Genomic DNA, 288,358 nt, shown 5'->3' with positions numbered 1-288,358 from the left:
CTCCAGGTCATTACGAATTCATATACACCAAACATTTCTAGGTTCTTTTTTATTTAAGTGGTGAAAAAATTTTCCAAACTTTGTTAAAAACAAAAATGCTCCATTTTCCGATACCCGTAACATCTCCATTTTACATGATCTCGGGTTGAGTGAGGGCTTATTTTTGCGTGCTGAGCTGACATTTTTAATGATACCATTTTGATCGCCCGTTATTGCATTTTAATGCAATGTCGCTGTGCCTAAAAAATGTAATTCTGGCTTTTCGACTTTTTTCTCTTGCTACGCCAATAATCCGGTTTATCCATTTTCTATTGATAGATAGGGCAATTCTGAACGCTGCGATACCAAATATGTGTATGTTTGATTTTATTGTTATATTTTGAATGGGGAGAAAGGGGAATGATTTAAAAGTTTATATTTTTTTATATTTCTAAAAACATTTTTTTTTCACTTTTGGCATGTTTCCGTAGTTAAAAAGATCCCAATTATGGCAGTGTAAAGAAATCGTGATTCCCTCTTGTAATATGGACATGTGACCCGTTATGTTGTGCAAATATGAAAAAAGAAAGAATAATAAAAAATAATAAATAACAGAGGGAATCACGATTTCTTTACATTGCCATGCATTGGGATCTTGTGCCCATTCACCTGCCAGTCATAGACATGGCCACCGCGGGTGTGCGCATGTGCGGGCGGCTCCATTGTCTTTCGTCGCCAAAGGCCTCCTTATAATGGTGGCGCGGGTCACTGACGTCACAGGAAACTTTTCCTGACCCGCGCTATCATTGGAGGGCCGGCAGTGACGCGATGATTGCGGAAGTCTCGCCCCTCATGCGCCGCTTTACCGCGGCTAATTCCACACACCTGGATAATGGCCTGTCCACACTGCCCCCCGAGGAAGCCATATTGGCGAAACGTGCATCGGGGCACGTTCCTGGAATCGATACACTCACCCAGATGGGTAAGCACTAGTGGCACTTTAATCTGCACTGTCTCTATCACTTTATCAGATGATCTGATCAATCGGACTTACTTTATCTGATTTTGGCTGACATTCTTTTATATACACCTCTCCTGGGGATTTCTGCTTTATGGAAATCACGCCATTTACAATCCCTTTGTAGCCCTATTACCCCTCAAAAACTTCTATTTTTGGTATACTTTGTACTCTATTTGATAAGAAATTTGAATAGACATATATGTGGGTACAGGCTCTCTTGTGGAAATGGTACACTTATTGAGTGAAGCTCGCCTTGCAGTTTACTTATTCTCCCCTGGACTGTATTTTTTAGGATTTATGCAGTGCATTTTCTAGTGTCCATTTGTGAGTGGTTCCGGGTGTCATATTTTGTCTTCTTTTACCAACCATTGCATCTGTAATTACTGCGATTATTGTTGAGTGACAGACCCCGCACTACACATGGAGGGCAGGTAGAGAGTGGCAGACCCCACACTACACATGGAGGGCAGGTAGAGAATGACAGACCCCGCACTACACATGGAGGACAGGGAGAGAGTGACAGACCCCACACTACACATGGAGGGCAGGGAGAGAGTGACAGACCCTGCACTACACATGGAGGGCAGGGAGAGAGTGACAGACCCCACACTACACATGGAGGACAGGTAGAGAGTGACAGACCCCGTACTACACATGGAGGGCAGGTAGAGAGTGGCAGACCCCACACTACACATGGAGGGCAGGTAGAGAATGACAGACCCCGCACTACACATGGAGGACAGGGAGAGAGTGACAGACCCCACACTACACATGGAGGGCAGGGAGAGAATGACAGACCCCGTGTAGGATGGAGGGAAAGTTTAACCAATAGGGATGGGGGGGTGACCCGCTTCTTGCCACAGACAAGACACGAGACTGAGACAGAGGTTGTATTCAACAGGTCAGTTTTTATTGGCTGTCCTTCTGATGACCACCACAGCTCAACACAGCAGGTTTACACTTCTCTGTGTACAGGCCCGGGTACCTTCAATTCCTTTGTTATTATAATCGTGGCGTCCTCTGTGGCTCTTTTCACTGTGGTTGCCCTAGGCCCATCCACCACAGCGCTTCACCAATCTGAGTACACCGTCCGTCCAATACCCACAGACCGTCTTCGTCTGTGGCTACCGTCCTCTGGGTCACCCCCCGTGACCGCCTCAACTGTCAGTCCTCTCTGGAGCCTTTCTACTGTCTCTATCTCCACAGCAGAACCTCCTCTCAAATGCGCTCCCCTCACTGACTGGACTCTCCAGAACCTTCCCTCTGCCTTTTATACTCCCAGTCCTGGTAGCTCCGCCCACTATCACCTGACAGTTTCTCTGACCAATGGCAGTTATTCAGTCCCACTCTTACACTCTCCACTGCCCTCTAATGGTCAAGCTATAATACGGCACCCTTTCTCTTTATCTCAGCGCTTTCACACCTACACTGCGCTACCCCTCTGCCTCTCACTACAGGCAGATCTGTCCGTCAGTCCAACTTCCCTACACCCGCACTACACATGGAGGGCAGGTAGAGAGTGACAGACCCCGCAATACACTTGGAGGGCAGGTAGAGAGTGGCAGACCCTACACTACACATGGAGGGCAGGTAGAGAGTGACAGACCCCACACTGCACATGCAGGGCAGGGAGAGAGTGACAGACCCCACACTACACATGGAGGGCAGATAGAGAGTGACAGACCCGTTTGCTGAAAAGAAAATGGCTCATGAGCAGTAAAGCAAACGTCAACAAAATGCGGAAGTGCAGAAGAAACACTAACAACGTATTAAAGAGCAGAGGCATTTGTAACAGAGTTTTGGGCATTGTCATTGAGGTGCAGAGGCATATTCTTAAATCACTGGTATCTGGAACAAGATATGCTACGACTTAAACTTTTGACTTGTTCAAACCGCTGTGGACACGGATTTTACAGGAGAATTTTGTGTAAGCAGGCTAGAATAAAATAGTAGATAGATCCCGCATTACACTTGGAGGATCAGTAGAGAGTGACAGACCCCACACTACATATGGAGTGCAGGTAGAGTGACAGACCCCACGTTATACATGGAAGACAGGTAGAGAGTGACAGACCCTACACTACACATGGGGGACAGTAAGAGAGTGACAGACCTTGCACTGCACATGGAGGGCAGGGAGAGAGTGACAGACCACACACTACACATGGAGAGCAGGTAGAGAGGTACAGACCCTACACTACACATGGAGGACAGTTCGAGAATGACAGACCCCACACTGCACATGGAGTGCAGGTAGAGAGTGACAGACCCCGCACTACACTTGGAAGACAGGTAGAGAGTGACAGACACTATACTACACATGGAGGACAGTTCGAGAATGACAGACCCCACAGTACACATGGAGGGCAGGTAGAGGATGACAGATCCCACACTAAATATGGAGGGGAAATAGAGAGTGACAGACCCAACACTACACATGGAAGACAGGTAGAGATTGACAGACCCCACACTACACATGGACGGCAGGTAGAGAGTGACAGACCTCGCACTACACATGGAGGACAAGTAGAGAGTGACAGACCTCACACTACACATGGAGGGCAGGTAGAGAATGACAAACCCCGCACTACACTTTGAAGACAGGTAGAGGGTGACAGACCCTACACTACAAAATGGATGACAGTTCGAGAGTGACAGACCTTGCACTACACATAGAGGGCAGGTAGAGAGTGACAGACCCCACGTTATACATGGAAGACAGGTAGAGAGTGACAGACCCCGCACTACACATGGGGGACAGTAAGAGAGTGACAGACCTTGCACTGCACATGGAGGGCAGGGAGAGAGTGACAGACCACACACTACACATGGAGAGCAGGTAGAGAGGTACAGACCCTACACTACACATGGAGGACAGTTCGAGAATGACAGACCCCACACTGCACATGGAGTGCAGGTAGAGAGTGACAGACCCCACACTGCACATGCAGGGCAGGGAGAGAGTGACAGACCCCACACTACACATGGAGGGCAGATAGAGAGTGACAGACCCGTTTGCTGAAAAGAAAATGGCTCATGAGCAGTAAAGCAAACGTCAACAAAATGCGGAAGTGCAGAAGAAACACTAACAACGTATTAAAGAGCAGAGGCATTTGTAACAGAGTTTTGGGCATTGTCATTGAGGTGCAGAGGCATATTCTTAAATCACTGGTATCTGGAACAAGATATGCTACGACTTAAACTTTTGACTTGTTCAAACCGCTGTGGACACGGATTTTACAGGAGAATTTTGTGTAAGCAGGCTAGAATAAAATAGTAGATAGATCCCGCATTACACTTGGAGGATCAGTAGAGAGTGACAGACCCCACACTACATATGGAGTGCAGGTAGAGTGACAGACCCCACGTTATACATGGAAGACAGGTAGAGAGTGACAGACCCTACACTACACATGGGGGACAGTAAGAGAGTGACAGACCTTGCACTGCACATGGAGGGCAGGGAGAGAGTGACAGACCACACACTACACATGGAGAGCAGGTAGAGAGGTACAGACCCTACACTACACATGGAGGACAGTTCGAGAATGACAGACCCCACACTGCACATGGAGTGCAGGTAGAGAGTGACAGACCCCGCACTACACTTGGAAGACAGGTAGAGAGTGACAGACACTATACTACACATGGAGGACAGTTCGAGAATGACAGACCCCACAGTACACATGGAGGGCAGGTAGAGGATGACAGATCCCACACTAAATATGGAGGGGAAATAGAGAGTGACAGACCCAACACTACACATGGAAGACAGGTAGAGATTGACAGACCCCACACTACACATGGACGGCAGGTAGAGAGTGACAGACCTCGCACTACACATGGAGGACAAGTAGAGAGTGACAGACCTCACACTACACATGGAGGGCAGGTAGAGAATGACAAACCCCGCACTACACTTTGAAGACAGGTAGAGAGTGACAGACCCTACACTACAAAATGGATGACAGTTCGAGAGTGACAGACCTTGCACTACACATAGAGGGCAGGTAGAGAGTGACAGACCCCACGTTATACATGGAAGACAGGTAGAGAGTGACAGACCCCGCACTACACATGGGGGACAGTAAGAGAGTGACAGACCTTGCACTGCACATGGAGGGCAGGGAGAGAGTGACAGACCACACACTACACATGGAGAGCAGGTAGAGAGGTACAGACCCTACACTACACATGGAGGACAGTTCGAGAATGACAGACCCCACACTGCACATGGAGTGCAGGTAGAGAGTGACAGACCCCGCACTACACTTGGAAGACAGGTAGAGAGTGACAGACACTATACTACACATGGAGGACAGTTCGAGAATGACAGACCCCACAGTACACATGGAGGGCAGGTAGAGGATGACAGATCCCACACTAAATATGGAGGGGAAATAGAGAGTGACAGACCCAACACTACACATGGAAGACAGGTAGAGATTGACAGACCCCACACTACACATGGACGGCAGGTAGAGAGTGACAGACCTCGCACTACACATGGAGGACAAGTAGAGAGTGACAGACCTCACACTACACATGGAGGGCAGGTAGAGAATGACAAACCCCGCACTACACTTTGAAGACAGGTAGAGAGTGACAGACCCTACACTACAAAATGGATGACAGTTCGAGAGTGACAGACCTTGCACTACACATAGAGGGCAGGTAGAGAGTGACAGACCCCACACTACACATGGAGTACAGGTAGACAGTGACAGACCCCACACTACACTTGGAAGACACGTAGAGAGTGACAGACCCTACACTACACATGGAGGACAGTTCGAGAGTGACACACCCCACACTACACATGGAGGGCAGGTAGAGAGTGACAGACCCTACACAACACATGGAGGACAGTTCGAGAGTGACACACCCCACACTACACATGGAGTACAGGTAGAGAGTGACAGACCCCATACTACACTAGGAAGACAGGTAGAGAGTGACAGACCCCACACTACACATGGAGAGCAGGTAGAGAGTGACAGACCCGACCCTGTACATGGAAGACAGGTAGAGAGAGTCAGACCCCGCCCTGTACATGGAAAACAAGTAGAGAATGACAAACCCTGCACTACATATAGAGGGCAGGTAGAGAGTGACAAACCCCACACTACACATGGAGAACAGATACAGACTGACAGACCCCACACTGCACATGGAGGGCAGATAGAGAGTGACAGACCCACAACACACATGGAGGGCAGCTAGAGAGTGACAGACCCCACACTACACATGGAGGGCAAGTAAAGAGTGGCAGACCTCGCACTAAACATGGAGAGCAGGTAGAGAATAACAGACCCCACACTGTACATGGAGGACAGGTAGAGAGAGACAGACCCCACACTACACATGGAAGACAGGTAGAGAGTGACAAACCCCGCTCTACATATAGAGGGCAGGTAGAGCGTGACAGACCCCACACTACACATGAAGTACAGGCAGAGAGTTACAGAACCCGCACTACACATGGAATGTTGCGATTGTAATCAGTATTCAGATCGCATCCCGCAATAGAAGTCAAAGGGTGCGAGAAAAAAATCGCACAGCACTCGAACCATGCAAGTACTGTCTGATTTTTACGCACCGGCAATTCATGTGCGGCTACAGTAAAATCACACTGACAGCTTAGAATAGAATAGATAGAATAGATTTATACACATAGAATATGTGACGTATACTGTGACGACAGGTAGGTTATGTCCGAGAGTGGACCCTCTGGATCGCAGCACTGGAGCTCCCGGGGGTGAGCGCGCCAGGTGGTGCCGACCCCTATACAGGGGCCGTTAGGGGCAGGCCCTCGGAAGACAGATGCCGCGACTGCTAGAACCAAGAGGGGCGGTTCAAAGGACTGAGTGAGGGGTGCAGGACTGAGAACGGAATGCAGAAGGGAGTAGGAAGTACAGAGTGGAGTGCAGGACGGAAACACGGAGTATAGGACCAGGCACAGAGAGGGGAGTATGGGACGGAGACACGGAGTACAGGACTGGGCACTGGGGTACAGGACGGTGACACGGAGTACAGGACTGGGCACTGGGGTGCAGGACGGAGACACGGAGTACAGGACTGGGCACTGGAGTACAGGACGGAGACACGGAGTACCGGACTGGGCACTGGGGTACAAGACGGAGACACGGAATACAGGACTGGGCACTGGGATGCAGGACGGAGACACGGAGTACAGGACTGGGCACTGGAGTACAGGACTGAGGAGAGAGAGTGAGAAGGGGGAGACCCCTAAACACTTGGCCAGGATACCGTAAGGAAAGGCACAAGATAATCAGGCGTCTCCACCATGTTGGAGACGCCTGATATACCCCGTGCTGTTAGCTGATTGGGCGCTCAGGCTTCTAGGGGGGCGCTGCAGGGTTAAGAGACCTGCAGAGCGCGCGCCCGCGGCCTAAGGCGCCCGCACGAAGCAGGCACGCGCCTGACAGAGGGGAACGAGGAGGAGGCGGGCACAGTGCGGCGTGGCGAGCGCCGGTGAGTATAGGCGGCGGCGGGCCCCGCCGCTGCTGGGATGGCGGCGGCTACCACCGCCGACGTAACAGTAGCCCCCCTTTACGTCTCCCTCTCCTGAGGTTGGACAAAAACCTCCTTAAAAGAAGAGGAGCATTAACATTCTCCTTGGGTTCCCAGGACCTCTCTTCGGGGCCAAAACCCTTCCAATCAATGAGGTAGAGGGTACGCCCCCGAACTTTTTTCACGGCAAGAATTTCTTTCACCTCAAAGACGTCATCGGCCCCTACTGGCAGAGGGGAAGGAGGTGGGACTGAGCGGTACCGATTCAGAACAACAGGTTTGAGGAGCGAGACATGGAAGGCGTTAGGGGCCCTAAGCGAAGCCAGCAGCTTCAATTTATAAGCCACGTTGTTAATGCGTCCCAAAATCTCGAACGGACCGATGTATCGAGGACCCAGTTTGTAAGAAGGTATCTTCAAGCGGATATACTTAGTTGACAGCCAAACTTTGTCGCCAGGTTGGTATGGCGGAAGATCCCTGCGCCTCTTGTCTGCATGTCTCTTAATCCGGATACTGGATCTTTCAAGTGCCTCTCTGGTCTCCTTCCAGACTTGAGAAAATTCGGTAGCAAGGGCATCTGCTGTGGGAACACCAGAAGGCGTAGAGAGAGGTAGTGGAACACCAGGGTTCTGCCCGGAAACCACGAAGAACGGCGTTTTGGAGGTGGACTCATTAGGATGGTTGTTGTGGGCGAACTCTGCCCAGGGCAGAAGAGACACCCAGTTGTCTTGATAGGCGTTAGAAAAGTGACGCAGGTAGGCTGTTAATACCTGATTGATCCGTTCCACTTGCCCATTGGACTGAGGGTAATAGGCAGAGGAGAAGTCCAGAGATATACCCATGAGCTTGCTGAGTGCCCTCCAGAAACGGGAGGTATACTGGACCCCTCGATCGGAGACAATTCGTTGAGGGAGTCCGTGAAGCCTAAAGATCTGGTGTATGAAGACCTTGGCCAGCTCAGATGCCATAGGTAACCCGGGCAGCGGGATGAAATGGGCCATTTTGGAGAAGTGATCGACCACTACTAAGATGGTAGTACAACCGGAAGAGCGTGGTAGTTCGGTAACGAAATCCATACCAATCTGTCGCCAAGAGGCTTCAGGAGGAGGCAGAGGGTGGAGCAGACCGGACGGCAGACTTCTTGGTACCTTGTTCAGAGCACAAGACGTGCAGGAGGCTATAAAATCGGTCACATCTTGGCGAAGGGATGGCCACCAGTAGTAGCGTGAAAGAAGGCTGAGGGTTTTCTTGACCCCGACGTGACCCGCAACCTTGGAGGAATGCCCCCAATCCAGGACTTCCGACCTCTTATTCTGTGGGATGAAGGTCTTGCCTGGCGGAATGGGAGAGAGCGTCACGGGCGCCACGGTGATAACTTTGGCAGGTTCAATGATGTGAGACGAACCCTCCTCAACCTCAGGTGACTGTAGGGACCTGGATAGAGCGTCTGCCTTGATGTTTCTGTCCCCAGGTCGAAAATGAAGTTTGAAGTCAAACCGGGAGAAATATAGCGACCACCTGGCTTGCCTGGAGTTGAGCCTTTGCGCTGACTGAAGATACGCCAAATTCTTGTGGTCCGTGAAGATTATGAATGGATGAACTGCCCCTTCTAAAAGATACCGCCACTCCTCCAGAGCCATCTTAATGGCCAGTAATTCCCGGTCTCCAATTGCATAATTGCATTCTGCGGGAGAGAATGATTTAGAGAAGTACCCACAAGGCACCACTTGACCAGAAGTTGTCCGCTGAGAAAGGACCGCTCCCGCACCAGTAGAGGAGGCATCCACCTCTACGATGAAGGGCCTATCGACTAACGGCCGATGTAAAATCGGAGCGGTAGCAAAGGACTGTTTCAAGGTGAGAAAGGCCTCTTCAGCCTCTGGAGTCCAGGCATTTGGTTTGGTCCCTTTCCGGGTCAAAGCAGAGATGGGCTTGGTCACCGAGGAGAAGAAGGGAGCAAACTGTCTGTAATAGTTCGTGAAACCCAGGAACCGTTGGATAGCTTTCACTCCAACCGGACGTGGCCATTTGAGCACAGCAGTCAATTTTTCGGGATCCATCTTTACTCCGGAGTCTGTGATGATACACCCTAGGAAGGGCAACGAGGTTTGCTCGAGCAGACATTTTTCTAGTTTAGCGTAGAGTCTGTTCTCCAGTACACGTTGCAGAACCAGCCGAACACTCCTTCTGTGGGTGGATAAGTCAGGGGAAAAGATGAGTATGTCATCTAGGTATACGACGACACATGAGTAGAGTAGGTCTCGAAAGATCTCATTAACGAACTCCTGGAAAACCGCCGGGGCATTACAGAGACCAAAAGACATAATCAAATACTCGTAATGGCCGTCCCGAGTATTGAAGGCCGTCTTCCATTCATCCCCGGCACAGATTCGGTTCAAGTTATAGGCTCCTCGCAGATCCAATTTGGTAAAGATCCGGGCCCCTCTCAAGCGGTCAAAGAGTTCTGGGATCAGCGGAAGGGGATACCTATTTTTGACCGTGATACTGTTCAGGCCTCGGTAGTCAATACATGGCCGAAGGGATCCATCTTTCTTCTGGACGAAAAAGAACCCTGCTCCAGCAGGAGAAGATGACTTCCGAATAAAACCCCGAGCCAAGTTTTCCTGGACATATTCAGACATGGCCACGGTTTCTGCCGGAGACAGAGGATAAATTCTTCCCCTGGGAGGAATCGCTCCTGGCAACAGCTCAATTGGGCAGTCGTAGGCACGATGCGGCGGTAGTGTCTCAGCCTCCTTCTTACTGAAGACATCGGCGTACAAGTGGTAAGCCATAGGAAGCCCAGGAAGATCAATAGGAGCTTGCTGCGGACTTGGGCGAGATACCGGCAACAGACAGCGTTCATGGCAGAAGTGTCCCCAGCGGAGGATCTCCCCGGAACGCCAGTCTAGAACGGGCTCATGTAGACGAAGCCAGGGTAAGCCGAGGAGCACGGCGTGGGACAAACTGGGCAAAACATAAAAGGCGATCTTTTCTCGGTGAAGAGCTCCAACTTGTATCTCCACCTCAACAGTGACCATGGTGATGGGTTCAGGTAGTGGTTTGCCATCCACGGAGGCGATGGAGCGTGGATTCTCTAACGTAACAACCGGAATTCGGAGCTGGTCCACTTCTTTGAGCCGGATGAAGTTACCAGCCGCACCCGAGTCCACATACGCCTCCACAGATCTGCGCTCCCTACCTAAAACAATTAAAGCTGAAATAGTAAGGGGCAGAGAGGAATCAGTGTCACCTAGGAAGGCCTCTCTTACCTGGCCTAGGCGGAGGCGTTTCCCGGCCGCACGGGGCAAGTACGCACAAAATGATTAGCCCCACCACAATAAAGGCATAGGCCCTGCGTCCTTCTCTCCCTGCGTTCTTGCTCGGACAACCTTACTCGGTCTACTTGCATCGGCTCAGGAGAGGAATTACTAGAAGACGCCGGAGAGCGGGAATGGGCGCTTGGTATAGCCTAAAAGATCTCTTCTCCCTAACTGACTCCCGGGTGCGTTCCTGAAACCGTAAATCTATATGGGTAGTTAGGGATATAAGATCTTCCAGAGTGGTAGGAGTGTCTCGGCCGGCAAGCTCATCCTTTATTTTACCGGAGAGTCCCCTCCAAAAGGCCCCAACTAAAGCCTCTTTATTCCACCCCAGTTCAGAGGACAGTGTCTGGAAGCGGATAGCATACTGTCCTACGGTGAGAGAGCCTTGGCGAAGATTGAAAAGAGCCTCAGTGGTGGTGGCCACACGACCAGGCTCATCAAATACCCTGCGAAAAGTATCCAAGAAGTTGTGGATGCTTGATACCACCGGGTCATCTCTCTCCCACAGGGGATTTACCCACGCTAAGGCCTCCCCCTCAAGATGGGACACAATGAAAGCTACCTTGGCCCGATCAGAGGGGTATTGCTGAGGCAGGAGCTCAAAGTGCAAGCAGCAATGGTTTAAAAACCCCCGACACAACTTAGGGTCACCACTAAACCTGGGAGGCTTCCCCAAGCGTGGTGGCGAATGGGATAGGGGGTCCCGAGGTAGGGCTGAAGCGGTAGCAGAGGACTGTAGGGACTGGAGTCGGTCGTCTACGGACGCCATGTAGCTCAGAATATGGGACTGGGCGTCACGCTGCTGTGTGAGCTCCTGCTGGAGTCCCGCTAGTAACGGGGCGTTCCCCGGATCGGTAGTTTGTAAGGCGGAAAGGCGAGTGTCCATGGATTTCATAAAGGACATTATTCTAGTTTGATTTTCACGCAAAAGAACAATTCTTTCTGGGTGGCCGCCGAGGCGCTAGCAGGGTCCATGGCCTGATTATACTGTGACGTATACTATGATGACAGGTAGGTTACGTCCGAGAGTGGACCCTCTGGATCGTGGCACTGGAGCTCCCGGGGGTGAGCGCGCCAGGTGGTGCCGACCCCTATACAGGGGCCTTTAGGGGCAGGCCCTCGAAAGACAGATGCTGCGACTGCTAGAACAAAGAGGGGCGGCTCAAAGGACTGAGTGAGGGGTGCAGGACTGAGAACGGAATGCAGAAGGGAGTAGGAAGTACAGAGTGGAGTGCAGGATGGAAACACGGAGTATAGGACCAGGCACAGAGAGGGGAGTATGGGACGGAGACACAGAGTACAGGACTGGGCACTGGGGTACAGGATGGAGACACGGAGTACAGGACTGGGCACTGGGGTGCAGGACGGAGATACGGAGTACAGGACTGGGCACTGGAGTACAGGACAGAGACACGGAGTACAGGACTGGGCACTGGGGTGCAGGACGGGGACACGGAGTACAGGACTGGGCACTGGGGTGCAGGACTGAGGAGAGAGAGTGAGAAGGGGGAGACCCCTAAACACTTGGCCAGGATACCGTAAGGAAAGTACACGATAATCAGGCGTCTCCACCATGTTGTAGACGCCTGATATACCCCGTGCTGTTAGCTGATTGGGCGCTCAGGCTTCTAGGCGGGCGCTGCAGGGTTAAGAGACCTGCAGAGCGCGTGCCTGCGGCCTAAGGCGCCCGCACGAAGCAGGCACGCGCCGGACAGAGGGGAACGAGGAGGAGGCGGGCACAGTGCGGCGTGGCGAGCGCCGGTGAGTATAGGCGGCGGCGGGCCCCGCCGCTGCTGGGACGGCGGCGGCTACCACCTCCGATGTAACAGAATACATACAGTTGTGGCCAAAAGTATTGACACCCCTGCAATTCTGTCAGATAATACAGTTTCTTCCTGAAAATGATTGCAAACACAAATTCTTTGGTATTATTATCTTCACTTAATTTGTCTTAAATGAAAAAAACACAAAAGAGAATGAAGCAAAAAGCAAAACATTGATCATTTCACATAAAACTCCAAAAATGGGCCAGACAAAAGTATTGGCACCCTCAGCCTAATACTTGGTTGCACAACCTTTAGCCAAAATAACTGCGACCAACCGCTTCCGGTAACCATCAATGAGTTTCTTACAATGCTCTGCTGGAATTTTAGACCATTCTTGTCTGGCAAACTGCTCCAGGTCCCTGCTATGTGAAGGGTGCTGTTACGTGCTACAGAACCACTCAGCACCCAGAATTTGTTGTGCAGTTATATGTATGGATAATAGTTTCTATGTGAGTTGCATGTCCCTAATGCATCAGCATTCCCCTTTTGTCCACCCTCCCCCAACCTTTGTAATTTCCACAGTAAACATCGGCAGGCTCCGGCCACCTGCGGCTTTTGCAATGCATGTCTGGCCTGCTGCTTTGCTATTGGCCTGCCCTCTGTATCTGTGTGATATATTCTGTGTCCTGTGAGTAAAGTGTTGTCAGACTGGAAATACATGGAGAAGCAGTGATCTTTTATATGCGCCCATGAAAACAAGGAATTCCAGCCAGCGTCATTCAGTCAGACTCCAGCCAACGCAGAGCGGACCTCCAAAAACACTGGGTGGTACTGAAAGAGGTACCCCAGCTTGGTAGACCCCGTTACACTGGTGGCAGACAGCGGGATTTGATACCCCTTCTACAGGAGGAAAGGAATGAATGGAAAATAACTACCAGAAGTTAAAGAGGACTACATTAAAAGATCTGGTGGAAGCCCGAGGGTTGATCGCCAGCAACAAAACAAGAGCGGATTTGATAGCAGCCATCATGTAACATGACAGTGCAGCGCCCCCCAATGTGACCGTGGAGGAGACCGAATTCCAGAGAGAGGTAAAGAACAGACTGTCGTTCTATGGCCTAAACCCTGCAGTAGAGATCATACGAGAGGTGATGGCTGATGTGCGTACTGATCTGAAGGAAAAGATGGCCGAGCGGACCAGGATAGAGCTAGCCAAGATGGAGATGGCAGAGCGGACCAAAGTGGAGCTGGCCAAGATGGAGATGGCAGAGCGGAGAGAGGAGAGCCAGCGAGCAGGGGTAGCTCTGGCCTTTGACCAGGTACCTTCAACAGTAAACCACAAAAAGATCCAGTATAATGCCTTCCGACAGTTGGAGGAGGCAGAGGAAGACATTGATAGCTTTCTGCAGGACTTTGAGCGGCAGTGTGCCCTTCATCAAGTGAAGCCGGAGGAACGGGTTCAGATTCTGGCCAGCAAGTTAACAGGCCGGGCAGCGGACGCCTATCGCACGGTACCTGATGAGGACTGTATGGACTATGAGCGGATCAAAGAAGTGATCTTGGCCCGGTATGCGCTGACACCAGAGGCCTACCGCCAAAAGTTCCGCGGACTTATAAAACGCGTAACCGATACCCACGCTGAATGGGCCTGTAAATTACGGCCGTCACTGCTACAGTGGGTACAAGGGAGCCAAGCAACCACTAAGGAGGACATCCTCCAGCTCTTCCTGTTAGAACGATTCTTTAATGGACTAAACCCCGAGACACAGGAATGGCTTCGGGACAGGCGGCCAATGACTCTTGAGGAAGCCGCTCGTCTGGCCGATGAACATCATGATGCCGGGAGGCCGCAGTTCTCCGGATCAAAGGTGGTCACTAGGGGCCCGCCCATGGACCTGGAGGGCCCCAAACCACCGAAGATTGTAGGGGGACCAGCTAGAAACCCGGCCTACCACAGTCCCCCTGGGGCGCGATGCCACACCTGCCGTCAGCTGGGCCACCTGCAAAGACAATGCCCCAACCAGACTCAGCATACCCAGTGGCCAAAGGCGGGAACAGCTACCTTCAGCCGGGCTGCTGTACACTGCTACCAATGTGAAGCTGACCCGGCATTGGGGGCTACGACTAACCAAGGGGTGGAAGAGATGGAGGAAGTGCTGCATGAAGTAGACCCCGTGCAGGCAGCCCGGGCAGATAATCGACAACAGCATCGACAGGTCGTGTGGGTTAATGGGAAACGTATGCAGGGACTAAGAGATTCCGGGGCAACTTCGACCCTTGTGAAGCCTCATCTCGTCAGGGACCAAGAGAAGACGTACCGGACAGTGGCAGTCCGTGTAGCAGGGGGAGCTATACATCGACTACCCACTGCCAGGATTCACCTGAACTGGGGAGTCGGGGATGGCCTTGTTGAGGTCGGCTTGATGGAGGATTTGCCTGCAGATGTCTTGCTGGGAAATGACTTGGGGCCCATGTTGTCTGCATTCTTGGTGGCCCCTCTGGCTGAGACATCCTGTGACCACCCGGAGACAAGCTCGAGCTGCGGAGGCGGAATTACACTCAGAGGAGGTCCAGGTAAGACATCCCAGCCCTGCACGTATTCCCATAACCAGACACATTTCTTGGGCCAACCCAGATGAATTTAAGAGGGAGTTACTTGAGGATCCTTCATTAGAGGGATATCGTGGGAAGGCACAGGAGAGGAGAGGAGTACTGGAAGGGGAACAGTTTGTATGGAAGCAGGGACTCCTCTACCGGATCACAGAGCAGCACCACACAGGGACGAGCCCCACTATAAAACAACAGCTGGTAGTTCCCAAGAAGTATAGGCAGGAGCTACTGCGAATCTCTCATGATATACCCTTGGCCGGGCACTTCGGCAGCAGTCGCACCAGGCATCGTCTGACAGAAAACTTCTTTTGGCCGGGGGTAACCTATGATGTTCGTCAGTACTGCCAGACCTGTGACAGTTGTCAGCACATTGGCAAGAGGGGGGATCGATGCAAGGCCAAATTACGCCCCCTCCCCATTGTGGAGGAACCATTTAGCCGAGTAGCGGTCGATCTGATAGGGCCGTTAGACAAACCCAGTCCGTCCGGGAAAAAGTATATATTGACAGTGGTAGATTATGCCACACGGTATCCAGAGGCGGTTGCGTTTCCTAACATATTGGCAGAGACGGTGGCGGCCGCCCTGCTCCAGGTTTTCTCATGGGTTGGATTTCCCCGGGAGATTAACTCGGACCAGGGTAACCAACCAACTGTGGAAGCTGTGCGGCGTAAAGTCCATTAGAAGCGCCCCGTACCACCCGCAAACCAATGGGTTGTGTGAACGCTTTAATGGGACATTAAAACAGCTCATTGGGACTTTTACCAGGACCTACAGGGACTGGGAGAAATTCTTGCCACACCTCCTGTTTGCCTATCGGGAGGTGCCTCAAGAATCCACGGGGTTCTCCCCGTTCGAGCTGGTATACGGGAGACGGGTAAGGGGACCCCTAGACTTAGTGCTGGAACACTGGGAAGGGGAGGGCCTCATAGAAGGGGTACCTATTGTACCCTATGTGCTGGAATTCCGGGACCACCTACAGGAGCTGACTCAGGCTGTACGTGAGCACATGCAGGCGACCCAGCGGCGCCAGTGCATATGGTACAACCGGAGGGCCAGAGAGCGCGCTTTGGAAATAGGGCAGAAGGTCCTGGTGTTAGAGCCCACTAAGCAGAATAAGTTTCAAGGTGCATGGCAGGGGCCCTACCAGGTAGTGGGGAAAATAGCCGACACAACCTATAATGTCGCCGATTGTGACGACCCCAGTGTTATCTGCATGTTCCACGTGAATATGCTGAAGCCCTACCGGGAGCGCCCTGAAGAGGTAGTGGCCATCTGTGCACCTGAAGCAGAGGATTTAGCCGGACTTCCCTTGCCGGATGTCTTAGGGGAAAGGACTCAGTCTAAAACATGGGACCAGGTACACTTGGGTGAAGACCTAGGCCCCCGGGAGAGACAGCAGGCGGAGGCGTTGTTGAGGCTGCGACAGAGGATGTTTTCAGAGAGACCGGGGTACACTCGCCTGGCACAACACAAGGTTGAGACCCAGGATCAGACCCCCCTGCGACAAAACCCCTTCCACGTCCCTGAGTCTGTACGAGAGGGGATGCGACAAGAGATACAAGAGATGTTGCGTTTAGGGGTCATCGAAGAGTCAGATAGTCCCTGGGCATCCCCCGTAGTGTTAGTGCCCAAGAAGGATGGGACTACACGGTTTTGTGTAGACTATCGTAAGCTCAATGAGAAAACAGTGACGGATGCATACCCCATGCCGCGTGTGGATGAGTTGTTAGACCAGCTGGCAGGGCAAAGTATTTGACCACCATCGATCTATGCAAAGGCTACTGGCAGATTCCCCTTAGTCCTGATGCTATTCCCAAGTCGGCATTTGTCACCCCGTTCGGCTTATTCCAGTTTCGAGTTATGCAATTCGGGATGAAGAATGCCCCGGCGACCTTCCAAAGGCTGGCTGACCGGCTTCTGGATGGTCTCCAGGACTATGCTTGTGCCTACCTGGATGACATCGCTATCTACAGTGCGACATGGGAAGAGCATCTAAATCACCTAGAGACAGTTTTGGACAGGATCCACCTGGTCGGAATCACCCTGAACCCAAACAAGTGTCACGTGGGCAAAGCAGAGGTTCAGTATTTAGGGCATTGGGTGGGAAGTGGGAAACAGCGACCAGAACCAGCCAAGATTGAGGCCATAGCCAAATGGCCCATCCCACGCACTAAAACCCAGGTCATGGCATTTCTAGGGACAGCGGGGTATTACAGGAAATTCGTTCCCAATTACAGCAGCGTAGCCAAGCCCCTCACTGATTTGACCTGTAAGAACCAACCCCGCCAGGCAACCTGGACCTCAGAGTGTGAGGAAGCCTTCCGCCAACTAAAGGACACCCTCACCAATACCCCTGTATTGGCCGCACCCGATCCAACTAAGCGTTTCCTGGTTCACACAGACGCTTCTATGTTTGGATTGGGGGCAGTACTGAGCCAAGTCGGGCCGGACGGCCAAGAACACCCGGTAGCTTACCTGAGTCGGAACCTACAGCCCCGTGAAGTAAGCTATGCGGCCATCGAAAAGGAGTGCCTGGCGGTAGTATGGGCACTCAAGAAGTTGCAACCATATTTGTATAGACAACAGTTTTCCCTCCTAACGGACCATAAACCCCTAGTCTGGCTTAATCGGGTCTCTGGAGACCGCCAGATTGCTGCGGTGGAGTTTAGCCCTACAACCTCTGGACTTCACCATCCACCACAGACCCGGCAACCAAAACGGTAACGCCGATGGACTAAGTCGACAAACGGAACTTGTACCAGCCCCATAAACTTCGGTCATCCCCAAACCGATCCGTTGAGGATCAGACTGTGTATGCCGATCGCGTCGCTGAAAAGGGGGAGCCGTGTTACGTGCTACAGAACCACTCAGCACCCAGAATATGTTGTGCAGTTATATGTATGGATAATAGGCTCTATGTGAGTTGCATGTCCCTAATGCATCAGCATTCCCCTTTTGTCCGCCCGCCCCCACCTTTGTAATTTCCACAGTAAACATCGGCAGGCTCCGGCCACCTGCGGCTTTTGTAATGCATGTCTGGCCTGCCGCTTTTCTATTGGCCTGCCCTCTGTATCTGTGTGATATATTCTGTGTCCTGTGAGCAAAGTGTTGTCAGACTGGAAATACATGGAGAAGCAGTGATCTTTTATATGCGCCCATGAAAACAAGGAATTCCAGCCAGCGTCATTCATTCAGACTCCAGCCAACGCAGAGCGGACCTCCGAAAACACGGGGTGGTACTGAAAGAGGTACCCCAGCTTGGTAGACCCCGTTACAGGTGCCTTCTCCAAACTGCCATTTTTAGATCTCTCCACAGGTGTTCTATGGGATTCAGGTCTGGACTCATTGCTGGCCACCTTAGAAGTCTCCAGTGCTTTCTCTCAAACCATTTTCTAGTGCTTTTTGAAGTGTGTTTTGGGTCATTGTCCTGCTGGAAGACCCATGACCTCTGAGGGAGACCCATTTTCTCACACTGGGCCCTACATTATGCTGCAAAATTTGTTGGTAGTCTTCAGATTTCAAAATGCCATGCACACGGTCAAGCAGTCCAGTGCCAGAGGCAGCAAAGCAACCCCAAAACATCAGGGAACCTCCGCCATGTTTAACTGTAGGGACCGTGTTCTTTTCTTTGAATGCCTCTTTTTTTCTCATGTAAACTCTATGTTGATGCCTTTGCCCAAAAAGCTCTACTTTTGTCTCATCTGACCAGAGAACATTCTTCCAAAATGTTTTAGGCTTTTTCAGGTAAGTTTTGGCAAACTCCAGCCTGGCTTTTTTATGTCTCGGGGTAAGAAGTGGGGTCTTCCTGGGTCTCCTACCATACAGTCCCTTTTCATTCAGACGCCGACGGATAGTACGGGTTGACACTGTTGTACCCTCGGACTGCAGGGCAGCTTGAACTTGTTTGGATGTTAGTCGAGGTTCTTTATCCAACATCCGCACAATCTTGCGTTGAAATCTGTTGTCAATTTTTCCGTCCACATCTAGGGAGGTTAGCCACAGTGCCATGGGCTTTAAACTTCTTGATGACGCTGTGCACGGTAGACACAGGAACATTCTGGTCTTTGGAGATGGACTTATAGCCTTGAGATTGCTCATGCTTCCTCACAATTTGGTTTCTCATGTCCTCAGACAGTTCTTTGGTCTTCTTTCTTTTCTCCATGCTCAATGTGGTACACACAAGGACACAGGACAGAGGTTGAGTCAACTTTAATCCATGTCAACTGGCTGCAAGTGTGATTTAGTTATTGCCAACACATGTTAGGTGCCACAGGTAAGTTACAGGTGCTGTTAATTACAGAAATTAGAGAAGCATCACATGATTTTTCAAACAGTGCCAATACTTTTGTCCACCCTCTTTTTTATGTCTGGTGTGGAATTATATCCAATTTGGCTTTAGGACAATTCTTTTTTGTGTTTTTTTCATTTAAGACAAATTTAATGAAGATAATACCAAATATTTTGTGTTTGCAATCATTTTCAGGAAGAAATTGAGTATAATCTGACAGAATTGCAGGGGTGTCAATACTTTTGGCCACAACTGTAGATATATAGATGTCAGTGACACACATACATAAACTGCAAGGCTAAGTTCACAAGTAGCGGAACTCTCGTGGAAATTACCGCGAGAATTCTGGAATTCCATTCCGCGGGAAAATCGCATTTTAAATTCCCGCGATTTTCCCACGGAAAAACTAGCATTTTGCAAGCGTAATTAGCTTGCAAAATGCTAGCGTTTTCCAAGCGATCTGTAGCATCACTTGGAGAACTGATTGACAGGTTGGTCACACTCGTCAAACATGGTGTTTGACAAGTGTGACCAACTTTTTACTACTGAGGTCGCCTATGCAGCATCAGTAGTAAAAGATAAAATGTAAACAAAAATAAAAAATGGTGTTATTCTTACCTTCCGACGTTCCGCGCAGCCGTTCCCAGTAATCCTTTGCGAAAATGCCCGCGATGACGTACTTTCTCGCGGGATCGCGACGTCTCGCGGTAATTCGCGATGACGTCGCGCGAATGACCGCGAGACTTCGCGATCCCACGAGAACAGACGCCATCGCGGGCATTTTCGCAAAGGATTACTGGGAACGAGAGCGTAGAGAGAGGCGGGAAGGCTGCGCGGGACGTCGGAAGGTGAGAATAACAATATTTTTTATTTTAAATTCTATTTTTTACAGGGATATGGTACCCAAAGCCCAAGGACAGTCTCCTCTCCTCCGGCAAAATCGCGCGGTTAAAACCACTGCGGAAACGCGAAAAAAATGCAACGTGTGAACTCAGCCTAAATGTGTTTACATTAGATAGAAGAAAAGCCGGTAATTTATATGCTGTGTACAGTAAAATCACACTGACAGGTTAGAATAGAGTAGATATATACACATAGAATATATATATATATATATATATATATATATATATATATATATATAGATGTCAGTGACACTTAAACAACAGAATATAACTCCAAGTAAATCAAACTTCTGTGAAATCAAATTGTCCACTTAGGAAGCAACACTGATTGACAATCAATTTCACATGCTGTTGTGCAAATGGAATAGACAACATGGAAATTATTGGCAATTATCAAGACACCCTCAAAAAAGGAGTGGTTCTGCAGGTAGGGACCACAGACCACATCTCCGTACCAATGCTTTCTGGCTGATGTTTTGGTCACTTTTGAATGTTGGTTGTGGTTTTACACTCATGGTAGCATGAGACAGACTCTACAACTCACACAAGTGGCTCAGGTAGTACAGCTCATCCAGGATGGCACATCAATGCGAGCGAGCTGTGGCAAGAAGGTTTGCTGTGTCTGTCAGTGTAGTGTCCAGAGGCTGGAGGCACTACCAGGAGACAGGTCAGTACACCAGGAGACGTGAAGGGGGCCGTAGAAGGGCAACAACCCAGGAGCAGGACCGTTACCACCGCCTTTGTGCAAGGAGGAACAGGAGGGGCACTGCCAGTGCCCTGCAAAATGACCTCCAGTAAGCCACAAATGTGCATGTGTCTGCACAAACGGTTAGAAACCAACTCCATGAGGATGGTCTGAGGGCCCGACGTCCACAGATGGGAGTTGTGCAGGACTGTTGGCATTTGCCACAGAACACCAGGATTGGCAAATTCGCCACTGGCTCCGTGTGCTCTTCACAGATGAAAGCAGGTTCACACTGATCACATGTGACAGACGTGACAGAATCTGGAGACGCCGTGGAGAGCGATCTGCTGCCTGCCTTCAGCATGACCGGTTTGGCAGTGGGTCACTAATGTTGTGGGGTGGCATTTTGTTGAAGGGTCACACAGCCCTCCATGTGCTTGCCAGAGGTAGCCTGACTGCCATTAAGTACCGAGATGAGATCCTCAGACTCCTTGTGAGACCATATGCTGGTGCGGTTGGCCCTGGGTTCCTCATAATGCAGGGCAATGCCAGACCTCATGTGGCTGGAGTGTGTCAGCAGTTCCTGCAAGATGAAGGCATTGAAGCTATGGACTGGCCCGCCCGTTCGCCAGACCTGAATCCGATTGAGCACATCTGGGACATCATGTCTCGGTACCTCCACCAACATCATGTTGCACCACAGACTGTCTAGGAGTTGGCGGATGCTTTAGTCCAGGTCTGGGAGGAGATCCCTCAGGAGGAGACCATCCACCGCCTCATCAGGAGCATGCCCAGGCATTGTACAGTAGGGAGGTCATACAGGCACGTGGAGGCCACACACAATACTGAGCATCTTTTCCTTGTCATGAGGCATTTCCACTGAAGTTGGATCAGCCTGTAATTTGATTTGCCACTTTGATTTTGAGTATCATTCCAAATCCAGACCTCCATGGGATATTCATTTTGATTTACATTGATAATTGTTATGTTTTATTGTTCTGAACACATTCCACTATGCAATGAATACAAATTTGCAACTGGAATATTTAATTCAGAGATATCTAGGATATGGTATTTTAGTGTTCCCATTATTTTTTGAGCAGTGTATATGTATTTCTATTGCATAGAGAGATAGATAGAAGAAAACCTGGTAATACATCTACCGGGTTCTGTAAAATCACTGCAGGAGCCTACAAGATAGAAGAGATAGTTTACATACAGTAAAGACAAATGGAATAAAATGGAATAGGTATATAGATGCCAGTGACAAATACAATTAGTAGAGTGTGTGCAAATTACTGGACATGTATTTAATTAAAAAATTATTATTTTTCTGAAAAAAAATAGAGTGGGCTCCAGCGCAATTTTTGTAATCAGCAGAGGGTAAGCTGACGGCTTGGGGCAGATGTTTATAGCCTGGGAAGGGGGTAATACCCATGGCGCTTCCCAGGCTATTAATATCAGCTCACAGCTGTATACTTAGCCTTTCCTGACTATTAAAATGGGGGACCCTGTTATGATTGGGTCACCGAGGAGGAAAGCAAGACCAAGCTAAGCTACAGAAAACCAGAGAGGTTGGTAACTAAGCGGATTGCAGACCCCTGATCCTATCCACACAACTAGCAGTAGCCGTGGAGCGTACCTACGATGATTCTAGATGCCTCGACAGAACTGGAGAACTAAATAAGCCTAAAGCAAGAAAGGGGAAATCTAAACTGCCCCAGAGCAGACCCCAAAGGAATAGATAGCCCCCAAACATATATTGTCGGTGAGACAAGAGAAAACACAAATGCAGGTAGGAAAATAGGCTGAGCAAACGATGGGGCCCAAACTAACTAGACAGGACTGGAAAGGAAAGACACTGTCTGCAATCACGCAAAAACCCTGCAAAAAATGGCCAACACGTCTGATAGAAAAAATACTGAAGTCACTAGACTTCGCCCACTATATCAGAACTCTGGTATATTCTGAAAACAGAGCAAAGAGAGGCCAATCTAATAAGGGACAAAAACAAACTGGCACAAACAGTAACATAAGGATGGAAATTCAGCACAGCCCCAGCCGGGGCAGACTGACCACACAAAACTGAAATAGACAAAACCAAATCAAATGTGAACAATAGCAAAAGAACACTTAGCTTGAGCATGCAGGGACTGAGCTGTAAACTAAGACCTCAGGAGTGTGACGTCCGCCTGCAAGTCTGGGCTGCAGTAAGACAGCACCCTGAGCAACCCCGATACCCTTTACCCCTATACAGGGATCTGGATTTACAGAAGAGCCCAGGAGGCGCTGTCTGAATATGAGCAGCGGGCCAGAGCAGGACGGTCACCAGAGAGGGGTTAAAAACGGGACAAAAAGCGAAGTCAGGAATCCGAGTCTTAACCAGGCGGGCAGCAAAGGTACAAAAACGTCAGGCAATAGCAGAGTCAAATTCAGGCCAAAGTCAGAGTCATAAACCAGGAGGACGGCAGAGGTACAGAATCGTTAGGCAGTAGCAGAGTCAGAAATCCAGGCAAAGGTCAGAATCAAAGATAGCAAATAACAACTAGCACACAGGGGAAACCAAGACTATATCCGGCGGCTTGCAAGACCAGTCCCAAGGTATTTGAGGGATCAGGTCCTCCCTCACAGGTTCCTGGACTGATGATGTAATCAGGACCGCCCCCAGGACCAGGCCAGATGGAGATGTAGTAAGCCCTACATGACTGACAGAGGGGCGGAGCCTGCGCCCACCAGATGCCTGCGCAAGAGCCTCTTCTCTGTCACCACCCTCACCCTGGAGCAAACCATGGCACCTCCCAGTGGCTGAGGCAGGAACAGCCATCCCCGAGTCAGTCCGCGACGTGACGGTCCGGCGCCTCCTTGTGGCCGAGACTGGAACCGCAGGCCCCGAGTCTGGCGGTGAAGTGTCAGTCCGGCGCCTCCCAGTGGCCAAAGCCGAACAGCAGGCCTTGAGTCTGGCGGCGACGTGACAAGGAGGCAGGAAAAAATTAACAGCAGGGATAGAGGGAGTCGGCTGTCTTAAATCCAGTCAGAAACTCCCAATGTCCAATCGTCCTCCTCATTATCAGATGGCAGGCCTTTGCTAATTAGATCAGCTCCATTACCTCCTGTACTCACCAGAGGGAGCCCGGAAAGAGAACTCGCGACCCCTCTGTCAATACAACCATCTCCACTACCTTCACCAGCAACCAGAGGTAGGCCAGAAAGTGAATTCACAACAGTACCCCCCTTGAGGAGGGGTCACCAAACCCTCATCCACGCCACCAGGCCGATCAGGATGGGCCCGGTGAAAAGCACGAGCCAATCTATCGGCATGAATATCAGAAGCAGAGACCCAAGAATTATCCGCTTGGCCATAACCCTTCCATTTGACCAAGTACTGGAGTCTCCGTCTAGCCAAACGAGAATCCAATATTTTCTCTACCTCATATTCCACATTGCCTTTAACCAATACAGGGTCAGGAGGTGCCGCAATAGGAACTACTTGCTCCACAAACCTCATCAGCAGAGATTTATGAAACACGTTATGGATCTTAAACGTAACTGGAAGAGCCAATCGAAAAGAAACAGGATTAAGAATCTCCAAAATCTTATAAGGTCCAATGAATCTTGGCTTGAACTTTGGAGACGTAACCTTCATGGGAATATTCTTTGACGACAACCAAACCATATCACCCACTTTAAACCGGGGACCAATGGTCCTACGCCGGTTGGAAAACCGTTGGGCCTTTTCCTGAGAGAGGGACAACTTATCCACCACTTGGTCCCAAATCTGCTGCATTCTCTCTACCACAGTGTCCACACTTGGGCAGGCCGAAGATTCCACTTGCCCTGAAGAAAATCAAGGATGAAACCCAAAGTTACAGAAAAAGGGCGACCTCAAAGTGGCAGAACTAGCTCTATTGTTTAGCGCGAATTCGGCCAAGGGCAAAAATGAGACCCAGTCATCCTGATCAGCAGATATGAAACATCTCAAATAGGACTCCAAAGTCTGGTTTGTTCTCCCACTGCCCAGTGGTCTGAGGATGAAACGCAGAGGAGAAAGATAACTGCATTCCCAGATAGGAACAAAAAGTTCTCCAAAATCTGGAAACAAACTGGACTCCTCTGTCCGACACAATGTTCTCAGGAATCCCATGCAACCGAACCACCTGTTGTAAAAACAAGGGCACCAACTCTGAAGAGGATGGCAACTTTGGGAGTGGTACAAGATGGATCATCTTAGAAAATCTATCACAAATCACCCAGATAACAGTCATTCTCTGAGAGACAGGAAGATCAGAAATAAAATCCATTGAGATATGGGTCCATGGCCTCTTGGGCACCAGCAGGGGCATCAACAGCCCACTAGAACGCGAACAGGGTTTAGACCGAGAACAAGTCCCACAGAACTGCACAAAATTCCTGACATCACGAGATAAGGCAGGCCACCAAAAAGACTGACTCACCAAATCTCTGGTGTTATGAATGAGTCACCGTAGGAGGCAAAAACAGAAATACTAGCTAAGTCCAGAAAACCAGAGAAGTTGGCAGCTATAGGATTGCAGACCCCTGAACCTATCAACAACAAATAGCAGTAGCCGTGGGGGGTTCCTACGGTGCCCTAGACCCCTCGATCACAGCCGGAGAACTAAGTAGCCTAAAGACAGAAAGGGAAATCTAAACTGCCCCAGAGCAGACCCCAAAGCAATAGGCAGTCCCCAACATATAATGATGGTGAAGCAAGATGAAAAAAACACTCACACAGATAGAAAGATAGGCTGAGCAAATGATGGGGCCCAAGCTAACTAAATAGGAAAGGACAGAAAAGCTGCTGTCTGCAATCCGCCAAAACCCTATCAAAACAAGAGCCAACAGACTGATAGGGAAAAAAACCCTGAAGACGCTAGGCTACAAAAAGACTATATCAGTACTCAGGTATTTTCTGAAGACAGAGCAAAAAGGAATTCAGCTCACCCCAGCAGGGAATGGCAGAAATCCAGAAAAACAAGGCAAAAAAAAACCAAAACACAAATGCAAAAAGCAGAGCAGAAAACTTAGCTTTTGAGGAGCAGGAATCAGACTGGTCTCCTAGAATCCCTCAGAGAGATCACCAGCAAGGCAGAAGGGCGTCGGCTTCCTTATATCCAGTCAGCAATTCCAGTCACCCAGTCATCATCATCCTGCTTAGGTGCTTGGTAATCAGCCTCACTACCTTCCTTCACCAGAAGAGGGAGTTCATCAGACCTCAGTGGTGAAGGGGAAAATGAACTCACAACACTCTGGTACCAAAAATACCTGGATGACCAGCCAACACGGAGCAATGAATTTCAGACATTACTCTGTTCCTCCACTGGTCAGGAACATACAATTTTCCCACAGGGCAATGCTCAGGTTTGTTCTCCTGAAATTCCTCCAGGGCACGTCTCAAATCGGGCAAGATGGCTGAAAGAACTACCCCCTCACCTAGAATGGCAGTAGGCTTGGTCACAATAAGAGAATCCGTAAAGAAACTCCTAGAAAGGGCGTCCGCCTTAACATTCTTAGTGCCCGGTAGAAAAGAGACCACAAAATTAAAACGCGTGAAAAACAAGGCCCACCTAGCCTGTCTAGGATTCAAGTGTTTGGTTGATTCAAGATAAATCAAATTCTTGTGGTCGGTGAGGACCACAACTTGATGTCTCCACTCTTCAAATGCCCATTTCATGGCCAACAATTCCTGATTCCCCACGTCATAATTACGTTCAGATGGGGAGAATTTTCGAGAAAAGAAGGCACAGGGATTCATTTTAGAAGTCACCGGATCTTTTTGGGACAAAACAGCTCCTGCACCAATCTCAGAAGCATCTACCGCCACCTGAAATGGAAGTGAGACATCAGGATGCCGCAGAACCGGAGCAGAAGTAAATCTCCGCTTAAGCTCCTGAAATGCCGAGACAGCCTCAGGAGACCAATTCAGCACATCAGCTCCCTTCTTGGTCAGATCAGTCAGTGGTTTGACAATGCCAGAAAAATTACCTATAAATTTACGGTAGAAATTAGCAAAACCCAAAAACTTCTGGAGAGCCTTCAAAGAAGTGCGCTGAACCCAATCATAAATGGCCTGTACTTTGGCCGGGTCCATTTCAATAGCTGACGGAGACAAAATAAATCCCAAAAATGAAATCCTCTGTACACCAAAGAGGCATTTCGATCCCTTAACATACAGGGAATTTTCCCTCAAAATCCGGAACACAGTCCGGACATGTTCCACATGAGAATCCCAATCACTGGAAAGGATCAAAATATAATCCAGATAAATGATCAAAAACTTATCCACAAAGTCCCGGTAAATATCGTTCATAAAAGATTGGAAGACAGAAGGGGCATTAGTGAGCCCAAAAGGCATCACCAGGTACTCAAAATGTCCCTCCGGAGTATTAAACGCCATCTTCCATTCATCCCCGTGCTTGATACGAATAAGATTATACGCCCCCCTGAGGTCAAGCTTGGTAAACCAGCAGGCACTTTTAACTCTGGAAAATAAATCAGAAATCAGGGGTAACGGGTACTGATATTTAACCGTGATTTTGTTAAGGGAACGATAGTCAATACAAGGCCTTAATGAACCATCTTTCTTGGTCACAAAAAAAACCCCAGCACCTAAGGGTGAAGAGGATGGTCTAATATGACCCTTCTCCAACGACTCCTTGATATAAGATCGCATAGCATCATGTTCGGGTACCGATCAGTTGAAAAGCCGACCCTTGGGAAATTTACACCCGGCCATCAACTCAATTGCACAGTCATAACTCCTATGAGGAGGCAAAGATGCAGACTTACTCTTACTGAATACATCAGAAAAATCAGCCAAATAATCAGGAATGTCATGAGACTGGGGAGAGGTGGAGAAAACAGGAGTGTCACTAAGAACACACTGACAATCCCAACTCACCACAGACACAGATTTCCAATCCAAAACAGGATTATGAGTTTGCAACCAGGGAAAATCCAGAACAATAGTATCATGCAAATTGTGCAGCACCAAAAATTTACAATTTTCTTGTTGGTCCGGGGCGACCCGCATTATCACCTGGGTCCAAAACTGGGGTTTGATCTCTGCCAAAGGAGTAGCATCAATACCTCTGAAAGGGATAGGAGTCCGCAGGAGTATCATGGGAAAACCACAACGTTTAGCAAAGTCCAAATCCATCAGATTCAAAGCTGCTCCTGAATCCAAAAAAGCCTTAGTGGAAAACGTAGATAAGGAGCAGATCAGAGTAATTGCCAAAAGGAAATTAGGTTGTACACTGCCCACAGCAAATGTATGCACAAAACGTTTCTCTCGTTTAGGGCAGACAGAAATAGTATGAGAGGCGTCTCCACAGAAAAAACACAGCTTACTTCCCCATTCTAAACTCCTGATGTTGCGCCCTAGACAAAACCCTATCACATTGCATGGGTTCAGACGTTTGTTCAAAAGGCGGCAACGCCTCTCGTGTAGTTTTACGTTCACGTAGACGCCGATCAACTTGAATAGCTAATGACATAGAATCATCAAGACCAGAGGGAACAGGAAATCCCACCATAACATCTTTTACGGTTTCTGATAAACCCTTCCGAAAGAGAGCTGCTAAGGTACCGTCATTCTATATAGTAAGAACAGCCCACTTTCGGAAGTTTTGACAGTATAACTTCGCAGAATCCTGACCCTGGTTCAATGCCAATAGGGTTTTCTCAGCTCGATCAATAGCATTAGGTTCATCATACAACAACCCCAAGGCTTGAAAAAATGCATCCACATTAGTCAGAATAGGATTTCCAGGTGTCAGAGAAAAAGCCCAATCCTGGGGATCGCCGCGCAGCAAGGAGACGACAATTTTAACCTGCTGCACAGAGCTCCCCGATGAGTTAGGCTTCAAGGCAAGAAATAGTTTACAATTATTCTTAAAATTCAAAAATTTAGACCGATCCCCAGAAAACACATCAGGAGTAGGGATTTTTGGTTCAACAGCATGTAATTGAGCGAAATAGGCAAAAATTCCCCGCACTTCAGCAGCGAGCTGCTCAACACGATCAGACAATTGCTTAATCTCCATTAAAGAAAAAATCCTCCTACGGCCCCAGAGAAAAAGAGGAAAAAATATATATATAAAAAAAAAATTCTGACACTTTTTTTTTTTACAATTCTCTCCTGCTTTTGAGTACCCTAGAATCTGCGGTTTAGGCTGGTGATTCTGTTATGTTTGGGTCACCGAGGAGGAAAGCAAGACCAAGATAAGCTACAGAAAACCAGAGAGGTTGGTAACTAAGCAGATTGCAGACCCCTGATCCTATCCACACAACTAGCAGTAGCCGTGGAGCGTACCTACGATGATTCTAGACGCCTCGATACAGCCGGAGAACTAAATAAGCCTAAAGCAAGAAAGGGGAAATCTAAACTGCCCCAGAGCAGACCCCAAAGGAATAGATAGCCCCCAAACATATATTGTCAGTGAGACAAGATGAAAGCACAAACGCAGGTAGGAAAATAGGCTGAGTAAAACAATGGGGCCCAAACTAACTAGACAGGAAAGGAAAGACACTAAATGGGGCCCAAACTAACTAAACAGGACAGGAAAGGAAAGACACTGTCTGCAATCACGCAAAAAACCCTGCAAAAAACGTCCAACACGTCTGATAGAAAAAATACGTAAGTCACTAGACTTCGCCCACTATATCAGCACTGAACAGAGCAAAGCGAGGCCAATCTAATAAGGGACAAAAACAAACTGGCACAAACTAACATAAGGATGGAAATTCAGCACAGCCCCAGCCGGGGCTGGCTGACCACACAATACTGAAATAGACAAAACCAAATCAAATGTGAACAATAGCAAAAAAACACTTAGCTTGAGCATGCAGGGACTGAGCTGGAAACTAAGACCTCAGGAGGGAGGAAAAAAATCACCAGCAGGGATAGAGGGAGTCAGCGGTCTTAACCATCCGTCAGGCGCAATAGATCTGACAGGCACACAGTAATTAGTTTCACTTCTCTCTCCTTGCCCACTTATCAGAAAACCCCACCCCTCCTAGTTATCTCCTGACTCTACAGGCTCTGTGAAACCTGATATCACAGTGACTCAGCAGACCTTCTAGTGAGCAGATATCAACACTTTGGCTTCTCAGGCACATTGCGCCTGATTTCAACACAAATTGAAAGGTTAGTATTTTCTTTTTTTATTCATCACGATTGTGTATTTAGCTTGTTTTATGAAGGATTAATGCTAAGTTAGTGTACATAAGTACTGTTTTCTTAGACAAAAGGAGGGTGGCTTCTAAGGCACATTGCGCCCTAACACATACTCTTTCTCTCTTGCTTCAGATTTTCTGCTGCAATGGCCAGAAAACAGTATGATTCATCTAAACCCCTTCATTTAGAAGAAATGAAGATTTTTTTGTTAGAAGATGATGAGGAAGAACCAGCAGTAACTGAGGATTTAGAGGAATCTAGTGACATTTCATCTGAAGATGAGGTAGCAGAATGTAACACTGATTCTGGAACAGAGCAGGATGGTGATGACACTGATACAGAGGAAACAGACACAGATCTAGCTTATTATTTGGGCAAAGATAAAAATACAAAGGACGTCCCAAGGACGTTCCAGAACAAACACCGACTCTACCACCTTCTAAAAGACGCAGTTGTACTACCTGCTCATTTGTATCTGGTTTCAGAAGGCTTTCTAAATATGACTGCAAAATATGTAAAGAATCAATCTGCCTTTCCCATGCAACTTTCGTCTGCCAGCCTTGCTTTTCTAAGTGTACCTGTGCTGCTTCTGCTGCAATTGAAACCACTGAAGATGAGTAGAAAATAATTAAGTAACATCTAAGTGCAATATCCTTTAAGTTTTTTTCCATAATTTTATATTTAAGCAATAGTTAAGTAAAGATAACTGGAGCCTATTTGGTGGTACTACCGAAAAGTGGTACTTTTAGTTTTAATAAGTTTATGGTTAATAAATGTTTTTTTTGCATCTGATTTGGTGTAATCTCTTTTAATACATTCCTATGAAGGTCACTGACTACTTCTATAGTCCTGAAATTGAAATATATAGCTACTATAGGTGGTTTTCTGACCTGTGCTTGTCAGGCACATTGCGCATGAACTGAGGAGAATCTATATTGCGCCTGACGGAGGGTTAAATCCAGTCAGAAACTCCAGATCTCCAATCGTCCTCCTCATTATCAGGTGGCAAGCCTCTGTTAATCAGATCAGCTCCATTACCTCCAGCCACCACCAGAGGGAGCCCGGAAAGAGAACTCGCAACCCCTCTGTCAATACAACCATCTCCACTACCTTCACCAGCAACCAGAGGTAGGCCAGAAAGTGAATTCACAACAGGAGCCCCCAAAAAATGACTTGTGGTCCCCTATAATTAATAGCCAGCAAAGGCTATGCAGACAGCTATGGGCTGATATTAGTGACCTAGGAAGGGGCCATAGATACTGGCCCCAGGCTAAAAACATCAGCTCTCAGCTGCCCCAGAAAGGTGCATCTTTAAGATGCGTCAATTCTGGCACTTAGCCTTTGTCTTCCCACTTGCCCTGTAGCGGTGGCAAGTGGGGTAATATTTTGGGGCGTTGATGTCACCCTTGTGACATCAAGCCCCGAGGTTAGATATGGAGAGGCGTCAATAAGATGCCTCTATTACTAACCCCATAGTCAAATTGCAAAGAAAACACAGACACCCAGTAAAAAATCCTTTAATTGAAATAAAGACACATAAGACTCCTTTAATATTCTTAATTAAACCATACCGTGAGAACTGGTGGACTTCCAAGGGTGGACCCGCTGGACCGTGGCAACGATCACCCCTCCCCTCCCCTATACAGGGAGCGTTTTGGGCAGGCCTGAGGGAGACTTTCATCACCGCAGCTGGTACCCTGGGGAGAACAACGGGAGTCTCAGTGATAAGACAAGGCGGACTGGCAGCAGGCTGGCACGGCTGTGACACGGACGGGAAGGAGACACTGGCAGACAAGCACGGTTGAGATACGGGATCATGGACAGGTTGGAGACACTGGCTGGAGGACACAGGTGGACCGGCACTAGGAGAGAGCAAAATGGAGGACGTAAGATCAAAGGCTAGGCAGCAAGGGCTAAAGGCAGAGGAAGCAAGGAGCACAGGGAGACGTGGGGCCAGAATCACTTATGAAACACAAATGACAGTCAGGCACAGCCAGGAGGAAGAGGCAGCCTGATAAGCAGAGTGTGCAGTGGACTTCCGGATCAAAGTCCTCCAGACCATAGAGGAGACTGGAGGGAAGGCCCGAATTACAAGGGATGGTGTGCGCGTGCGCTGCTGCACTTAGTGCGTGCGCACCCGACGGGGAACAGGAACCTGGGCGGGCGCGCGCCGGGACGCTGAGGACTGGTAAGTATGCCGGGGGGAGGGTGACGTGACAGGGACAAAAGCGGCAGCGGCAGTGTGACATTGCCCCCCCTTACATGCCCCCTTCCTGAGACTGGAAAGAAATCCTACTAAGATTCGAGGAGCCTGGATGTTCTCCCAAGGCTCCCAAGATCTCTCCTCAGGACCAAAACCTTTCCAATTGACTAGAAAAAGGTCTTGCCGCTTTGCTTTTTCATGGCGAGGATGTCCTTAACCTCAAAAACATCGTCTATGGAGACAGGCTAAGGTGAAAGGGCAGTAGAGGCATGGAACTGATTGAAGACAACTGGTGTCAGGAGAGAAACGTGAAGCGAATTGGGGATACGGAAGGAGGCGGGTAGCCTCAACTTGTAGGAGACATCATTGATGCAAGCCAAGACCTCGAAGGGTCGAATGTACCGGGCACCCAGTTTACGCAAGGGGATCTTTAGGCGGACGAACTTAGAAGACAACCAGACCTTATCACCAGGATGGTATGGGGGGGTCTAAGCGCCTCTTGTCCGCATGTTTTTTCATTCTGACATGCGCTTGTTCGGGGGCGGTCTTGGTCTCCTGCCAGATCCTGGAGAACCCCCAGGACAGAAGATCATCCGCTGGCACACCCGAGACAGGAGGAACCGGCAGAGGGACACCGGGATGTTGCCCGTAGACAACAAAGAAAGGTGACTTGGAAGAAGACTCACTGGTGTGATTGTTGTATGCAAATTCAGCCCATGGGAGTAAGTCAGTCCAGTCGTTCTGGTGGGCGTTAGAGAAATGGCGGAGATAGGTTACCAGAGTCTGATTAGTACGTTCCACTTGACCGTTGGTTTGCGGGTGGTAGGCCGAGGAAAAGTCAAGTGTGACGTTCATAAATTTGCAGAGAGCTCTACAGAACCTAGAGGTGAATTGGACTCAACTGTCCAAAACAATATGTTGAGGAAGGCCATGGACACGAAAAACATGGTGGATGAAAATCTTCGCCAACTATGGTGCCGAGGGTAAACCAGGAAGCTGATGAAATGAGCCATCTTGGAGAATCTGTCCACATCCACAAGGATGACGGTGCAGCCTGAAGACCGAGGCAGATCAGTAATAAAGTCCATAGCAATGTGCTGCCAAGGAGCTGATGGGACTGGAAGCGGGTGTAAAAGGCCTGAGGGAAGTTGCCTGGGGACCTTGTTCTTAGCACAAGACGGACAGGAGGCTACAAAACTACGGACATCCTGAAGGAGGGTTGGCCACCAGTAGCAGCAGGACACGAGGATGAGAGTCTTCTTGAGACCTACGTGACCTGCAAGTTTGGAGGCTTGGCCCCAGCACAGGACTCGCCTCCTGTTGTTCACGGGAACAAAAGTCTTACCCGGAGGTAGGGAAGTTAGACTGATGGGCACTACCGAGATGACCTTGGAAGGGTCCAAGATGTGCGTGGGTTCCTCTTCAGTATCCACAGACAGAAAGGATCTGGACAATGCGTCAGCCTTGAGGTTCTTATTGCCGGGACGGAAGTGGAGCTCGAAATCGAAATGGGCAAAAAACATGGACCACCTAGCTTGCCAGGGGTTAAGTCTCTGTGCCGATTGGATGTATGCCAAGTTCTTATGGTCTGTAAAGATCTTAAAAGGATGTACGGCACCCTCCAATAAGTACCTCCACTCTTGCAATGCCAACTTGATGACCAACAGCTCTCTGTCACCAATGGAATAGTTCCATTCCGAGGATGAAAAGGACTTGGAGAAAAAAAACGCAGGTGACGAGCCGCCCGGAGGTAGACTTTTGATAAAGTACCACTCTGGCCCCGGTGGCTGAGGCATCTACCTCAAGAACAAAAGGTTTGTTAGCTTCTGGATGATGGAGTATGGGAGCTGTGGCAAAGGCTTGTTTCAGGGACAAGAAGGCATTTTCGGCCTCCGACGACCAGACATGAGGATTGGCCCCCTTGCGAATCAGAGAGGAGATGGAACCGTGTTGTGAACTCATTTTCTGCTCCTCCTTCCGTTCTCCCTCTGGTGGTGACAGGAGGTAGTGTGGTTGGTTTAATTGGTAGTGATCTGCCACCTGATGAGGAGGATAACGATTGGATCTCTGGAGTATCAGACTGGATATAAGACAGCCGATGCCCTATCCTGCTGCTGGTGATATTCTGTCTGCTTCTCAGGTCTTGGACTTCAGCTCTGTTCCAGTCTTCTCAAGTTAAGTCTGTTTTTGCTATTGTTCACACTTGCTCTTGTTGGTCAATTCAGTTTTTTGTGGTCAGCCAGCCCCTGCTGGGGTTGTGCTGAATTTCCACTCCCATTTATCTGCATTTGCCTTTTGGTCCCTTATTAGATTGGCCTCTTTTTGCTCTGTCTCAGAATATTTCAGAGTGCTGATATAGTGGGAGAAGTCTAGTGACTTCAGGGTTAATTTTGCTATCAGAAGTGTTGGACATTATTTTGGTAGGGTTTTTGGCAGATTGCAGACAGTGTCTTTCCTGTCCTTTCTAGTTAGTCGGGCCCCATCGTTTGCTCAGCCTATTTTTCTGCCTTTGTTTGTGTTTTCATCTTGTTTCACCGTCAATACATGTGGGGGGCTGTCTTTCCTTTGGGGTCTGCTCTGGGGCAGTTAGCTTTCCTCTTTTCCTGCTTTAGGCTTATGTAGCTCTCCGGTTGTGACGAGGCGTCTAGGATCATCGTAGGTACGCTCCACAACTGCTGCTAGTTGTGTGGTAAGATCAGCGATCTGCAATCTGCATAGTTACCAACCCCTCTGGTTTTCTGAGACTTGGCTTGTGTTGTTTTTTCCTCCTCGGTGACCCATTCATAACAGAACTGGTTAATGAAGAAATTTGAGGGATGAACTGTCGGTAGTAATTCGCAAAACCGAGAAATCACTGAATTGCCTTGACACCATGAGAACGCGGCCAATTGAGCACGGCGGTCACTTTCTCCAGGTCCATGTGCAAGCCAGAGTCGGAGATGATGTAACCCAGGAACAGGAGAGATGACTGCTCAAAGGTGCATTTTTGAAGCTTGGCATAGAGGCGATTCTCCCTCAGGCGCAGCAGTAGAAGACGGACGTTCCTTCTATGGGTAGGAAGGTCCGGTGAGAAGACTAGAATATCGTCCAGGTACATCACCACACAAGAATATAGCAGATCTCGGAAATATCATTCACAAATTCCTGAAACACTGCAGGTGCATTGCACCAGCCAAAGGGCATAACTAAATACTCATAGTGCCCATCCCGGGTGTTAAAAGCGGTCTTCCACTCATCTCCGGAGCAGACACGGGTAAGATTGTAGGCCCCATGGAGATCCAGTTTGGTAAAGATTCGTGCTCCCCGCAGTCGGTCGAATAGCTCAGGAATGAGAGGGATCGGGTACTTGTTCTTAACAGTAATACCATTGAGGCCCCAGTAGTCAATGCAGGGATGAAGAGATCCATCCTTCTTCTTAACAAAGAAGAATCCCGCGCCTGCAGGAGACGAAGACTTCCGAATAAAACCTTTGGCCAGATTTTCCTGGATGTATTCGGTCATGGCTTCGGACTCGAGAGGATTTAGCGGATAAATTTGGCCCCTGGGCGGAGTGGAGCCTGGAAGGAGATCGATCGGGCAATCATAAGGACAATGTGGGGGCAGGCTCTCCGCCTCCTTTTTATTGAAGACATCCGCGAAGGACCAATAAGGTGATGGCAAATCCACAGGTACAGTGGTGGGCCGAGAAGACTTTAACGTCTGTATGGGGAGCAGACACTTGGTCTGGCAAGATTGACCCACCGTAGAATGTCATCCGATTACCAATCAAGGATGGGTTCGTGGACTCTTAGCCAGGGAAGACCTAAGAGTAACGTATGGGACACCGAGGGCAGTATGTAGAAGTCTATCTTCTCCCGATGTAAAGCTCCGATCTGTAGCTCCACCTCCTCGGTGACCAGGGTGACAGTCTCCCGCAAAGACTTGCGGTCAACCGAAGCTATCTGCCGGGAAGTTTCAAAGGACCTGACAGGAATCTGGAGTTTCTTGACCGCCTCAAACTGAATGAAGTTCCCCGCTGCCCTAGAATAAATATAGGCAACCACCGAGAAGCGACTAGAACCCAGATTTAGTAAAACAGAGAGGGTCAAGGGTAGAGAGGTATCACTGACACCTAGGGAGGACTCTCTTACCTGGCCTAGGCAAAGGCATTTCCCGGCCACTCTGGACAAGAACGTAAAAGATGGGAGGCGCTGCCACAGTAGAAGCAGAGACTCCGTGTGACTCTCTCTTTGCGGCGCTGCTCTGACAGCTTGAGACGATCTACCTGCATGGGCTCTGGTGCCGAGGCCGCAGAGGCAGACGCGAGTCATGAATGGGGAGGACTGCGCTTGGCCGAAGGTAGACGGGGAAGTCTCTTCTCCCTGGCAGCTTCACGTTCCTGGAAGCACAAGTCAATGCGAGTCGCCAGGGAAATGAGATCCTCTAGAGACGTTGGCGTGTCCCGACCCGCCAGCTTGTCCTTAATTCGTTCCAACAAACCCCGCCAAAAAGCTCCCACCAAGGCCTCATTGTTTCACCCCAGCTCGGAGGGCAGAGTACGGCAGCGAATGGCATACTGGCCAACAGAGAGAGTGCCCTGGTGGAGATTAAATAGGGACTCGGTAGTAGAGGCCAAGAGTCCGGGCTCGTCGAATACCTTGCGAAAAGTCTCGAGAAAGGTGGCGAGCTGGGATACCAGAGGGTCATCTCGCTCCCAGAGGGGGTTCACCCAGGCCAGGGCCTCGCCCTCCAGGTGGGACACCACAAAGGCTTCCTTGACCCGATCAGTGTCAGTAATTAAAAGTGCAATTTGCACTGGTTCAGGAACCCCCGACACAATTTGGGATCCCCGCTATACCACGGAGGTCTGGCCAAATGGGGCGGCGGGTGTGGAGCAGTAGTCTGGGCCAGGGTCGAGGCGACGGACTGTAGGGAGAGAAGTCGGTTATCCACCTAGGCCATATAATTAAGGATGTGGGCCTGGGTGTCGCACAGCTGGGAAAGTTCCTGTTGGAGACTAGCCAGCTGTGATGTGTTCCCCTGATCAGAGGGCTGTAATGCGGATAAACAGGACTCCATGGATTTTAGAAAAGCCATGATCTGGGTCTGGTTTTCCCGTAGGAACAGAAGCCTTTTGGTCGGAAGCTGAGGTACCAGCAGGGTCCCTGGCCTGACTGTACTGTGAGAACGGCTGGACTTCCAAGGTTGGACCCGCTGGACCGTGGCAACGATCCCCACTCGGGCAAGCTGACCAGGTGGACCACCCCCTATACAGGGATGGTTAGGGGCAGGCCCGAGAGAGACTATGACCATGGAAACTGGTACCCTGGGGAGAACAACGGGAGTCTCAGTGATAAGACAAGGCGGACTGGCGGCAGGCTGGCACGGCTGTGATACAGACGGGAAGGAGACAATGGCAGACAAGCATGGCAGAGACACAGGAATACAGGCAGGTTGAGGACACTGGTTGCAGGACACGGCAGAGACACGAGAACATGGGAAGGTTGGAGATACTAGTTGGAGGACACGGCTGAGACACGGGACCACGGACAGGTTGGAGACACAGGCTGGAGGACACATGTGGACAGACACTAGGAGAGAGCAAAACGGAGGATGTAAGGTCAAAGGCTAGGCAGCAAGGGCTAAAGGCAGAGGAAGCAAGGAGCACAGGGAGATGTGTGGCCAGAATCACTTGTGAAACACAAATGACAGTCAGGCACAGCCAGGAGGAAGAGGTGGCCTGATAAGCAGAGTGCGCAGTTGCTTTCCTGGTCATAGTCCTCCAGACCATAGTGGAGACTGGAGGGAGCGGCCCGGACTACAAGGGACGGTGTACGCGTGCGCCACTGAACTCAGTGCGCGAGCGCACCCGACGGGGAGCAGGAGCCTGAGCGGGCGCGCGCCAGGTTGCCGAGGACCAGTAAGTATGCTGGGGCTCGGGGGGAGCGGCGGCGTGACAGGGAGAGGCAGCGGCAGCGTGACAGGGACAAAAGGCGGCAGCGGCAGCGTGACACATACTTACGACCACACCTAATTTCTGCGAAGCCCTTGATCTCCTGTAATAAAAGTAAAATAATGAACCAAAAACATACTATACCTGCCCGTCGTTGTGTCCCACACAGTAATCTATATCTGGGGTATATACTGTAGTTTTCAACCTGGACGGTGCCAAGATGCTACCGCCCCGGCTAAAAACCACTGGGTGAATGAGGAGATGCTGCGAGCGCAGACTCAGTGACTAGCGGTGATATCACTGAGTCTGCGCTCCCTCACAGCCTGAACTGGGGTGACCAGTTGATGCTCAGAGTCTTCACAGCAGATCACCATGACAAGTTTTCACGGTGATCTACTGTGAATACATGCGAGTGTTATGCAAGTACATTGCGATTTTTCTCACGTAGCATCTGCATGTCATGCGTATTCAATGCGTTTATTTTCTCTGCAACTGTTTTTCTACAATTACTTACATGACCATTTACAGTTTTCTATGCCACAGAATGGTAAGGTATCTGTAAAAAATGGACAGCATACTGATGATCTGTATGCTGTGGGCTTTTTTTTTTCGCACTTGCATTGGCGAGTCTCGTCTGAGATAAGCAGCAAATCGCATCAAGCTGTACTCTTTTTCTCAGTTTGATTTCAGCTGAGAAAAAAATCGCAGATGAGATGTAAGGCTGGTTTCACATTTGCGTCTGTGTGTGCAGCGTTTGATCCACATAGATTTGCATGAGTCATGAGTACATATATTTAACATATTGTACGCAGGGACATGCATTTGCATGCGTTCGCATGCTTTTGTGTACGCATGCGTCGTTTCGCGGTGTGCAGCGGGGCGCTGCGAACACAGCATGTTGCATGAGGCATCAATAATCCGTCAAATATGCGCAGGCATGCGCGCGTAAAAAAAATGCATTACTGTCTATGGGAACGCATTGGTATGCAAGGACATGTGCGCGCATGCGTTTGATACTCATGCGTACTTCAGAATGTGCAGGTCCAGGAAATGGTTTCATCCACCCCCAAAACAAAAAAGGAAGTGTGGAAACTGCAAGGTCATTACTTTCAAGACTCTGGATCTGACAACAGCACTGGCTATGTAAGTAAAGAACCTTTGAAAATGTCTGTCTCTCTCACTGCAGTCTGTACTTTGTACTAATTTTTTTTTTCTGTTCCTTTTAGATTGGTTGTCTACTGGTGCTGCTGTCTCTCCTGGTGCTGCCGTCTGTCCTGGTGCTGCCGTCCTGGTGAGGACAACACTGTCTATGTATGTATAGAGGCTTTGAAAATGTCTGTCTCTTAATTTATTTTCTGTTCTTTTTAGACTGGTTGTCTCCTGTTGCTGGCGTTTCTCCTGGTGCTGGCGCCTGTCCTGGTGCTGGCATCTGTCCTGGTGCTGGTGTCCTGGTGAGGACAACACTGTCTATGTAAGTATACAAGCTTTGAAAATATCTGTCTCTCTTAATTTTTTTCTGTTCCTTTTAGACTGGTTGTCTCCTGGTGCTGGTGTTTCTCCTGGTGCTGCAGTCTCTCCTGGTGCTGCCGTCTGTCCTGGTACTGCCATCTCTCCTGGTGCTGCTGTCTATCCTGGTGCTGTCGCCTGTCCTGGTGCTGCCATCTGTCCTGGTGCTGCCATCTGTCCCTGTCCTGTGCTGACTTCTGTTTTGTTGAACTAATGCTTGTAATGTAAGTATTGGTGTCTTTTGTTTTGGCTACTTTGTGTTTGGCTCTTAACAAGTTTAATTTTTGTTATCTTTTTTTTCTGTAGTGTTTTACTTGACTGCTGCCTGCTCTTCAACCATGTACACAAGTGAAGAACTGACTGCTTCCCAGGGTGGACATGACACAGATTATGTAATCACATTTGCTATACTGATTGGTATGTAGTGACTGGCAATACTATTCCTGTGTTGAATCATGTAGTTTCTTTGCAGGTACCTTCCACTGATGAAGATCAGGAACAGTCGAGAGGAAATGATTCTTCCCAGGGTCGTCGAGCTCATGTGTCTCAGGAGGAAAGACGGGTAAGTATTCTTTTCATTAGAGTTATAATTGAATTTTTTTTTAATTTTTCCTTAAAATTCTTTTGTTTTATTTGGCTTCTTCCACAACGGGAAGAAGCCAAACAGGAAATTAACAATGATCAACTAATTAACATTGTGCAAGAGCGAGTACCTTTGTGGGACACCCGTGATCATCAGCACGCTGACATTGTTGTGATTCGACGACTCTGGGAAGAGTGGCCACATCGCTGTTACATGAAGGACATGAGGCAGGAGAACCAGGCTAAAAGTAGTGCTGCTCACAGGATAAGAAAATACAAATGCCACCGTAACCTTGCTCAGCGAACGCGAGTATCTTTTGTGTTGTCTTACTATTATTTAACTTTTTTTTACTAATGTTTTTCTTTTATTTTCACCACAGAACTTTGTGCAGCACAACACAACCTGGATCATCCTCTGCTGAAGCGGCCCCTCATCGACCAGACAGCAAACAGACGCAGTCCCAATCATCCACCAGCGATGTAGCAACCTGTCAGGCCTCTCAGTACTGAGAGTATTTCACTATAGGCGCAAAAGGGAGATGTTCAGAAAAGGCACATATGTTGGCGGAGTGTTGGAACGGAGTACTTCATCTGGCCTGGAGGTTGACTGAGCTCCTGACCCGGAGGACACGGCACGGATGCGGGCACCTGTATGCACAACAGACTGTGAGTAAAGCTTTGGAACTACATGCCCTGGTGTCATCCGCTTATTCCTGCGCCAACACCCTCAGCACTGCTACATCTCTGTGCCTGACACTGCACCATCTACGTCTGTCCCCTACCTCTTCACCTACACTGCCCTGGGACTACTGCCCTACCTGTGGAGGGCCACAACATCATTGCTGCACTACACCATCTGTCCCAGAGGATCTGCTCGCAGCGTCAGCTTAACCCCTTTCTTGCCGAACACCACAGGTGGCGTCACAAATCATTCAATGAACATTTCTGTTATTCACAATGGGCGCCCAGGGCCACGGACCAGGTCATAGCTACCGTGACAACAACCCCACTCGTGGAGATCCGCGGGCCTGGTACCGAGTACCCCACAGTCCTGGGAGGGTGACCCAACACTGAGTCTTCTCGTCAGCGGCAGAGGGCCTGGGAGAGGTCACTCATGCCCGAGTTTATGCACTTAAGCTCGTTCTTCAGGATAGGATTAAGGTGCTTGGTGATAGACAGAAGAGTGGGTTCAATCATGTGAACATACTTATACAGGATGTCAACAAACGCCTTGACCGCCTGGAAGTCGACCTTGAGAGACCAGTGCAACATTTTTTTCTGCAATACAGCGGAAAGTGTCGGTAAATCTTACTCCTCAATTCCAGCTTAATGTCATGCAGGCCTGCCAAGCTGCTTACAGCCATGCATTGCAGCAGCAGTCCCAAAGCTACAATCCATAGGCCGGAGGATATTACCAGCAGCCGAACATATACTTTACAACTCCCACAGCACCGAACTATCCTCCACCACCACCGCCTCCAGTTCACAGATCCACCACACTGCCGACTTCATCATCCCTACAGCCAACAGCATCAACCACACTCCCAAGTTCAGCACCCCTGCAGTCAGCAGCATCCACCACGCTCCCAAGTTCAGCACCCCTGCAGCCAGCAGCATCCACCACTCTCTCAAGTTCAGCACCCCTGTAGCTAGCAGCATCCACCACGCTCCCTAGTTCAGCCCCCCTGCAGCCAGCAGCATCCACCACGCTATACAGTCCAGCACCACGCCAGAAGATTGCTACAGAGGCCACCACTCCCACTCGGCCAAGAAAACAGAGGACAAAAAATAAACAGATACCCACCAGGATGAAGACCCAGAGGCAAAAAAAGCTGCCAAATTTGGACCTCCACCCTCACTGACCAATGTGTCTCTGTTGTCCAATTTGTCACTACCTTCCCGTGTGTCTGTCCCTTCCAGTTTGTCTATCCATTCCCATGATTCCATCCATGATCCAATCCTTCAATTTGTTGCCCCTTCCCCTGTAACCCCTTCCTCACCTACTACCACACAATTCTCACAGCTCCACGCCCCCAAGGTCCGCCCATCTCACCCTCAGATAGACAACAATCCTAAACCCAATTATTTTTTGTTAAATAAAATTTTTACTTTGCTTGCAGAATATCTGTGTTTTCTTTGTCTCTTTAAGTGCTGCCACAAACATAAACATGTGTGTATTTTATTGTTGAAGGAACTTGTAACGGGTGTTTCACTACAGGTATTTTATTACTAAAACCTACAAGAAGAATTGGAGTCTGAACGCCCCAAAAAGATATATATAAACAAAACTATCTTTTTCTTATAAAAATCACACTTTATTAGAAAATACATATAACATAGTACAAACACAATAAAAAATGAGTGCATTATCCCCAGGTGGTAAGACACAAAAGGGATGCATCAGGAATTAATTGTATAGCACACATTAATTAAATAGTAGTAAAATGGTAGGTTTTAGCGAAATTCATCAAACAGTAAGTTAGGAAATAGGCTGGCCAGCCAAATATCCCAAGTGAAGGTTGCTGAATGTCACTTAAGTAGCCCAATAAGTATAGGCAACAAAAAAAGTCAACACATGTCCCTGAACCTATCAACAACAACTAGCAGTAGCCGTGGGGGGTTCCTACGGTGCCCTAGACCCCTCGATCACAGCCGGAGAACTACATAGCCTAAAGACAGAAAGGGAAATCTAAACTGCCCCAGAGCAGACCCCAAAGCAATAGGCAGCCCCCAACATATAATGACGGTGAAGCAAGATGAAAAAACACTCACACAGATAGAAAGATAGGCTGAGCAAATGATGGGGCCCAAGCTAACTAAATAGGACAGAATAGAAAAGCTGCTGTCTGCAATCCGCCAAAACCCTCTCAAAAACAGGAGCCAACAGACTGATAGGGAAAAAAGCCCTGAAGATGCTAGGCTTCAAAAAGACTATATCAGTACTCAGGTATTATCTGAAGACAGAGCAAAAAGGAATTCAGCTCACCCAGCAGGGAAAGGCAGAAATCCAGAAAAACAAGGCAAAACAAAACCAAAACACAAATGCAAAAAGTAGAGCAGAAAGCTTTTGAGTTTTTGAGGAGCAGGAATCAGACTGGTCTCCAAGAATCCCTCAGAGGAATCACCCGCAAGGCAGAAGGGCGTCGGCTGCCTTATATCAAGTCAGCAATCCCAGTCACCCAGTGTTCATCATTCTGCTCAGGTGCTTTGTAATCAGCCTCACTACCTTCCTTCACCAGAAGAGGGAGTTCATCAGACCTCAATGGTGAAGGGGAAAATGAACTCACAACAGGGTCCTAATGCGTCACCCTAACGCCCGACGCGTTTCCCCAAAGGGGCTTCCTCGGGGGGCAGTGTGGTGACTGCTTCCAGCACCTGCATCCTTTAAATGGGGGCAAAACAATGGGGAGAAACGTGGCGCGCGCCATCTTTAAAACCTGCGCATACGCAGAAGAACCCGGATGTCCCGCCGCGTCACTTCCGGCTCTCCCGAACCCCGGTGTACATCAGCGTGACGGCCGTTGCCATAGTCACGCGGATACACAGCGGGGCCGTGTGGCGGCCTTTAGAGGCGCGGCAGGCAGGGCATCACCGCGCATGCGAGAAAGTGAGTGTAATGATCACGCCGGCACTTATTGTAGTCACATGCATAGAACGAGCACAAGGGTCAGAGAGACGAGAGTTAAGATGTCGCAACAATTAGTAATTAATCCTCCAAACCCTGTCCAAAACTACACAAATATTAGTCAACAATATAAAAAATAAGATCAGTTATTAGCCTCATACATAAAATTATATCAAATCATATATAGTTAGAGGCGATGCATGTATATACAAATCAAATTTTAACCTTGTAGATAGGAAGGTGACAAACCATGTGCAGTTAGGGACAGTGCATATATAATATAATATAAAAGGTTCTACACAACATGGTGCTAAAATTGACTTTAATCGACAGATGGTTTTCAAAACTGTATCAAGGCTCCTCCACAGTCATTGGTCCCCAAAATAGTGTGGTCACAACCATATATCTTTTTTTTCGTATATGTACCTACCTACTGTCAATGTAATGCCTTTATGCATCTGTATCTGTACTTGTTCCTGCCTTGCTGCTGTAATGCTCTGAATTTCCCCATGGTGGGACGATTAAAGGATTATCTTATCTTATCTTATATCCACGTGTCGAAGGATCAAGAAACCTCATTGAAAATACTGAATGAACAAACATAAAACAAATTAAAAACAAGCATGCAAATACATATAGAAAATTAAAAATTAAAAACGGGGACTAAGGATTTATTCAAGAAAAGGTGTGAAGGATAATTGCTCATTAAGTCCAATTGGAGACATTGTACCCAGAGTCACTATCCACCGGCATTCCAATTGTGCCAGTGCTCGTTTATAGTTTCCACCTCTAACCCCACAGTGGATTCTGCCTATACCTCGGACTGACAAACCAGCCGGGTTTGAGCCATGGCACAATTTGAAATGCATGGGGACTGTCTTTAAGCATGAAATATCTGTCGAGTCCTTTGCTGCCAATATGTCCCTCACATGTTCGCGTGTCCGAACGCGAAGTTCTCTAGATGTTAGGCCCACATATATCAATTTACACGGGCATAATGCATAATAAATCACATATCTTGAACTACAAGATATGAAGGACAAAATTTGGTATTCATTCTTACCATCGGCTGATGTAAATGAGGCTGCACGACAGATATTTGTACATGCTCGACACGAGCCACACGGGAAGCAGCCCCAATTCTTCTTTGTCTGATACCCAAAAAGATCCCTTGGAGGGGCTGCCACATAGTGGCTTCTAACCAGAAGATCCTTTAGGTTCCTACCCCTTCTTGCTGTCATTAATGGGTATGGCGGGAGGACCCGATTAAGGGATGGGTCAGTCTGGAGTACCGACCAGTATTTCTGCAGAATATTCCACATACAGAACCACTGGTCATTAAAGGTGGAAATAAACCTCAATGTGAAGTCATTTTTTCGACTCTTACCAATATATCCGGATCCACCTAGAAGTTGAGTACGGGGGGCCTCCGAGCCCGACAGTAACCTTTCTTAATGCAATGGTTACTGTAACCGCGCTCGCGGAACCTGGAGCTCAGGTCGCGAGCCTGGCTCTCAAAGGCTCCATCGTTGAACACACCCTTTTCATCCTCAGGAATTGTCCAGTGGGTATTGCTTGTATGGTGGATGGGGTATGGGCAGATGTTGCATGCAATAATGAATTAACTGAGGTTTCCTTTGAGAAAACATTTGTCTGTATTCTACCATCCCCATCCACCACTATCTTAACATCCAAAAAGTCAATCTCCCGAGAACTGATCTTATGCGTGAGTATAATATTCAATTTATTCCTATTTAGGTCACCGATGAAGTCTAAGAAGCCAGACTCGCTTCCTTGCCAAATAATCAAAACATCGTCTATGAATCTAAACCAGCACTGCACATGGGACGCGGTCGGTACGCCGCCCCCAAAAACATCCCTGCCCCAGTAACCCAGGAAGAGGTTTGCATAGGACGGCGCACAAGCCACGCCCATCGCAGTGCCGTGTTGCAAAAAAAAACGATCTTTAAAAATAAAATAATTATGCGTTAAAATAAATTCAAGGAGCTCCAGGATCAGCGAGCACAGTCCAGAATCGTAGCTACTCGAGCTCAGAAAGAACCCCACCGCCTCCAGACCGTCCACATGCCCAACACTCGTGTATAACGATTCCACATCCACTGTTGCCAAGTACATGTCTGGATCAATTGATAAACCATCAATCTTCCTCAAGACGTCCGTAGTGTCTCTGACATGGGAGGGCAAGGTCTCAACCAAGGGCTGCAAATAATGGTCAATAAATTTGCACACCGTGTCACACAGCCCCCCGATGCCAGAGACAATCAGACGCCCTGCGGGTATAGATGGATTTTTATGAACTTTAGGCAACAGGTAAAATGTGGGAATAATCGGGTTCTCCACCAAAAGGCCCTTACAAACTTTCCTAGGGATAATTCCCTGTAAAACTGCCTCATCCAAAATTTGGAATAATTGTGCGGAAAATTTCTGGGTTGGGTTCTCAGACAACTGAGTATATGCATCCCTATCTCTCAGCTGCCGGAATGCCTCCCTCTCATACATAGCCGAAGGCCAAAGAACCACATTCCCCCCCTTATCCGCCTGCTTAATTACCACATCCTTAAGGTCCCTTAGCTCCCTGATAGCATCCCGCTGTATTCTGGTTAAATTTCTATGATTCACAGTATCAGGGAGTTTTTTAAAATCATCTAGGACCAATTTATTAAAGATGTCAACTTGTGGGCATGAAGAAAGGGGGGGGGAAAGTGGTTGACCTAGGCATTAGAGAAGTAGGAAAAGTACTTGCACTAGAGGGAGGCACTCCGGCTTCAAGTTCCTCCAAAGTATCAATAAATTCACGTTCCCGAGTGGTGTTAAGATCAACGCCATCCTCTGATTTCAGATATAACTTGCGTTATAACAACCTTCCTCAGAAACAATTGAAGGTCCTTCATTGCTATAAAAAAATTAAACCTGTTAGAGGGAACGTAAGGCCTTTCCTCAGAACATCCATCTGGGGCTGCGTGAGACTATGGTCAGACAAATTAATTACCTCCAATTGATTTTTCGATTTCTTTTCTCTAGTTTGGGGAGGAGTAGTTTTTCTCTTCGTCTGTCCCTTGCCCCTCTTAGGGCCATATCTATTAGTTCCCAATCTCTCCCCAAACGAGGACGGTAACGAGGAGCCAGAAGCGGCATCCTCGTCAGCTGAGGAAGCAGAAGAGAACGAGTTACGATGAATTCTGGGGGTTGAGTGTAATGCCCCACGATTTCTCCTCCATCTATAGACTCTTTCATTAGCAAACTCAATCACATCTCTCTGGTATTTTTTGTATTAGAGGCGGCTATATCTTGCTCCCATTTAATTAAATCCTCTTCCAGCTCCTTGTTGAATTTAATTAGAGCCTGATTTGTTAACTTTTCACGCAGCTCCACCTGGATGTGGCTAATTTCACCCTCCAGCTCCTTCAATGTTGTTTCATTTGATTTTATCAGAAGTTCCATGAACCTGTTAGAACAAATTGACAAAATCTCCTCCCATTGATTCCTGAAGGACTCATCATTAACAGTAAAGGATGGAAACACTTGGACTTGTAGGCCTCTCGAGATAAGGCCCTTGTCCACATAGCGCTCTAAGAACGACTTATCCCACCAAATTCTCATTTTTCTATTACACAAATTTTTTAACTTTATTGTCAAATCCTCAGTCCCTCGTGGAAACGCAGTCACACTCTGTGTGTCCCCGCCAAATACCTCATTTAACTTATTAAGCCACGCTTTCTCGCGTGCTTGTTGATCCATAGGGTCAGGCTGATGTGCTGTGAAAAGCCACAGATACAATATTAGTACAACAAAAGTTATCAACCCTGCTATCATCAATACATTGTCAAAATTGGGCAACTCCCTTTTATGATAAACCTACAAGAAGAATAGGAGTCTGAACGCCCCAAAAAGATATATATAAACAAAACTATCTTCTTCTTATAAAAATCACACTTTATTAGAAAATACATATAACATAGTACAAACACAATAAAAAATGAGTGCATTATCCCCAGGTGGTAAGACACAAAAGGGATGCATCAGGAATTAATTGTATAGCACATATTAATTACATAGTAGTAAAATGGTAGGTTTTAGCGAAATTCATCAAACAGTAAGTTAGGAAATAGGCTGGCCAGCCAAATATCCCAAGTGAAGGCTGCTGAATGTCACTTAAGTAGCCCAATAACTATAGGCAACCAAAAAAGTCAACACATGTCCCTCAACAATGATGAGGAACACTGTATAGAAAGGGATATAGAGGGTGGCGTCCCCTAAATGATACCTAATAAGTATACTGAACCAGCATAAACGCTACCCATAATAGCATAGGTGAAAAAATGTTAAAGTGCCAAAGAGCAAAAATCCTTACCCATGTGGGGTCCTAATGCGTCACCCTAACGCCGGACGCATTTCGCCCAAAGGGGCTTCCTCGGGGGGCAGTGTGGTGACTGTTTCCAGCACCTGCATCCTTTAAATGGGGGCAAAACAATGGGGAGAAACGTGGCGCGCGCCATCTTTAAAACCTGTGCATGCGCAGAAGAACCCGGATGTCCCGCCGCGTCACTTCCGGCTCTCCCGAACCCCGGTGTACATCAGCGCGACGGCAGTTGCCATAATCACGCGGATACACAGCGGGGCCGTGTGTAGGCCATTAGAGGCGCGGCAGGCAGGGCATCACCGCGCATGCAAGAAAGTGAGTGTAATGATCACGCCGGCACTTATTGTAGTCACATGCATAGAACGAGCACAAGGGTCAGAGAGACGAGAGTTAAGATGTCGCAACAATTAGTAATTAATCCTCCAAACTCTGTCCAAAACTACACAAATATTAGTCAACAATATAAAAAATAATATACAATACATATAATAAGATCAGTTATTAGCCTCATACATAAAATTGTATCAAATCATATATAGTTAGAGGCGATGCATGTATATACAAATCAAATTTTAACCTTGTAGATAGGAAGGAGACAAACAATGTGCAGTTAGGGACAGTACATATATAATATAAATATATAAGGTTCTACACAACATGGTGCTAAAATTGACTTTAATCGACAGATGGTTTTCAAAACTGTATCAAGGCTCCTCCACAGTCATTGGACCCAAAATAGTGCGGTCACGGCCATATATCCACGTGTCGAAGGATCAAGAAACCTCATTGAAAATACTGAATGAACAAACATAAAACAAATTAAAAACAAGCATGCAAATACATATGGAAAATTAAAAACGGGGACTAACGTGGGGCATTACACTCAACCCCCAGAGTTCATCGTAACTCGTTCTCTTCTGCTTCCTCAGCTGACGAGGATGCGGCTTCTGGCTCCTCGTTACCGTCCTCGTTTTGGGAGAGATTGCGAACTAATAGATATGGCCCTAAGAGGGGAAAGGGACAGACGAAGAGAAAAACTACTCCTCCCCAAACTAGAGAAAAGAAATCGAAACATCAATTGAAGGTAATTAATTTGTCTGACCATAGTCTCACGCAGCCCCAGATGGATGTTCTGAGGAAAGGCCTTACTTTCGTTCCCTCTAACAGGTTTAATTTTTTTATAGCAATGAAGGACCTTCAATTGTTTCTGAGGAAGGTTGTTACAATGCGAGTTATATCTGAAATCAGAGGATGGCGTTGATCTTAACACCACTCGGGAACATGAAGCTATTGATACTTTGGAGGAACTTGAAGCCGGAGTGCCTCCCTCTAGTGCAAGTACTTTTCCTACTTCTCTAATGCCTAGGTCAACCACTTTCCCCCCCCTTTCTTCATGCCCACAAGTTGACATCTTTAATAAATTGGTCCTAGATGATTTTAAAAAACTCCCTGATACTGTGAATCATAGAAATTTAACCAGAATACAGCGGGATGCTATCAGGGAGCTAAGGGACCTTAAGGATGTGGTAATTAAGCAGGCGGATAAGGGGGGGAATGTAGTTCTTTGGCCTTCTGCTATGTATGAGAGGGAGGCATTTTGGCAGCTGAGAGATAGGGATGCATATACTCAGCTGTCTGAGAACCCAACCCAGAAATTTTCCGCACAATTATTCCAAATTTTGGATGAGGCAGTTTTACAGGGAATTATCCCTAGGAAAGTTTGTAAGGGCCTTTTGGTGGAGAACCCAATTATTCCCACATTTTACCTGTTGCCTAAAGTTCATAAAAATCCAACTATAGCCCCGGGGCGACCGATTGTCTCTGGCTTCGGGGGGCTGTGCGACACGGTGTGCAAATTTATTGACCATTATTTGCAGCCCTTGGTTGAGACCTTGCCCTCCCATGTCAGAGACACTACGGACGTCTTGAGGAAGATTGATGGTTTATCAATTGATCCAGACATGTACTTGGCAACAGTGGATGTGGAATCGTTATACACGAGAATGGGCATGTGGACGGTCTGGAGGCGGTGGGGTTCTTTCTGAGCTCGAGTAGATACGATTCTGGACTGTGCTCGCTGATCCTGGAGCTCCTTGAATTTATTTTAACGCATAATTATTTTATTTTCAAAGATCGTATTTTTTTGCAGCAACGCGGCACTGCGATGGGCGCGGCTTGTGCGCCGTCCTATGCAAACCTCTTCCTGGGTTACTGGGAGAGGGATGTTTTTGGGGGCGGCGTACCGGCCGCGTCCCATGTGCAGTGCTGGTTTAGATTCATAGACGATGTTTTGATTATTTGGCAAGGAAGCGAGTCTGGCTTCTTAGACTTCATCGGTGAACTAAATAGGAATAAATTGAATATTAAACTCACGCATAAGATCAGTTCTCGGGAGATTGATTTTTTGGATGTTAAAGGCCCCGTCTCACTAAGCAATCTCGGTAGCGAGATCGCTGCTGAGTCACAACTTTTGTGACGTAACAGCGATCTCACCAGCGAGATCGCTGTGTGTGACAGCGATCAGCGAGCGGCCCCCCTGCAGGTATCGCTGATCGCTGCAAGAAACCTCTGGACATTTCTTTGGTCGCTGGTCTCCCGCTGGCCAGCACGCATCGCTGTGTGTGACAGCGGGAGACCAGCGATCAGGTGTAAAAAAATAATAAAAAAAATAAAAAATATAGTTATTCTCACCTTCCGATGTCCCGTTCAGCCATCCTGCCTCTCTCCACGCTCCGGTCCCAGTAAGCCTTTGCACGAATGACCGCGAGACTTTGTTATCCCGCGAGACCGTGACATCTCGCAGTCATTCGTGGAAAGGATCACTGGGACCTGAGCGTGGAGAGAGGCAGGATGGCTGAACGGGACATCGGAAGGTGAGAATAACTATATTTTTTATTTTGATACTATTTTCTACAGCGATAGCCAGCGATGCCGGGCGCTCGGCATCGCTGTGCTGATCGCTGGTGAAGCTGTCTGTGTGACAGCTCACCAGCGATCACATAGCGACTTACCAGCGATCCTGACACCTTGATATCGGTGTCGGGATCGCTGGTGAGTCGCTTAGTGTGACGGGGCCTTAAGATAGTGGTGGATGGGGATGGTAGAATACAGACAGATGTTTTCCGAAAGGAAACCTCAGTTAATTCATTATTGCATGCAACATCTGCCCATACCCCATCCACCATACAAGCACTACCCACTGGACAATTCCTGAGTATGAGAAGGGTGTGTTCAACCGATGGAGCCTTTGAGAGCCAGGCTCGCGACCTGAGCTCCAGGTTCCGCGAGCGCGGTTACAGTAACCGTTGCATTAAGAAAGGTTACTGTCGGGCTCGGAGGACCCCCCCGTACTGAACTTCTTGGTGGATCCGGATATATTGGTAAGAGTTGAAAAAATGACTTCACATTGAGGTTTATTTCCACATTTAATGACCAGTGGTTCTGTATGCGGAATATTCTGCAGAAACACTGGTCAGTACTCCAGACTGACCCATCCCTTAATCGGGTCCTCCAGCCATACCCATTAATGACAGCAAGAAGGGGTAGGAACCTAAAGGATCTTCTGGTTAAAAGCCACTATGTGGCAGCCCCTCCAAGGGATCTTTTTGGGTATCAGACAAAGAAGAATTGGGGCTGCTTCCTGTGAGGCTCGTGTCGAGCATGTACAAATATCTGTCGTGCAACCTCATTTACATCAGCCGATGGTAAGAATGAATACCAAATTTTGTCCTTCATATCTTGTAGTTCAAGATATGTGATTTATTATGCATTATGCCCGTGTAAATTGATATATGTTTGCCTAACATCTAGAGAACTTCGCGTTCGGACACGCGAACATGTGAGGGACATATTGGCAGCAAAGGACTCGACAGATATTTCATGCTTAAAGACAGTCCCCATGCATTTCAAATTGTGCCATGGCTCAAACCCGGCTGGTTTGTCAGTCCGAGGTATAGGCAGAATCCACTGTGGGGTTAGAGGTGGAAACTATAAACGAGCACTGGCACAATTGGAATGCCGGTGGATAGTGACTCTGGGTACAATGTCCCCAATGGGACTTAATGAGCAATTATCCTTCACACCTTTTCTTGAATAAATTATTAGGCCCCGTTTTTAATTTTCAATTTTCTATATGTATTTGCATGCTTGTTTTTAATTTATTTTATGTTTGTTCATTCAGTATTTTCAATTAGGTTTCTTGATCCTTCGACACGTGGATATATGGCCGTGACCGCACTATTTTGGGGACCAATGACTGTGGAGGAGCCTTGATACAGTTTTGAAAACCATCTGTCGATTAAAGTCAATTTTAGCACCATGTTGTGTAGAACCTTTTATAATATGTTTATATTATATATGTACTGTCCCTAACTGCACATGGTTTGTCACCTTCCTATCTACAAGGTTAAAATTTGATTTGTATATACATGCATCGCCTCTAACTATATATGATTTGATATCATTTTATGTATGAGGCTAATAACTGATCTTATTATATGTATTGTATATTATTTTTTATATTGTTGACTAATATTTGTGTAGTTTTGGACAGGGTTTGGAGGATTAATTACTAATTGTTGCGACATCTTAACTTTCGTCTCTCTGACCCTTGTGCTCGCTCTATGCATGTGACTACAATAAGTGCCGGCGTGATCATTACATTCACTTTCTCGCATGCGCGGTGATGCCCTGCCTGCCGCGCCTCTAAAGGCCTCCACACGGCCCCGCTGTGTATCCACGTGATTATGGCAACGGCCGTCGCGCTGATGTACACCGGGGTTCGGGAGAGCCGGAAGTCACGCGGCAGGACATCCGGGTTCTTCTGCGCATGCTCAGGTTTTAAAGATGGCGCGCACCACGTTTCTCCCCATTGTTTTCCCCCATTTAAAGGATGCAGGTGCTGGAAGCAGTCACCACACTGCCCCCCGAGGAAGCCCCTTTGGGCGAAACGCGTCGGGCTTTAGGGTGACGCATTAGGACCACTAGTGTGGTTATACACCAAAAGAAAACGTGACAAATACAAAACAAAAGAAAAAGGTGTTCAAACAGAAAAACCACAATTGGGACAACTAGGAATCCCTGATAATTCTGAGCTTATACCTGCCTGGCTGCGGAGGTTGGCACCCTAGGGGGGAACGTTGTGGCGCCCCCACTCAACGATGGCTATCCCTAGGGGCCCTGATACACCCTACAGCCGCTAATGATACCCTCTACCCGATAGCTGAGGGGACCCCTAATGCTAGACAGAGATATACCTGCTCTAAAGAGGATCCTGTATCCCACAGAGATTAAAAACAATAGTAGAACACACTTGGCATCTGGTGGTACATATGGGAAATATACTGCATAAAGCTACTCCACATGAGATTTCAATCAGATGATATACACTCACTGGCCACTTTATTAGGTACACCTGTCCAACTGTGTGTTAAGACTTAATTTCTAATCAGCCAATCACATGGCGGCAACTCAGTGCATTTAGGCATGTAGACATGGTCAAGACAATCTCCTGCAGTTCAAACCGAGCATCAGTATGGGGAAGAAAGGTGATTTGAGTGCCTTTGAACGTGGCATGATTGTTGGTGCCAGAAGGGCTGGTCTGAGAATTTCAGAAACTGCTGATCTACTGGGATTTTCACGCACAACCATCTCTAGGGTTTACAGAGAATGGTCCGAAAAAGAAAAAAAATCCAGTGAGCGGCAGTTCTGTTGCCGGAAATGCCATGTTGATGCCAGAGGTCAGAGGAGAATGGGCAGACTGGTTCGAGCTGATAGAAAGGCAACAGTGACTCAAATTGCCACCCGTTACAACCAAGGTAGGCAGAAGAGCATCTCTGAACGCACAGTGCGTCGAACTTTGAGGCAGATGGGCTACAGCAGCAGAAGACCACACTGGGTACCACTCCTCTCAGCTAAGAACAGGAAACTGAGGCTACAATTTGCACAAGCTCATCGAAATTGGACAGTAGAAGATTGGAAAAACGTTGCCTGGTCTGATGAGTCTCGATTTCTGCTGCGACATTCGGATGGTAGGGTCAGAATTTGGCGTAAACAACATGAAAGCATGGATCCATCCTGCCTTGTATCAACGGTTCAGGCTGGTGGTGGTGGTGTCATGGTGTGGGGAATTTTTTCTGGGCACTCTTTGGGCCCCTTGGTACCAATTGAGCATCGTTGCAACGCCACAGCCTACCTGAGTATTGTTGCTGACCATGTCCATCCCTTTATGACCACAATGTACCCAACATCTGATGGCTACTTTCAGCAGGATAATGCGCCATGTCATAAATCTCGAATCATCTCAGATTGGTTTCTTGAACATGACAATGAGTTTACTGTACTCAAATGGCCTCCTCAGTCACCAGATCTCAATCCAATAGAGCATCTTTGGGATGTGGTGGAACGGGAGATTCGCATCAGGGATGTGCAGCCGACAAATCTGCGCCAACTGTGTGATGCCATCATGTCAATATGGTCCAAAATCTCTGAGGAATGCTTCCGGCACCTTGTTGAATCTCTGCCACGAAGAATTGAGGCAGTTCTGAAGGCAAAAGGGGGTCCAACCCCTTACTAGCATGGTGTACCTAATAAAGTGGCCAGTGAGTGTAATGCATCGATGGAATGCATATATAATAATGGTAATGAGATTAATCACCAAATCCATGAAATTCATTCAGTGATGCCCCAGCCTCACACAAAGATAGTAATCTACTGATGCAGATGGAAATCCACCTTCAATATCACCAGCGGCTTGGTTCAATGACATCTCATTAATTAACATATCTTTGATGCCCCGTTACAATCTGGCATAGCTTATTGAGCATATACTATTCCCATCCATGAGTAATGTACACAAAGTTGCATCAGCGATACTCATCTTGTGTCACCTGCCACCTGCCATCAAATGGTTAACGCCTCAACGCGTTTCGCCTGCTTAGGCTCATCAGGAGGCCAGATATTATGTGTCCCATGCAAGGTGCAATATCAAATGATGCTCAGCTCAACTCCTCTTTTTAAAACCGCCGCCATAAGGCGTATATGTTACACCCACTCACGTGACGTGGCGTCCCCGCGGTCTCAGGATGCCTCTATTTGACATTACCCCTGAACCAACAATCAGATATCTCAAGACAAACGGTCTCACCGCGCTCTCCAATGGCTGAGGCTGACTCCAACTTCCGGATTTGTCGTGCAGTGCACACACCGCGCATGCTCCCCTCTCCCCCATTGGGATCAGCGCGTCTCACATTAACGCCGTCGGATGTATATGTTAGGTTTGTAACGTTATATCCCAATTCTCATTGTGCCACATATAGTTCGTGACCGTCACATTGAAGTCTCTCATATAAGTGACCAGAGCGTCCGCTCCGGTATTGCTCACACTCCGGACCCCCACAGGAGTATCCAATATTATACCCATAGGCACTTCACACCAGGCACGTGATTAAGAATCACAGTATATAATCGCATCAAAAACTGGCAGTGTGAACATGCGGCCAAGGTTGATGAACTCAAAAATAATACTCAATCTAATAAACACTCTCAAGGGCTGTAATTAGTGGGGATACCATGGGGTATAATGAAATTTATTAAATACAGGCATACGGTAAAGAGGAGGATAATACATACAATACTCCATGACAATACATGGGACTCCCAAGTTTTTCAGGGAGCCCAATACAAAACCTAGAAGGCCAATATACTCGACAAGGGTCACTAGAATCAGTTGTGGCTCATAAGAAACAGGCAAATGAAAGTTGTTCATTTAACCCCCTCGGCTCCATAGACTCCATCCTGAATATCCACTCACATTCTCTTCTAAGGATCAATTTGTCCATATTCCCCCCTCTCGTGTTCATCTTGACAACTTCTATGATATTAAATTTAATATCACCGGGATCACCCTTATGACACAACCAGATGTGTCTTGCAAGTGGGGTATCCCTTTTGTTTCTAACATCGCCCAAATGCTCCCCTACTCTCCTCCTAAATTCTCTACTGGTCTTCCCTATGTAGTCCCTGGGGCATGAGCAGGTAGCCACGTAGACAACCCCTGTGGTTTTGCAATTCGAAAAGTCTCGTTGATAGAAAACTTTGCCTGTATTTGAGCTGCGAAATGACTTTCCGGGTCTCATAAATTTACAGAAACTGCAATCCCCGCACTTAAAAAAACCACAGGGTTTTCTATCCAGCCATGTACCACTGACCAATGGTCTCCTATACTGGCTGTGGACCAAAATGTCCCTGATGGATTTACCCTTCCTAAACGTGATATTAGGGCGCTCACCAACCACATCCTTGAGATCTGGATCTAGTCTGAGCACATCCCAATGTTTGGACAGGACTCTTCTAACCTCCTGATGTCCCACATCATATGTCCCGATGATCCTTATCTGTTCCGTAGAGTCCTCAGCCTCACGTTTCTGCAACAGTGACTGTCTGTTTGCTTTACTTGCAAAATCATATGCTGTGTCTAGAATGTGTTTAGGGTACCCCTTATCCTTAAAGCGACAGAACATGTCCCCAGCTTGTTTGTGAAATAGATCATTCCTAGAACAGTTCCTCCTAAGACGGAGGAACTGTCCTTTCGGGATGCCTCTCTTGAGGGGAATTGGGTGGTGGCTTTGCCAATGCAGCAGACTATTTGTACTTGTTGGTTTACGATATATGCTTGTGGATACACCTCCCATTAAATCTTTTTTAATACTAATATCCAAAAATGGTATTTCAGTTTCATGAGTTTCCGAGGTAAACCTGAGGTTGACATCATTCTAGTTCAATTCCCTCACAAATTCTTCGAAATGATCCTTTGCCCCTGTCCATATTACGAAGACATCATCTATGAACCTATACCACATAGATATCAGACTGTGCCACCACTTTTCCTCCCCTCCAAACACAATGGTCTCCTCCCACCAGCCCAGGAACAGATTTGCATACGACGGGGCACAAGGACTCCCCATCGCGGTGCCCCTGAGCTGGTGGTAGAATTTCCCATCAAAGCTAAATGCATTATGTGTAAGAGTGGGTGTAACATATGCGCCTTATGGCGGCGGTTTTAAAAAGAGGAGTTGAGCTGAGCATCATTTGATATTGCACCTTGCATGGGACACATAATATCGCACTATCTGGCCTCCTGATGAGCCTAAGCAGTGTAACGGTGCATCAAAGATATGTTAATTAATGAGATGTTATTGAACCAAGCCGCTGGCGATATTGAAGGTGGATTTCCCTCTGCATCAGTAGATTACTATCTTTGTGTGAGGCTGGGGCATCACTGAATGAATTTCATGGATTTGGTGACTAATCTCATTACCATTATTATATATGCATTCCATCGATGCATTATATCATCTGATTGAAATCTCATGTGGAGTAGCTTTATGCAGTATATTTCCCATATGTACCACCAGATGCCAAGTGTGTTCTACTATTGTTTTTAATCTCTGTGGGATACAGGATCCTCTTTAGAGCAGGTATATCTCTGTCTAGCATTAGGGGTCCCCTCAGCTATCGGGTAGAGGGTATCATTAGCGGCTGTAGGGTGTATCAGGGCCCCTAGGGATAGCCATCGTTGAGCGGGGGCGCCACAACGTTCCCCCCTAGGGTGCCAACCTCCGCAGCCAGGCAGGTATAAGCTCAGAATTATCAGGGATTCCTAGTTGTCCCAATTGTGGTTTTTCTGTTTGAACACCTTTTTCTTTTGTTTTGTATTTGTCACGTTTTCTTTTGGTGTATAACCACACTAGTGGTCTTTTATTATTAATAAAGTACCAATTTTAAGGGATATATATTCATGATAATACTTTAAACCATTCTTGTATTAATAATTGAGATTGACGCATTAGGACCCCACATGGGTAAGGATTTTTGTACTTTGGCACTTTAACATTTTTTCACCTATGCTATTATGGGTAGCGTTTATGTTGGTTCAGTATACTTATTAGGTATCATTTAGGGGACGCCACCCTCTATATCCCTTTCTATACAGTGTTCCTCATCATTGTTGAGGGACATGTGTTGACTTTTTTGGTTGCCTATACTTATTGGGCTACTTAAGTGACATTCAGCAACCTTCACTTGGGATATTTGGCTGGCCAGCCTATTTCCTAACTTACTGTTTGATGAATTTCGCTAAAATCTACCATTTTACTACTATGTAATTAATGTGTGCTATACAATTAATTCCTGATGCATCCCTTTTGTGTCTTACCACCTGGGGATAATACACTCATTTTTTATTGTGTTTGTACTATGTTATATGTATTTTCTAACAAAGTGTGATTTTTATAAGAAAAAGATAGTTTTGTTTATATATATCTTTTTGGGGCGTTCAGACTCCAATTCTTCTTGTAGGTTTATCATAAACGGGAGTTGCCCAATTTTGACAATGTATTGATGATGGCAGGGTTGATAACTTTTGTTGTACAGGTATTTTATTATTTAAGTCAGCAAACATTACAGGTACATTTTAACATTAACATTACAGGTACATTTGAACATTACAGGTATATTTTAACATTACAAGTACATTTTACTTAGCGGCTTAAACAATTCCGTCTTGCCATGCCACATGTCCATTATCAGAAACAAAGTATGCAGCAAACTTATCCCTCATCTGGGCAACTTCCACTTTAGTCCTCAGAGGGTGATCTTGGTAATCATGCAATGTAACTGGTTCCTCAGGTTCTAAGTTGGGTCGCTCTTTTGCCAGGATGTAATTGTGCATAACAACACATGCTTTCACAACCTCATCAATTGTCTCAATTTTTAGATTAATGGCTGCTCCCAAAATGCACCATTTAGATACCAGCAAGCCAAAGGCACACTCCACAGTTCTTCGTGCCCTTGTCAGTCGGTAGTTGAAAATCCATTTGGTGTGATTCAAGTCCCTACATGAGTAAAGCGCCCGTCTCATGGAGAGCTTCTATGATTATGTGGATTTACAATTGAAATTGTCTGTTGCCTTTGCTTTTGCTTGTCAAGAAGAAAGAAGACAAAAACTGAGAAGATGTTATCGTCGCTACTGGCAACACCCCATCCTTCAACTCCAAGAGAGCCGTGGAGCTTACTACTCGTTGTACATCGAGCTGTGTGCAAACCCTCAGAAGTTTTTTGACTACACGAGGATGTCGGAACAGAGTTTCGATGACTTGCTGCAATGTGTCCGAGGATCCATCACCAGGCAGGACACACAACTCCGTTGAGCAATTACTGTTGAGGAGCGTCTGTTGACGCAACAGCGATCTCGCCTGCGATCTCACTACGTGTGACACATAGCAGCGATCGGGCCCCTGCTGCGGTGTCGCTGATCGTGCTGTAATGTCCTGGGCTATTTTTTGATCGCTGGTGTCCCGCTGGCCAGCATGCATCGCTGTGTTTAACAGGGACAACTACAAACGACCTCAATACTACAGGTCTGAGAGACATGACGGTCATTGGGACCCTATCGTTCCGTATCGTTGCTGCGTCGCTGTTGAGATCTGACTTTGACATGTCACCAGCGACCTCGTAGCGACGCACCAGCGATCCCTACCAGGTCACATCGTTGTCGGGATCGCTGTTGCATTGCCAAGTGTGACGGTACCATAAGGTTTTATGAGGTTGGCACACATTTGAAGGGCCTCATCTCCAACCACAACAAACGGCATTGGCGGTCCTTCAGTGTTGGGAAGAGGTCATGGCTGGGGAAAATTGAAATTATTATGATATAAACGTTGGCCCATGTCAGAGTTTTTGAAAGTATGAGAGTCATTTCCTTGTCCAAATGAGCCAACGTCCACGGCGACAAATCGACATTCAGCATCTGCAATCGCCATGAGAACAATCGAAAAGTATTTTTGTAATTAAAATACTCATTTCCACTTCCAGCAGGTTTCATAATCCGAATGTGTTTGCCATCCACAGCCCCCCACACAGTTAGGAAAATTACAAATGTCCTGGAATATTTCAGCATTTTCCAGCCAGAGTTCAGTTGTGGGTTGGGAGAGGAATTCTTGACACAAAACGTCACATAAAGCACGGCAGGTGTCTCCAACAACCCCAGAAAGGGTGGACACTCCAATCCGGAACTGAAAATGTAGGGATGATAAGGTCTCTCCAGTAGCTAGGAATCTGCCTAACAGAAAATGGAAAAAAAAATTAATATATGTATTTTCTAACAATAATACTATGAACATGTGTTTGTTTTTCACAATTACGTACCTCGAGGTCACCAACAGATGCTCCTCAGCAGTAATTGCTCAACGGAGTTGTGTGTCCTGCCTGGTGATGGATCCTCGGACACATTGCAGCAAGTCATCGAAACTCTGTTCCGACATCCTCATGTAGTCAAAAAACTAATGAGGGTTTGCACACAGCTCGATGTACAATGAGTGGTAGGCTCCACGGCTCTCTTGGAGTTGAAGGATGGGGTGTTGCCAGTAGCGACGATGACATCTTCTCAGTTTTTGTCTTCTTTCTTCTAGACAAGCAAAAGCAAAGGCAACAGACAATTTCAATTGTAACATGATCATAGAAGCTCTCCATGTCAAAATCCATCTTGCAGCTGGATACAGCAGCCAAAGATGAGGATTTCCTCAGCGCAGTGTGTCTATATATATAGAAATCCCATGAGACACGCCCATGGGTGTCTGATGTCAAGGAAAAGGTACTGGAAAACATTGGAAATATTGAATGCATGCGCATAAACAATGCAAACACATGCCAAAACGCCTGCCCATGCAGCGTTTTTTGCCATCATGCGTAAGATGATGCGGATAAAAAATGCTGCGTATTAATGCATTTGCATGCACTTGCGCATGCGGATGATACACTGCGGACTCAAACGCTACACATGGAGGGCAGGTTCGTAGTGGCAGACCCCACACTACATACAGTTGTGGCCAAAAGTATTGACACCCCTGCAATTCTGTCAGATAATACTCAGTTTCTTCCTGAAAATGATTACAAACACAAATTCTTTGGTATTATTATCTTCATTTAATTTGTCTTAAATGAAAAAACACAAAAGAGAATGAGGCAAAAAGCAAAACATTGATCATTTCACAGAAAACTCCAAAAATGGGCCAGACAAAAGTATTGGCACCCTCAGCCTAATACTTGGTTGCACAACCTTTAGCCAAAATAACTGCGACCAACCGCTTCCGGTAACCATCAATGAGTTTCTTACAATGCTCTGCTGGAATTTTAGACCATTCTTCTTTGGCAAACTGCTCCAGGTAACTGATATTTGAAGGGTGCCTTCTCCAAACTGCCATTTTTAGATCTCTCCACAGTTGTTCTATGGGATTCAGGTCTGGACTCATTGCTGGCCACCTTGAAGTCTCCAGTGCTTTCTCTCAAACCATTTTCTAGTGCTTTTTGAAGTGTGTTTTGGGTCATTGTCCTGCTGGAAGACCCATGACCTCTGAGGGAGACCCAGCTTTCTCACACTGGGCCCTACATTATGCTGCAAAATTTGTTGGTAGTCTTCAGACTTCATAATGCCATGCACACGGTCAAGCAGTCCAGTGCCAGAGGCAGTAAAGCAACCCCAAAAGATCAGGGAACCTCCGCCATGTTTGACTGTAGGGACTGTGATCTTTTCTTTGAATGCCTCTTTTTTTCACCTGTAAGTTCTATGTTGATGCCTTTGCCCAAAAAGCTCTACTTTTGTCTCATCTGACCAGAGGACATTCTTCTAAAACGTTTTAGGCTTTTTCAGGTAAGTTTTGGCAAACTCCAGCCTGGCTTTTTATGTCTCGGGGTAAGAAGTGGGGTCTTCCTGGGTCCCCTACCATACAGTCCCTTTTCATTCAGACGCTGACGGATAGTACGGGTTGACACTGTTGTACCCTCAGACTGCAGGGCAGCTTGAACTTGTTTGGATATTAGTCGAGGTTCTTTATCCAACATCCGCACAATCTTGTGTTGAAATCTCTTGTCAATTTTTCTTTTCCGTCCACATCTAGGGAGGTTAGCCACAGTGCCATGGGCTTTAAACTTCTTGATGACACTGCGCACGGTAGACACCCGAACATTCAGGTCTTTGGAGATGGACTTGTAGCCTTGAGATTGCTCATGCTTCCTCACAATTTGGTTTCTCAAGTCCTCAGACAGTTCTTTGGTCTTCTTTCTTTTCTCCATGCTCAATGTGGTACACACAAGGACACAGGACAGAGGTTGAGTCAACTTTAATCCATGTCAACTGGCTGCAAATGTGATTTAGTTATTGCCAACACCTGTTAGGTGCCACAGGTAAGTTACAGGTGCTGTTAATTACACAAATTAGAGAAGCATCACATGATTTTTCGAACAGTGCCAATACTTTTGTCCACCCTCTTTTTTATGTTTGGTGTGGAATTATATCCAATTTGGCTTTAGGACAATTCTTTTTGTGTTTTTTCATTTAAGACAAATTAAATGAAGATAATAATACCAAAGAATTTGTGTTTGCAATCATTTTCAGGAAGAAACTGAGTATTATCTGACAGAATTGCAGGGGTGTCAATACTTTTGGCCACAGCTGTATGGAGGGCAGGTAGAGAGTGACAGACCCTACACTACACATGGAGGGCAGGGAAAGAGTGACAGACCCCACAGTACACATGGAGGGCAGGAAGAGAGTGACAGACCCCGCACTACACATGGATGACAGGTAGAGAGTGACAGACCCCACACTATACATGGAGGGCAGGTAGAGAGTGACAGACCCTACACTACACATGGAGGGCAGGGAAAGAGTGACAGACGCCACACTACACATGCAGGGCAGGTAGACAGTGACAGACCCCACACTACACATGGAAGTCATGTAGAGAGTGACAGACCCCACACTACACATGGAGGACAGATAGTGACAGACTCTGCACTACACATGGAGGACAGGTAGAGAGTGACAGACCCCACACTACACATGGAGGACAGGTAGAGAGTGACAGACCCCACACTACACAGAGGGCAGGTAGAGAGTGACAGACCCTGCACTACACATGGAGGGCAGGTAGAGAGTGACAGACCCCACACTACACATGGAGGGCAGGGAGAGAGTGACAGACCCCGCACTACACATGGAAGTCATGTAGAGAGTGACAGACCCCACACTACACATGGAGGACAGATAGTGACAGACTCTGCACTACACATGGAGGGCAGGTAGAGAGTGACAGACCCCACACTACACATGGAGGGCAGGGAGAGAGTGACAGACCCCGCACTACACATGGAAGTCATGTAGAGAGTGACAGACCCCGCACTGCACATGGAGGGCAGGGAGAGAGTGACAGACCCTGCACTACACATGGAGGACAGGTAGAGAGTGACAGACCCCACACTACACATGGAGGACAGGTAGAGAGTGACAGACCCCACACTACAGAGGGCAGGTAGAGAGTGACAGACCCTGCACTACACATGGAGGGTAGGTAGAGAGTGACAGACCCTGCACTACACATGGAGGGCAGGGAAAGAGTGACAGACGCCACACTACACATGCAGGGCAGGTAGACAGTGACAGACCCCACACTACACATGGAGGACAGGTAGAGAGTGACAGACGCCACACTACACATGGAGGACAGATACTGACAGACTCTGCACTACACATGGAGGACAGGTAGAGAGTGACAGACCCCGCACTACACATGGAGGGCAGGAAAGAGTGACGGACCCCGCACTACACATGGAGGACAGGTAGAGAGTGACAGACCCCACACTACACAGAGGGCAGGTAGAGAGTGACAGACTCTGCACTACACATGGAGGGCAGGGAGAGAGTGACAGACCCCGCACTACACATGGAGGACAGGTAGAGAGTGACAGACCCCACACTACACAGAGGGCAGGTAGAGAGTGACAGACTCTGCACTACACATGGAGGGCAGGAAGAGAGTGACAGACTCTGCACTACACATGGAGGACAGGTAGAGAGTGACAGACCCCACACTACACATGGAGGACAGGTAGAGAGTGACAGACCCCACACTACACAGAGGGCAGGTAGAGAGTGACAGACCCTGCACTACACATGGAGGGCAGGTAGAGAGTGACAGACCCTGCACTACACATGGAGGGCAGGGAGAGAGTGACAGACCCCACACTACACATAGAGGGCAGGAAGAGAGTGACAGACCCCGCACTACACATGGAGGGCAGGAAGAGAGTGACAGACCCTGCACTACACATGGAGGGCAGGGAGAGAGTGACAGACCCCACACTACACATAGAGGGCAGGAAGAGAGTGACAGACCCCACACTACACATGGAGGGCAGGGAGAGAGTGACAGACCCTGCACTACACATGGAGGGCAGGGAGAGAGTGACAGACCCCACACTACACATAGAGGGCAGGAAGAGAGTGACAGACCCCGCACTACACATGGAGGGCAGGAAGAGAGTGACAGACCCCACACTACACATAGAGGGCAGGAAGAGAGTGACAGACCCCGCACTACACATGGAGGGCAGGAAGAGAGTGACAGACCCCACACTACACATAGAGGGCAGGAAGAGAGTGACAGACACCGCATATTCTCCGACTAAGGGCTACAGCCAGAAACGCGTCATAATGTTTGATACCTTTTAATTTGTCTGGACCATGATAAAAATTTTTAATGTAATGTAAAAAAGCAAATAATTTTTATTAATTTCCAGCCTATGGATCCTTTTTTTTTCTTTTGTTTCTACATCAGCCGATGGTCAACGGTTTTGGATTCCGGATCTACTATTAAGAAGCAACCAATTATATATTTCACGGTGAGGCTTTTTCCTTATTTCTTTTTCTTTCTCTCAAAAAAACATCATTGGAAGTGTAAAAACAAGAAGCATGTGGAAATAGTAGGAAACTTTTAATTTACGTAAATAAGGCATGTTGTTAAAGGGGATTTCCTAGAGAGAAAATTAACAGTCTTTACTCAGGACCCTTCAGATCACACATTGATAGCCCATCCTAAGAATAGCTTATCAATTATACATCCTGGAAATCCCCTTTAATTGACATGCCTAAAATAACCTTTAAAAAATAAATCCATGTATTTCCAGAAGTAAAGAAATTATCTTAGCACACTTATCTCTTGGACTGAATGTGCTATATTGCATAACTTAAAAACACAAGTCCGTACAAACATTAAGGTGGAATTTGGGTATGGTTGGTGCTGTGATGGTTCACTGAAGATCATTTAGAAATGCTTTATATTGTTTTTCTCCTAATTTATTTTTTTCCATAGCCACCTGCAAAAAAATAGAATAAATGGCAAAGTAATGCATCTGTACACCAAGATGGGTTTCTGAAAATTTTATTTTCTCGCATAAAATCAACTTCTCATACAGTCATGCCAAAATGTGGAAAGGTGAATAAATACTTTAAAAGTAACCTGTAAACTGAAGTTAAAATCTGATTTTCATGCAGCGTAATATAGGAAAAGATTCAGAGAAATGTGTATTTTATGTACATCACTGCTCACACAAGAGTTAAGGGTTCAATGTGTCGTCCTAAACAGTCACCTTTGTGCCATATCTGCCAGTTATCGAGTTAAGGTACTGTCACACTTAGCGATGCACCTGTGATCCCGACCAGCGATATGACGCGGTCAGGATCGCTGGTACATCGCTAAGTGGTCGCTAGTGAGCTGCCACACAGGCAGATCTCACCAGCGACATCGCTGGGGACGGGGGTCGCTACTTACCTGTCACACTAGGCGATCCTGCGTCCTCCCGCCCGGCTCCACGCTCGTCGCTCGTCTCTCCACAGGAAGCCCAGCAGGAAGCTGACGACGAGAAACAGTCCAGGACGTTCTCGCGCGATCAGCGATAAGCAGCGGGGGAGCGGGTTGTAGGTAAGTATCACACAAAGCGATATCGCTAGCAATATCGCTATAACGTCACAAGTTATAGCGATATTGCTAGCGATATCGCTTAGTGTGACAGGCCCTTAAGTCAATCCACTGGACTCAGCAGTCTTGGTAACAAACAGGTTAAAAGGGATGTCATAAAATATTGATGTCCAATCCATACTCCCACAAATCCAGCAGCAGCTAGATGTAAAAACTATGAATGGAGCTGCAAAGCCCAGCTCCATTCAATGGGTAGTGGCTGCTGCCAAGTACTACAGAGCAGTTCCTGTTCTTTTGAAAGGGCCGCTACTGAGTACTGCAGATCAGCATCTAATCTTTTGAGTACTCCGCTATGAGGTACTGCAAAACAGTTCTTATTCTTCTCAATAGGAGCTGTTCTGCAGTACCCAACAGTGGCAGCTACACATTGAATGTAGCTGAATTTTGCAGCTCCATTCAAAGCGATCACATCTGGCTTCTGACAGAGCTTGTAAAAGCTGATCAGTGGGGGTGCTAGTTGTCAGACCCCCACTGATCTGACAATAATGACCTATTCTGCAGATAGATCTTCAGTATGTTGTGTTCATTTAAGGCATGGAATTCAAATTTTCAACAACAGATTCCTTGTTTGCGTGAAGTAAACACTTCCTTTTCACACCACACCCCTACATTCAGGCAACATACCAATTACATGCCTCTATGTCATTCATAAAATAAATGTAATGGTAACCAAAATTAAAGGTACATTCTTCTGCAGGCAATGCATCAGCTGTTCTCTGTGGTCCTATGTAATGCCACATATAACACACAGTAAAGCCTCTACGTACTGATAATATATACTCAAGATGCACAAGTTACACAGCACTCTGATGTCGAAATCCCATATTTCTGCCCCAAACCAAATGCAGAAGTTTAATGATCTTAAAGGGGTAGTCTGAAGTCCAAATTAATTTTCATCCTAACTCCTTATCTATTTAATGCCATAATTTAAACTATTTTCTAATAATCTTGAGGGCAGAACGGCGGCTCAGTGGTTAGCTCTGTTGCCTTGCAGCGCTAGGGTCCTGGGTTCAAATTCCACCAAGGACAATGTCTGCAAGGAGATTTTCCCATTGTTTGTGTGGGGTTTTTCCAGGTATACTGGCTTCCTCCCACACTCCAAAGACATACTGATAGGGAAACTAGATTGTGACCTATAATTGGGACAGTGATAATAATGTCTGTAAAGTACTGTGCAATTAATGGTGCTATATAAGTGAGATAAATAAATTACGGTAATTAAAAATACCCTATTCTTCCCAAAACATCACACCTTCTTTTCTGAGCCCGCCGTGCGCCCAAGCAGTAATTTACCCCCACATGTGGGGTATTGGCATACTCATGAGAAACTGCATCACACATTTTGGGTTCCATTTTCTCCTATCATCCCTGTGAAAATAAAAAAAATTGTGACTAAAAGAACATTTTTGTGGGAAAAATTAGATTTTTTTTTTCATTTTTACAGCTCATCGTTATAAACTTATAGGAAGCACCTGGGACTTCAACCAGCTCACCACATATTTAGATACATTTCTTGGGGGGTTTACTTTCCAAAATCTGGTCACTTGTGCAGGTTTCCACTGTTTAGGCACATCAGGGGCTCTCCAAACGCAACATGGCATCCACTAATTATTCCAACAAAGTTTGCATTCAAAAAGTCAAATAATGCTCCTGCCCTTCCGAGCCCTGCTGTGCGCCCAATCAGTAGTTTTCCTCCACATATTTGGTATCTGCATACTCAGGAGAAATTGCACAACAAACTGTATGGTACAATTTCTCCAGTTACACTTATGAAAATACAAAATTTGGAACTAAAAACATTTTTATGGGAAACTTTTGATTTTTTTTAATTTTCAGGGCTCAATAATATAAACTTCTGTGAAGCACCTAGGGGTTCAAGGTGCTCAGCACACATCTAGATAAGTTCCCGGTGGGGTCTAGTATTCAAAATGGTGTCACTTGTGGGTGGTTTCCACTGTTTAGGCACATCAGGGGCTCTCCAAAGGTGACAAGGTGTCTACTAATTATTCCATCAAATTTTACATTCAAAAAGTCAAATGCTTTCCCTGGGTGCTGCTTTGGACTTGCCGTGACTCCCTTCAACTGCAATCTTGTTACTATGGTCTCCAGTGTGCCACGTCCTCACTCTCCACATGCCTTCCTGCCCCGGGGCCTGCATGCCCACCAGGACCTGAGGTTTAGTGTCTTATTGGCTAAATTTCCAAGTAGACCTACATGTGCGCTGATAAATAGAGCGATTATGATGTGATTAACAGTGGTTGTGCACTTGTTTTATATAGATTAAGGGTGGGTCCTTATTCTGCTTGTCTTCAGAAAACCACATTAAAATACTATACCCATCAAATACTTCTATATATATAGGGACTGTATTCTCATTTTTGTTCTCTCACACTGTCCTATTGTAACGCTATTGCCAGTGCCCCTGCATGTTTCCCCTTCCTCAGCCGCGTGGCGTGCTCTCTTTCTCCATGTGCTGTATGCACACCTCCTGCGCTCGCATATAGTAAGATGCCCTGAGCCTAAAGCTCGGAGGCATTTAGTATAACAGTACACCTGCAAGATGGCTCCCAGCCAATAGCTGTGAGGCATCTTGTTTAAAAGGCACCTTTCCAATAAGGTGCCAAGCATCACATTTAGTCATTAGGCAGTGTGGTGTTCTACCAGTGCAGTTCTGAGGTCCCCTGGTCCCGGTGTGGCCAGTGTCCTGAACCCAAATCCCTGGTCATGGTGTGGCCTGTGTCCTGAACCCGAAGTCCCTGGTCCTAGTGCAGCCAGGGCCTGAACCACGTCCCCTGGTCTGTGTGCGGCCAGTCCCTGAATCTGTAACTGACACCTGTGTGTCTGAACGCGTGCCTATCCGAGTACTCCGTATGTCCGGACTAGTACAACCAGTCTCTGAACTCTGAAGCATTGGCCGCACCTGTATCTTGAAGCAGCTACGGCAGTACCTGAATCAGTCCTGATCCTCCATGTCATTAACAGTTCTGCCTGAGGATCCTGAACATAATAGTCTGAATGTAGTCTGAGTCCATACCCCTGTCTGTGTACCTGACCCCTGGGGTCAGCAGATGCAGTATCGAGGGACTGCCTAGGAGTGGTACCTGGAGGCTACCTGCAGCCAAGTCTGTCTCCACCATCAGGAACTCAAGTAAACGCTTACATGGTCAAAATTGTTGGTACCCCTTGTGTAATGACACAAAAACCCACAATGGTCACAGAAATAACTTCAATCTGACAAAAGTAATAATAAATTAAAAGTCTATGAAAATGAACTAATGAAAGTCAGACATTGCTTTTCAACCATGCTTCCACAGAGTTAAAAAAAAATATATATATAAAACTCATTAAATAGGCCTGGACAGAAATGATGGTACCCCTGAAAATAATGTGACAAAAGGGACATGTTAAATCAAGGTGTGTCCCCAAATTAGCATCACAGGTGTCTTCAATCTTGGAATCAGTGAGTGGGCCTGTATAGAGGGCTACAGATACTCACTGTGCTGTTTGGTGACATGGTATGTATCACACTCAACATGGACCAGAGGAAGCGAAGGAAAGAGTTGTCTCAGGAGATTAGAAAGAAAATTGTAGGCAAACATGTTAAAGGTAAAAGTAATAAGACCATCTCCTAGGAGTTTCATGTACCTGTGACTACAATTGCACATATTATTCAGAAATGTAAGCTCCATGGGACTGTAGCCAACCTCCCTGGACGTGGCCGCAGGAGGAAAATTGATAACAAATCAAAGAGACGGATAATACAAATGGTAAAAAAGAGTCCAGAAAAACTGGTTAAAGGTGAACTTCAAGCTCAAGGAACATCAGTGTCAAATCGCACCATCCGTCGTTGTATGAGCCAAAATGGACTTCATGGGAGATGATCAAGGAGGACACCATTGTTGAAAAAATCATAAAAAGGCCAGACTGGAATTTGCCAAACTACATGTTGACAAGCCACAAAGCTTCTGGGAGAATGTCCTATGGACAGATGAGACAAAAATGGAACTTTTTAGCAAGGTACATCAGCTCTATGTTCACAGAAAAATGAAGCATATAAAGAAAAGAACACTGTCCCTACTGTAAAACATGGAGGAGGCTCTGTTTTGTTCTGTGGTTGCTTTGCTGCATCTGGCACAGGGTCTCAAGAATCTGTGCAGGGTACAATGAAATCTCAAGACTATCAAGGGATTCTAGAGAGAAATCAGCTGCCCAGTGTCAGAAAGATTGGTCTCAGTCACAGGTCATGGGTCTTGCAACAGTTTAATGACCCAAAACACACAGCTAAGAACACCCAAGAATGGCTAAGAGGAAAACATTGGACTATTCTGAAGTGACCTTCTATGAGCCCTGACCTAAATCCTATTGAACATCTTTGAAAAGAACTGAAACATGCCATCTGGAAAAGGCAGCCTTCAAACACGAGACAACTGGAGCAGTTTGTTCTTGAGGAGTGGGCCAAAATACCTGTCAAGAGGGGCAGAAATCTCATTGACAGTTACAAGAATAGTTTTATTGCAGTGATTGCGTCAAAAGGTTGTGCAACAAAATATTAAGTTAAGGGTGCCATCATTTCTGTCCAGACCTATTTCATGAGTTTTATTTTTTTAGAAATTCTGTGTAACCATGGCATTTATTTTCATAGATTTTTGATTTATTATTACTTTTGTCAGGTTCAAGTGATTTCTGTCACCATTATGGGTTTTTCTGTCATTAAACGAGGGGTACCAACAATTTTGACCATGTGTGTCGTAGCCGCTTGGCTATGTTCTTTCCTAGGCAGTCCTAGCAACACCTATCTAGTTCAGAAAAATGCAGACACAGGTTCAATAAAACAATGTTATCAATCTTTTAATTAAAAAAAAAAAAAAACATACAATGTACATGCAAATATATACAAAGATAACAATTTAAACAAAATGGAAATTTATATTATGCTCTTTCTTACAAATATCCTCGAGAGATGAAAATTAATGCTACTCCAGTGATTGATATAGATAGAATTATGTACAAAGTGTAATGCTTAAATTAGTATTTGGAATATATGCTTGTATACTTGTAACTTTAGAAATCACATACAATAACATTTAAGACATACTGTGTAAATTGCCATTGCTTGCCCTTTATTACATTGCTTTACCTTCATGATATACCCTGAGAAAGTCTGCAGAGAAGTTACAAACTACAAAGATACTTCAAACCCATTGGAGACAAGCAGATGTAATCTGCTGATATCTGTAGAGGACATGGCAGGAGTCCTGCTGCGATACTTCATGCACCTTCATAAGGCAGTCATCAGACTGAAAGCAAGCACCAGATTATGGGCTAATCCCTCACTGATAGGGCACAGTCAGACCCATACAAATCGGACCGAGATCGGACGGCGATGCAGCTCTGAAATAAGTGTAGCTGTCGCGCTCGGAGAGACACGCCGGCCAGTCCGATCTCGGTCCGATTTCTACAGTCGTTTGACTGAGCCCATAATCCCATAGATTCTATTTGTTTTGTATTATGGAAAGAATCATTTTATTAGATTTCTAGAGTTTGAAAAAAACAGTAAAGAAATCAGGAAAATATTAATCAAAGCCAATATGACAGATATTTGAAGCTGAAGTAATGTTTCCCCATAAGATTAGACCAACTTTTGCCCAAGAATCCTTGGGACATTGCAAGATGCTATAATCATCCTCTTCTTTTGCTTGACCTTTATTTTTGCCTGTATTCACTTCATCTGAAGAATGAAAACTAAGAACTCAAAATACAGATCCGTCAGCAATATACAGATTTCTGCTTGCGGTATTGAGCTGCAGGCACACTGAGGGCCACTATATGGCGCCATATCATGAAGAATACATGAACAGTATGGCATTCCATGACACCTAGCTCAGCATGACATCCCAGGCATACAGAGGTACAGTAGAGCCATATAAACTTATAGGCGCCAACTAGTGATGAGCGAGTATACTCGTTGCTCGGGTTTTCCCGAGCATGCTCGGGTGAACTCCGAGTATTTTGGTGTGCTTGGAGATTTAGTTTCTGTCGATGCAGCTGCATGACTTGCGGCTGCTAGACAGTCTGAATACATGTGGGGATTCCCTAACAAACAGGCAATCCCCACATGTATTCAGCCTGTCCAGCAGCCGCAAATCATGCAGCTGAGACGACGAAAACTAAATAATCTCCGAGCACGCCAAAATACTCGGAGGTCACCGGAGCATGCTCGAGAAAACCCGAGCAACGAGTATACTCGCTCATCACTAGTGCCAACTTGTGGCTCAATCCAGCTATGAAGAACTTACATGTACTGTGCTTTTATGCTTGAGCCCTTATTTGTTTTCTTGGGTTATTGTTACATTTTGCTATTGTTCCCATCATATGCACCATACAGCAATGTTTTGTAAATCATCTCACAGTTTAAGTAACATATCATGGTCATTATCACGTTATCATTAAAATTCTATATACATATTAAAAAACAATAACACCCCAATAAATAAAATTCCTGACAACTTAGCTGCCCAGAGGCTTGTAACACGTGTGTCAGAAGGCAGTAGACAATATGCATTTTTGGAAAATGACTTATTACCTCTAGATAGTCTCATTAGTCACAAAAGCATTTATTGCAACTGCAAGGCCCATGTGTGTACACTGTAGGACTCTGAACTGCTTGGTGACTACATCACGTTACCGCTGCTGTCAATCACATGCTGTGTACCTTGGCATAAACCATGAGGTCTGTGATTGGCTGCAGCAGTCATCCACCAAATAATCCAAGACTGGGTGGGAGCGGCACAGAGATGGCGCTGAGGTTTCAACATGTAACATATTTTTTTTTATTTAGCTTGCTTATCTATACCCACACCCATTGGATCCCATAAAAAAGAATTTATACTCGGACAACATATAAAAGTCTATGGCCAAATGTAGTGCGGATTTTGGATGCAAGGTTTTCTTTCTATTTCTTTTCATTTAATATTGTGTGAAAATAATGTGAAAAAAAAATAATTCAATATTAAACTGCAAAGCCTGGTAGAGTTAGTATAAAAAGGCCAGATACAGGATTATATCGAGGGCCCCTGACTGTCTACTGCCCACTACTGGAAGAACTACCTCTTATTACTGGCGTCATGGAATTATGTGATCAGACAGCTTTAGTAACACGGCCTAAAAGTCAGAAAATGAATACTTCTATGCTATATACATAATGCCAAGGTAAAACAGTATTCCACGTGTACACAATATTTACTTGCATAATTACAACAGAATTTAATACTTCTAGTCTGTAGTCATAAAATGCTTCCACCGTGTGATCGGACTGACGCGTCACTGCAACTTTTTATTGCTTATGTCGGCTCTCCGAACATTAGTGAAGAACCTACAATATTCTGCGTTGTGCCGTTTCGTCCTGGAAATGTTGGAATTCACTGATATCTGGGTATTATTTTCCCTGTCATTCCAGTGTGTATGGAAAAAAGCCATATTGACAAGAGAAAATGATTGTAAATCGCTCAGGTGTTTTCTGGAGGAATAACAGAACAATGGAACAAGTTGTAAGACTTTTTTTTTTTAGATTTGTTGTTGGACAATACTAGTTTTTATATGTCCACAGAGCTAAAGAGTCCTGGTTGAAGCCCGGAAAATACTATATAGGACACCAATGAGAAATAGACGTGGACGAGGTGTTCCCTTCACATGTACAGAAGGTGAAATCAGCAATAGCGCATATAAGTCTAGCCCTTATTGTCACTCGGCAGGGCGTGCATGCATTCATCAGGAATACCAGTGCTGTGACACAAATGTGCGCTGTGTCATATCACATGCTAGGTATTCTTAGCACTTCTGATTGTTATTAATAGCCGCTGATTGTCAATAGAGCATTTGGTTATGCAGAACATGCTAAGAATGGCGCTAGGATTTTTCCACGTGTCTCAGCAGCCCGCTGCTACAGCTTCAGGCACAAATTCATTACCGGGGGGGGGGGGGGGGGGGGGAGTATAAGCAGTGATACTTTACAGAGCAGACTGGATATAGATAAGAGAGGTTACAGCAGTGAGAAGACAACTGGGATATAAAAGACGATGGCCGATGACCTCATCTAATAGGGATTTCCAGAGATACTCATTTACATTGTGTAAAGCGCTTAGGTCACGTTTCTATAAAGGGACTTTATCACCAAGTTTTTGCCACCTAATCTGAGAGCAGGATACGACAGAGACGGAGACCCTGATTCCAGCAATGTGTCACTTACTGGGCTGCCCTGTGTAATTTTGATAAAATCCCAGTTTTATCACGAGAGTAAACCTACTGCCGTGTGGTCTTCCATATTCATGAGCTCTGTATGACCCCGCCCCTACCACCGATTGGCACTTTCCTGCCTATGCACAGCGGACATAAAAAGCAGCCAATCAGTGGTGTGTGGCGGCGTTATACAGAGCTCAGCATTCCGAGATCTGCTAGATCCGCAGCAGAGAAAACAGGGATTTGATCAAAATGACAGCAGGTAGTCCAGTAAGTGACTCATCGCTGGAATCATGCTCTCTTCCCCTACATTATGTTGCGCTCAGATGGGATAGTAAAAACCTAGTGACAGATTCCCTTTAAGGAACGCATGTATTGTTAAAGTAATAATGTGGAGGCACCAAGAATACCAAATGCAACTAAAAGGGGTTCTCAGGGCATAGGATATAAGTGACTTATCCTCAGAATAGGTCATCAAAATGAGATTGGTGGGGGTCTCAAACCCGGAACAATCATTAGTGAGTGGTTCTATGATCTGGCCGGATGCAAAGTGTCGATAGGAGCTGCACTGCACAGCTCCATTCATTGTGTAGTGGCCACTGCCAAATGCAGCAGAACAGCTACTGCTCAGAATAAGAGCTGCTCTGCTATACTGGTCCACAGCCACTACACAATGAATGCAGCTCTGCCCAGAGTTAATATGTTAGTGCATGGTAACATCTGGTGGTGTAAAACTCAGCTGTACACTAACATATAGCCACAGGCAACTGCCGTTACGAAATCACTGATTACACTACTATTGCTTGTATATTGCAGAATCATATATGGCCGCTCAGCAGAGGAGTATCTGCTGTTAACTGCCACAACCACAGTTGTATCATCACATTTCCTAACAGATGAAAGAAAACAAAGGTTTCACAATTCTCCAATAATGTCCTGAAATGTTTAAAAGAAGAAACATGACTTTACACAATCTATCTACAAACATACTGTATGTACAAGACTCCGATTCACTATGGTTTTTGTGCCTTTTTTGGCTTATTTTTGATGTATTTGCCTGTTCATCTGTAACATACTACCTTTTCTTTCTTTCTCTTTTTTGGGTGAAGTTGGTGTATTTAGATAAGCTGCATTATCAGACACAGTCCAATAACAAGGGCGGCGCCGTTTCTGAAAAAAGGAGACTTTGTTTTTTTTAAACCCTGATCATTTAAGAAAAATACATCCATGTTATCAGGGCATGTGGGAAGGACAAAGTATTAATGAATGGGAGGAATATCAATGATTTATGGATCCTATAAAAGTGACAGTTGCACTCACAGTGTGTAGGAGGTCACAACATGTTCCAGAATTCAGACTTCTGTGCAAATTCCATCAATATATTCTGGAGCGTTCACATACGTTTCCAGCATTCCTCAGCACCAGCGACCAACTGGAGATTGTCCGGAATCTCCCAAGTGTCATCCACGGCGGGCCATGGGGGAACACTGAACACTTAGGCTATGAATGGAACAATACAGTGCGATTATTGTGATGAAGCACAAGACACAGATCTCTAGACATCTGGCCTGGAAAATAAGCAGCAGAAGGTGCAGGTCTGGTGATCTATACAGAAGCGGGTAGTGCTCAGCGTTGCATAATCTTCTGTACTGTCTCATCACATATAAGAGAAGCAGCACAAGGGGCTCAGTAGTATTAGAAATAGGTCATCTCAGATTAGAAAAAATGTCGGCCTTCTTCAAAAACAAACAAACAATAAAAAAACAAACAAACTGTAAGGCTATGTGCCCACATAGCGATTCTGAAGCAGAAGAAACCTGAGCAGAATTGCACACCCTGCTCTCGGGAAAACACATGCATTTTTTCACGCGCTTTTGTAAGCGTTTGTCAAGCATTTTTGCATGCGTTTTCCTAAGCGTTTTTGCCCATATAATTGATGGTACGTGGAACCGCGTGCGATTCCGCAAAATTAATGAACATGCTGCGTTTTTAACCGCTAAGCGTTTCCGCAGCGGTTAAAAACGCACCATTAGCACAACATGTGCGTTTTCCATTACAAAATCAATGGATGCTTTTCTTAAGCGTTTCTGCAGCAGAAATGCTTGTCTAAAAGCGCTGCAGAAACGCTTAGGCCTGTTTCACTTTTCCGTATTTTGACGGCCGGCTAAATCCGCCAGAGCCGTTAAAAATGGATCCGTCTCCGTCGGGTGGCAAACGTATGTGTCACCGGATCCGGGTATTTGACGGATCCGCTGGAGTCGGGATGCAGGGAAAATTTAAAGGAACCGCGGTGAGAGAGAGATTGATTTGCTCCCGGTACGGCATTTCATGGTTAAAAGGCTTCCCGGAGTAAAGCTTCCGGGCATGCGCACTTCAAAATAGAGGACCGTCAAAAAAAAAAAAAAACGTTGCAGGGTCCGTCTCATCCGCCCGGGAGACGCTAAAATCTTGGCGGATTCGTCAAAAAACGGGTGGGTCGGATGACCGTCAGTCAACATCCGCCAATAATGTAAGTCTATGGGGGAAAAAAACAGATCCTCCCCTTTTTTGGCGGATCCGTTTTTTCCAAAAATTGGCGGATTTTGACTGACGTCAAAAAACGGAAGTGTGAAACAGGCCTTAAAAAACGCTACGTGGGCACACAGCCTAAAACAGTGCCACTTTTGTCTACAGTCCATGTCTAGTACTGCAGTTCAGACTCATTCATTTGGTACGGAGCTGCAATCCCATGGAAAAAGTGGCCATGTTTCTTGAAGAAAGCAAACGTTTCATTATGAAAGGTATCGCGTGGGATTAGGAATCTTCAGATTGTAAAGTCACAATATAACCACTTACAGCGCTGAGATTCCCACTCCACAAGCGATGAATATTCATGAGCGATACGCGGATTTCACCCGCATATGACTATAGATGTGGGATTTAATTCTCGCACATTTCAATACCCTAAAATCATGAAGGAGATATATTTGTACTATAAATTACCAAGACAATATGAAAAGCACTTATGTTACAACTGATGACTAGGACGTAGGTTAAAACGGATTTCTACTTTGATTTCAGCTCCAGGAGTGAGGTCACATTTCAAATTTTTTATTTCATTCATAGATTTTAGACTAAAAAGTCATTTATTTAATTGGGTTTCATTAAAAGAATACTTTTAGCACTTTATATTGCTTGCTGCAATATGAGCTAACTTAGGGTCTAATCAGTGAGCTCCTCTGAAGAAAAAGTATACAACTCTCATCTTCATTCTTCTTAACTCTTCTCAGATTATTAAGGACCACAAAGTCCATTTTCATCTGGTGGAAAAACAGCTGAGAGGCGTTCAGAAGAAGACAGATAAGAGTTAATACTGTTCCCTTCGGCATCTGATTAAAAGTGGATTAGCCTTCAGTATTCAGTTATGGATTAGCCACATATCATCTACCATAAATATATAATGGATGCTGATCTTTCAGGAAGTTGGCCGTGACCTGTGCTACCATCAGTGGAAAGGTGATCAGGATTCCCATTCTTTTGTAGGTTATCCCCCAACCATCTGTCCGCTGAGAGCAGCCCCGTACATTAGACAGCTCCTGATTAGTGATGAGCGAGTATACTCGTTGCTCGGATGTCTCAGGGCATGCTCGGGTGACCTCCGAGTATTTTGGCGTGCGCGGAGATTTAGTTTTCGTCGTCTCAGCTGCATGATTTGCAACTGCTAGACAGGCTGAATACATGTGGAATTCCTAACAAACAGGCAATCCTCCCATGTATTCAGGCTGTCCAGCAGCCGCAAATCATGCAGCTGAGACGACGAAAACTAAATCTCCGAGCACGCCAAAATACTCGGAGATCACCCGAGCAACGAGTACACTCACTCATCACTACACCTGATCCCATTGATGGGACCCTCATCTACTACACATATATGGCATATGTGAATACCCCTGTAAGTTACTCTGCAGCCAGCAACAGACAGCGCAACACTGAGGCCACAGAAGGCAAATGATGCAACATTTTTAATGAAACCCAATTGCAAAAATGATTTTTAGACCAAAAAATATTAATTTAAGGAAAAAAAAATGCCCTCGAAGGTGTCCAAACCCTAAGAAAACAAATAGTAAAGACTGGGAGCATGAAAATTGCATTTCTGACGTTACTTGTCTTTTGTACTACAGCTATTTTTGGAACCAAATTCAAGATTGTTCTCGTGCGAGTGACATACGGTTCACACAACACACAAAACAGGTTCTACGAAGCGTACGCCTGGGCTCACCTATATTGTGCAAGCCAAGAAAAGAAAGATGGTGGGAGCTACAAACGGTTACCTTAAAATAGTCCTCCAAGACCTGGGGGTCCAGAGGTCCAGCCCTTCATATAAGTAACAAGTGTGCAGCCTTTACATAGATTTATGGAGCCAGACATGAGATAATGGGAGCAGATAAGGAAGAAACCTGACTCTTTAGTGCCACCTGCAGGTAGCCAACCTGGAACGCCACATTTACACTGCGCGACGTGCAGCCGCTGACCAGCGACATGTTTCCGCAGGCAGTCTGTGCTCCAGATGTGCAGGGAACAAGCTATAGTAGATTATTAAGTGCACATAGGTTCTCGGCAGCACCGGTGCTGTTCACATGACGTGCTGCTGAGAAAGATCATTTCACCAGACAAACAAGCATTTAGCGTAGCACAGAGCGCATGGCACCACACGATTTCCGCCTTACATAGCGCTGTGGCCAAATGGAGTTCACTATATGCTCTGCCATCAGAGTGTGAATAAGGCCCATATTGTAGGGCCCAAGCATTACTACTCGTGGGATTGCCTTATCAATAAAAATATATTCTTCTTGATTTTTGAGTGTCGAGTACTTCATAGACTTAATGATGTCAGATATGGATGTACTCGATGCAACAAATATGTAATGTGATATTACTTAAAGGGGCTTGTCCACTACTCAGACATACTTTTCTGAATCACTATGTTCCTCCCCATTGTCATGTCAGGAGAGCCAGTGCCGACACCACTGGCATGGTACCAGCACCGGAGGCGAGTATAAGGGGTTACTCACACAAGCGTATACCACAGCCGAGTGCTATTTCAGGTTTTATTGGACAGCACTCGGCCAATGTAATGCTATGGGGCTGTGCAGATATGTGATTGGATCGCACTCACCCATACAAGTCTATGGATGTGTGTAAATCATCGGCCTGAACTCAGATGCCATCAGTGCTAAATGTGTCTATAATCAATAGATCTTGGAATAATGGTTATTTCCACAACTGAAATCTCATTTTTGCATATTTAGAAAGTATGCATTCTCCTACATTTTTAGCACATTGGATAATATCCTATGCATTGGAATGGATACAATGTTAATAATAGTGATAATTATTACGCGATGCGACAAAACCAACATTCTCCCCTTTCCCAGACACAGCCCAGGCTTAACACATTGGGGAGTTTCAGAAACACAACTCGAACTCGTCCATTTTTCGAGTCTCAGTGCTATAGCTAAACCCAGTGGTGCGATTATTCTGCCCCTAAATTTGACATTAAGTTTCATAGAGAACATAAAAATAGATCACAATAATAATAATAAAAGAAGAGAGTGCAGTGCATAAACTACAGTGCCGCTAATATAAATATATCAAAATTGTGGAATTCATTGCACCTATGCTAAAACCGAGAGGTCTAATGTGCACTATAAAAACTGAGGGAACGAGACTACTCCGTGCGTTGGGAGTATCATCCGGTCTCTCAGGAGGAAGAGCGTCGTTACATGATGCGCTGCATTTCATATGGCTTATCGAGAAATGAAGTGGTAATGTGTAGACTTCATATCCATCTCATCGTTCATACATTCTGTACCTGGAGCATACTCCCATGTATACAGCCAGCGCTTGCGTTAGATGCATGGATGTGAGTGGAAACCTCTCAGCACTTTGCACATAAAGTGTATAGGGAAATAAATACATTTTGTCCCTTGCTTTTTCCTTTTTTTCCCCCTGCAGCTTGAAAGGCAAGTGATAAAAAATGTCCATTTAGCTGCAGTATAAATGTGTCAATCTAGTGCAAAACATCAGAGCGACCATGAGCGCGGCTTTACACTTTAGATTGTCTCTCATCAGACCACTCCTGTTTAGTGTTCTGCAGCGCTTGGGTCTTCTTCTCATCCACTTGTACGTAGTCTACTCGCTGCTCCTCAGACAAGAAAGGTTTCTGTGGTCAACAAGAAATATCGTCAGGGTACTAATAAAGAATGCATGGAAGTTTTATAATGCACAACAAACAAAAAGTTCAGTGTAGGAATAATTTATATAAACTTCATTGTAAAATTTATGTTCCACACCTGTCCCGTGTCCAGGCTCTGCTCCCCTCACCTCAGTCCGCTGCCCTCTGTTGTACTCCACGTCAGGCTTCACAGATTGCCCGACATGTGACAAATTCTCCGTAGGCCTTTTAAGGCCCATTTGGACACACATTTGTGTCTTTGGATTCTTATTCATGACTCTTGGTTAGTATTTTTCAGTTCCTGGGCACACTTTGCTAACCTGCTACAATCCCTGCTGCTCTGCTAACTTCTCTTCGCCCTTCCTACTCTTCTCGGGACTCCTGTGTGTGCCATGTCCACGCTCCCCATGTGCCATTGCCAGTTGACTGATGCCCGGTTCTGTGTACTCACCGGGACCTGGGGCTTAGTGGGTCCAATTCACAAGAAGAGCCTTACACTTTAAAGGTATTTTCCAACTATATGTTTGTTTTTTTAAAGGGGTTGTCCACTACTTGGGCAACTTCTCAATTACTATATTCCCCCACGTAAAATGAAAACAGCCTGTACTCACCTCTGGCGTCGGCGCCGTACCAGCGATGTGAGCGCCGCGTCTCCTGGGGCTCACATGACATTGTTATGTCACATGAACCCTGCAGCCAATCAGAAGCTGTACATGGCCCGCTTCACTCTTACTTCCTGAGAGAGTAGCAGCAGGGCTGACTTTCTCCAGTTTTGTCAGGGAGAGTGAAGCAGAGCATTATCCGCCACTGATTTTCTGCAGGTACAAATCTGTTTTTATTTTATATGGGGGAATATAGTAATTGAGAAGGGGTTGTCCAGTATTTGGACATTAAATCCATGGATCTGCTGTAGATAAATACACACCCCCACAATCAGACATTGACAACCTATCCTAATGATAGGCCATCAATGTTAAAGTCCCATACAACCTCTTTAATGGGAATATTTCCATGGTAAATGTACACATAACAATTACTCTAGAGATCTCACCTTTTGTACAGGAGATGGAGATGCAGAATTAAAATCTAATGCCAGATAATCAAGATTAAACTTCTTAGGCCACGGGAAACTGCCACTGCTGGGGGATACCCCTTGTCTCTGCTCCTTTAGGAAATGAAAACATAGTTATTGTGGTTGTCCAAGTTACAAAACTCATTTTTACATAACCTATTGGAGAATTCTGACTATAAGGAAACATGTCACATCCAAAAATGCTACTCATCTCCAAACACAGAGGTAATCTGTAGGTGAATAGCGTCTAAATAATGCCTGGTTAGTTAGCTGAAGAAGCAGCTACAGGGAGAACGTAAAATTTGATTCTCCCTGTAGCTGCTCATCTCCAGTCATCGGGGAGGTGCAGGGGGCAGCTACTGTCACCGTTCATTATACAGGGTATTGTAATAATTCCCCTGTACATTTATTGACAGCCTGATCTGTGCATGCGCACTCGCACACACAGCAGGGCATACTGTCATTTAGTACTACAATAAGCAGCATTATTTTCATATTATTGCAGACAATATGTGTAATGTATAAAAGGGTGGAAACATTTAATATCAGATGTAGAACAGTTTGTGAAAATTAACAATCATATGGTAAATTACTGATCCATTGCTATTTATTCTCTCCAGTCTCCTAGAGAAAGCAAAGTGGTCACTAAATGGCAAAATGAGAAAAAAAATCAGCTAAATGCAAATTGCTGGCCAACAACCTGCTCTTCATAAACTAGCTGGAGAGGAGTAACAGATATTAGAGAACAAGCAGCCCCAAGTCGGGGAGGAAGGCGGCCTTTCTGGTTGGGCTTCATGTAGCGCCACTTAAATATGCACATAGAATAAATAATCCATGGGAGGTTAAGTTATAAGAAGTAGTCATTTTGATAAACCAAATTAAGGCCCGTTTCATAGTAATATAGCGCTGTCTGTCGGGCACTATATCAGGATTCTGTTGGAATCCCCAAATAACTATTCTGACAGAACCCCGATGGGGCCGACAGTCACTGTGGACACTGGTTTCCATGTTGGTAGCATTTGTCTTTTTCAGGAATGTTAAAAAACATGGCAAACCAAAGACAAATACTGCCATTTGTGTATTTTAGTAGGAAGCATTGCTGTGGCTTTTTTGCTTGAACTGTAGTCTACTATCACTATTAAAAATAATCCTGCTGAGGTCAATCGACTTTCTCCTGAAATTGCCCAAAAATGATTGTGAGTGCAGGCCGACTGGTGGCACGGACGGATTAAAATACAAGTCCTACATTATGCTGCCTAATAAAGCAGCGCTAAATAAATGACTGGCAAGAAATAGATAAGTGGTGGCCACTGGTATGGATTTGTTAATGTAACATCTCTGGTGCAGCAGCCAATACAAGGGGCTCAGTGAGGTCTTCCAATCTCTGTGTCACTTCCCCTCTAAGGCCGGGTTCACACTTGCGAGTGCAATGTGGGAAACTCGTGTGAGTCCCTCGCCTCAGTACCCGGCACTGCTGCCGGCACTCGGACTGGAGCGTTCAGCTGCATAGAAATACATGCAGCCGCACACTCCAGTCCGAACCACCGGCGGCAGTGCCGGGTACTGAGGCGAGGGACTCACACGAGTTTCTCGCATTGCACTCGCAAGTGTGACCCCGACCCAAGGCTAAGTTCCCATACTGAGCTTTTGTTGAGTTTTTGACGCTATGTATTTTGGCTGCACAAAGTTACAGTCACTGCAAAATGAATACGACTTCTAGAAATCTCGTGCCCACTGTGCTTTTTTATGCAGCATAAACTGACCTGCGGTGCGAAATCCACATGTCAATGAATGGACGCTGAGTTTAATGTGCGGATTTTCCACATAGATATGGAAAATGTGTAGGTAAAGAAAGCATATTCGTTCTATGTGTGTCTGATGTAGAAACGTACTAAAAACGCATAAGATCTGTACACAACTGTATCAATGAAGTAGTTTTGTTGAAGTCAAATAGCAGCAAGTATCACAAGCAAAACAGCTGAATTTAAAACCTGACAAACCAACAAAAGACAAAAAAGGCAGGGTCAAAATCACAATAAAAATGAGCTCAAAAACTCTAAGAAAAACACAAGTAACCTAATGGGTGCAGAAATATGCAACATCAAAAACACACCAAATACTCATGGTGTGAACACATCCTTAGGTGACCATGGATGGTCTATTAAATGTTACCCATGTCAATAGGTTCCTCACCTCTAAAACTTTGATAAAGTTGGGCTTTCAGTCCATTTTGTCCTTTTTCATACAAGGGTAGAGCACTCTTCACGTCCGTACATTGGTAACTAACTACTGCTGTAAATTTAGTAATATCAGCGTTGCTCGGTTGATCAGAATGTACAGTCATGGCCAAAAGTATTGACACCCCTGCAATTCTGTCAGATAATATTCAGTTTCTTCCTGAAAATGATTGCAAACACAAATTCTTTGATATTATTATCTTCATTTAATTTGTCTTAAATGAAAAAATGCAAAAGAGAATGAAGCAAAAAGCAAAACATTGATCATTTCACACAAAACTCCAAAAATGGGCCGGACAAAAGTATTGGCACCCTCAGCCTAATACTTGGTTGCACAACCTTTAGCCAAAATAACTGCGATCAACCGCTTCCGGTAACCATCAATGAGTTTCTTACAATGCTCTGCTGGAATTTTAGACCATTCTTCTTTGGCAAACTGCTCCTGGTCCCTGATATTTGAAGGGTGCCTTCTCCAAACTGCCATTTTTAGATCTCTCCACAGGTGTTCTATGGGATTCAGGTCTGGACTCATTGCTGGCCACCTTAGAAGTCTCCAGTGCTTTCTCTCAAACCATTTTCTAGTGCTTTTTGAAGTGTGTTTTGGGTTATTGTCCTGCTGGAAGACCCATGACCTCTGAGGTAGACCCAGCTTTCTCACACTGGGCCCTAAATTATGCTGCAAAATTTGTTGGTAGTCTTCTGACTTCATAATGCCATGCACACGGTCAAGCAGTCCAGTGCCAGAGGCAGCAAAGCAACCCCAAAACATCAGGGAACCTCCACCATGTTTGACTGTAGGGACCATGTACTTTTCTTTGAATGCCTCTTTTTTCTCCAGTAAACTCTATGTTGATGCTTTTGCCCTAAAAGCTCTACTTTTGTCTCATCTGACAAAAGAACATTCTTCCAAAATGTTTTAGGCTTTTTCAGGTAAGTTTTGGCAAACTCCAGCCTGGCTTTTTTATGTCTCGGGGTAAGAAGTGGAGTCTTCCTGGGTCTCCTACCATACAGTCCCTTTTCATTCAGATGCCGACGGATAGTACGGGTTGACACCGTTGTACCCTCGGACTGCAGGGCAGCTTGAACTTGTTTGGATGTTAGTGGAGGTTCTTTATCCAAAATCCGCACAATCTTGCGTTGAAATCTCTTGTCAATTTTTCTTTTCCGTCCACATCTATGGAGGTTAGCCACAGTGCCATGGGCTTTAAACTTCTTGATGACACTGCGCACGGTAGACACAGGAACATTCAGGTCTTTGGAGATGGACTTGTAGCCTTGAGATTGCTCATGCTTCCTCACAATTTGGTTTCTTAAGCCCTCAGACAGTTCTTTGGTCTTCTTTCTTTTCTCCATGCTCAATGTGGTACACACAAGGACACAGGACAGAGGTTGAGTCAACTTTAATCCATGTCAACTGGCTGCAAGTGTGATTTAGTTATTGCCAACACCTGTTAGGTGCCACAGGTAAGTTACAGGTGCTGTTAATTACACAAATTAGAGAAGCATCACATGATTTTTCGAACAGTGCCAATACTTTTGTCCACCCTCTTTGTTATGTTTGGTGTGGAATTATATCCAATTTGGCTTTAGGACAATTCTTTTTGTGTTTTTTCATTTAAGACATATTAAATGAAGATAATAATACCAAAGAATTTGTGTTTGCAATCATTTTCAGGAAGAAACTGAGTATTATCTGACAGAATTGCAGGGGTGTCAATACTTTTGGCCATGACTGTATATCTCTATGTTAATGCTTTTCTGACATAACATACTATTTTGAGATCCAAGCTATAATTATGGCAGACAGATGGTGAATAGGCAGCAGGATTTTAATTAGGCCATTACAGAAAAAAAATAACAAAAATCTTTAATTTATATGGTATGTATATTCAGGGAAAACCAAATGCACATGCAGATGGCTGTTAGCTGTGCGAGTTACAAGTTAAATGAAATGCTACCTTTGGTGCGGTGCATTCATAAGGGCACACTAGATGCCAGCAAATCCCCCAATCTAGACATATTGGGATACGGTTATTAACACTGTCTTAAGTTTAGACATCTGAGAATAAGTCTGCGCCAAATTACAGTAACTCATACTGGATATTGTTTGGTACTTCCTTTAACGACTTTGGGTGCAATATTACAAAATCTTATGTCCATGTAGTCCTCCTGCTCTGAATAACCCCACCCTCACCAGTGATTGGCAGCTTTCTGCTTATGCACAGTGCATACAGAAAGCTGCCAATCAGTGATGTGGGAGGAGTTATACAGAGCTCGGCATTTAGAGAACTGCTAGAAAAGAGGAATTGTATCAAAGTGACTGAAAGCAGCAAAGTAAGTGATACATCGCAGGAATCGGGGTCTTTGCCCCTACATCACGGTAACATAGTAACATAGTTAGCAAGGCCAAAAAAAGACCTTTGTCCATCCAGTTCAGACTATATTCCGTCAGAATAAATCCCCAGTTACAAAACTAGCCAATATGAATAAACTGTGTAGTATATTATGTACAGTTGTGTGAAAAGGTGTTTGCCCCCATCCTGATTTCCTATTCTTTTGCATGTTTGTCACACGTAAACATTTTAGATCACCAAACAAGTGTAAATATTAGGCAAAGATAACACAAGTAATCACAAAATGCAGTTTTTGATGAAGGTCTTTATTACTAAGGGAAAAAGAAATTAAAACTTACAAGGCCCTGCGTGAAAAAGTGATTGCCCCCTAAACCTAATAACTAGTTAGACCACCCTTAGCAGGAACAACTAAATTCAATCATTTAATATAATTGGCAATGAGTATTTAACAACACTCTGGAGGAATTTTGCCCCACTCATCTTTGCAGAATTGTTGTAATTCAGCCACATTGAGGGTTTCCGAGCATGAACCTCCTTTTTAAGGTCATGCCACAACATCTCATTCAGATTAATGTGATTAATATTTGACTAGGCCACTCCAAAGTCTTATTTTTTTTTCTTAAGCCATTCAGAGGTAGACTTGCTGGTGTGTTTTGGATCACTGCTCTGCTGTATAACCCAAGTGCATTTCAGGTGGAGGTCACAAACAGATGGCCAGACATTCTCCTTTAGGTCTTTTTGGTAGACAGCAGAAATCATGGTTCCATTTACCACAACAAGTCTTCCAGGTCCTGAAGCAGCATAACAGCCTCAGACTATCACACTACCACCACCATATTTTACTGTTTGCATGATGTTCCTTTTCTGAAATGCTGTATTACTTCTATGTCAGATGTAATGGGATATACACCTTCCAAAAAGTTCAACTTTTGTCTCGTCAGTCCAAAGAGTATTCTCCTAAAAGTCTTGGGGATGATCAATATGTTTTCTGGCAAAACTGAGACGAGCCTTTATGTTCTTATTGCTCAGCAGTGGTTTTAATCTTGGAACTCTGCCATACAGGCCATTTTTACCGAGTCTCTTTCTTATGGTGGAGTGATGAACACTGACCTTAAGGCCTGTTTCACACATCAGTTTTTCACCATCAGTCAAAATCCGCCAAAATTTGAAAATGGCGGATCCGCTTTTCTTGTGGCGGATCCGCCATTTTTTCCCATAGAGATACATTAGTGGCGGATTTTGGCGGATGGTCGTCCGTTACGTCCGCTATTCGGCGGATCCGCCAGATTCCTGGCGGATTCTGTCTGAAGTGAACGGATTTTGCAACTTTTTTGGCGCAGTCGTCCACCATGTGGTAGAATGGGCGCCTATGGGTGGCGGATCCGCTATTTTGCGGAATCCGCCGGCGGAATCCGCTAAATCGCACTGAGCATGCTCAGAAAAAAAGATACTTTTCCAGACAGTCCAAAAACTATATAAGGTGGGCTAATTAATCATTGGGCCCAGCCATCCGGCACCAGCCAGACTGACAAGATGGAGCCAGCCAGACAGCACCTGCCCAGCATCAAGACCCCAAGCTGAGAAGAGAGAGACAGAGCCTGCCAGCCAGCCATAATCAGCCCAGCAGCAAGACCCCCAGCTGCAAGATCCCTGGAGCAAGAGGCCTGCCAGCAGCTGTCCAGCACCAAGCCAGGACAGAGAGGCCTGCTACCAAAGCCACCAAAGCCTGCAATTGTGTGAGTATTAAACTATTTGTGTGGGGCATGTCTGCCGGTGTGGCCTGTCTGTGTGTGTGTGTGAGTGGTCTGCCTTCCTGCATGTATGTTCGTGGCCTACCAGTGTTGCATGTCTGTGTGTGTGTATTTTTATTATGCTTTTTTTTCATACTTTGTTTTACTGTTGCATGTGTACTGAATTTTATTTTCATAGTACTGTAATTTTAGTTCAATATTTGCAATTGTGCTGTGATTGTGTTGTGTATTGTATGTTGTGTAACTGTGGTGTTGTATGTGGGGTTTCTGTTGTATATCACTGTTTTTTTATTTTTCATTTATTGTGGTATTTAAAATAAAGAGCAGAGTAGCTCCTACTTGTGGAAAAAAAAGTTTTAATAAAAACTGTTTATCAAAACTGTCCGTAGTATTATTTTAAAACCAGGTAAATTTAAGTATGGGTATATGTACAAAAAAGGTACATTAAGTGTTGGTTTTTGGTATACAAGTGTGGTTATACTCTCAAGTGAGAGATTGGAATTTACACATGCAAACACTTGGGTATACTCTCAGTGAGAGTTTCAGGGTATTACACATGTGCAATCACAGTGTGGTTACACTCTCAGTGAGAGGTTGTAAGGGAATTTACACACATGCAAACACTTGGGTATACTCTCAGTGAGAGTTTCAGAGTATTACTCACATGCAATCACAGTGTGGTTACACTCTCAGTGAGAGATTGTAAACGAATTTACACACATGCAAACACTTGGGTATACTCTCAGTGAGAGTTTCAGGGTATTACACACATGCAATCAGAGTGTGGTTACACTCTCAGTGAGAGATTGTAAGGGAATTTACACACATGCAAACACTTTGGTATACTCTCAGTGAGAGTTTCAGGGTATTACACACATGCAATCACAGTGTGGTTACATTCTCAGTGAGAGATTGTAATGGAATTTACACACATGCAAACACTTGGGTATACTCTCAGTGAGAGTTTCAGGGTATTACACACATTAATACCAATGAAGATTTTTCTTTTTCTATGTTATTAAAATTCTCTTTATACTTGCAGATCCATTCAGGAAGCACCGCCAGCCAGGCCGCAGCAGAGAGCCGCCAGGCCGTAGCAGAGAACACTAGGCAACCAGTTCTATTTTCCCTGTAAGTATATTGGCCTGAACACTTTTTCTGATCCTTTGTATAGTAGCTTTACAAGTGTCTTTATACTTGCAGATCCGTTCAGGAAGCACCGCCAGCCAGACCGCAGCAGAGAGCCGCCAGCCAGGCCGCAACAGAGAACACTAGGCAACCAGTTCTATTTTCCCTGTAAGTATATTGGCCTGAAAGCTTTTTCTGATCCTTTGCATAGTAGCTTTACAAGTGTCTTTATACTTGCAGATCCGTTCAGGAAGGACCCGCCAGCCACACCGCAGCAGACCCGCAAGCCAGACCGCATCAATGTCTTCTTCTGAGAGTTCCCCCTCACATCATCAGCGAACTGAGGTAAATATTTTTTTTTTTTTACTCTTATTTTAATTTTTTTCTTTTTTTAACCCTATATGCATGTATTATGTTTTCACAGGAAGCTGAATCTGTGGAGCTTCCAGGAGGAGACATGCAGGGTGGAGAATTGCAAGGAGGGGGCGCGCAGAGTGTAAGTTTAGCAGATACAAAAACTCACATACATACATACATAATGCTACACCCAACACAAACATTCATCATAGCACACACAATAACTACGCATCCATCCAACCCCCCAATTTTTATTTTTTTTTCAGTCTTCAGAATCCGGTGCCCGCACTAGAGCGACTCCCAGGACATCCCAGCGTCGTCGAGGTGCTGCCTCTGGTGGTCGGCGAACGGTAAGTAACCCTTTATTTGGGTGATTGACTTATGAACCTCATGTGTTTGAATGTAATCATTTTTTTTTTTTGTTTATTTTTTTTCTTCACAGGTTTCACAGCGTGCTCCCCAACGACATGTGGAAGAGGCTCTTCTAATTGATGTCGACCTCCTCATTGAGGTTGTCCAACCACAGGAGCCGCTGTGGAACATGGCAAACCGCTTACATGCCGACCAACCAACCACCCGACGGCTATGGGATGAGGTGTGTTCGTAGGTTATAGAGAACTGGGAGGAGCTCGATGCGGGGGCCAGGGATTTTGTGCATAAGTATTCCAATTTCAGTAACTTATATTCCAACATGTGAAGTGTTGAATACTAACCACTTTTTTTTTTTTCCTTCACAGGTGACAGGGTTATCATACGGTGGTGGTCGCTCAGGGATCGCTTCAAGAGGGACTTCAACAAGGAGATGCAGGCCCCGAGTGGATCGGGAGGACGCAGGAGCACCCCGTATAAACATTACAGAGCCCTGTCGTTCCTCCGGTCAACGATGGTGAGCAGAAGGTAAATATTCCACACACCATTTCTGTAGTACAAATGTTTACATGTTTAACCTAATTTTTTTTTCAGCAATGCTAAATGAAATATAAATATATTAATATATATTTTTTTCTCTTTTTTTAGGACTGTCTGCAGCACTCGGGGGCCCGCTTCTGAGTTGCCTCCCTCTGGAGGGATCCCTTCGGAGACCGCCACCGGTGACCACATCGAGGTATCCGACCCCTCTCTACCTTCCCTCTTGTCTCGTCCCTCTATCCCCTCCACCAGCACTGGAGCAGCAGGGCAGACTTCATCACTTGAAGCTGCTGGTGACAACTTACAGTACCCTTCACCCCACCCCTCTGACACTGCCGCAACATCTCGACCAACTTTTGGTTCTGGCCGGCAGCGTCTGAGAGGTCAGGAAAGGATGACCTTGTCTGAATGTTTGAGTCTGAACTCATCCGTCAGAATGGTTTCCACATTTATGGACAACAGTTAGCTTCTGGGTTGAACATGATAAATCAAAGTATCATGGAACTCAGAAGCTACATGGAACGAATGAATGCAGAGTCAAACCAGACACCGAGACATATTTTTTTTCAGTCAGTTGTTTAGCAAATGGAAGGTTTAAGTACTCACCAGCAGATGCATGTGATGCAAGCCTGTCACAATGCTCTAGTTGCTGTACTCTCCGAAGCATCCCATTATACCCATGCACCTATTCCATCACCTCATTCCACCGTCCATCCTCCCTCTGTCCATCCTCCCTCTGTCCATCCTTCCCCGTCCATTCTTTCACCATCCATCCTTCCACCACTATCCATCATCCTACCACAATCCATCCTCCTACCACTCCCTCTCCTTTGTCTAGTTCCCCATTCCATTCTTCCGGGTACCTTCCTTCCCCATTGCATTATACCCCAATGCCCTCACCATACCCACCCCCACACACCTTCAATGTTCCCACAAACCTCCTCTGTCCATCAACTCCCATCCCAACCTCATGTTTTCAACCCCCCTTTCACTTCTGATCCTCAGCAACTCTCTTCCCAGTCCTCCACCCCCCCTCGATGTGGTCAACCCTGTTAACCCCTCCGATGATATCTCCACCCAACAATACCGGCATCTGTAATATTATCAAAAAATTTGTTATATATCTAATTTTTTAAAAAAAATATTAAAACAGTATTCTCAAAATTACTAAACAGTATTTAATTTTGAAAAAAATTGCAAAATATACATGTTTTTGTTTCAAAAGAATTTTATTGTGTAGTGTCCTTTTTTTCTTAAGTTCTTGGTAAAAGGTTGAAAGTACACCGGTGGTGTACAGATACAAATACACAACACATGGTAACATTGCAAAGTACACAGGTGGTGTAAAGGTAAAAAAACACAACACTGTTATTACCCACAATTGGTGTAAAGGTATCAAAACTAAAAAAGGAAAAATTACTAAAGTTTTTCTTATCCAAAAAAGGAACCTTGGTAAAAAAAAAAATTATACCTTGTCATCTTGCCAGTCGACTCTTCCTTCTGGTGACAGAAAATAATCCGCAAATGTGTCCCTCATTCTTGACACTGACACAGTACTCCGAACACTTGTCTGCTGATAATCCCACAAGGTGGTTTCACAAACATTTTCTTCCATGGAAACAGGTTCCTTTGAAAGTACAAAATTGTGCAGGATGACACATGCCTTCACCACCTCATCCACATTCTCAGTTTTCATTTTTATGGCCGTTAAGAGCACTCTCCATTTTGCAGTTAAAATCCCAAAAGCGCACTCCACCACTCTTCACGCTCTTGTCAATCGATAGTTAAATATTTTTTTCCCGTGTGTCAATCCATGACTACCATATGGCTTGAGAAGATGTTTGGACAGTTGAAATGCGTCGTCACCAACACACACAAATGGCATTGGTGGGCCTGTTGTTCCAGGGAGTGGTCTTGGAGGTGGGAAATCAAAATTGTCTCCATACAAACGACGGCCCATTGCGGACATCTTGAAGACCTGAGAATCATTTGAATGACCATACGTACCAATGTCCACCGCTATAAATTTGCATTTGGCGTCTGCAATCGCCATCAGTACAATAAAAAAGAATTTCTTGTAGTTGAAAAATTCTTATCCAGATCCAATGGGTTTCACAATCCTTATATGCTTCCCATCCACGGCACCAACGCAATTTGGAAACTGGCAGATTTGTTGAAAGTTGTCTGCAATCTCCAGCCACCTTTCCTGTGTTGGCTGTGGGATTAACTCCTCCTGTAGACAATCCCACAATGCCTGGCAGGTCTGTTGGACAATTCCAGATATTGTCGATATCCCAAGCCGGAACTGGTAATGGAGGGAGGTGAAGGATTCTCCAGTTGCCAGGAATCTGGCAAAAAAAGGGGAAAAAGTAAAATTAATACAAACTACAAGCCATAACATAACAATAAAAGTCTGCAGAATCTGAAACCTTTTAAAAAATAGAAACTTACCGAAAGGTCACCATCAAACGCTCCGCCGGTGATACAGAAAACCGCATGTAGGTATCCCGTCTCCGGATGTGCGCTCCAACACGCTCCACCAATATCTCGAACAAGTCCTGGCTCATGCGCACATAACTGAAGAACTTGTCCAGGTTATCCCTCAATTCCAGATACAGTGTAGAAAACACACCAAGGGTAAACCTCTGTGCATTTATCGGATGAATCCACTGCCGTCGTCTCTTCCTTCTCCAACGCAGGATTCGCAGTCTTCTTTTCTCCCTCTGGAGAGCAATAATTGCCAACCAATTGCAGTGAAGATCAAATTCCACACAGAAGCTGTTAATACTCGCAATAACTCCTTCCATCGCTGCCACTAGCTCTAAAACCTTTCAAAGATATTGAATTACAACACCATAGATATAGTTTCCCCTAGTTTCCAGGATCCAATCACATTTGGGAGCATTTTCCAAGAGCCAATCATATTTGGGAGCATCCCATTATGGAGGTGTGGAAAAACGGATCCGTCAGAAAACGGATCTAACGGATGGCAAAAACAGATGCCAGCGGATGGAACGGATCCGGTTTCTGACGGATCCATACAAAAATCCGTATAGCGGATCCGTCAGAAAACGGATTCGTACCATCCGCTTGCATCCGTTTTTTCACATTTTTAGCGGATCCGCCATTTTCACTTTTTGGCGGATTTTGACTGATTTGAAAAAACTGATGTGTGAAACAGGCCTAACTGAGGCAAGTAAGGCCTGCAGTTCTTTGGATGTTGTTGTGGTGTCTTTTGTCACCTGTTGGATGAGTCGTTTATGTGCTCTTGGGGTAATTTTGTTCAGCCGGCCACTCCTGGGAAGGTTCACGACTGTTCTATGTTTTCGCCTTTTGTGGATAATGGCTCTCACTGTGGTTTGCTGTAGTCCCAAAGCTTTAGAAATGGCTTTATAACCTTTCCAAACAGATAGGTCTCAATTGCTTTGTTTCTCATTTGTTCCAGAATTTAGCGGCATGATGTCTAGCTTTTGAGGACCTTTTGGTCTACTTCACTTTGTCAGGTAGGTCTTATTTAAGTGATTTCTTCGGTGTGGCTTTGAATTTGAACTCTGCTTCCCAAAGATCAGATAAAAAACAGTGAATTTATGTTTTAAGGGGAGGAGTCAATCACTTTTTCACACAGGGCCCTGTAGGTTTGGATTTCTTTTTCTCTAAATAATAAAGACCTTCATTTAAAAACTGCATTTTGTGATTACTTGTGTTATCTTTGTCTAATATTTACATTTCTTTGGTGATCTGAAACATTTAAGTGTGACAAACATACAAAAGAATAGGAAATCAGGAAGGGACAAACACGTTTTACCCACAGTAAAATAGCTCTGAAAGTTTGCACTGCATATAACAGAGCCAATGCAAGACATTTACCATTGGAATATAGCTTTCCTCCTCTTCTCCTGAGAAAGAACTGGAAAAGATATTTGCTGAGCTAATACCGTCACTTTCTGGGGAGATAAAGCTGGTCCGATTGCTAGGAAAGAAAACATGGAAGAGGTCAGACAAGCATGTTACAGATGCTCTGAATCACAGCCAACTCCTGACACTGCACATATGGCCCATAAACATGGCCTACTATTTTTGCTGCTTCTAAGAGTAACAGTATGGAAGTGAGGTCAGCTGTGGCAAGAAGGGCGAAGTCTCCATCCTGATAGGCACGTACATGGCAGACGGTGCCCATCCACCGAGACACGTAAGTTTTATTTCCACCCGCTGCAGAACACGCAGACGTGAAATGTCTGTCTGGAGAGTGCGAGCAGCTGTGTCCTCATGCAATATTTATTTGCTTCTCATCCAAGGGCCGGGTCTGATTCATACCTTAGCCTATTTCTCTTCTCTTTGTCATATTTGCTTTACGAGACACTGGGGGCTGTTTTACTGAGCCAATCACTTTCCTGCCAATGTTTAGGTTTGCAGCTGTGCTGAAAACTGACGCACGAGATTGTACGATGTGATGTTTGCAAAGCATTAAAACGCCCTAAATGTTAGTGTCGCCTATTAGGATCGGAGCGAGAACAGGAGCCGCGATCGGCCACATTGTCACTGGGATGGGTGCGGCTTTAATTAGTCTTTGGTGGCTAAGGGGAATCCAACTCAATATTATGTTTCTTTCATAATGACGGGGTTAGATCCACAACAATTACACCACCACAAGTGAACTGCCGATCAATAGCTAATAGGAGGCTTGAAACTTTGAATGTATCTCCGTGCTCAAGTTGTATCATGGATCTCATCCTATTTCTGCCTATAAATGGAATTGATCAACACAGAAAATGCTATTTACCTGCAGATATAAGGTTAAAGAAGCCCTCCCATATAGATGTTTTATTAAATGTCTGTATAAGTGCATTAATATACTCACCTACCGCTGCCCTCTCCAGTGTCCAGCGCCGTTATTCAGTGACGTTACCGGCTATATGGCTCACTCTATTCGAGAGCCGAAAGTCTCTTTTACAATATAAGTCCATGGTATTTCGTTCTGACGCTCCATAAACTTACAATGTAAAAGCTACTTCTGGGTCACACAGAGCGCAGAGAGTCTCGGTAAAGTGGTGATGTCATGGAGAAGCGGTGCAGAACGGCGCACGGCACTGGAGAGCAGGTGAGTAAGTAACATACATTTAATAAAAAAATCTATCGCTGGAAGAGCTTCTTGAAGCTGCATGTAAATAGTGTTCTAATGCTGCCCTGCCACCTTACTGACAGTGCAGCTATTGAGAGAAAATTAACTCCCAAAAGCTGCCGACTTTCAGTCACGGAGGAGTCCATGGATGGACTACAGTCACGGCTCACAGCATGGCTCACTATACTGCGAACAGCGGCTGTAAGCCCTCACTATACTGCGAGCGGCAGCTGTAAGCGCTCACTATACTGCGAGCGGTGGCTGTAAATGCTCACTATACTGCAGGCGGTAGCTGTAAGCGCTCACTATACTGCGAGCGGTGGCTGTAAGTGCTGTAAATGCTCACTATACTGCAGGGGGTAGCTGTAAGCGCTCACTATACTGCGAGCGGTGGCTGTAAATGCTCACTATACTGCAGGGGGTAGCTGTAAGCACTCACTATACTGCGAGCGGCAGCTGTAAGCGCTCACTATACTGCGAGCGGTGGCTGTAAATGCTCACTATACTGCAGGGGGTAGCTGTAAGCACTCACTATACTGCGAGCGGTGGCTGTAAGTGCTGTAAATGCTCACTATACTGCAGGGGGTAGCTGTAAGCACTCACTATACTGCGAGCGGCAGCTGTAAGCGCTCACTATACTGCGAGCGGTGGCTGTAAATGCTCACTATACTGCAGGGGGTAGCTGTAAGCACTCACTATACTGCGAGCGGTGGCTGTAAGTGCTCACTATACTGTGAGCGGCAGCTGTAAGCACTCACTATACTGCGAGCGGCGGCTGTGAGTGTTCAGTATACTGCAAGTGGCGGCTGTCAGAGCTCGCTATACTGAGAGCCTAAGCGGCAGCTGTAAGCACTTACTATACTGTGAGCGGCAGCTGTAAGCGTTCACTATACTGCGAGCGGTGGCTGTAAGTGCTCACTATACTGCGAGCGGCAGCTGTAAGCACTCACTATACTGTGAGTGGCGGCTGTGAGTGCTCACTAAACTGCAAGAGGCAGCTGTCAGAGCTCACTGTACTGCGAGCGGCAGCTGTAAGCACTCACTATACTGTGAGTGGCGGCTGTGAGTGCTCACTAAACTGCAAGAGGCAGCTGTCAGAGCTCACTGTACTGGGAGTGGCGGCTGTAAGTGCTCACTATACTGCGAGCGGCGGCTGTAAGCGTTCACTATACTGCGAGTGGCGGCTGTAATTACGCCCCAGCTCCTTGAAAAATGCTACATACAATACACACTTTAACTTGAATAGGTGAAAAGCACTGGAAGAACTGACATGCTGCTTCTTGGCATAACTGCAGCACAGCTCAAAATACGAGCGGAAAAAAAAAATCAGCGTGTGCATAAGATTTAAGAAATCTCATTGATTATGCTGGTACTGTAAAATGCTGGTTATTTTATGTACAAAATATGCTGTGTAAAATATGCTACAAAAGTACCACATGTTAATATACACTTAAAGTGACCCTGACACCTGATATACAGTTGTGGCCAAAAGTATTGACACCCCTGCAGTTCTGTCAGATAATACTCAGTTTGTTCCTGAAAATGATTGCAATCACAAATTCTTTGATATTATTATCTTCATTTAATTTGTCTTAAATGAAAAAAACACAAAAGAGAATGAAGCAAAAAGCAAAACATTGATCATTTCACACAAAACTCCAAAAATGGGCCAGACAAAAGTATTGGCACCCTCAGCCTAATACTTGGTTGCACAACCTTTAGCCAAAATAACTGTGACCAACCGCTTCCGGTAACCATCAATGAGTTTCTTACAATGCTCTGCTGGAATTTTAGACCATTCTTCTTTGGCAAACTGCTCCAGGTCCCTGATATTTGAAGGGTGCCTTCTCCAAACTGCCATTTTTAGATCTCTCCACAGGTGTTCTATGGGATTCAGGTCTGGACTCATTGCTGGCCACCTTAGAAGTCTCCAGTGCTTTCTCTCAAACCATTTTCTAGTGCTTTTTGAAGTGTGTTTTGGGTCATTGTCCTGCTGGAAGACCCATGACCTCTGAGGGAGACCCAGCTTTCTCACACTGGGCCCTACATTATGCTGCAAAATTTGTTGGTTGTCTTCAGACTTCATAATGCCATGCACACGGTCAAGCAGTCCAGTGACAGAGGCCACAAAGCAACCCCAAAACATCAGGGAACCTCCACCATGTTTGACTGTAGGAACCGTGTTTTTTTCTTTGAATGCCTCTTTTTTTCTCCTGTAAACTCTATGTTGATGCCTTTGCCCAAAAAGCTCTACTTTTGTCTCATCTGACCAGAGAACATTCTTCCAAAACGTTTTAGGCTTTTTCAGGTAAGTTTTGGCAAACTCCAGCCTGGCTCTTTTATGTCTCGGGGTAAGAAGTGGGGTCTTCCTGAGTCTCCTACCATACAGTCCCTTTTCATTCAGACGCCGACGGATAGTACGGGTTGACACTGTTGTACCCTCGGACTGCAGGGCAGCTTGAACTTGTTTGGATGTTAGTCGAGGTTCTTTATTCAACATCCGCACAATCTTGCGTTGAAATCTCTTGTCAATTTTTCTTTTCCGTCCACATCTAGGTAGGCAAGCCACAGTGCCATGGGCTTTAAACTTCTTGATGACACTGCGCACGGTAGACACAGGAACATTCAGGTCTTTGGAGATGGGCTTGTAGCCTTGAGAATGCTCATGCTTCCTCACAATTTGGTTTCTCAAGTCCTCAGACAGTTCTTTGGTCTTCTTTCTTTTCTCCATGCTCAATGTGGGACACAGGACAGAGGTTGAGTCAACTTTAATCCATGTCAACTGGCTGCAAGTGTGATTTAGCTATTGCCAACACCTATTAGGTGCCACAGGTAAGTTACAGGTGCTGTTAATTACAGAAATTAGAGAAGCATCACATGATTTTTCGAACAGTGCCAATACTTTTGTCCACCCTCTTTTTTTATGTTTGGTGTGGAATTATATCCAATTGGGCTTTAGGACAATTCTTTTTGTGTTTTTTCATTTAAGACAAATTAAATGAAGATAATAACAAAGAATTTGTGTTTGCAATCATTTTCAGGAAGAAACTGAGTATTATGTGACAGAATTGCAGGGGTGTCAATACTTTTGGCCACAACTGTATGCTGCTCAATCCATGGGCAGCATGTATCAGCCACTGGCTGTAAGACCTCAGCCATGTATGTTTGTCTTTGAACTCTGCTGCGTTTCAGAGACAAACATGGTTTTAATATAAACCGCGGACCAAACTGCACTGTGCACTAGTCATCCAATTGGTTCCCCCGCATATGGTAAGGTTACGAGTCATCAATTACCTTTTTTCTTAAAGTGAACCTGTCAGCAGGATTTTGCTAAGTAAACTACGTACTGTACATTGTCATGTTATGCTGATTAAAATGATTGCTGGGGTGAAGAAATCTGTCTTATGGTTCTTGTGTAATCAGTGTTAGACATTTTCAGTTAATGATACGCCTGTGCTCTGGGGCAGGACTGTAGGCAGAGTCTTATCTTCCTGCTTTAGGCCAGAGAAACCAAGGAAGGACCTGTCCACAGGTCGCCCCGAAGCACAAACATGTTCCTCATCATAGAGACAGACTGTTTTTGTTTTGGGTGGCCTAAGGGCAGGTCTTCCCTTGGTTTCTCTGGCCTAGAGCAGGAAGATGAGACTCGGCTTACAGTCTTGCCCCGGAGCACGGGTATCTCATTAACTGAAAACTTCTAACACTAATTACAAAAGAACCACAAGACGGATTTCTTCAACCCAGGTATCATTTTAATCAGTGTAACAGCGGCAATCTAACAATTCCTGTGGTTTACTTAACATAATCCCGCTGACATATTCATGTTAAGTCACCTTTCGTTTTTGTCTTGTGGCTTTCATTGCCATCTTCTGCAGCAAATTCTTCAAAATGACGCTTGTGATACATAAATTTTACGCAAAGCCAAAAATGTTCTTTATTTTTGTCTTTGAACAGTTTTGCAAATTTTTTTTTTTTTACATTTTGAATTTGATGAATCAGTCTAAAAGATTTGGAAAAGCCACAGACATAAAAATCAGAAAACTAACTAAACAACTAGAGAAATACTTAAAAAACGAGTAAAATGTTTGATAAATATAAATTTGTCGCAAATTGTCACAAATCGCATAGTCACTAACTGAGAATTGGTGAAAAAAAATGGTGAAAATGCAATGATGGATCTGATACCTATTGGTCCCCACTGACCTGGTTTATTGCAAAAACGGTGTTGTCATACATTGGACCGATATGCATCAGCATACATTTTTTTGTCTTATGGAATATTTTGGCAAAGCTTTAACAATTTGCGTAACTCCAATAAAAACCTGTAACTACTTACTAAGGCACTGTCCATGTTCTGGTCACCGTAGTATGCTCTCGAATTGTAGAAAGATTACGCAGGTCCAGGGGTGGTGGACGCACTATGGATACAAAGACATTTTGGTTCATCTATAATAATATAAAAGTGACTTATGACAACTACATTAAACCGAAAAATACATTTTCTACTACTGATGAACTCTCTTGTGCCATTATAATGCAATTAGGCAAATTGGATATTATAATAATAATGATCAAAACTTTCATCAAAACTAGCATGGTAATTTCACAAGCGCGATGTATGTCATGGGCCAAGAAAAGGCTGCATCCGTGAAGATATGATTACTAAGGTATATTACAAAACTATATAACATTAGGACATAAGGTGGTTAAAGAAAATAGTCCCGGGCAATTCTTGTAGGGTTGATTTACACACAGCATTTTCTGGAAAAAAATGCCACTTTTTGGGGAGAGCTTTCTGTGCATTTTTTGTCAATAAAACACTGTGTCCTGATTTTGGCTGAAACACTCAGTGGTTTTAGTGTTGGGTGTTTTTTTCTTACAGCTTTGCTTTTTCTACATGAATAGTATTTATTTTCATCTCTTCATAATAGCTCAGATACAAGAAAAAAATACAGGAAAAACCACATTAAAGTTGCCTGAGCAGAAAAATAATAATTGTAAATAAAAGCAAAAAAATTGATGCCATTGTTTTTTTCAAGCTGCAAAAACAACATCTAAAAAAGAGTGAATGAAGCCTGAAGGGTATGTGTGGCGCCCCTGAGGGTTCAGTCGCCACAGAGGTACTGCATCTCCTCCTGAGGTGTGGTACCCCACTATCCAGGTAAGGACACCTGACCACACTCCAACACCTGCACCCCACACCACAAAGTAGTGTAGCAAAGCACCTTTGGTGGCTCCCTGCTTGGAGTTTAGCAAAGCACCTTGGTAGCTCCCTGCTTGGAACATGAAACGTGCTGGGAGGTGGGTGGAGTTTAGTTTACACTAAAGAGCGGGAAGAAGATAGGATTTGGACAGTTAGTCACAGGACTCTGATGAGGAGAGTCTGTGAAGGAAGGTCCCTGGGATAGGGATGGATTGATGGAAGTGCTGCAGCAGGCCTCAGTGACCTGGGTCTGCTGGCATAGGAAAGAGACATTGAAAGAAAGCCTGATTCTCCATTGGAAAGAAGGATTAGCATGGAACATAAGGAGAGGAGGACTAAGGATTAGGGTTGGAGGAGAATCCTTCTCAAGTTCACAGCGCAAGGCCGGAGTCCGGTCCCCGAGGTTGTATGGATACTAATGGTCCTGCAGCAGACACCGGAGGAATAGAAGTAGAGACCACTTTATTCCCATCTAAGACTTGGGGGCACAACAGCAACGATAGTGAGCTGGGACTAAGAGTAAGGAGTCCCCGAAGCAGACTACAGCTGTCTGCCGTACAAGTAGAGTCCATAGGAACATCTGACAGGAGGAACTCCAGTGTAACTCAGTACTGAGAGTACTTCATCTTTAGGCGCAAAGGGAGACGTTCAGAAAGGGCAGATATGTTGGCAGAGTGTTGGAAAGGAGTACTTCATCTTGCCTGGAAGTTGGCTGAGCTCCTGACCCTGAGGACATGGCACAGATGTGGGCTCTTGTGCCACAACAGACTGTGAGTAAAGCTTTGGAACTACATGCCCTGGTGTCCTCCATTCATTCCTGCGTCCGCCTGCCCAGCACTGCTACATTCCCTGCGCCCGACACTACACCATCTAAGTGTCACTTCACCTACTCTGCCCTGGGACTACAGCCCTGCCTGTGGAGGGCTATAACATCACTGCTGCACCACACCATCTGTCCCAGAGGATCTGTCTGCAGAGTCGGCTTAACATGTTCATTGCCGAACACCACAGGTGGCGTCACGACTTATTCATTCACACTGAACATTTACAATGGGTGCCCAGGGCCACAGGCTGGGTCCCAGCTACCATGACATCTCCCATCGAGGTTCAAAGGGACCGGAACCGAGTACCCCACAGCCCTGGGTGTGAGGGCGTCCCATATGCGCACAATGTTTTTTGAGGAGTCTTTTGGAGTAGGTTCACTCTAAAAGACACCTTAAAAATCACCCACAAAACACTTGAAAGAGTCTTCCTAATCATTTCTTTTGTAAAATGACTTGCTGGTCAAATGTTCGGTCTCTTGAGAGGTGTTTTTTTTGCTTCAGGTTTTTTAAAAAATGCCTGGTGTGGAAAAAAGTGCATGTCCCTTCTTTGAAGCATCTCCAAAATGCTACTAAATAGGCACTGTCCAATCTAAAGGCTGAAAAATATGCTTCAGAAAATGAAACAAAAAAACGCTCCAAAACCTCCCCAAGGGTATATGTCCATGTTTTCTCTCCTGCAATGGAGCCACTGAGTTTTTCTAGGTGAAGCTGCTTCGGGCAAATGTTCTGCCGCTGCTTTTTGCACCACCTCTGTCACCGGTATCTTTTCTTTTGCTGTACACTATGGAGGTGGGCAATGGTTTCTGAAGCCTGAAGTGGTTAAAAGAAGTAATGAAACACAGAACCATGTACACAGCAATGACGTTTTGACATTACTGTGCACCATATTCATTTTTTGCAGAGATTTCTCAGGCAAAAACTGCCTGAAAAAAAAAACATTGTGTGCACATACCCCAATGACAAAGCATTTTCTGAAGCAGTTGCCATCAGAAAACTTGTTTTTGACTGGCTAGAATACATTTCATGTGCATATACCCTTAGGTTCCTAAGATCATGAAGGTGTTGAGGCTTATTTAGATAAATATTTAGTAGGAAGATTTCTTGATGTGCATACTTGACTGCCTGATCTGAGGTATAAATGTTCTTACAGATAATAGACAGATAAGAATAAAATGTTTCATGGAACTACACTCAAACTTTATTATAACAAAAGCACAATTAGATCTTTTGATTTACTTTTTCGACGAGGCTTCAGGTCCCGATTTACAGGAGGAGGTTCTAGGTCCACTGGGAGTTCTGGCAAAGGACTTGTAACCTTTGAGTTTACTGAAGCCGGGAAGGTGAAAGCCGCAGTTACTGGACTCATTGGTATATATCCATCTGTGCTACTGTCTGACTCAGAAACTGATGGGGAGGCATTTGGGTTCATGGGGACATAGCTATCTTCTGAGCAGTCTGATGTAAAGGAGTAAAGCGGTGTGAACCTTGGCTAAAAGACATAAGAGAATAAGAAGGAAACATTTTTTGCAACTAAGAATAAGAACAAGGAGAAAAAAAGTATATATACTGTATATATATAAAATCTATGACGCCACAAGTGACCAAACGCCCAGAATGCCATCTATTAAGACTTCCATAACAGCAGTGACTTAGAGGGGTTGTCCTGGGAAAACAAGAAACAAGTTATCACCTACCTGTAGGTTAAGTAATGACTTACTGATCGGTGGGTGTCTGACCATTGGGACCTACAGTGATTGGCAGAAAAAGGCACTTTAATGGAGCAGGTTGGATGCCCAACTGTCGCTCCGTTCAGTTTCTATGCGGTGGCCGGATGAAGCCAAGTGTAGTGCATGGCAGCCTCATAGCGAATGAATGGGAGCAGCGTTCGGGCATGCGCACTGTCACTCCAGGTATAATCCTTCCCCATTCTGCTGATCGGTGGAGGTCCCAGTGGTCAGACCCCACAATCAACAAGTTACCACTGGATAGGTAATAACTTATTTTCACCGGATAATGCCTTTAATCACGTACATTATCTTCAGCTCTCATATTTTGTCATAGAACTGATAAAATAATTGCATAATTTTATTCAGCTTCACTGAAAATAGGAAGCTAATCTATATTACAGCCCATTTTAGAATTTTGAAGCAATAAACAAAATAGGCAAATATAAGCCTATTACTGCAAATGAAGCAAGGGGAGATAAGAACATAAAAATATCAGTTTATGGGTATGGATCTTACAAGGTCAGGGCATGTTGGGAGTTATAATTGTGTAGCAAGGTAAGATTCAGCCCAGTGGTGTAATATGCTCAGAATGGGCAGACTTGTCATACGTGTAATTCCACAGTTCACCACAAGGAGCCTCCGTCCAGTTTCAAATGGTAACCGGTGTTGGCATTCTGGTTCTCTTATAAAGTCTTCCAGGATGTGAATTTTACGTTATGATGTCAAATATATGGAGTCTTCTGTAATTATGAGAATATGCAAGCTTTCTACACATTCAAGAAATGCGAAGTTGAATTATTGAGCATTTATTATTGAATGTTGAGGCAGTAGCCAGTATATTCTCATCAGTATGGAATGGATATTCTCATCATTATGGACTGGATATTCTGATCATCATGGAATGGATATTCTCATCAGGCTCGGACTGGCCCATAGGGTAACAGGGGAATCCCCCGATGGGCCCCTGTGCACATCTGGGCCCCCATCCCCACTATATGGGTAGTACTTGGCATAATTCACTTGATTCACTCTGTACAGAAAAGCATTATTTCATTAACGAAACTACCCAGTTCATTATAATATACGATAGAGTATGGTAGAGACATAGGTAAATTTGTGAACGAGGGTAGTGTAATATTTGTATGCAGGTTAAAAGTGGGCCCCCCCAAAGTCAATGTTACTGGAGGGCCCTTGGCACCCCAGTCCGACACTGATTCTCATCATCATGGAATGCATATTCTCATCATAATGGAATGGATATTCTCATCAGCATGGAAGGGATATCCTCATCAGTATGGAATAGATATTCTCATCAGTATGGAATAGATATTCTCATCAGTATGGAATGGATATTCTCATCAGCATGGAATGGATATTTTCATCAGCATGGAATGGATATTCTCATCCGTATGGAAGGGATATTCTCATCAGTATGGAATAGATATTCTCATCAGTATGGAATAGATATTCTCATCAGTATGGAAGGGATATTCTCATCAGTATGGAATAGATATTCTCATCAGTATGGAATAGATATTCTCATCAGTATGGAAGGGATATTCTCATCAGTATGGAATAGATATTCTCATCATGGAAGGGATATTCTCATCATGGAAGGGATATTCTCATCAGTATGGAATAGATATTCTCATCAGTATGGAAAGGATATTCTCATCATGGAAGGGATATTCTCATCAGTATGGAAGGGATATTCTCATCATGGAATGGATATTCTCATCAGTATGGAAGGGATATTCTCATCAGTATGGAAGGGATATTCTCATCAGTATGGAAGGGATATTCTCATCAGTATGGAATAGATATTCTCATCAGTATGGAAAGGATATTCTCATCATGGAAGGGATATTCTCATCATGAAAGGGATATTCTCATCAGTATGGAAGGGATATTTTCATCAGTATGGAAGGGATATTCTCATCAGCATGGAATGGATATTCTCATCAGTATGGAAGGGATATTTTCATCAGTATGGAATAGATATTCTCATCAGTATGGAAGGGATATTCTCATCAGTATGGAATATATATTCTCATCAGCATGGAATGGATATTCTCATCAGTATGGAATGGATATTCTCATCAGTATGGAAGGAATATTCTCATCAGTATGGAAGGGATATTCTCATCAGTATGGAATAGATATTCTCATCAGCATGGAAAGGATATTCTCATCATGGAAGGGATATTCTCATCATGGAAGGGATATTCTCATCAGTATGGAATAGATATTCTCATCAGTATGGAAAGGATATTCTCATCATGGAAGGGATATTCTCATCAGTATGGAATAGATATTCTCATCAGCATGGAAAGGATATTCTCATCATGGAAGGGATATTCTCATCATGGAAGGGATATTCTCATCAGTATGGAATAGATATTCTCATCAGTATGGAAAGGATATTCTCATCATGGAAGGGATATTCTCATCAGTATGGAAGGGATATTCTCATCAGTATGGAATAGATATTCTCATCAGTATGGAAAGGATATTCTCATCATGGAAGGGATATTCTCATCATGAAAGGGATATTCTCATCAGTATGGAAGGGATATTCTCATCATGGAATGGATATTCTCATCAGTATGGAAGGGATATTCTCATCAGTATGGAAGGTATATTCTCATCAGTATGGAATAGATATTCTCATCAGTATGGAAGGGATATTCTCATCAGTATGGAATATATATTCTCATCAGCATGGAATGGATATTCTCATCAGTATGGAATGGATATTCTCATCAGTATGGAAGGAATATTCTCATCAGTATGGAATGGATATTCTCATCAGTATGGAATGGATATTCTCATCAGTATGGAAGGGATATTCTCATCATGGAATGGATATTCTCATCAGTATGGAAGGGATATTCTCATCATGGAATGGATATTCTCATCAGTATGGAAGGGATATTCTCATCAGTATGGAATAGATATTCTCATCAGCATGGAATGGATATTCTCATCAGTATGGAAGGGATATTCTCATCATGGAATGGATATTCTCATCAGTATGGAAGGGATATTCTCATCATGGAATGGATATTCTCATCAGTATGGAAGGGATATTCTCATCATGGAATGGATATTCTCATCAGTATGGAAGGGATATTCTCATCAGCATGGAATGGATATTCTCATCAGTATGGAAGGGATATTCTCATCATGGAATGGATATTCTCATCAGCATGGAAGGGATATTCTCATCAGTATGGAATAGATATTCTCATCAGCATGGAATGGATATTCTCATCAGTATGGAAGGGATATTCTCATCATGGAATGGATATTCTCATCAGTATGGAAGGGATATTCTCATCATGGAATGGATATTCTCATCAGTATGGAAGGGATATTCTCATCATGGAATGGATATTCTCATCAGTATGGAAGGGATATTCTCATCATGGAATGGATATTCTCATCAGTATGGAAGGGATATTCTCATCAGTATGGAAGGGATATTCTCATCAGCATGGAATGGATATTCTCATCAGTATGGAAGGGATATTCTCATCATGGAATGGATATTCTCATCAGTATGGAATGGATATTCTCATCAGTATGGAATAGATATTCTCATCAGCATGGAATGGATATTCTCATCAGTATGGAAGGAATATTCTCATCAGTATGGAAGGGATATTCTCATCATGGAATGGATATTCTCATCAGTATGGAATGGATATTCTCATCAGTATGGAAAGGATATTCTCATCATGGAAGGGATATTCTCATCATGGAATGGATATTCTCATCAGTATGGAAGGGATATTCTCATCAGTATGGAATAGATATTCTCATCAGCATGGAATGGATATTCTCATCAGTATGGAAGGGATATTCTCATCATGGAATGGATATTCTCATCAGTATGGAAGGGATATTCTCATCATGGAATGGATATTCTCATCAGTATGGAAGGGATATTCTCATCATGGAATGGATATTCTCATCAGTATGGAAGGGATATTCTCATCAGCATGGAATGGATATTCTCATCAGTATGGAAGGGATATTCTCATCATGGAATGGATATTCTCATCAGCATGGAATGGATATTCTCATCAGTATGGAATAGATATTCTCATCAGCATGGAATGGATATTCTCATCAGTATGGAAGGGATATTCTCATCATGGAATGGATATTCTCATCAGTATGGAAGGGATATTCTCATCATGGAATGGATATTCTCATCAGTATGGAAGGGATATTCTCATCAGTATGGAAGGGATATTCTCATCAGCATGGAATGGATATTCTCATCAGTATGGAAGGGATATTCTCATCATGGAATGGATATTCTCATCAGTATGGAAGGGATATTCTCATCATGGAATGGATATTCTCATCAGTATGGAATGGATATTCTCATCAGTATGGAAGGGATATTCTCATCATGGAATGGATATTCTCATCAGTATGGAATAGATATTCTCATCAGTATGGAATGGATATTCTCATCAGTATGGAAGGAATATTCTCATCAGTATGGAAGGGATATTCTCATCATGGAATGGATATTCTCATCAGTATGGAAGGGATATTCTCATCAGTATGGAAGGGATATTCTCATCATGGAAGGGATATTCTCATCATGGAAGGGATATTCTCATCAGTATGGAAGGGATATTCTCATCAGTATGGAAGGGATATTCTCATCATGGAATGGATATTCTCATCAGTATGGAAGGGATATTCTCATCATGGAATGGATATTCTCATCAGTATGGAAGGGATATTCTCATCATCATGGAATGGATATTCTCAGGATATTCTAATTAATGGAACATTATTTTCGCGATTTTTTAAGGTGAACTATCAAATAAAGATATTATACATATGATGCAAATGTGAACTCTTTCTGAACACAGAGGTAATGGAACATTTATCTTTATAGTAACAATATTATAATTCTTGTAAGTATTAAAGGCTACATGAAATTAAAGTAAAATAATGATTGCTGAGTACTAACCAGATTTAAACTGAGTCTCTTATCTCTACTCCTTAATGAGCTTTCTTCCAAGTCACCTGAAAGGCAGAAGTTTATTTTATTACTTTTTATTTTTATCAAAAAACTACTAGTGTTTTCCAACAAATCCGCGGGGAAGGCTAATTAAGGATCTGTTCCAATGTTAATCTAAGGCTAGCTTCACACGAGTGTTTCTTTAGTCCGAATGCTGTCCAGTGAAAATAATGGACAATACATGGGACTGATGTTATTGAACGGAGCAGGTCAGATGAGCAATTTTTTTTTTTATCACTGATCGAATCTGTGTGTGAAGACAAATTCGCAGACTGCACTATTTTCTTCCATGTACCAGATGAGACTCACCCATTCAAATCTATGGGTGTGAAAAAAATTGGATGCCAAAGCACATGATGTCTTTTTCAGGTGGATTCCACTCCAAAACTCGCCTGAAAAGTAAAATGATTAAAAGAACGAACATAGGCATTTTTATATATATTTAAAAAAAAGACTTGTTGTTCTTATATTAAGACTTTTGGGCATCTTTTAACCACTGCAGGTTTCCAAAGATGACAAGTGTCTTGTTCATTCTTCAGGCGGAATTCACCCAGTTATCCTTCTAAGTATATATTTGCTACCTAGTGTTTCCTTCATTTTTTATTGGAGATGAGCGAAACAAGACACCCCCCAAAACCATGGAAAGATGCTAAAAAACAAAAATACCTCCACCAACAAATAGTCAGAAAAGCCCCTCTGCACCAAACGTCTTTGAGACAGGAATGTGAGTTTATTCCTAGGAGTGAAATTAATTTTTCAGGGTTATTCTCACAGTCAGATGGACAAATTACAGTCAGACAGACGTCTGACCTGAGCTTGACTAGGCTGTAGAAATACATGCCATCACACTCAGGTGAGGAGAGCCGATGGCCAATCCGAGGATTGCGATGCAACTCTCATGCGACTAATACGGCCATCTGACTGCACCCTAAAAGGTGGGATCCACCATTTTGGCCACACATGTTCTAGAAGGTTTTGATACAGGAGCAATTTTCCCAAAATTTTACAAATCCGGGTCCCACCAAGGGTCTAATGATCTGTTAGTACTGGACCACAATGTTATGCTCAGTCCTGGCCTTGCTGCACCCGGCCCCGGTCCCATACCTCGCGGGGTCCCCGTCGGGACTCCCGCTTTGTGCCGGCCTCGTTCCATCCTGAAGTAGCCTCTACTCCTTCCCTTCCATCTGCTTCCTAGCACGCTGTCAGCAGGTCCCCGGGGAGAGTGCTTAGGTCGTGCGCGAATGTGCTCCCGATCTCTTAAAGAGACAGAGCACATGTTTAAAAATGCCTCTGATCAATGGCGTGGTACTGATTACTATTTCTGGCCCCTCCGCCATAGGGAGGACGTCGGAGCAATAAGTATCTTCTGTTGCTAGCTTCCGATTCTGCTGTTGTTGTGCCTGTGCTTCTGCAGTGTTCTGCCAAGTACTCTGCTTACACTGTTTGTCTCCGCAGACTGTCTGTTACCTGTTACCCGGCTGTCCAGGACGACGTCTGTACCGTCTACGTCAGTTCCGTCCCGTTCCGATACTCAGCCATCTGAACCTCTGGACAACGCCAGTGCATACCCGTGTACCTGGAACCCGCCAGTCAGCTCCACCATACCTGTTAAACTTGTTTATCCATCTGTCCCACTGGGACAGCTGCCACGTGTCCGGGGTCTAACTGGAAGTAGCACCGGTGTTCTCCACAATCCATTCTGACCCTGTTCGAGGGACTTACTACGGGTGTCTGGGGCTCACTTAGTCACGCCCCCTTCGGAGCCCCCCGGACCATGGTCCTGAGGTTCCACAAATATCGCAATAAACAACGAATGTGAACTTCACCACCTGTGCCTCCGCTTCCATTCGTTAGACACAACACTACATGTAATCAGAGCTGTTCAAGTATATTTAACCCCTGAATGACTTTTAATGACCAGCTATATTATTTTGGTTTTACTTCTCTGCATTTCAAATGCTGTTTTTTGGTTTTTTTTAAATTGACATAGCTTTGTGAAGCAGTAGAAATAGAAATCTTTTTTTTGCTACTTGTGAGTAGATTTAAATCACTGTTTTCTTTTTTCTTATGGGGTGAATGTAGAACACGGTAGTTTTTTTCAGCATTGTTAACCTTTGTTTTTTTGTATCATTTGTTTTTCTTACCTAGTAACCTGTTAAATTAATTCTTTGAGTTATTAGGGTTGTATAAATATCTAATCTGTGTTTTTTTCTGTATGTTATGTATGCATAATTTAAAAAAGTATTTGAAACAAAACTATTTATTTTTTATTTTTTTGCTGACTTTTTTAATTTAAAAAGTTTTTATTATGGAATTAGAGAAAAAAAATATATCTGTGTACCTTGTTAGATGGAAAAATATTACAATTTGAGAGTCCTCAGTGGTTGATACCATCTTTTCAGTTGGCCATGAAAAGGTAATAAATATGTATTACCATCTTTTCATTCAGCCATTAAAAGGTATCAACCACTGAGGACTCTCAAATTGTAATATTTTTTGTTATAGTATTATTATTTTACTGATATTTTTCAATTTCTTCTGTGTTCGCCTTCTCCAATAAGTTAGAACATCATGTCCTGTTTCTCTCTGACACAGGCTGTACTTACATGTGACTATCACAGCCAATCACTGGCTACAGATTGAGACATGGCAACAGCAAGCCAAGGTGGCCTGTGATCAGGAGACCCTTTTGGACATGCCTGTTAGAAGACCTGCTGCAGGGAATGGAGATTGGCCACGAGTCTCTTGACCTGGACTCAAGAGTGCAGCAATCTCATAGGCATACATCAGTTTGTTTACTTCGGGTCAAGAGATCTGCATCCGGTCCGGACATGGCGGTCCATACTTGGACCATGAATGTTAAACTTGTAACAATGATCTCTGTAAATTTTATCTCCGCTGGATCCTACAGAATGAAAAAGGTGTATTCCTTTTATACATATTAGATATAAATGCTGTAGATCCTGGAATGGTCATACGACAGTAATAAAAATGGTGGAGTAACCAGCTGTCCATGGTGACCCAACAGTGTAGTCATCACCTTCCTGTACACACGTATTTTTAGATTCCTGATGAAACACAAGTGTAGTGCCGCCCTAATAATGACCAGTTAGAAAAACCACCCGATCGTCCATTTTTTTCACATAAAATACTACGTTTACCTTTCCAGTTCCTAACATTGTCCAGACTGGATAGTGAAATTCTTCTGGGCACCATGCCAGATAAACAATGTCCATTCTGGAGAATTCCACTGGAAATCACCTCAGGCCTTGCTTCAGGAAAATGGTTTGGTTTAGGTGGTCTCGGTGGTGGGGTGATGGGTAATATTTCATTGTCACTGACTCCACTGTGGTTTTTCTCAACGGAAAATGTCTGTGCTGATGAGGGTCCCAACAGTGGAGAAGAGGAGGAAAAGTCACTGGATGAACCATTTGATTCGAGGTCTTTGACAACAATAAAGTTGGCTGGCGGCAGGTGATTGTGGTGATTGTGGTGGAAGCTCACACTGTACATAGTCTGGCTTGCGGAGTGCTGGGACAGTGGGAGGCAGTCAAGAAACACGTCATCAGAAGATGTCTGCTCCAGTGACTTATCTGAGTTTGAGCAAGTGTCACACCTGGAGTAAAAGATAAAACGGGCTATTAAAATGCGGAAGATGCTACTTGGAAATAAATAAGATAAACATGAAAGCTGTGTATATGGTTAGGATGGCAGCGATGGCTGTGTGTCCACAAAACTGTTTCTAATCTATGATTAAAGGGAAATTGTCAGCAAGTTTTTGCTATTTAATCTGAGAGAAGCATAATGTAGGGGCAGATACTCAGATTCCAGGGATGTGTTCCTTACTGGGCTGCTTGCTTTAGTTTTAATATAATCAGTCACTTACTGGGCTGCTTGCTTTAGTTTTAATGTAATCAGTGTTTTATCAACAGGAGATTATCACTAGAGGACTAGGTCTCACATGCAAACCAGTCATGCTAATCTGTGTAACCCCGCCACACCAAGGATTTGCAGCTTGCTGACAATATACAGTGTACACAGGAAACTGACATTCACTGGTGGGTGTGGGGTTATACAGAGCTCAGGTTTCTGAGCACTGCTAGATCTACAGCAGAGAAAACAGGGATGGTATAAAAACTGCACTAAGCAGCCCAGTAAGTGACACATCGATGGAATGAGGGTCTCTACCCTACATCATGCTGCGTACAGAGTCCATAGCAAAAACCTGCTGATTGATTGCATTTAAAGGGAATGTATCACCTAGCTTTTTTCATAATTAAAACCTTTTTTAGTTTTCTGATGGGAAATCATTTAAGGGGGATGTCAACTACTAGATCAACCCCTACTCAGTGTCTATGTTCCCCCCCCCCAGTAAAATAGCACCACTTATACTCACTTCTGATGCTGACGCCGTTCCAGCAGTGTCAGCACTGTCTCTCCTCGGGCTCATGTGACATTGTTATGTTATGTGATCCCTGCAGCCAATCAGCACTGGCTTCTCTCTCCTCTCCTTCAGATGTGATTCCCCTCCCGAGGAAGTGAGAGAAGAGCCACGGCTCTGACCTCCTCCAGATGTCTGGTTTGAAGAAGAGGAATGTGAAGCCAGTCCTGATTGGCCCCAGGAGAGCCAGTGCCAACACTGGAATGTCACTGGCACCGGAGATGAGTATGTGTTATTATTTTATTAAAAAGGGGTTGTATGAGTAATTAACAACCCCTTTAAATTCTGTTTATGATTATTTGTATAATTATAGGTTGCCCATCTTGTCTGGGCTACTGTTACTGGCATCCAGAAATATCCACAGCAGGCATATGGATTACCGTAATGGGAACAACAGTCTAGAATAGTTTCCTAGGCATGCTCTAGTAATCTGTGCAGAGGTCACTGTGCAGGGAGAGTAGAAGAGCTGTTGAGTCCATTGTGAGAAAAGCACAATACAAATTATTTTTTTGTTGCTGATGATCACTTATTTTGAGCTATCTATATACAGTGGGGAAAATAAGTATTTGATACACTGATGATTTTGCAAGTTTTCCCTCCTACAAAGAATGGAAATGTCTGTAATTTTTTGTAAGAGACAGAATCTTAAAAAAAAAATAATAATTCAGAAAATCACATTGTATGATTTTTACATAATTTGAATTTTATGAAATAAGTTTTTGATACAATAGAAAAACAGAACTTAATATTTGGTACTTAAACCTTTGTTTGCAATTACTGAGGTCAGACTTTCCTGTAGTTCTTCACCAAGTTTGCACAAACTGCAGTAGGGATTTTGGCCCACTCCTACATACAGATCTTCTCTAGATCTTTCAGGTTTTGGGGCTGTCGCTGGGCAGCATTGAGTTTCAGCTCCCTCCAAAGATTTTATTGGGTTCAGGCATGGAGACAAGCTAGGCCACTCCAGGACCTTGAAATGCTTCTTACGGAGCAACTCCTTAGTTGCACTGGCTGTGTGTTTCAGGTCATTGTCATGCTGGAAGACACAGCCACGACCCATCTTCAATGCTCGTACTGAGGGAAGGAGGTTGTTGGTCAAAATCTTGCGATAAATGACCCCATCCATCCGCCCTTCAATATGGTGCAGTTGACCTGTTCCCTTTGCAGTAAAGCACCTCCAAAGTATGATGTTTCCCCACCATACTTCACGGTTGGGATGGTGTTTTCGGGGTTGTACTCATTCTGGGGTTGTACTCATAAATACGCAGCATCAAACACGCAGAAATTCTTGATCCTGGGAATGTACCCTAACAGGTCTGTGAGAATTAGAATTCCTGCTGGTTGGTAGGTGATAAAATACTTATTTCATGGAATCGTCCAATGCTCCAGCCGCACAACTCCAGTGGTCCCTGTCAGCTACCTAAGATGATAAAATCTCATCCCTAAATCTTCTGACAACTGCAACAAATGAATGGCCTGAGCACTGATATTTAAATGTATGGCATATGAACAGTGCGACTTGTAATTGGATGCAGCTGTCCGATGCATTCACATCTTATCTTAAAATTTTTGAAAATTTGCTGCAAGACATGAGTTTTTTTTGCTGCCACAGCCAGAAAAATTTACTACATTTTTTGGGAATTGCAGCAATAATGTTACAGTGAGGACCCTTGAAGCGGGATGCGAGCTTGCATATCTTGACCAAAGTATCGACCAATACTTCACGTATTTTTTACCCTTTTTTTATTTCAGGGTGCAGCCAAGTTCAGCACTTTTAGCCTTGTAATCTGGGGTGTCTGTTCACATGGGATGCATTTACTTTCAGTGCCGCAAACTCACTCCAGAAGTTCATTGTGGATCTCTGAATGATCCAATGTCCTAAATGACTGATGATGATAAATGTAATCCACGAGTATACTCGCTCATCACTAGTCTGTACCACTATAATGAAAACTACCTCTTTGGTTGTATTTACAAATGTAACTATATGCTGTTCTCAATTAAAAAATAAACTAGTTTATGAAAAAATAATACAATAATAAAAAAATAATACTCATATTTGTTATCGCCATGTTCAGCAACGCCAGATCTATCAATATATTAAAAAAATTAATCCGATCGGTGAATGACACCACAAGAAAAAAAATCAAAACACAAGAATTACGTCTTTTTGGTTGCTGCAACATTGCAATAACAGGCGAGCAAAAGATCGTATCTACTCCAAAATGGTATCAATAAAAACGTCAGCTCATCGCACAAAAATTAACCCCTCATCCAGATCCTGAAAAATGGAGACGCTGTGGGTCTCGGAAAATGACAGCTGCTTTTTTTTCAAACTTTAGATATTTTTTCACCATTTAAAAAAAAAAAGATATACATCAAAAGTGTTACATGCCTACATTTATGGCACTTCCAAAAATTCATAAATCCAAAAAAGGGAGAAAAGAACAGGAAGCTTTATGCCATAAAATCACAGACGTTAATTGAAATAAAGTTAAAAACTCAATAATGAAATCATGTGGGAACAACAATGCAAAAAAGCAGCCATAAAAAAGTACATAGAGCCAAGGAAATATACAGTTGATGTGATAAATCCTGAAAAATTAAGTTACTATAAGGCCAAAAACAACATGTTTAAATCTATATTTGGAGCAAAGTGAAAACTTCCAGAAAACCACAAATATAGTATGCATTAGGGCCACAAGAATTCTTGGATAGATGGAGTGATTCTAGAACGCCAGTGTCTGGGAATGACTGTTCTAGTGGCGGATAAACAGAGTGCTGGGCAGCCTGCCTGATCTAATAGTATGGGCGTCACTAATAGACTGTAAGCCAGACACTGTGCATTACCTGTGTGTGACCAGCGCCCTATACAAGCCTCTTTTGTGCAATCATATACTAAGCAATCACTCCCTCCATGATTTGGTAGGTTGTGAGTGGTTGTCTCATCAGTATTTTGCACATGTATTGCCGCCATGTTTATTATTCCGGTTTCACACGTCAGTGTCTCCGATACGTGTGGTAAGTTTTCTCACATACCGGAGACACTGACACACGTAGACCCATTCACGTCAGCGTGTTTTCACGGACCGTATGTCCGTGTGCAAAATATGCTGACATGTCCGTTTTTGAGCAACAGCACGGATCACACATCCCCATACAAGTCAAAGGGTCCGTGTAAACACATACCGCACACGGATGGCGTCCGTGTGCCTTCTGTGTGCGTTTTAAAAGTCATAGGGTTAACACTGAAATAAATTGTTTCAATACATGGACAACATACGGACAGCACACGGATCACAAACGGATGGTACACACGGACACACGGATGCCACACGAATGTGACAAATTGACAAACGGACACACGGACATCTCCGGTACAGTTTTTTCCGGTACCGGAAATATCAGGACGTGTGAAACCGGCCTTACATGGGTTTGCTGCATCCTGATAGTGCATTAGTTCTGTGACCTTGGCAGGTCTGCACTGCTGCTCCTTTTCTTCTGTACTAATTCTTGCATTTTCGGAGGATTTTTAGTCCTCTTTTTGTGGCTTTGTTATTAAGTTTAATGTTACAGTTTGGCAGAAATTGCAGCAAAAAACGCATCAAGGCCACAACTCATCCTTATAGAGAGGAAATAATTCAGGTACCAGCAGTAAACACTAGAGCCATAGTAATAAGTACAGAGTGAGCTAAGATCTAAATACACAAAAATGGCACTAAATAAATAGACCCATATCTTTGCAACAATATGGCGGATTAAAAAGAAAGGAATAGACAAAAATCCAAATACTCAGGGGAGCAGCAGGAATAAAATATGTGCAAAAACTGTACACTTGGTGTCAGGTCTTCTTTAAAGAAGTTGGTCAGGATTAGAAAAAAGATCAGTTTTTCACCAGAAACTGTGCCTCTCCTGTCCATGGTCTATGGTTGGTACTGCAACCTATCGCAATACTATTCCTAGACCTCCCAATTTTAGGTAAAAAAAGGCATTTATGGTTTGTGCCAGATTTTAAAACGGAGAAAAAAAGCACATTATGCAAAACTTTAGTTGCTTCTAAAAATGTTGAATGTTTTTTTTATCTTTATATAGCACTAACTTATTCCACAGCGCTTTACAGTTTGCACACATTATCATCACTGTTCCCAATGGGGCTCACAATCTAAGTTCCCTTTGGAATGTGTAAGGAAACTGGAGAAAACCAATGCAAACACGGGGAGAACAGACAAACTCCTTGCAGATGTTGTCCTTGGTGGGATTCGAACACAGGACACCAGCACTGCAAGGCTGCAGCACTAACCACTGAGCCACCGTGCTGCCCTGTTAGCCCCAATGGGGACAGTGATGATGATGTCTGTAAACTGCTGCAGAATTAATGGCGCTTATAAGTGAGTAAAATAAATAAATACATTTGTCAATTGAAACTTTTGAAAAAGTCACTCCTTTTTTATTCAAAGGTACTCCACTTCCCCCTTGGATTGACTTTACGTACACTTGGATTTTTTTGTGAAAATTTTGCAACATTTTAGAGGAGCACTCGACTTTTTGCTTTAAAAGAAAAGGGAAGAGTGAAGAATAATGAACAAAATGTTTTTAATTTGCAGTAGAATATTAGCTGTAAATAGCTGATCTAAAAATAAATTATGCCGTTTCATGGAATTTGATAATATTTGGCACTGACACAGTAGATTTCTTTTTAGAGGAATCGAATACTGCGTTTTGTGTCAATATCCACGTAAAAGATCGAGTCTTCCCATACTTGTCAGCTCACAAGATGGCAAAGCTCTGGTTTATAAGATGAACGCATGCTTCATCTGTCTAAGATGCATTTGGCTATTTTTAAACTGAAGTCAGAGTTTTCCGTCCTACATCTGATTCTCACAGATGATACCGGGTGGGAGGGACGGCGTGATCTCTAAGTGTCATTAACTAAGAACACTCAGTTCTGTTCTGCTTGGATCAAACTTTAAAGGTCTTCACCAAGCAAAATGCAGATTTATCTCGCTTGTGGGTTTTTTTGCTACTTAATTTTACTTATATATCAACTAGTCATCCAAAATGAACAATATTGGGGGAAAAAAATGTAAAATTTTATATCAATTTCTGTTTGTAGCAAAGACCTTTCCAGTTGTGTCAATTTAACTCAGAATAAAAGGGTCATACACCCCTGTAAGACTCAGAATCTCTGTCCCTACTTCAGCCGCTGAGCCCAGTGATTGGCTGCAGTGCTATTGTTGTGATGTTACCACTGCAGCCTGTCAACAAAGCGGAGGAAGCAATGTAGACGTTGGAGCAAGAAAGGGTAAGTAAAGCTCTATTTCTTATTTTCACCAAGTGGAAATCTCTGAAGAAACCCCCTTAAAAGCGGGGAAGCCATGTTGGTTCATCACTCCTTTACCACTCCTTCGCTCCTTGGCTTACATAGACCCGGGTTTACATATTTAAAGGGAATCTGTCACCCCTTTTTTGAGATCTCATATAATGATATCATTCAATTGTGTGTCACATAAGGATTCTCTTAGTACTTTTGCTTCCCCCTGACCCCGCACCTTTCATGCTTAAATACCTTTTTTATATCGGTTCAGATGTATGTAAACTGCCGCTGTCTGGTCCGATGGGCGGGGCTTATTCGCCTGCTCCCCCCTCCCTGTATTGCTCTACACAAGAAGAAATGCGTAGAGCAAGACAGGGAGGGGGGGAGCAGGTGAATAAGCCCCGCCCATCGGACCGGACCGGACAGCGGCAGTTTACATACATCTGAACCGATATAATAAAGGTATTTATGCATGAAAGATGCGGCGTCAGGGGGAAGCAAAAGTACTAAGAGAATCCTTATGTGACACACATTTGAATGATATCATTATATGATACTGTATCTCAAAAAAGGGGTGGCAGATTCCCTTTAAGTAATTGGCCTCCTGGGATATTTTGGTAGAGGTGTGTGAATATTATTGAATTAGCTGACAGTTAATGCAGACATTTAGGCATAATACCAGGTACAAAAAATACTTTTGTTTGTAAGCTACGTGACTTGATTATGTTTCTGGAAACATTGAAAAGGTTATCTCCCTTTAAAGGGAACCTGTCACCCCTCCCCCAGGCGGTTTTAAGTATAAGAGCCACCTTGTGCAGCACTAATGCTGCATTCTGTCAAGGTGGCTCTGTTACTTAGCTTCCGTTCCACTGCAGAAATAATCGTTTATAAAATTGTCCAAAAATACCTGAAATTTGACAGGGGGGCAGGTCTTTCCCCCTCTGACAGACGCCTCGCATCCATCACTCATTTACTCATTTCGTATTTGGCGCCGCCTGCGCTGTACTATATCTTCTTGGGCATGCGCAGTGTCAGTGCGGCCCGTGCTCTCAGATCACATCCCGGCCTTCATATCACGCCGCCACAGATCCCGCTTATGATTTATTCACACTGCGGGGCTGGGAATCTCGGGCATGCACAGTAGTTATCTGCAGCTCTCATGCCCAAGATTCCCAGCCCCGCAGTGTGAATAAATCATAAGCGACTGCGGGGCGGGATCTGTGGCCGCGCGATGTGATCTAAGAGCACGGGCAGTGCTGACTGCGTATGCCCAAGAAGATATAGTACAGCGCAGGCGCCGCATTTCAAAAGAAAACTGAGGAGGCGGCGCCAAATATGAAATGAGTGACGGATGTGAGGCGTCTGTCAGAGGGGGAAAGACCTGCCCCCCTGTCAAATTTTAGGTATTTTTGAACAATTTTATAAACGATTATTTCTGCGGTGGAACGGAAGCTAAGTAAAAGAGCCACATTGACAGAATGCAGCATTAGTGCTGCACAAGGTGGCTCTTTTACTTAAAAACACCTGGGGGGGTGACAGGTTCCCTTTAAGATGGTAAAACATTCTTGGGTGATTATGGACGAGTGTAGGAAAATGTCAAAAGTTGTCACTTCCTCTAACAAAACATGTATTGCATTAGTTCTAACCTGCCCGAAACACGTGAGATAGCATTATGCCGTACAAGTGATTGACAGGTCAGGAAGATTGAATGTCCATCAAAATTAGGGGAGGCAGCCAAAATCTGAGAAGAGCAATGGTCATAGATGACACATGAGACAGTAATAGTAAATAATTCAATATCTGGCTGCATATCCTGTTGACTCTTTAACAATCAAGACTGAAAAATGGCATTATTGGTTTTGGTGAAAATACAGGGTTTCTCTGCTTTGGACAATCCACCTTTATGATAACGGACCGTTCACAATGACCAGTGCTGGGTCCTCTCGAGTAAGTCGTTATTCACACGTTAAATTCACAGTTTTTTAAGCCACTGCTCTAGCTAAGACCTGTTACACAATCCATTTATGGACCACAATATCTGGACAGGCTGTGGGTCTCCAGACCCAAACTCAACGCAGCTGTGAGGCTGTTGAGTTGAAGAGACGCTCTTGAAAATCATGTCACTAATGTCCACAAGGGAGGAGCTCACAGGATCAGTCTGGGAAAATCAGCGCCCCATCCTCATCTCTGCAGACTAGTCACTCTCTGATTTACCGTACACAGCAAAATGCAAGGTTTAAAGTCAACTGCAAAAAATAGGGGGTTATTAGAATGTAGGAAAAGGTGTAACGCAGTCATGCTGGCGGATTTACGGGGGTAGGGCAGCTGTCATGCTCCATTTAAGTCTCCACTCTTTTGCATGTTAAAAAAAAGAAAATCTGCTATTCTATACGTTTTATTGTAAAATATGCTCCTCGTAGAAGATTTTCAATAAATGTATATATTTATGTAAATTCTGAGAACTTCTGTCAACTTTTACTGACCAAAAACAGGAATCTTTACTACACAACCATACACTGTATTTGCTCTTACATCTGTTTATGGTGTAATAAAATATATCACAATGTAAAGTCCAATTAAATGTAATCTGCTCTGAAATGGTTTATGACTGTTTCCCATAGCTGGGTCAGTGCCCACATTTTCTCAGGCTTCAAAAGGAAACAGCAAGTTAACTCTATGCAGAATGTGCTCCATATGACAGTCATGGATGCAAGGGAAAATGAGATGATGAGAAGGATATATTACAGTAAACTGGTTTTCATGACAAGATGGAAAAAACTTTAAATTTAAAGCCTTGTTCTTACACTGAAAAAGGAAAGACCCAGAGCGATTACTTTTTTTTTTTTTAAGAGCATAAAGGAGATATTTCCCAACAATTCTGATGCAGAATCCAGCGTAGAATACAGAAAGGGTCTATTCACAGCAGAAGATTCTGTGACTGTTTCATTCATCTGAACTTGGCTTGCAGAAAGAAGCGCAATAATAATTGTAGCTCCAAAATAATAGTAATAAATTTTATTTTTATAGCGCCGACATATTCCGCAGCACTTTACATTTCAGAGGGGATTTGTACAGACAATAGACATTACAGCATAACAATAATCACATACAGTAGATTATAACAAATACCAAGAGGAATGAGGGCCCTGCTCGCAAGCTTACAGTCTATGAGGAAAGAGGTAGACACGAAAGGTGGGTGGTAACAGTTGCCCTGATTGTATGGACCAGCCATAATGTTAAGTGTGTAACAGTACAGATACAGAGGGCTAATGGATGCATAAAGCATGTGGGAACATGATGCGGGAAATCTGGTTATGGTAAAACTTTTGGCTGTGCCACACAGGGATAGATTAGGTTAATATGTTGAGGCGATAGGCCAGTCTGAATAAATGCGTTTTCAGGGCACGCTTAAAATTGTGGGGATTGGGGACTAATCGTATTGACCTGGGAAGTGCATTCCAAAGAATTGGCGCGGCACTTGTAAAGTCTTGGAGACGGGAGTGGGAGGTTCTGACTATTGAGGATGCTAACCTCAGCTCATCAGCAGAACGGAGGGCGCGGGTAGGGTGGTATACTGAAACAAGGGAGGAGATGTAGGGTGGTGCTGAGCTATGGAGGGCTTTGTGGGTGAGGGTAATAAGTTTATACTGAATTCTGGAGTGGATGGGTAGCCAGTGTAATGACTGGCACAAGGTAGAGGCATCGGTGTAACGATTGGTGAGGAAAAGACAACAGAAGCAACTTTTATATTCCCAAGTTCCATTGAAAGCGTTCTCCAGTGAAATCTCTCTGGTAACACCCACTTGGACTTAAAAAAAATTAACCGTCTAAGTGCCAAATACTTATTTAATATCTCCACAACAAAAAAATAAATAAAAATAAACAAAAACAAAACAAATATTTTATACTGCTCTGCTAGTGCCTACTATTATGTAACACCCCTTTAGGGCTACCACTGTACCCTGGATGTTATGGAGAGTCTCACCTCTTTCATACGCAGTGCCTCCACCCGAATCTTGATTGGAGCTCTGTCTCTGGGTTGCAGGACAGTTATCTTCTGCCAGGGGCTGATTCGGGAATCCCCTGCCACAGCTCAGTACACACTCAGGAAGCAGGAGTAAAACAGTTTAACAGATTTATTGCTATAAAGCAGAATTGAGGTGGGTTTAAAGGAATAAACATACAATGCAATTAACTGTGCTCTATAAAAGTCATATACACATCACCGTCTAATTAAACTCTAACCCTGCAAATATAACGTGGCAAAGGCCCCCTCTTCTGTATTTACTCAGTCCAAACGTTGGGGCCCAGTTGCCGCGGATGTTGGCGCGCAAAGTAACAATCGTGGGTGCACTTAGATGAACATTGATGTCAATAGTTTAGGTTGCCTTGTACTCACTGTAAATAGCGCTGATAGAACCACAAGTCTCATAAGGGCACTCACTGTGTCTCTAATGACTGGAGGATTCTCTGGACTCCAGCTGGGGGCTGCAGGATTGAGACCTCTATCCGATGGGAGTGCCGGCCGGACTTTCTGGATCTTTCCTCTCTCCAGCAACACGGGTATCTCCGCGGGGTCCCCCACACTCTGCAACTTAGGGGGATCAAGATCCACACCGCTCTGTCTCTCATAACCAGCAGCCACGTTTTTCCTCCTCTAACCATTTGCTTTCACTTTCTGTTCAGCCTCCTCCCCCAAGTCCCTCCTCCTCCCTTCTTCTATCATCTCACTGGAACAAGGATCCCTGGGAGTTGTAGTCTTCTGCCACTCAGGAGAAAAATGATTAGTGTCTGTAGGTCCCTGTTTAACAACCACTGAAAAACTCTTCTTAGAGTGAGTAAGCTCCAGCATGCCAGTAGATGCTCTGACAGTTCCCTGTGCAGGTGTTACATTCTCCCCCTGGTGAGTCATTGAAAGTGTCCCATTGAAAGTGTCCCATCACGATATGAGGACTCACCACCTGAAACATGAAGGGGGGGTTAGAGCATCCTGACTAACATCAAATTTACATGCACACAAACCACCACCTGGACACATGGGAGATACCGAAAAATAGGGCCAAACAGAATTTGAATTTCCTGAGCACATGGGAGAGACCGGGAAATAATGCCAAACAGAATTGGAATTGGAGGGTATCAGACTAGGGACCTCAGTGGTATGTCCCATTCTATCATAGGTCAACATCATGGGGGGCCTAACGTCCCGTTTGGGACGGGTGTGTACCGAGGGGGCCCCCTCCTCAACCCCTGTCTCTTGTCTCTCCAAAATGGGCTCCTCCAAATGGACCTCTTCATTCAATAAATGTTCTTATTCTGGACTCTCCCCTAATTGTGGACAGAGCGCATTAGCCTCCTGACAAATGTCCTTTGTTCGTGTTTCCACTTCAGGAGTCTGATTTTCAAGGCCCGAGCCTGTGGGGCATGGGTCCTCGGTCCATCTGTAGCTCCATTGACCGTCGGTTTCCCATTCATCCCCAGACTCGCTGTCACTTCCTCCAGAGGCAACCCCAAGCTGGGGTGGTGGTTCACCCCTACGACTTCTCCTATTGCACAAAGGGGTGGTACGACCTCCTTGAATTGGCAATGGTGGTAAAGGGATGTTCTTTCCCACAGGCAACAGATGGTGTCGATGATAGGTTTTGACAGCTCCGCCCCCTTTCCCCTTTGTCAGGCTTTACTCTGTAGGCTGGGACACCAGGCAGCTTCTCCATCACCACATAAGGGTCAGGACACCACCGATCAGCAAGCTTGTGCTTTCCAGGAAGGCCCAAAAGTTGGATAAGGACTCTATCTCCAGGCAGTAAAACTTGTTCTCAAACTCTACCGTCATAGCGAGTCTTATTGCGCCTTCCTGACAACCCAGAGGCCTGTTCTGCCAATCTGTAAGCTTTTTTCAAATCTTCTTGTAGCTGGGACACATATTTTAAGCAGGTAGCCCCATTGAAATTGTCAAAGGATGTCCCAAAAACTGATATCCACTAGTAGCCGAGCTTGTCTTCCAAACATGAGGAAGTAAGGCGAGTATCCCGTTGACTCATTTGTGGCGCAATTGTAGGCATGAACCAAATGACTCACATGCCTGCTCCAGTGTCCTTTCTCAGGTTGAGGGTCCCCTTGGGGGTGATAGGGGGTGGTTCTGGATTTCTTGATCCCACAGATGGTGCATAGCTCCTTGATTAGTCTACTTTGAAAATCTCTTCATTGATCGGTATGGATGCGGGCTGGCAACCCATAATGCACAAAGAACCTCTCCCATAGTGTTTTTGCCACAGTAATTGCCCTATGATCTTTAGTGGGGTAAGCTTGGGCATATCGGGTGAAATGATCAGTGACCACTAACACATTACTGACATTACTTTCATCAGGCTCGATGGAGAGGAAATCAATGCACACTAGCTCAAGTGGGCCATCAACTGGTAAAGTTCACAAGGGGGGCGGTTCTCAAAGGCAAAGTTTTTCTCAACACACACCTGGAGCATGATTTGCAGTATTCTTCTATATCCGCTTCCATCTGAGGCCAATAAATCGATCGGCCACAAGACCCGTGGTCTTCTCGATGCCAAGATGTCCATGATCATCATGCAGGGACTTCATCACCATCCTCCGAAATTGGGTGGGTAACACCAGCTGTCTACGAACTCCTCCCTTCTGGCGCTTTGCCTTCTGGTATAGTAGTCTATTTCTTACTACTAGCGACTCTAGCTGCCGAGTCAGCAGGACAGACTCCTCTGTTCTCAATGCATTCTTCTCAGGCCTCAAGCCCCTCTTAACCCACCATCGGACTATGGTTTACTGGGGTCTGCATAAGCCAACACTGGAGTTTGGGTCAAACATGACGTCAGTTTCTCAAATGCCTCATCGCATACAGGTGTCCATCTTTCCCCAAAGAGTTCATTAACTCGGAAATAGACCCTTTCTCTCGACTTTGAGGAGTGGGCTGTCCTCCCGGAAGGGGGATACCCTTGGGTAAGGGCTGTTAATGGCTTCGCAATCCGAGAGTACTGGGGTACAAATCTTCGGTAATAGCCACAAAATCCTAAAAAGGACCTAAGTTCCTTCAGTTTGGTGGGCTTAGGCCAGTTTACAACAGCCTCCACTTTGGCGGGATCGGTGGAAATTCCTTCTCGGCTGACTATGTGCCCCACATACTTCACAGTCGTCTGGCAAATTCGGCACTTGTCAAGGGACAACTTCAACCCAGCCTCTTTCAACCGATCCAGCACCTTGAAAACCTCTGGTTGTGTTCTTCCAGAGTCTTTCCAAAAACAATAAGATCATCCAGATAAACCAGGACCTCACGTAGGTGCATGTCCCCCACCACTTTGTCCATACATCTCTGAAAAGTGGCCGGAGCACCTGTCAGTCCTTGAGGCAGTCTCTTGAACTCGAAGAACCCAATAGGGCAGATAAAAGCGGTCTTCTCTTGATCTTCTTTTGACATGGGTATCTGATAGTAACCACTCCGAAGATCTAACACAGAAAACCATTGGCTCCCTTGCAGACAATCCAAAGCTTCATCAATTCGGGGCACAGTGTACTGGTCAGGGACGGTACGTTTATTCAAGGTGCGATAATCCACACACATCCGAATATCTCCATTTTTTTTCCACGCTATCACGATAGGGGAAGCATAGGGGCTACTAGACTCTATGATGACTCCTGTGTCCAGCATACCGCGTAAATGCCGCCTGACATCTTCGATATCCGCCGGAGCCAATCTTCGGGATCTCTCTCGGAAAGGCTTTTGATCCTTCAACCGAATGCGATGCTCTACTCCTTGAGCAAGGCCCATGTCCCATTCGTCCAGAGAGAACACTGCCCCCCGCATTATCATGCCATCGATGACCAACCTCCTGTCTTCTCCTTCCAGCTCACTTCCTTCAAAACAGGGGTCAAAGCTTTCAGGCTGTAGTTCCCTCTTCTCTTCCTCCTTTTTCACATAGGCTTCCAAACAGACTGGGTGGATGGATAGGGTCTGCGAGTAATTTTCTCCCCCACTTCCCGACACCACTGAGCTAATGCACGGAAGATGTTAGCATTTGTTCCCACTATGACGGGTGTTGGTCTCTCATCTGCCTCTGCCTCCGGGCAGATTAACGCTATGATGGGTATCTCTTTATCCACTCCAACAACAGTCTTTGGGAATCGTAGTGTCACAGACACATACCCTCTGTAAGGATAGCTGTGCTCACTCAGTCCCCACACCACGAGTTCAGACAACGGTTTCAAAGGTACGTTGGACAAATATCTCTTATACCATCCTTCGAAGATGATGGACACTTGAGATCCGCTATCCAGCAATACTGTACAGGGTTGACCATTGATATATGCGGAGACATGTGGGGCTGGTCCCACTAAACCTTCAGGCAGCGTGTTTGATGAGGCACTATTGGATGGGGCGGTAGAGTAGGTCTTAGCTGATGATGGGGGCGCAGTATGGGGTTCCACTGGCCCCCTTTCCCGTTTCCTGACTGCCTCTGAGTGTGATGGGGAAGACGTGAAGAGTTCTTTGAGCTCTACTTCTTCGGACACTGACGAGCCATACGGTCTGGACTCCCACAAACAAAGCACCCTTCTGGTTTCCTACTCTTTACTCTACAGAGGTCATCATTCTCGCTTCCTGAAACCAGGGTTTTCTTCTCAGCTACCTCCGCAGCATTTTGTAGTGGGTGTATGGTCTTGGCCTGGGCACTTAACAATTGTGTAATCTGCTCCCCATGTTTCTCGATGACTGTCAGCAGTTCCATCTCTCGGCAGTCGGCTGCTGGCTTCAGGGCAACAGTAGTCACCCGAGGGGATGTCTTCTCTTTTTCTGCCAAAATAGCCTCCTCCTTGCGAACTTCCTTAAGCAGCTCATGAAAAGAACCAGGAATCTTCTCTCTACCACAAGACCTCATCCGCTGGGCAATTGGATTATGCGTGAGAGCTCCTCTGAGTACTTGTTCCAGACGACACTGATCCAACTTCTTTAAGGCTGACTCCACCTTTAGATACTATTCTATGAACCAGCTTGTCTAGTCGGTAAAGATAGTCAGACATCTTCTCATCTGGCAGTTGGTACGGAGTTTATAGAGAAGATCAGTAGCATCTTCAGGGGATCCAAAAGCATCTTCTAAAGCACTCATATAATCTTGATAAGTTGCTTGTGGCTTGCTCCGCCAAGCAGCCTGCACCACTTCCATAGCATTACCCCTCAAACTTTCTACTATTCTCTGCTTCTTCACAGCATAAGTGCACTGCCACTCTTCTAAGCACAGCAAAGTGACATCCCTCCAAGTATCATAGCCTTCTTCTCCAGCAGGGGTGGGGAGGGCACCCGAAAAAGTTCTTAGGCGATGGTAGTTCCCCTCTGGCTGCATCTTTGCGAACTGACTGACTAACTTTTCCATCGCTGTCATAAGCACATCAGCAGGGGCAGCTGTCTCTTCCTGACTGGCCCTAAATGTAGTAGAGGGCAGACTTACACTAGTCTTTCTAGGCTGAATGGTTGATCCCTGTTGCCGGGTCTCCACTTCGGACTCAATAGGCCAAGTGATCTTCCATTGTCTACCATGCACTGGGGACACGTTTATCATGGATGGGAAATATTCTGTCCTTAAAATCTGCCCTGTTGAGATCAGGACTGTGGGTAATTGTCCCTCTTTTTCCTTCCTGCAGTCGACCACTTTAGGGTGGGCAAGTTCAGTGAGTCGGTTAACTATTTTCAGTATCTCCTCCTCAGATGTATCACGGAGCTCACCACTCACTGCAAAGCTTTGTTCAGCTGCAACCTCCATCTCTTCGCACCACAAATACGCTTCTTGCTCTGTTAAAGTCTCCATAGTAAATACTCCTGTGTTAGTTCTGAAATCTCAGCAGTGCCTCCACTGTAACACCCCTTTAACACCCCTTTAGGGCTACCACTGTACCCTGGATGTTATGGAGAGTCTCACCTCTTTCATACGCAGTGCCTCCACCCAAATCTTGATTGGAGCTCTGTCTCTGTCTCAGTTATCTTCTGCCAGGGGCTGATTCGGGAATCCCCTGCCACGGCTCAGGAAGCAGGAGTAAAACAGTTTAACACATTTATTGCTATAAAGCAGAACTGAGGTGGGTTTAAAGGAATAAACATACAATGCAATTAACTGTGATCTATAAAAGTCATATACACATCACCGTCTAATTAAACTCCAACCCTGCAAATATAACGTGGCAAAGTCCCCCTCTTCTGTATTTACTCAGTCCAAACATTGGGGCCCAGTTGCCACGGATGTTGGCGCGCAAAGTAACAATCGTGGGTGCACTTAGATGAACATTGATGTCAATAGTTTAGGTTGCCTTGTACTCACTGTAAATAGCGCTGATAGAACCACAAGTCTCATAAGGCCACTCACTGTGTCTCTAATGACCGGAGGATTCTTTAGACTCCAGCTGGGGGCTGCAGGATTGAGACCTCTATCTGATGGGAGTGCCGGCCGGACTCTCTGGATCTTTGCTCTCTCCAGCAGCACAGGTATCTCCTCGGGGTCCCCCACACTCTGCAACTTAGGGGAATCAAGATCCACACCGCTCTGTCTCTCATAACCAGCAGCAGCCACGTTTTCCCTCCTCTCACCATTTGCTTTCACTTTCTGTTCAGCCTCCTCCCCCAAGTCCCTCCTCCTCCCTTCTTCTATCATCTCACTGGAACAAGGATCCCTGGGAGTTGTAGTCTTCTGCCACTCAGCCACTCAGGAGAAAAACGATTTATGTCTGTAGGTCCCTGTTTAACAACCACTGCAAAACTCTTAGAGTGTGTAAGCTCCAGCATGCCGGTAGATGCTCTGACAGTTCCCTGTGCAGGTGTTACATTTATATTATGTGTCCAGTTCAACCTCAAAAATTTAGTGAAAGGGTCTTATTAAATAAAAAGTCATGGAGTGAAAAATTGCTACGCATACAAAAACTGCACATGGTCGGGTGCATGCTTTTTTTTAGTGCCTTAAAACTGCTTCACCGCACAATCTTACCTTAAAAGATGGTGTAGAGGTAAATGTTATTATTCAAAACAGTAATTTTGACTACTTAAAATTGATGACGGCTATAGATAAGTGAGGGATAAAACAGTGTAAAGATATCGGCATATAGTCACACAACTTGCGCGACCAATGAGAACAAAGTTTAAGTGTCTTGTCGGCGTTTCCTTCAAAAAGGAAGTGTCCACGTCACACACTTAATGTACATCTCTTGTCCAGGCTTGGGACAAAAATCACTCCATGTAACTGCAGACTGCTGAATTATGAGACACTGCATGCTGTCAGGATTCGGCACTCTGCAGTCACATAGAGCCTGGACAACCCATTTAATGCTATCCTGGATGGATATAAGAGCTGTCAATCAGAGAAGAAGGTAGAGATTGGTGAGTCCAGAGCCAGTGCTAGGTAGCAGAGTTATTTTCCTGTTAAATCTTTAGACTGGTCTAAGTTTATGCAAAAAATTAGTTGGCTTACATATTGTGTGAAAGAACTTTGGATAATTTTTGGTACATAGTGTTATATGCTAACCACGCTCTCTCATAATTCATACCACATTTATTGAAGCTACATGTCCTTCCCGGACAAGACACATACTAAATATGATGCAGGTTATGAATTACAGCTTCTTGGTGTAAACTGCACAAGATTTCTCGTGGAGGCAACTTAATGAATCTCGTATTCTGTGGGTACTGGACCCTGAAGAAGCTCCTGTCCTCATCAACAACAGTGGCTTCCAGAAGAGGATCCAGACTGCTAGAATTTGCAATATCTGTATCAGTTATCTGCTTACTTTCCTAATTTGGGATGACATTTTGGAAACTTCAGAACCAATTATTAGTTTTCCATAGAGCTATAATCTCACGTTAAAATGGTTTCAACTTACAATGGTTGATCCGTAACCAGTTAATATTGAAACTTGAGAAACCATTAAACTTGAGAAACCACTGTAGAATTTATTACATTTTTCAGTTTATTTGGAAGACGTATGAATAATATGGTTGACTGTTATTTATGGGAAAGAAAGAAAGGTGATGCTGTGATGAGATCAAGTCATCATGTCACTGGTGATGTCCATAGCCTGGCTCACATACCTGGTCATATTCAATTTCCCACTTTCACAATTGGATAAAAATAGATAGTCTGGTATGAATATTGATTCTGATTCACTTCTGTTCTCTTCTGTTGAGGTATCGGCCGCCGAGCTGTCCACAGAGAAGGACGGGTCTGTGATTCTTGACGTGTGAGTGGAGACTGCTGGGGAAGCTTGCACGGAGGAGTTGGTATGAGAAAGGCTCTCCACGGAATCTGTTTAAAAGAGTAATCCCAGTGTTAGCATATTTACATGTCTGGAGACTGTACACATGCCATTTATTAAGTATCGAGACAGGACGCAGCAAAGTCCAAATTGTACCAGGTGTTTATATTTCCTAAGAACACTGTTTCCCTGGCCGATAAACAGAGTGCAGGGAGTGGGGCCAACAAATGAGCTAAAAAATGATTCTCAGAACAAGCCTGTTTACATAATAACTGCTTCATGGGATGAAAATCTACAGCAGTTTGTACTCGGATCTCTCCAGACTCCATTAGATTCCCATGATAGAATGAAGCCGGGGCATAGTGTTGTCTACAGTAGCAGCCGGCGACTCAGTATGGGGCAATCAGTATGCAGCAAAGGGACGGGAATTACTTGTATAAAGATCTCCCACATTTGGGTTCTGTGAAGAACATAATGGAAGGGTTGTTTGAGATAGCAAAAAGTCTTTCCTTTGTCAGGAGTGCCACTGAATTGCTCAGTTAAAGAGCTACACAGAACAGCTTTGTTGACTGTATAGTAGGAGCGGCCAGGTACTGCACATGCGCCCCCTATTCAAATCAATAGGGTGTGGATGTGCAGTACTCGACCACAGGCTCTATTTTATTGTTAGATCTGTGCTGTGCAGCTCCGAAATTGAGCAGTTTTGGCCACCACCGACACCAGGAACATCTGATTGGTGGAGGTGCCAGGTGTTGCACCGCCATAGATCAGACACTGATGACCTTTCCTAAATATATGTCATCAATGTCAAAGTCCAGGACAACCCCTTTAAGCTGGCCAAACACATCAGCTATATATTGTCCATACCTACTGATTTCAACATCTAACCTATATGGGAGCTTCATTACTCTCTGTTGCATCCAGCTGCATGATCTGTGTCTTTTGGAAGCCTCCCATACACATTACATGGTTATTTAGTTCTGTTCTGCAAATATATATCTAATGCCTTTAGCCGAACTTTTTAAATATTTTTTACAGATCATAAAATACTGCAAGTGCAAAATAAGGCACGCCACAGAAAAAAGTGCACCAACTTGCAGCTTACCACAAGCCTTTAAGAGGTGACCATAGCAAGGGTATGGGATAGGCATCCCTGCCCATCAAAGCTTATGGACAGCCGGCCTTCCTCCCAGCTCTCAGTATGGTTGCTTGCCCAGTGTCTGCAGATAGCTTCAGTCTAGGTTTTCACATCTGCCGAAGGCAGCAATCAAATGATTGGGTAGCCTGATGGCAACACACAATCTTCTAAACCACAGGATGGACATCTCATAAGATCACAATATCCTGTTTTGTCTCTTGTGATGAACAAATGTTGAAAGTGAATATAAAGTGATGCAAAAAAAACTAAATAAATAAAGAAGTGCATCATAAATACGGCCCATATATCCTCCTGGATTATGAAAAATTCCTAATATTAGCAGCCTTAGTTTGCTAAAAAAAAATAGCATATCCTAATGGAATGGGGCTTGTGTATATGAAAGCGTAAGGCTAGCTCCATCACTACTTTGCTGATGGTGTGCATACAATCCCCAGTGGACAATCACTGCCTCTTCATACAGAGATAATTGTAAATCTATGGATTATTTCTATATGAAGCACTTAGAAAAATCTTTTGAAAGCAGGTGAAATCTTCTGAGGCTGATCTAGACTGCAGGGACCTTATCATAGTGGTAGTTTACTGCTTAGTACAGTCAAATTGATATCTATGGACTCACAATTCCCAGGGTGCTTTGTAAGCAGACTTATCAAGAGAAGAAATTAGGCCTCAGTTTATTGGATTTACATTGGGTTTCCATAAATGGTGGTTTAGGATAGCGACCTTCTAGACTAATGTGAACTGCATTAACTAAATGGTTGTTCACAGATGGTCTAAAGCTAAACTAATGACTCCTAAAATTGAATATGTATCTCCCCAATAGGAATGAATGACCAACTTCAATATTTTGCTCTACTGATATCTGCCAGTCGCACCCTTCCTTTACTTGAGTGTTACCATCTACGAAAATATAATAAAAAGGACATTAGCTATAATGTTCCACTGTCAGTGGAAGGCTGGCAGCGCTTAAAGCGAACCTGTCACCAGGTTTGGCCGATATGCGTTAAGGCCACCGCCTTTTTTCAGGGCTTATCTACAGCAATCTATAACGCTTTGATAAGCCCCCGATCCGGCCTGAAAGATTAGAAAAATATGTTTTATTATACTCACCGGGGGGGGGGGGCAGTCCGGTGCGGTCCGATGGGTGTTGCAGGTCCTGGTTCGGCACCTCCCATCTTCTTGCGATGCCGCCCTTCTGCTTGCTTCATCGCTCCCCAGCATCACGCTTCTGCGCAGGCATACTTCTCTGCCCTGTTGAGCGTCGGGAAAGGTCAGAGAGGCCCAGCGCCTGCACACTGTGAGAATTTGCTCTGCCCTCAACAGGGAAGATAAGGATGCTTGCACAGAAGTGTGATGCCAGGGAGCCATGAAGCAAGCAGGAGGGCGTCATCGCAAGAAAATACAGGCATCGGAACTGGACCAGCTACACCCATCGGACCGGACTGCCCTGCAGGGGAGTATAAAAGTTATTTTTCATATCTTTCAGGTCGGTTCGGGGGCTTATCTACAGCATTATAGAATGTTGTAGATAAGCCCTGAAAGGCAGTGGCCGCATCTTATATCGTCCAAAACAGCTTACAGGTTCCCTTTAAAAGGCTTCCACGAATAGACAGGTTTTGCTCTAGTCCCTACATATAGCAGGTCCCAGTGGGGCCATTACCTTCACACTTTAAACACCTACAGTATACAATGATCTGTACTTATGCAGGGGCACCTGGGTTGAGTCCATGGAGTGACTGCTGGCCTGTGCAGCAGGCTGGCAGCAGATCGTCAGAGAGCCAGGTCAGTATAGTCAATGTCGTCAGGAGGCAGTAAAATAGTCAAAATACAAGCTGAGGTCAGTAGTATCACATGCAGAATTGAGGAAGCAGAGATATTAGGATTGAACCACACAGCTAGGTCAAACCTATAACTGGCACTGGAATCAGAGAGGTAGGGGATTAAATAGTGTAAAGTAGCATCAAATGCTCAGAGCAGAGAGGTAACCAGGCACAATTTGAGGAGTTAACCCACAAGCTACCTGCCTTGATGGCACCACAAGTCCCAGAATGCTAATCAGAAGCAGAAGGAGCGAGTACAGATTAGATGTTATATTAGCTATTGTTACAAGAATGGAGAACATTGACACTACTCCTACTGAATCCCATTCATTTGCTATTTCACATGTTGCATATGTGATATGGATTTTACATGCGGATTTCATGTGTATAAAATCGGCAGTATTTTATCGGACCAGCTTAGTGGATCAGTTTTAATTTAATCTAGCACATGCTGCTTTTTTAGTTGTGGAATCAGAGTGAAAATTGTCTTTTGATGCAATGTCAACTTCAGTTGCGGAAATGCACCTTATTGGTGCGGATTTTACCCATTCATTTCAACGAGGACGCTAAATCCGCAGATTAAATTGCTTAGATGACATTGTTGTATTGTATCTTTTGGTAAGTTTCTACAACAAAAAAATACATAAAAGTGTGGAAAGTATATGTGGATTTTAGATGCAGAAACATTGTGCATTTCACTTTAGAAATCCGTGCATAAAATGTGAACAATCCTAGCACCAGGGGAGAGGTGCAGTTAATTTTACTGATGACAGGATCTGCACAGCTGGGGGATCGCACTCATCATGGGTAACAGTGTTTTGGAAGCTATTTCTTTCCTTTGAACTACACTGCCCACAAGTAAAGGTTCACAAGTGGGGAAGAACACAGATTTCTGGCTCATACTGAGACAAGCATTCCTATGGTTTTACGCGCCAATAAATCAGAACCCATATTTTTATTTTACTTTATTTAGGCTATAAGATATACAATAATATTGGGTGCCTAAAGAAAACAGAATTATGCTGAGAACAAGAAAACAGTATGTGTTTAATGTACTCAAAGTCAACATACTAAATAACTTCTGTCCCCTTTTTTTGCAGTGAATTACACAACTCATCAACTTTGCCTTCTCTGGAATTACCGCTATACATTGTCAAAGAAATCTGATAAAGTCTGATCTGTTTAATTAGCATAAATATAATACGTATAGTTCTAATGAAAATGATCATTTATTTATTGGTGTTACAAGCACTCTAACTCCATAGCCTGTAAATGCTGGAAAGGGCGGAAGAGACATTATATTGAGGACATGTTATATACTTTGCAAACTTTGCATTTTTTTAAAATCAATCCCTCCTGGTAAAATGCTGATTTCAGAGGTCCAGCTCCTAACTCCAGGTTGGTAAAGCTGCTGGCAACAGCACATTTCTGCTTTGCAGGGACACTGTAGTATTACACAACACCATGGAAAAGAACTGCTGTAGCTGGTGCAGTAAGGCAGTAGTACTGATTATAGGGGAACCTAAAGATAAAAGTCTCCATGCCCAGTACACACAGAATAATGCAATAGTAAATTGTGCCAGAAGTAACTTCATCTGTCCTGCTGAATTGGGTAACATGGCAGCGTAGTCAGAGAGCCCTATCTGGCCACAAAGTGTGAAGGGTTAGCCTCAAAATAGTAAGTTGTGTAATCTATAGGATAGGGGATAGCTTACTGACTGCTGGGGATCCGAAGGCTGCAACCCTCAGTGATCCACAGAAAGGATTCCCAAACCCAGGAAAGTCTGCAAAGTCCTGCCCTTTCTAGCGCTTAGCCTCTCTCTTCCCATTGCTCTTAGCGGTGGCTCATGGGTTAATAATAATGGGTTAATGTCACCTTGCTATTGAAAGGTGGCATTAAGGCGGTGAATAATGGAGAGGTGTCAATGAGACACCTATCCATTATTAATCCTACAGTAGTAAAGGGTTAAAAAAGACACACACATTAATTAAAAAGTCTTTTAATGAAATAATCGCACAAAGTTTTTGACCAAATTTATTATTCTGCCAATCCAACAAAAGCCCTTGTTCTGAACTTTTTCCCACGCGCCTGAGTTCACCTCAGGTCAGCCGGGGACTCCGAGCAGCCTCACTGACTACCGCTGATGTCACTGAGGCTGCGCAGAGTCCCTGGCTGACCAGAGGTGAACTGACAGTGTGGGAAAAAGTTCAGAAACTTTCCCATGCTTATTAGTTCATCCTCGGTCAGCCGGGGCGCCTGCGCACACATGATTTCATTCATTCTGCAGTGGTTTACAGCGGGGCTGGTCGCATTAGTACCGGTCCCTGTTGTAAACTAGTTAACCCCTTGTGATGGATTGCAGTGGGGGACCCAACTGAACGGCTGAGAGGTATGGATATTGTTGTTTTTTTATTTTTTGTTTTTTTACAGGCTGGACAGACATCTGTGTGAGATACTTTAGTGATCCTGCATTGAGAAGGGGGTCCCTTCCAACGCTATCATTCTCGGATTCTATAATATAATACAGGCAAAATTATTTTTGCACCCTGTATATAATATTCACTATGAAATATCTACAGGTCTGTGCACAATAAATGAAGAGAGTAAATGAGCCGCAGTAAGAAATCACAATGCGTGCACAACAATTCGCTTCTTGCTGTCTTTTTACACCAGATGGACCACATGGCAGGAACAGTTGTGTCCTGTCAGGAAGTGTCTAGCTGCAGATGTCCTCACAATATTCTCCTAGCAGTTACTGTACTAGAAGAGAGCCGTTCTGTACGCTCCCTATAGACTGGCAGCTAATCTGTCCCCGTTACCAAAGTGTGTGTCATGTCTTCAATTACTGAAAGTGATTCTTGGTGATTTTTGTGCAGCAAAAAGACTCCAAACACATTTATAAGAATCATCATCATAGCACACAGGGAATGGGATCAAACACAGGGGTTAATACAAAGACACATCCCTTTAATTATGGATACATTGATTCTTAGTGCACATCACTGATCTATTGTTACCAATTGTATGAAGACTGTGTATTTTGGGGGAAAAAAGTAGTGCGGATTCCCAACCTGTAACAGTGACATAACGTGTCGCTCCCTAACTTACAGCTGGTGACTCACTTGCTCTATGACTCTCATGCAGATATTTACTGCAAATGTGTAACTTATTTTTTTCACCAATAATATATACAGTATTTAGAGATAAATTCATATGGAGCAGAACATTATACTTACAAAGAACAATACTTACATTTCTAGGCTAATAAAATCCTCTTATTGTAAGGAGTTTAGCCTGTGGCTTACTGTTAGTGTTTCTGCCTCCAATAAAGGGGTTCTCTGGTTAAAACAAGTTACCACCTATCACCAGGATAGGTGATAACTTGCTGCAAGGTGAGGGTCCGACTGCTGGGACCTGGACCAATCAGTAGAAAGGGGAACAATCCCTGTTAGAGTGCATGCTCGACCGCTGCTCCCTTCATTCTCTATGGCACTGCACTGCACTCAGCTTTTTCCGCAGTCCCTTAGAGAATCAATGGAGCGGTAATTGGGTGTCACACATGCCATTTTATAACAACGATAAAAGTTCCCTGTTGGAGAGAAAAATTCTCCAGTCTACCAATTTGTACAGATCTCAGCAGTGGAATAACCACCAATCAGCAAGTTACTACCAATCCTGTGGATAAGGTGTAGCATGGACAACCCCTATAATAAGGACCTGAGAGGGTGGTCTCTCTATCAGACTCATCCTCTTTCTCAGTCTCTTGGAATAGCTGCCATGCATTACTATGCAGTTATCCTGCTGGAGAGGCTCCAGCATAGAGAAAGGAGTGGTTGTCACATTCATGTTTTAGCCATCTGTGTAAGGCTAGGTGCAGACAAGCGTATTTCATAGAATCATAGAATGGTAGAGTTGAAAGGGACCCCCAGGGTCATCGTGTCCAACCCTCTGCTCAGTGCAGGATCCACTAAACCATCCCAGACAGATGTCTGTCCAGCCTCTGTTTGAAGACTTCCATTGGAGGAGAACTCACCACCTCTTTTCCACTCATTGATCACCCTCACTGTCAAAAGTTTTTTTTTCTAATACCTAATCTGTATCTTCTCCCTTTCCGTTTCATTCCAATGCTTCTCATGTTTCCTTGTGCACATGTGAAATACGTCATCTGAGAAAATTGGATCAATTATGCTAATCAGACTCTGATCAGAGTGTGATCTGATTTTCTTGGGATGTGGAGTAGATAGAGGAAAAAAAATGTCTCCATCTTCTCCAGTCTATCAGTCCATGGAAATCGGACTACACTAATGTGGCGCCCCTGCAGATTCAGTTGCCACAGAGGTACTGCACCTTCTCCTGAGGTGTGGTACCCCACCATCCAGGTAGGATGGAGACTCCTGACCACGCTCCAACACTTGCATCCCACACAACACAGTAGTTCAGCAAAGCCACATTGCGGCTCCCTGCTTGGAGTGTAGCAGAGCACCTTTGGTGGCTCCTTGCTTGGAACACGAAACGTGCTGGGAGGTGGGTGGAGTTAGAATACATAAAAGAGTGGGAAGGTTTAGGATTTCAGGTCAGACTGAGTTGAGGCTCAGTGGAGGAGAGAAGATCCCTGAGAGAGGGATGGAGGAACGAGGTGCTGCAGCAGATCTCAGTGATCTGGGTCTGCTGGCACGGGAAAGGAAAGAAGGAGAAAGACTTTGAACAGAAACCTAAGCTTCCATAGGAAGGAAAGACAAGTACGGAACGTAGGAGTAAAAGGGAACAGAGGACGTGGGTTAGGAGAGAACCCAGATGAGAAGTTCTAAGCGCAAGGCCGGGGCCCGGTCCCTGAGGTTGTATGGATACTAATGGTCCTGCAGCAGACACCGGTGGAGTAGTGAGCTGTAAATGCACTACTCCCATCTAAGACTTGAGGGCACAACAGCAGCTTGGATAGTGAGCTGGGACTCAAGAGAGAGGCATCCCCAAAGCAGGCTACAGCTGTCTGCCGTACAAGTAAGGTTCTTGGGAACATCTGTCATGAGGATCTCCAGTGTAACTCAGTACTAGGAGTACTACACTTAAAGGCGCTATTAGAGGAGACGTTCAGGGAGGCACATGTTGGTGGAGTGTTGGAAGGGAGCTTTCCATCTGATCTGGAGGTTGACTGAGTCCCTGACCCGGAGGACACGGCACGGAGGCAGGCATCTGTGTGTACTACAGACTGTGAGTAAAGCTTTGGAACTACAGGCCCTGGTGTCTTCCAATTATTCCTGCGCCAACACACCCGGTACCATTACATCTGGGTACCAGCTTCCACACCGCCTGCGCCTCTCCTCTGCCCCTACATCTACACTGCCCTGGGACTACAGCTCCAGCTGTGGGGAGCTTCACCATCTTAGCTGCAACACACCATCAGTCCCAGTGGATCTGCATGCAGCGTCGGCTCAACATCTCACTTGCCGAACTCCACAGGTGGTGTCATGAACTATTCCATTAACTACAAACCACCATTCAAACTCCCTTATTACTTGGGCGCCCAGGGCCACGGACCGGGTCACTGCTGCTGTGACACATTCCGCTGACACCGGCCCGGTACCGAGTACCCCACAGCCCTGGGTGTGAGGGCGACCCACTAATATGTCATCCAAGTCCGAGTACAGTCCAATGTTTTCCACAGACTCAAGGACTTGATTGGTTGTATGTGATCCAAATATCAGATCAAACTCGGGTATGAATGATTTTTTTCCTCAGACTGTCTCTGTCCAAGGAAACAATCAGACATGTGCACGGCGCCATACACTAACATTGGTACAATGTTTTGTTGGATCGCACTCAGACAGCAGTTACACACAGTTGTGTGCATCTGCACAAAGTCCCATTTACAGAAGACAGTTGGCACTACGCAGCCATCAGTGATAACTGCTATGCATCTATTAACAGTTATTAGTATGGATATGTACACAAGTACAAGTGTCATCTTACCTAACCATAACTATTTTTATCACTTTTCATTTTATTTGCGTGGATTGAATGCCATTTTGCTCAGTGTTCGTAATTTGCACTGAATTTATAACTGTTCTGGAAGATCAGCCTTAACCCATGAATCTCCTGTGTGTTCTCCACACAACTGTGCTAGGAAACAAGAAGCTCTTATCTTATCTACGACCAAGCTGAAGCAGAGATGATATGAGGACACTCATGGCAAACCACACAGCACATTTCTGCTTCTGCTCTTGCTTCACTACCTGCTATCGACTAAAACATTTTCTTATAGCCCAAACTTCCCAGACTCCAGCTCCTTCCATTATTTACATTCTGAATGCCCATCACTTATAGCTAGTGCTCACTACCCTTTATCTAACCTTCAGTCTCATCAGATCTGCCAGAGCCTCCCCTGGGTGCAAAACAGCCTCAGCACTCTCCTCTCGGAGTCTGGTAATAGTATCAGTGTGCATTAATGTTATATTGCAGCAGCTGGCTGAATAAATTATGTATAAGTATTTTCTAACCAGAGAATGAAGGGAAAAGGGTTTCTTTTTTTTCAGCAAGACCTAATCAGCTAGCATAGCTCCACATGCAGAATAGAAATGGCAGAGAGAATTTCTGTGCTTAAAGAAGCACTCCTCCTCCCAACAAATTTTCTATCCTGTTAATATATTGCGGTCATCATATTATATAGAACTGTGTACTTACAATTGCTCGTTTTACTTTCTACCCAGTTAATTCTTTTTTTATGTGGTTTATTACATCACATGATTAAAAACTGACTAGCTGAATCCTTCTAACCTCTATGTAGAAACAGGAGGTAAATTTTTCCTGTATGACTCATCAGTCACTGCAAAAGTCCCTGGCAAGTGGAGGAGGGAGCAGCTGGGTCAGGTGTTGAAGAGGGCAATTATTCATGCAGGGACAAGAGATTTCTTGTTTCTACATAGAGCAGATAAACGAGAAGAATTAACTGGGTAGAAAGGCAAAATGATCAATTGTAAGTACACAGTGCTATATAACGGTCATGCGTCTGGGTTCAAACCTTTGAACGTGTGCTTAATAGTCAGCTTCTCTGCCCGCCGGGCCACAGCAGATACACTTTTTCTACAGGGGTTTAGTTTCTGTTATCCTAGCATCAGTCTTTTTAGGGTAACAGTTGTTTTCATTTACTCATTTGTCTGCCCTACCACCTTTCAGTGCAGTTTTATATACTTTAAATATTCCAGCTCCTTCAATAAAATTCAAAATTTATTTGACTTGATGATAACATTTTTTTAGCTCCTGAACCACACTTATGACAGGGAAGATAAAGCAATGCGTTTCGATCGTGGATCAATCTTTATCACAGCTGTCATAAGTGCAATTCAGGAGCTAAAAAATGTTTCAAATAAATTTTGAATTTTATTGAAGGAGCTGGAATATTGCAAGTTTATCCACAGTTACTTCGGGACAGGACAGATTTTCATGCACCTGCAAAGGTTACTGGTGAGCTGGCTAGTTTTTTCTTTTTTTCCTTTTATATACTTTCCCCATGCGGGTATTTCCTACTGGTGTTAGTCTCATTTGGATGTCCAGCCATATTGCTGTAGTCTAAGCCAGTCAGTGAAAGACCAGCTAGGGCTTATCTCTCTGCTGTTTATGTTCTTTACCCTACACCAATCTTCTATTTCTTGTTTAGGAAGTAGGCAGCATATGCTCTAATAGTCCTTAATCCTTTATTTTGTATTTCTCAGGTTGTCCTACTCACTCTGGGATCGCCTTCTATTTCAGCACACTTTCCCTTCTATAGGTAATTTGCATTCTGCTTTGCCCTCCAGTTCTTTAGGAGAAACATGAAGAGCTCGACGGCCTTTCAGGCAGCATAGGTTCGAGTTGCCATCATCTAGTCTGTGGTTAGGGCTATCTCAGCTCATGCAGGAACCACTAGCGACTGTGGGGTCAGAATCTCTAGGGGGGGCGAAACGCCGGAAGAAGCTGGTGGCGAAACGCGTGTCGGGGTGTGGGGACACCTTATGATCCTGTGCCACAGGTAGATATTAATTTTGGCTCCTTTTTGCACTTTATTTTCTATTTTGGTTTATTCATGGACTGCATCATGGTCCTCAGTAATGGAGCTTAGTCATTGCTTACCTTATGTTATGGCTAATTGGTATCTTTAGGGCTTTGTCAGCATTTGTATGGTATATCTTATCCAGCAGGGGTTTATCATGTTGATTAAGCTATTGTGCTAGGGGATTAATCTCTATTAAGAGCCTGTCACACTAAGCGATATCGCTAGCAATATCGCTATAACGTCACTGGTTTTTGTGACGTTATAGCGATATCGCTAGTGATATCGCTATGTCTGATACTTATCTCCGACCGCTCCCCCGCTGGTTATCGCTGATCACGCGAGAACGTCCTGGACCGTTTCTCGTTGTCAGCTTCCTGCTGGGCTTCCTGCTGTGACGACGAGCGACGCGTGGACGCGGGCGGGAGGACGTCAGGATCGCCTCGTCTCACAGGTAAGTAGCGACCCCCGACCGCTGCGATGTCACTGGTGAGTTCTGCCTGTGTGGCAGCTCACTAGCGACCACTTAGCGATGTACCAGCGATCCTGACTGCGTCATATCGCTGGTCGGGATCGCTGGTACATCGCTAAGTGTGACAGTACCTTTAGAGCCCTTCACTGTTTACAACAAAGGATAATTGATATGTAGTATCCCTATTTGCTTACGTTTAGTGATTTGTATTATACCACATTGTATGACTTTATAGCCTACTATAATCAATTTGTTTGGTGTCCTCTATCATGGCTACCTTGCTGCTATTTCATATTGTTTTTAGGATTTTCTTTAATAAAAATATATCTTTTAATTGAAATTCATAGTCGGATCTCTTCTTTGCCCTTCATTTAGTTATGAGGGACTAGAGTTCTGAACCTGCCTGGAACCTATACGTAGACCCCCGCTGCCAGGAGGAAATTAACTCCATTCCCTCCAGCAGCATCGGCGTGACAGGTTTTCATGTGACGGGTTCTCTTTAAGAGTTATATATGTAAGTAAAGGTGCATCTATCATTTACGATTATTGGAAATAAGCATTTGCAGGAACACTCTTTTCACAATAATCCTGTAGTGCAATCAGAATGTCAATCATCCAACAAATGAGCAAAATGAGTAAAGGTACTGTCACAATATGACGCGGTCAGGATCGCTGGTACATCGCTAAGTGGTCGCTAGTGAGCTGTTACACAGGCAGATCTCACCAGCGACATCACTGGGGACGGGGGTCGCTACTTACCTGTCAGACGAGGCGATCCAGACGTCCTCCCGCCCGCCTCCACGCGTCGCTCGTCGTCACAGCAGGAAGCTGACGACGAGAAACAGTCCAGGACGTTCTCGCGCGATCAGCGATAACCAGCGGGGGAGCGGGTCGGAGGTAAGTATCAGACATAGCGATATCGCTATATCGTCACAAAAACCAGTGACGTTATATCGATATTGCTAGCAATATCGCTTAGTGTGACAGACCCTTAAGACAATTTGATTTCCCTATAAGATCATCGATCTCGGCAGCATATCACCCTGTGTAAACAGGACATGAGCTGCCGAGAACAATGGCAGCCTGTACACACTGAACGATCTATTACTAAAAATAGTGTGATCATATAAAGAGAGCTTTGGCCCAGGCTGATTAAGAACAGCATTTTTACACCACTCTTATCGAAGAGAGTGCTGGAATAAGATGCACGATAATTCATTAAGAGGCATTTGTGTCATAATGAATTTGGCAAGTCTTTAAACTGCACTAATCTCAATCCAATATATTAGGAAATAGAATTGAATTAACATGTGAACATATATTCCCCATAAAAACAACTTTTAAAAACAAATATTAAAAAACATCTACTCAGTGGAAAAAAACAGGGTTAAATACCCAAAATAAACTGACCAATTTGCCTACAGATAACCTATAGTAGACCTAAAATAGCCCCTGCCTTGCTGTGGAGGTTGGCACCCTAAAAGAATGATTTTTTGGCGCCCCCACTCAACGTGGACTATCCCTCACTTCCCTATCACAGCCCTATCAATATAGGTTGGAAAACAATTTCATATAGGATAGAAATGAAGAGAGTCTTTTCTTAAATCCAAATACACTTCATATGAATTTCATGTGGGTATCTTATTGGCAACAAGATAAGATATCAAAAAACGTCACAAATCATGACTGGCACATAGCTAGAATGCTTTTGGTATATAATTAGCATATGAACCAAAATTATAAGAAATCACAATAATAGTGATAACTAAGGGCCAAAATCTAGTATGAGTTCAATGCATCCCTTTTAAATCCGCAGCATAGCCCATCTTAATGCATTTGGCACATACACTTATTGCGGACCAAGTATTAAACTGAGTTGGATGCACCCCGACGCGTTTCCCTGTCAACACGGTTCATCAGGAGGTGATACAGATGTCCAAAATGCCGGATTCCATGATGATTAGTGACATGAACCGGCGGTCAAATGGGTGGACTTAAATAACCCCTATTCCATGCCCTCATAACAATGCACTCCACCCACTGAAATCAGCGGGTTATCAATACTGGGTATTAATCACATACTCCTTTTCACTCACCCATGTCGGCGTGCGCTCCAGCGAGCGAAAGTGATTGAACTCCCGGCCATTGCATGCCGGCGTGCGTTCCGGCGAGCAGAAGTGATGAAACTTGCGGCCATTACACGGAATATGCGTTCCACTTCCTGCTGTGTCCATGATACCAAGGCGCCCAGATTACCACACAATGTGCTCCAATATGTGGAACGCACAGACCAATGACATATATCTGGCCAAGCCTCCCTCTAGCAAAAAGATTATAAGAGACCAGGGTATGGTGCTGAAATCTCTTGGAGCGCAAAAATAGCCATCCATAAGAAACATTTAGATCATTAAATTCTAATATTAATATCATATTAATTCAAATGCTCAATAGAAACAGAAATTAATAATAATTAAACTGCCATGTGACCCTGACAGAAATGCTCCTACAGCCCGCGGACGGCGTACATTTCCTTTGTAAGTTATACTACCCTTTGGGTCGAATTTATGATGAAATTGTTGGGAGCGCTTGGTCAAGATTCATTGGAGATCCAACCACTTTTAAAAAAAAGTCAGTGTAGTGGGCCAGGACTGGCGTAAAAAAAAAGTTGCTACATTTTTGCGCAGCTTCAAATTTTTTGAAATTTCAAGCAGTTTTATGCCATAATTGTTGCAAAACCTGCTTGATGACCCGGGGCCATACTTCCATATCAGCTACCATGGCAGTTCTACAACATAACTAATCTACGGTATATGAGGAGATTCTCATACTACAACCTACACTACCAGGCTGCTATTTAGAACAAACTTTCTAGTGCTTGGAATTTTTGTGGTTAAACTGGTCTGTCCTTACACTGTCGCCAAGCGAAGCACATGAGCACCCGGCTTCTGCAAAAGTGGATTATTAACAAGCATTCCAATGATGTCACTTGTGAAACAAATGTCACCACTAGAAATACATCAAGAGCAGTAAGTACTGGTGTGAGTGGTCTTAGTTGTAAACCCCCAGTAATTGCTATTAATGTACATTGTGTGGACTAATGGCCGATTAGTGATGATGAGCGGTGGACACGAGAACAGGCTGTATCTGTAATATGGTGCGGGGCAGTAGCCGTGAGAGAGGTACTCGTGTTTCGCACACGTTGCATGAAAAAAGGGGTCCTTGATGTTTGTGCTGTGGGTGCCGCAAGATAGGGAAGGCCAGGACCAGATGTCAGGGAACAAATTGAGGGAGACCAAAGTCCAACATTAAACTTATTTTTAGGGAACATGAACTTGAGAAGAACTATGTACATCAGATAATAGGCATATTTCTTCACATAGGTTTATTGCATTAAGCAGACATGGACACTTCTGGGTTACATTTAATAACACTTCATTTCTCTTGCTTTTCACACTCTCGCATCTCATGGCAAGCCTGCAAATGATTATGGGTGACTTTGTTTTCTCCTGAGAGGGCTGCATGGGTTAAGGAGTAATGCTACAGTTGCTCCCAGCTACTCTTGCTTCCCAACAGACTAATGAGGACCCCTTTGTTGAGATGTATCAATACTTACTAGAACCTTGAAAGTTCACTGTTCTCCGTAGGAGAGTTTAAGTCCCAATATGATGACCATTGCTTCCTTTCAATAGACACAATTGAGATCCCTTTCACTGCAGGTAACTGTTCAGTAAAGTCCCGCTGATGCTGATACAATTCCTTCTCGGTCAATCCCATTTTAGTGGGTTTTCTACAGTTGTGGCCAAAAGTATTGACACCCCTGCAATTCTGTCAGATGTTTCTTCCTGAAAATGATTGCAAACACAAATTCTTTGGTATTATTATCTTCATTTAATTTGTCTTAAATGAAAAAACACAAGAGAGAATGAAGCAAAAAGCAAAACACTGATCATTTCACACAAAACTCCAAAAATGGGCCAGACAAAAGTATTGGCACCCTCAGCCTAATACTTGGTTGCACAACCTTTAGCCAAAATAACTGCGACCAACCGCTTCCGGTAACCATCAATGAGTTTCTTACAATGCTCAGCTGGAATTTTAGACCATTCTTCTTTGGCAAACTGCTCCAGGTCCCTGATATTTGAAGGGTGCCTTCTCCAAACTGCCATTTTTAGATCTCTCCACAGGTGTTCTATGGGATTCAGGTCTGGACTCATTGCTGGCCACCTTAGAAATCTCCAGTGCTTTCTCTCAAACCATTTTCTAGTGCTTTTTGAAGTGTGTTTTGGGTCATGTCCTGCTGGAAGACCCATGACCTCTGAGGGAGACCCAGCTTTCTCACACTGGGCCCTACATTATGCTGCAAAATTTGTTGGTAGTCTTCAGACTTCATTATGCCATGCACACGATCAAGCAGTCCAGTGCCAGAGGCAGCAAAGCAACCCCAAAACATCAGAGAACCTCCGCCATGTTTGACTGTAGGGACCGTGTTCTTTTTTTGAATGCCTCTTTTTTTCTCCTGTAAACTCTATCCTTTGCCCAAAAAGCTCTACTTTTGTCTCATCTGACCAGAGAACATTCTTCCAAAACGTTTTAGGCTTTTTCAGGTAAGTTTTGGCAAACTCCAGCCTGGCTTTTTTATGTCTCGGGGTAAGAAGTGGGGTCTTCCTGGGTCTACTACCATACAGTCCTTTTTCATTCAGATGCCGACGGATAGTACGGGTTGACACTGTTGTACCCTCGGAATGCAGGGCAGCTTGAACTTGTTTGGATGTTAGTCGAGGTTCTTTATCCAACATCCGCACAATCTTGCGTTGAAATCTCTTGTGAATTTTTATTTTCCGTCCACATCTAGGGAGGTTAGCCACAGTGCCATGGGCTTTAAACTTCTTGATGACACTCCGCACGGTAGACACAGGAACATTCAGGTCTTTGGAGATGGACTTGTAGCCTTGAGATTGCTCATGCTTCCTCAAGTCCTCAGACAGTTCTTTGGTCTTCTTTCTTTTCTCCATGCTCAATGTGGTACATACAAGAACACAGGACAGAGGTTGAGTCAACTTTAATCCATGTCAACTGGCTGCAAGTGTGATTTAGTTATTGCCAACACCTGTTAGGTGCCACAGATAAGTTACAGGTGCTGTTAATTACACAAATTAGAGAAGCATCACATGATTTTTCGAACAGTGCCAATACTTTTGTCCACCCTCTTTTTTATGTTTGGTGTGGAATTATATCCAATTTGGCTTTAGGACAATTCTTTTTGTGTTTTTTCATTTAAGACAAATTAAAAGAAGATAATAATACCAAAGAATTTGTGTTTGCAATCATTTTCAGGAAGAAACTGAGTATTATCTGACCGAATTGCAGGGGTGTCAATACTTTTGGCCACAACGGTACTTCCCCTATGTTAAGTTCCATACCGTTTAGGTGGCCTCTCCGGTCAGGGATCCAACCTGTCGAATCCCTCCTTGGTCCTTAGGACGTATTATCTGATGTCCTGCAATCTTCCCTCTTCACACACAACACACTACAACATGTCAGTCTTCCAACTTATCAGGCCTTAGGGTCAGCATTTGCTGAGTACTGGGCTCTAACTCCCTAAGTCATCTTCTGTCTCCCACATAGTTATTTTGATTTTGGGCTAGACCCAACTATTAACTCTATCTATTCCCAACAAAGTGCATAAAAAATGACTAAACAGACACTCACATATACACTGTGCAATGCATTATATCACACCACATATCTTCAAGGAGGTGTGGGCAGCACCTTATACTTCCTAATAGAGTTGAATGACTTTGGTCGGATCGGGTTTCATGAAACAAAATTTGTTTCAGATGAATCTGGTCCGACAAGGGCAAAAAAAGTCGGAGTTTCGTCCGAAACCCGACCCCAATGCAAGTCAATGGGAAATAAAAGTTGGCATTGAGTGGATGAATGTCATCTGCTCAATGCCGACTTTTATTTCCCAGTGACTTGCATTGGGGTCGGGTTTCGGACGAAACTCCGACTTTTTTTGCCCTAGTCGGACCAGTTTCATCTGAAACAAATTTTGTTTCATGAAACCCGATCCGACCAAAGTCGCTCAACTCTACTTCCTAACATATCTGGCAGTGAGACTGTCCTCTTATAGGATTATGACTAATTACCAATGATGAGACATTGATGTAATTCTCCAATACACTGAAAAAAGCAATGGCTTTGTTGTGTGGTTTATGCCTCTGATCAGTTGCTCACATGGTGGTCACGTCTCATAAGCGGTTGGCTGAAAATGGCTGCTGTTCTCCAGGAAATATGCTACACTATAGTGATGGAAAAGCTGGAATCTTCTACTTACTGTATGATTCTTGGCATAATATATAGGCCAGAGTCTGTACTGCATGGTGCCATTATAGCGCACCATATTACAGAACATTGTTTTTATTGACGCATCTAATAGAGAAAGCTCTGTATGAAATTTGCAGGTACAGTATGGCCCTATAAACCTTGCGTAGATGGAACCATAATACAGCGAAGAGCTCTAAATGTCATCACACTTTGAGTTAAAATATCGGAACCTGCAAGACCAAATGACACAGCCTTAATCTCGTATTCTGATCCCGTGCTGTGCATTTAGACTCTGCTCCATTTGTAATCATCAGTACATTGTTTTCTGCATAATTGCATGCGTTAGTCTAATGCCAACTGGGTAGAGTGCCTGCTGGCCCGGTCCTGTGGAGTAGGAAGCTGGCATAGAGGAGACAAGGGATAAGCTAGAGAACTTTAATAAGGGGCGACATACCATATGGGAAAACTGAGACAATATACTACTGCCCACTGCTCTAGAAGGAAAAAAAAACAATATGAGGTTGCATAAAGGACCTAATCTATTGCCGGGTAAGTATATTGGCTTGTATTGGAAAAAGACCCTCTGTATCAGTATAAGCTAACTCTAAGGGTGTGTGCACATGCTGCGGATTCTGCTGCGGTTCCGCAGCGGATTTGGCCACTGCGGATCCGCAGCAGTTTTTGCTGCGGTGTACAGTACCATAATATCCTATGGATATTAAAAACCGCAGTGCAGACGGTGCGGATTTTTCCGTGCAGTTTTCCAGCGGTTTCTAAACTGCAGAAAGAATTGACATGTCAATTCTTTCTGCGGATTCCGCTGTGGTTTGCCATCTCCTCCATTGTGGAGATGAAAAACCGCAGGGCAAAACCGCAGGCCAATCCGCAGATAAAACCGCAGGTCTTTTGACCTGCAGATTTACCTGCGGATTTTACAAAATCAGCGCGGCCAAATCCGCACCCCAATCCGCAGCGTGTGCACGTACCCTAATGGTCAGATTGTATTCATATTAATCCATCAATATTGCTTAACACAGGGAAAAATGTCACACTGTAGCTGTAAAGGGGTTCTCCAGAGCTGACCTGTCTTTAGTCTGACCTGCAGGACCATGTCAGGAAATGGGAAAGGCAGTGGTAGTAGACTCATGGATAATAAAGGGGCGCAGCATATACAAAAACCCCACTGACCAAAAATTGATGGGCTATCCTAAGGCAAGGCCATTGATAATTAAGAACTTTATTCATTTTATATAGAAATTTCTATGGTGATAGATGACTTTATTCTTTCACATTGTAAAGGATGTCAAGGTCACCCCTTTCACCCTCAACCTTACCTGTGCCATCCTCCAGCTGTCCAAAGTTACATATCTGGCTGATATTATGCATCCAGCTCTGCATTTCTTCCTCAGTCCTCGCCACAAGGTAGAATGTCCGGAAAGCTGTTTTCACGATGAACACAAAACTGTTCTGGAATTCCTTCTTTATCAGGTTAACGCCAATGTATTTCTGAACTTCACATTCATTCAGGTCTATTACCCTGATGGGCTTTTTGGAGTGATTATTCTTGTAATACTCTAATACATCTGGGTTTCCACTCATCCTCCCCCGTCGTAGTACAAACCACCGTTTTCGCCAAACCTGAAGAAAGGAAGAACGTTAGACTCCAACTAAATCATCATTATCTCGATACAAGATAGCGGTCTATTCGTCAACATTCTCATTATTGGGTTCAAATAGTTTTCTTGAACTTTTCTTCCCTTCACCATGCATTAGCTATGGCTTTAGCGTTTTCCAACTCTATTGCATCATGTCATTCCAATACAAATCAATGTAAATTATGTTTGCCAGCTGTGTCGTGGCAAATAACCACATATTAAAAAAAACAAACCATTTCTGCTCTTCTGTTAAAACAAAACAAGTATTATTAAAATCTGGGATCACTTTATAATGGACTTAAAACAGGAATATTAGCAAAAAAAGTCTTCCTCCTTTGAGACTTAACGTATCTCTTTTGTGTATCCAAGGGGAAGGTAGTTTTTGTGAAAATGTATGTTTTTTATTGAAAATTGTGTTAAAATTTTGGAAAAATAAAGAATAAAACTTAAAGTGAGCAAAACTAATTACGGGTCCGTGGTCAAATGGCCATGTTGTTAGTCCATGGATGCCAAGTGAGAGCTTTGTGAAACTCCTCCTACTTGCCACCATCCCCTGCACCTCTTCTCATTAGTAGTCACCCTGCAACAATATTGTGGCGTAAAGCAAAAATCAGAGGATATACCCAGGAAGCCAGCAGGTAGAAAGATGTTCACAGAGCTCTGGTCCAGTGGCCAAGTTGGTAGTTTCTGGCTGTTGGACCAGAGCTTTTTGAACCTCCACCTGCCTGGCAGCATCTGCAGCGCCTCTTTTGATGAGTAGGCTTGGCACAATGTGCATGTGTGTCGTGCCACAACGATAATGCCTACTAATCAGAAAAGATGTCACAGTTGCCAGCAGGTAGAAGGAAGTTAGCAGAGGTCTGATCCAGTGGCCATGTCAGTAGCTTGCCTGTGGCTACTGGACTAGAGCGGTGCAAACCTCCTCCTACCTGCTGGCATCTTAGGTGCCTTTTCTGAGCAGAAGGCCCGGGGCAATGCCATTTGTGTGTCATGCCACAACAATAACATCACTCACAGCCTACTATTTAGAAGAGTTGTTGGGAATGCTGGCAGATAGGAGTAGGATCGCAGTGCTCTGATCCAAAAGCTATGGATTACGGACATGGTGGGATGTTGATCAGGGTCTGGCAAATCTTTTTGCTCAAATATTGTTAAAATAAAGCAAAAAGAAAATGAAAACAACAAACATTTCTCTAGAAGTGGTTCCTCAATATACAGTATACAGCGGTTACATACTCTCTATACAGTCAGTCGACAGTAAATTGAAGCCTTAGATCTTGGATTAATATTTTAACATTGGCTGATCTAAACCAGAAACCTCCAAATCCACTGGAAGCAAATTCACACAAACACTGTTACTGAACAATTGGAAACATATTTCCATGGGGAACTTGTTAACACGAACAATTCCCACGAACGCATAGAAATAACTGACAATAAAATGACAGTAAAAGACCGTGCCCAAAATAGAAATCAATCCGTAAAACACTAAGAGGAACAAAAAAAAAAAGATTTCCCAGAAATATTGTGTGAAAAAAAGAGAAGTGGAAATTAATAAGTAACCAGGTAAATAAGCAAAAACCACAAGTACTGCGGCTGAAATGCAAGGTATGATAGGACGGGTATAAACTTCATTATGAGCAGACAAACATGAAGCAGGCCCTCTCAGAGAGAATAGACATGTCACCAATTACGGCTTCTGTACAGTATCATGCAGAAGACGTAGACAATAAAGAGGCTCCGATGTTTATACTGTATATTTCATGTAAAGATATTTATGATGACTTCATCCACTAGAGATGATTTACTCAAGTGCAGGCCTACGGAGTAGCTAATGATTCCTTGTATCAAAAACCTATTTAATGTGGATGTAATAAAAGAGGGACAACCAAAGTAATTAATACCATAGGTACATACCATGGTCTTTGGTTTAGCTTTCGCTGAAGCACCTACTGCAATAGCCTCTATAAGGCCTCGTATAACTCGGACAAGTACAATCTGCTAAAAAAAAGGAATTGCCCTTGCACTAATGTTACTCAATGAGGCCGTGCAGATCAGCGTTTTTTTTTCTCAGCTGTATTCGGCATGAGGTTTTCAGTTGAAAATTGGATGGGAGCAAGAAAAAAATCTGATGGCATACAGAAGTGACATCTGAATTTTACGGATGCATTGTAATTATGTAACATAGGAAAGTATAAATAGTTCTGTAAAAGATTAATAACTGCTGAATGAAATAACGGATTGCACACGGATGGTGAATGAGAAAAAAACTTTCCAGGATGAAAATACGACAGATTTTTTTTAACCCCAGCCTTACACTGATTACATTTTTATTTTTTCTCTCTGCCCCTCTGTTCCAAAGTTATACCCCCTGGTAATAAAGATGCAAATTTTTCCTTCAAGTAACTGGCTGTATACCAGTCATAGAGTCGAAAAAGCAAATGCCTACCGAGAAGTTCTGTGGTAGGTGTCCAATTGGTTGAAAGGAAAATTGGCATCTTTACTACCAGGGGGTATAAGTTTAGAATGGAGGGGCACAGAAAAAGAAAAACTTTCAGAATTAGTGGAACCGGGAGGATGCAGCAGTTGGGTCAGGAGTTGAAGAGGGGAATGACTCATGCAAGGAGAAGACCCTTTCTGTTTCTACATAGAGAATAGAAAAGAGAACAATTACCGTAAGAAAGCCAAAATGAGCAATTGTAAGTACACAGTGCTATATAATACTATGATTGAAACATAATAAGAGGATAAAAATGTTGATGAATGTGCTACTCTCTAATTCCCTTAACCTTCTGGCTATTACAGAAACCTGGATCCAGCATTCATACACCACCGCTGCTGCCACTCTCTCGTTTGGTGGGATGAAATTTTCATATACCGCCAGACCTGACAACAGACAGGGTGGAGGTGTTGGTTTGCTCCTTTCATCACAATGTGCTTTCCAGGTCATCCCCCCGGTTCCCTCACTTACATTTCCTTCCTTTGAAGTCCACGCTGTCAGACTCTTTAAGCCCTTCTCCTTACGAGTGGCGGTTGTTTATCGCCCTCCAGGCTCCTCCCGCCAGTTTCTAGACCACTTCGTCACCTAGCTTACTCACTTTCTATCCTGTGACATCCCCACCCTCATCAAGGGAGACTTTAACATGCCCATCAATGATCCCCTCTCCCAATCTGCCTCTCATCTTCTTTCTCTAACTTCTTTATTCGGCCTCTGAATGTTTACTAATTCTTTTACACATGAGGACGGGAATACTCTAGACCTGGTTTTCTCCCGTCCCGGCTCGCTGCACGACTTTACTAACTCCCCTCTCCCGCTCTCGGACCACAACCTTCTTTCCTTCTCTGTCAAGAATTGTCTCCTCACCCGGGACACCCCCACTTACCACACTTATTGGAATACACGTACCATTAATACCCAGCAGCTTATGGACAATTTCCACACATATTTAGCCCCCATCTCCTCCCTCTCCTGTCCAGACTTAGCATTGTCACACTTCAATAATACACTGAAGAATGCCATAGATGAAGCAGCACCTTCTACACGCAGAAAGACCCAAAACAGACAACTGCAGCCCTGGCACACAATGCAAACACGCTTTCTTCAGCACTGCTCAAGGTGTGCAGAGTGGCAGTGGAGAAAATCTCTCTTAGCAGAAGACTTCATCCACTATGCTCAAAACCTATAACTCTGCCCTTCATCTGGCCAAACAATCGTACTTCACCACCTCATCACCTCACTATCCAACAACCCAAAACGACTTTTTGGAACCTTAAACTCCCTCCTGAAACCTAAAGTACAGGACCCCATCAGCAACCTCAGCAGTGAGGATCTGGCCACTTATTTCCTAGAAAAAATCAACCACATCCATCAGGATATCTCAGCCCAATCTCCTCAGTGCCAGGATCCCCTTCCCTGCCGCACTTCAAGCTCACTAGACATCTTTGAGCCTGTTTCAGAAGAAGAAGTTTCCAAGCTCCTCGCTTCTGCTCGGACTACAACCTGCAACAGTGACCCCATTCCTTCACATCTCCTGCAGTCTCTCTCACCAGTGGTCACCACTCACCTGACTAAAAAATAACCTCTCTCTTTCTTCAGGTATATTTCCCTCCTCATTTAAACATGCCATCATAACCCCTTTACTTAAAAAGCCATCCCTGGACTAGAACTGCACTGCTAACTACAGACATTTCTCTAACCTTTCCTTCATCTCTAAACTCCTGGAATGCTTCGTCCACTCCAGTCTAATCCGCTATCTCTCGGAAAACTCTCTTCTCGACCCCTTACAATCTGGTTTTCGCTATTTACACTCCACTGGAACTGCTCTCACTAAAGTCTCTAATGATCTAATAACAGCTAAATTGAAAGGTCATTGCTCCCTGCTGATTCTACTGGATCTCTCTGCCGTATTTGACACTGGGGATCACCAGCTCCTCCTCATTATGCTCTGCTCTATAGGCCTCAAGGACACAGCCCTCTCCTGGTTCTCCTCCTACCTCTCTGACTGCTTCTTCACTGTATCTTTTGCCGGCTCCTTTTCCTCTCCTCATCCCCTTACTATCGGGGCCCCGCAGGGCTCAGTCCTAGGCCCCCTCCTCTTCTCTCTATACACTGCCCCTATTGGACAAACAATCAGCAGATTTGGGTTCCAATATCATCTCTATGCTGATGACACCCAATTATACACTTCTTCCCCTGATATCACCCTACCCTAATTCAAAATGCAAAGGATTGTCTGTCTGCTGTCTCTAACATCATGTCCTCCCTCTATCTGAAACTAAATCTCTCCAAAACTGAACTTCTTGTGTTTCTCCCCTCTACTAACCTTACTTCTACCTAACATCGAAATAACCCTGGAGGGTTCAACCATAACTCCCAAGCAGCATGCCCGCTGTCTTGGGGTCATATTTGACACCAAACTTTCCTTTACTCCCTATATCTGATCACTCACTCGCTCTTATTACCTGCATCTTAAAAACATCTCCAGAGTCCGACCTTTTCTCACCTTTGAAACTGCTAAGACTCTTACTGTTGCTCTTATTCATTCTCGTCTGGACTACTGCAACTCTCTTCTGATCGGTCTCCTTCTTACCAAACTTTCTCCTCTCCAATCCATCTTGAATACAGCAGCCAGGGTCATATTTCTGTCCAGCCGCTTCACTAATGCCTCCATCTTGTGCCAGTCATTACACTGGATACCTATTCGCTACATGGTCCAGTATAAACTCATCTCTCTCACTCACAAAGCTCTCCACAGTTCTGCACCGCCTTATATCTCCTCTTTCATCTGTCTATCGCCCTACACAAGCCCTCCGTTCTACAAATGACCTAAGACTAGCATCCCCCGTAATCCGAACCTCGCACCTCCGTCTAAAAGACTTCTCTCGTGCTGCGCCAGCTCTCTGGAATGCACTTCCCCAGACGATCAGACTGATATCTAGCCCCGACAAATTCAATCGCGCTTTGAAAACCCATCTCTTCAAACAAGCCTACCACATCAACTACTCAGTAAACTAACTTTGCCCTGCTCCCTCCTTCCAAATATTATTCTGAATCTGCACCCTACTATTCATCTGCCTCCACACCCTCCATGCACACGATAACTGCACTTGATACTTGACTAGTGCACTTAAACACACAGGCTGATGACCGGATCATGCAGTTTTATTTGAAAATCCCTATTTATTATAATTGCCAGACCAGAGATAACAAGCACTTTTCACCTTCTGTGTCCTCCCATTTCCTTGTAGATTGTAAGCTTGCAAGCAGGGACCTCACTCCTAATGTCACTGTTTAAATTGTCTTAACTTGTATTGAATTTATTGTCTGTACATGTCCCCGCTTAATTGTAAAGTGCTGAGGAATATGTTGGCGCTATATAAATAAAAATTATTATTATTATTACTTTAATTAAATTTTAAATACAATTTTGAATAATAAAATCCATTGAAAGGTCCTCTTTAAAGGAATCACTAGATAAACCCCATATTACAACTGTATGGTTGAGATCAAGAAAGACTGGCATATTTATATTTAAGTTGTAGATGCAATCAGAGATATTTATGGTACATATTTCTATGGTGGATAACACATTCTTGGTCCACTACTGCTAAATTTGTTAACATCTAGGGTAGTGCAGTCTGAAATTCAATTGTTAGAACAGGTGGCTTATAGAGATGAGCGAATCTGTTCAGATTTCGTCCCCGAATCTGATTTTGACATATTCGGGACATATTCGAACACTATTCGGGCGGAATGTATGTCTTATGTTCGGTTCCGAACATATTAGGTAATTTCTACTCCCACTGACTCTACTGACGTTCGGCTGTGTTCTACGAATGTTGCAAAAACAATATTCGATTCCAATTGTATTCGGAACCGAATCCGAACAAATTCGCTCATCTCTAGTGGCAAATAGGAGGTTCTCGATTGGGGCGCCCTCTAATATGCCCATATTCACGAAAAATGCATATGGACTGACCCACTTAAAAAATTTTCTGTTTTTAGTTTTCATTGGGGGGGTCATTCCAAAGAATACAAATGAAATTGTACAATCTTATTTGCTCCTTTTTAATGTTCACATAATATAATCAGCCTCCATCCGTTCTTTTCTGCTGTACTGCAGAACTGATGTGCAGGAGAAACTTTAGGCATTGTTCACATCAGGACACTATTCCTTACACATCTATGTTCTCCATTTTAGGCAAAAAGAAAACCCAAGAAGACACTTTAATGCATTTGGCTTATGTGAAACTTTTGTGACTTACTGACAAAAAAAGGAAACTGGATAGAGCTGTAATGAGCCACTGTGAACAAAAAGACCACGGAGAAGTCAGTTACTTAAAAAAGAGGCCACACAATAACATTACAAACCATCTATACTTTTAACCATGAAACAAATTATGCAGCACCTAATAAAGACATTTCTGGAAATACCGTAGATGATATTAGAGGCCCTAGACGGCAGTCCCACAACACAAGAAATATCACTTCTATAGCAACCGGCTTTCCACCGATTGTGACCGACAATACAGTGCTACCTGCAGACACTTGGGAAAAGCAGTTTTTAGCAATGACCCATTTTTATTAAACTATCTGGGTCTTATATATCTTAGAAAAATAAGCCTTTTTGGCCACAGAAATTCATCATTTTTCATATGCAAACATAACCGATGGAGAATCTGGCTGATTTAATCAGTATCTACTGTGTAGATGAGCTGCCTAACAATCCCCAAATTTGTGGATGGGGAAATCAAAGGGTACATTTGAATTTTTTTTTTTATTAAAATCTTCTGCTCAATCTGTTTGGATGATAATCAAGTTTACAATTGTGATGCTTTGATGGTTCTTCGCACAGTCATATGTGCGATTTCAGGTTCAGATAAGGTCAGGGTAGCCATCATTTTTCTGCTATATCTCTAGAGTGAATACACTTGCACAATACACAATCTGCACAGATGTTCTCAGGAAATTCAGATTCACCCTTTGACAAAATTAAATAAGCTTTCAGAACTAATAGCATTCATGGAAAGGGTCCAATGTACACGTGTAAGCTTTGAAGCTTTTCTAAAATACAAAAAAAAGCAGTATTGTTGCCCTCGGCTTAAGGGTCTTGTTAAAAATGCAGCTGATTGTAGAGGAAGTGGTCAGAAGACACCAGGTGGGTTTTAGGATAGGAGAAAGCATCCCCTTTTTTTGACTTCTCAGGAAACAAAAGTGTTTCAATTTGAAGAGCGTTTAATTAAAGTGGAAGTTACACTTGTAGCTAAGCTGTAACAGAGGAGATTTAAGATTTAGTGGAACGGATTAGATCTTGCGCAAAACAATATACATCATTAATGTTTAGTGATCACTGGGAGATTGGTCGCTTGTCACCAGAGTCAGGAAATACTGATCACTTATTGCTAAATTAGCTTGTTTCCTGACCATTTATTTTTACTACGATCCTGCTATCCAATCCCCTTGGGGTTCAATCCTACTTAGAAATATACCACATACTTATTAATTTCATATGAACAAGAGCATCTATATAATTTACACTGTCTTTACAAATACTCAACCACCTGTTTTAGAAATATCAAAATGTTTCCAAAAGACTGGTGGAGGGTCATATCTTTTGGGGATAGAATGGAATTTGGATGACGGGATTGTTACGCACATGCCTTAGTCCGTTGGATTTTCTTGGGCTGCACTTTGGGCTTTGCTAGTAGCCGGGCGTGATCCATGTGTTGTATTTCCTGAGCATTTATAAGGCCTCCCAGGACACACAGCTGTATTACTCTAAGACTTCCTAGTGACTATCAGTTGTCTGTGCACAGCTCCAATCCATGTTCATCAGGACCTCTTCTGGCTATCTGTGGTTTCCCGTCTGAGCCTGCTATGTGTAACAGTGATGTAGTTGGAATGATAGCATTATCCATCCCTAGATACGGAAATTATGCAGTTATCCCTATCTGTAAGGCCAAGTCCACATGATGATATTTTCGGTCACAGAACTGTAAAACGGAAAGCAAATTGACACCACTCAGATAAATATTATTCAGTGGGACAGTGCAGATGAGCCATTTTTTTCATGGACAAAATCCGCTGGTTACTTTAATATGTCAAATGAGATTCAAGACTTTAAAATTAATGGTGTGCTAAAAAAATCCAATTTTTACATTCATTGGAATTCATTAACATCAGAAACTGTGCTTAGTCTTGTAAATTTAAAATAACTGCTGCTGTCTAACAACGGATTGCAAACAGATGAGAAATAAGAAAACAAATCTTCTGAGTCACGTGATGGCGATTTAGACTCTCCGGATCGCAGTGGGATCTATGTGCGAGCCGGAAATCTCTTTTACAATATCAGACTATGAAGCCTTGCTCTCACTCTCCATAGACTTACATTGCAAAATCCACTTTTGGGTCACACATAGAGCGCAACGTGACCCAGAGAGTCTGAATCGTCATCATATGACTCTGAAGATGAGCAGAATGTCACTGAATACCGGCAATGTGTGAGTAGATTAACACACTGACACTACACTAACATTTGCACTAGTTTAGAAAAGTAAAAAATAATGGGAATGCCTCTTTAAGCAGCATAAGCTCATCCATAGTCGGAGAACTGGTCTAAACTACCCAAGTGTGTTATCGTTTAAGAGCCAAGACAAAAAGCACTTCACAATTCCATGAAACTAAATTTGTTTCACTTTGGAAATACCACAAAACCCAAAAGGTCACTAACAGTCAAACTGCATATCTAACCGTCAGGCCTCACATGATAGCACAAAGTGGAGAAAAAAATAGAGTAAAGGAGAGCAAAAACAGGAAATTGGGCAAAATGAAGCTGCAAAGATGATACCCACAACTGGGCGGCCTACAGTGAGGAAATAGCTCTATGCAACTTACTACTTCTCAAAGAAAAGACATATGTTTGTGGTCAGATGTTAGCAATGCCTCTCCTACTTGGCTACATCATACAATTTACACTTTTGTTTTTTAACCCCTTCCCAACAAAGGGTGTACCGCTACGTTCTATTTTGCAATGCATTCTCGCAAGTAGACATACCGATATGTCCTGGTGATTGTGTGTCCACAGGAATGACCCTCGGGTGAGCACCACCTGTGAGTTGGCTTAAGTAATAGCCGAGGCCTGGCTGTCACTATCATGAGCGGTGCCAACGTTGTTTTTAACCCCTAAATTCTGTGATCAATAACGATAGCAGCATATAGAAGGCAGGGAGAAGGAGGAGACTCCCTCTCCGGTCTGATTGGTGCCCTCGCGTCATCGTCACGAGGGTCTGATCATTGCTATGGCAACCCAAGGTCAAGTGATGACCTCTGAGTATGCCAGCTACAGTGGCCTGTTTAGACCATGCCAGCAGCATGGTCTAAAACGCGATCTGTTAATGCAGCACTCACAGGTATAATGCATTACTGTGATGGGACATTGCAATTCATTATACCAGTGGTGAGAGTAAAAAAAAAAAAAAAAAGTTAAAGTTCCATAGAGGGGCTAAATAAAAAAAAAAAAGTGAAATAAAGTGTTAAAAAATTCTAAAAAATATCACAATAAAAATATTATACCCATAAATATGTATATTTATGTAAAAACAAAAACAAACAAAAAAAGTGGACATATAGTGGGTATGCAAAGTATTCAGACCCCTTTACATTTTTCACTCTATTTCATTGCAGTCATTTGGTAAGTTCAAAAAAGTTCATACTTTTTCTCATTAATGTAACACTCTGCACCCCATCTTGACTAAAAATAACCAGAAATGTAGAAATTTTTGCAAATTTATTAAAAAAGAAAAACTGAAATGTCACATGGTCACCCTTTTGAGCTAGTACAGCCATAAGTCTTCTTGGGGATGATGAAACAAGTTTTTCACACCTGGATGTGGGGATCCTCTGCCATTCTTTCTTGCAGATCCTCTCCAGTTCCGTCAGGTTGGGTGGTGAACGTTGGTGGACAGCCATTTTCAGGTCTCTCCAGGGATGCTCAGTTGGGTTTAGGTCAGGGCTCTGGCTGGGCCAGTCAAGAATGGTCACAGAGTTGTTCTGAAGCTAATCCTTTGTTATTTTAGCTGTGTGCTTAGGGTCATTGTCTTGTTGGAAGGTGAACCTTTGGTCAAGTCTGAGGTCCAGAGCACTCTGGAAGAGGTTTTCATTCAGGATATCTCTGTACTTGGCCGCATTCATGTTTCCTTCCATTGCAACCAGTTGTCGTGTGCCTGCATCTGAAATACACCCCCATAGCATGATCCTGCCACCACCATGATTCACTGTTGGGATTGTATTGGGCCGGTGATGAGCAGTGCCCAATACACCTGGGTTTCTCCACACATACCACTTAGAATTATCACCTAAAAGTTCTATCTTCGTCTCATCAGACCAGAGAATCTTATTTCTCATAGTCTGGGAGTCCTTAATGTGCTTTTTAGCAAACTCTATGTGGTTTTTTGGATCTCAGCCACAGTGATCTTGGGGTTCTTCTTTATTTACCTCTCTCACCAAGGCTCTTCTCCCACGATTGCTCAATTTGGCTGGACGGCCAGGTCTAGGAAGACTTCTGGTGGTCCCAGACTTCTTCCATTTAAGGGTTATGGAGGCCACTGTGCTCTTAGGAACCTTGAGTACTGCAGAAATTCTTTTGTAACCTTGGCCAGATCTGTGTATTGCCACAATTCTGTCTCTGAGCTCCTTGGCCAGTTCCTTTAACCTCATGATTCTCATTTGGTCTGACATGCACTGTGAGGTCTTATATAGACAGGTGTGAGCCTTTGCAAATCAAGTCCAGTCAGTTTAATTAAGCACAGCTGGACTCCAATGAAGGAGTAGAACCATCTCAAGAAGGATCACAAGGAAATTGACAGCATGCGACTTAAATATGAGTGTCTGAGCAAAGGGTCTGAATACTTATGACCATGTGATATTTCAGTTTTCCTTTTCTAATAAATTTGCAAAAATTTCTACATTTCTGTTTTTTTCAATCAAGATGTGGTACAGAGTGTACATCAATGGAAAAAAAAATGAATTTTTATGAATTTACCAAATGGCTACAATGAAGCAAAGAGTGAAAAATGTAAAGGGGTGTGAATACTTTCTGTAACTGCTGTATTTGGTATCACCGCATTTGGAACAACCCAACCCATAAAACTGTCACAATAACTAACCCCTTTAGTGAACACCGTAAAAACAAATAAACAAAAAGCATGGCAAAAAAAATATGCTTTTTCATCATACCACCAAACTAAAAGTGGAATAAAAAGCAATAAAAAAGACCAATGTAAATGAAATTGGTATATCTGAAAACACCATCTTGCCTTGCAAAAACAAGTCACCATACAGCTCCGACAGCGGAGACATGTAAAAGTTATAGCTCTCAGAATATAGCAATGTAAAAACAATTATTATTATTTTTTTTAAATGCTTTTATTGTGTAAATGTGTCAAAACATGATATAAATGTGGTAATAGTACTGAACAGAAGAATAAAGCTGCCTTACTACTTCTACCACAAGGTGAATGGAATAAAAAAAAACCTAAAAAAATGTCGAAACGACCCTTTGGGTAGAGGAACGATCTCATTGATCTACTCTGCCACAAACTCTCCACAAGATGATAAAAAAAATTAAAGTACATGTTGCAATGGGAGGAAGATCTGGGGTTTGAAGAGTCGACTGACGAATGGTATTGTAACTGCGACACCCTATCAAATGGTAGTCACCAGCCTTCCCTTGTAGAGACCTCCCTGAAAGTTTTACATAGAGTCTACTATGTACTTGAAAAAATCCACAGCATTTTTCCTAATATCTGGGGTGATTGTTTAGAGGTTGCAAAATATCTGGTCATATCATCTTGTGGTCTTGTACAGTGGTTTCTGGGTTTTGGAGGAAGGTGAAGTGTCTGATAGCACAGATGTATGGTGGACCAGTTGAGCTGGAATTTTCTACCCTTTTACTGGGAACCAGACCTTCTGTGGCACCCTACGTCTTTACCGCCACAAAAGGGTTAAACATGTACTGTTTTGTATGTGTTTTGTAAGCAATGGGAGTTATGCTTTCTCTGCTAGAGACCACAACACACACACAATTTATCTCACTCCCTTACTTGTCTGAAGCTTAGAGCTTTGCAGACATACCCTAACTGGGAGGGGGAGGAGTCGAATTGTTGTTTTCAGTGAAGAAGAAGGTGAAGGAGAAGATGGAGAACTCTCCTGGAAGCCATGACATGTGCTCCCTCCAGGAGTAAAGCTAAGAAGAATCAGGGAGTCAGCCCCTTGGCCATCCATGCTTTAGAGCAGGGTGGTAAGCTGAGAGACTATGAGGGTTTATACAACCAACAGCAGAGTGTTTTCCCCGGGAAGACTGCAGCAAACTAGGATCAGTGAAGGAATGTGCAAGAAGGAACTTGAGCTTCACACAGGATCCAAGCTGCAAGTTGCCAGAGGAGGAAAACACAGTGAGTAGTGGCTATACTGGAAGTTCCAAACTCCAGGTAGCCTTGGTCCCTGAAGGGATTAGTATAGCAGAAAGTTTACACCGAGTCACAGCAGAGGGAAGGATAACTCCCATTTTGCAAAGCAGACTGTAACCTGGTGAGAGTTGTAATATCTCCTCTGAACTGCACATGAACTACAGTAAATGATAAAGTGACCTTTCTTTTCTCCTGCCTTATTACTCCGTGTCTTCTACTTCCATCACAATCTCTGAGGGTCAGCACTGGTTGGAGAGGGTTAAACATCTGCTTTGCCATCACCATCTACTCCCCCAGGGATCATCTGCAGTGCCGGCTATACTACAGTCGAATACTCCAACTGGCGTCACGAATCACTACATAAACTTTATCCCTTATCAATCCTGCCATTTTACATGACCGCCTCGAGCCACGGACCGGGTCACTGCCACTGTGACACAAACTGTTAAGACGACCAGATCGGTGCCGAGTATCCCACGGCCTCTGGGGTACTTCACCTCCATAAACTAGTAAACTACTTATGTATGGCCACTAAAATCCACATCGCGGAGAGGTGGAAATCGCCCTCACAATATTTATGGTAAAGGAAAAGTTGAATGACATTATGTTATATGAAAGAATAGAAGCGACTAGAACAGACACGTGGGATTCTTTCTTCAAGGTTTGGCATTCTTTGATTAAACTTCATTCAGATACTCGACTGGACCAGGCACTGCGGCTCTCTCCATAGCTATTTGAGAACTGATGGCGGCTTGTGTCGGGATTTATATATGATACTAAAATTGTGGGTTGCATAAATGTTTTGAACGCCCTAGGTTAATTACTGATTATACCATAGTAGACTATTGGATCTTGTATAAATAGATTCCTTGTGTCGTTCCCTACCCTTGTCTATGTCCTGTCTCCCCTTATACTATTTGATGTTTACTGAATGTTTGTTAAAATGTTAGTATATGCTCCCTTGCATGGGAGAAAATATTGATCTATAAAGTTTCAAAATAAAAATTAATGAAACTAAAAAAAACCCTCAAAAAAACATTACCTGAATTGCTGGTTTTTGTTCACTTTGCCTCTCAAAAATCAGAATAGAAATATAAAGCGATCAAAAAATGTCATGTGCCCAAAATTGGTGCCAATAAAATAGTCAGCTCATCCCACAAAAAATAGCCCACATATGACTCTGTCAACAGAAATATAGAAAGATTATAACTCTTAGAATACTAAATGGTGCTGCAAAAACTTTAAAAAAAAATAATTTAGTGTGTGACAGCAGCCAAACATAAAAACCCCATATAAATCTGGTATCACTGTAATCGCATCAACCTGAACAATAAAGTCACTTAATCACTTATACCACATGAGGAAACAGCGTAAAAAATAAATAAAACCAATTCTTCGCCTACTGTTGATTTGTTCATTCTGCCTCTCAAAGATCACAGTAAAGCTCAGCACACATTTATCCTGCGCTCTACGCTGAGCACTTACACCGGGGTTTCTGTGTAAATCTCTGAAATACTTGATTCAGATGGAACCCTGGGCTGAAAATTCCCTATAATGAGGCAGATGGAGGCACTGTGGATGCTGTCTGACTTATGATCCGGAGGTGTCTGTAATTTTCTTTGAAAAGAAGGACACCACTGAATAGAGGCCAGATGGAGTTTATAGTAACTCTGCAGCCTCATTATAGTGAATGGATCCCTCAGGTGTTTCATCTGAGTCATCCGGAGAACAGGATAAATGTGATCCAAAATGTTATGTAAAATGTTCCCAATAAAAGCTTCAAATCAATACACAAAAGCAAGTCTCCACTCAGCTCCATCATCTGTCAATGGAAATATAAAAGGCTTTCACATTGCTGGTAGCACAAAGGCTCTGGAAAAGCGCTATGGCTCCTCTGCCCCCAAAAGAAAATCCAGCAAATTCTGTGCTCCCAAATCCAAATGTCCACCTCCCTTCTGAGCCCCACTGTGCCTAAACCACATTTAGTGTCCACATGTTTGGCATTTCTGTAGCAATGAGAGCCTGCTTAATTTTGGGTGCGTGTCTCCAAAAGTATGAGCTGGGCACAATGTGTGGGTACTACAATGTACTGGTTACTACAATGGCAGAATTGCAATTTTCACTCGGCAACGTCCAATGCTGCTTGTTTCTCGTAAACACCCAAGGAGTCAAAATTGTCAGTACACCTGTAGATAAATTCTTAGAGGGATATCATTTTCAAAATTGGGTTACTTGAGGGGGGATTCTGCTTTTTGCACTTTGGGGCTCTGTATATGGAGTCCCGAAACTATTCTAGGAAAATCTGTGCACCAGGAGGCAAGTAGCGCTCCATCCCTACCGAGTCTCACCATGTGGGTAAGCATTACTGTACAGCCAGATATGGGGTATTGACATATTTATCAGTGGAGAAGCTTTCCCACAAAATGAGGCAAAACTGCAGAAAAAGTCAAGAATTTCATGATAACAAATCAAATCACTGGACTGAATGGACACTTTAGAGCCTACAGAGAGAAAACAAATTTTTGCCCCAGCTAGGAATTTTCTTATATGAGTCAAATATGTTCTCTGCGTAGGGTTTACTCAAAGTGGACAATCCCATTAAGACATGGGAGCACAACCTTTTTTGGCCTTAAGGCCACATTATCACATTGAACTCCTTACATGGGATACAATAAAAGCTAATAGCGTATTACCTTGTGATAGGTTTATGGCATATCAGAAAGCATATGCTATAAACATACTGTGTCTGTGCCTACTATCACATATATTCTCAGGAAGTATGCGCCCGACAGTCTGCACAGTCTGGATGGAGGCCGAGGTATTTGTCCACTATAAACAAATATATATTGTGTGGTAGACGTTTCTTTGCAGTGACCATCTGTATAGTCTGCTACACTTTCCTATACAGCCTGTCACTAGTCACGCACGCGGCTTGGTCTCCGGCGGCTATTAAAAGCATGTTTTTATTCTGAAGACAAACATACTTGGCATTGATCATACAGCCAGTGCCTGATACATGCTGCCTACGGTTTTGCAGGATGTATCACCTGTCAGGTTCCCTTTAAAGACATGGTATGTGGTCGCATACCTACTAGACGTAGCCTGAAACGGCACACTTTTGGCCTCCATCTGGTGAATTGTCGACTATGGCAACAATACAATAAAGGCTAAAAAATGGTCCCGACATACGCTGTAGGCATTGTGCACCTTGTCACAGGTTTCACTACCAAGAATCCCGCTTACCTGGAAAATTGGGGGTCTACTTCCCAATAATCAGTACTTTAGAGATGAAGAGACCCTGCACGAGTGTAACTCTCTCCATTGAAGACTAAAGTTGTAGTAGCGGGTTACATTTCACAATCCCCATAAACCGGAATGGCGACAGCTGCATGTATAGGAAGCCATCACCATAACTCCGATTTGCCCTTCTGGAGAGCAAAACAAGGGACAAGGCTCTCCGGTCTCTTGATGTATGGGGAAAATGGTTATGACTATGGTTACACAGTGCTGAATTCGTGCTTGCCCATCCTACTCTTCGTCCCTCTGACATAGAAACTACTTTGTATAGAAGGTTGAGGGGCCACACAAAATGGCATGGTGGGCCGTATTTGGGCCCTGAGCCGCAGGTTGCACACCTTTGCCTTAAGGTATAGTGAAGATAAAATAATATGATGAATAAATTACGCATTTGGACACTAGGCAATCCAAGTCATAAGATATGTAAATATCACAGCGACGAATATTGAGCTTTACTAAGTATTGCAGAAAAGGACCCTGGGCCCAAAAAATGAGAAAAACCATCCTGCATGTCATTTTGTAGAATAATATCTGTGTCTGTATTATATTCTGCTGTGAATCCACCATAAACCTCATACCTTACCTTTTTATTCTAAAGCAACTAAGACATGAGTCTACATTCCTGCATGTATAGGACAATGATAGCAATGTGCTGCTCTGCTTACATATTCATGTGTATGGCTTCAGACAGGTCACTGATCCCTTACTGACCTGCCCCTATTTTACATACTGAATATAATATGCATTGAAAAGCATGATCACATCTATACTATGCATTTAATTATTTTATTTGCTGATATAAATTTATTTAAAAAAAAAGTTTTTCTCTGCGTCTGCGGTGACCCTGTAAGGAGGAAGACCAGGCTGCAAGTACGTGTATTGAGCCGGGTCCGGAAATTCTGAGGCTGCATGCCCCATGACCCAGGAAGAGGGAGCGTGTAGAGAAGGAACCCGGTTGGAAGCTGAGGGAGAAAGCACGCAAATCTGCAGAGTGGCCCCCGCCGTCAGCGTGTGAGCAGCAGGGCAGGCAGCGCGATCTGCACCCAACCCGCCGGCACTGCGATAGACTGCAGCACACAGACCCGGTGGCCAAGAGAGACACGTGGCAGGATGAGACAGCACGCAGCAAGGGGACGTGAGTACTCCGGCCCTCGAGCATCAATATATAGCGCAGGCCTGCGCTCAAGCTTCCCCGCCACGGCTGACAAAGACTGTGAGAAGAGACGTGCAGTGTGCCCGTTGGTCACCACGGAGCGAGGTGTTGAACGTTCCGGGCTAGTGAGAACTGCGTGCGTGCTGTCAGAGGGAGATCGGATGCAGGACTGCCATCTGCGCCCTGATTCACCAGGGTATATCTGCCGGGCCACGTTGGGCTCAGACAGTGGCGTGGCCCACGTTCTTCCGGCCACATCAGTATATGGACTAGGGGACCAGTGGAAGATACTGGACACCGACCGCTGCCGCCTGAAGACAGACCACCGTTACCAGCAGGACCTTCTTGGACAAGCACCGCACCAGCTGTTGTCGGAGCTACTGACTTTCAAGCAGCATCTACAGTCGGAGGAACTTCTGACATGATAAGTGTACAAAAGGACTGCCGTTACCTTGCTCATTAACTCTACATATTATTTACACCTGAACTGCCTATTCTCTCGTTCAACCATTCATCTCCCTGCGAGGAGTTAACCCCCTGTTTAATTAAAACTGTTAAAATTGTTAACCCTTGCCCTGCCTCCTGTCTGTCACTGCTTCCCGCAACCTGCTTACAATCCGATAGATGCTACTGCGCAGACTCCGGCGTGATCTTCCTAGAGAAAAAAAAAATTGTCTCCACCAAGATGGCGCTGGCAGCATCTATCAGATCGCCTATATATGCTACTGCTCAGATGCGGCTGAAGTCATTTTGAGAGAGAATTTTTTTTCTGAATAAATTTATATCAGAAAATAAAATAGTTAAATGCATATTATAGATGTGATCATGCTGCAGCTCCGGCACTGGTGTCTACCTGCTGAATGTGATTTTTCTTTTTTCAATATATATAATATATAATATTCAGTATGTAAACTAGGGGGCAGGTCAGTGAGGGATCAGAGACCTGTTAGGAGCCCATACACATGAATACCTAATCAGAGCACCACATGAAGACCCCCCCCCACAGGCCGCCCAAGAGCACGAGCATATCAATAACTCAAAACTACAAATTAAAGATTACACAACAACCATAAGACGGATTTCATCAACCAAGGTATCATTGTAATTAGTATAACAGCGCCGTTCTGACAGTGCCTGTTTGTTGGGCTCTCCATGCATGTGTCGTGACTGTCAAACAGCCGAGACACATACAGCTGACCAGCTGGCGCACTCCATGTGTCCAGGTTCCCTCTGCACTTATTCAGTAAGCGCTATAGCTAGCCAAATAAGCGGGGACCCGAACAAATTCGCTCACCTCTAATAAACATAATATTTACTATTGCGTTTAATTACAAATTTTGCATTGTTTGCTTTCTACAGCCTTTCTATTGTACTATCTATTTCTGGCTGCAGAGGGAATTAACTGAGAATTCTTCAGTCAGTCTGCTATAACAGAGTTTGTGACTCTTTTATCTGTCTTTTTCGGAATTTTTCTGATCCATATCTCCCATGCAGCACCCTCGATGTCTTTGGGTTATATTTGACAAAGAACTTTCCTTTTTTCCTGATATCCAATCGCTCACTCATTCATGTCGCCGGCATCTTCAACCATCTCCAGAATCCAACCTTTTCTCACCTTTAAAACTGCAAAAACTTTTACTGTTGATCTTATTAATTATCATCTGGACTACTGCACTCTCTATAGATCAGTCTCCTCTAAACAAACCTTCTTCACCGATGCCTCCTTCCTGTGCCAGCCATTGCACTGGTTACCCATCCACTACAGATCACAGTAACAGCACGTATGTTCTACCTATTGTGTCCCCCCATCTCCTTATAGATTGTAGCTTGTGAGCAGGACCCTCACTCCTCCTGTATCTGATGAACTATGTGTTACTTGGTGATGTCTTTATTGTCTGTACATGTCCCCGTTAGATTGTAAAGTGCTGCGGAATATGTTGGTGCTATAGAAATAAAATATTATTATTATTCATCTATGACCAAAGACCACATCAAAGTTGAATATGCATGGAAACAAAAAGCCTAAAAAAACAAACTGCAAAATTTTGAATAAAGCATAACCGCACAGATTATTTTTAACCCAAACTACATGCATCTAAGTAAAAAAATAATATAAAATCCACAAATGTGGACAAACCTTTTTAATCCGAACATTATACATTCAGACTGTTGAACTGATGGACATATAAAAAGATGATGTGATACAGATAATTACATATCTAGATACACTGTAAATAATAATTAACATGTGAATGGATAAACCGGCTTTGTAAAGGCACGCACATGGAGTTGATGTATGATTGCACATGAATCTGAGTATTATAGGTCCCAGTATATGACAATGTGGTATATGCACCAACATCAGACATGAAGTGTAGACTTTTGTTTGCATAGAGGACATTCCACTTTTACATATTTCCCTGTTGTCCGCCCACAAACATCGGTTCAGGGATAGAGAAAATATTAAAAGAATGCTAAAGACTGGTCGCTGACTGCTGAAGTGTCTCGATTTTACAATTCATGTCAAATTCCACCGGCTGCTGAGAGTTCCCACACCGTGGTGTCAAAAAATACTTTACTAGCTATGCTATACTGTAAGCAGCAATACAGAAACTACTGTAAGGAAAAGCCAATAAGCTGACTTACTGGTGGCCCAGTGACTCGCTAACCTGTCTTACAGATCATAAAGAAACAATTGTTAGTCGTACAATGTCATAAAAATTGTACATTTCTATTATAAATATATAAAAAAAAATTCTGGCAAGGGAAGAGGAAATCTTGGAGAACGCCGCTAAATGGCGAATGTAGTTAGTGGGCTCTAAGAAAGTGGTCGAAGACAAAAAAGCAAACTATGATTCATCTCTTAAATCCCCACCACTGACCCTATAGTAATGACACTGGGATCAGCAATCTTATCACGATTCCACCTTTTAAAGTGTCTGAACGCAGTGAATTACTGTCTGCCATCCAATCTAGAGCAGCGGTGTGCTGAGCTGTCAGTATTTGATGGTCAGCTCAGCTGTCCAGTCGGATGCTGGGGTGTGCTGAGCTGTCAGTGTACTGAATGACAGTTTAGTCGTCCAATCAGAGTGAGGTGTTGCCTGAGCTTCATCCAGATGTCTCCTGATTGGATAATTATCTGGCTATTTAGCAAGCTTTCTGCCTCAGACTAGTGCCAATTGTAGCTTCTTAGTCGCTGGTGTATATTTGCCTTGCTTCACTATGCTCAGTGCTCTGATCTACTGCTGCCAGACCTTGGATCTCGTTCTGGCCATCAGTTTGCCTCAACCCTTTGCTTAATTCGCTGTCTGCCTAGTATTTTGACCCCTGGACCCTGACCTGACTATTCTTTTGTTTCCTCTCTCTGTCTATGATGTACCCTCCTGGTTTTTGGCCCCTGGACCATGACCTGACTATTCTTTTGTCTCATCCTTCTGTCCATGACGTACCCTCCTTGCTTTTGACCCCTGGACCGTGACCTGACTGTTCTTTTGTCTCAACTCTCTGTCTATGACATACCCTCCAGGCTTTTGACCTCTGACCTTTTTGATTACCCAGCCTCGCAGCCTGTCCGTGTGCAGTGACTAGCATCACACCTCTGCCATAGATGTTGGTGGCTTATCTGCAGTACCTGGCAGCGGAAACTACAGTAGACAGAATCCGGAGCTTTCCACTATATAAACTTTGTAGATTGGGCAGATAATAGCTGATTTGCTGCAGTTCTGTATGTCAGACCTCACCGATCTGACATTGATGATGCAAACTAAGTATAGTTCATCATCAATATAAAAGTACTGAAACACCTTTTTTTGTAAAAAAATTATCATTGAGAAAATGTGTAATCAATCAGATTTCAGTTTTTATTTTCTAAACTTCACTGTAAAAATTAAACATGGATTCTGATAAGTTGCTGTATGGAAAAACGTGTTTATACATTGTTGATACCATATTGACATACAGGGGTGTAACGATGGCTGTTGCAGAGGGTGCGACTGGAGAGGGGCCTGTCGATGCCAGTGGCTATGGTAACTATCCAATTGAAATGCATTGCGGTGCAGCGACACGCCGGGTCTTTGCACTGCAATACATGTCACCAGCCAATTAGAGGTCAGCAGCTGACATCTGCATGCCAATCACTGGCAGTGCATAACAGTGACGTCATGTGTCGCCTCTAGCAGCCATGCCGAAGTCAGCTCCCGGCCTCTGTACCAGGTTATAGAAGAAGAGTGGTGAAGGTGAGGAGAGTCTTTTTTTTTTAAATGTGTTACAGAACAGCTGCTGAAAGGTGAACATTACTACAGAATGGGCCCAGGAGCTGGAATATTATACCAGGAAGTGGCACATATATTACTAGAAGGGACCAAGATGGGGACATTACAACAGGATAAGGGACATAATGACTGCTAGGGGACCAGGATGGGGGATATATTACTGCAAGGGGACCAGGATGGGGACATTACACCAAGATGGGAGACATTATTACTGGAAGAGGTTAAGGATGGGGACATATATTACTGGAAGGGGCCGAACATGGGTGATATTATTACTGGAAGGGGATTTGGATGAGGGGACATTAATACCAGGAAGGGCCCCAGTATGGATACTAATCTGACCAACATGCAAGTGGGGGACCCAGTCCAAATTTTGCACCAAGGCCCATAGGACTCTAGCTACGCCTCTGTTGACAAATGATGCCCTCTTACTAAGAATCCTGTCTTCTAGCCTCCAGATAAAGTCTCCATGTTTCTCAAACCCATGTGCCATACAAACTACTTTAGTATTTCATCAGAAACTACAAAATAGCCAGGTCATTTCCTGACAACAAGGCAAAACTGGAAAACTTTCACCTTATGGCTTCTCAGGAAATGAGTAACAATAAATAGGCCTAGACATGAACTGGGAATGCTATTTATGTAAAGTCTTTGAAAAAGAGCCTCGATATTAAATCTTAATTTTTTAAGCAATGTGTCTGGGTCTTTCGGGTGAAATGAAATATTTCTGAGTCTAAGGAATTCTTTAAATATCATCTTTAGCTGAGGGATTACATGGACTGAAATAGGCTGCAGGATCAGTAGACAGCAACACTACAACACTTCTAGGACATCATCCCCCTGTGCTATTTATTATTATGTCGGCTTACATAGCCGCCACCTTAAAAACTATATCATCACTGTCCCCCATTGGGGTTCACGATTTAAATTATGTTGTTGGATTGTTGGAGGAAACTAAATCAAACATGGGGAGAACATACAAACTCCTTGCCGACGTTGTCCTTTAGTTTGATTTGAGCCAAGCACACCGATCCTGCAAGGATAAAGTGCTTAACCACTGAGCCACCAGACTATTAGAGAACTTGATTGAAGTAGTAGCTACATAGTCATCCTCCTTCAGTGAATTCTATTTTTTACATCTCTATAATAGTTACATTTTGTCTTCTGTGCAGCTGACCTTGTAAGAAAATGTTCAGGCTTCCTGTGTTTGCACTTGTGTTTTAGCAGCACTTTATCTTACTCTGGGTGGAGGACAGGGTGTATTATGGAAGCCCTAAAGTTGCTGAATACTATTAGAAGGCAGATGATTACAGTGAGTCATGTATGCAGGCATTCTTCCTGTTATGAGTCAGCCAGCAGGCTGTCCAGTTTTTTGACTCCTCTTCCTTGGGACCTCAATAGAAAACATAACGCCCAATGCCAAGAGGAGGTTAAAAGATCACTCCGTCCACTCCCTGACTGACGTCTTAGCCTTGTATCCATCCGAAGGTGTAGTCTTCACTAATTCAAATGTTTGGTCATAATTGTTTCCCTTCCTTCTCTTCCCACTTTAATGTAAGTCACATATGTGCAGTCTTTGCTTCTGTCGAACATATTGGAAATGAGGGGTGAGATATACTTTTAAGATTGCAGAAGTAGTACAATCCTTTCATTATTTGTATATATAGGAGCCTATATACACACGTGGTCAAAATTGTTGATACCCTTTGTGTAATGACAGGAAAAACCCACAATGGTGACAGAAATAACTTGAATATGACAAAAGTAATAATGAATAAAAAAATCTATGAAAATGAACAAATGAAAGTCAGACGTTGCTTTTCAACCATGTTTCCACAGAATTAAAAAAAATGAAAATAAATAAAACTCATGAAATAGGCCTGGACAGAAATGATGGTACCCTTAACTTAATATTTTGTCGCACAACCTTTTCAGGCAATCACTGCAATCAAACCATTCCTGTAACTGTCAATGAGACTTCTTCACCTCTCAACAGGTATTTTGGCCCACTCCTCAAGAGCAAACTGCTCCAGTTGTCTTGTGTTTGAAGGTTGCCTTTTCCAGACGGCATGTTTCAGCTCTTTCCAAATATGCTCAATAGGATGTAGGTCAGGGCTCATAGAAGGCCACTTCAGAATAGTCCAATGTTTTCCTCTTAGCCATTCTTGGGTGTTTTTAGCTATGTGTTTTGGGTCATTATTCTGTTGCAAGATCCATGACCTGCGACTAGTGTTGAGCATTCCGATACCGCAAGTATCGGGTATCGGCCGATACTTGCTGTATCGGAATTCCGATACCGACTTCCGATATTTTTTCAATATCGGAAGTCGGCATCGGAATCGGAAGTTCAAAGTTGATTGACAGCCTGACGTCATCATGATGCGCGGTGTGTGCGCATCATGATGCGCCGTCATTTCGGGCTTTCCGGGGGTCTCTGCCGGCCTGCCGGGGGGCTGTGTGGACTGCCCGGGGTCTGTACCGGCCTGCCGGGGGGCTGTGCCGGCCTGCCGGTGGTCTGTGCACCCTGTGGGGGTCTGTACCGGCCTGCCGGGAGGCTGTGCCGGCCTGCCGGTGGTCTGTGCACCCTGTGGGGGTCTGTACCGGCCTGCCGGGGGGGCTGTGCCGGCCTGCCGGTGGTCTGTGCACCCTGTGGGGGTCTGTACCGGCCTGCCGGGGGGCTGTGCTGATGTCCGGGGGTCTGTGCAAGCATCGTCCGATGGGACTACAAGTCCCATCTGGCGATGCCTGCTACCATGACAGTGATTGACACATTAGCCAATGATGGGACAGTAGTAGTCCCATCATCCGGCTAATGTGTTAAATGTTAAAAAAAAAAAAAAAAAAAATACTACATACATACTACATACATACTACATGCATGCTACATACATACTACATGCTACATACATACTACATGCTACATACATACTACATATATACTACATGCATGCTACATACATACTACATGCTACATACATACTACATATATACTACATGCATGCTACATACATACTACATGCTACATACATACTACATGCTACATACATACTACATATATACTACATACATACTACATACATGCTACATACATGCTACATACATACTGCATGCTACATACATACTACATACATACTACATGCATGCTACATACATACTACATACATACTACATGCATGCTACATACATACTACATGCATGCTACATGCATGCTACATACATACTACATGCATGCTACATGCATGCTACATACATACTACATGCTACATACATACTACATGCTACATACATACTACATATATACACTACATGCATGCTACATACATACTACATGCTACATACATACTACATATATACTACATGCATGCTACATACATACTGCATGCTACATACATACTACATGCTACATACATACTACATGCTACATACATACTACATACAGTGGGGAAAAAAAGTATTTAGTCAGTCAGCAATAGTGCAAGTTCCACCACTTAAAAAGATGAGAGGCGTCTGTAATTTACATCATAGGTAGACCTCAACTATGGGAGACAAACTGAGAAAAAAAAATCCAGAAAATCACATTGTCTGTTTTTTTTTTTCATTTTATTTGCATATTATGGTGGAAAATAAGTATTTGGTCAGAAACAAAATTTCATCTCAATACTTTGTGATATATCCTTTGTTGGCAATGACAGAGGTCAAACGTTTTCTGTAAGTCTTCACAAGGTTGCCACACACTGTTGTTGGTATGTTGGCCCATTCCTCCATGCAGATCTCCTCTAGAGCAGTGATGTTTTTGGCTTTTCGCTTGGCAACACGGACTTTCAACTCCCTCCAAAGGTTTTCTATAGGGTTGAGATCTGGAGACTGGCTAGGCCACTCCAGGACCTTGAAATGCTTCTTACGAAGCCACTCCTTCGTTGCCCTGGCGGTGTGCTTTGGATCATTGTCATGTTGAAAGACCCAGCCACGTTTCATCTTCAATGCCCTTGCTGATGGAAGGAGGTTTGCACTCAAAATCTCACGATACATGGCCCCATTCATTCTTTCATGTACCCGGATCAGTCGTCCTGGCCCCTTTGCAGAGAAACAGCCCCAAAGCATGATGTTCCCACCACCATGCTTTACAGTAGGTATGGTGTTTGATGGATGCAACTCAGTATTCTTTTTCCTCCAAACACGACAAGTTGTGTTTCTACCAAACAGTTCCAGTTTGGTTTCATCAGACCATAGGACATTCTCCCAAAACTCCACTGGATCATCCAAATGCTCTCTAGCAAACTTCAGACGGGCCCGGACATGTACAGGCTTAAGCAGTGGGACACGTCTGGCACTGCAGGATCTGAGTCCATGGTGGCGTAGTGTGTTACTTATGGTAGGCCTTGTTACATTGGTCCCAGCTCTCTGCAGTTCATTCACTAGGTCCCCCCGCGTGGTTCTGGGATTTTTGCTCACCGTTCTTAGAATCATAGAATCATAGAATCGTAGAGTTGGAAGGGACCTCCTGGGCCATCTGGTCCAACCCCCTGCTCAAAGCAGGATTCGCTAAATCATCCCAGTTAGATGTCTGTCCAGCCTCTGTTTGAAGACTTCCATTGAAGGAGAACTCACCACTTCTTGTGGCAGCCTGTTCCACTCATTGATCACTCTAACTGTCAAAAAGTTTTTTCTAATATCTAATCTGTGTCTCCTCCCATTCAGCTTCATCCCATTGCTTCTAGTCTTTCCTTGTGCAAATGAGAATAAAGTTGATCCTTCTACAATGTGACAGCCCTTTAGATATTTGTAGACAGCTATTAAGTCTCCTCTCAGTCTTCTCTTTTGCAAACTAAACATTCCCAAATCCTGCAACCTTTCCTCATAAGACAGGGTTTGAAGACCGGTCACCATTCTGGTCGCTCTTTTCTGAACTTGCTCCAGTTTGTTGATGTCTTTTTTAAAATGTGGTGCCCAAAATTGGACACAATATTCCAGATGAGGTCTGACCAAAGAGGAGTAGAGGGAAATAATTACTTCACGTGATCTAGACTGTATGCTTCTGTTAATACATCCTAGAATTGCATTTGCCTTTTTTGCTGCTGCATCACACTGTTGACTCATATTCAGTCTGTGATCTATTAGTATACCCAAGTCTTTTTCACATGTGCTGTCACTTAGCCCTATTCCTCCCATTCTATATATGCTTTTTTCATTTTTATTGCCCAGATGTAGTACTTTGCATTTCTCCCTGTTAAAAACCATTCTGTTAGTTGCTGCCCACTTCTCCAGTTTATTTAAATCTTTTTGAATCCTCTCTCTCTCTTCTCTAGTATTAGCTATCCCTCCTAGCTTTGTGTCATCAGCAAATTTAATCAGTTTACCCTCAATTCCTTCATCTAAATCGTTGATAAAGATGTTGAACAATACAGGGCCCAGGACAGAGCCCTGTGGTACCCCACTTGAGACATTCTTCCAACTGGATGTGCAGCCATTTATAGAATCAAAAACATTATCTCCCGACTTTCAGGGTAGTAGAACCCATGTGTTTACTGGTTTCATTGTTTTCTCTTGTGACTTATGTTGAGCACCACCGTTCCGCTGGTAATGATCTTGTGATCATTCTGACTCCACGGGGTGGGATTTTGCGTGGAGCACCAGATCGAGGGAGATTATCAGTGGTCTTGTATGTCTTCCATTTTCTAATTATTGCTCCCACAGTTGATTTCTTCACTCCAAGCTGGTTGGCTATTGCAGATTCAGTCTTCCCAGCCTGGTGCAGGGCTACAATTTTGTTTCTGGTGTCCTTTGACAGCTCTTTGGTCTTCACCATAGTGGAGTTTGGAGTCAGACTGTTTGAGGGTGTGCACAGGTGTCTTTTTATACTGATAACAAGTTTAAACAGGTGCCATTACTACAGGTAATGAGTGGAGGAAAGAGGAGACTCTTAAAGAAGAAGTTACAGGTCTGTGAGAGCCAGAAATCTTGATTGCTTGTTTCTGACCAAATACTTATTTTCCACCATAATATGCAAATAAAATGAAAAAAAACAGACAATGTGATTTTCTGGATTTTTTTTTCTCAGTTTGTCTCCCATAGTTGAGGTCTACCTATGATGTAAATTACAGACGCCTCTCATCTTTTTAAGTGGTGGAACTTGCACTATTGCTGACTGACTAAATACTTTTTTTCCCCACTGTATATACTACATACATACTACATACATGCTACATACATGCTACATACATACTGCATGCTACATACATACTACATACATACTACATGCATGCTACATACATACTACATACATACTACATGCATGCTACATACATACTACATGCATGCTACATGCATGCTACATACATACTACATGCTACATACATACCACATACATACTACATACATACTACATGCTACATACATACTACATGCATGCTACATACATACTACATGCTACATACATACCACATACATACTACATACATGCTACATGCTACATACATACTACATATATACTACATGCATGCTACATACATACTACATATATACTACATGCATGCTACATACATACTGCATGCTACATGCATGCTACATACATACTACATACATACTACATGCTACATACATACCACATATATACTACATACATACAATACATTCATACAATACATACATAGACATACAGTACATATAACATAGAGTAACATACTTACCAATACTTGTCACATTGTTCCCCGAAGCCATTGTCTTTTCCGGAATAAATATTAACATAACAAACCACAAAAATACTCACCCACGATCCGAAGCAGTCCACGAGTGTGTCCCACGACGATCTTGGGTAGAGAACTGCAGCATCAGATGATGCTGCCGTTCTCTACGGGCTGCAGGAATCCAATGACGGAAGGTAGGTATCCTTCCGCACTGTATTCCTCCGCCACTTAAAAAAAAAAAAGTCCCTAGTCTCACTTTATGCCATTGCTGCGTGGGAAATTCCCACACAGCAATGGCATAAAGTGAGACTAGGGACTTTTTTTTTTTTTAAGTGGCGGAGGAATACAGTGCGGAAGGATACCTACCTTCCGTCATTGGATTCCTGCAGCCCGTAGAGAATGGCAGCATCAGCTGATGCTGCAGTTCTCTACCCAAGATCGTCGTGGGACACACTCGTGGACTGCTTCGGATCGTGGGTGAGTATTTTTGTGGTTTGTTATGCTAATATTTATTCCGGAAAAGACAATGGCTTCGGGGAACAATGCGACAAGTATTGGTAAGTATGTTACTCTATGTTATATGTACTGTATGTCTATGTATGTATTGTATGAATGTATTGTATGTATGTAGTATATATGTGGTATGTATGTAGCATGTAGTATGTATGTAGTATGTATGTAGCATGCATGTAGCATGCAGTATGTATGTAGCATGCATGTAGTATATATGTAGTATGTATGTGGTATGTATGTAGCATGTAGTATGTATGTAGCATGCATGTAGTATGTATGTAGTATGTATGTAGCATGCATGTAGTATATATGTAGTATGTATGTAGCATGTAGTATGTATGTAGCATGCATGTAGTATATATGTAGTATGTATGTAGCATGTAGTATGTATGTAGCATGCATGTAGTATATATGTAGTATGTATGTAGCATGTAGTATGTATGTAGCATGCATGTAGTATATATGTAGTATGTATGTAGCATGTAGTATGTATGTAGCATGCATGTAGTATATATGTAGTATGTATGTAGCATGTAGTATGTATGTAGCATGCATGTAGTATATATGTAGTATGTAGCATGTAGTATGTATGTAGCATGCATGTAGTATGTATGTAGCATGCATGTAGTAAGTATGTGGTATGTATGTAGCATGTAGTATGTATGTAGCATGCATGTAGTATATATGTGTTATGTATGTAGCATGTAGCATGCATGTAGCATGCATGTAGTATGTATGTAGTATGTATGTAGTATGTATGTGGTATGTATGTAGCATGCATGTAGTATGTATGTAGTATATATGTGGTATGTATGTAGTATGTATGTAGCATGCAGTATGTATGTAGCATGCATGTAGTATATATGTAGTATGTATGTAGTATATATGTAGTATGTATGTTGCATGTAGTATACAGTGGGGAAAAAAAGTATTTAGTCAGTCAGCAATAGTGCAAGTTCCACCACTTAAAAAGATGAGAGGCGTCTGTAATTTACATCATAGGTAGACCTCAACTATGGGAGACAAACTGAGAAAAAAAAATCCAGAAAATCACATTGTCTGTTTTTTTTTCATTTTATTTGCATATTATGGTGGAAAATAAGTATTTGGTCAGAAACAAGCAATCAAGATTTCTGGCTCTCACAGACCTGTAACTTCTTCTTTAAGAGTCTCCTCTTTCCTCCACTCATTACCTGTAGTAATGGCACCTGTTTAAACTTGTTATCAGTATAAAAAGACACCTGTGCACACCCTCAAACAGTCTGACTCCAAACTCCACTATGGTGAAGACCAAAGAGCTGTCAAAGGACACCAGAAACAAAATTGTAGCCCTGCACCAGGCTGGGAAGACTGAATCTGCAATAGCCAACCAGCTTGGAGTGAAGAAATCAACTGTGGGAGCAATAATTAGAAAATGGAAGACATACAAGACCACTGATAATCTCCCTCGATCTGGTGCTCCACGCAAAATCCCACCCCGTGGGGTCACAATGATCACAAGAACGGTGAGCAAAAATCCCAGAACCACGCAGGGGGACCTAGTGAATGAACTGCAGAGAGCTGGGACCAATGTAACAAGGCCTACCATAAGTAACACACTACGCCACCATGGACTCAGATCCTGCAGTGCCAGATGTGTCCCACTGCTTAAGCCTGTACATGTCCGGGCCCGTCTGAAGTTTGCTAGAGAGCATTTGGATGATCCAGAGGAGTTTTGGGAGAATGTCCTATGGTCTGATGAAACCAAACTGGAACTGTTTGGTAGAAACACAACTTGTCGTGTTTGGAGGAAAAAGAATACTGAGTTGCATCCATCAAACACCATACCTACTGTAAAGCATGGTGGTGGAAACATCATGCTTTGGGGCTGTTTCTCTGCAAAGGGGCCAGGACGACTGATCCGGGTACATGAAAGAATGAATGGGGCCATGTATCGTGAGATTTTGAGTGCAAACCTCCTTCCATCAGCAAGGGCATTGAAGATGAAACGTGGCTGGGTCTTTCAACATGACAATGATCCAAAGCACACCGCCAGGGCAACGAAGGAGTGGCTTCGTAAGAAGCATTTCAAGGTCCTGGAGTGGCCTAGCCAGTCTCCAGATCTCAACCCTATAGAAAACCTTTGGAGGGAGTTGAAAGTCCGTGTTGCCAAGCGAAAAGCCAAAAACATCACTGCTCTAGAGGAGATCTGCATGGAGGAATGGGCCAACATACCAACAACAGTGTGTGGCAACCTTGTGAAGACTTACAGAAAACGTTTGACCTCTGTCATTGCCAACAAAGGATATATCACAAAGTATTGAGATGAAATTTTGTTTCTGACCAAATACTTATTTTCCACCATAATATGCAAATAAAATGAAAAAAAAACAGACAATGTGATTTTCTGGATTTTTTTTTCTCAGTTTGTCTCCCATAGTTGAGGTCTACCTATGATGTAAATTACAGACGCCTCTCATCTTTTTAAGTGGTGGAACTTGCACTATTGCTGACTGACTAAATACTTTTTTTCCCCACTGTATATGTAGTATGAATGTAGCATGTATGTAGTATGTAGTATGAATGTAGCATGTATGTAGTATGCATGCTGTATGTATGTAGCATGTATGTAGCATGTAATTTTTTTTTTTTTTTTTTTTACATTCAACACATTAGCCGGATGATGGGACTACTACTGTCCCATCATTGGCTAATGTGTCAATCACTGTCATGGTAGCAGGCATCGCCCGATGGGACTTGTAGTCCCATCGGACGATGCCTGCACAGCCCCCCGGAGCCTGCACAGACCACCGGCAGGCCGGCACAGCCCCCCGGCAGGCCGGCACAGCCCCCCGGAGCCTGCACAGCCCCCCGGCAGGCCGGCACAGCCCCCCGGCAGGCCGGCACAGCCCACCGGAGCCTGCACAGACCACCGGCAGGACGGCACAGCCCCCCGGCAGGCCGGCACAGACCACCGGAGCCTGCACAGACCCCCTGGCAGGCCGGCACAGCCCCCCGAAAGGCCCGTACAGACCCCAGAGAGGCTGTACAAGGCAAAAACAGGGTTTTTCTTATTCCGATACCGGAAGTCCCATAGACTTGAATGGGACTTCCGGTATCGGAATCGGCGATACCGATACTTTTTTTAAAGATCGGCCGATCCATTCCGATCCGATACTTTGAAGTATCGGACGGTATCGCTCAACTCTACCTGCGACTGAAACCAAGCTTTCTGATACTGGGCAGCACATTTCTATCTAGAATCCCTTGATAGTCTTAAGATTTCATTGCACCCTGCACAGATTCTAGACACCCTGTGCCAGATGCAGCAAAGCAGCCACAGGACATAACAGAGCCTCCTCTATGTTTCACAGTAGGGACAGTGTTCTTTTCTTGATATGTTTCATTTTTCTGTCTGTGAACAAAGAGCTGATGTGTCGTGCCAAAAAAGTTCCATTTTTGTCTCATCTGTCCATAGGACATTCTCCCAGAAGCTTTGTGGCTTGTCAACATGTAGTTTGACAAATTACAGTCCGGCTTTTTTATGATTTTTTTCCAACAATGGTGTCCTCCTTGGTCGTCTCCCATGAAGTCCACTTTGGCTCAGACAACGACGGATGGTGCAATCTGACACTGATGTTCCTTGAGCTTGAAGTTCATCTTTAATCTGTTTAGAAGTTTTTCTGGGCTCTTGTGTTACCATTTGCATTATCCGTCTCTTTGATTTGTCATCATTTTCCTCCTGCGGCCTCGTCTAGGGAGGTTGGCTACAGTTCCATGGAGGTTAAATTTCTGAATAATATGTGCAACTGTAGTAACAGGAACATCAAGCTGCTTCAAGATGGTCTTATAAATTTTACCTTTAACATGTTTGTCTATAATTATCTTTCTAATCTCCTGAGACAACTCTTTCCTTCGCTTCCTCTGGTCCATGTTGAGTGTTCATATACACCATGTCACCAAACAGCACAGTGAGTATCTGTAGCCCTCTATACAGGCCCACTCACTGATTCCAAGATTGTAGACACCTGTGATGCTAATTAGTGGACAAACCTTGATTTAACATGTCCCTTTTGTCACATTATTTTCAAGGGTACCATCATTTCTGTCCAGGCCTATTTCATGAGTTTTACTTTTTTTTTTAATTCTGTGGAAACATGGTTGAAAAGCAATGTCTGACTTTCAATTGTTCGTTTTCATAGATTTTTGATTTATTATTACTTTTGTCAGATTCAAGTTATTGCTGTCACTATTTTGGGATTTTCTGTCATTAAACGAAGGGGACCAACAATTTTGACCACGTGTGTATTTGTATGGGGACCGTGCCCTTCCTCAGTTGCAAACCCCATTAACCAGAGTGCAAACCAAATGTATGAAAACCTACAATAATGTTTTTGCTAACGTAGCAGTGATGAATGTGGATTTCTTACTAGGCATCAAAGTCAACTAAAATATCGACTTGGTGGCCTTCCCATTCATGGCTATAATGCTATGAAAGCAGGTTTACAACTTTTAAATAAAATAAAATCTCCAAATATAATGGCTCATGTACCATAAAACCCCTCTCTATTGTATGGATCTGGAATATCAGATCCAAAAATTAATTCCATGCTATACTGCAGAGGTACAATATTATTTTCTAGGAGAACTAGAGAAGGGCTATCATGAGTAGTATCTGAAACTTATGGATTTCTTTCCTCGGTCTTGGAACCAATTGTTTGGTTTTAGAACAAAAAACTTAGGTTACAGAATTTTATTCCAACATAACAGTTATGTTATGTCCCTTTTTACACACATTGGTCCATGGAATGGCAAAATGTACACCAGGCATTTTGCAGGTCTCTGCAAACCAGGATAACCAGATTATTGAGGTTTATGCAGTTTTATGCATATTGGATAAGCCAAAACTAAAATGTATTGTAATCCTAAATCTCTATTTATTTAATGTCATAATTTAATCTTTTTTTCTAATATACTTTATTTAAAAAGTCCCTATCGTTACCTCACTAATCTAACAGTTTTTTGTTTTACTACTTCCTGTTTGATGACACTTTATTTTTGAGTATCACAGTGCATACTAGGAAACTCAAACCAGTCGTCATCAGGGGACAGAGGCTAGTCTCCATCCTGAAATGAAGTGTCATCAGTGGCCTCTGTTTCAGGCGCTGGGCTAGTCCTTGTTCTACTGAGCATGCATCAGTTGTCAATTCTGATGTACAGATGCATCTCACAAAATTAGAATATAATCAAAAAGTTAATTTATTTCAGTTCTTCAATGCAAAAAGTAAAACTCGGATATTATATAGAGTCATTACAGAGTGATGTATTTCAAGTGTTTATTTCTGCTAATGTTGATGATTATGGCTTACAGCCAATGAAAACCCAAATGTCATTATCTCAGTAATTTAGAATACTTTATAACACCAGCTTCAAAAATTAATTTAAAATCTGAAATCTTGGCCTACTGAAATGTACGCTCAGTAAATGCAATCAATACTTGGTCGGTGCTCCTCCTGCATCAATTACAGCAGCGTGGCATGGAAACGCCCACCAGCCTGTGACACTGCTGAGGTGTTATGGAAGCCTAGGTTGCTTTGATGGCAGCCTTCAGCTCGTCTGCATTATGAGGTCTGGTGTCTCTCTTCCTCTTGACTATACCCCTTAGATTCTCTATGGGGTTAAGGTCAGGCGAGTTTGCTGGCCAATCAAGCACAGTGATACCGTTGTTTGTAAACCAGGTATTGGTACTTTTGGCAGTGTGGGCAGGTGCCAAGTCCTGCTGGAGAATGAAATTCCCATCTCCAAAAGGCTTTTCGGCAGAGGGAAACATGAAGTGCTCTAAAACTTCCTGGTAGACTGCAGATTGATACCAAAGGATCCCCGACCAAGTATTGATTGCATTTACTGAACATACATTTCCGTAGGCCAACATTTCGGATTTTAAAATCATTTTTCAAGCTGGTGTTATAAAGTATTCTAACTTACAGAGTTAATGACTTTTGGGTTTTCATTGGCTGTAAGCCATTATCATCACCATTAACAGAAATAAACACTTGAAATAGATCACTCTGTTTGTAATGACTCTATATAATATATAATAAATGAGTTTCACTTTTTGTATTGAGGAACTTAAATAAATTAATTTTTTGATGATATTCTAATTTTGTGAGATGCACCTGTATATCCTGTAGGATCTTGTCACTGAGATATATTATTCTCACTGCACGCTGACAGTGCGCTCTCTTGCCTGCTCATCACTTTTCATTAGAGCCGGTGAGAGAGCGCTTTGTCACTCACCGGCTCTAATGAAAAGAATAGTGTAGAAGACCCTACGAAGAATCCATCAGAATTGGCAACCAGTGCATGCTCAGTAGAGCAGGGACTAGCTCATTCACTGATGATGCTTCGTTTCAGGGTGGTGACAGAGGTGGTGACCATGAGCGCAGCCTCTGCCCCCGATGAATGATCGTTTGACTATCCCCAGCATACACTGGGATTTTCAAATGAGGCGTTATCACACAGGATGTAGTAAAAAAACAACCCATAAAACAGATACAGTAGTATAGTTAGGGAAATATAGGGACTTTTCAATTAAAGCATATCAGAAAAAAAAGTGATTATGGCATTAAATGTATATAGATTTAGGAATAAAATACATTTTCATTTCGAGCCATCCCAATGTTCCCCATTTCTATAAAATCATAATACGTCCACATTAATAAGAGGGTTGTTGTGCAAGTCCAATAGGTGACAAATGGGAACTACAAGGTGAGTGTGGTTGTCTTTTTTTTACTCCAGTTTCTTCCAGCAATGCCATTTGTACTGCCGTGTTGGCGGCCCTGGAAAATTATTTTGGCAAGGGGAGAATTTTGTCTTATTTTAGTGACTTAAAGATTAAGTTGGCAAACTCTTTTATATCAAACACTTGCTTTGAGGAACATGATTTTTTCACACTTAAATGAAAGCTGCCATCAGAAAACGACCTGTTGCTTAAATCAGGTATTTGCATTAAATGTATTTTTTTTTAAACAATTTGGCATTTTTGTATTTTCCATATTGCAAATCAGTATGAAAAATATAATATAAATTTGGCCATTTTCACACTTTGGTCACTGGGGCGTTTTTTCGATTCTTAACTTCCTGTAGTTTCTGGTTATGCATATGCACATTAGCCACAATAAGCAGAATCAGGCTCTGTCTTTTGTATTGATGCGTCTCATGAATGTGTACAAAGGTCATTGTGAAGGGAGAGGGAGCAGGGGAGCTGTGACATCATCTATTGTGATTGCTGGGTCCTATGTTATCAGCTGTGTATAGAAGTGTCACCTGTCATTGTAATCATGCCTCTGCCTGCTGAAAATTCTTCCTGAAATTACAAGTATGAGTCTAAAGGCCCTGTTACACATAACGATGTCTCAGTGATCCCACCAACGATCCGACATGGATGGGATCGCTGGGACATCGTTAGACAGCCCCTCCAGCGATCAGGACCAGCGAGCAAGCTGGTTTCCAATGTAAACAGCGGGTATCTAAGAGCTGCGCGGCTCTTAGATACCCGCTGTTTATATTGGAAACCAGCATCCAGCGTCGCTGGTCTCTCGCTGCCACACGCAGCGATGCACGCTGGCCAGCGGGAGACCAACAATCAAAAAATGGCCCAGGACGATGGAGCGCGATCAGCGATACCCGGAAGGGGGGTTGGTCGCTGATCCATGTCACACACAGCGATGTCGCTGGCGAGATCGCTGTGGCGTCACAAAATCAGCGATCTCGCTGGCGAGATCGCTGTGTGCGACGGGGCCTTAAAAGAGTCCTGGTGGCCAGTGTGAAATTTGCAAGCTTATTATTTTTTTTAAACAAAGATCATAAAATGAAAAACAAAAACTTTTTAAAACAATTTTAAAAAATGTAACACAAAAACGGCTCTAACAAAGGGTCATTTTCTGATGTTAGCTTCTCTTTAATAATATATAGACATTACAGTTTCAATGCCAATATCCTTATATACCGTATTTTGTGGATTATAAAATGCACCTCAAATTTTGGGGAGGAAAATAGTTAAACATTTTTCTTTTTATAAAATGGTGCTGCGTCATCTAACCTGTACAGCAGTTTGCTGCGCTTGCGCATATGGTAGTTTTACGATGCATGCGCAATTGAGATCTTGGGAGCCAGTGCCGAGATCTTAGTCTGCGCATGTGCCACCTCCGGCGTTCATTTTCCCAGAGTCCACCACAATGAAAAATATGAAAAGTGCGGGAGCTTCTACAAAATTTTGGCAGAGTCCCGGCACTGCCCAACACCCCTCCTACTAGCCTGGGGCCCGCAGCATTGCCCCACTCTTGCTGCTGCCAGAAGCTTCCTGCAGCAGTGACCCTCTGACCCTGCACCACCACAGCCGGTAAGCTACATTTGGAAACACCCCGCATGAGAAATCTCTTTTGGTTGGAGAAAACATGCAAACTCCTTGCAGATGTTGTCCTTGGTGGGATTTGAACCCAAGGCCCCAGCTCTGGAGAACAATGGTGCTAACCACTGAGCCACCATGCTGCCCACTACTTGTCACCAATTCATCATCTTGCTGCTGGAGACATATGGCGCGCTAGATAGCGAATTACTCTGCCAGTTGTCAGCGTCCAAAGTGGTTATATCAAAAATTCGAATACAATTGTAAGAAAAAAATCCAACATTATGTTTAACTCTGTAAGCTGTAAGTGATGATAAATAATAAGATAAGCCGATTCTCTCTCCTCCCGTCTGTCCTCCCCAATTATTGTAGATGCAAGGTTGCTATTAGAAACAACGATGGGAGGAGGGGGTGAGAAGGGCAATGAAGCAGCTGATGTGTAGGTGTCACAATCTGCTGCAGTCAGGCTTTTGTGCCGCTAAAAGCAATGTCTCCGAGCTGAAAGAATGCAGATAGAAGGAAACTGCAGGAATTCAGGTTACCAGAAAAGAACAGGTTGGGGCTGTTACAATGTATGCGGGACACAAGGAAGTCTCCTCTGCCACAACTTTCATCGATGAGAGAACGGGAACATGGCGCATATAATGACGGCATACATTACTGGAAAACTCCAAGGAAAATATTAGGAAATAGCGCTGTAACATGCAGTATGCAGACAGGTAGACATTCCAGGACTGGATGGTGCAATCATCATGAATAGATAGATGTTCCTTCACTTACACAATAATGCTGTAATATGCCCCATGTCCTAACATCAGGCTGAGAACGCTTAGATTACACGCTACACACACAGTAGGAAGGTTCACATTGCATTAGGCCTCCAAGTTCATAACTGTTCAAAGTTCTGTATTAATCCTTCAAAATCAAAATTCAGATGGAACCTCCAAAGAACCCGTATACATTAATTAGGCAAACAGAGTCCAAAACATGCAACTTGTCTTTCCAGTAATGTCTATCTTTTTAGCTAGATTATAGATATAATAATGTATATATATTTTGAAAGGAAGAAGACACAGATTCGATGTTAGAAAAAAAAATTGTGACAGTGAGGGTGATCAATGAGTGGAACAGCCTGCCACGAGAGGTGGTTAAGTTCTCCTTCAATAGAAGTCTTCAAACCAAAGGCTGGACAGACATCTGTCTGAGATGGTTTAGTGAATCCTGCATTGAGCAGGGGGTTGGACATGATGACCCTGGAGGTCCCTTCCAACTCTACCATTCTATGATATACAGTTAGGTCCATATATATTTGGACAGAGACAGCATTTTCATAATTTTGGTTCTCGACATTACCACAATGAATTTTAAACAAAACAATTCAGATGCAGTTGAAGTTCAGACTTTCAGCTTTTATTTGAGGGTATCCACATTAAAATTGGATGAAGGGTTTAGGAGTTTCAGCTCCTTAACATGTGCCACCCTGTTTTTAAAGGGACCAAAAGTAATTGGACAGATTAAATAATTGTAAATAAAATGTTCATTTCTAGTACTTGGTTGAAAACCCTTTGTTGGCAATGACTGCCTGAAGTCTTGAACTCATGGACATCACCAGACGCTGTGTTTCATCCTTTTTGATGCTCTGCCAGGCCTTCACTGCGGTGGTTTTCAGTTGCTGTTTGTTTGTGGGCCTTTCTGTCTGAAGTTTAGTCTTTAACAAGTGAAATGCATGCTCAATTGGGTTGAAATCAGGTGACTGACTTGGCCATTCAAGAATATTCCACTTCTTTGCTTTAATAAACTCCTGGGTTGCTTTGGCTTTATGTTTTGGGTCATTGTCCATCTGTAGTATGAAGCGACGACCAATCAGTTTGGCTGCATTTGGCTGGATCTGAGCACACAGTATGGCTCTGAATACCTCAGAATTCATTTGGCTGCTTCTGTCCTGTGTCACATCATCAATAAACACTAGTGACCCAGTGCCACTGGCAGCCATGCATGCCCAAGCCATCACACTGCCTCCGCCGTGTTTTACAGATGATGTGGTATGCTTTGGATCACGAGCTGTACCACGCCTTCGCCATACTTTTCTCTTTCTATCATTCTGGTAGAGGTTGATCTTGGTTTCATCTGTCCAAAGAATGTTCTTCCAGAACTGTGCTGGCTTTTTTAGATGTTTTTTAGCAAAGTCCAGTCTAGCCTTTTTATTCTTGATGCTTATGAGTGGCTTGCACCCTGCAGTGAACCCTCTGATTTACTTTCATGCAGTCTTCTCTTTATGGTAGATTTGGATATTGATACGCCTACCTCCTGGAGAGTGTTGTTCACTTGGTTGGCTGTTGTGAATGGGTTTCTCTTCACCATGGAGATTATTCTGCGATCATCCACCACTGTTGTCTTCCGTAGGCGCCCAGGTTTTTTTGCATTGATGAGTTCACCAGTGCTTTCATTCTTTCTCAGGATGTACCAAACTGTAGATTTTGCCACTCCTATGTTGTAGCAATTTCTCGGATGGGTTTTTTCTGTTTTTGCTGCTTAAGGATGGCTTGTTTCACCTGCATGGAGACCTCCTTTGACTGCTGTTTCCTTCACAGCAAAACCTTCCAAATGCAAGCACCACACCTCAAATCAACTCCAGGCCTTTTATCTGCTTACTTGAGAATGACATAACAAAGGGATTGCCCACACCTGTCCATGAAATAGCCTTGGAGTCAATTGTCCAATTACTTTTGGTCCCTTTAAAAACAGGGTGGCACATGTTAAGGAGCTGAAACTCCTAAACCCTTCATCCAATTTTAATGTGGATACACTCAAATGAAAGCTGAAAGTCTGAACTTCGACTGCATCTGAATTGTTTTGTTTAAAATTCATTGTGGTAATGTCTAGAACCAAAATTAGTAAAATGTTGTCTCTGTCCAAATATATATGGACCTAACTGTATATATATATATATATATATATATATATATATATATATTAGACTATATTTGTTGTCAGCCAGATAAGAGAAGGTATAATCAACTTACAGAACGCAAATATACCTTCAAAAACATGTAGTTGTATATCAAATAATGACTAGAAATGAACGATCAGGCATAATTTTAATTTGCTTGTTCATGTGGTTTTTCCCAGGAAGGTCAATTCAATATCCCTTATTATGTTCCTTAGGCTGGTTTCACATTTGCGTTTTTTAGCGCTGGAAAAAAACGCATACGTGCGCATGCGATTTTTCCCCTATATTTAACATGGGTGCGCATACCTGCGCGCTTGTAAGCGCATGTATGCGATTTTCATGCGCTGCGTTTTTTTGGGGTGTGCGTTGGTATTTTCCAGACGCTGCATGTTGCATTTTTTGGTCCTTGAAAAAATCGCATGCGCACGTATGCGCACGTTTTGCGCTAAAAATGGCCATTATAGCCTATGGATGCGCATACGTGCGCACTGGCATGCGCAGGTATGCGATTTTTTAGCGCTGCGTTTTTTGGGTGGTGTCCACTTTTTATCCTAGTTAGAATCTTCTAAAGTCAAAAAAAAAAGTCTATATAAAGGAGGTGCCTGCCAAAACTCTGCCAATACTACACTAGACAGATTGAAGAGCAGACATTCAACCAAGAACCCATTATATCAGCGAAGAATGTGAGTATATTACATTATATGCCTGTCCTTTTAAATTATGTATGTACTAATGATTTTTATTATTTTTACATGCAGTATGTCTTCAGAATCTGAGTATTCCCCATCGCGGCAGGAATTGGCGCAAGCAGACCGTGAGGTGATTATTTTTGTGCATCTGGTAAGTATATCTGCTGCTTCTCCAAATCTCTTACGTTTTTTTCAACTTTTTTAAGACATCGTCATCATCCTCTTCTGTGGACGGGACTAGTGAGGGCGAAGAGCAGGAGCAGCGAAGCCAAGTCCCGGTGGTGATACGGAATGTAAGTATCAAATGATTTGTAATGTTCTTTATTTTTTATCTTCTATTTTTACTCTTTTTTATGTTTCTTTTTTTGTAACTTTTTATTCAATTTAAATTGGATTATTCTAATGAATGTGTTTTGTCTAGGTTCCACAACGAGATGAAGACGTGTACCTGGATAATGAGCAGCTCATCAGCCTGGTCCAGGAGCGTTCGCCGTTGTGGGACAGCCGTGACCGGCTGTACAAGGACAATGTGGTGACCCGGCGGCTATGGAATGAGGTGGCCGCAGCGTTGATGGATGGCTGGGACAGCGCCACAGCATCCGCCAAAAAGGCGTTTAGTGAGTATTTCCCTGCTCTGTATTGTGCCGCAGTGACTGTTGTCCTTGACGGCACTGTTGGGTTTCGTGCTAGGTGTATTCTAGCAGGAAACCCAACAGTGTCATCGGGGTCTACAGTGACTGCTTTGAGTATTGTATTGCTACATTGTGCCGCAGTGACTGTTGTCCTTGACGGCACTGTTGGGTTTCGTGCTAGGCGTATTCTAGCAGGAAACCCAACAGTGTCATCGGGGTCTACAGTGACTGCTTTGAGTATTGTATTGCTACATTGTGCCGCAGTGACTGTTGTCCTTGACGGCACTGTTGGGTTTCGTGCTAGGCGTATTCTAGCAGGAAACCCAACAGTGTCATCGTGGTCTACAGTGACTGCTTTGAGTATTGTATTGCTACATTGTGACGCAGTGACTGTTGTCCTTGACGGCACTGTTGGGTTTCGTGCTAGGTGTATTCTAGCAGGAAACCCAACAGTGTCATCGGGGTCTACAGTGACTGCTTTGAGTATTGTATTGCTACATTGTGCCGCAGTGACTGTTGTCCTTGACGGCACTGTTGGGTTTCGTGCTAGGTGTATTCTAGCAGGAAACCCAACAGTGTCATCGGGGTCTACAGTGACTGCTTTGAGTATTGTATTGCTACATTGTGCCGCAGTGACTGTTGTCCTTGACGGCACTGTTGGGTTTCGTGCTAGGCGTATTCTAGCAGGAAACCCAACAGTGTCATCGTGGTCTACAGTGACTGCTTTGAGTATTGTATTGCTACATTGTGACGCAGTGACTGTTGTCCTTGACGGCACTGTTGGGTTTCGTGCTAGGTGTATTCTAGCAGGAAACCCAACAGTGTCATCGGGGTCTACAGTGACTGCTTTGAGTATTGTATTGCTACATTGTGCCGCAGTGACTGTTGTCCTTGACGGCACTGTTGGGTTTCGTGCTAGGTGTATTCTAGCAGGAAACCCAACAGTGTCATCGGGGTCTACAGTGACTGCTTTGAGTATTGTATTGCTACATTGTGCCGCAGTGACTGTTGTCCTTGACGGCACTGTTGGGTTTCGTGCTAGGTGTATTCTAGCAGGAAACCCAACAGTGTCATCGGGGTCTACAGTGACTGCTTTGAGTATTGTATTGCTACATTGTGACGCAGTGACTGTTGTCCTTGACGGCACTGTTTTTTTTTATCAACAGTGGACAAAGTCCGAACACGTTGGCGTTCGATCAAGGACCGCTTCAACAGTGATGTTCGTGCTGAGGGCCAGGTTCGCAGTGGATCTGCGTCAAGGACCAGAACTAGATACCGTCACTATCACGCGTTGCAGTTCCTAAGACCGGTCCTTGCCACAAGATCGTAAGTATTATACATTTTGGGTTTTTATTTTTATTAATCTGTGTTTTTCTAATCCACAGCTGATGCTTCTTGTAAAGGCATGGTAGTAATGATTTTCCTTTCTTCCACAGCACCTGGAGCAGCACCCTGCAACCTGGCCCTGGAGCGGTCCTTCCTCGGACGTCCTCTGACCCGTCCCAGCCATCCGACAGCCAGGAAGCACCTTGCAGGTCCCACACACACACAGCTGGTGACCAGGAAGCTGGGCCATCAGGTGTTCCCCTGTCCCAGGTCTCTGCCACTGGTTATGCGGGCACTACCCGCCAGCGGCAGAGGGCCTTGGACAGGAATGTCTTGCCCGAGTTTATGCATTTGAGCGAGACATTTAATTCCAGCCTCAAGTCACTGTCCGACAGAGTTGAAAGCGGTTTTGCACTGATGGAACGTGGTTTTAACCACTTTGAACACCGCTTCAATTCTGTAGAACAGCGCCTTGACCGTCTGGAGGCCGACCTCAACAGACCAGCACACCATTTTTTTAGTAAGATTGAAAAGGGCATGGCGGAACACCTTAGTCCTGATCAACAGCTGAATGTGCTGCAGGCCTGCAACAATGCTTTCTTGCAGGCTATGCAGCATAATCGGTACGGTCAGCAGTCAGTGGTGTCCTTTCCACCTGTGCCACCATTGACTCGCTTCACCTCACTACCGACTTGTGCTGCATACCACTGCACGGACACCTCTCTTCAAAGCCAGGACACCCACCGTTACACCACCACAAGTCTGAGTGCAGCTGGTCACTTCACCGACACCACCATGGCAAGCGCTGCTCCTGTCTGGAGCACCTCCGCCAATCCCATGCATGCGTGGAGCTCAGCCACCACTAGGCAAACATGGAACAGCCCTGCCGCTACAACAACATGTAGTAGCCCTGCCACCACCACTCTGCAAACCTGGACCATCACTGCCGCCACCAGTCCTCCTGCAAGGACGAGCACTGACAACGAAGAGCAGCAGCAGCCACCTCAGCAGCAGCAGCCACCTCAGCAGCAGCCGCCACCTCAGCAGCAGCCGCCACCTCAGCAGCAGCAGCAACCACCTCAGCAGCAGCAGCCACCTCAGCAGCAGCCGCCACCTCAGCAGCAGCAGCCACCTCAGCAGCAGCCGCCACCTCAGCAGCAGCAGCCACCTCAGCAGCAGCCGCCACCTCAGCAGCAGCCGCCACCTCAGCAGCAGCAGCCATACCAGCAGACGGGGGACCTGCATTCCATATTTGCCCCTAGTTCAAGGCGAAATCAATCAAGGCGGGCATTGGGCCAAAGTCGGTCCAGGCACACAAGCCTACGGCGACATGCCATTACAACTAATGTACCTGAACAGATTTCCTCTCCTACAAGTGTTCCTACTTTAATTCCCTTAACTGGACTACCTTCCCCCACAAGTTTTGTTGCCCCTTCCCCTCAAACACCGTCTTCAACTGCAAGTGTTGCATATTCCCTGCACACCCCCAAATTGAAACCATCTGCCCCCAAACGCCGTAAAAAATAATTATTAGTTTTATTTTTGTGATAAAAAATAAATTTACATTTGTGGTTCACCATTAATAAGTTTCATTAATGTTGTTTGCGCCGCTCACACACACTGATGGGTAAATACATGTTAAAAACAAACCCAAGGGCTAGTATAGTCATATGTGAAATAACATGGACTAGTATAGTCATTCCAAGGCCTAGTGTAATAACTCTATTTTTACCAAATAGAATCTGGTTTCATGAAAAACAAACTGTGGAAACTTGTCTAAAAAATAAGTTTCTTTCTAGTTTCACCAGTTTGTTTTTTGTGAAACAAGATGCTAGTTGTTAAAAATCGAGTTATTACAGTAGGCCTTGGTATGACTATACTAGGCCGTGGTATTTCACATATTACTATACTACTAGCCCCAAGGCCTACTATACTCATATTTGAAATACCACGGCCTAGTATAGTCATTACAAGGCCTAGTGTAATAACTCTAGTTTTACCAAATATAATCTGGTTTCATGAAAAACAAACTGTTGAAACTTGTCTAAAAAATAAGTTTATTTCTAGTTTCACCAGTTTGTTTTTTGTGAAACAAGATGCTAGTTGTTTAAAATCGAGTTATTACAGTAGGCCTTGGTATGACTATACTAGGCCGTGGTATTTCACATATTACTATACTACTAGCCCCAAGGCCTACTATACTCATATTTGAAATACCACGGCCTAGTATAGTCATTCCAAGGCCTAGTGTAATAACTCTATTTTTACCAAATAGAATCTGGTTTCATGAAAAACAAACTGTTGAAACTTGTCTAAAAAATAAGTTTCTTTCTAGTTTCACCAGTTTGTTTTTTGTGAAACAAGATGCTAGTTGTTAAAAATCGAGTTATTACAGAAGGCCTTGGTATGACTATACTAGGCCGTGGTATTTCACATATTACTATACTACTAGCCCCAAGGCCTACTATACTCATATTTGAAATACCACGGCCTAGTATAGTCATTACAAGGCCTAGTGTAATAACTCTAGTTTTACCAAATATAATCTATTTTCAAACTGTTGAAACTTGTCAAGTTTTGTGAAACAAGATACTAGTTTGCCAAAATCGAGTAGGCCTTGTGGCCTTGTTATGACTATACTAGGCCGTGGTATTTCACATATGAATATACTAGTAGGCACAAGGCCTAATATACTCATATTTGAAATACCACGGCCTAGTATAGTCATTCCAAGGCCTAGTGTAACTTACTTGTATTCCCCATGGACTTTCATTGGGGTTGGGTTTTGAGGGTTGTGTTTTGAGAAAATCACATACTTTGTTTTAAACTAGTTGCACAATTTTCTATTGAAAAAAAAATGGTTTCATGATTCATGGCCTGCAGCTTTGCTCATTCCAATATATTTCACGCAGACTAGCAATGCTGAATTTTAACTCATATGTGTATTTACCTGCCCAGGTGTGTGAACATAAAAAAATTCAGTTATACATGGGAAGTTTTTTAATTAATTGGAGTTTAAAAAATATAGTGCACTCAGTAATGGTATCAAATAAGGATTTTTATTACCATAAACAACAACATTACACCATTTCATCTTGCCAGTGCACCCGTCCTACATCAGAAATAAAGTAGGCCGCAAATTTGTCCCTCATTTGGCCAACTTCAACGGATGACCTGAGAGTGTGCTGAGTGAATTCAGGCAATGGGTTAGGAGCATCATCGTCCAGTTCAAAGGTCGGGTGCTCTTTAGCCATCACAAAGTTATGTAGAACCACACAGGCCTTCACCACCTCATCGACTGTTTCAAGTTTAAGATTAATGGCCGTGCCCAGAATTCGCCATCTGGAAACAAGAATCCCAAAAGCACACTCGACAGTTCTTCTGGCCCTGGTCAGCCTGTAATTAAATATTTTTTTGGTGTGGTCCAAGTCCCGGCTGGAGTAGGGTTTCAGTAAGTTTCCGCACATTTGAAAAGCCTCATCGCCAACCATTACAAAGGGCAGTGGCGGAGCTTCGGTGTGAGGAAGAGGCCGTGGCATAGGGAAATTAAATTGGTTGCCATACAACCTCCGGCCCATGTCTGAGTTTTTAAAAGCCTGCGAGTCATTACCACGGCCAAATGCTCCAATGTCCACTGCTACAAACATACATCCGGCATCCGCAATTGCAATGAGTACTATTGAAAAGTACTTTTTGTAATTATAGTACTCAGATCTCGTTCTTTGGGGTTTGATGATCCGTATGTGTTTCCCATCAACAGCTCCCAAACAGTTGGGAAAATTGCATACTGTCCAGAATTTGTCAGCAATTTCCATCCACTTTTCAGCGGTGGGCAGGGGCATAAATTCTGGGCAAAGAACATTCCAGAGAGCCCGGCAGGTGTCAGCAACAATTCCAGACAAGGTAGAGATTCCAATACGGTACTGGAAGTGTAGTGAGGATAGGGTTTCTCCAGTCGCCAGGAATCTGTGAACAGACAAAGAAGTAAAATTAATATTTATGTATATTATTTTTAAAAACTATAAAATAAGATATTAGTACATTCACGAAAACTAATTACCCAAGGTTTTGAATACTAAATTTCCAAAAAAAAACATCAGACCACACCCCTTTGTTTTTAAAACATACCGTAATGTCACCAGTAGCCGTTCCTCAGGAGGAATCGCACGACGGAGCTGTGTGTCCTGTCTCCGGATGGATTGTTGGACACGAGCAAGCAAATCCATGAAACTTTCGTGGGACATCCGGATATAATCATTAAATTTCTCCGGGTTTGCACGTAGCTCGCTGTAGAGGGTGTGGTATGCCCCACGGCTCTCCCGGAGTTCAACAATCGGATGTATCCACATACGCCGCCGTCTTCGCTGCCTCTCTCTCTTCCTTTGTTCATGGCAAGCAACTGCATACGCCTGAGCCATCGCGATGTCCAAATCCAAGTTGAAGTGAAAACTCTTCCAGCGCAGATCCATGGTCACAAGAAGAATCAAGCAAATGTGAAGAATACTGTAGACAAGGTCTATATATATTAACATACCACACCCACAATGAAGTCCCATTGGTCTTGTGTGTTGTTGAATGGTTGTATTTTCTTTTTTGTGGGGTTTTTCCAAAATCTGTAAAAAAACGCAAACGCACAAAAAACGAATACAAACGCGCAAAAACGCTGCGTTTTTTTCCTGCATGCACATTAAAATGCTGGAAAAAAACGCAGCGTTTGTATGCATTTGTATGCGTTTTTTTAATGCGTTTTTTTGCGGGAAAAACGCGCTGCAAAAAAAAGCAAGTGTGAAACTAGCCTTACTATGTTTAAACCGCTGAACATATTATTTAAAAAAAAAATTATACTCATCTTACCGCTAACTTCTCTTGGCCCTTTTGCTCCTCATCCTCACCCGTTCAGTCTTTGTGGTGTCTTTTGATACCCACCACTCACGCTGAAGTACCTGGGACTCTCACACTGAGCAGGGACTTCCAGCTCTTATGAGGCCAAGGAGGGTTCTGTGCAAGCACGTGAAAGGCTACAACGTGATGACACAACGTACGACATGACTTTGCGCGTGCTTGCACAGAATCCTCATCCTCATCAGACCCAGAAGTCTTGGCTCAGTGTGAAAGGCCCGGGGATTTTAGAGTGAATGGTGAGGACCAGAAGATGCGATGAGGAGGGGATGAGTGACAGTGAGGGGAGGGGAGGAGTAAGGTGAGTTTAAGTTTTTTTTAACCTTTTGATGTACCTTTATGGTTAAGAAAATGGTGGCTAGTGAATTACAAAAAAAAAAATCACATTTTAGCAAATGAATTTTTGTAAAATTTGAGAAGAATTAAATTCTACCCAACTATAATATGGACCTAATGCAATATTTAGGTCTACCTTTGAAATGATTATGGACTAGACAGATTCACATCTACAGTTGGGTGAAACTGTTGTCTACATGGGCACAGGGCACAATACCAGAGATCATTTTGAAGAAGCCTTTACTAGTAATTGGCTTTCAATATCTTGGACAATGTCTACTGAACTGATGTTAACAAAATGCGTTTCTGATTTCAATGAAGTTACAACCACACCCATGAACTACTCACTTCTTAGACACCCAAAAATAATTCCCATGATTATAAAAGCTAAAATATAATTTCATATCTTCACTGAAAGAAACATTAGTGGCTAGTACTGACAGTTAAAGTGTTTTCTGACTACAAAAGGTCATTACCCATCACAGCAAGCCAAATAAGTAATTATATGGCATACGTACCATTCATGGGGTAAGGACACTTCCCATATTTCTCCAATTGGGACTAATGCTGGACACATTTTACGGGCAATTTTATTATATGGCAGCTGATAAAAGAAGTCTTCTCAATATCTTTACATATAAAGACTGAAAATTTCCATCTTGGTTTATATGATCATTATTGAGTCATTTTTGAGCAAGGCAAGGATACAAGATTACTGTAAGCACCCACCATGACTAACTAACTATGAGGTTCTCCTAAGGCTACAGATCAGTTGAGTTCTTAGCAAATTCAAATAAAAGGTGGTAAAAAGGTTTCCCATTGTAAATATTCATTACTGATCTATGAAGAGAGAAGATGTAAAGAAATAATGGTTCTGCCCTTAGTGAATCCTATATATCTGTTTGTTTGGAAGCTCCAATCTTTTGGGCTATTGCCTAATAACGGCTGGAGCAGGACATTGGTGGCAAGACTGGAGCGCCCTACTACATTTCAACCTTGGTGGCATTTGGCTAGTCTAAAACAGTCTTCATTGGTTTCTGAAGTGGAAATGATTGCCATGACATAAGAGAATACGGCATAAAATTCTTTAAATTGGTCCAAGTCCAAAAGACATGATTTCCTCAGGTAAAGAACATCGCAGTAACCCGAGAACAGTTTTAAGCTAAGCTGACATTGCGTTCTGAAGTTATCACTGAGTGTATACACTGGGAATGTCTGTAGAAGCAAAGCGCCCATATGGTTGCCTGGTATATGTTGGGATGCAGCAGGTCTAAGTAAGGCTACTTTCACACATCAGTTTTTTGCCGTCAGGCAGGATCCGGCTATTTTTAGAAAAAACGGATCTGGCATAAATTTTGGAGAACTGTAGAAACGGATCCGTTTTTTTGCTGGATCCGTCTAGCAGGTTATATCTGTTTCCTGGGGGCTGGCCAATTGGATCTGAGCATGCGCAGACTTAAAAAAACGGATCCGGTGGCTGGATCCGTCTTTTTCTGGATCCGGCGCATTCTGGCCCCCATAGACTTTCATTGTAGCAAAAAGCTGGAAGCGCCGGATCCGGCGCTTCCGGCTTTTTCGCCGGAGACAAAAAACGTTACAGTAGCCGTTTTTTCCAGACGCCGGAATGAGACAAGTAGCCGGATCCGGCAAAAAACGGATGAAACGCAACGCCATCCGGCGCGATCCGGCGCTAATGCAAGTCAATGGGGAAAAACTGGATCCGGCATTGCATTTTGCCGGATCCGGTTTTACAAAAAAAAGCCGGATCGCGCCTGACGGCAAAAAACAGATGTGTGAAAGAGGCCTAAAACATATAGTAATATATACCATGTGAACAATGGCAGATGTCCTGCCAACTGTAATCCCCAAAGGCAAAGTAGGCATAGTTTTATGTGTATGACTGACACTTTAAGACGCCAGGGTGATCCCATACCAAGCCTCAAAGCTCTAGGCTACATTATGGGTAAGGAAGGTGGATTTCAGATAACAGAAATATGAAGTAATGTCAGACCATTATTTTTTTCTAATTTCTATCCCCTCCCCACTCAGCAATATTCTATGGCAGAGAACACAGACAATTATACAATTAGGTCACTGTTTCGGCACGACAGTGTGAACACAACAGTGTTCTTCTGACATAATCGTATGTAGAGAAGGAGCGTGACCTGCACGTAGTAAATCATGGTATGCTGGTATTGTGTCCTAACCCTTTGAAGTTTGCCATGTGACTCCTCCAGGGCAGGCGACTGTCACCATCAGTATAACAATATAACGTCATAGTTCTTTTTTTTTTTTTTTTCAAATTAATGTACACTCTGCATCTCATCTTTACTGGAAAAAAGATGAGCAAAGGGTCTGAATACTTATGACCATGTGATATTTCAGCTTTTCTTTTTTAATAAATTTGCAAAAATTTCTACATTTCTGGATTTTTCCAGTCAAGATGGGGTGCAGAGTGTACATTAATGAGAAAAAAATGAACTTTTTTGAATTTACCAAATTGCTGCAATGAAACAAAGAGTGAAAAATGTAAAGGGGTCTGAATACTTTCCATACCCACTGTATATGTTATCATACAAAAATCCTTACATTAGTACATCACATTCTTCATTAAATACTTTCATGACTGCATTTTTCATTGGCTCATACTACCTCCCTATTTAAATACCTATAAATGGCCTAATGCTCTAAAAAGTGTACTCCCAACAAGTACACAAAAAAAAACAATGAGGGCAAAAAAACAAAACAAAACAGGAATCATAATAGTAGATCACAACAGTCAGATAAAACAAGATAAAAAAGGGGGAATATGGAAAAAATAACGCCACTCACCCACAGGTCAACCACATAATGGAAATATAGAAACTGGGTTCCAAAAAACTAATGTGCTGAGGTCTCAACTCACAAAGTACAGCTGTATAAAATAATGCCAGAAAGTGACTGCAATAATAAGGAAAAAATCCGTTAAAAGCAGCTGAACATCAAATATAACAGGATAATACCACAATGTAAAGGACGAAAGCCACATAATGACCAAAGGTACAAAAACACTTCCAGAGAGGAGCATGAGATAAATACCAGTAATGGAAAAGGAGTTGGGGCAGCCTCAGGGGATGGGGAACAGATTCAAATGTGTTTCGCATTAACTTCATCCGGGGGTGTTCTTTCTTCCATATTCCACTTTTTTATCCTGTTTTATCTGATTGTTTATGATACATTTCAGTATGGGTTTTTTTTTTGCTTCTATTGTTTTTTCACACCTCTTTTTTAGTATAGTACACAACAGTTGTGACAGTAAAAATGCATCACAATGACTATGCAGAATTGCTTGCTTTATTCCCATTGCTCAAATACTTGGAATGATGGCAAATTGTTACTGTCTTGATACCTCCAATGAAAGTCGCATATGAGTTACCCGTGTTGGTTTTATAAAATCCCATGCACCAACCTTAAAAAAAAAAAAATATATATATATATATACACGCCCCCAAAAAAGTGCCAGGGTTGAATCTAGACCACTGTTTTCACATTAGTGGTCCTACATAGTAAGAAAACGGATGGGAATATTTCCATTGCAGCTGCCCTGTCTTCAGTATGGCACGCAGGAGGATAACAGGCTGTCTAAACTTTTCAGAACACACACGGTATTATTGTAACCTAGAAGATAACTACTTTGTAACCCAATTTCCATGGTCAAATATCAGGCCCCTGTTCCCAGGCTTACAGTCCATTGTTTTATATCATTTTTGTATATGAACGGCCTTTTGGAGAAACACTGTAATACCTGCAGCCTAAGCAATGCAGAAAGTAAAGTCACAATGAAAGCAGGATGTGAAAATTCAAATGAAAAAACATGGAGAACGTTGGCTGGGTTAAACAAACGTTTACATATTTTCCAAGACAAATAATATATGCAAACGAAAGCAGTTTCTCCAGGTGGATCACACCAAGCATCATGGGAATGAGTAACCTTTAATATCTATTTTGCATGCGCTCTATGGAAGAAAAATCTACCTGTTCCTACCACTCATATTAGAGACGAGCGTCCTCATTGCTCCATACATCATGCACACGGCTGTCCTACTAAAGGTTTCCCCTAAAATGCTTCAGATGTTGGCACGACTACCCGGACACGCCTGATAACGTTATGGAGTGCTGCTTAGCAAATACTATTACATACATCTAGCCAGCAATCCGATGCAGTGGGGAACCTAGTTGCACCTTATCAGGACCAGGCCATTATACATTATTCCTGACCTGGTATAATTTTTTTTCCCATACATGCAGTTTAAAGAAATATAATTTTTTTAACGTTCAGATGTTCAAATAATTTTTGAATTTTTTTGTTCATTTTTCTTTTATGTTCTTTACTCTGTTTATTGTTTTTTACCGATATCAGTGGGAAAATAAAGTAAAGATGTGTCTGCTTCTCTGATTTTTTTTTATATGACCACAAAGCACCACTAAAACACATTTTAAAATTTGTCGCTCTTTTTTGTTAGAATTATTTTTATATATTGGGCATGTTTTGTTTTTTTCCAATGGGGACTTGGGTTGGTAATGATTTGTAGTGGTAGTGGCTTTTTCTATTTATATATTTACCTACTTTGCATGTATATATTTTACACACTGTGCCCTTTATAAGGTCATAAAAGACCTTTTAGGGGCATGTGTCAACATTTAAATACTTTTTGAAAAATCTGGTTTCCCCTGTAACTGTGGCTAGTATATTAGCCACGGTTTGCAGGGGAATTTCAGCAGGTCCTGCTTCCTCCCTACACCCAGCGATCAGATGATTTCTGTGCCAGAAGGAGGAAGTACTGTTAGCCCTTTCTTTTACTGTATACATAGTGATTATTCAGCACTATGTATCCAGTGATTGAGAAGGTAGAGATGGTAATAAACCATCTGTGTCTTCTCTAAGGGGAGCTCCACTATCTTCCCGCTCCCGCAGCTGCTCTACTATGCAGTGATGTTTTCGAATGTAGACTGCCTGGACCTTTACCATATATGGCTGTCCGGAAGTAGTTAAAGTCCTTGCATAAAGATTTTCTTCAAATAAATCTGTGTCTATGTGTATGGTGTGTTGTATGAGTGTATTAATATTCTCATCTACAGTCACCTTCTTCAGGATCCAGTGCCATTCTGCTCCTTTTCTCAGTGACGTTACCGCTCTACAGACTCTCCAGATCACACTGCGCACTGTGTGACCCGAAATTGGCTTTTACAATATAAGTCTATGGAGCACCAGCCAGGATCCATAGACTAAGTTCACATGTACCGGAACTCTCGCGGAAATTACCGCGAGAATTCCGGAATTCCATTCTGAGGGAAAATCGCATTTTAAATTCCCGCGATTTTCCAGCGGAAAAACTAGCATTTTGCAAGTGTATTTAGCTTGCAAAATGCTAGTGTTTTCCAAACGATCTGTAGCATCGCTTGGAGAACTGATTGACAGGTTGGTCACACTCGTCAAACATAGTGTTTGACAAGTGTGACCAACTTTTTACTACTGAGGCCGCCTATGCAGCATCAGTAGTAAAAGATAAAATGTAAAAAAAAATGGTGTTATTCTCACCTTCCGACGTTCCGCGCAGCCGTTCCCAGTAATCCTTTGCGAAAATGCCCGCGATGACGTCCGTTCTTGCGGGATCGCGATGTCTCGGGGTCATTCGCGATGACGTCGCGCGAATGACCGCGAGACTTCGCGATCCCGCGAGAACGGACGCCATCGCAGGCATTTTTGCAAAGGATTACTGGGAACGAGAGCGTGGAGAGAGGCGGGAAGGCTGCGCGGGACGCCGGAAGGTAAGAATAACAATATTTTTTATTTTAAATTCTATTTTTTACAGGGATATGGTACCCAGAGCCCGGAGGACAGTCCCCTCTCCTCCAGACCGTGGGTACCATCCGCAATTGTTCTGCTTACTTTCCGCATGGTGTGCACAGCCACATGCGGAAAGTAAGCGGAACAACGCATTCCTATGGGTGCGGGATCTCCGCAATTCCGCAAAATTAATGAGCATGCTGCGGTTTTTACCGCAAAGCGATTCCGCCGCGGTAAAAACCGCAGCATTAGCACAGCATTGCGGAATCCCATAGGAATGCATGAGATGCTTATTTTTCGCGGCAAAATCGAGCGGTTAAAACCGCCGCGTAAACGCGAAAAAAACGCCACGTGTGAACTCAGCCTTAGGCTGTGTGCCCACGTTGTGATTTTTAAGCGTTTTTGCCGCGATTTTCGTCGAGAAAACGTTTAAAAATCGTGTACAGAACGCCCCCCATGCATTCCTATGGCATTCCGCACATGCTGTGCTAATGCTGCGCTTTTTTCCGAGGCGGAATCGCATCGCGGAAAAAATCGCAGCATGCTCATTCTTTTGTGCGGAATCGCAAAGAATTTCCGCGATTCCGCACCCATAGGAATGCATGAAAATCGCTTACTTCCCGCATGTGGCTATGCCCACCATGCGGGAAGTTAAGCGTCTCATGTGCAGTTGGTACCCACGGTGTGGAGGAGAGGAGACTGTGCTCCAGGCCCTGGGTACCATACCCCTGTAAAAAAAAGAATAAAAAATAAAAAATCGGGGTATATTTATCTTCCGGCGTCCCGCGCTGCATTCCCGGCCTAAGCGTTCCCAGTAATGCCTTGCGGCAAGGTCCTGTGATGACGTAGTCTCGTGTGACTATAGCGGTCTCGCGAGATCGCTATAGCAACGCGAGACTACGTCATCACAGGTCTCGCAAGGCATTACTGGGAACGCTGAGGCCCAGGATGGCAGCGCGAGATGCCGGAAGGTAAATATACCCCGATTTTTTTATTTTTTTTTAGCATTTTAACATTCTATCTTTTACTATTGATGCCGCATAGGCAGCCTCAATAGTAAAAACCTGGTCACACTTGTCAAACACTATGTTTGACGAGTGTGACCAACCTATCAATCACTTTCCAAGCGATGCTTCAAATCGCTTGGAAAGTGCTTGAATATCACACGCGATAATCGCGGCAAAATCGCGATAATAATCGCGGTAAAATCGTGGTGAAATCGCGCGGAAAAAACCTCGCGATTTCTGGGAAGGAGTCCAGTTTTTAGTGTCCGGAATAAAACGCTACGTGGGCCCATAGCCTTACACTGTAAAAGAGACTTCCGGGTCACGCATAAAGTGACTAATTTAAACTCATGTAAGTCTTTATTTCTAGAGCTGGTCAACAGAACCTGTCATTTGCCATGACTTGGTAATTTTTTTTAACTGTTATAAATGCACCATTTTCCTGAATCTGATGTTATTTTTCTTATGTTCCTGCATCTCTTTGTTCCTGAGATATGGCACTTTTAGATACGAAGATTGGCCTATGTCAGGAATGGAGAGATACAGAAAAAAAAAAGAAAAAACTTTGCCACATACGGGAGAGCAGTAACATTTACAAAAGGTAAAACAAATGACATATTTATGAGAAGTGACTGGTCTTTATAACTGTCCATAGAGATGAGATATCGTTCATTATATTTTTAGTGGGATCTGCAAACCATTTAATGTCTATGGTGGGTCACAGATATGAGAAATTGGATATAGGGATTTATTGGAACAATATTTTAAAATTTCCTGACTTGAAATTTTCCAGGGCTTCTTCATTATATCACAAAAAAGATCTTCTTGGACAAGTGATGTAAGGAAGGTGGCGAGAAAAGGTTGTAGGAGACAGACGTGGGACTGATAAAACAAAATGTGATGGGTTTTAAAGCGATAAAACTAAAGTAACATGGGTGTTGGTTTTGAGTGCTCTCTGGAATCTTTGTATGGCGGGGCAGGGCAGCTCGCAATAGAAAAGGTCAACGTGTGGGAGTTAATATTTTGGACATGATTTCTTGTTCTGAATTGAGTAGCTAGTCATTAGGGATATGAAGCCTTTGCTTATTAAGTCATTGTAATCTTATGTTCTCATGCTGGCACTTATAATTAAGCTTTTATTTAGATAGCTGAGCGGTAACATTACTTAATAAATTAATCCCAAATCTAAGATCTTACAAACTGCACTTGTACCGCCACACACTTACTTATGCAGACAAATCAATACAAAAGTATCTATTGATGGTCTGTATACATTGCATTGGCCCTGATTCGTCAATATCAACATTTTTTACCCCAGTCTTGATGAGAAGGGGTGGATTAAATTAGGTGAGGCGCAAAGTGACCTCTATATACGCCTCACCACAAGGTTTACTCCAGTAAGAGACTGGAGTAAGATTTGTGTTTTAAGGAACACCAAGGCTTAACATGAATTTGATAGGCAGGGGTCACCAAACCCGACCTAGCCCACCCTAGCTGGGCAAAAATGGAGTGAAAAGACCAAAATTGATTATTTTTCTTTTGCACAGTCTTGCGTTATGCAAAAATTTTGCAACTTTCCATAGCTTTTTACAATAGTTGCATGAAAACGTTGATAAATTGGCCCTATGTATTCTCAAAACCTGGCTATAAATATTTTTGGATTAAGTTTTGATGTTGAACAGAATTGGGCATTTCTTGTGACCTATTTCTTTTACTAAACATTTGGGCCTAGATTTGACCTTTGTTTTGTATGCCAGTTGTAACAAAGGGTATGCTGGAGTAAGATGTGCCAAATTCACTGAAAGGAATACGTCTTTTAATGAACTGAAGAAGTGCTGCTGAAAGGGCTGGCATACATTTCTTTTGTAATTTCTGCCACTTTTTGGGATAAATTATGATAAATTTGTAGGGTGGGCTTTTCCTATGCCCTGTCCCACCCCAGCTCCACACACTTTACCAAAAGTTGGCGAAGCTGGCCAGAACTTGTGTAAAACTTAGAAAAGTCACAAAAAAGTTGCACATCTAGTTGAGCAAATTTTTTGTGAACTTTCAAGGAATTTTACACTAGAATTTTGGTAAAAACTCCCTGATGAATCAAGTCCTTTCATTTGAAGCATATTTTCATAAAACTTTAATTTTTGAGATTCTGTTATTCCTTTTACACTAGAACTGTAGAAAATGAACATGGACCGTACATCTGCACATCCAAAATCATGTATTGATCTAATGCCACTAAGCAAAAATTTACAAAAATTTGCAAGTGAACATGAGGTTCATTGTTTAATATTCTAATCAGACTATATGAAGTCCACTGTCACGTCATGGCGAACCTCTCAGTGGGTCCCTAACTCAAAAAGTGCAGTGCCATGTGTTAACCACCACTGTAGAGACTGCACACCAGTAATGGGAGTGACTTGGTGCCTCACAGCAGTCAGCAACCATGATGAAAGGCAAAGCCCCCATGACTCCAGGCAAACCCACCCCACAGGCACAGCATGACTGCAGCAACGGCCACCACACAGCACCAACACCGAGTGAATAGATCTAAAAAACACCTCATCTTTCACATGTTCCCAGACTATGAGCTGATAACAAAACTAGGCAGAATCCCACTTGCAGTCTCGTGCTCATTGAAAAACACCCAGGCCAAATGGGAAGAACGCTGGTCCAAGCATTTTCATTTGAAGCATATTTTCAAAGAACTTTAAATTTTGCCATTCTGCTATTTCTCTTAACCTAGAGTTGGGTTGCATAGCAAGTAGCTACAGCCAAATTTTTGTTATGGGCTCGTAAATTTTAACTATGCGCTAGTGACAGTCACTAATTGGGCCTTCTGGCCCTTTTAGTTTATCTTATATTGGAACAGGGGTGGGCAATTAATTTTCCTGAGGGGCCACATGAGAGACCATGACTGTTGTCGAGGGCCGAACCAATATGCCGAAATTAATTCTACTCAATATTAATATCTATATATTATAACTATATTATTGATAATTATATTATTAATTGTATCACTTAATATTGAGCAGAATTAAGTATGCTGACTTCCTCCTAAATATCGTTTGAACCCAAGTACAGCCCCTTCTGTATATTGTATGAGCCCCCCTTATATCCTGTAAGAGCCCCCACACAACCTCCCTATATACAGCATGAGCCCCACACAGCCTCCCTATATATACTGTATGAGCCCCACACAGCCTCCCTATATACACTGCATGAGCCCCACACAGCCTCCCTATATATACCGCATGAGCCTCACACAGCCTCCCTATATATACTGCATGAGCCCCACACAGCCTCCCTATATATACTGCATGAGCCCCACAGCCTCCCTATATACTGCATGAGCCCCACACAGCCTCCCTATATAGAGCATGAGCCTCACACAGCCTTCCTATAAATACTGCATGAGCCCCACACAGCCTCTCTATATATACTGCATGAGCCCCACACAGCCTCTCTAGAGCATAAGCCTGACACAGCCTCCTTATATATACTGCATGAGCCCCACACAGTCTCCCTATATAGAGCATGAGCCCCACAGTCTCCCTTTATATACTGCATGAGCCTTCCACAGCCTTCCTATATATACTGCATGAGCCCCACAGCCTCCCTATATACTGCATGAGCACCACACAGCCTCCCTATGTAGAGCATGAGCCCCTCACAGCCTCCCTTTATACCCTGCATGAGCCCCACACAGCCACCCTGTGTACTGCATGAGCCCCACACAGCCTCCCTATATAGGCTGCATGAGACCCACACAGCCTCCCTATATATGCTGCATGAGCCCCACAGAGCCTCCCTATATACACTGCATGAGCCCCACAGAGCCTCCCTATATACACTGCATGAGCCCCACACAGCCTCCCTATATACGCTGCATGAGCCCCACAGAGCCTCCCTATGTACGCTGCATGAGCCCCATACAGCCTCTCTATATATGCTGCATGAGCCCCACACAGCCTCCCTATATATACTGCATGAGCCCCACACAGCCTTCCTATATACATCTCGAGCCCCACAGCCTTTCCATATACTGCGCAAGCCCCACACAGCCTCCCAATGTGCCGCATGAGGCCCCCATAGCCTCCTCTTGTGTAGCAAGACACCTCCATTGCCTCCCCTTGTGCAGCTCAACACCCCTATAGCCTCCCCTTGTAAAGCTCAACACTCCCTGACGTGTTGAAATGACATCATCGCGTCAGCTGTTTCACTCGCTGTTTGGTGGAGGAAGTGGCCGGAGGCCCCTCCTCCATCAATGCAGTCAGCGGCGCCTATGGAGACAGCGAGCGAATGGGCATGGTGCAGCCCGTGGACTGCAGTTTTCCAGACCCTCGGCTGGATGTGGTCCGCAGGCCACACTTTGCCTAGGACTGTATTGCAATAATTTCCTTTCCTGGGTTCAATATAATTTTCTCGCTCAAATCTACAATCCATCTATGAATGAAATTACAACATAATTACATAGATATATAGTTTGAAAAAAGACAAAGGTCCATCAATATCGCCCTTTCTCCACCAGTCACACATTATCAGTAAATTATTTATAATCCACAATGTTATTTGTTGTGAGAAAAGCATCCAGCTCTTTTGTACAGGCTGTTATAATGTCTGCCATTACTACCTCTTGTGGTCGGGTACTCCTCAGTCTGACTGCTCTTTATTTTCCTATTTACCTTTTTCCTTGTCAATTGTGATCGGACAGTGTGGGATCATACACCAATGAAAAGGAATTGTCAAATTAAGTTGTCAATGTATTCATAAAGTTTCAAGAGGAATAACATACAGACAGATGCTCGAAAGCTGCCTGGTCATTTTTGAAGCGTAGTTGTGGCATAAAGCTGTACTTCCTGATTTAACAAAAGAACGTTGCAATTTTCTAAAATAACTGTTGAGAGTTTAATATATTAGTCATCTTCCACAGCAGGCATGTGGGTAATACTGTCTACAATATAGTCATTCTGTAATACAGGGACCTCATGAGCAACCTAGTATGCCTACAGTCATGGCCAAAAGTTTAGAGAATGACACAAATATTAATTTTTACAAAGTCTACTGCTTCATTTTTTCTAATGGCAATTTGCATATACTCCAGAATGTTATAAAGAGTGATCAGCTTAACAGCAATTACTTGCAAAGTCAAAATTTGCCTAGAAAATTAACTTTATCCCCCAAAACACATTTCAACATCATTGCCGCCTTGCCTTAAAAGGACCAGCTAACATCGTTTCAGTGATTGCTCCATTAACACAGGTGTGGGTGTTGATGAGGACAGGGCTGGAGATGAATCTGTCATGATTAAGTAAGAATGACACCACTGGACACTTTAAAAGGAGGCTGGTGCTTGGCATCATTGTTTCTCTTCTGTTAACCATGGATCTTGCTCAGGAATGGCAGGAGGCAGGTGTGAGTGCATCTGCACGCACTGTGAGGCGGAGACTCTTGGAGCAAGGCCTGGTCTCAAGGAGGGCAGCAAAGAAGACACTTCTCTCCAGAAAAAACATCATGGACAGACTGATATTCTGCAAGAGGTACAGGGAGTGGACTGCTGAGGACTGGGGTAAAGTCATTTTCTCTGATGAATCCCCTTTTCGATTGTTTGGGACATCTGGCAAATGGCTTATTCGGAGAAGACCAGGTGAGCGCTACCACCAGTCTTGTCTCATGCCAACTGTCAAGCATCCTGAAACCATTCATGTGTGGGGTGGCTTCTCAGCCAAGGGAATGGGCTCTCTCTCAGTCTTGCCTAAAAACACAGCCATGAATAAAGAATGGTACCAAAATGTCCTCCAAGAGCAACTTCTCCCAACCGTCCAAGAGCAGTTTGGCGATCAACAATGCCTTTTTCAACATGATGGAGCACCTTTCCATAAAGCAAAGGTAATAACTAAATGGCTCAGGGAACAAAACATAGAGACTTTGGGACCATGGCCTGGAAACTCCCCAGATCTTAATCCCATTGAGAACTTGTGGTCAATCATCAAGAGAAGGGTGGACAAACAAAAACCTTCAAATTCAGACAAAATAAAAGCATTGATTTTGCAAGAATGGACTGCTATCAGTCAGGATTTGATCCAGAAGTTGATTGAGAGCATGCCAGGGAGAATTGCTGAGGTCCTGAAGAAGAAGGGTCAACACTGCAAATATTGACTTGCTGCATTAACTCATTTTAACTGTCAATATAACCTTTTGTTACTCATAATATGATTGCAATTATATTTCTGTATGTGATAAAAACATCTGACAAACACACATAAAAACCAGAGGGCAGCAGATCATGTGAAAATATAATATTTGTGTCATTCTCTAAACTTTTGGCCATGACTGTACATGCAAGAGAGCAACTACACTCCGGCAGTGGTACCACAGCACCCTACATAGCACCACAAATTCACAGCTTGACATAATCTACATTTCTTTGGCTCGGGCTTACCATGTGTATTGGCCTCCAAAATCATATCTCAATGAGACTCAGTGAAGAACCACTTTATGGCCTTAGACCAAATCATTTACATTTTTAAGGTTCTCTGAAATGTCTACTGAAAATTATTGTCACATCAAAAGGTGGAGTCCTGTGGGTGTGTTCATAGGTGGGGTCCTGTGGGTTGGGTCCAGTGTGTGAGTTCAGAGGTGGGGTCCTATGGGTGAGGTCAGAGGTGGTGTCCTGTGAGTGAGGTCAGTGGTGGGGTCCTGTGGAATGGGTCCAGTGTGTGAGGTCAGAGGTGAGGTTCTGTGGATGAGGTCAGAGGTGGGGTCCTGTGGGTGAGAGCAGAGGTGGGGTCCTGTGGGTGAGGGCAGAGGTGGAGTCCTGTGGGTGGTCAGAGGTGGTGTCCTGTGGGTGAGGTCAGAGGTGGTGTCCTGTGAGTGAGGTCAGTGGTGGGGTCATGTGGGTGAAGCCCTATGAGCCAGATCAATCCTGTGGCACATTAGGTGCATCCATGGATTATATTGACGGCCTTTAACTGAGTGGCCGACACGTGGTGCTATATTTTCCTTGTGTTGATGTCACGAGTGTGTCACGTCCTCCTGGGAGATATGGGGTTAGGTGAACTTTATGTACTGTGAATCGAAGATCTTCCATTATGCCTGTGTGTTTTGTTCCTCAAATTAAATGGACTTTGTTTCCTTTGGTGTTGAAGAGGTTAACGACTCTTTGTATGCTGGTTACAGACATGCAGCTCCATCTCACAGCTGCTCCTGACCTGCTTGTTTTTTCTCTCTATAAAACCTGGCCAGACCTTCTCCTTCCTGCCTGTGAAAGTTTACTTCCTAGTTTGCTGGAGTTGGTGTGGTGAAGTTGGAGATCGTAGTTGCTGCTGGAGATTGTTGCGTGCTGTTTTTCGGTGTATGATTTCTCCATTATCCTATTCTCATTTGCTTAGTACCTTCCTATCCTTCCCTTTATTATTCTCTACCCTTGGTGAGTGTTTTTGCATGTAAGTTGCTTTCTGCTATCCCTATTTGTCTTACGTATATACACAGTAACATAACTGTCCCAGGCCTCCTGGCGGAGGGAACAGCATAGAACTTTAACAGGATCATAGTAAGGTTGTAGACTTGGGCTTTTCTATTTTCAACAGTACCATTAGGACAAGGATAGGGTCCCAGTTCCAGGGACAGTTTGAAGTCCCCCTTTCCTTACCAAAGACCGTCACAGTGTGACAGTTGGTACCAACATTAACACTGCTGATCGCTGAGGCCAAGAAAAACTAAATCCATTGTGATCAACATGCTGCCTTTTTAGAAAAAAAAAAAAGAAAAAAGTTTTAGTATGAAAATCACGTTTGTGGTCATGTGCCTGCTACTCCCAGCTTCGGCACCAAAGAATCCTCACTGTGCACAGCACCTGCACGTGAGGCATCATAAGTCTGCAGTCACATGCAGTGACAATAGACTTGCATCCTACAGCCAGACAACCCCTTTAATATATAAATAAGAGTATATCTGCAAGCAGAGCTTGTAGCCAGCGACCTACCAGCTAGGAAATATCTGCAATTACAATAATTAATTATGCTGAGTATGATCACAGTTGTGATTGGGACATAAAGGAGAAAGATCCTATATAAAAGGAGTACGGTAGTCCCCCTTAGAAAAATAAAAAAAACAAACCCATATACTCACCTTCCGTACTGGCGCCTTCCCTATGATGGTGACTCAAGGTCAAGGTTCCCATGTGATTATTATACCACCAGAGCCCTGCATCTAATTAGCGTCCGCTATCGGGCTGCTTTGCTATTAATTCTCTTTGACGAGAGCAACAAGTAAATGGCGCCAATGCGGGAGGTGAGTACCGTATATGTTTTTTTTTTTAAATTTACCATGCAGAATATTTAGTTTAATAAGGGGTTATCCAGGTAGTGGACCACCCCTTTAATCAGGGTCATATTACTTTGAAGGAAATTTTAATTAAAAAAAAAAAAATGCTCCTAAAGCGGCTCTGATCATCCCATTAACAGTAATAGAAGTTGTTTTGTACAATTCGAAAATTCTCTGTTTTCAATTAGAGGCAATAACTCAGATGCAGAAAACTGGTGACCTTGATCTGTTGGCACAAAGAAATCCTCTGATCATGTTTTCTTAGAAAGAGGAAAAAAAACACTTACTAAGAATACGAGCTCCCGCCCCTTATTCTTCACTGATGATCACCAAAAACTGATAATTTCACGAAGACCTCTTCACTAATTATGCAAGGGAATCTAAGCAGAAAACTGCGTGCCAGATAAACGGAGCAATTATAGGAAAGCTGTACCAACTTCATCTTTTATCATCTGTATAACTTTTATTACATGTACAACTTTTCATTAAAGGCAAAAAAGTACCTTCTCTTTTATTGTTCTATGGTTCTAGAGCCATGATGTTAGTGTTGTATTTATCTCTGTGAATAATATGTTCACATAGGTAATAATAATATATAATTAATTCATATATTATTAGTTAATTATATTAATAATAATATATTAATATAATTGCAGGACTTTATAGTTACTCTCAACTCTCTCTTTATATATCTCTTTATATCTCTCTCTCTTTATATATTGTATATCGGTTGCTTTGTAGTTTTGTAGTTATGCATATCTATGTTGATTCTCCACACTTTTATTGTTGTAATGAACTAAATGGTTACTGGTCCGAATAAACAAGGGACTCAGCAGTTCTGCAAAAACACTGCATGACTATTTATATATGAAGAGGTGACTTCGCGACAAGTGGTAATAAAAGGACAAGTATGAGACATGGTTTCTTTTTGTTCTAAAAGTGTAAGAGGCTGAAGGGTCTTATATTTTTGACGTAAGAAGATGACAGTGCACATGACGGTTCTGGTTGCTGGTGCTACGGGTGCTGAGCTGTGAAGCTGGATTGCATATCAGTTTCTAGTTAAGTGGGAAATTCGACACATTGCGCTGATTGAGATAAAGTGATGAGTAAAGCTGGTCATATACATTACATGGCTGTCGGCTGAACAAAGTTTCAGTTGAACGGTACAACCGGCAGCCACCTTTGGCGGCTCTCCGATACCCATGAAAGCTCGTCCAGCCAAGCGTTCTTGTGTTGTCTGTGAGAAAGCCATTGCTAGACATGTCAGGAAGCTTATATAATTGAAAACAAATTGATCGGTAGTCCGAAATCAGAAATGTTGAATCAAGATCTCCTGCCACAGGTTTACTGCGACAGAGAAGAGCCAGGAGACCGCAGCATCTGATTTCTCCTACTCCTGCACCGATTAGAAGCACTTCACCTTCGTATTAAATGGTGCAAGTTTCTTTTAGCAGTGCAGGAGTTAATCTCATTTGAGAGCTCCTGGAAGCTTTCCTGCTTTTAGGCTCTCAGCTGTTCACTGTTAGCCACTCCCATCTCCTATATAAATTGGGCCCTGGCTAGCGCTCATTGTCAGACCTAGCTTATGCTGCATGGCTGGAGGTTGTTGTTGGTGGTTGTTATAGAAGAAGGCTTTTGGTGGGTTTATCTGAGACTGTTACTATGTTTTCAGTGTGTGATTATTCCCTTTTTTCTCCTTCTTCATCCTCCACTCCTCGGTGTTTTCCTCTGTTACATGTGTGAGTATATTTGTATGTTTGGTATTTTTCATTATCCCTGTTTGTATTACCTTGTTAGTCTAGTTGGTGTATTATGGTACACCATTACTCCGCTCTTCCCTAGGTAGGGGAAGGGTACAGCCTGATAGTGGATTCAGAAGCTAAGGCAAGGTAAGTGTCCCTGGCATCTTCACTACCAGAAGTAATCAAAGGAACAAGGCGAGTAGAGTTGAGCGACTTTGGTCGGATCGGGTTTCATGAAACAAAATTTTTTTCAGATGAAACTGGTCGACTAGGGCAAAAAAAGTCGGAGTTTCGTCCGAAACCCGACCCCAATGCAAGTCAATGGGGATTAAAAGCCGGCATTGAGTGGATGAATGTCATCCGCTCAATGCCGACTTTTATTTCCCATTGACTTGCATTGGGGTCGGGTTTCGGACAAAACTCCGACTTTTTTTGCCCTAGTCGGACCAGTTTCATCTGAAACAAATTTTGTTTCATGAAACCCGATCCGACCAAAGTCGCTCAACTCTAAAGGCGAGCTATGGCGCCCCTAGTGTTAGGGACAGGGGAGGATCACCTGGTCCTGGGACACCCAGCAGCACAGTTGTGACATCTTCCTTGACTATCATTTGTTCAGGGCTCCCTTACACATTAGAGGCTCCGCCGGACACCGTTGGTATCAGCTGGTTCAGCCAACATTAGTTTATGATGGTCTTTAGACCCTATATAAAAGATAGCAGGTCATATCATGGCTTTGCAAACTCAGAGCTACAATACCGCTACAGCTGTGGAGTGATTCCTGAGCACAAAGTAAAGCTCATTTTTTAAGTAACTTGTCTGGTGTGACCTTCATTAGGGAAACCCTTGCTGTTGCAATACTTTGCTCTGGTCACATCTTACAATAATGGTTACGACAAATCCATTCTGTGACTGATCCTAATTGATACTTATTGAGATTACTGTCTTCAGATTCTGGTTTTTTTTTACTGGAAAGATTGGAACAGTCGTCTAAAGTAATCTGGTTGTCAAAAAGCTACAAACTAGACCGTAACCTTGAAACACTTGCATTCTTCGTCTGATTTATCCCTATACATAAAGTTTACCTTTGAACAGCATTGTATAATATACAATTAGCATTTAAAGCGCCTGGCTGATATTCTGTAGGTTTAACACCATGCCACCAAAACAGTTCTGAGTTGAGATGAGAGAATCACTTTGAGGCTTTTTAAGTACTTAAAGGGTCAAAGGCCTGATAGAGTGCCACCATGCACAAAACAAAACACCTTCCTCCACCCCCCCGCACTGAGTGACATCTCTTGCTGTTATACTGCTGGTTGAATAAGTGTCACAGAAGTTTTGGTGAGGTCATGTAGCGCCACCTGTATTTAAATAGTCCCGATCTCCTGGAGCACCGTGCAAAATATGACAAAAGTTGGTACCATGGTTTGGGATTTTCTTTTGGTTTATGTTTTGTGCTAATTAAATTCTCCTCGAATTTCACTCTAAATTTTTTGAGCTTCAATGTGTTAGGTGTCAGGTTCCTGCGTCTGCTATGCAGGAATCCAGACCCTTACATTCTGCGGTCTCTTGCTCTTTATCTACCGCAGAGGAGATTGCCTTGCAGCAAATCTCTCCAGGGACTAAGTCCCTCTGTCCTCCTACTGGACATGCTCATGAGACGGTTTACCATTGGAGATTGGGAGTCATGTGCTCAGGTCCTGCTCCAGATCTCATTGGTCCATCTCGGAGATCTGGAAGCTTCCGGAAGGTCCCGGCTGCTATAAAAAGCGCGCATGGCCGTCCCGCCATGCGCTAGTATAGACTATACTGCTATGTGTGAATGGTGACGGATGTATGACTCTGGTGACTGACTTATTATGAAACCCCTTCCCTCTGATATTACGAATGTGGATAGGGAATTAGTTGAGTAGTCTGCGCCAGTCTGTGGCAAGCCTTAGGCCACTGTGCACACCGCACCTCTGTGCTAGCGTCCGACATAGCGCCTGCTTTGTAGCTGTGTCGTCCAGCGGCAGTGTCCTGCGCCGCGCTGCAGCCCTTCTTGGCGTTCGCAGTAGTGACGCCGCACACACGGTAGGTCTAGACAGACGCAGCCCCTCTGTCTTAGTTCTTGCTCCTGTGACCTTATAAAGTGTGTGCATTTACCTGAGGCCTGTGACTCTATCAGGCTCAGCCTTTTTGTATGTTTTTGTTGCGGCACCTCTGTGTGTGAACAGAGCCCGCTCTGCGCACTTCGGGTGAAGTTGAACTCGTGTGTATTATATCGCCATATTGCTCGTCTGCCATTACTCAGCAGCGGTTGTAACACCTACTGCACGGTGGACCCCGAGCGGTGAACGCACTTTATTATTATTTTTATTTAGTGCGTTCCGCCGTTCCTAACACAATGTGTGCATCCGATCATCATTTTGCTGAATGAAAAGAGGCCAGTAAAGGTTGAAAAATAATTACCAGGCTCGCACCTGGCCTTTTTGGTCTTGTTACTGGTACAGTCTTCACTGGGCCATCTTCAGCATTTTCTGTGTTGCCTGGGCTGCAATCCCATAATGTGCACCTAGTCAGTTCAGAAGATGGCGAAGATACTGGGCATCAGAAATTACCAAAGATACCTGGAGACAGAAAGCAACAAAGAAGGCAAAGTGAAGCCTCCAGCAGAGAACAAACCAAAAACGACAACTGGACCGGAGCAGTGCTGCACGGTGGGAGAAGTGAGGGCCTGGCAAATCTAATGTATAATTTTTGGGATTTTTTTGCATATATGTTTATTATGATCTGGCTTCTGGAGAGACTTCAAAGCATATTTGTATCCAATGTACAGATGGAGGTGACGTTATGCAGCAGAGTCACTGTCAATCAGAAAGTGAGGGCAGCCCCACCAAAAACCAATAGGATCTGAAGACTGCAAGTGCACCGATACGCCCACCAGTACAAATGCAGAACTGATTTAGACATGTATAAAACAGCAATATTGGCACAATGGCGCATCAGATGTCGTTGGAATAGGTATCCTTGGAAATGTGTTACCTTGCCCTATCCTGTAGTGTCTTGGATTTTATAGTGTAATTCTTAATGACAATAAATAGGTTGTGCAGGATTACATAACAATGACTGCTTTCTTACAGAAAGATCGCCTCCTCGGCTCATCAGTTGTGAATGGTATTACAGGTCAGCTCCATTCACTTTGATGTCTGAGCGGCAGACCCACGCCCAGTCCATGGATAAGAGTGGTGCAGTTTCTGAAATAAAGCATTCTGACCATATTCAGCCCTTTTAGCATACAGCAAAGTGACATTTTACAGCTGGGCTCATTCACTTACGCACAAGGTCAATGCATCTTGTTTATAGAAAACAAAAGGCGTCAGAAGTCTATTTTGAGATTAATGTCATGTGTTTAATGACCCAAACAAACCTCTGCGAGACACAACCAGGATCCAGATTTATCCCGATGCCTACTGATCCTCTCCAGTGTGTGCTGATGTTTTTTTTGCAGCCAACGTACACTGCATAACTGAAGTAAAGTGTTCATTAATTCTGGGACACTTGCTTACAAAGCCACAAATGAATCTCGGTCAAAGCCACCATAGATAATCCGTGCAAAGATATTGTGATTACCATAAAGAAACTGCGTGCTTTGTAAACATTCACTGATATTTGTGCTAGAAAATATAGGACAGAACTACTACATTGTGTCCATGTGTAGAGATACAAAAGTCATAATAGACTACTGTAATAAAAGGAGAACTTTCCAAGGGGCCTATTTGGTGCGTTTGTATTTTTTTTGGTTGAGACTCTCGAGATCGTACTAAGACAACAGCCAGACTCATCGTGGACGGTCCCTCCATTTCAACCTCTGGTCTCCATCTAGAGACCATGTGGGCAATGCCATAAAAAAGCCTTTCATGAGGGAATATTACACCGGTCCTACTCCCAGGATTATGATGAGGAGTAGACGGACCTCTCTAGTCTTAAATCTGGGAACACGAACAGCTCGGCGTTACATTGATTTGGTAATAGAAACCATTGTTTCTCCATATTGTCCCTGTCCCTTGAGCTGTTTTTCAACACAGCATTAACATGTAACAGTAACATATTGCTGGTGTTACTGTCGGCAGCCTATGTGACCTAAAGTTGTTATTATGGCCAGCAGAGTCTCCGGACTTGTCTCCCATCATGCACATCTGGGATGTCATTGGACAGCAATTCTAAAAGGAGCTGCCAGCAGAGGATCTTGATGATTTTTGTGCCCCAGTGATTCAGCACTGCAGAACATTCCTCAGACAACAATTAATAACCTCACTGATAACAGCCAAAGCTGTAAGTGCAGGGATTTCTGCACGTGGTCCTCATACTCTATACTTGAATAAACCCAGCTGTTTCAAAGATAGTATAGACAATCATTATACGTCTGCCTGTGTAATTTAAGAGAAGCGTGGAACAACAGGACAATACCGCTGAGTACAAAACCGAATAGGCCTAATTTAGTAAAGATGTCTAACATAGTAGGATGTAGTCGTATGTAACAAACAGATTGTCATATTTCACAGTTTTTGTGATTTTCCATGAAGTTTCAATTCAATGTCAAGGCAATTCTGAAACTGACAAGTCAGACCAAGATATCTAGATACAGTATTGTTCACATTTCATAGAATCAGACACCACGCAGTGTGGGGACAGTCCCAACATTCAGATTTCAGAAGCACAAGTTTTGTAAAACCTTGTGTCAGATCTCCTCACTAATGACAGTAGACAGCAGTAATGGAGCGCACGTGTTCTCCTGATAGATGATACTAATAAATAGTCACATTTTGTAAATGTTTCTGAGTACAGAGATGTAGTGAGTATGGCCAAGTTGTGACAACCTAATGCAGACATGTGTTATGACAGGAGTAAGCCACGCCATGGCCACCATTCCATACTTAGCATGGTGGAGTTGTAACCCTAACTGACAATTGGCCATTTATCATGTGATTGTGCCAGACAAAAAAAAAAGAGTTTAAAGCTCCCGTCACACTAAGCGAGATAGCTAGCGAGATCGCTGCTGAGTCACAAGTTTTGTGACGCAACAGCGATCTCACCAGCGATCTCACTGTGTGTGACACGTATCAGCGACCGGCCCCCCCGTTGGGTATCGCTGATCATGCTCTAATGTCCTGGGCCTTTTTCTGATCGTTGGTCTCCCGCTGGCCAGCACGCATCGCGTGGCAGCGGGAGACCATCGATCAGCGAGCTCCCAGCGCTGTAAGCAGACGCTGGGAGCTGGTATCCAAGATAAACAGCGGGTAACTAAACTCCGCACGCGCTTAGTTACCCACTATTTACCTTGGATACCAGCTCCCAGCGCGAGCATGCTGTTATCCAGGGTACACAGCGAGTAACTAAGCGAGGTGTGTGCTTGTTACCCGCGTCGTCGCTGGTCCTGATCACTGGTGAGATCTGCCTGTTTAACAGCTCACCAGCAATCATGTAGCGACACACCAGCGATCCTGACAAGGTCATATCGTTGTCGGGATCGCTGGTGCGTCGCTTAGTGTGACGGGGGCTTAAGGCAAATTTATCAATACTAACTAATGGCAAATTTATCACAGTGGATTGTGCTGAATGAGAACCTTGGCTCTCCTAGACTTGCTAGTCTAAGTTTATACCAGCTGATTGGTACAAACTAAATCAAATTTTAGCACCAAATTTTTGCACATATTAAATAGAGTGTGATCAGAGTGTGCTCCGATTCTTTTGGATGAGGGAAAGATGGAGAAAAAAATTCCTGTCTTCTCCATTGTGTCAGTGTACAGAAATCAGACTACACACAGGTGTCATGTGAGTGAAGTCCAATGTTTTCCACAGACTCATTGACTTTCATGACTGAGGGTGCCATTTTTTCCTTGGACAGACTGTGTCCAAGTAAAAAAAATCAGACATGTGCATGACCCCATAGACTAACATCGGATCGCACTCAGAGTCATAATACGGTTGTCTGAACCTGCCCTATCACACACAATGAATATAGTGCAACATCGTGAAAGACAGGTTTTTGCTGCCAATTCTGCAACATTGAGCTTAGAGAATCTCCTGCCCGGATGCATCTATGTATATCAAAGATAAACTGAGGTCCAAAAAGGCACCAATGGCGACAACGTCCGCATTACGGCCTCATGCGTGTGGCTTTACATGGAGTTGTATGGAGGTTTATTATGAGTTCAGATGGTTGTGGTTAGAATTGGGCTCGTGACGTCCACAAGCTGCCCGCTGTTTCAAGTCTGTAGAGGACCAGATTATGTATGCTGTGATCTTCATCCACAAGAACATCCGTTAATACTGATCAGTCCGTTGTGCACAGAAAATAAGCGTGTCTGAATGAACCCTAGAGGAAACATTCACATATTCTGAACTATTAACGAGTCCCCGCATTTACTTATCAAAGGAGTGGAGAGCAGCTCTACTTTATACACAGCAGTCATTTGCATGTGAATGATTTTCCTAGAAATTATCTCGTGAAATCCTTTCCATCTCTGAAATGTGGGGGGTGTCTGTCAGTACAATCAGGCCCACCACCATTACTGCATTAGAACTTAGTTTTAGTAGTGTTTCATTGTGAGTGCAGACTATACATTACCTACATTAAAGGGATACAGCTTGTACAAGAGTGCATCATCATCCGCGTAAAGGGGTGGTCCAGGATCATTTTTTTTATAGGACTGCAGCTGTTGAAAATAACAAAATCAGCTATACTCCCTTTCCGCTACATCGGCGCTTTGTCTCTGCTGCTGAACCAGTGATGTCACTACTAGAGTACACATGACCGCTGCAGCCAATCACTTTGCTGATACCGATTGCACAAGTTGCCGAGTGCAGTGATTGCCTGCAGCAGTCACATGAGCTGTAGTTATGACATTCCTACTGTAACCTGTTAACAGAGGATGGACCAGATGTGGACAGTCAGCACTGGATCGGGGGAAGGGGAGAATAGCGAAGGTTGTTTGCCTTTTTTCAACAGCTGCAACCCTACGAAAAAAAATATATATATCCCTTTAAAAAAATTTTAATTAAATTTCAGCTATGATTATTCTATTAAATACATAATTAAGTTAGAAAATTGGGACCAAAGACAAGTCCTTCTATACCTCATGGATCTTCTCTGCCATTACTGTTCTCCACACTTTTACAATTTCTTTGATATCAAAAGTATTTTTTTTTTTGTTTCTGGGTATTCCAGGTTTCTAAAATATCTTCTTCAAGTTCGTGGTACTGGTAGGACATGTTTTCTTAGTGACTCAGCACAGACTGGGTGGGAAGCCTGAGAGCAATCACTTATCTCACATAATGAGACTGGTTCTCCACAAATAAAAAGAAACAATTTTTGCCAGTCATGATAAGAATTGCCATCCCGGCCAGCCGTAAGGCCAAGGCTACAATTATTTCATTAAAACTCAGGTGAAATGAATGGCACATAGTAATCAACTAGGACAACAATACATAGAAACATACACACCCTAGTTGTCAGCCTGCCCTCCAAATAATCTTTCAAGCATGCTGTAATGGCTGAGAGCGCACAGCTGTGAGCAGGTGCAATCATTATACATTTTTATTGAGAAAAACACAGACTTCTTTTCTTTACTTGAAATGCTTACTTGCATTTTATGTGTTTAGTGTCTCCCTAGTGTCAGGCCTATAATTCATGCATCATCTTCAACCTCGGATGCTCTCCAACTGCACTCCTAAGGGTGCACTCAAAAACCCTATGTGAGCCCTGGCTTAAATGGATCTTTGAAGAATCACTCCCATCATGGTTTTATTCCTCTTTATCCTCGTAATATAAATATATTGTAATCATTATATTATACAGCACTTTGTACTTACAATTGCTCATTTGCCTTTCTACCCTGCTAATTCTTCTCTTTTCCATTAGGTCTATGACATCACGTGATTAAAAACTGACTAGCTGAATCCTTAGCCCTATGTAGAAACAGGAAGTCTCTATTCTCTGCATGAGTCATCATTAGAACTACAATTCTACATCACTGTAAAGTCCCTGGCAGGAGGGAGGAGTGAAGAAGCTGAGTTGGGAGTTGAAGAGGGGGGATAACTCATACAGGGAAAAGAGATTTCCTGTGCCTACATAGAACATAGAAGGATTCAGTTAGTCAGTTTTAAATCACGTGATATCATAGACCTAATGGAAAAGATAAGAATTGACTGGGTAGAAAGGGAAATGAGCAATTGTAAGTACACAGTGCTGTAGAATATGATGATTCCAATATTAAGAGGATAAAAACTTTGATGGGAGGAGGAGTGCTTCTTTAAAGTATACATTTTGTTTGTTGAGACAAATGACAGTAATGATTTTGTGGCTCAGGAGGGCTGTCATTTAGAGGGGCTAATAGTTAGTTAATAGTCACTCAACTGAAACTGCCCTAACTAAAGTCACTAACGACTTACTAACCGCCAAGAGCAAGCGACACTACTTTGTCCTCCTTCTCCTGGACCTGTCCTCTGCCTTCGACACCGTAGACCATTCCCTCCTGCTACAGACTCTCTCATCTCTTGGCATCACAGACTTGGCTCTATCCTGAATCTCATCATACCTAACAGACCGAACATTTAGTGTCTCCCTCTCACACAACACCTCCTCACCTTGCCCCCTGTCTGTCGGTGTTCCTCAAGGCTCTGTCCTAGGACCCCTACTATTCTCCATCTACACCTTCGGCTTGGGACAGCTCATAGAATCCCATGGTTTGCAGTATTACTTCTACGCCAATGACACGCAGATCTACCTATCTGGACCCAACCTCGCCTCCTTACTGACTGAAATCCCACAATGTCTGTCTGCTATCTCAGCCTTCTTTTCTTCTCGCTTTCTCAAACTGAACATGGACAAAACAGAATTCATCATCTTTCCCCCATCTCACTCTACCCCTCCCCCAGACCTATCCATCAATGTCAATGGCTGCTCTCTTTCCCCAGTCCCGCATGCTCGGTGCCTTGGGGTGATCCTCGACTCTGCGCTCTCTTTCAAACCACATATCCAAGCCCTCGCCTCCTCCTGCCGCCTCAAACTCAAAAATATTTCCTGGATCCGCTCATTCCTCAACCACGAAAGCACAAAAACACTAGTGCATGCTCTTATCATCTCCCGCTTTGACTACTGCAACCTCCTACTCTCTGGCCTCCCCTCTAGCACTCTGGCACCACTCCAGTCCATCCTACACTCTGCTGCCTGACTAATCCACCTGTCTCCCCGCTATTCCCCAGCCTCCCCCTATGCCAGGCCCTTCACTGGCTTCCTATTGCCCAGAGGCTCCAATTCAAAACCCTAACCATGACATACAAAGCCATCCACAACCTGTCTCCTCCATACATCTGTGACATGATCTCCAGGTACCTACCCGCACGCAACCTTCGATCCTCTCAAGATCTCCTTCTCTACTCCCCCCTTATCTCTTCTTCCCACAACCGCATACAAGACTTCTCCCGTGCTTCCCCCATACTCTGGAACTCTCTGCCGCAACACATCAGACTCTCACCATCAACGGAAACTTTCAAGAACAACCTGAAGACCCACCTGTTCCGACAAGCCTACAGCATGCAATGATCCTCAGTCTCCTGAACCACCGCACAACCTGCTCTACCCTCTCCTACTGTATCCTCACCCATCCCTGTAGACTGTGAGCCCTCGCGGGCAGGGTCCCCTCTCCTTATGTACTTGTGTGTCCCTTGTCTTACACATGCTTATTATACTTGTCTATATTTCGCCTTTTCACATGTAAAGCGCCATGGAATAAATGGCGCTATATAAATGCATAATAATAATAATAATAATAATTATGCAATGAGATGCAATAAATAACTAGTGCATCAAAAAGTAGACCAGTACAGAACGAAGGTCCAGATTCTCGCATTTTGTGCTTCGGCCTTGATGAATAATGAAGGTTGGATAATGCCATTAACCTGCAGATATAGAGTTATTCTGCAAGTTAAGAGCTTTAGAAAATATTGAACATGCGCCACCTGGGAGAAAGTGAGCTTTATTCCTCCAGGGAGCCACTGGCTTTCAGTCATACATGTGTGGCGGTGCGGCTCAGTCATACATCACTACAGATTGAGCAGCGGTTGTAAGCAAGCCCCAGCACTTTAAAGCACTGCAGAGTCGGCTGTCAGTCAAAGTGCCAGGGCGTGTTTACAGCCACTGCTTACACTGTATGTATAACTGAAAGCCGGCAACTCCTGTGAGGAGTAAAGTTCTTATCTCTCGGGTGCCACATTTTCACTACAGCAGCTGGGAACCTTCATAACACTATTCCCCTACAGATTAACCCCATATCTGCAAGTTAATAGCGTTATCAAACCTGACAGGTTCCCTTTAAGAGGTGTGCACCTCCTAATGAGCTTGGTGCATCACTTAGTGACTGAAATTTCTATCATGTGTTACACCACATTTGAGACGTAAATTATGATTTGTTTTTTGGCCAAGCTTGGCCATGTTCCCCTACAGCAAAATCTTGCCCACTTTTCAAATATTTGGTTGAGCTATTCCAAACTGTTGTAGAAACCTCAAAATTCAGATTTTTTTTGCTGTACAATTATGAGTTGCACAGAAAGTTTGTGAAAGTATTACACAGTTTTACACCACAATTCTGGCAAAAACTGAGAAATCAGGGTCTGAGAGTGCAAAAAGTTTTAGTAGCGCCTGAAGCTGAGGCCTTCTACAGCTTCAGTACCCATGCAAATATGGTTTGGTGGTAACGAGGCTATGGTAGAATCCTAGTACATGTTAGTTAGGCTTCATTCACACGCAATTTTTATTTGTATGAAAAAAACAGACAGATTTTAATCAGTGTGCTGCATCAGATTTTCATCAGCTTTTGTTACGCGCTTCAGTTTTTACCATCAGTGTGTCATTAGTTCCAAATATTCCATGCTTTCCTACCCAATAAACAGTAAAAAGCGAACAGCACTCAGATGACAAATGGAGGGCATCCTATTGCTATTTGTTTTTCCCACAGACCCATTCCAGTGACCCACACTGATGAAAATTGTCAATTTTTTTTGCTTAAAGGGAATCTGTCATCCCTTTTTTCAAATATGAGCTGCCGGCACCAGCATCAGGGGCTTATCTACAGCGTTCTGTAATGCTGTAGATAAGCCCCCAATGTAATCTGAAAGATAAGAAAAAAAGAGTCAGATTATACTCACCTGGGGCCGGTCAGGTCCGATGGGTGTCGCGGTCCTCCCATCTTGATACGATGATGTCCTCTCCTTTCCTTCCTGTCATGGCTCCTGCGCAGGCGCACTGCTCTGCCCTGTTGAGGGCAGAGCAGAGTCCTGCAGTGCGCAGGTGTTGGGAGAGGTCCGGCAGTATTTCTTAACTTTCAGGTTTCATCAGGGGCTTATCAACAGCATTATAGAATGCTGTAGATAAGCCCCTGATGTCAGTGCCGGCAGCTCATATTCGAAAAAAGGGGTGAAAGATTCCCATTAAGGAGAAAAAAAAAACAGTGATGTGAATTCAGCCTTAGACAGAAAAGTCCCACGTTTGTCTTAATCGAATGTAACAGTTTATATCTAGCAACAGAGCATGAATATAATCAAACCAGAATTTGCAACAAGGGAACAAATTGAATTTCCTTTCTGTTGTCAGATCCTTTATCATCATAGATAATGGCCAGTCTTCTACTACATATGGACTGACATGGGGTTATACAGGGCTCCTACCAGACCAGAAATGTATGCAGTAGTATATATGACCATGTACAACCTACAGGGGTTATCCGGGACTATTTTTGTTTTTTACAATGTGTCTTCTAACTAACAGGTACTGTAGGTAGTTGCTATCTAAATGCATGTTATGCCTGGCACCAATCTCTGTCGGCACAGAGCGGTCACGGACCACTCCTGATAGTGAGTTCTGCTGATGTCACGTTGACAGAGCAGCAGCTTCTCTTTTGCTCGACTCTGTTGACGGGTTATGACTGCCAACGTTATGCTGATTGACAGCCTGATCCCCGATGCCTAACTACTGGGAGCCGGCTATCAATCAGCATGACGTTGGTAGTCACGTCCTGTCGACAGAGCAGAGCAGCCTGGAAGAGCTGCTCCACTGAGTATGAGAAGCTGAAACACCAGCAGCAGCAGCTGATGACTGCCCTGACCCGGTGCTGGATATAACAGGAAGGTTGTTGCCTTTGTTAGCAACTACCTGTCTGTAAGTTTTTAGGACCATAGTAAAAAATAAAGTCCTGGACAACACCTTTGAAGTACTTATTAGAGCAGTGGAAATATGCCATTTCGAAAGCCAATTGAAACATGTCTACATTTGCTAGATAGTAAACATTTGTAAGTGGTGACTTCAATGAATCCATTGATCTGTTAGGATATATGAAATTATCCTGATATCAGCAGCAACAAGAGAACGCTTGACACTTTTGGCTTTTATTACAATTTAAATGGGCCATTTTCAGCATCCAAAGAGAAAAGAAGGAGTGTTCATTGCATATGGCAGTCTTGTCAGTACAAATTACAGTTTTCAATGACAATTCTGTTTTTGCAGCTGTAGCACTAGAGCCTGGAGAGGTTAAAACCTGGTAATATAAAGACATACTCTAGCATCGACAAGTGTCCTACACTTAGCATTAGATTTTGTGGTCTACTTACTAGGTCATGTTGGAGAACCAAGAAGACAAGTAACAAAGTGGCAATTATCCCGTTCAGTCTAGAACACTTTCCTACTTAGTCCTTAGATTTGTATCTTGCCATTTGTCTCAGTGCATTGGAAAGATGACTGCATGGTTTACTATAGACACTCTTTCAGTGGATCTTGTGAACAGGAAAAGGAAACAGGATGCCAGGGGTTGCTCCTAAAAATGTGAAAGAGCTTGCACTTTCTGATGTCTGTAGAGTAATTTTAGACCAAACTGGCACCAATGAAGAATTCAAGAATGTATACTGAATGAGTAATGCCACTATAAATTGATAGATCTTTATCATTTGTTTAGGAGATTTGTACTTAATAGGAAAAAGGCTGCTGATAGCCCAGAAATTAACAAAATAACTCAGCATCATCTAGTGCTTCCCATTAAAAAAGTGTTATCAAGTTTGGAAGTTATCACCTATACGTAGAATATGGGATAGTTTCCTGATCGCTGGGTGTCTGACCACTGGGACCACCACTGATCCCAAGAATCGAGGCTCTGAAGAACAGTGTGTGAAGAAAGCAATGGTCAATCATGTGCACTGCTGCCCAATTTATTCTTGTAGGAGTGGCAGCACTATGTTATTTCCAGAGGTCCCATTAAAATGAATGGAGTGGCAGGGCACATGATTGACCTCCCTACAGTCACACAAGTCTTTTAGAAGCCCCTCTTCTCAGAATCACCAAGGGTCCAAGGAATAGGGGATAATGTCTAAACTTGAGAACACCTCTTTAATGGCTCTTGTACTCAAATATTAAGAAAGTTATTCTATGAAGATTGTAAAATTCACCTGGAGGACACTAAGATTCTTATCACAACATGTTGGAGTCATCTTAAAACTAAAGAAGCGTCAACAAAACTATTGGGTTGGAATGGAGAAAACTATTTCTAATGTCAGCCTTGGTCCAAAAGTATAAGGCTTTTTCACATGCCGACATTCATAGAAAACTTGCTCCCAAACATTGCCCATGTAAGTAAGGCTAAACAAGCACCAATCCACATCCTACATCTTCAGCACCGCTTCAGGTCGGATGACGCCTTCTACCTACGGTAACTGATGTTGCACGGATTCTCAGATCAGTCAGTGTGGAAAAAGTGGAGGCTTTCTGTCAGTTACCCCATTACAAGTGTCTATGCCCTTATGGCAAATCAGTAGTTGAACTAAATGTACCCAATTACTATTAATTCTGTACCTTCATGTTCTGTAGTAAAGGGTTAATCTCAAAATCACAATCATAATATAGGGTATAACATGGTGATTGCTGGGGTTCCCGAAAACAGGGCTTCCCAGAGACCTGTTTTTATCTAGCAGGGGTGCACATGTTTGGTCTACACTCCATTCATTGTCAATGGGACTTGCAGAAATAGTCGAATACATCCATTGACTTTCTGCAGCAGTCCCACAGACAATGAATTAAGAGGAGGTTTAACGTGCACCTCTGCTCTACTGAAGATGGGGTTGCGGATCCTATTCTCTGAAGTGCACAGCGTGGATCTTGGAATTGCTGAGAGTCCCATCAGTTGGATGTATAGGTGAATGGGTATAAGTTGTGATTTTCCGAATAGACCTTTAAAGGGTATCTTTCAGCAGGATTCCCCCCAAAAAACTATTGATATGTACATGTAGCTCTTTGAAATACAAGTCCAGCAATACTTTTACATGGCCAGTCTGTTCTTCCTTTACTGAGAAATCAGCGTCTGAATTAATATGCAAATGACAATCTGAAGCCTCCGTCACTCCAGTTCTATTCCTCGCCCAGCGCCGCCTCCTCCAGACTGACGACATCTTTGCCTGAAATCACACAGCATAGAGGCTGTCAGTCAAGCAGGAGGAGGCAGTGCTGAGCAGTGATAGAGCTGGAGTGACAGAGGCTTCAGATTTACCATATTCCTTCAGTCTCCTTTAGTAATCAATTAACATGCTGATTTCTTAGTAATGGAGGAACGGACTGGCCATGCAATGGTATTCCTAAAATTGACTTTGAAACAGACGTATAATATATATATAGTTTGGCGGTGAAATCCTGCTGACAGATTTCCTTTAAAGGGACTCTGTCAGCACAGTGACTGCTCAAACGAAGTCCCACCGCTCGGTGTCTTAGGGCGGGGCCAATCATTTATATACATCTTTCCACCTGCTTGTTTTCCCTCAATCTCCACCCCTCTTTTCTTTGATTGACAGCTCTAGCTTCATAGAGTGAGGGAAGGGAGGCGATAGATGGAAACCAAGCCGGTGGGAAGGTGCCTATAAATGATTGGCCCTACCGTGAAGCACCAAAAGCAAAAAACAGTCATTATGTGCTGACAGTCCCTTTAAAGGAGCAATCAAAGCAAAATGATTACAGAATATTTTGCCTAGCTGGGTACTTGAGGGGGCTGTTCATGACACAGGAATTCTTTCTTCCAATCTCTATCCCATGTGCTGCCCCCCAGAGACTGCACAATGCATAACACAGTACATCAGTGAGTGTCAATCTACTGGCGTGGTACTGTATACATGTTATATACGAAATATTCATGGAATGGTTCATGCAGTTCAGTTCTCATGTACAACTAAATTGGCTGGGACATCAAAGCCTATCTAATTAACATTGAATTTATGGAGGCTTGCTGAAAAGAACAAAGCAGACCCTTGATGTTATCACATGAGAAACATTCATCTTAAACGATTTAAAATCTATAGTGCCGAGATTATCCACTGGATTATTTAACTAGCAAATGGGACAACATCTATACGAATTCTATGTGCATCTGTATAATTTTTCATTCCAAAGTCTTGAACTATTCTGCGCCATGTTTAGACCATTTATGCTGGCCATCAAATAAGCCATCCCATTGGGATTTATAGCTGTCTGTAAACACTTATAAACTACTATACATTCAAAAGGCTATTCCCAAAATAGCAAGTTAACCACTGTCCCCAAACTTGCAAATCGCAGGGGGAGGTCAAATATGGTGGGCGGTCTGGCAGCTGGGACCACCAGTGATGGGACTCTGCAGAGCCGTGTGTTCAATGAAGCAGGGGTACGCATGCTCACCTCCACAAAATTCAAGACGACGCTCGGCAGAGCCCTGTTCCTGAAATACCAGAGACCCTTTCTGAGAGTATTGGGAGTTCCAGTGATCAGATCATCTACCCAATTTAGGGAATAACCCATTAAATGGATGGCCTCTTCAAAACCGTTCTTTAACATATGTCTTTTTGGCCATTTGGACACCACAGAGGGGGTTTTTATATATTTTTAGATCTGTAATATTACATTTCCCTTCTAATGGCTGCAGCAGATAAAATATGTAATGAAGAAATTTAGAATATTTCAGAAGCAGAATGCTCCAGAATGTTCTAGAATGTGGTGATCAGCCGATTGCTGGATGGTAGTATCTTTTTTTATCTTTATGAGACAATACCATCTTTAAAGAAGCACTCCTCATCTCATCAAAATTGTTACCTTCTTAATTTATTGCAGTCATCATATTATATAGCACGTATGTACTTACAATTGCTTATTTTGCCTTTATACCCAGATAACTCTTCTCTTTTCCATTAGGTCTATGACATCACGTGATTAAAAACTGATTAGCTGAATCCTTCTAAGTTCTATGTAGAAATGGGAAGTCTGTTTTCCCTGCATGACTCATTATTAAAACTACAATTCTACATTACTGCAAAGTCCCTGGCAGGAGGGAGGAGCGGAGCTGCTGGGTCAGGAGTAAGAGGGATGACTCATGCAGGGAAAAAAACACTTCCTGTTCCTACATAGAGCTTAGATGGATTTATCCAGTATGTTTTTAATCACATGATGTCATAGACCTAATGGAAAAGAGAAGAATTAACTGGGTAGAAAGACAAAATAAGCAATTGTAAGTGCACAGTGCTATACAATAAGATTACTGATCTATATTGCAATATATTAAGAGGATAAAAACTTTGATGGGAGGAGTGATTCTTTAAATAATAATGATAACATTTTGCTATAAAATAAAGATAATATGATTCATGAAAGTAATGTAGTAACATTAGCGGTACATATTACTAGAGAATACATTATTAATACAGTAATGTTTGTAGCAACATTGGGGGCATATATTACTATAGGGTACATTAATAATACAATAATGTGCCAACATTGGCTACTTACAGTATATTACTGCTACAGAACACATTAATAATACAGCAATGCAGGTAGTAACATTGGCGGAATGTATTACTACTATACAGTACAATAATACAATAATATTTGCAAAATAGGCAGCAAATATTATATAAATAAAACAGTAATCTAGTTAGTAATATTAGCCACATATATTACTACTATATAGTACATAAATAATACAGCAATATAGGTTGTAACATTTCCCACATATATTACCACTATAGAGCAATAAATAGTAACATCAGCAGCACGTATTACTACTATAGAGCACATAAATAGTGCAGCAATGTTGGTAGTAACATCAGCGGCACGTATTACTACTATAGCGCACATAAATAGTACAGCAATGTTGGTAGTAACATTAGCGGCACGTATTACTACTATAGAGCACATAAATAGTACAGCAATGTTGGTAGTAACATCAGCGACACGTATTACTACTATAGAGCACATAAATAGTACAGCAATGTTGGTAGTAACATCAGCGACACGTATTACTACTATAGAGCACATAAATAGTACAGCAATGTTGGTAGTAACATTATCGGCACATATTACTACTATAGAGCACATAAATAGTACAGCAATGTTGGTAGTAACATCAGCGACACGTATTACTACTATAGAGCACATAAATAGTACAGCAATGTTGGTAGTAACATTAGCGGCACGTATTACTACTATAGAGCACATAAATAGCACAGCAATGTTGGTAGTAACATTATCGGCACATATTACTACTATAGAGCACATAAATAGTACAGCAATGTTGGTAGTAACATCAGCGACACGTATTACTACTATAGAGCACATAAATAGTACAGCAATGATGGTAGTAACATTAGCGGCACGTATTACTACTATAGAGCACATAAATAGCACAGCAATGTTGGTAGTAACATTATCGGCACATATTACTACTATAGAGCACATAAATAGTACAGCAATGTTGGTAGTAACATCAGCGACACGTATTACTACTATAGCGCACATAAATAGTACAGCAATGTTGGTAGTAACATTAGCGGCACGTATTACTACTATAGAGCACATAAATAGCACAGCAATGTTGGTAGTAACATCAGCAGCATGTATTAGTACATAAATAGTACAGCAATGTTGGTAGTAACATCGGCAGCATGTATTACTACTATAGAGCACATAAATAGTACAGCAATGTTGGTAGTAACATCAGCAGCACGTATTACTACTATAGAGCACATAAATAGCACAGCAATGTTGGTAGTAACATCGGCAGCATGTATTACTACTATAGAGCACATAAATAGTACAGCAATGTTGGTAGTAACATCAGCAGCACGTATTACTACTATAGAGCACATAAATAGTACAGCAATGTTGGTAGTAACATCAGCAGCACGTATTACTACTATAGAGCACATAAATAGTACAGCAATGTTGGTAGTAACATCGGCAGCACGTATTACTACTATAGAGCACATAAATAGTACAGCAATGTTGGTAGTAACATCGGCAGCATGTATTACTACTATAGAGTAACCAGGAGGTTAGCGTGCACTCAAGTCCAATAGCGAGGTGCAGGTGTAACAGACCTGTAGGTCCTATTACCAATAATAATATAATTCACCGCACACTCAGAGGGGTTTCTTTATGCAAATAAGTGCTTATTTTTATTATATACAAAACATGTGGGAGCCAAACAAGTATATATAGCACGAAGTAGAAGCGATATAATTTAATACGACGTTTCGGCTCAATCCGAGCCACTGCACCAGGTACTGTATACATGGCCATCTTTAGTGGCACTTTTCAGGGACGCTTTTTTAATTGACTATCATCTGAGAGTGTGCACACCAGCACATACTATTTAGTTACAGCAACCTTTTCATGCAAAGTACACTGAGATATATGATACTATCTAGGGACACCTATGTAACCAACAGTCATATCGTATAGCATATATATACCATTTAAAAACTACATACAACTATGCCTGCTCCGTGCACAGTATATTGCGGTATTACGGACATCCTGAACACTATATTATCTGTCATAAGGAACACATCCACCTTTATATAACAGCAAAACATTGTATTCCCCTTGTGTAGATGGCCTGCTTTATGACCTTATAGAGACATCATGGTGTCTACACATGTGAATCTACTAAACTACGATTTTGACAATTCCTTTCAGCCATCTTTCTTGGGCTATTCTCTTGGGAGTTCTGTTCTTCCTTATTCAAAGATCCGAATTTCAATTCAGGTAATTACCTTCTCTCCTATTGTACCTAAGATGGAGTTGGTTCACTGAACCTTCTTTACTTGAGTGTTCTACATGTACCATATTGTATATTTGTATATGCTCTGTATATATTGTTTTACTATTGTTGTTTATTGGGATTATTTTTGTTTTTTTGTATGGTGTTGTAATTCTCTTGTGTTTATTTTCTCATTTTCTGATGTATTTCTCTTTATTTACAGCGATAAAAGTGATAAAGGCTCGGATTGAGCCGAAACGTCGTATTAAATTATATCGCTTCTACTTCGTGCTATATATACTTGTTTGGCTCCCACATGTTTTGTATATAATAAAAATAAGCACTTATTTGCATAAAGAAACCCCTCTGAGTGTGCGGTGAATTATATTATTATTACTACTATAGAGCACATAAATAGCACACAATGTTGGTAGTAACATCAGCAGCACGTATTACTACTATAGAGCACATAAATAGTACAGCAATGTTGGTAGTAACATCAGCGACACGTATTACTACTATAGAGCACATAAATAGCACAAAAATGTTGGTAGTAACATCAGCGACACGTATTACTACTATAGAGCACATAAATAGTACAGCAATGTTGGTAGTAACATTAGCGGCACGTATTACTACTATAGAGCACATAAATAGCACAGCAATGTTGGTAGTAACATTATCGGCACATATTACTACTATAGAGCACATAAATAGTACAGCAATGTTGGTAGTAACATCAGCGACACGTATTACTACTATAGAGCACATAAATAGTACAGCAATGATGGTAGTAACATTAGCGGCACGTATTACTACTATAGAGCACATAAATAGCACAGCAATGTTGGTAGTAACATTATCGGCACATATTACTACTATAGAGCACATAAATAGTACAGCAATGTTGGTAGTAACATCAGCGACACGTATTACTACTATAGCGCACATAAATAGTACAGCAATGTTGGTAGTAACATTAGCGGCACGTATTACTACTATAGAGCACATAAATAGCACAGCAATGTTGGTAGTAACATCAGCAGCATGTATTAGTACATAAATAGTACAGCAATGTTGGTAGTAACATCGGCAGCATGTATTACTACTATAGAGCACATAAATAGTACAGCAATGTTGGTAGTAACATCAGCAGCACGTATTACTACTATAGAGCACATAAATAGTACAGCAATGTTGGTAGTAACATCGGCAGCATGTATTACTACTATAGAGCACATAAATAGTACAGCAATGTTGGTAGTAACATCGGCAGCACGTATTACTACTATAGAGCACATAAATAGTACAGCAATGTTGGTAGTAACATCAGCAGCACGTATTACTACTATAGAGCACATAAATAGTACAGCAATGTTGGTAGTAACATCAGCAGCATGTATTACTACTATAGAGCACATAAATAGTACAGCAATGTTGGTAGTAACATCGGCAGCACGTATTACTACTATAGAGCACATAAATAGTACAGCAATGTTGGTAGTAACATCAGCAGCACGTATTACTACTATAGAGCACATAAATAGTACAGCAATGTTGGTAGTAACATCGGCAGCACGTATTACTACTATAGAGCACATAAATAGTACAGCAATGTTGGTAGTAACATCGGCAGCATGTATTACTACTATAGAGCACATAAATAGTACAGCAATGTTGGTAGTAACATCGGCAGCATGTATTACTACTATAGAGCACATAAATAGTACAGCAATGTTGGTAGTAACATCGGCAGCACGTATTACTACTATAGAGCACATAAATAGTACAGCAATGTTGGTAGTAACATCGGCAGCATGTATTACTACTATAGAGCACATAAATAGTACAGCAATGTTGGTAGTAACATCGGCAGCACGTATTACTACTATAGAGCACATAAATAGTACAGCAATGTTGGTAGTAACATCAGCAGCACGTATTACTACTATAGAGCACATAAATAGTACAGCAATGTTGGTAGTAACATCGGCAGCACGTATTACTACTATAGAGCACATAAATAGTACAGCAATGTTGGTAGTAACATCGGCAGCATGTATTACTACTATAGAGTAACCAGGAGGTTAGCGTGCACTCAAGTCCAATAGCGAGGTGCAGGTGTAACAGACCTGTAGGTCCTATTACCAATAATAATATAATTCACCGCACACTCAGAGGGGTTTCTTTATGCAAATAAGTGCTTATTTTTATTATATACAAAACATGTGGGAGCCAAACAAGTATATATAGCACGAAGTAGAAGCGATATAATTTAATACGACGTTTCGGCTCAATCCGAGCCACTGCACCAGGTACTGTATACATGGCCATCTTTAGTGGCACTTTTCAGGGACGCTTTTTTAATTGACTATCATCTGAGAGTGTGCACACCAGCACATACTATTTAGTTACAGCAACCTTTTCATGCAAAGTACACTGAGATATATGATACTATCTAGGGACACCTATGTAACCAACAGTCATATCGTATAGCATATATATACCATTTAAAAACTACATACAACTATGCCTGCTCCGTGCACAGTATATTGCGGTATTACGGACATCCTGAACACTATATTATCTGTCATAAGGAACACATCCACCTTTATATAACAGCAAAACATTGTATTCCCCTTGTGTAGATGGCCTGCTTTATGACCTTATAGAGACATCATGGTGTCTACACATGTGAATCTACTAAACTACGATTTTGACAATTCCTTTCAGCCATCTTTCTTGGGCTATTCTCTTGGGAGTTCTGTTCTTCCTTATTCAAAGATCCGAATTTCAATTCAGGTAATTACCTTCTCTCCTATTGTACCTAAGATGGAGTTGGTTCACTGAACCTTCTTTACTTGAGTGTTCTACATGTACCATATTGTATATTTGTATATGCTCTGTATATATTGTTTTACTATTGTTGTTTATTGGGATTATTTTTGTTTTTTTGTATGGTGTTGTAATTCTCTTGTGTTTATTTTCTCATTTTCTGATGTATTTCTCTTTATTTACAGCGATAAAAGTGATAAAGGCTCGGATTGAGCCGAAACGTCGTATTAAATTATATCGCTTCTACTTCGTGCTATATATACTTGTTTGGCTCCCACATGTTTTGTATATAATAAAAATAAGCACTTATTTGCATAAAGAAACCCCTCTGAGTGTGCGGTGAATTATATTATTATTACTACTATAGAGCACATAAATAGCACACAATGTTGGTAGTAACATCAGCAGCACGTATTACTACTATAGAGCACATAAATAGTACAGCAATGTTGGTAGTAACATCAGCGACACGTATTACTACTATAGAGCACATAAATAGCACAAAAATGTTGGTAGTAACATCAGCAGCACGTATTACTACTATAGAGCACATAAATAGTACAGCAATGTTGATAGTAACATCGGCGGGACACATTTTACTACTATAAAGCACATTATGAAGTGTAAACAGAATGAAGTACATGCTCGAAGCTGTTCTCCATGCAAAGTATTCTATGCAAATGACTCCAACAGAGCGACTTCTCTTCTGTTTAGCACTGCAGGGCTGGAACTGATACCTGTGTGTCTGTTAAATGAGCATAATAACTACTCTTAAAGGTACAGTATCCTTATTACATGTAAAGTAAATGATGCCTGTTTCATCAGAACAGAATTACTGTGTGTTCACCTCTGGCGAAATAGAACGTATACAGGATATTTAACGTAATACATACTGGACAGAAGACCATAAAAGATTTACTGGGCTAGAAGAGTAACAGAGGTCATACACACGAGGTAAGTGTCAGCTGAACATTCACTTGTCAGATGCCTCATACTCTTAATGCAACTCTCAGCTAAGCATTCATGTGTTTTCAATGTGGAGAGCGAAGAAAGTCACCACCATACTCTTCTTGCAGCATCTTATCTCCCCTGCAAACAAAAGGATCGGCCATTGAAATTGCAACTTGTTTATTCTTCTCTCACCCAACATCATCTGTTAGGGGAGAGCTGGTAGCCCCTCATCCACTTCAGATGGTAGGCCGGTCCTGCCACAATCTGTCACGACTCTGTTGTCAGGTGTCCCAGGACCAGGGGCTCCTTTCCTGTCCCTAATGCTAGGGGCGCCCTAGCTCACCCTGTTCCCTGGATTACTTCTGATGGTGAAGACACTGGGACCATGTACCTTGCCTTAAGCCCCCGTTACACATAGCAATATCGCTAGCAATATCGCTGTAACATCACCAATTTTGTGACGTTATAGCGATATTGCTAGCGATATCGCTATGTCTGATACTTACCTCCGACCACTCCCCCGCTGCTCATCGCTGATCGCGCGAGAAGGTCCTGGATCATTTCTCGTCAGGCGCATCCTGCTGGGCTTCCTGTGGAGAGACGAGCGACGTGTGGACGCGGGCGGAGGACGTCTGGATCGCCGCGTCTGACAGGTAAGTAGCGACCCCCGACCCCTGCTATGTCGCTGGTGAGATCTGCCTGTGTGGCAGCTCACTAGCGACCACTTAGCGATGCACCATATCATTGTCGGGATCGCTGGTGCATCGCTAAGTGTAACAGTACCCTTAGCTCCTAAATCCTCCCTCAGTCTGTACCCTTCCCCCACTCTGTGAAGAGAGGAGTAATAGTGTACTGTAATACACTAGCCAGATTAACAAGGTAATACGAACAGGGATAAAAGAAAATACCAGTCATACAAATATACTCAAACAACAGAGGGGAGTGGGAGATGGGGTAAAACCAAAGTAGGAGAAGGAGGAGAATTAGCACACACCCAAAATCTAGCAACAGTATCAGATAAATCCACCAAATGCCTTCTCAAACAACAACCACAAATCACCATCTCCAAACCATGCAGTATAAGCTATCTCTGGCAATGAGTGCTAGCCAGGGCCCAGATTATATTGCAGATAGGAGAGGCTAACAGTGAACAGCTGAGAACCTTAATGCTGGAAAGCTTCCAGAAGCTCTCAACTGAGCAGATTAACCCATGCACTGCTAAAATAAACCTGTACCATTTAATATGAAGGTGAAGTGCTTCTAATCAGTGCAGGAATAGGAGAAATCAGACACTGTGCTCTGGCTCCTCTCTGTTGCGGTAAACCCGTGACATAGTCAGTAGGTTCGATAGACTTTCATCTAATGTGCGTGAGAGCCTTTAAATTCTCTGCTATTATCTTTCTGCACATGGACAATTACAAACTGTGATCTGATTGTTATCAGCACAACTTTTACCACTGATAATTCATATGAGAATCAGCTCTTAACGTAATATCTGAGCCTTTAGCAGGACTGGGGAATAAAATAATGGACATGTAGCAAATCTATATGTCTGACCCTCGCTTCCTTTGAAATCACATCAGGGTCAACTATGCCACTATGAACAGATTGTTGGTTGAGCTAAACTGCCACGACAGGCAGCAAAGAAGAAGATGTCACCTTTAGAAGAAGGGAGGCGTCGGACCAGACCACAACACACATCGGACCCGAAAGGCCCCTGGGTGAGTATAATCTCTTTTTTCTTATCTTTCAGGTTACATTGGGGGCTTATCTGCAGCATTACAGAATGCTGTAGATAAGCCCCTGATGTCGGTGCCGGCAGCTGATAGGCGAAAAATAGGGTGACAGATTCCCTTTAAGCTAATACATATAGCGAGCTTAAAGGGGTTGAACTTGGAAAGCCTAATTTGATGAACCCTAATAAGGAAGCGAAGTGTTACCCAGAGGAAAGTTGAAGTTTTATGATACTTATCCATTTAGACAGTGCAGAACATGGCTGTAAAGACCATTTGTCACCAGGGGCATAACAATCGCAGTCACAAAGGTTGCAACCGTGACCGGGCTCGTGCAGGTGAGAGGCCCGGCAACACCGGCGCCAACTTGATGTGCATCATTGGATGTACATTCAGCTGAAGTGTATTGCAGTGCAGGGAACCCACCAGGTCTGTGTGCTGCAATACATGCTGCCGGCCAATCAGAGGTCAGCAGCTGACGTTGGCATGCACGTCACTGGGGCGCATGGCAATGACTTCATGAACTCCCTCCACTTGCATATTGCAGTCAGCTGCCGGCTTCAGAAGAGGACGTGGCTGGGGAGCAAAGGGAAGGTGAGTAGAATCTCTATGCATTAAAGAACAGTGGCAGAAAGGGGAACATATACCAGGATGAGGGATATATATACCAGGATGTGACCAAGGATAAGGGACATATATACAATGCCAAAATTGAGATATATATACCAGGGTGGGGCCAGGAAGTTGAATATATATACCAGGATAGAATATATATGTGTATATATATATATATATGCACACACAGGATGGGGCCAGGATGAGAGACCTATATACCAGTATGGAGGAAAGTATATATATATATATATATATATATATATATACACACAAGAATGGGGCCAGGATGAGGGACATATATACCAGGACGGAGCCCAAAATGGGGGACATTACTACATAATGGGGAGGAGGTGCAACTTGTATGTCCTTATAGCATTTAGAACGCTACAAGGTCCCATACATCTGACTAACATGCAGGAGGGGGAAGGTCAAAATCTTGCACCAGGGCTCATCGGACTCTAGTTACACCACTGTCTGTCACACTGGAGGACCCTGCATGTCACTGCATTACATTGCACAACCCACTAATTTTAGTAGGGGCTGTGTAATATTTCATATCCCTGAATTGATGCTGTAACTGAACTGAGCTGCCTCCAGTCTGTGAATGACAGGTCACTGCTGAGATCTCAAAAAGAGGAGACCGGTCATTCAAAGACTGGAGGCAGGCGGATGGGCCGGTACTCACAGATAGGGAGGAGAAGACCCAGTGTACAGACCGGCCTCTGTGCACCGAAACCAAATTAGCAGAAAACTTCAAATGCTGATTACAGAGGAACAACAAAGTGGATTTCTTCACCAAATATATCAAAGTAATCAGTATTATAGTGTCAGTACAGACATGTCTTTACTTTTCAATACAAAAGTCATGCTGACAGGTTTTCTTTAACATTTTGATAATAACTATTTAAGTGAAAATTGCCATTATATGTTTTCCTTTTACTGGAGTATGTGGACAGTAACCAGCATCACAAACCTCTGGCATGAAGTCAGTATGGTCATATATACGCTAAAGACATTTCAGTATAAATATGCACCGGGCCCTGATTTATATAGAATGGTGTTTTTTACCGGAGTTATAATGAAGGGAGTAAGAAGTGAAGAATTCAGTAAAAAATGTAGTTTAAAAAAAAAAAAGAAAAATGTTTCTGACACTTCAAGTTGAGACAAAATTTTGCTACAATTAATTCTTACGACAATTCTGGCGAAAACTACTTAATGAATTGGCCCCCTTTATCTCATTTCAGATATAGCTTACGACCTGAAATACTGATGCATCCCATACTCACTGTACAACAATTCTGTAATCCATAACAAAACGAGCCCAGTACTAGAACTTCCCCATGAAAATATTGAGCCTATCTATTCTATAAAATTCACTTTAAGGAATGCTACAGAAATGGAAAATCCTGAACTCCTGTTTTCAAAAGCAACACACAGTGGGGAGCGTGGAACAGAAGATTAAGCTAGACTTAACTGGGCTGACATTCCAAACCCCACTCCACCCAAATTATATCATCAAAGGGAAATGATTGTGCTCAGAATACTGATACCAGACTTGCCAAGAAAAGCAATGTTTTTCAGGCATTGTTTTTTTTTCGTTGTATTCTGGTGTGAAATAAGAGTTAAACTACCAGCTTTATTATTTTGGTCCTAATGTATGTGCAATATATTACAGCCACTACATTGTCTGAGCTTCAACCACGTCTGAAGCCCTGGAGGCAGCAGAACAAGACAAGCCACCTGCTTCTTCTGACTGTGATGCAGCCGCAAAGCATCAAGCCTAATACAGATGCTAATATTACAATGTTAAGACTATGGGCAGTGCCGAGATGCCACATTGTTCCTCAAATTGCCCCAAACTAGTGATTTTAAGTAAGAAGTTTACACCTGGCATCTCATCTAAAAACTATGAGTAGGAAAAAAATGGATCAAGAAATGGTTGCCCCATTTTGTGGCATCGTTGACATTCGCTATAAAAATACTATTACCACCAAAGTTGTCACGTTCTGTCCCTTGACTTTTCTAGTATTTCACAGACTTTTTCATAGCACACATACACTTATACGTGGGTCTTCTACTCACTCATCATCACCGCACATCTAAATACTGTCTATTTTTCTGGGCTGAAGGTACAATTTTAAGGTAACCGTGGAAATAAAAAAAATTTTGAGGATGATTTTGGTGGGATTGGCCTTTTATCTAATAAGTACAGAAGTGTCCCCACCTGCCCCCAGTGGCAGGTATGAAGGCAAAGAAAGATCGAAGATCATAATATAATCCTCTGTTACCCCAGGAGATAAGCCACTAACACTGTGGACTTGCATCCTGACATGGTAGACTTCATGAACTACTAGGTATTAGTGGGGGTGTTCGCATATTGCAAAAACATGGTATCTCAAAAATTTTCCATTATTTAGTTCCCCCTCTGTTGCCTTCACCAATTCTGAAAGGGAATGGCGAGTTACTTTAGTGTTAAGTCCTCTGCTAAATTTTCAATGGACAGTTGCTTTCCCGACCTCCTCACAGCGCATGAGACTGCAGCCTGTCCTATTCACATGAATGGTGTGTGCAGAAAGGGACGGGGGCACTCAATATCAGATTAGTGGTGGTCCAACTTCTGGCATTGCCACTGATCCACTGAGAGGGCTTCAAAAACCATTGACCAAAGTTATGAAAAGTAGACAACAAAAACAACTTGCTGACTGAATGCTACAAACACAACTGTACGATGACTGTAATTATACAAGTCACTCCCTGCCACGGTGGAGCTCACAGTCTAATTTCACTAATATACTGATTTAGAGGGAAGTGAATTATTAGCTGTTATGCTCTTGGTCAGTGGGAAGTGCTTAGAGGAAGAACAAGCAAACAATACAGATAGTCAGAAGATAAACTGAGCCTATGCATCTTCAATACGCCAGATGCATAAAGCAGCACATTGACTTCTGTGATACAATGGGTTAAGAACAGCAAGGAAATTTGGAAATTTTAGGCTTTCCCACATTAAATACTTGATACAAAATCTATTGTTGTTCTGTAAAAATGACCCCCATGAGATTATGATTGTGCAAGGGCCAGGGGTAAGAGTAGCAACGGGGTCAACTAGTTGAGAAGACTAAATTCCACCATACACATAATGTTGGTCGAACCAGCGGATATCGATAGTTTTGGCCAAGTCTATTGAGTATGGGGACCCCACACAATTGATTGTAGGTGGAGATAAGGATCAGGTATGTTCAATTTCATACTCTGAAACAATGTTATTCTCCCAAAAATAGAAAACACAGTTGCGCTCGGTAGTGCGAGAGAGACGGTTGAGATAGCTGCCAACCAAACCATCGGCCAAACTATCATTCGGCCACCAACAGCTATCTAATGTATATGGCGGCTTCACTCCTAGTTTTAAATGAGTACTGAGAGTGACAGTTTGTGAAGCTGGAGGATAGGAGTCATCAGGAGAAGGGAAATCCAGGCCAAAAAAATACAAGTGTGAAGAGAAAACGGAGAATAAAGGCAGAAGAACACAACAGACCAAAGTAACAGTAAGAAAAAAATCATCTTCCAGAAGCCTGGAATTTTTGGCAAATCTGCCTGAAATCTGTATACCAGCGGTGTGCCATCTGCGTATATCTTTTCTACATCCTTATGGCATCCGTGTTTAGATATCAGCAGTAAATAAGAATTTGAAGGACAAATTCAGTCCCCTATGTTAATAATGACAATGTATCTGTAAAAATTGGATGCTATAGGGTTGATCCCAGTGGCGGACACAGACAGAAATGGGCCTTTGTGCAAGAACAGAATATGAGCCCTTTACATTCCTGCTGCTTTGGAGCTGGGACAGACCCCCTTATCCCTAGGAACCCTGTGTGGCTGTACAGATTGCACCAATAATATATCCACCAAGGTTTGATCCCAATGGGATCCGATTTTTTTTGCATATCCATAAGACGTGATTAGGCGAGTCTCATCTGAAATACAGAAGCAACTAGTTCATACATTTTTTCTCACGGCACTTGATCCATGTGGAAAATCTGTCATCTGAACTCACCCACTGAATAACATTGGTCAGGGCGCTGTTTGATCGTAACACGGACAGTACACGTCTGATTAATACACTTCCCTGATGAAGGTTTTGGGGCTCATGCAGACGAGCGTACAAATCGGACGTGTGCTATCCAATTTTATCAGGCAACACACTGACCCAGGTTATTCAATAGACCTGTTCAGATGAATGAACCGGAACTAGGTGAAAAATACAGAAGTGGTGCACATGTTCTTATTACACCATGTGCACACGTTTAGTATTTGGTGGTCAGTATTTTACATCAGTATTTGTAGCCAAAACCAGGAGAGGAGTAATCAGAGGAAAAGTATAATAGAAACACGTCACCACTTATCACCCACTCCTGGTTTTGGCTTACAAATACTGAGGTAAAAAAAAAGTCACCAAATACTGAACATGTCAATGAGGCCTAACACTGAATCTTGGGTGAGACTCACACATTCATGTCTATGGGTGCAAGAAAAAGAAAATCGGATTCCACACGGACCGTCAGATTATTGTGGATATAGCTCTATTATAAACCTAGGAAACTGTATGCTATCATGTACATGTTTTAATGTAGTTATATGAAAACGAATGGCACATGGAACTAAAAAACTGACACACAGATGTTACATGGAAGAAAATGACTGACACATGGATGGCACAGGAAAGAAAAAGATGGACACAAGGATGGTATAGCGCCCGCATCTCTGCCTGCAGTCCCTCTCTCCCTGCATAGACATTAGCGTACTCACCGCCAAGACTCCCGTCCTGCTCCTTCCGGGTCTGCTGCTGCCAGGGGTGCGTGCACTCCATGCAAGTCTACAGGCTCTGTGCTTAGCACGCGCGCACCCTTCCTCTTTCTTAAAGGGGCCACACTCGTTGCTCTAGTCTAAAGTGTCCCCAGCCAATTGCTGGAGCTCTCTTTCTATTTAAACCACCTCCAACATGGAGGTGCCTGTGCAATGTTGTGAGTTTGTTCCTAACACGCTTGTCAGTTCTCTGGTCCCTGTACTTGTATCCGAGTCTGCTGCACCTGCCAGTGCTCACCTCAACAGCAGCAGAGCCAGCTGCACCCACCAGTGCTCACCTCAATGGCAGCAGAGCCAGCTGCACCCACCAGTGCTCACCTCAATGTCAGCAGAGCCAGCTGCACCCACCAGTGCTCACCTCAACGGCAGCAGAGCCAGCTACACCCACCAGTGCTCACCTCAAAGGCAGCAAAGCCAGCTGCACCCGCCAGTGCTCACCTCAACGGCAGCAGAGCCAGCTGCACCCACCAGTGCTCACCTCAACGGCAGCAGAGCCAGCTGCACCCGCTAGTGCTCACCTCAACGGCAGCAAAACCAGCTGCACCTGCCAGTGCTCACCTCAATGGCAGCAGAGCCAGCTGCACCCGCCAGTGCTTATTTGTCCGTTAGATTTTCCTGTCTGCACCTGCGTTTCCAGTTATCTTCTCTGCCTGTCTGCATCTGTTGGACATTCCCCCGGGCCATTCCAGCTATCCACTCCTAGGGGTCAGCCGCCATCTACCCAAGGTCAGTCCTGGAGTAGCACCTGGATCACCTCCCTTGTTTCTCCATGGACTGTGGTGTCTAGCTTCTGTGTGTCCGTGGTCGAATTGGATGAAGCTCCTAGTCACACCCCTCCAGGTCTTACTTGGGCTTTGGCACAGTGGTTCCACCACCCAGTTGTTACAGATGGCACATGAAAGAAAAAGATGGACACAAGGATGGCACATGGAACAGAAAAATGGGCACAAAGATGGCAAGAAAAAAAATGGACATACGGATGACACATGGAAGTAAAAGATGGACACACGGATGGCACATGGATGAAAATTATAAAAAGATTGTTCACGTTTCCTAGATGAAATGCGGACGACTCTTCATACGCCCGTCTATAGGTGCCCTAGGTCTGATAACAGGAGAGGTGTCCATTGTGCTGTAGACAGTGGTCACCACAATAATACCAGATATATACACTCACTGGCCACTTTATTAGGTACACCTGTCCAACTGTGTGTTAAGACTTAATTTCTAATCAGCCAATCACATGGCGGCAACTCAGTGCATTTAGGCATGTAGACATGGTCAAGACAATCTCCTGCAGTTCAAACCGAGCATCAGTATGGGGAAGAAAGGTGATTTGAGTGCCTTTGAACGTGGCATGATTGTTGGTGCCAGAAGGGCTGGTCTGAGAATTTCAGAAACTGCTGATCTACTGGGATTTTCACGCACAACCATCTCTAGGGTTTACAGAGAATGGTCCGAAAAAGAAAAAAAATCCAGTGAGCGGCAGTTCTGTGGCCGGAAATGCCATGTTGATGCCAGAGGTCAGAGGAGAATGGGCAGACTGGTTCGAGCTGATAGAAAGGCAACAGTGACTCAAATTGCCACCCGTTACAACCAAGGTAGGCAGAAGAGCATCTCTGAACGCACAGTGCGTCGAACTTTGAGGCAGATGGGCTACAGCAGCAGAAGACCACACTGGGTACCACTCCTCTCAGCTAAGAACAGGAAACTGAGGCTACAATTTGCACAAGCTCATCGAAATTGGACAGTAGAAGATTGGAAAAACGTTGCCTGGTCTGATGAGTCTCGATTTCTGCTGCGACATTCGTATGGTAGGGTCAGAATTTGGCGTAAACAACATGAAAGCATGGATCCATCCTGCCTTGTATCAACGGTTCAGGCTGGTGGTGGTGGTGTCATGGTGTGTGGAATTTTTTCTGGGCACTCTTTGGGCCCCTTGGTACCAATTGAGCATCGTTGCAACGCCACAGCCTACCTGAGTATTGTTGCTGACCATGTCCATCCCTTTATGACCACAATGTACCCAACATCTGATGGCTACTTTCAGCAGGATAATGCGCCATGTCATAAAGCTCGAATCATCTCAGATTGGTTTCTTGAACATGACAATGAGTTTACTGTACTCAAATGGCCTCCTCAGTCACCAGATCTCAATCCAATAGAGCATCTTTGGGATGTGGTGGAACGGGAGATTCGCATCAGGGATGTGCAGCCGACAAATCTGCGCCAACTGTGTGATGCCATCATGTCAATATGGTCCAAAATCTCTGAGGAATGCTTCCAGCACCTTGTTGAATCTCTGCCACGAAGAATTGAGGCAGTTCTGAAGGCAAAAGGGGGTCCAACCCCTTACTAGCATGGTGTACCTAATAAAGTGGCCAGTGAGTGTATATATATATAAACACAGTGGCCATGTTAGAGGGTCATATTCCCCGACATGAGCATTAACAGGAAGCCCTATAAAACCCTCAGGGAGGGACATCTCTTTAATCCCAAACAATACTCTTCGCCCCGTGCTTTATACATTATAATTATTTGATGGGACGATAAAAGGCAGTGACAAACCCTCTGTCACTCTCGTAAAAGGTTTGGGTATAGGCTGCCGAGCAACACAAGCGTAATATGAAATTATGGGCAGAACACAGAACAAAATAATTATAAAACAGTGTACACTAATTACTCCGGCTTCTGATGCTGGATGATTATTTCTTTCTTGTAAAGGCAACCTTAACTGTCTCATAAAGTAGTATATCCTCCTTTTATGTAAAATCTATTTACTACTAAAAAGCAGCTTTTTTCCCACTTTGCATAATCCCATCGTATACGACACCTTCACCAATATAACATGTCGCTTCTGGCCAGCTCGTTTCATCCCTTTATATTTCTCTTCTCTCATCCTTAAGCCTGTACGAAGCAGGAATGTTGGCAAGGAACATATCATATTAGATTTTATGCTGCTTATTTGTTCTTGTGAGATAAGCAGCGCCACATGTCCAGTATCGGGCACCCCCTTATCCTATATGCCTTACTTATAACAATAAACATATACACGGACGATCCAAGTTCCATGTTTATTAGGGAGTTTGGGAAGATACAAGTCTGCAGTGTATCACCTGAATCATACATCCAGAACGGTAAGACAGCAAGATCTGGGAAGGGGAAAGCAGATCCATAACAATCAAACTTAAGGGATGGGTTACAAGATTTCCAGACAGTCATACAACATCAAGTCTCAGAAAAGTCACATATCCAGGTTGCAAGCAAATCATAGTTGCATGTGATTAACATTATGGCCACGTCATATGCAACTTGCATCGAAAAATCTAATAGGTTTGGATGTTCGGCGACTGTCATGTTGGAGGCGCGTTATGCTATATGTCAAAATGCGATCACATTGACAATTGGATGTGATAAAGCAATGTATCATCATGCATCAATGTTCTTGTTGGGCGACTAAAATTACCATATACTGTAGCTCTAGCCTTATATGTCAGTAATGGTCTCGGAATAACACCCGCCTAGAAGAGGACACCAGTCCTTATGGAATAATACAATTCTTCACACTACAGGAGGACAAAATTAATTTTCAAGTTTTCTTAAATTTTATTGGAAATGCTCTTTAGTATTACTTTGGTGGTCCAATAAAAATGATGCAACTGTGTTCACAAACAAGGCATATTTAGGAAAACCTTGTCACATGGTTCAAATTAAAAAATTGTGTGCCCATTTTCTGAGAAATTATTACCTAATAGACACAAATGGAAAACTCTGCTGTGCTATTCTGTATAGTGGCACCCAGAAAGACAACTCTGCTGTGCTATTATGTATAGTGGCACCCAGAAAGAAAACTCTGCTGTGCTATTCTGTATAGTGGCACCCAGAAAGACACCTATGCTGTGCTATTCTGTATAGTGACACCCAGAAAGACACCTATGCTGTGCTATTCTGTATAGTGGCACCCAGAAAGACAACTATGCTGTGCTATTCTGTATAGTGGCACCCAGAAAGACAACTCTGCTGTGCTATTCTGTATAGTGGCACCCAGGAAGACAACTATGCTGTGCTATTCTGTATAGTGGCACCCAGAAAGACAACTATGCTGTGCTATTCTGTATAGTGGCACCCAGAAAGACAACTCTGCTATGCTATTCTGTATAGTGGCACCCAGAAAGACAACTCTGCTGTGCTATTCTGTATAGTGGCACCCAGAAAGAAAACTCTGCTGTGCTATTCTGTATAGTGGCACCCAGAAAGACACCTATGCTGTGCTATTCTGTATAGTGGCACCCAGAAAGACAAGTATGCTGTGCTATTCTGTATAGTGGCACCCAGAAAGACAACTCTGCTATGCTATTCTGTATAGTGGCACCCAGAAAGACAACTCTGCTGTGCTATTCTGTATAGTGGCACCCAGAAAGAAAACTCTGCTGTGCTATTCTGTATAGTGGCACCCAGAAAGACACCTATGCTGTGCTATTCTGTATAGTGGCACCCAGAAAGACAAGTATGCTGTGCTATTCTGTATAGTGGCACCCAGAAAGACAACTCTGCTGTGCTATTCTGTATAGTGACACCCAGAAAGACACCTATGCTGTGCTATTCTGTATAGTGGCACCCAGAAAGACAACTCTGCTGTGCTATTCTGTATAGTGGCTCCCAGAAAGACAACTCTGCTGTGCTATTCTGTATAGTGGCACCCAGAAAGACAAGTATGCTGTGCTATTCTGTATAGTGGGACCCAGAAAGACACCTATGCTGTGCTATTCTGTATAGTGGCACCCAGAAAGACACCTATGCTATGCTATTCTGTATAGTGGCACCCAGAAAGACAACTATGCTGTGCTATTCTGTATAGTGGCACCCAGAAAGACAACTCTGCTATGCTATTCTGTATAGTGGCACACAGAAAGACAACTCTGCTGTGCTATTCTGTATAGTGGCACCCAGAAAGAAAACTCTGCTGTGCTATTCTGTATAGTGGCACCCAGAAAGACACCTATGCTGTGCTATTCTGTATAGTGACACCCAGAAAGACACCTATGCTGTGCTATTCTGTATAGTGGCACCCAGAAAGACAACTCTGCTGTGCTATTCTGTATAGTGGCACCCAGAAAGACAACTCTGCTGTGCTATTCTGTATAGTGGCACCCAGGAAGACAACTATGCTGTGCTATTCTGTATAGTGGCACCCAGAAAGACAACTATGCTGTGCTATTCTGTATAGTGGCACCCAGAAAGACAACTCTGCTATGCTATTCTGTATAGTGGCACCCAGAAAGACAACTCTGCTGTGCTATTCTGTATAGTGGCACCCAGAAAGAAAACTCTGCTGTGCTATTCTGTATAGTGGCACCCAGAAAGACACCTATGCTGTGCTATTCTGTATAGTGACACCCAGAAAGACACCTATGCTGTGCTATTCTGTATAGTGGCACCCAGAAAGACACCTATGCTGTGCTATTCTGTATAGTGGCACCCAGAAAGACAAGTATGCTGTGCTATTCTGTATAGTGGCACCCAGAAAGACAACTCTGCTGTGCTATTCTGTATAGTGACACCCAGAAAGACACCTATGCTGTGCTATTCTGTATAGTGGCACCCAGAAAGACAACTCTGCTGTGCTATTCTGTATAGTGGCTCCCAGAAAGACAACTCTGCTGTGCTATTCTGTATAGTGGCACCCAGAAAGACAAGTATGCTGTGCTATTCTGTATAGTGGGACCCAGAAAGACACCTATGCTGTGCTATTCTGTATAGTGGCACCCAGAAAGACACCTATGCTATGCTATTCTGTATAGTGGCACCCAGAAAGACAACTATGCTGTGCTATTCTGTATAGTGGCACCCAGAAAGACAACTCTGCTATGCTATTCTGTATAGTGGCACACAGAAAGACAACTCTGCTGTGCTATTCTGTATAGTGGCACCCAGAAAGAAAACTCTGCTGTGCTATTCTGTATAGTGGCACCCAGAAAGACACCTATGCTGTGCTATTCTGTATAGTGACACCCAGAAAGACACCTATGCTGTGCTATTCTGTATAGTGGCACCCAGAAAGACAACTCTGCTGTGCTATTCTGTATAGTGGCACCCAGAAAGACAACTCTGCTGTGCTATTCTGTATAGTGGCACCCAGGAAGACAACTATGCTGTGCTATTCTGTATAGTGGCACCCAGAAAGACAACTATGCTGTGCTATTCTGTATAGTGGCACCCAGAAAGACAACTCTGCTATGCTATTCTGTATAGTGGCACCCAGAAAGACAACTCTGCTGTGCTATTCTGTATAGTGGCACCCAGAAAGAAAACTCTGCTGTGCTATTCTGTATAGTGGCACCCAGAAAGACACCTATGCTGTGCTATTCTGTATAGTGACACCCAGAAAGACACCTATGCTGTGCTATTCTGTATAGTGGCACCCAGAAAGACAACTCTGCTATGCTATTCTGTATAGTGGCACCCAGAAAGACAACTCTGCTGTGCTATTCTGTAAAGTGGCACCCAGAAAGAAAACTCTGCTGTGCTATTCTGTATAGTGGCACCCAGAAAGACACCTATGCTGTGCTATTCTGTATAGTGGCACCCAGAAAGACAAGTATGCTGTGCTATTCTGTATAGTGGCACCCAGAAAGACAACTCTGCTGTGCTATTCTGTATAGTGACACCCAGAAAGACACCTATGCTGTGCTATTCTGTATAGTGGCACCCAGAAAGACAAGTATGCTGTGCTATTCTGTATAGTGGCACCCAGAAAGACAACTCTGCTGTGCTATTCTGTATAGTGGCTCCCAGAAAGACAACTCTGCTGTGCTATTCTGTATAGTGGCACCCAGAAAGACACCTATGCTGTGCTATTCTGTATAGTGGGACCCAGAAAGACACCTATGCTGTGCTATTCTGTATAGTGGCACCCAGAAAGACACCTATGCTATGCTATTCTGTATAGTGGCACCCAGAAAGACAACTATGCTGTGCTATTCTGTATAGTGGCACCCAGAAAGACAACTCTGCTATGCTATTCTGTATAGTGGCACACAGAAAGACAACTCTGCTGTGCTATTCTGTATAGTGGCACCCAGAAAGAAAACTCTGCTGTGCTATTCTGTATAGTGGCACCCAGAAAGACACCTATGCTGTGCTATTCTGTATAGTGACACCCAGAAAGACACCTATGCTGTGCTATTCTGTATAGTGGCACCCAGAAAGACAACTATGCTGTGCTATTCTGTATAGTGGCACCCAGAAAGACAACTCTGCTGTGCTATTCTGTATAGTGGCACCCAGGAAGACAACTATGCTGTGCTATTCTGTATAGTGGCACCCAGAAAGACAACTATGCTGTGCTATTCTGTATAGTGGCACCCAGAAAGACAACTCTGCTATGCTATTCTGTATAGTGGCACCCAGAAAGACAACTCTGCTGTGCTATTCTGTATAGTGGCACCCAGAAAGAAAACTCTGCTGTGCTATTCTGTATAGTGGCACCCAGAAAGACACCTATGCTGTGCTATTCTGTATAGTGACACCCAGAAAGACACCTATGCTGTGCTATTCTGTATAGTGGCACCCAGAAAGACAAGTATGCTGTGCTATTCTGTATAGTGGCTCCCAGAAAGACAACTCTGCTGTGCTATTCTGTATAGTGGCACCCAGAAAGACAAGTATGCTGTGCTATTCTGTATAGTGGGACCCAGAAAGACACCTATGCTGTGCTATTCTGTATAGTGGCACCCAGAAAGACACCTATGCTATGCTATTCTGTATAGTGATGCCCAGAAATACACCTATGCTGTGCTATTCTGTATAGTGGCACCCAGAAAGACAAGTATGCTATACTATTCTGTATAGTTGCACCCAGAAAGACAACTCTGCTGTGCTATTCTGTATAGTGGCACCCAGAAAGAAAACTCTGCTGTGCTATTCTGTATAGTGGCACCCAGAAAGACACCTATGCTGTGCTATTCTGTATAGTGACACCCAGAAAGACACCTATGCTGTGCTATTCTGTATAGTGGCACCCAGAAAGACAACTCTGCTGTGCTATTCTGTATAGTGGCTCCCAGAAAGACAACTCTGCTGTGCTATTCTGTATAGTGGCACCCAGAAAGACAAGTATGCTGTGCTATTCTGTATAGTGGGACCCAGAAAGACACCTATGCTGTGCTATTCTGTATAGTGGCACCCAGAAAGACACCTATGCTATGCTATTCTGTATAGTGATGCCCAGAAATACACCTATGCTGTGCTATTCTGTATAGTGGCACCCAAAAAGACAAGTATGCTATACTATTCTGTATAGTGGCACCCAGAAAGACAACTCTGCTGTGCTATTCTGTATAGTGGCACTCAGAAAGACAACTCTGCTGTGCTATTCTGTATAGTGGGACCCAGAAAGACATCTATGCTGTGCTATTCTGTATAGTGGCACCCAGAAAGACAACTCTGCTGTGCTATTCTGTATAGTGGCACTCAGAAAGACAACTCTGCTGTGCTATTCTGTATAGTGGGACCCAGAAAGACAACTATGCTGTGCTATTCTGTATAGTGGCACCCAGAAAGACAACTATGCTGTGCTATTCTGTATAGTGGCACCCAGAAAGACAACTATGCTGTGCTATTCTGTATAGTGACACCCAGAAAGACAAATCTGCTGTGCTATTCTGTATAGTGGCACCCAGAAAGACACCTATGCTGTGCTATTCTGTATAGTGGCACCTAGAAAGACAACTATGCTTTGCTATTCTGTAAGTGGCACCCAGAAAGACAACTCTGCTGTGCTATTCTGTATAGTGACACCCAGAAAGACAAGTATGCTGTGCTATTCTGTATAGTGGCACCCAGAAAGACAACTCTGCTGTGCTATTCTGTATAGTGACACCCAGAAAGACAACTCTGCTGTGCTATTCTGTATAGTGGCACCCAGAAAGACAACTCTGCTGTGCTATTCTGTTTAGTGGCACCCAGAAAGGCAACTCTGCTGTGCTATTCTGTATAGTGGCACCCAGAAAGACAAGTATGCTGTGCTATTCTGTATAGTGGCACCCAGAAAGACAACTATGCTGTGCTATTCTGTATAGTGGCACCCAGAAAGACAACTCTGCTGTGCTATTCTGTATAGTGGCACCCAGAAAGACAACTCTGCTGTGCTATTCTGTATAGTGGCACCCAGAAAGACAACTCTGCTGTGCTATTCTGTAAAGTGGCACCCAGAAAGACAACTCTGCTGTGCTATTCTGTATAGTGGCACCCAGAAAGACAAGTATGCTGTGGTATTCTGTATAGTGGCACCCAGAAAGATAACTATGCTGTGCTATTCTGTATATTGGCACCCAGAAAGACAACTCTGCTGTGCTATTCTGTATAGTGACACCCAGAAAGACAACTATGCTGTGCTATTCTGTATAGTGGCACCCAAAAAGACAACTCTGCTGTGCTATTCTGTATAGTGGCACCCAGAAAGACAACTCTGCTGTGTTATTCTGTATAGTGGCACCCAGAAAGACAACTATGCTGTGCTATTCTGTATAGTGGCACCCAGAAAGACAACTATGCTGTGCTATTCTGTATAGTGGCACCCAGAAAGACACCTATGCTGTGCTATCCTGTATAGTGGCACCCAGAAAGACAACTATGCTGTGCTATTCTGTATAGTGACACCCAGAAAGACAACTCTGCTGTGCTATTCTGTATAGTGGCACCCAGAAAGACACCTATGCTGTGCTATTCTGTATAGTGGCACCCAGAAAGACAACTATGCTGTGCTATTCTGTATAGTGGCACCCAGAAAGAAAACTCTGCTGTGCTATTCAGTATAGTGGCACCCAGAAAGACACCTATGCTGTGCTATTCTGCATAGTGACACTCAGAAAGACACCTATGCTGTGCTATTCTGTATAGTGGCACCCAGAAAGACAAGTATGCTGTGCTATTCTGTATAGTGGCACCCAGAAAGACAACTCTGCTGTGCTATTCTGTATAGTGGCTCCCAGAAAGACAACTCTGCTGTGCTATTCTGTATAGTGGCACCCAGAAAGACAAGTATGCTGTGCTATTCTGTATAGTGGCACCCAGAAAGACACCTATGCTGTGCTATCCTGTATAGTGGCACCCAGAAAGACAACTATGCTGTGCTATTCTGTATAGTGACACCCAGAAAGACAACTCTGCTGTGCTATTCTGTATAGTGGCACCCAGAAAGACACCTATGCTGTGCTATTCTGTATAGTGGCACCCAGAAAGACAACTATGCTGTGCTATTCTGTATAGTGGCACCCAGAAAGAAAACTCTGCTGTGCTATTCTGTATAGTGGCACCCAGAAAGACACCTATGCTGTGCTATTCTGTATAGTGACACCCAGAAAGACACCTATGCTGTGCTATTCTGTATAGTGGCACCCAGAAAGACAAGTATGCTGTGCTACTCTGTATAGTGGCACCCAGAAAGACAACTCTGCTGTGCTATTCTGTATAGTGGCTCCCAGAAAGACAACTCTGCTGTGCTATTCTGTATAGTGGCACCCAGAAAGACAAGTATGCTGTGCTATTCTATATAGTGGGACCCAGAAAGACACCTATGCTGTGCTATTCTGTATAGTGGCACCCAGAAAGACACCTATGCTATGCTATTCTGTATAGTGATACCCAGAAATACACCTATGCTGTGCTATTCTGTATAGTGGCACCCAGAAAGACAAGTATACTGTGCTATTCTGTATTGTGGCACCCAGAAAGACAACTCTGCTGTGCTATTCTGTATAGTGGCACTCAGAAAGACAACTCTGCTGTGCTATTCTGTATAGTGGCTCCCAGAAAGACAACTCTGCTGTGCTATTCTGTATAGTGGCACCCAGAAAGACAACTCTGCTGTGCTATTCTGTATAGTGGCACCCAGAAAGACAACTATGCTGTGCTATTCTGTATAGTGGGACCCAGAAAGACAACTATGCTGTGCTATTCGGTATAGTGGCACCCAGAAAGACAACTATGCTGTGCTATTCTGTATAGTGGGACCCAGAAAGACAACTATGCTGTGCTATTCTGTATAGTGGCACCCAGAAAGAAAACTCTGCTGTGCTATTCTGTATAGTGGCACCCAGAAAGACAACTCTGCTGTGCTATTCTGTATAGTGGCACCCAGAAAGACAAGTATGCTGTGCTATTCTGTATAGTGGCACCCAGAAAGACAACTCTGCTATGCTATTCTGTATAGTGGCACCCAGAAAGACAACTCTGCTGTGCTATTCGGTATAGTGGCACCCAGAAAGACAACTCTGCTGTGCTATTCTGTATAGTGGCACCCAGAAAGACAACTCTGCTATGCTATTCTGTATAGTGGCACCCAGAAAGACAACTATGCTGTGCTATTCTGTATAGTGGCACCCAGAAAGACAACTCTGCTATGCTATTCTGTATAGTGGCACACAGAAAGACAACTCTGCTGTGCTATTCTGTATAGTGGCACCCAGAAAGACAACTCTGCTGTGCTATTCTGTATAGTGGCACCCAGAAAGACACCTATGCTGTGCTATTCTGTATAGTGACACCCAGAAAGACACCTATGCTGTGCTATTCTGTATAGTGGCACCCAGAAAGACAACTATGCTGTGCTATTCTGTATAGTGGCACCCAGAAAGACAACTATGCTGTGCTATTCTGTATAGTGGCACCCAGAAAGACAACTCTGCTATGCTATTCTGTATAGTGGCACCCAGAAAGACAACTCTGCTGTGCTATTCTGTATAGTGGCACCCAGAAAGAAAACTCTGCTGTGCTATTCTGTATAGTGGCACCCAGAAAGACACCTATGCTGTGCTATTCTGTATAGTGACACCCAGAAAGACACCTATGCTGTGCTATTCTGTATAGTGGCACCCAGAAAGACAAGTATGCTGTGCTATTCAATATAGTGGCACCCAGAAAGACAACTCTGCTGTGCTATTCTGTATAGTGACACCCAGAAAGACACCTATGCTGTGCTATTCTGTATAGTGGCACCCAGAAAGACAAGTATGCTGTGCTATTCTGTATAGTGGCACCCAGAAAGACAACTCTGCTGTGCTATTCTGTATAGTGGCTCCCAGAAAGACAACTCTGCTGTGCTATTCTGTATAGTGGCACCCAGAAAGACACCTATGCTGTGCTATTCTGTATAGTGGGACCCAGAAAGACACCTATGCTGTGCTATTCTGTATAGTGGAACCCAGAAAGACACCTATGCTATGCTATTCTGTATAGTGGCACCCAGAAAGACAACTATGCTGTGCTATTCTGTATAGTGGCACCCAGAAAGACAACTCTGCTATGCTATTCTGTATAGTGGCACACAGAAAGACAACTCTGCTGTGCTATTCTGTATAGTGGCACCCAGAAAGAAAACTCTGCTGTGCTATTCTGTATAGTGGCACCCAGAAATACACCTATGCTGTGCTATTCTGTATAGTGACACCCAGAAAGACACCTATGCTGTGCTATTCTGTATAGTAGCACCCAGAAAGACAACTATGCTGTGCTATTCTGTATAGTGGCACCCAGAAAGACAACTCTGCTGTGCTATTCTGTATAGTGGCACCCAGGAAGACAACTATGCTGTGCTATTCTGTATAGTGGCACCCAGAAAGACAACTATGCTGTGCTATTCTGTATAGTGGCACCCAGAAAGACAACTCTGCTATGCTATTCTGTATAGTGGCACCCAAAAAGACAACTCTGCTGTGCTATTCTGTATAGTGGCACCCAGAAAGAAAACTCTGCTGTGCTATTCTGTATAGTGGCACCCAGAAAGACACCTATGCTGTGCTATTCTGTATAGTGACACCCAGAAAGACACCTATGCTGTGCTATTCTGTATAGTGGCACCCAGAAAGACAAGTATGCTGTGCTATTCTGTATAGTGGCTCCCAGAAAGACAACTCTGCTGTGCTATTCTGTATAGTGGCACCCAGAAAGACACCTATGCTATGCTATTCTGTATAGTGATGCCCAGAAATACACCTATGCTGTGCTATTCTGTATAGTGGCACCCAGAAAGACAAGTATGCTATACTATTCTGTATAGTGGCACCCAGAAAGACAACTCTGCTGTGCTATTCTGTATAGTGGCACCCAGAAAGAAAACTCTGCTGTGCTATTCTGTATAGTGGCACCCAGAAAGACACCTATGCTGTGCTATTCTGTATAGTGACACCCAGAAAGACACCTATGCTGTGCTATTCTGTATAGTGGCACCCAGAAAGACAACTCTGCTGTGCTATTCTGTATAGTGGCTCCCAGAAAGACAACTCTGCTGTGCTATTCTGTATAGTGGCACCCAGAAAGACAAGTATGCTGTGCTATTCTGTATAGTGGGACCCAGAAAGACACCTATGCTGTGCTATTCTGTATAGTGGCACCCAGAAAGACACCTATGCTATGCTATTCTGTATAGTGATGCCCAGAAATACACCTATGCTGTGCTATTCTGTATAGTGGCACCCAGAAAGACAAGTATGCTATACTATTCTGTATAGTGGCACCCAGAAAGACAACTCTGCTGTGCTATTCTGTATAGTGGCACTCAGAAAGACAACTCTGCTGTGCTATTCTGTATAGTGGGACCCAGAAAGACATCTATGCTGTGCTATTCTGTATAGTGGCACCCAGAAAGACAACTCTGCTGTGCTATTCTGTATAGTGGCACTCAGAAAGACAACTCTGCTGTGCTATTCTGTATAGTGGGACCCAGAAAGACAACTATGCTGTGCTATTCTGTATAGTGGCACCCAGAAAGACAACTATGCTGTGCTATTCTGTATAGTGGCACCCAGAAAGACAACTATGCTGTGCTATTCTGTATAGTGACACCCAGAAAGACAAATCTGCTGTGCTATTCTGTATAGTGGCACCCAGAAAGACAAATCTGCTGTGCTATTCTGTATAGTGGCACCCAGAAAGACAACTCTGCTGTGCTATTCTGTATAGTGGCACCCAGAAAGACAACTCTGCTGTGCTATTCTGTATAGTGGCACCCAGAAAGACAAGTATGCTGTGCTATTCTGTATAGTGGCACCCAGAAAGACAACTATGCTGTGCTATTCTGTATAGTGGCACCCAAAAAGACAACTCTGCTGTGCTATTCTGTATAGTGGCACCCAGAAAGACAACTATGCTGTGCTATTCTGTATAGTGGCACCCAGAAAGACAACTCTGCTATGCTATTCTGTATAGTGGCACACAGAAAGACAACTCTGCTGTGCTATTCTGTATAGTGGCACCCAGAAAGACAACTCTGCTGTGCTATTCTGTATAGTGGCACCCAGAAAGACACCTATGCTGTGCTATTCTGTATAGTGACACCCAGAAAGACACCTATGCTGTGCTATTCTGTATAGTGGCACCCAGAAAGACAACTATGCTGTGCTATTCTGTATAGTGGCACCCAGAAAGACAACTATGCTGTGCTATTCTGTATAGTGGCACCCAGAAAGACAACTCTGCTATGCTATTCTGTATAGTGGCACCCAGAAAGACAACTCTGCTGTGCTATTCTGTATAGTGGCACCCAGAAAGAAAACTCTGCTGTGCTATTCTGTATAGTGGCACCCAGAAAGACACCTATGCTGTGCTATTCTGTATAGTGACACCCAGAAAGACACCTATGCTGTGCTATTCTGTATAGTGGCACCCAGAAAGACAACTCTGCTATGCTATTCTGTATAGTGGAACCCAGAAAGACAACTCTGCTGTGCTATTCTGTATAGTGGCACCCAGAAAGAAAACTCTGCTGTGCTATTCTGTATAGTGGCACCCAGAAAGACACCTATGCTGTGCTATTCTGTATAGTGGCACCCAGAAAGACAAGTATGCTGTGCTATTCTGTATAGTGGCACCCAGAAAGACAACTCTGCTGTGCTATTCTGTATAGTGACACCCAGAAAGACACCTATGCTGTGCTATTCTGTATAGTGGCACCCAGAAAGACAAGTATGCTGTGCTATTCTGTATAGTGGCACCCAGAAAGACAACTCTGCTGTGCTATTCTGCATAGTGGCTCCCAGAAAGACAACTCTGCTGTGCTATTCTGTATAGTGGCACCCAGAAAGACACCTATGCTGTGCTATTCTGTATAGTGGGACCCAGAAAGACACCTATGCTGTGCTATTCTGTATAGTGGCACCCAGAAAGACACCTATGCTATGCTATTCTGTATAGTGGCACCCAGAAAGACAACTATGCTGTGCTATTCTGTATAGTGGCACCCAGAAAGACAACTCTGCTATGCTATTCTGTATAGTGGCACACAGAAAGACAACTCTGCTGTGCTATTCTGTATAGTGGCACCCAGAAAGAAAACTCTGCTGTGCTATTCTGTATAGTGGCACCCAGAAAGACACCTATGCTGTGCTATTCTGTATAGTGACACCCAGAAAGACACCTATGCTGTGCTATTCTGTATAGTGGCACCCAGAAAGACAACTCTGCTGTGCTATTCTGTATAGTGGCACCCAGGAAGACAACTATGCTGTGCTATTCTGTATAGTGGCACCCAGAAAGACAACTATGCTGTGCTATTCTGTATAGTGGCACCCAGAAAGACAACTCTGCTATGCTATTCTGTATAGTGGCACCCAGAAAGACAACTCTGCTGTGCTATTCTGTATAGTGGCACCCAGAAAGAAAACTCTGCTGTGCTATTCTGTATAGTGGCACCCAGAAAGACACCTATGCTGTGCTATTCTGTATAGTGACACCCAGAAAGACACCTATGCTGTGCTATTCTGTATAGTGGCACCCAGAAAGACAAGTATGCTGTGCTATTCTGTATAGTGGCTCCCAGAAAGACAACTCTGCTGTGCTATTCTGTATAGTGGCACCCAGAAAGACAAGTATGCTGTGCTATTCTGTATAGTGGGACCCAGAAAGACACCTATGCTGTGCTATTCTGTATAGTGGCACCCAGAAAGACACCTATGCTATGCTATTCTGTATAGTGATGCCCAGAAATACACCTATGCTGTGCTATTCTGTATAGTGGCACCCAGAAAGACAAGTATGCTATACTATTCTGTATAGTGGCACCCAGAAAGACAACTCTGCTGTGCTATTCTGTATAGTGGCACCCAGAAAGAAAACTCTGCTGTGCTATTCTGTATAGTGGCACCCAGAAAGACACCTATGCTGTGCTATTCTGTATAGTGACACCCAGAAAGACACCTATGCTGTGCTATTCTGTATAGTGGCACCCAGAAAGACAACTCTGCTGTGCTATTCTGTATAGTGGCTCCCAGAAAGACAACTCTGCTGTGCTATTCTGTATAGTGGCACCCAGAAAGACAAGTATGCTGTGCTATTCTGTATAGTGGGACCCAGAAAGACACCTATGCTGTGCTATTCTGTATAGTGGCACCCAGAAAGACACCTATGCTATGCTATTCTGTATAGTGATGCCCAGAAATACACCTATGCTGTGCTATTCTGTATAGTGGCACCCAGAAAGACAAGTATGCTATACTATTCTGTATAGTGGCACCCAGAAAGACAACTCTGCTGTGCTATTCTGTATAGTGGCACTCAGAAAGACAACTCTGCTGTGCTATTCTGTATAGTGGGACCCAGAAAGACATCTATGCTGTGCTATTCTGTATAGTGGCACCCAGAAAGACAACTCTGCTGTGCTATTCTGTATAGTGGCACTCAGAAAGACAACTCTGCTGTGCTATTCTGTATAGTGGGACCCAGAAAGACAACTATGCTGTGCTATTCTGTATAGTGGCACCCAGAAAGACAACTATGCTGTGCTATTCTGTATAGTGGCACCCAGAAAGACAAATCTGCTGTGCTATTCTGTATAGTGGCACCCAGAAAGACAAATCTGCTGTGCTATTCTGTATAGTGGCACCCAGAAAGACAACTCTGCTGTGCTATTCTGTATAGTGGCACCCAGAAAGACAACTCTGCTGTGCTATTCTGTATAGTGGCACCCAGAAAGACAACTCTGCTGTGCTATTCTGTATAGTGGCACCCAGAAAGACAAATCTGCTGTGCTATTCTGTATAGTGGCACCCAGAAAGACAACTCTGCTGTGCTATTCTGTATAGTGGCACCCAGAAAGACAACTCTGCTGTGCTATTCTGTATAGTGGCACCAAGAAAGACAAGTATGCTGTGCTATTCTGTATAGTGGCACCCAGAAAGACAACTATGCTGTGCTATTCTGTATAGTGGCACCCAAAAAGACAACTCTGCTGTGCTATTCTGTATAGTGGCACCCAGAAAGACAACTATGCTGTGCTATTCTGTATAGTGGCACCCAGAAAGACACCTATGCTGTGCTATTCTGCATAGTGGCACCTAGAAAGACAACTATGCTGTGCTATTCTGTAAGTGGCACCCAGAAAGACAACTCTGCTGTGCTATTCTGTATAGTGACACCCAGAAAGACAAGTATGCTGTGCTATTCTGTATAGTGGCACCCAGAAAGACAACTCTGCTGTGCTATTCTGTATAGTGACACCCAGAAAGACAACTCTGCTGTGCTATTCTGTATAGTGGCACCCAGAAAGACAACTCTGCTGTGCTATTCTGTTTAGTGGCACCCAGAAAGGCAACTCTGCTGTGCTATTCTGTATAGTGGCACCCAGAAAGACAAGTATGCTGTGCTATTCTGTATAGTGGCACCCAGAAAGACAACTATGCTGTGCTATTCTGTATAGTGGCACCCAGAAAGACAACTCTGCTGTGCTATTCTGTATAGTGGCACCCAGAAAGACAACTCTGCTGTGCTATTCTGTATAGTGGCACCCAGAAAGACAACTCTGCTGTGCTATTCTGTATAGTGGCACCCAGAAAGACAACTCTGCTGTGCTATTCTGTATAGTGGCACCCAGAAAGACAAGTATGCTGTGGTATTCTGTATAGTGGCACCCAGAAAGATAACTATGCTGTGCTATTCTGTATATTGGCACCCAGAAATACAACTCTGCTGTGCTATTCTGTATAGTGACACCCAGAAAGACAACTATGCTGTGCTATTCTGTATAGTGGCACCCAAAAAGACAACTCTGCTGTGCTATTCTGTATAGTGGCACCCAGAAAGACAACTCTGCTGTGTTATTCTGTATAGTGGCACCCAGAAAGACAACTATGCTGTGCTATTCTGTATAGTGGCACCCAGAAAGACAACTATGCTGTGCTATTCTGTATAGTGGCACCCAGAAAGACACCTATGCTGTGCTATCCTGTATAGTGGCACCCAGAAAGACAACTATGCTGTGCTATTCTGTATAGTGACACCCAGAAAGACAACTCTGCTGTGCTATTCTGTATAGTGGCACCCAGAAAGACACCTATGCTGTGCTATTCTGTATAGTGGCACCCAGAAAGACAACTATGCTGTGCTATTCTGTATAGTGGCACCCAGAAAGAAAACTCTGCTGTGCTATTCAGTATAGTGGCACCCAGAAAGACACCTATGCTGTGCTATTCTGCATAGTGACACCCAGAAAGACACCTATGCTGTGCTATTCTGTATAGTGGCACCCAGAAAGACAAGTATGCTGTGCTATTCTGTATAGTGGCACCCAGAAAGACAACTCTGCTGTGCTATTCTGTATAGTGGCTCCCAGAAAGACAACTCTGCTGTGCTATTCTGTATAGTGGCACCCAGAAAGACAACTCTGCTGTGCTATTCTGTATAGTGGCACCCAGAAAGACACCTATGCTGTGCTATCCTGTATAGTGGCACCCAGAAAGACAACTATGCTGTGCTATTCTGTATAGTGACACCCAGAAAGACAACTATGCTGTGCTATTCTGTATAGTGACACCCAGAAAGACAACTCTGCTGTGCTATTCTGTATAGTGGCACCCAGAAAGACAACTATGCTGTGCTATTCTGTATAGTGGCACCCAGAAAGAAAACTCTGCTGTGCTATTCTGTATAGTGGCACCCAGAAAGACACCTATGCTGTGCTATTCTGTATAGTGACACCCAGAAAGACACCTATGCTGTGCTATTCTGTATAGTGGCACCCAGAAAGACAACTCTGCTGTGCTATTCTGTATAGTGGCTCCCAGAAAGACAACTCTGCTGTGCTATTCTGTATAGTGGCACCCAGAAAGACAAGTATGCTGTGCTATTCTATATAGTGGGACCCAGAAAGACACCTATGCTGTGCTATTCTGTATAGTGGCACCCAGAAAGACACCTATGCTATGCTATTCTGTATAGTGATACCCAGAAATACACCTATGCTGTGCTATTCTGTATAGTGGCACTCAGAAAGACAACTCTGCTGTGCTATTCTGTATAGTGGGACCCAGAAAGACAACTATGCTGTGCTATTCTGTATAGTGGGACCCAGAAAGACAACTATGCTGTGCTATTCTGTATAGTGGGACCCAGAAAGACAACTATGCTGTGCTATTCGGTATAGTGGCACCCAGAAAGACAACTATGCTGTGCTATTCGGTATAGTGGGACCCAGAAAGACAACTATGCTGTGCTATTCTGTATAGTGGCACCCAGAAAGACAACTCTGCTGTGCTATTCTGTATAGTGGCACCCAGAAAGACAACTCTGCTGTGCTATTCTGTATAGTGGCACCCAGAAAGACAAGTATGCTGTGCTATTCTGTATAGTGGCACCCAGAAAGACAACTCTGCTGTGCTATTCTGTATAGTGGCACCCAGAAAGACAACTCTGCTGTGCTATTCTGTATAGTGACACCCAGAAAGACAAATCTGCTGTGCTATTCTGTATAGTGGCACCCAGAAAGACAAATCTGCTGTGCTATTCTGTATAGTGGCACCCAGAAAGACAACTCTGCTGTGCTATTCTGTATAGTGGCACCCAGAAAGACAACTCTGCTGTGCTATTCTGTATAGTGGCACCCAGAAAGACAACTATGCTGTGCTATTCTGTATAGTGGCACCCAGAAAGACAACTATGCTGTGCTATTCTGTATAGTGGCACCCAGAAAGACAACTCTGCTGTGCTATTCTGTATAGTGGCACCCAGAAAGACAACTATGCTGTGCTATTCTGTATAGTGGCACCAAGAAAGACACCTATGCTGTGCTATTCTGTATAGTGGCACCCAGAAAGACAACTATGCTGTGCTATTCTGTAAAGTGGCACCCAGAAAGACAACTCTGCTGTGCTATTCTGTATAGTGACACCCAGAAAGACAAGTATGCTGTGCTATTCTGTATAGTGGCACCCAGAAAGACAAGTATGCTGTGGTATTCTGTATAGTGGCACCCAGAAAGACAACTATGCTGTGCTATTCTGTATAGTGGCACCCAGAAAGACAACTATGCTGTGCTATTCTGTATAGTGGCACCCAGAAAGACAACTCTGCTGTGTTATTCTGTATAGTGGCACCCAGATAGACAACTCTGCTGTGCTATTCTGTATAGTGGCACCCAGAAAGACAACTATGCTGTGCTATTCTGTATAGTGGCACCCAGAAAGACAACTATGCTGTGCTATTCTGTATAGTGGCACCCAGAAAGACAACTCTGCTGTGCTATTCTGTATAGTGGCACCCAGAAAGACACCTATGCTGTGCTATTCTGTATAGTGGCACCCAGAAAGACACCTATGCTGTGCAATTTATTTATTATTAGTGAATCTGGAGATTTAGGGTAATAGACGCCACAGTATATAGTGACATCCGTTGTAGATATGCATCGGGAATTCCTCCTGATATATACGGTATGCTGTTTTGTGTGCAGATTTCTCCATAGACTTGCATTAGATGTGAAAAATCCGCCGGTAAAAAAACGTACATGTGTTATAGTGCATTTCCGTTGCGGAAATACATAAAAAACTCATGTAATCCTCACTTGACACTAAAGTTTAAAAAAATCCAAGATTCTGAGGCACCAGAGAAAGTGGGCATAAAACATAACCTTTATTCTATTATTCCAGCCTTAAAAAAATCACATGGTGAAATACAATTGGCTATATTTTTTGTAGCATTTCTGGCTTGAAAAACGCCCCTTTGGGCCGAAACGTTGCTTCACTCGTCTACCTCTATTGCATTTCTCAGAGTCAAAAACGCAATAATATAAAAATGCAATGAGAAATACAATGAAAATACGCGTCACCTCATTTAATAGTTGCAGAAATTCTGCAACATCAAAACCTCACCAAAAGCTCATAGTGAGAACATAGCCCTATTGTGATGAGCTATAGTTTACATGATACATTGTTACTATATTTACTTATATGTTTATTACAGTTGTGATGTTTGTAAATAAAGAATGTATGGCGTAAATAAACAGTTCCACCCCGCCCCTTCTGCTCATTTTCACAGCAAACTTTAGAAGTGAAGTGCATGGGCGCCTGTGATCACAGAGTGGAGCCGGTTCATTTGGTAATAACCAGTCTTTTTAGATGTAGAGGACAAGGTCAGTCGTGTTTACCAGCCTCAACATGACTGTCAATTCGAAATGTCATTATCTCCAGCCCTGTCTGCAGGAATGACTGGAGGAGCAGCACTGACAGCCGCTGATGGACAGCACTCCTGCCCTTGGGTTTGGTGGGGCTGTAGGGCGAGTGCTGTATTTAACCCTCCGTGGTCAGCCCTTATTTAGAGCATCACCGCTATCTCATAACAGCGGAGCTCTAAATATTAATGTAATAATTTCAATCTAAAAATCACGAGATAGATCTAAGACAGGAACAGCATCTGCCTCATTGAAACCAATATGCATCAACTGTAAAGATGAATAATTAACATGTTCTGTCATCTCTTTCCATGGAAAGCCTTTACGGAAAAGCATGGTCGTTCCATAAAAAGAATGTCTTGTTTCTCCAAAATATCATTTATAAAGGAGAACATATAAAGGGAACTGAAAGTCACTCACTGCCATGGTGCTTTCCAAATGATGTGAGCAATTAGGAACAATACAAAACTGCTGCTGTGTGGTCATTCTTTTGTTTCTGTACATGGCATGCCATGATGCTTGGCACAGCACCTCCCAGCGAGGAATGATACCATAGTTCTGGTCAATATAAGTGGTTTCCAATTGCGGCTGGACACCAGACACACAATATGACACCGTGTATTAGGACAATTGCAGCAAATCCTGCGCGTGGCGTCTGCAATTCCCTATGACCAGTGCACACAAAAGCAGCAGCTCATGCCGCAAAATATTATGCAATTGGTTTACCTGCAGTCCTATGTAATATCACAAATTGGTGAAATCATGATGATTATGGCAAATTACTATGCAGTTAGGACTTTGCATTTAATACACCTGCAGTCCTTTGTAAAACTGCAAATAAAAAGTAGTAGACAATAGGATGTGTCCTCAAAAACTCAGCCCTAGCCTGACTTTGAGACTTTTAGGGGTCATGCTGCACGGACTGCTAATTCACAGACTGGCTGCGGTTCTCTCGTCCCTGGCGCACAAATAAGCCAAGTGGGCACCTCCCTATAATCAACCTGTAGCATAACAACGGTATACGGAGAACCAACAAAATAAAGAAGTATACCAAACATACTTTTTGGCATAATTCTTTTTCTTATTGTTTTTCATTCAGTCTCCCGACCCGAGTGTGACGGCCTCATAGAAATATATTAAAGTGTCATACTCGGGACAAAAGAACTGTAGTCAGTCCTTGCATTGTGGTCCGAGATCTGACCGCCACCCACAGACTTCTGCATTAGCCCTATGAGTCTGTACAGGGAAAAACTAATGGCACCATACGATTAATAAGTCGATTACTAGCCTATTTACACTGAGCAATCAGTAATAGGTCTGTAATAGATCGCTCAGTGCGCACAGGTTGATGCACTGCCAAGAACAATGCACTGCACTTGATCATTTCGCCAGATGAACAAGCGTTTCGCTTGTTCATTGGGTGATCAGCTGCCTGTTGACACTCAAAAATAGGTTTAAAGCTGCAATATGGCCACTGCTGATGTCCGATGCCACCAGTTCGATGTCTTCTTAGTCTGGCTTTTTTTCCGCCCTGCTCCAGTTGATTGACAGGTCTCTTCCATGTGTGTGCATAGAGAAGAGACCTGGAGGAGGGAGGGGAGAAGCGGACGGGAAACTCACCGGACTAGTCAGGCCTCTTTCTATAGTGCTCAGCCGGCTTTTCAAACAATGTTTTCTCTAAAATGCCACAGAGTTTCAAAGTAAAACTTACCTGACTGCAGTCACGTAGCGAGGCTCTTATTCATGTTGCCTGTGGTTCGGGCATCATCCCTCTAATCACAGGTTTCCTTTTAAAGGGCTTGTACAGAATTAGAAAAACATGGTTCCATTAGTAGAGAAACAGCGCTTCACAAGTAAATGTAGACAGGCAGGAATCTGTTTCTGGAAGAATTCAGCCATATTTTTGTAATCCTACAACCCTATACCATATTGAAGCCCCCCCCCCCACAGCTGATGATTCCAGAGAGATGGGCTGATAATCTAATTATCAGTCCAAGAGTGGAGAAACAAGGGCATGTTGGATTTCGTCCTCCGCTAGAGGAGTCAGAAGGTGGCTACTCCTCATTGATATATACACGTTTCGGTAATCCATGTATATAAGTATGTAGTGTTCAGCGAGCAGCCATCTATTGTGTACGGCTAGATGTAGAGTAACTTATTAGGTAATGTCTTCGGTTCACCAGCAGTCCTAAGACATCATGATGTAACAAAGGGTTCAGTGGAACGGTCTCACAAGTTCGGTCTTTCCAGTTCTGCCAAAAACAGCTCAAACAAGTGAGGCCTAGGAGATTAAATAATAAACTTAAAATATATGCCAAGAGGATATCCTTCTGACACACATTAGAAAACAATGAAACTGAACTTACGAACTTAAAAAAAAAACAAAAGCATTTTCTTAGGGCTCATTCAGATGTGGTATCCGTGTTTTTCACAGATGGCACTTGTAGTTTGGGGCCACTCACTTGTCCATGATTAGTCCAGAAAATCGTGGAGACATGTTTGATTTTAATCCGTGAGTCGGATCAAACTTGGCAATGCAAGTCTATGGGTCCATGAAAAAGTTGGACCCCACTCAGTTGACATCAGAGTGCGGTTTGATTTTCACGCACTACCAGAATGGAGAAAGTGGAGACATTTTTTCATTTCTCCATGTATGAGAAAATCGGATGAGACTCAGACCTCACTCTGAACAGAAAAAATGAGCCCTTATTAAAGACCATAAATGTGATCAGGACGGACTATGAAAAACATAGCTCTCCTCTCACTGACAAACACGGATCAGCTAGCTCTGAGAAAAAACAAATGTACAACATCTGCCAAAACACAAAACTGCTACATCTAACAAAATCTGCCCTACTGTCTCTGTACCTACAGACAACATCCGGCGTGAAATATTGCTTATTATGACATCCATTGCAGTGAGCTTCTCGTGTTTATTTGGTATAAATATCTTTATAATTATGGCAGAATGTTTCCATCCCGTCATGCCCCGAGAACAAATACTACACACAATATACACATCCTCCAAAAATAAACTTTGAGAACTTATGGAAATTAAATGAGAAAACAAAGATTCTCATAGTTTTACTATAATCAACAAATACAAGTATGGAAAAGTTTATTTATAACCTGTGATAAATATCCCATAAAAAGTGAAGACAATGGGAGCTAGATAGAAAATAACCTCCTCCCTAAAGTTCAGGAGGAGAAATATGACATTTATCCCTGACAATGAGACTCCTATGACTACGATCATATAGACATATATCATAAAAATAGATTAGTGGGTGGATCATGTTTACAGACACGGCACGTCTATGGGACAAACAAACGGCTGTGAGTCACTGGGCGATTGTGCTGTCACACAAGATGTCACACACTGAGTGTGTTCCCTAATTCTGGTGACAAAAGTTACTAACATCAGCAAACAAACAAGTCGTTATTAAGCAGAAAAGAAAACTTGCTGAGAAAACACGAAGACGAGAATGTCGCTGCACTCTGCATTTTCTTCTTTAGCCTTGTCTTTTTTTTATCTCCGTCCACCCCACACATTTCCCACCGAACGCACAATACCCACAGTGTGACACAAGCTAAGCATACGTGGAACGATTTCTACAGATGACGCAAAATTGTAGCTAAAAAGCATGATAGTAACAATGTAACTGACTGGGCACAATTGGGAAAGTCAAAGACCGGCATAGATCTCTGCAGAATACGATGTGTGATACTATTTGTAAATACTGATTATTATTTGTAAATATTTGCAACAATCCCAATTCCGATGACCAATCGGCTGGTAAACTGGTCCCATTTCAGCGTCTCCACTGTCAGCATTGTCACTAGTGAACGCCACTATCCATCGTTCTCATCTAATTGGCCGAAGAGAAAGTCCCTGGGTTATTTGTGCGTGGAATGTCCTCTGGCAGGCCAGCATTGATAGAGTTTCCTATGCTTTGTGAGACACACACCCTGTTATTTTCCCAGACAAACAAGACAGGCTGATCCAGTGAGAAAAATGAGGGTATCTGGACAAAGTGCACGTTCTCTCACATCCTCTCCTCTAGTTTACGTCCTAGCCGGCCATGAATACTACTCTACTACCCTATGTACACACACACTTGTGATGACAAGATAAGATGCCACGACTATGTATCCCGACAATACGAAGCGACAGATTCATCCGCGCGGAATTTGTCATTTAATCGTTATTGGGGCAACTTAAAATAATGCAAAAACTTAGGTCATAGTCCGACGGTTATGACGTCGTACGTAGGGATGCCAAATGTCAGACATCTGACAAATGCATCCCAGCATGTATCTTCTGTCGAAGAGATCAGGATGGTGGAGAAGGCACCAGCGATGAGAGCAGCAGTGATGGATGGGATGGACGTGTCGCCGTAGCAGCGCGCATCGTACACGGTCGCCGCTCTGTGCGCATTATACTGCATGCATGCGTTATATATATTGATATTATCATTACAGAGGAGGACTCACATATCTCTTGAGCTTCTTCTCTGGGGGTGACTTGATGAGCCAGCCAGTGCACACCACATCCCCTGCTGCGCTCATGTTGCCCCCCTTGCAGGACACTCAGGATCCAGTGTGTGGCTGCCTGTTCCTGTGAATTTCAAACTGAGAGCTATCAGCTTCCTTCAGCTGGGCTCCTGTGCTGCTCTATCACAAGAAGGAAGTGGAGGAGACATCACTAGAACAGGCAGCTCCCTCCTTCCCTCCCTGCCTCCTCCCCACACGTCATTCTCAGAAATACAAACCAAACACGTGCACCATTAACGCTCGCTTGTTTACAACCCAAGAATGAGGCCTATTGTCAGTGCCAGTGGTGGAGGAGGCGAGGGGGTGGCATACAAATGAGGCCCATCACAGAGGACTTCCTAAAACACTCCGCCACCATAGAATGGATCAATTCTGTCACTCATACAAATTGGAGCCTTGTTTAAAACTGTCGCTTTCGCTGTTGGTCTGACCGCCATATTCCTCAGCATGTCATAATGCTAGTAACTGTGATAGCTCAGAACTTTAAATTACATTTCATCAAGACGAAATATTATGCCCCCTCGATAAATACATAATCTATAGCAGAGAAATTCCCTTAAGTGGAGATATCACAGAATCTGAACTGCTATTGCGGAAATGAATAATCCTCAATGAAGTATTTTTTTATTACATCAACGCGTTTCGGCGCCAGACTGGCTCCTCATTCAAGGCAAAAAATCTTTGAACCTTGGAAAATGTACCAGTCCAGTGCTGAAACACACAGAATAAATACAGAATAAGCTGTTGTGTGTGTGTATACGAGGAAGAACATTGTTTTTAGCCATAGTATGACTTGTATCCTGTAGTTTTTACCTCTGTAGGTTCTATCTCTAATTTTCAGTTATCTCTGAGGTAGTGGGTGTAGACGAGCTGCTATAATGTCTCCCATGCACAGTACACGCACACAGAGTGATTCTTGCTCTTCTTTCTCGGTAGCACACAGACTGAAGCATCGACAGTATGTAGGACATTATACAACAAAACTGAGCAGTGTAGATGTGAATCCAGCACTTGGGTAAGAGAAAATGCTCCTTTTAAAGAAAAACTGTAACTTGATATTTCACTGAGCTGGCAATGGCGGTCAGTTTTGCATTGCCCAAGATGGACTTGAGCTGTTTTTCAGAGTGAATGAGTCCAGGAGGTGAAGGGTAATGGAAGAAGTGGCTCATAAGTGGAGAAAGAAGCAGATTTCCTTGATAAGATAGAATATATGAAATTATTTCTTATGTCCACTTGTAATATTGATTTGTAAAAAGCTTGATGAAGTTTAGTAACAATTTAAGGCTATCGCTGCCTTATGTAGATATTTGCAACTAGCCATGATATCCTTAATAAAGATGTCAGATATTTAAAGAAAATATTCTTGATAAAAAATAAGTAATAAATCAAGATACCCATTGCATGATCACAATATAAGTGGACATATAAAGCCCTTCGATAATGGCACGAAGTAGTAATTACACAATGCCCAACTCCTTCCACCAGCTAAACCAATATTTCTCCCAGCAAGTTTACAGACAACTGGTCCAGATCAGCTGCTGCAGAAAGCTGAAGGAAGACAGCTCTCCATCATATCCTTGCTCTCATCCACCAGCAGATGGCATCAGGTACATCGCATATGGAGTACTGTTCTTCATTGCCAACATCTGTAAATTTAGGGCCAGTCCACGAAAACAAGGACAGTCCACGAAAACCAGCGTGTCTGTGTCAGTGTGTGCCTGTTAGTGTATGTCAGTGTCTGCTTGTGTGTGTCAGCATTTGTCTGTGTCAGCGTGTTTCTTTGTGTGTCAACATGTGTCTGTATGTGTCATTGTGGGTCAGTGTTTGTCTGTGTGTGTCATTATGTGTTTGTCTGTGTCATTGTGGGCCAGTGTGTGCGAGACCCAGAAGCACTAATAATCTGAGGGAGAGGTTGCCCTCCTGCCAATGTGATCCCGATCTGGTGGTTTATCATTCCAGGGCATTGCCCCTTCCCTCCCAACCTTACTTCTAGCCGCGAGACCCAGAAGCACCAATAATCCGAGGGAGATGTTGCCCTCCTGCCAATGTGATCCCGTTCTGGTGGTTTATCATTCCAGGGCATTGCCCCTTCCCTCCCAACCTTACTTCTAGCCGCGAGACCCAGAAGCACTAATAATCCGAGGGAGAGGTTGCCCTCCTGCCAATGTGATCCCGTCATTCCATCACCGGGTATCACCCAAACTCCTAGTATTGTGACCTCGATGCTCAGTCGCCGAGCGTCACCCAATGTTCCATTAATGTGAATCCGACGTTCCACCGCTGGGTATCACCCAATCTCACCAGACCACCACCACAACACCGTCCAATGAAGGAGATCCATGTATTCCAGGAGTCCCCAAAATGTACCGTATTTTTCGCTTTATAAGACGCTCCGGATTATAAGACGCACCACAATTTTTGAGGAGAAAAATAAGAAAAAAATATTTTTTAATAAAATGGTGGTGCCTCTTATAATCCTTGCATCTTATTGCTTACCGGGGTTGGTGGCTGCGGTGTAGAGGGGTCCCAGGCTCGCTGCTGGAGGAGGCAGGCGTGGAGTGATGCTGCAGGCCGCATTCAGGGATGAGGGGGGGCTCCGATGTGTGCTGTTGCTGCTGCAGAGTCTTGTGCTGGTGTCAGGTTTCTCCACTTGTCCGGCGGTTGGAGGCCGGTGCTGCGGGTGCTCCGGTGCGGCGTTGTGTGCCCATCGATGCCCGGGGCTCTGCCGACATTGTTCGACAATCCAGAGCCCCAGCATTTCCTCGGTTCCCTGTATATGTGCGCTGAAGTGCCGGTAAAAAAAAAATGGCCGCCGGCGCGTGCGCAGATGGGATCTCGGGACCAGTTCTCGAGAGATGAGATCTGAAATCTCATCTCTCGAGAGCTGGGTCCCAAGATCCCATCTGCGCACGCGCGGCGGCCATTTTTTTGCAGGCACCACCGCGCGCACACAGGGAACCCAGGGAAAATGGCCGCCGGCGCGTGCGCAGATGGGATCTCGGGACCCACCTCTCGAGAGATGAGATTTCAAATCTCATCTCTCGAGAACTGGGTCCCGAGATCCCATCTGCGCACGCGCCGGCGGCCATCTTTTTACCGGCACACAGGGAACTGAGGAAATGCCGGGGCTCTGGCCTGTCGCACAATGTTGGCAGAGCCCCGGGCATCGACGGGCACACAACGCGGCACCGGACACACCCGCAGCAGCGGCCAGCAACCGCCGGACGCCCCCGATCACAGCCTAGGTAAGGCATGTCCGCTTTGTAAGACGCACCCCTGTTTTCCCCCCAAATTTTGGGGAAAAAAAGTGCGTCTTACAAAGCGGAAAATACGGTAATTTTAACCAACTTCGAGGACCCACCAGCACCATAATATATCAATGCACCCGGGAAGAACCCCACTGCTCACGCAGAGCCATCCGCAAGTCGTCAGGAGAGGAAAAAACCCCTGTAGGGGAAACCTCCAGGGAACCATGGCTAGCGAATTGCCCTTCCCTTGGGCTTAAGAGGTAACTGTCAATACTTATAATTTCTCTTTCTTTCTTTTTTTTTTGTAAAACAAAACATTGCATGTATATATATATAGCATCGACTTGTTCATGCTGCTGATCCTCGCCGCTGTGACCCGGAATTATATACATATAGTATCGACTTTTTCATGCTGCTGATCCTCGCCGCTGTGACCCGGAATTACTTCTCCTCATGGGTGGGTTTCTTGCTGCCCTTCGCAGGTCTGAGGACAAAGAGAGCAAATTGCCCCTTGCCCTGTCCTTTGTGTCCTCATGTAACCCCACCTCCCTCATGTCATTTCCTTTGTAGCCCCCTATACCATAGCTTGTCAGCTCATCTTCCCTTTTTCCCTGCAGCCGTCTCGTCTCTCCCTCCCATCGTCATGTCAGCCTACCCTTATCACTTTGTTTTCATGTCCGGCTGATACTTGACCCTGGTAAGGTCGATTCCTTGTGGATAATTCCCTGCCCCCCCCCCTTCAAACAAAGACCAGCACAACCATTCATGGGTGTAAAATGGCCACAGCAGCCAATTTATTGATATTTTTGATGCTTAAGAGACACTTGGTGAGGTCCTCAAAGCTAAAAAGAGGGGTCTGGTAGTTTATCATTCCAGGGCATTGCCCCTTCCCTCCCAACCTTACTTCAAGCCGCGAGACCCAGAAGCACTAATAATCCGAGGGAGAAGTTGCCCTCCTGCCAATGTAATCCCGTTCTGGTGGTTTATCATTCCAGGGCATTGCCCCTTCCCTTCCAACCTTACTTCAGGCCGCGAGACCCAAAAGCACTAATAATCCGAGGGAGACGTTGCCCTCCTGCCAATGTGATCCCGTCATTCCATCACCGGGTATCACCCAAACTCCTAGTATTGTGACCCCAACACTCAGTCGCTGGGTGTCACCCAATGTTCCATTAATGTGAATCCGACGTTCCACCGCTGGGTATCACCCAATCTCACCAGACCACCACCACAACACCGTCCAATGAAGGAGATCCATGTATTCAAGGAGTCCCCAAAATGTAATTTTAACCAATTTCGAGGACCCACCAGTGCCACGCTGAGAGCACCTTGACCCCTCAAGTGCTCGAGACCCCACCCAACGGCACTGCTGTAGCCTCCTGTATCCCCTTCCGTAATCCCAAAGTCCATAAATCAATCCCCACCGCATTAAGGTGTATTTTTTTTCTCATTGTGGGTCAGCATGAGTCTGTGTGTGTCATTGAGGGTCAGCATGTGTCTGTGTGTCAGGTCAGCATGTGCCTGTGTGTCATTGTGGGTCAGCATGTGTCTGTGTGTGTCAGGTCAGCATGTGTCTGTGTGTGTCATTGTGGGTCAGTGTGTGTCTGTGTATGTCATTGTGGGTTAGTGTTTCTATGTGTGTCATTGTGGGTCAGCGTGTCTGTGTGTGTCATTGTGGCTCAGCATGTGTCTGTGTGTCATTGTGGGTCAGCGTGTGTCTGTGTGTGTCATTGTGGGTCAGCATGTCTCTGTGTGTGTCATTGTGGGCAGGGGTGCACCTAGCCTCTCTGCTGCCCAAGGCGAACTGCAAAATGGCGCCCCCCCATAGTAAAATCAGTACAAATAAATCTGGTTTACTCTTTACTAGCCTAACCTGATGTACATGTGTAACGGGGTCTTCTGTGCTGTAATACCTCTTACATTACCACCTCGTGTTTCAGGAGGTTCACTCTGCTTTTCCTCACTTCTGAATGAAGGGAGCTGGCTCGAAAGGCTTTGTAACATGGGAACATATAAAAGTTCACTGCTTCTCCACGTATTTCCAGTGTGACAACATTTTACTCATCGGTCTCAGAATATATATACATACAGAGGGCAGGACAATCAATATGTGTCGGGCCAGTAGATAACAAGCTCCAATTAAGACGCCAGACGTACATTACAATAGCAGTGGGATTTACAAAGGTGGGGGAGGTCAGAAGTGGGATATCTCGTTTACCTCTGCCCAGGGGGGCAGCCGGTCAATTGCTGCATTAAGGGCATACATCTCACATTACAACTATCATACATGCATCTCCTATTCGGGGTGCTGGGGGGTTCTGTAACACGGCTCCCTCTTTTCAGCGACGCGATCGGCATGCACAGTCTGATCCTTAACTGTTGTGAGCTCATTTTCGGGTTTGCCTCTGGCTTCTGGTGAGGGTTATGGAGCTGGCTGTGCTGACAGAGGAGTAGTGAGTTCTCTATCTGGACTCCCTCTGTTGGTGAAGGGAGGTAATGAAGCTGATCTAAATGGCAGAGATCGGCCACCTAAGGAAGAGGACTGCGATTGGACATCAGGAGTTTCTGATTGGATTTAAGGCAGCCAACTCCCTAGTTTCTTGCTGGTGATTTTTCCTGACTGTGGCTTCTGGTTTCCAGTTTGGTTCCTGCCTTCCTAATGCTAAGTTTTCTCTGCTATTGTTCATATGAGTTTTTGTCTGGTTTACTTAGTTTTTGTGTTCAGCCAGCCCTGGCTGGAACTGGGCTGAATCCCCATTTTGTCTCTGATCAGTTGATCTCTATTGCTCTGTCTTCAGAATATACCTGAGTGCTGATATAGTAATTTGAAGTCTAGCGACTTCAGAGCCTTTTTCTATCAGACGTGTTGGACATTCTTTTTGGCAGGGTTTTTTGCGTGATTGCAGACAGCAGCTTTTCTTTCCTGTCCTTTCTAGTTAGCGATGGCCCCATTGTTTGCTCAGCCTATCTTTCTACCTGTGTCTGTGTTTTCATCTTGTTTCACCGACAATACATGTTGGGGGCTGTCTATTGCTTTGGGGTCTGCTCTGGGGCAGTTTAGATTTTCCCTTTCTTTCTTTAGGCTTATTTAGTTCTCCGGCCGTGACGAGGCATCTAGGACCACCGCAGGCACGCTCCACGGCTACTGCTAGTTGTTGTGGATAGGATCAGGGATCTGCAATCCGCTAGTTACCAACCTCTCCGGTTTTCCGGGCTTAGCTTGCTTTTTGTTTTTTCCTCCTCGGTGACTCATTAATAACAGAATCACCAGCCATACCACAGATTCTAGGGTACTCAAAAGCAGGAGAGAGTTGTAAAAAAAAAAAAAAAAGTGTCAGAATTTTTTTTTATATGTATATTTTCTCCTCTTTTTCTCTGGGGCCGTAGGAGGATTCTTTTTTTTTCTTTTTCTCCTTGATGGAGATTAAGCAATTGTCTGATCGTGTGGAGCAGCTCGCTGCTGAAGTGCGGGGAATTTCCACCTATCTCACTCATTCACATGCTGTTGAACCAAGGATTCCTGCTCCTGATGTGTTTTCTGGGGATCGGACTAAATTTTTGAATTTTAAGAATAATTGTAAATGATTTCTTGCCTTGAAGCCTAACTCATCGGGGAGCTCTGCGCAGCAGGTTAAAATTGTCATCTCCTTGCTGTGCGGCGATCCCCAGGATTGGGCGTTTTCTTTGACACCTGAAGATCCTGTTTTGACTAATGTGGATGCATTTTTTCAAGCCTTGGGGTTGTTATATGATAAACCTAATGATATTGATCAAGCTGAGAGAGCCCTATTGGCATTGAACCAGGGTCAGGATCCTGCAGAGTTATACTGTCAGAAATTCCGAAAGTGGGCTGTCCTTACTACATGGAATTGGCAGCTCTCTTTTGGAAGGGTTTGTCTGAGACTTTAAAAGATACTATGGTGGGTTTTCCTGTTCCCTCTTTTCTTGACGATTCTTTGTCATTAGCCATTCAAGTTGATCGGTGTTTACGTGAACGCAAGACTACACGGGAGGCGCTGCCACATTTTGAACAAATGTCTCAACCTATGCAATGTGATGGAGTTTTGTCTAGGGCGCAACGTCAGGAGTTTAGAAGGCATAATAAGCTGTGTTTTTTCTGTGGAGATGCCTCTCATGTTATTTCTGTCTGCCCTAAACGAGAGAAACGTTTTGCACACACATTTGCTGTGGGTGGTGTACAACCTAAGTTTCTTTTGGCAATTACTCTGATCTGCTCCTTATCCACATTTTCCGCGAAGGCTTTTGTGGATTCAGGAGCGGCCTTGAACCTAATGGACTTGGATTTTGCTAAACGTTGTGGTTTACCTATGACACCTCTGCGGACGTCTATTCCTTTGAGGGGTATTGATGCTACTCCTTTGGCGAAGAATAAACCTCAGTTTTGGACCCAGGTCATAATGCGGGTCGCCCCAGACCACCAAGAAAATTGCAGATTTTTGGTGTTGCATAATTTACATGATACCATTGTTCTGGGTTTTCCCTGGTTGCAAATCCATAATCCAGTTTTGGATTGGAAATCTGTGTCTGTGGTGAGTTGGGGTTGTCGGTGTGCTCTTGGTGACACTCCTGTTTTCTCCACCTCTCCCCAGTCGCATGATGTTCCTGACTATTTGGCTGATTTTTATGATGTATTTAGTGAGAGCAAGTCTGCGTCTTTGCCTCCTCATAGGAGTTATGACTGTGCAATTGAGTTGAGACCTGGGTGTAAATTTCCCAAGGGTCGACTTTTCAATTTATCTGTACCCGAACACGAGGCTGTTGTGAGTTCATTTTCCCCTTCGTCACTGAGGTCTGGTGAACTCCCTATTCTGGTAAAGGAAGGTAATGAGCCTGATTATCAGGCACCTGAGCCTAATGAGGATGACTGGCTGAGTAGAGTCACGGACTGGATATAAGGCTGCCGACGCCCTTCTGCCCTGCGGGTGATTTCTCTGTGGACTTCTAGGACACCAGTCTGATTCCTGCTCCTCTAAAGCTAAGTTTTCTGCTTTGCCTGTTAGCATTTGTGTTTTGTTTTTGTTTTCCTTGCTTTTCTGGATTCTGCCATTCCCTGCTGGGGTGAGCTGAATCTCCTTTTGCCTGTTGCTCTGTCTTCAGAATATTCCTGAGTACTGACATAGCTTTTTTGAAGCCTAGCGTCTTCAGGGCCTTTTTCACTGTCAGTCTGTTGGCTCTTATTTTCATAGGGTTTTTCACGGATTGCAGACAGCAGCCTTCATGTCCTTTCCTATCTAGTTAACTTGGGCCTCGTCTTTGCTCAGTCTATCTTTCTGTCTGTGTTAGTGTTTTCATCTTGCTTCACCGTCATTATATGTTGGGGGCTGCCTATTGCTTTGGGGTCTGCTCTAGGGCAGTTTAGATTTCCCCTTTCTTTCTTTAGGCCTATTTAATTCTCCGGCTGTGATCGAGGGGTCTAGGGCATCGTAGGAACCCCCCACGGTTACTGCTAGTTGTGTTGATAGGTTCAGGGGTCTGCAATCCGATTGCTGCCAACTTCTCTGGTTTTCTGGACTTAGCTAGCATTTCTGTTTTTGCTTTCTACGGTGACTCAATCATAACAGAGTCACCCGCCATACCGCAGATCCTAGGGTACTCAATAGCAGGAAAGAATTGTGTTAAAAAAAAAAAAAAAAAGGTGTGTGTATATTCTTTCCTCTATATCTCTGAGGCCGTAGGGGGAATTTTTTTTTTTCTTCTCTCAATGGAGAAAAAGCAATTGTCTGATCGTGCTCGCTGCGGAAGTGCGGGGAATTTCCGCCTACCTTGCTCATTCGCATGCTGTTGAACCAAAGATCCCTACACCTGATGTATTTTTTGGGGATCGATCTAAGTTTTTGAGTTTCAAAAATAATTGTAAATTATTTTTTGCCTTGAAGCCTAACTCGTCAGGGAGCTCCGCGCAGCAGGTTAAAATTGTCATCTCTTTGCTGCGTGGCGATCCCCAGGATTGGGCGTTTTCTTTGAAACCAGATGATCCTATTCTGACTAATGTGAACGCATTCTTTCAAGCTTTGGGGTTGTTGTATGACGAACCTAATGCTATTGATCAGGCGGAAAAGACCCTGTTGGCATTGAACCAGGGTCGAGATTCTGCAGAGTTGTACTGTCAAAAGTTCCGAAAGTGGGCGGTCCTTACTACCTGGAATGATAATGCCTTGGCTGCTCTCTTTCGGAAGGGTTTGTGAGAAGCCGTAAAAGATACTATGGTGGGATTTCCTGTTCCCTCTGGTCTGGACGATTCTATGTCATTAGCCATTCAGGTTGATCGGCGTTTACGTGAACGCAGGATTGCACGAGAGGTGTTGCCACCGGTTGAACAGACGTCTGAACCTATGCAATGTGATAGAGTTTTGTCTAAGGCGCAACGTCAGGAGTTCAGAAGGCGTAATAAGCTGTGTTTTTTCTGTGGAGATGCCTCGCATATTATTTCTGTTTGTCCTAAACGAGAGAAACGCTTTGCACACACGTTTTCTGTTGGTGATGTTCAACCTAAGTTTCTTCTGGCAATTACTCTGATCTGCTCCCTGTCTACATTTTCCGCCAAGGCTTTTGTGGATTCGGGAGCAGTGCTAAACCTAATGGACTTGGATTTTGCTAAACGTTGTGGATTTCCGATGACACCTCTGCAGACGCCTATCCCTTTGAGGGGGATTCATGCTACTCCTTTGACTAAAAATAAACCTCAGTTTTGGACCCAGGTGGTCATGCGGGTCGCCCCAGACCATCAAGAAAATTGCAGATTTTTGGTGTTGCATGGTCTGCATGAGGCCGTTGTTCTGGGGTTTCCCTGGTTGCAAATTCATAATCCAGTTTTGGATTGGAAATCTGTGTCTGTGGTGAGTTGGGGTTGTCGGTGTGCCTTTAGTGAGGCTCCGGTTTTTCCCCCTCTCCTCAGTCGCATGATGTTCCTGACTATTTGGCGAACTTTTATGATGTATTTAGTGAGATTGAGTCTGCGTCCTTGCCTCCTCATAGGAGTTATGACTGTGCAATCGAACTAAGCCCGGGGTTTAAATTTCCCAAGGGTCGGCTCTTCAATTTATCTGTACCCGAGCACGAGGCTATGCGGTTCTATATTAAGGAGGCGTTGGAGAAGGGTCATATTAGACCATCCTCTTCACCCTTAGGTGCCGTTTTTTTTTTTTGTGGCCAAAAAGGATGGTTCTTTAAGGCCTTGTATTGATTATCGTGCCCTCAATAAAATTACTATTAAATATCAGTATCCGTTACCCCTGATTTCGGATCTATTCTCTAGAGTTAGAGGTGCTTGCTGGTTTACCAAGCTTGACCTCAGGGGGGCGTATAATCTTATCCGCATTAAGCAGGGGGATGAATGGAAGACGGCGTTTAATACTCCGGAGGGACATTTTGAGTACCTGGTGATGCCTTTTGGGCTCAGTAATGCCCCTTCTGTCTTCCAATCCTTCATGAATGATATTTTCCGAGACTTTGTCGATAAATTTTTGATTATCTATCTGAATGATATTTTGATCTTCTCCAAGGATTGGGATTCTCATGTGGAACATATTTGGACTGTGTTCCGGATCTTGAGGGAGAATTCCCTGTATGTCAAAGGATCGAAATGCCTTTTTGGAGTACAGAGGATTTCATTTTTGGGATTTATTTTGTCTCCGTCAACTATTGAAATGGACCCGGCCAAGGTACAGGCCATTTATGATTGGGTTCAGCCCACTTCTTTGAAGGCCCTCCAGAAGTTTTTGGGTTTTGCTAATTTTTATCGGAAATTTATACCAAAATTTTCTAGTATTGCCAAGCCATTGACTGATCTGACAAAGAAGGGTGCTGATGTGTTGAATTGGTCTCCGGAGGCTGTTGCTTCCTTTCAGGAGCTGAAGCGAAGATTTACCTCCGCCCTGGTTTTGCGGCAACCTGATGTCTCACTCCCGTTCCAGGTAGAGGTGGATGCTTCTGAGATTGGTGCAGGAGCTGTTTTGTCCCAAAAGGATCCTGTAACATCTAAAATTAATCCCTGTGCTTTCTTTTCCCGAAAGTTCTCTCCATCTGAACGTAACTATGATGTGGGGAATCGGGAACTGTTGGCCATGAAATGGGCATTTGAGGAGTGGAGACATTGGTTGGAGGGAGCTAAACATCAAGTTGTGGTCCTCACTGACCACAAGAATTTGATTTACCTAGAGTCGGCTAAACGCTTGAACCCTAGACAGGCTAGGTGGGCCTTGTTTTTTACACGTTTTGATTTTGTGGTCTCTTTTCTTCCTGGAACTAAGAATGTCAAGGCAGACGCCGTCTCTAGGAGTTTCTTTGCTGATTCTCCTGTGGTGACCAAGCCTGCTACCATCTTAGGCGAAGGGGTAGTTCTTTCTGCCATCTCGCCCGATTTGAGACTTGCTCTGCAAGAGTTCCAGGAGGACAAACCTGAGCGTTGTCCCAGTGGAAAGTTGTATGTTCCTGACCAGTGGAAGAAGAGAGTGATGTCTGAAGTTCATTGCTCTGCATTGGCTGGTCATCCAGGTATTTTTGGTACTAGAGATCTGGTGAGTCGCTCTTTTTGGTGGCCCACCTTGTCTCATGATGTCAGGAATTTTGTGCAGTCCTGTGGGACTTGCTCCCGGTCTAAATCTTGTTCTCGCTCTAGTGGGTTGTTGATGCCTTTGCCGGTCCCCAGGAGGCCATGGACCCATATTTCAATGGATTTCATCTCTGATATGCCGGTCTCTCAAAGAATGACTGTTATTTGGGTGATTTGTGATAGGTTCTCTAAGATGGTTCATCTTGTACCACTCCCTAAGTTGCCATCTTCCTCTGAGTTGGTGCACCTGTTTTTGCAACAGGTGGTTCGCTTACACGGGATTCCTGAGAACATTGTATCTGACAGAGGAGTTCAGTTTGTGTCTAGATTTTGGAGGACTTTCTGTTCCAAGCTGGGAATTCAGTTGTCCTTCTCCTCTGCTTTTCACCCTCAGACCAATGGGCAGACAGAGAGAACAAACCAGACCTTGGAGTCGTATTTGAGATGTTTTATTGCCGCTGATCAGGATGATTGGGTTTCATTTTTGCCCTTGGCCGAATTTGCTTTAAATAATAGAGCTAGTTCTGCCACTTTGATGTCACCTTTTTTTTGTAACTTTGGGTTTCATCCTCGATTTTCTTCAGGGCAGGTGGAGCCTTCTGCCTGCCCAGGTGTTGACACTGTGGTGGAGAGAATGCACCAGATCTGGTACCAAGTGGTGGATAAGTTATCTCTCTCCCAGGAAAAGGCCCAGCGGTTTTCCAATCGACATAGGACCATTGGTCCCAGTTTAAGATTGGTGATATGGTGTGGTTATCATCAAAAAATATTGCTATGAAGGTGGCTTCTCCTAAGTTTAAGCCTAGATTTATTGGACCTTACAAGATTTTGGAGATTATTAATCCGGTCTCTTTTCGTTTGGCTCTTCCTGTCACATTTAAAATCCATAATGTGTTCCATAAGTCCTTGTTGAAGAGGTTTGTTGAACCAGTTGTTCCTGGGGTGGCACCTCCAGACCCTGTATTGGTTGAAGGTAACATGGAATATGAGGTAGAGAAAATACTGGATTCCCGTTTGGCTAGACGGAGACTCCAGTATTTGGTTAAGTGGAAGGGTTATGGTCAGGAGGATAATTCCTGGGTCTCTGCCTCTGATATTCATGCCAAAAGATTGGTGCGTGCCTTTCATCGGGCTCACCCTGATCGCCCTGGTGGCGTGGTTGAGGGTTCGGTGACCCCTCCTCAAGGGGGAGGTACTGTTGTGAGTTCATTTTCCCCTTCGTCACTGAGGTCTGGTGAACTCCCTATTCTGGTAAAGGAAGGTAATGAGCCTGATTATCAGGCACCTGAGCCTAATGAGGATGACTGGCTGAGTGGAGTCACGGACTGGATATAAGGCTGCCGATGCCCTTCTGCCCTGCGGGTGATTTCTCTGTGGACTTCTAGGACACCAGTCTGATTCCTGCTCCTCTAAAGCTAAGTTTTCTGCTTTGCCTGTTAGCATTTGTGTTTTGTTTTTGTTTTCCTTGCTTTTCTGGATTCTGCCATTCCCTGCTGGGGTGAGCTGAATCTCCTTTTGCCTGTTGCTCTGTCTTCAGAATATTCCTGAGTACTGACATAGCTTTTTTGAAGCCTAGCGTCTTCAGGGCCTTTTTCACTGTCAGTCTGTTGGCTCTTATTTTCATAGGGTTTTTCACGGATTGCAGACAGCAGCCTTCATGTCCTTTCCTATCTAGTTAACTTGGGCCTCGTCTTTGCTCAGTCTATCTTTCTGTCTGTGTTAGTGTTTTCATCTTGCTTCACCGTCATTATATGTTGGGGGCTGCCTATTGCTTTGGGGTCTGCTCTAGGGCAGTTTAGATTTCCCCTTTCTTTCTTTAGGCCTATTTAATTCTCCGGCTGTGATCGAGGGGTCTAGGGCATCGTAGGAACCCCCCACGGTTACTGCTAGTTGTGTTGATAGGTTCAGGGGTCTGCAATCCGATAGCTGCCAACTTCTCTGGTTTTCTGGACTTAGCTAGGATTTCTGTTTTTGCCTCAATCATAACACGAGGCTATGCGATCTTATATTAAGGAGTCGTTGGAGAAGGGTCATATTAGACCATCCTCTTCGCCCTTAGGTGCTGGGTTTTTTTTCGTGGCCAAGAAGGATGGTTCATTAAGGCCTTGTATTGACTATCGTTCCCTCAACAAAATTACGGTTAAATTTCAGTATCCGTTACCCCTAATTTCTGATTTATTCTCCAGAGTTAGGTGCTTGCTGGTTTACTAAGCTTGACCTCAGGGGGGCATATAATCTTATTCGCATCAAGCATGGGGATGAATGGAAGACAGCGTTTAATACTCCGGAGGGACATTTTGAGTACCTGGTGATGCCTTTTGGGCTCAGTAATGCCCCTTCTGTCTTCCAATCCTTCATGAATGATATTTTCCGGGACTTTGTGGATAAGTTTTTGATCATCTATCTGGATGATATTTTGATCTTTTCCAGGGATTGGCATTCTCATGTGGAACATGTTCGGACTGTGTTTCGGATTTTGAGGGAGAATTCCTTGTATGTTAAGGGATCGAAGTGCCTTTTTGGTGTACAGAGGATTTCATTTTTGGGATTTATTTTGTCTCCGTCAACTATTGAAATGGACCCGGCCAAGGTACAGGCCATTTACGATTGGGTTCATCCCACTTCTTTGAAGGCTCTCCAGAAGTTTTTGGGTTTTGCTAATTTTTATCGTAAATTTATAGCTAATTTTTCTGGTATTGCTAAACCACTGACTGATTTAACTAAGAAGGGTGCTGATGTGCTGAATTGGTCTTCAGAGGCTGTTTCTACCTTTCAGGAGCTGAAGCGGAGGTTCACTTCTGCTCCGGTTTTGCGGCAACCTGATGTCTCACTTCCTTTTCAGGTGGAGGTAGACGCTTCAGAGATTGGTGCAGGAGCTGTTTTGTCCCAAAAAGATCCGGTGATGTCTAAAATGAATCCCTGTGCCTTCTTTTCCCGAAAGTTCTCCCCATCTGAACGCAACTATGATGTGTGGAATCGGGAATTGTTAGCCATGAAATGGGCATTTGAGGAGTGGAGACATTGATGGAGGGAACTAGACATCAAGTTGTGGTCCTCACTGACCACAAGAATTTGATTTACCTTGAGTCGGCCAAACGCTTGAATCTTAGACAGGCTAGGTGGGCCTTGTTTTTTACGCGTTTTGATTTTGTGGTCTCCTTTCTTCCAGGCACTAAGAATGTTAAGGCAGACGCCCTTTCTAGGAGTTTCTTTGCTGATTCCCCTATTGTGACCAAGCCTACTACTATCGTAGGTGAGGGGGTAGTTCTTTCTGCCATCTCGCCCGATTTGAGATGTGCTCTGGAAGAATTCCAGGAGGACAAACCTGAGCGTTGTCCTATGGGAAAATTGTATGTTCCTGACCAGTGGAGGAAGAGAGTGAAGTCTGAAGTTCATTGCTCAGCATTGGCTGGTCATCCAGGTATTTTTGGTACCAGAGATTTGGTGAGTCGGTCTTTTTGGTGGCCCGCCTTATCTCGTGATGTCAGGAATTTTGTGCAGTCCTGTGGGACTTGTTCCCGATCTAAACACTGTTCTCGCTCTAGTGGGTTGTTGATGCCCTTGCCGGTGTCTAAGAGGCCATGGACCCATATTTCAATGGATTTTATTTCTGATCTTCCTGTCTCTCAGAGAATGACTGTTATCTGGGTGATTTGTGATAGATTCTCTAAGATGGTCCATCTTGTACCACTCCCAAAGTTGCCATCTTCTTCAGAGTTGGTACCCTTGTTTTTACAACAGGTGGTTCGGTTGCATGGGATTCCTGAGAACATTGTATCGGAGGGAGGAGTTCAGTTTGTTTCCAGATTCTGGAAAGCCTTTTGTTCCAAGCTGGGAATTCAGTTGTCCTTCTCCTCTGCGTTTCGCTCTCAGACCAATGGGCAGACGGAGAGAACAAACCAGACTTTGGAGTCCTATTTGAGATGTTTTATATCTGCTGATCAGGATGATTGGGTTTCATTTTTGCCCTTGGCCGAATTCGCTTTAAATAATAGAGCTAGTTCTGCCACCTTGATGTCGCCCTTTTTCTGTAACTTTGGGTTTCATCCTCGATTTTCTTCAGGGCAAGTGGAATCTTCAGCCTGCCCAGGTGTTGACACTGTGGTAGAGAGAATGCAGCAGATTTGGGACCAAGTAGTGAATAAGTTGTCTCTCTCCCAGGAAAAGGCCCAGCGGTTTTCTAACCGGCATAGGACCATTGGTCCCCGGTTTAAAGTGGGTGATATGGTTTGGTTGTCATCAAAGAATATCTCTATGAAGGTGGCTTCTCCAAAGTTCAAGCCAAGATTTATTGGACCTTACAAGATTTTGGAGATTCTTAATCCGGTTTCTTTTCGATTGGCTCTTCCTGTTACGTTTAAGATCCATAACGTGCTTCATAAGTCGCTGTTGAAGAGATATGTTGAGCCAGTAGTTCCTATGGCTGCTCCTCCTGACCCTGTATTGGTTGAAGGTAATGTGAAATATTAGGTACAGAAAATACTGGATTCTCGTCTGGCTGGAGACTCTAGTATTTGGGCAAGTGGAAGGGTTATGGCCAGGAGGACAATTCTTGGGTCTCTGCCTCTGATATTCATGCCGATAGATTGGTTCGTGCTTTTCATCGGGCCCATCCTGATCGGCCCGGTGGCGTGGATGAGGGTTCAGTGACCCCTCCTCAAGGGGAGGGTACTGTTGTGAGCTCATTTTCGGGTTTGCCTCTGGCTTCTGGTGAGGGTTATGGAGCTGGCTTTGCTGACAGAGGAGTATTGAGTTCTCTATCTGGACTCCCTCTGTTGGTGAAGGGAGGTAATGAAGCTGATCTAAATGGCAGAGACGGCCACCTGAGGAAGAGGACTGCGATTTGACATCAGGAGTTTCTGATTGGATTTGGCGCACGGTGGCTCAGTGGTTAGCGCTGCAGCCTTGCAACGCTGGGGTCCTGGGTTCGAATCCCACCAAGGACAACATCTGCAAGGAGTTTGTATGTTCTCCCCGTGTTTGCGTGGGTTTCCTCCGGGTACTCCGGTTTCCTCCCACATTCCAAAGACATACTGATAGGGAATTTAGATTGTGAGCCCCATCGGGGACAGTGATGATGATGTGTGCAAACTGTAAAGCGCTGCGGAATATGTTAGAGCTATATAAAAATAAAGATTTATTTTATTTTATTTTATTGGATTTAAGGCAGCCGACTCCCTAGTTTCTTGTTGGTGATTTTTCCTGACTCTGGCTCCTGGTTTCCAGTTTGGTTCCTGCCTTCCTAAAGCTAAGTTTTCTCTGCTATTGTTCATATGAGTTTTTGTCTGGTTTACTTAGTTTTTGTGTTCAGCTAGCCCTGGCTGGGACTGGGCTGAATCCCCATTTTGTCTCTGATCAGTTGATCTCTTTTGCTCTGTCTTCAGAATATACCTGAGTGCTGATATAGTGATTGAAGTCTAGCGACTTCAGGGCCTTTTTCTATCAGACGT

At 43.9% G+C, this 288,358-nt stretch overlaps 1 protein-coding gene across 1 annotated transcript; it reads right to left on the bottom strand.

Moving 5' to 3' along the window:
- Positions 1–78,356: 78,356 nt before the first annotated feature.
- GAB3 (GRB2 associated binding protein 3) lies at positions 78,357–271,253 on the bottom strand. The gene is made up of 10 exons (XM_073547624.1): positions 271,029–271,253; positions 149,724–150,027; positions 130,427–130,640; positions 111,748–112,202; positions 108,536–108,591; positions 103,046–103,298; positions 100,119–100,200; positions 94,531–94,633; positions 81,907–82,020; positions 78,357–80,843 (listed from the first exon to the last, which is right to left on the bottom strand). Exons 1-10 carry the CDS (start codon positions 271,101–271,103, stop codon positions 80,727–80,729), a joined length of 1,773 nt encoding a protein of 590 aa, XP_073403725.1. The 5' UTR covers positions 271,104–271,253; the 3' UTR covers positions 78,357–80,726.
- Between the last annotated feature and the right edge of the window lie 17,105 nt (positions 271,254–288,358).

The sequence above is a fragment of the Dendrobates tinctorius genome, unplaced genomic scaffold (genome assembly GCF_039654945.1).
Source record: "Dendrobates tinctorius isolate UK_male_01 unplaced genomic scaffold, ASM3965494v1 ptg000154l, whole genome shotgun sequence".
NCBI lineage: Eukaryota > Metazoa > Chordata > Amphibia > Anura > Dendrobatidae > Dendrobates > Dendrobates tinctorius.
The sequence above is the reverse complement of the archived record's forward strand: the minus strand, read 5'-3'. Positions and strand labels throughout refer to the sequence as shown.

Bases quoted from the DNA above. Each gene is read 5' to 3' on its own strand.
- GAB3 (XM_073547624.1), bottom strand. From the start codon at position 271,103: ATGAGCGCAGCAGGGGATGTGGTGTGCACTGGCTGGCTCATCAAGTCA. The intron at 130,641-149,723 runs GTAAGGTTGAGG...TCTTTTAAACAG, and splicing joins ACAGCTGGAGGATGGCACAG to ATTCCGTGGAGAGCCTTTCT. The intron at 108,592-111,747 runs GTAAACGTAGTA...TCTGCCTTTCAG, and splicing joins CAATGTTAGGAACTGGAAAG to GTGACTTGGAAGAAAGCTCA.